The 288,358-nt window shown below is 47.7% G+C and overlaps 1 protein-coding gene across 1 annotated transcript; it reads right to left on the bottom strand.

The window, feature by feature from the left end:
- Positions 1–88,477: 88,477 nt before the first annotated feature.
- On the bottom strand, positions 88,478–218,536 carry TRIM8 (tripartite motif containing 8). Its single transcript, XM_069611677.1, has 6 exons — positions 216,158–218,536; positions 155,186–155,281; positions 146,123–146,356; positions 144,351–144,382; positions 140,543–140,658; positions 88,478–90,143 (listed from the first exon to the last, which is right to left on the bottom strand). Exons 1-6 carry the CDS (start codon positions 216,731–216,733, stop codon positions 89,539–89,541), a joined length of 1,659 nt encoding a protein of 552 aa, XP_069467778.1. The 5' UTR covers positions 216,734–218,536; the 3' UTR covers positions 88,478–89,538.
- Positions 218,537–288,358: the final 69,822 nt, after the last annotated feature.

The following is a 288,358-nucleotide window of genomic DNA, read 5'->3' as shown; positions in this document are numbered from 1 at the left end:
GGCCCACTAGCCATGGCCTTCATCCATGGGCAGCAGCATAGCCGAAAATGTTGCATAATTTCTTGACGTCTCGCTAGCTATGACTTTCGGTCGTGGCTTCTGTATGTGTTGCACTTATATCTTTCTTTTGGGCGTACTGGCCATGTCACACCATTTATTTGTTACCAAACACCTATTGCCCCTGCCCGGTAGATGTAGGCACTGTTGATGTTAAGCATTTTTTTCTGACTCCCAAGTCCTGTTATAATTTCACAGTAATACTTTCCAATAACAGACATTCCTGGTCTAGAATGGCGGTTTGCTGATTGCCGCGATAGCAGGAAACATTTATCAGAATGAAAAAGTCTTCCACATCCTCACATGCTCTCAACTTGTGTCCCTTTACTCCACTCAATAGCTTTTTTCCTCCCTAACCCTCTCCCATTTCCCCATCACTCATCGCTTCATGTGACATGCATCTTGCAGCGTTGCCACTGTAGTCTTGTGAGATTCACTGGGTCTTCCCGTGATAAACTGAAAGTGTTCTACCCATAACTGGCTCGCCAACCCACCCCAAATTCCAAACTTCACATGGTGTCTTCTTTCCCACCCCGAACTCTAGCCTGGTGCGGTTGCTATTGTTATTTATAAAGCACCTACGGTCAGGCCATCTAAGTGCTGTAGTTTAACAATCAGTGTTCCCCTTTATGTGACTACATAAACCGATGGGTTTTAAGTCTCTTTCTGATGTTGAGATTGGTATTAGACCATGTAAGGTTGTAGGGAAGTTCATTCCAAAGTTTGACCCAAATTGGTCTAGCGTTATTCACACTTCAGTTGTTCAAAAACTGCCCTGAAAATGAAACGGAGGCTGAAAACTGCATTTTTATGTTTAATAACTTTTTTATTTCTTAACCAGTTGTTCCCAATTTTCCAGTTTGCAGGGTGGGGCTTGAGAAACCTTTGGTTTAGAAAAGTTCATCCAAATCCATCCAGCAATTAAAAGTTTATCAGCCTCTCTGCTACAAAGCACAAAGACCGAGATAAAGGTTTTAAGGCACAGGGCCGCCCTCCTTTTCTGTTGAATATTTTAAAATCTACTGGATGGATTTACCCCAAATCAGTCAAGGAAATTAAGTCAACATTTTCTGTCAAAGGTTGTTTCTTATCAAAAATTGCACTTTCTTTATGGGAAAATGAATGGGCTGAAAACTGTGACTTTTTTTTCTTAATAACTATTTCATTTTATAACATATTGTTCCCAAGATTTGCAGTTTCGCAGGAGGGCAGGTTTTGGGACTCTGGCAAACTTTGTTTTGAAAATTTCATCCAAATTAATTCAGCAATTCAAAAGTTATTAGCAATAGAATTTTGGGAAAAACATTTTGTTTGAAAAATATCATCCAAATGTGTCATGCAAGTCAAGAGTTATTAGCAATTTAATTTTCACTCGACCGTGGCTTCCTCCAGGGCTTTCACCTTACAATTTGCTTCCTTTTCCCACCCACTCATACCTCCCCCATGGAAAAGCTCAGATACATGGAACTAACCCATATGACCCAAACACTAACTACCCTTCCACATCCAGAACGATCTGCCACGTTGTGGCTTCATTTAGGAGCTGCCTAATCTTGCTTCTAGGCTCAGGCCGCTCTCGAATCTGAATCTGTGACTTGTGCTTGTTAGCCTACAGGATTCTTTCCTGCCACTTCCCTCCTGTTCCCACTGCTCCCATCCTCCCTCAGGACACAGCCCTCCAATAGGGAGGGCTAGCCCACCAGACTAGGAGTCTTCAAACTATATGGAGGTCCTTGTGGCAGCGAGGGGGTGACAATCTGCCTGTTCAGCAGCTAACTCCATGCCTTTCCCTGGAACCCATCCTGGACTCCCCCCTGCCCCACCCCCTTCGGTAAGGGAGCAACTAATACATTTTCTGGTATAAATGTTTCTGTGATTTCTGTCTGTAATCATCCATATTTATGATGTGTCCATCTATTCTGTATTTATCCACATTTATTGTCATATAGAAAGATCATTTGCAACCTATTTTTCTGCATTTCTTCGATTGAAATAAATGCACTTCTTTAAAAAAAATTAATAAAAAAGCACACACAGCCATACAGGGCACACATGGTTCTGTGCTAATGCACATAACTGTCAGCTTCATTTTAACCATAAGAGAACATTGTTTCTCCTGTGATTTCAGCTGACTAAGACATATGCGGTCAGTAATTTGAAGACCTTTAATATTGTTATTCATACAAGTTTAAAACTCTCGATGGTGTCAGTCTGCAATGTCATTGGCCTGCAATGCATGGGTTACAGCAGAAAGACCTGCTTTTGTTTTTTTCCATTTAAAAAAAATAAGACGGAAAGCAGATTGATGGCAGTCTGTCGTTATGCTAAAAATCAGTTAAAAACAGGGATCCTTAATTGTAACCAATCAATCGCTCCCCGAACCCTCAGCTTTTGCATCCTATAGAGTGATTTCTGCACGTCATGTCTTCTGACTTTTGCATCGGTCCATGGAATTTTGCATTTGATCAACGGTTCCTTCAGTGGTTGGATCTCACATTGTTACATAATAATTCTCCTAATTGTTACACCAATATGCGAATTGCCAGGTCTCAGATTCTTGCACAGACAAATGATTGCATCTCATATTTTCTGACTATAAAACCCATACATTGAATGTTGCATCACACACCTATTAATGTTCTCACCCTCAGAGTGACAGCTTCATCTCCTTTCTCGTGATTGCTGCACCTATATGTTGATTGATATACCTGATTCACTAGCCCTTGAGTTATATTTCATAGATTTTTTCCGGATTCTTACTACATAAACGCATTACTGCATTTAGCATGTTCCTCTGGATTCCTACACCTACCTACACTGATGATGGATATCGTGTTTCTCTTTAATGGTTGCATTCAAAAAGTGAATAATTTCAAATATTTCTCCAGATTATCGCTTTCTATTGTTTGATTGCATCATGTCTTAACCTCTCAAACCCCTCTTAAGTACCCCCAACAACTACCTAAAACCACGAAGATGTCCTACTTAGCAGCCTATCCCAGCCAGTGAACCCGCCCAAGATACCCTGCAATGATCTGGCTGGATTAGACGAGAGCCATATGGTTGCGTTGCCCAGCCACGACTGAGCTTCCGACTGCTGGTGCACTGCGGGGTGAGAGGTGCTCGTTTTCCCTTTGCCACCTTATCCTTTTTGGCAGCCTCCTCCTTCCTCTATTCACATCCCAGCGCAGGCTCCACAATGCACTCCCATACAGGCTAATGCTGATCTTGCTGGATGAGTTGGGGGTCACATGACCATTACCTCTCCTTGCATCAGACCCCAGAGGGCAGACAGCAGACAAGCTATGCCACCTGCACAGCACAAGAATCAGGAAGGGGAGCCACAAAATCACAGCTCTGAAATGAGGACTCTGGAATAACTGCACACTCTGCACACTAGTCTTAGTCCTGTGATATGCAGGGTCATCAATTGCAGCCCATGATTATCTTGTACATCACTATATGCTCCAAGATAACTTGCATATTATCTTCCCCTGTGATAAAACAGCTCTGGTTTAGGAGTTGCACTCTGCAATATTATTCACAGAGTAGAGTGATACTTTGCCTACAGTCTAGTCGTATTCCAAAACATAGCTAACCTCTACAACTAGACAATCCCCCAGTGTCTGTGACAGCCATTACTACCCAGCAAAGGGGGTGTGGCTGCCTGCAACTGATTCCCTGGGTACTTGGCAACGGGGATGCGGCTGCCTCCAACTTATGCCCCTGGCCGGGCATCACCTGCCAAGTAATGACCCGCCAGCTCAGGATGTATTACTTAAGTCAACTACAAATCCAGACCACAGGACCTAATGAACACACATAAGAAACCAACCCCCAAAAGGGTAAGGAGAACACACCAACATCATCCAGATCGAAGGCCCTCTATGTCACAAGGGACCAGATACCCGAAGAACAAGGTAGCCCCACCAAAAAGAAGATCGCTTTCTCACGAGCACATTCACCTTAAAGAAATGCAAAAAGGGAGATTCAACCGTGCAATAGCACCTATTTTTGATTCATCGAGACGGTACACAATGGAACGAAAGACTGAAGACAATCAGCAGGAAACTAGAAATCACCTGGAGTGAAAATTAAAACAGAGGACAAAGCTGCCCAACAACATCAACTCCAACAGCACAAAGCAGTCTTAGGAGAACAAATAAAGAATGTGCATGCATGCTGCCACTCCCCACTTTGAATCAACCCTGTACACGACCAAACGTTTCAACATCTACAGGTCTCCTCTAATAAAACATATTGTGACGCAGACTGATATGCCTCAATAACGCAGCTGATGGACATTTTCAAACACAACCAACCAGAAGGAAAATCAGCCTGCACTCAACCAACCAGAAGGAAAATCAGCCTGCCCTCATCAGATGTTTGAAGAATGCAAACTCAAGAATGACCGAGTAAACACAAATTTAACCCTAACAAAACGGAAATCCTAATCCATTCTACAAAATCAACTATCCCTACAGCAATACTCTGGCCTGGTCTCTTTAAACACTGATTTGATTACTGCCGCATTTACAGTGCCATTGATTAACCCTCCTTACACTTTGCCTAAGTGCTCCACTCTCCACCAACCTCACCTAGCCTGCCTCCACATACTGACTTAACAAAGTGAACTGGATGATCTCCAAACAGCCCTTTAAGATGAGTAGAAGTACCCTAGAGATAGATGGGGATGCAGATTCATACTCATGCATCAAATAATTAAGACAACTCAATAGTTTGGCAAAGTTAGTCCGTTTAATGACAAGTTAATAAAACAGGGAGTACAACGAACATCAGCAATCGCTTGATCTTCTAGCTCTCTTTACCTTGAGAAAAAACACAATATTTATTGCATTGCTGACATACAACCTGCGTACGTACTAAGGTAATTCTATGTGGCAATCTTAAAACCTGATATGCAATGTTATTGGTTATAGGAAGGTAACTTAACATAGATACTATATCTGTATATGGTAACAGGGAGAGGGGATTGGATAATCAATGTCAGGTGGGCCAACTAAGCCCTCCCTTCAAAATGGCCACTATGAGAGTCACTAAAAGTACAACGTCCAATTGGCTCTACTCACTATAGGACCCTAGATTACACGGTCAACTATGATTGGGTTGGCATCAACCCCACTCATACTTTTCCACGTACGTCTAGCAGCACGCAGAAAGAACATCCAGGTGCAGAGAAGCTCGTCTGCACCCCAGCTTCCCACCAATTATGCTACAATCAATCATCACCTCAGTAGTCATGTGTCAATTACTTCTTTGTAGTTTGGCCTTGAGTCTGCTCTGTGCTCTGAGAACTTTTAAGGACTATGGGCATAGCGGGGATCCATGCGTAGGTGTGATAGTTTCACTCTTCCAGCCTACCTTTGTCACGTGACTGGACACCGTGAAATCGGCTTTTCTCTGCGTCTTTTCGTATATTTGATTTAATTCTACTAATTCTCTGACATCTGTGGCTTACCTTGACCTTTCTGAACAGGATCCTCTGTTCTCGTCTCTCTAATTGTATCCAATGTTGGCCTATTCCAGCCAGATAAGACCTTGGCTTCTTGGCATGGTCATCCTTAGCTGAGTTTTGCTCTGTCTAAATTCTCGATTTTCTTGCTGCGACACACTCCATCTGAGGCCTTTTGTAACCTTTGTTCAATTCTGCTCATATGCGTAGAGGACTTGCATTTATACATAAAGTGCCTCTTGAGGTATTTACTTGTAAACGTTGGCGCTTGCCGCAATCTATCGACTATTAAGCATAAGCAAGCTTCACGATTTCTTTGCCTCTTGCAGTTACTTGCATCTGTACACGTTTAAACTAACTAAATAGCTTCATCATGTATGTGGCATAAGTTTCTTCATCTTGACATCAACTTCTTCACCTTGGGCTCAAGATGTCACTTATCCATGGTATCTTCTCTATATATCATCTCTTTTCAGTGTTCTCAGGTCATTATATCCTTTATATGTGCGTCAGTCCGATTTCTTATGACATCACTATTCATCTTCCTTCATTATCTTCTTTGCTTCTTCGGGTATTTCATTCAATCAACCGTCATATTGTTTAGAATGTAGGTATGGCTTTTTTAATGGATACCTTACTGTCCAGGTATGGTGTGGTGCTCTCTGTTGATTTAACTGTTCTTCATACGTCACATACTTTGGTGTGAACTCAATAGGCAATGGAAGAGGGCAACTGGAGTGGGGACAATACTCGAAACTTCCTCTTCAAAAGTGTGTTTCTAGGACAGCATAACACACCCTCCATGCCAGCCTCGTAGGGCGGAGGAATCATCCTCGTGCATAAGGACTAGAGACACAAAAGTATCACATTTTGACACCATGCTGGACCATGAATCCCTTTTTTCAATGTAAGCGATCAACAGTCTATGCTTGCCTTTCGCCTCATCTAAAGAACACCCCTCTTGCAACCCTTCACTTGAAGCCAAATAAGTAGACACAGTACAAAACACTGCAGTGAACCCCCACTGCCTAACCATCCGGGAAACTTCAACCTATGGCTGGAGGAAAATGAAAATACTGCACCCAGAATGCTACAGGCACATGCCTTCTAGCTCAAGCAGTGAGTCCCACTTAGTCTCATAGCCGCAATGTCTAGCTATGAAAAACATCAAATTTCAGGACTTCCCCACAGGCCTGGAAACCTCAAAACCTGCTCCAGCACCCCATGTTGCCCAAAGCCCTAGACGATTGATCAGTGCAATTCACAAATGAATCACAATCCCTCAACCGGTTCATCTCAATGAAGCCTTTCAATTGCTCTCCCGCCCCAGAAAAATCATGCTACTAGATGGTACACCATCTAACACACCAATAGGAAGAAGCAAACAAGAATGGAGTAAATCGGAATGAGACTTCTGTGATCCTCATGCACCCACCTTCTACCGACAATCAAAGACCACAGTGTAATAACTAGCTCTCACAGTCATATCTTTAGACTGCGGCCCATCTCGCCTCATTCATGCCCGCTACCGCCATGGCCTTCAAGTATGCCTTTGCGTTACAAACGATCGCCTCACAGTGGTAAAACTAGTCCAGTTTGTCTAAACCCTTGAATCACTTTGCCACACTTCTAAACCAAACAATTGTACTTCTAAGAGGCTCAGTAGGCACTCTGCTACAAGATCTTTACAACCATCCTCCTGTTGCCACAACTTGGCCCACCCAACTCAATACTATAAGCCAGCTTGTCTTTAAAAAGTGGGCATGTCTAACTTGTTTTGAGGAAGAGGAGAAACTTCTTGATTAGTTATGGAAAGAGGTATTGGATGGGAAGGTTTGTGGAATTACCAATACTTCGGTTGGGTAGTTATATCATGCATGGGAGGAGGGTAGATGGGTATGAGAAGGGGGAGTTAGATATTGTTGTACATTATTATTTGCCAAATGTTGATTTACAACCGGTTATATGAGGGTGGTATTAGAGGTCAAAGGGGTGTGGCAGTTGGAAGTGTGGCAGAAGTTACCTTTCTTGGCTGGAAAGATTAGGGTATCAATGATTTAGCAAAGAGGGGCAGAAATTACTTGGACTTATACAGGACTCATTTGGTCCCATAGAATGTGCCAAAGTAAACAGGAGTGGAAGGTTAGTTTGTATGCATCTTTGTACTCCACATAATCCAGGGGTGTTCGAATTGGAGTACACATGCATTCTAAACTCCTCTGATGAATCTTCCATACCCCGAACTTCATTCCCCCAAGGGCATTCACCCATAGCACTTGGGGACCATACCAATGGGGATAGGTGCTATATAAATGCCATATTACATTGTAGAATCCCATTTAAGATTACAGCAACATTAATGGGTATCAGGTAATAATGTCCCCATAAATAATGTCCCCTTGCATAATGTCACCGGGAAAAGCCATTGGCGACATTCATTATATAGGGTGAAATTATGTATGGGGATGGGTTGCGGGGATGTCCCTTGCTCCCCTTGTAAAAAAAATATAATAATTAGTGGGTTGCAGGGGTGTCCCCCACAAATTGAATGTAATAATTTCTCTGCAGACATTTTTGTGGGGACATTATTACATGGAACCCATTAATAGATTAGAAAGGTAGGTATGTAGGTGCTGCTGGAGTCCTATGTGGAGTGAAAACACTACTGCTGTGTATGCCCCCAATTTTATGCATATGTCCATTCCCACCCCCAATCAAGGGTATCCTCAGAGATTAGGATTATATGATCATTTGTATGCCGGATTAACTCTATTGAATATAATGCTTGATAGAAGGGTATGGGAGATAGAGCACTCGGTGCTATTAAAATACATTCATTGTTGAAGTTGGAGAGGTAGAGGTTGCTGGAAATTCAGATATGGCCTGTGCAAAGGGTTCTGATTTTACTTCGGAGTCCATAAATCGTTTTCTCAGAAAGACTTTGTGCTTGCAAGGAGCAGCAATATACCGAAATTTGGATCAGAAGAACACTTAGATAAGACCCTCTTGGCTCATGTTCAACTTGTTGTACGCAAGTTGGGGCGGTGCAGCCACTGGTCCCTACATGGCGGAAACTCAATTTTATGATGAGGGATTCAGGGATTAACTGGAGACAATTATTGAAGTTCAAGATTGGGCATTAGGGAAGGTCGCCGGGGTGTGTGAAGTGTTCAAAGTAGTTAGAAGCTGGTTTCGCATCTCAGCAACTGCCAGGGTGCAGACATTACGACTGAGAGGAGAAAACCACACAGCAATGAAGAGCTGCAGCTTTGGAAATTCATGTCATGAGGTAAGAGACCCAGAGAATGAGGAACTAAGGAGACACTCTCAGCAAGTTTGGGAGATGCATCACCGATTAGGGCAGACTGACCTTCCAGAGAACAGAGCAAGACAGCATATACTGGGGCCGAGGGTGGGCCAACCACATTCCTGGTTGACAGGGAAAAAGATGAGAAAGGTCTGCAATCTATTTATGACCAGCTTTCAGAAGATTAACACTTCATATAAAACTCACAATATTATTGGGCAAAGACCTTATGCAACCCCACAATATTATGGTTCTATGTCATTTCATCGTCAAGCTTTCTAACGCTTCCTTTTAAACGTGGATAGAATAACGAAAAACCTCATCAAGAAAGCCTGGCGATGAAAGGACAATATACCAATATTATACATATCAATTTATGTTGAGTGAAGAGCAAGTTACTGAATGGATAAATAAGTCTGAGCTCCGAATGAGATCTCTGGAGGAGGGGGGTGACACTTGAAGAGCCTGTTATGGACGTTGAGATTTGATGGGCTAGTGATAATCTCAGAGGTGGGATGGCCTCAGGTGGAGAGTCTTGTCCCTTGAATTTTACAAGGTGTTCAAAATATTCTCCCTCCCACCCCCATTTCCAAGTTATTGGCAGATTTTAGTGAGGGTTGGCGGTTGGCTCGCTTCCGTATTTGCTAAGGGAAGCTACGCTGATATTGTTGATGAAGCCAAGTAAGGATAGCACCATGTGGGTCATACAGTCCTCTGACCCTTTTGAATGTGGAAACTAAAATATTGCGTAAAATACAAGCTGCATTTCTCTACAGAGCGAAACCCGATACCAGATTTCTTACGAAGAATGAGTAAATAAGGTGGAACTGAGAATGCAAGGGGCAACATCTGAGGAGTACTAAAGTAAGTGGTGCACCAGACATGCATGCCTGTCCTATCAACTGATTGATTTTTGTGCTCGTTATAGAGCCCTTTGCCATAGGTTTCCAGAGCGCTTCAATGGAGATGGGTTTGAGGTGCTGGAAGTTAAAGATTGCATTACCCGACATATGGACAATGTTTAACTTTAGGACAGGGTTCCATGTGATACTTTTGGGACACAGGATGGAAGCCGTCAAAGAGTTTGGGTTACTAGCTGGCCTAGAAATAAACTGGGAAAAGTCAATTCTTTACTCACGCTCGGGATAAGAAAAAGGGGCTTGGAGTTCTTGAATATCCCTATATCCTGGTATCTGAATTATTCATGATTAAGGATCCTTGGTTTCTGTTTTTAATGATTTTTACACATACATACAGACAGGAATAATCATTTCCTTTCAGTATTTATTTGAATACATTGATAAAAACGGAAATACATGTCTCGTGGTTTGGCCTAGGAGTTGTCAAACATGCATTGCAGGTCAAAGAAAAAGTTCAAAGTAACATAACTGACGTTGAAAAGGGGCTGCTTTTATTCCTTTTTAAGTTGTTTAAATGGCTGCAGATATGCAGCGCTTGACCTGTTGTCCAAGAACACAGATCGAGGAGCTTCCCATCATAGGCAGCCAAGTGCAAATGTGTGTGTTCCCTGTAAATATGGACAAATGCTAGTTAAAACATATTTTTTACATAGCAAAAAATAAATGTGGCAAATACAGATGAAATTACCAAAAAATTAATTTGGATAGACATTAATGGTGCAAAAATAAATACCATAACACGGTGAGCTTTAATCATGATAAGAACGCAGTATTTAGACAAAATGTAGTTACAGTACAGCAATCGATGGACAGATCGATGGCTTTTTGGTGCAAGTTCACCCTACCGCTTATTGGTAGACATGCCATTGTTAAGCTAATGGTTTCATGTCTAATTTTCCAGGTTATACCAATGTTCATCCCTTGGGGCTTTCTCAGCAAACTGGACAGTATTTTACTGCAATTCCTTTGTGGACAATAAGGTTCAGAGAATAGGTGTTGGAATCAACGTAGATGCCATATGAATTGGGAGGGATTAGAGTTCCCAGAGTTTAGAAGGTACTATCGGGGAGTGACAATGCAACATGTAGCACCAAGTGTTTCATTAATCCTGGCTGATCAGGTCACTGAGATGCTTAAGTAAGTGGCGCACCCTAAACATTCAGGAAGTTGACCTGAAAAGACTGGTATTATTGGGGGAGGGAGAAAAGAAATTCACTTCTATTGATTATCACAACACTATCTAGAGGTGTGGACTAAAATAAATTCATTGGAAGCATGTAGACTATTACTGTCCACCAGTTCAATCTTCACTGGGACTGAAAGAAGCAGAAGACGTGGTGGTACTTGTAGGATGCACAGAGAAGATAAACTGGGCAATATAGGTCGTTTATATCAAGAGTGGTGCATGAATATCATACCAGGAATACGGGTGGTCTCATCCGGTTTGCACATAGAATGTTCTGGATTTTGCAAATGTTAAGATCTGGCAGACCTGGTCAGGTTTCCTCGAGGGAATCTGTGGACCATGAGATTAATGCAGCTTTGCAAAGTCTTCGAATGGACAGAGCGAAGAGCTCTAGCATACCTACATAAAGGTCGATTAGCTAGGCTAGTGAAGGCTCTACTTAAAGTCAGGCAAAAATGGAAACAGAACCTGGGTGAAAATTGAATGAAGACGAGTAGAGTAAAGCCTGCCTGCCATTGCCTGCATACCAAAAATTCTAGAGAAATAGCCACATCAAATGGATTAATTGCAAAAGGTCTCATGAGGACATACATTACTCCCATGTCAATATACAAGACGGGCAGGGCAGTGGCCCCAAAGTGTTGTAAATGCAATTCTGATTCAGAAGATGTTTGGGAAATGTAGTCAGGATGCAATGGACCAGTGCAGTTTTTGGGTGACTGTTGTACATAAGCTTTCAAATTGGCAACTTGAGTCCAACCCGCCATTAAGTAGTCTACTAGGACAACTCACACTTAAATAAAACTGTACACCGCAGTTTATGTTTCTCACACTAGAGTTGGGGTTGACTAAATGTGCCATAGCTAGAATGTGAAGAAAGTAAAACACCAGAAAATGGTTACTTGGCACAGGTTGGCTAGAAAATGGGCCATTGTGGAGAGAGATGCTTGTCTAACAGATTCAATACTTGAGAGGGATGAAAGGAGTTCTTAGATATAGCAGACAGTTGTTGAGGAGGAAGACAGGGAAAATAACCCCAGAGCACCAATTGTTTGTTGTGGGCACGCCTCAGTAAATACAGAGGTTTACTGCACTGAATGGGGTAGGACTTTGAGGCTGCTATGCTGTGGGAATGGACAGGGAAGGAGCACAAATCACCATTGATCCTGAGACAATGGGCAACCAAGGTTCCGGTACTGCACTGTTTACATTTCAATTTTGTATATTAATGTTGTCTTGCTCTCCTGTATCTTTAGGTCACTGCCAGATACTTTAAAGTTCTAATTTTATGAGATTTGTTGTGAAAAAATGTATTGTTTATACTGTTAAAACACAATAGTTACTTACATGTTAAGCCTGCTCTGAATTATTTCCTTCCATGTACAGAATCCCAGAACTATACATTTTTTTATTTTTTTTATTTGTACTTGACAATTGTAGAACAATTTTTGCAAGATTGATTATAACTTTACTTTCAATCCTCCACAAAGAGAATATGAAATAAATTCCTTGTCCCTTTCTTTCATTTCCCCTGACACTGCTACTCTGTTTCCTTCATAAGTCGTTTATCCAGACCAAGGTTTTGGAGGAAATTGGCTACCGTGATCACTAGCTTTGTGTTGTTCCCACTCATCAAGTGGCACCGCCAAACCTCCTCTACATAGATCCGTGGGCCCCTAAAGTGTCAGCCCAAGTGTCTCTCTCTAGTTATTTGAGTGCCCGGGCAATTCAATAACAAGTGCCGAAGAGTTTCTGTTTTTTCTTTGTTATTGCAGAAGTCGCAATGGTTAGTTGGCGACTGTTCTCTGATGGCTAGAATTTCATTAGTCTTTAACCGATTCAGTTTGGCTATTTTTTTTTTTATAAATCTTTTTTTATTGATTTGTTAAACAGAGAACAAAAGAAGAAAAAGAAAGGCAGCACGCACAGTCAGCGCACAAAAGGACATTAGGAGATCCATCATCGAGAACACAATAGATAGCAGAGCTTAACATATTCCTTGACATGAATCCGCACCCCCCACCCGGCAGCTGCGTAGGGCGTCGCCGCTGTCCCTTGTTTTAGTCTTAGCATTTATAGTTCCCATTTTCCCCATATTTTCTGGAACTTACGGGGGGAACCCCTTGCATTGTAAATTCGCCTCTCCAAGGAGGCGCATCTGTCCATTTCATTGGACCATCTGTCAATGGATATCGTGTCCCCCGATCCCCATGTGGCTGCCGTGAGTCTCTTTCCTGCACCAAGTGCTACTCCCAGAAACAATCTCTCATACTTGTTAAGGTCAGTTTCACCTCCTATACCCAGCAGGATAAGCTTAGGGTCTCTCGGGATTGTGGAGCCAAGTATTCTGGAGAGGCGGAGCAAACACGCAGTCCAAAACTCCTGCAGCACCCCGCATTCCCACACCAAATGGTAGAAGGTGCCCTCCGCCCTTTTGCATCGACTGCATTCTGCGTTTCCATCCCCACTCCAACTGGCCATTTGCGTTCTGGAGTAGTAGGACCTGTGCAGGATTCGCAGCTGAATCAGCCGGAGTTTGGCATCTATCCCTATTTCCCTCTGGGACATCAGGGCTTCCACCCACTCCTCCGTCTCTAATGGCCCCAGGTCCTGTTCCCATTTGGCCCTGAGGTTGTCAAGCTCCCTGGATCCAAAGGAGTTAATTGCCTTATAGAGGGTGGAGGTTACCTTGTGGGGGATGGGGTGTGGAAGTATGTTTGTTTCCAGGGGAGAGCAGGCGGGTACATCGGCCAGGTTCGGGAGTTGGGTATTAATGGCGTGTGTAAGCTGGAGGTATCTGAAGCGGTCCATGGGTGACAGCCCGTGTCTCGTTCGCAGGGTTTCAAAGTCTGTTATTCGCCCCTCCTGGACAATGTCCGCCAGAGTAGATATCCCTTTCCTCTCCCAGGTTTCGAAGTGGCCCATTTTTTGTATTTCGGGAAGGTGTGCATTACGCCAAAGGGGTTGGATCAGGGTTGGCCTGTCTGCCCAGCCTAAGTATTTGTGTATCTCCCTCCAAACTCGCTGTATATGACGGGACCCGGTCGGCGCTGCTCTTAGGTTCCTTGGGCTATCATATAGTACGTGCAGGGGGGATGGCAAGCCAGTGTCCCCTGTCTCCATGCGGATGTGTGGTAGCAACGGGTCTCCGTGTAGCCATTCATTTGTCACTCCCGCTTGTGCCGCCCAATAATATGTGCGAATGTTGGGCAGTCCTATACCCCCATCCCACACAGAGCGATAGAGCGTTTTTAGGGCAATGCGCGGCTGTTTCCCTCCCCAGAGAAGTGTACGGAGAGTCCGGTTTATGTCTGCGAATATTGTGGCCGGGATAGGGAGTGGGGCATTTTGGAGGACGTACAGAAATCTCGGGAGTGCCAGCATCTTAAACAGTGCCGCCCTCCCGAGTAATGAAAGTGGGAGGGAGTGCCAGTGGGCGACATCGTTCTCCAGTTTTTGCATTATCGGGTGTAGGTTCAGTTTGGGGAAGTCCTGTGTTTTGTTAATACGTATGCCTAGGTAGGTGAAGCCCAGAATTGAAACGGAGTATGGACAGGGATCTGGGATTGCTTCCTCCCCTCCCTGTACCGGGAAGTAAATAGTTTTCTGTGTGTTGACCCGTAGTCCCATGAAGTGTTGGTATTCCTCCAGGGTTCTGGTCACAATCGGACAGGAGATTATTGGGTTGCTCAAATATATCAGAAGGTCATCCGCGTACAGCGAGACCCGTTCCTCCCCGCCCCGTGGCCAGGCGAATCCTGTCCATCGTGTGTCCGTTCTCAACCGGATTGCCAGAGGTTCAATGGCGAGGAGAAACAGCAGGGGAGAGAAGGGGCATCCCTGCCTGGTCCCCCTACTCAGCTGGAATGTGGCGGATGATGTCCCATTGACTCTTACAGAGGCCTCGGGGAGGGAGTAAAGGAGTTTAACCCATGACATGAAGTATTGTCCAAAGCCCATGCGTTCCATTATGTCCCACAGGGCTTCCCATCCCACCGAATCGAAAGCCTTCTCGAAGTCCACCGCCAGGAGGGCTAGTGGAGACTGGATCTCGTCAGCTCGGTCGAGGGCAATCTGGACCCCGCGGAGATTCATTCGGGTGGACTTGCCGGGCATAAAACCACACTGATCTGGGTGAGTTAGGGATCCAATCACCCCCAGCAGTCTATTGGCGAGGACTCTGGCTAGCGTTTTTGCCTCCCCGTTTATTAAAGAAATGGGCCTGTAAGAGGCGCAGAGCTCCGGGGGCTTCCCTGCTTTGGGGATCACCACTATTGTCGTTTTCCGGAGGTCTGGGGGGAGGGTGCCTTGTTCTCTGCTACGGAGGAACATGTCATGCATGTGTTTCGTTGTCGTTGCGCTCAGTTTTTTCCACAGTTCTACCGGGAACCCGTTGGGGCCAGGGGTCTTCCCTGTCTGTAGTTGTGAGAGGGCTTCTCCTACCTCATCCTCAGTGATGGCAGTGTCTAACTGTTCTGTCTGGAGTTCAGAAAGGCGGGGGATCGTGATCTCGTCCAGGAAGTTCGGGACATTTATTGTGGGGTCTCGTATTTGTGGGGAGTATAGTTCTCTGTAGTAGTTTGCGAATTCCCCTGCGATCTCAGCGTCCCCCGTTAGTAAGTTCCCGTCTTGGGTTTGGATGGCCCGTACTTGTCCTTTGCTCTGTTCCCTGCGTTCCAGCCAGGCTAGCGTTTTAGTGGCTTTGTCTCCTCTCTCGTATATTTGGCTCCGGGCCTGCCAGTGGGCAGTTCGGGCATTATCTAAGGCCCTGTCTCCTCGGATTATTTGGGCTGTTACCAAGGCCTCATGCGCCTCTTGGGTTCCCTCTTCGAGGAATTGCTCCTCCCGCCTAGTTACCTGGGCTTCTGCTTCGGAGATTGCCTCGCTGTGTTGTTTGCGGTGAGCTGGCTATTAAGAACGTTGCTCTCTGTCGTCTGTCGGGCAATTTCATTAGGTATTCCTGCTGGATGTTTACTTTTTGTGTACTCATTGGTAGATGACGTGTCAGCTTGTTGTCTGAATCCAATTCCATTCCTTTAAGCGAGCCTTCGTTTTTTGTGGGTTGGATTCCAGTTTTTCCTCTGTACTGCCAATTTATTTCTTTTAGCAGGGCCAGGTTTTTCTTTGTCCAGTCCAGTAGCATTTTGTTTCTTTCACCTTCGATTTCCCTGAAAATAAGTTCCAGAATTTTTGGTCGGACGGGTTGTTGAATTTTTCTAAAGAGCATCAGCCTGTTTAAGTCCACTATTCCTTTTAAAGAGACCAGACTGAGTTCTTTCCTTATTGATGCAACTGGTGTTGACGCAGGTAAATATAGGACTCTTTTCACCAAAAAAGACCCTCTAGTTTCGGCCATAGTTTTTTCAGTATTTTCGGCATAGCTTCTACTCCATATATGATTGCAGGTGTCACTCTTGCAACTATACATTTGAAGAGGAAACTCCCCTTTAAATGTGAAATTTAAATAATGCTTTACAAAACATCAAAATGCCTAACTAGCTTAAAATCTTTTTTTAAAAATCAAATGTGTTTCAACTACATTTACAGACACCTTTCCATAGAGAAACATGCAAGGACAGGCAGCCCTAGCACAAGATGTAAACAAGGACACTGCCCCTTTAAGATCAGTGTGTCAGCTCCCATCATGCGCTACAGACACAGTGGAAGTCAGTTCTTTGAGGATTGCAAATAGATATTAATTTCATTGGGCCATTCCCAAACCCCCTATTTACAAGGGAAACAGGGCAAACTTATTGAAGATCCCCTGGGATGAAGAAGTGGAATTAAAAGTAAACTATACTTCCTGCATCCTGGGATCTTCAATGATATCCATTAACACAGAATACAATATGAAGCTCAATCCCCTAAGGAGCAGGGGCAATCAAGAGAATTTACACATAAGGGGCCTTGGGGGGAGGAAGAATGCTCTCCAGGCTATAAATGAGGTCCCAACGTCCCAACAAGAATATAAAAATGTAAAGTAGGAGTGACTGGAAATTGCTTGGACCACAGTAGCCAAACTTGAAGAATGAAGCGTGTTACACTTGTGCATCTGGTTTGTCAGTTGTAAGGGTGCAGAAGTAAGGCTCGGACACAATACTGAAATTGTCAGGAAGTCTGAAACTAAAAGTCTTGTCACAGTCGTGTCCCAAAACCTACTTCTGTCCCTAACACCAATAGTCTAAGGAAACTGTGCAAGGAAGTTCTCTTCTCAAAGTAAAAAGTGTTCTTTGTGTCTTCAACCATCACAAAAGCTCCCAGTTTCACTGGTAATAATGTGTTGCAAAACAATGTTCCAAAATACAAGATTCCAATGCAAGGGCTGTGCTAAACTACTTCTTATTTTAAGTCACTGGATAATTTATGAGGAACTGTTTCTTGGCTTCACAGTTCTTCATCCTACCACCTCGAGGGGCTCCACAACCAAGTGTAGGATTCCAATTTTTTTTAATTTTTTTTTTATTTTATTTGTTTTGGTTTATAACAAACCTTTACAAAAAGATTCAAGAAAAAAAATCAACAGCGAATATACATGAATAAACTAAATGAAAAGCACAAAACAATATAATAGTGAAAAAAAACATAATCTCAAGTGAATTTAAAACACAATTGAATCAGTTTCAGAATAAGATAAGTTTACAAAATAAAAATCTGATAGTCAAACGGATTCATTGTTTTGCATAAAATACATATACATAGTGGGCATAATAGGTAAAGAATCAATAAGATAGCTGAATAGACAAAAGTGTAACAACAGAGATCTTGGTACAGTTCAAACAAGAAAAAAAATCACAGTAACTTTTAGAACCTAACATAAAACCTCTTTCATTTACTCAGAAACAGCCCTAGAACAATTTCAAACCGATTTCGAAATAGAGGAGCACTCTTTCGCCACACTAACATATGTCGCAAACATTTCTTAGAAATTAAGTGACACAAATGTTCATTATTGTTGAATTCTCATGTAACATTCTGTGCCATATAAATTCTCTGTTTACCTCATAGGTGGAAGGAACAAATTGGGTAAAATAACTAATCCTATAAGGTAAAAGCCCAGGACACACCAACAGAATATGTTGTAGAGTTTCTACGACTCCTTCCTTTTTACAGAAACAACACCATTTCCAATCCCCTGTAGTGCAGTTTCTGATGGATTTAATTTGATTGGTTTGAATTACATTAAAACGAAAACGCATGTAATCGTTCCGCATTTGTTTGCTAGGGTATTTGTTAAGGTAGCTTTCCATAGCCGGAAGCCATTTCCAAATGGAGCTTGCGTGTTTGTATAATTTTGTTTCGGAAATGTTTCTTTTGGTTTCTTGCCAGTCAAAGCCAAGGAGACTGGTTTTGACTTTCTTGGGTTTATTGCAAAGTGAAACTACAGACATACCAATCCTAACTAGACTTTGCAATGTCTCTTCATGTAGTAAGTTGAAAAAAGGGTTGACAAGGTCCCTAGCTGCACTTACATACAAAGAGTCCTCTGCCGCCTTGTTGCATTTACGCCACAGGTACATACGTTTCCATGCAACAATAGTGGCAAGGGAAGTAAGTCCAAATTCATATTTAATTAGTTCAAATGGCAAACATTTAGGCAGAAAAAAGAGTACAGACCTCCAAAAATTACCTTCTATATAAGTCAAGTATGTGTGTAGATCGTCAGAAAACAGTTCCAGGCCATAGGTAAGATGGGGTATGGCTTTACTGATATAGAACTCCCTCATTGGAGTCGCTGAAAACTTCCCAAATTTTGTATCAATCGCACGCATTCGTCTAATCACAATCTCAGCTTTTAGTTTCAGTTGATTTTTATTAGAGTATTAGACCCTGTCCCAGAGAAGTGGAAGCCCAAATACTTGAAAGCAGATTGGGCCTTGATGGTTTTATTGCCACAAAGCCAGGAGAAAGCGTTTTCCTTCTTATTAGGTCTACCAAAGCGTACAATGACCATCTTGGAAGGATTGATTTTTAATCGTAGGCCACAAATGAACTTCTCAAAGGCCTTGAGCAATCGCTGAAGGCCGACCTTAGTGTTGTCCATAGGGATGAAGTCATCTGCATACGCCATCCAAGATAAACAGATACCATTCAGTTTGGGACTGATCAAACCCTTATTATTTAAAGCCTTATTGGCACCACTCACATAAAGATTAAAAATTGTAGGGGCTAACATGCAACCTTGTCTAAGGCCATTGGGAATGACAAGTTCTTTGGAGAGAAGACCTTCTGAATTTAGTCACACTCTTATCCTAGTATCTGAATAAAGAGCCATGATAATTTGAAGCAAATGAATAGGGATATCAAGATCTTTAAGTAATAGCCATAGTATTTTCCTGTCAACAAGATCAAAGGCAGAGCTAAGATCCATAGATGCCACAAAAGTGGATGGGTTGCCCCCCTTTATAGATCTGGAAGTTAGAGATTTTAGTATAAGGTCTCCACAGTCGGTACCAACAGTTTTCTTGAAGCCTATCTGTTTTACGTCAAGAATGTGCTTGTCAGTAATCCATTTTTCCCAATCACGTAAGACCAGAGAGGCAAAGATTTTGGATTCTGGATCCGCAATTGCAATAGGTCTATAACTTGACGGATCTAACCGAGAGCCCTTTTTAAATACAGGAATTACAATAGACACCCTCCAAGATAAAGGAATGTATTTACATGAAAGAACATTTTCAAACAGCAAGAACAAAATGTGGGCCCAATTGGATGGATCAAGCTTAAGCAATTTGTTAGAAAGGTTGTTGGGACCAGGTGCACCCGAATTCTTGGATTAAACAATAAGGTTCACAATGTCATCTTTAGAGTATTCTAGATCCCAATTCAAACTCCATTCTATCTCCAAAGGAGCAGCACTCGTGTTAAGAGTGAACAGATTAGCAAAATGACCTAGCCATATATCTTCATCAATGGTATTCATAATGGACAGCTTTTGAGGTCTCTCCACTTCATTGATTAAAGACCAAAAGTTGGAGCAGTTGGAACCTTTCAAAGCACGTAGCATAGCTTCACCATCCATTTGTGAGCGTTGACCTTTGTGGTGGATCAGCCAGTTTTTGTAGCTTTGTTTGATTTTCTTTTTTTAACGTGATATCTAGTTGGGAAAGACTTGATTTATAAAGATATCTTAATTCTTTCCTATAGACACATCTAATTTCATGGACAATGTTATCAGTAATATGATTATAACGTTGTTTTAATTCCAGTTTTTTGCCTATTTGTTTTTCTATTTTGTTAGTAGTGGAATGGATGTAAGCAGTAAATTTCATAGCAGAATAACAATCTGCCCGTTGACAAGGACTTGACATTCTTACCATGTGTCCATTTTATTCTGTTTCCTTGTACACTGGAGGTCAGATCATATTTGTACATATAAACCTTTGTACTTTGTACATTGACATTTGTTTCGAACATCAAGAAGCAATGGTCGCTACAGCTAGTTTCTTTGATCTCAAATTTGCACATACAAATAGATAAATCAGTAGACAGAAAAATATAATCAATGATAGCGGTGAGACCTCAGGCTTTCCATGTAAAATGGTCATTGTGCAATAGATCAAGAGCCCATAGTTCCGCTAAATGAGTCCACATACTACCCCTCGTCTTGAGGTTACCCCCTGTTTTACCGAAATCACTATCATTGGCTAAGGTGATGTCACCCATCAGACGTTCAGTATAGCAATCGGCATTGAGGTCTCCTGCAATCACAATATGGCCACCTTTGTTGTTATCCAACCACAATTCAATGATAGATCCCAATTTAGTTAACTCATTGGCGAGTTCCTGATCCGAGGGATCATTTGGGTTCCAATACACATTGACAATAAGAAGGGCTATACAATCTTGATGAGCCCCAAGCTGGAAGGAAACCACGAGAAAGTGATGAAGACATCGCCATTCCCCCGTTTTTACCAGATCATTTGTTATTTTGGTGGCTATAGTAAGGCCCCCTTTGGGGCGACCCTTATTGCCACCATATGCACAGTTAGAAATCATCAAATAGCCATCCCAACACAATTCTGTTCTAGACCATGTTTCTTGTAATAAAATAAAATCAAACTGTACCAAAAAACACATAAGATCCTCATTATGTAGGAGGTTAAAAACTACCCCTCGAGTTCCATCTTACAAAATGTAGAGCCTGCTCAGAGCTAGAGTGGTTTGCCTAGCTGTTTGAGCGAGTCAATCGACTCACGCAAAGACAGGGCTAGCCACCTCCACTCTTGCTTATCAAGTTCAGAGTTGGCGTTAGAATTGACCCTTTCTACATTGTGCATTGGGTGGCCTGTATCACCTTTCGCTTGCCTAGAAGGCCTAGTGGGGACCTCAGGTAAATGGGCCTTGTGTTCATATATGTCAAACCCTCGAGATTGGAGTTGCTCGGCCTCTTTCAAGATTAGCGCTCTCACCAATGGAGATGGAATGATCAATCTAACATAGTCATACCTGAATTTATGAAGGAAATCAACCATAAAGATATCAGTGGATGAAATGAGACTAAGTTCAGGGATAGCCGCAAACAGAGATAAGATGTATGGTCTGTTTAAAACAGCATTGCCGTTGTCATCAAATAGCGTTGTAAGGATTAATCCAGGTAGATCTGGCCTTGCTGGAGGTCTAAGATCAAAGTCAGGCTGAACAATAGTTGATATTCTCTGTTCGTAGCATTCTTTAGATTCATTAGGGTATAGTTGCTCACCAGAACCCTTAGTCACTCGGGGGTCAATTCCTCTCTCACTATCACATTCAATTTATTATTTTTGGCTGGTGAAGCGGGCAGGTTACTCTCAGGTTGTAGTAGCATATTGTCTTTAAGCACTTTCCGAATAAGTTGGTACATTTCTTCCTCCCTATTATCACAGACAAGCCCCTCCGGCCCTTTACCCACAGTACTAGGTAATTTAGGGAACTCATGGATGTTATTTGCCACATTGACAGGGTGGCCTTGACTGTTTGCTGTTATCTGAGTGGGGGTTTTAGGTACTTTTGGACCGATGGTAATCAATGCAGTACTAACAGTAGTGCCACAGTTCTTTCCAAAGTTGACCAAGGGTCCGGTTTTAGGGACCTGTTGGTCAAGTTTCTTCTCAGTCATACAGTCATGTCAGCTTGAACCTTATTTCCCCAGACCTGATTAGTAAAGGGCGGCCCTATATAATTTTCTAGTGAGGGGGATGCTTTAAAAATCTCATACATGGCTTCCCTTTTTTTTTTCAAAACATCACACAAAGCCTGTTCCGCCTCAGAGAAAAAGCCTTGTGTATCTGGGACATTCACTACATCTAAGTCCGCAGGGTTACATTGCATGTTCATGTTTTTTTTGTGATTTACATCCGGCACAAAAATTACATCCACATCTTCCAACATTGCCTGTTTGATTTCAGGTGCCCTCATGAATTTACGAGATGATTTTTTAAAAGCTTCATTACTATTTTTTTTTCCTAATTTTGGCCAGTTTTTTGCCCTGTCTCTTTGATATTTTCACTTCAAAGTCATCATTGTTATTGGAGATCTCTTTTTCAACTGTGGACAATTTGGCTTTCTCCCCTTCACCATGGGTCTGAGCACCACAGACCTCCTCCTGGGTCGGAGGTAAAATTATTATTTTGTTGGTTGTTGTGGGGTTAGTTGTCACATTCAGATCGTTAGCACCTTTTTTATCCCTCAGTTCGTTCACCAGAATAGGGGGGAGTACCATGGTGATTGACTCACACATCTTCTCAGGTAGGTTCCCTATTACAGAAGCCAGATTAGTTAGTGCATCTGTCTGTTTTCTTAATTCTGATAGAATTGACCGATTGAAAATCCCCATCATTGCCATGAGGTCAGTGTTGGCAGCAGGAAGTCCGTGGTCGGCCAGCTTCCCTGTACCAAAAGCAGCTGATTGACCCGAGCCCTGGGCGGCCAATTAACTTCATCTAATGGAAAGAAAGATGGAAGATCAAAGTTTTCATAGTCAAAACCACTAGATGTACCTGGTTCTAGGGTATTGGTATCGCTATCTTTAGATACAGATGCTTTGGATTTGGGTTGGCTTTCCTCAGGCAACTCAAGCTCTAAAAAGAGTGGTTGTGAAGGGTCAATTTGGTCATCATTGATTTTACCAGCAGTAGAGCAATCCTGTGCACATTGAAATAGTGCTTCTTCATCGTCATTGATGTCAGGCAAAGGGAGGGCAGCAGCACGGGCCAGGCTAGCACGTCTAGTGCTAACGGCTGTAAAAAATCAGCTCTGACATCATTTTTCATACCTAGCATTTTGTTTTTCCTCATGTTTGGATTACAAACAGAGTGGGGTTGCAAAAAAAAAGAGAAAAAAAATAAAGAGGAACAACTGAATGCAAATATAACCACAGATAGTAATCGCAGTTTCAACAAGCAGAAGTTTTCCCAAAACCTCAACCCCCAACCGTCGCCAGCGGACTGGAGGCAGTAGGCGGGCAACAAAGCAAGAAGAAAATTAAGTGTGCCCGAATAAGCACACAAAATAACACTGAGCACTCACCAGTTGGGGCAGGAACAGAAGCAAAGCTACCCACAGAGCCTTTCAGTAAGGGGTTGCCCTATACAAATATTCCCCTGGAGATTACCCCCCAAAAAAAAGAAGCCCCAATGCCCCGCACCGCGCACCGTGAACAGTAAACAGTACTTAAATGTACTTCTGGGTGCGCGCGCAGGTGCGCTGGGAAATGGGCTTTTATCCTCGTTGGAAAAAGCGGCGTGGAAGCCCCGTGGGCGGAGCCAGAGCCACAAGGCAAGACCTAAAAAAATGTTTTTAAAAATAATCAAAACACAAAAGGATGGTATCAGGAGCACAAACACTGAAGGCAGTCCCAGGGCAGTCCCAGACGTGCACAAAAACAAGTTCAAACGTGCACAAACATGCATACGAGCATTAGCAGTCACCTTTGGCTATGTTGATGGAGCCAGGCAGAAAGTGCAACTCAAAAGGACGTCCTCCAGACGAAATTCACTCGTGCCTCCCTGCTGGAGATGCAAGGTAGCAAATCTTCACGAAGTTTAACCAGCACTCGCAGATGACAGCCTGCCGCCCCAGTAAACAGTGCTTAAATGTACTTCTGGGTGCACGCCACCCAGAAGTACAGGATTCCAATTTTAGGGTTGTGTTCCTTTCCCCTAGTCTGCTTCTTATCTTACTTCTATTCCTTTAGGATTCTGAGCCCTTTTTCCCACTTTTGATATAATGCCACTAAACAATCCAGGTGAAAATGAGTCTTAGGTTCATAATTCTTTATCCCATAGACTTGGCATAGTCCGTTACGGGATTCTTTACCCTCTTATTCTCAACCTCTGATGTGGTGCGAGGCCCCGACTCACAATACTTTGCACAGCTTGGTTCACTCTCTTGCCAAGCAAGTGTTCTCATGTGGGCTCTCTCTTTCTCTCACAGGGTCCCAGAACCTCTTCACTTTAAAATGTGGTTTCTGACATGGGTGCGGGTCCAGACTCGCACTGCAGCGTAGTGTGTGCTTGGTTTATTTCTCTGCTAAGCATGCAACGCTTCCTTGTTTACTTCTTTTATCCTCAGGGTCCCATACCCTCTTATTCTTGATTCTTTACTTGGGTTTGGGTCCCAGACTCGCACTGTTGCATTGGATCTGCTTGGTTCACTCTCCTGCCATGTATAAAACTCTCCCTTGCTTGCTTCAGGGTCCCAGGCTTTCACTGTTGCATTGTATCCGTTATACTTGGGAACGTGGGAGTCTGTTTTCCCTGACTATTGCCAACTTCAGCTACAAGTAGACACTCCCTGCACGGAGTGTGAGAGCAGAGTGTGATCTGCTGTGGGCAGCAGGTGGTAGCCGGCCAGTTTGTATGTTTCAAGCTGCAGCCCTCAGTGAAAATAATGTATTCTATTTCGGCGTGAGAAATAGTCTTGGCAGAGGCCACCCACGTTGTTCAACCAGTTAAAGGCTGCAAAGTATCTTGTGGGATAAACTGAGGCTGGACCCCGACCTTGAGCCTCCTTAAACGAGGGGCCAGTTGCATCTCCATAGTGAAGATCCTTTACCACGGCACTCTAGCACTAGCAATCGGAGTATGTCATGTAGTGCAGTGCCACAGGTTTCGGCGATGGAGAGTGACTGTGAGATCACTAAAAAGGTCTATGTGAATCCTATTTATTTATTAAGAATTCTTGTATACCGTGCCACATGCCAGAGGGCCTCAGGGTGCGCACATACAACAGACAAACAGACAATGCATACAAACAACAGTCAATCTATGAAGCAGTGAGTCTAAAAAGGTCTTTGGACAGCAGGCAGAAAGGCTGGGCAATTTAGGCAGGCGGTAGGCTAAAGAGAAGAGTTTTCAGCTTTTTCTTAAACTCTACCGTTGTTGGAATAGCTCTGAGACTAAACAGAATCAGACAGGCTCTGAACATTAAAGCTGTGCCCACCGGCCTTCACCCTTTTCAATCTGGGCTGCATGAGTTTAAGTAGGTTTGGTGACCTAAGTGTATGGGCTGGGACATATGGCTGAAGATGTACCACCAGGTATTTAGGATCCAGTTTAAAGAGACATTTGTGGGTCAGGGTAAGTACTTCATGTCTCATTCTGAGCTTCACTGGCAACCAATGCAAGTCCAGTCTGGATGCAGTAATGTGGGTTCGTCTTGACAGACCAAAGACAACCCGAACTGCTTTGTTCTGTCTAACCTGTTGTATTGGACTACGAGCAGCCACTCAAGAGGCTGTTGCAGTAGTCTAGTTGAGAGTTGATAAGGACTGTAGCCAGTGTCGCTACATTTTCGTTGGTCAGGAATGGTCGAATGTTGCATAAAGGTTTAATGATCGGACCCCAAGAGGATCTGGTCTGGGGAACATGTTGGTTCATGGTGAGCTTGGTATCCACTACAACACCAAGAGTCTAGGTTTTCTCAGCCACAGGAATTGTGGAGCTAAGGATGAGGAAGCTCTTGTATTCAGGTGAGAGAGATGTCAGTTTTGAGCTAGAAGAGACAATCAAGATCTCAGTCTTCTTGCCATTAAGTGCAAGAGAATTGGTAGCCATCCAGGCATGGATTGAGGCATAGATAGAGTTGAGATTGGCCAGGTCCTCAGAGAAGGAGCCAGTTAGTTTTACGAAAACGTGGGTGTCATCTGCATAATTCACGTACTGGACCCCCATGCTGTTGTAGAAAGGGGATGATATAAATGTTGAACAATGCTGGGGTGATACAAGACCCCTGGAGGAGACTGCACGTAATTGGGGAGGGCTTGGAAAAGACCTCACCCACACTCACTCTGGTATTCCATTTGGTTCCTTAGGCGAGCATCCAACTACTGAGCAGAGTTTATCCTCTAGCAATGCATGATCGATGAGATCAAAAGCAGAGGATAGATCCAACAACATCAAGACAGCTGGTTGCCCATGATCAATACTCTGCAACAGGTTAGCCTTAAGATCTAGCATGGCGGTTCCTGTGCCATGCCCCTTTCTGAATCCGGACTGGTGTGCCAAAAGAATAGCATTACCCTCAACAAAATTCTGAAATTCGATATAAGCCACTTTATCCAATATTTTTAAGAGAAAGGGGACATTAGTGATGGGGCGGTAATTTTCCACTAAAACGGGATCAAGATTCTCCTTTTTTTGAAAGTGGGGTAACCCAGGCTTCTTTTAGAAATAGCGGGAAGGTCCCCTCTGCGAACGAGAGATTGATGAACTTTGTGACCCACGGTCAGAGCCCATCCAAAGATTTGTTGAAGAGACTGGATGGACATACATCGCCCTGACAAGAATTGGGCTTCATACGCGATGAAGATTTCAGAGCAGAGGATGAAGGAGAATAAAGTGGAGGAGAGTATGGGAGATTCACCTACCATTCAAAACCTTCGACATGGGGCAAAAATATGCTATGGCAAGCATCCCTAGTAGACTGAATGTTGATTTGGTGCAAAATAACCTCATTAATAAACGAGTCATGAACAGACTGACACCAGTCTTTATCTTTCACTTGGGCCTGCACAGAGGGTGGCTTACCCTTAAATTTGCATAGTATTGCAAAAAGTTCCTTTGAACAGGATTTTGCATTCAAAATCCTATCATTACAAAAGGAAGATTTGGCCATGATAATAGCTTCCTTATATTGTTTCACCAGAATTTTATAATTAGCCAGAGTTGTTGCTGAAGGATTCCTTTGTCAAGAACATTCCGCTATTCGCTTCTTGAGCCTAATTTGTATTATGTTGTCATTGAACCAGGATTTATGGCTGGATTCACCTTTGATGCGCCAGACATTTAAGGGCGCTAACTGGTTAGTGACTTCCTCAAGAATATTAGTAATGTGGTGAACTAGGTCAACAGCGTTCTCAAAGTCCTCCAAAACACCCCGCTTCTTGTGAAGCAAGGGGGAGAAATGTTCGGGAGTTAAGGACTTCTGGTTACGCATGCGCACAGCAGTTCTCATATTTGTATCAAGTCTGGCAGGAGGGACTGGGATAATAATGTCAAATGACAGCAGAGAATGATCAGACCAAATGCATGGAGAAACAATCAAGTGGGCCAACGAAAGACTGTGGACCAAAAGCCAGTCAAGGGTATGACCAGCAATATAAGTGGGGGAGCCGACCATTTGCAAGAAACCAATGATGCTGATGGCACACATTAATGAGACAGTGGCAGCGTTGGGGGAGCATCAAACCAATAGTTAAAATCACCCAACAACAAAACTGGTGTCTGGGCTTTAGTAAAACATTTTAAAAGCTTTAAATACTGCTCTTCAAAGGAGGGAAGAGCCCCCGGGTGTCTATAGATGATAATGATGGTAAGCAACGTGTTGTCTGTAATCTTCAGTTTCACCAAGAGAGAGTAGCAATCCGCGGGGGATTTGTACGAGATTGCGTGAAACTGTAGAGAATTTTTTAAAACATGGCCACTCCACCCCCTCTACCACTGGTATGATCAGCGCGAAGAAGAGAGTAGCAGTTGGGAATAGCAAGAAGTACTTCTGAAGGTGTGGCTTTATCGAGCCAGGACTCAGTTACAGCAAGTAGGTCTGGGCTAGGGGATAGTAGGAGGTCAGCAATCTCCACACCATAAAGATGCAAGGAGCGGGTATTAGGGAGTGCCACTTGAACAAAAGGTATACCACTGCTAGGGTCTGCAGGTAGAGTAATAGGGGGCAAGGTTTGTAAGGGCACAACCACCCATTGGCATCAACAGATCTGCAGGGTTCCACCAGTTCAGTACTAAGGATGCCTTGGGGTTTTATGGCAGTTTCCTTCATGGGGTGTTGGTCGATAAGATAAGGTTTGGAATTATCGTGGCCCTCAGGATTGCCATCGGGTTGTGAGTTTGCAAAGCAATCAGCAAGTCCCGATAGGTTGGAGCGCTGAGGTCTCCACCTAAAGGTGGTAAGCAATTAGAACTTCTCCATGTGACTTTCACTGAAGTTGAATCTGAAATGTATATACCTACCTGTGACAGCCCAGTCGTTGAGATTATGCCGGGGGAGAAAGATGAAAGGGCCACCATTACTGATTCCAACTGTAATGGCAACATTGCCCTGTTTATGCTGGCTAATAATGAATTTTCCATGGGAGTGCAAAGGGAGGAGAATGACAAGGTGGCATTTGATCTGGGGGTCTGCACTCATTCGGGGAGGGGGAAAGAAAAGTGGAATTCCCAGAGGGAACAGATCTTGATCTCCCCCCTGTGACCCAATACAGTTTTAGATACTGATACAGTGGTTGACTCATTGCAGTGTCAAAGTACAACTGGTTTAACAACACCAAAAATGGGGATATCTAAATTAACATGTGCAGGTCAGAATGATAAGTCCAACAAACCCCAAGATCATCTGAATGATAATTTAACAGGTGACGCCAATATGGCTCTTCAGAGACTCCAACCTAATAAGCTACCTATGAGGTCAACTGAACCATTCTTCAAGCAACGTTTTTTAAACATTTTTTGTATTTTTATTTTTTTACAAGGGGGCCAAGGCTCAATTTGGCAAGAGTCTCAAACTGATAAAAAAATGACAGTCATCCACTGAAACAGGGGGTGAAATAGCTGACTCCTTCTTGTTTGAAACTATGGAGCAACTGAAGGGTTCTGCTGCGGTTGAGGCATTTGAACCCGTTATCAAAATGCAAAAGTCACCAGTTAGTTAACAAGCGCCAAGTTAAACTTAGTTGCTGTTGATCAACAAGTAGATCCAGAAGGGACTACTATGAAGTTACCAACTACCGGGCCTGGAGCACTAGCTGCCTCATTGATCAAAGAAATAGCCAGGATCTCAGAGCAGCTGAAAAGCTTGTAGGGCTTTAAGTACCGCTAGTAGTTCCAAAAGGTTGATGTGGTTTTGGGCTGTGATCTGTGTCCACAGGCCATGCGCTGCGTGGTAAAGGTAATGGGCTCCCCATCTGGAGAGTGAGACATTTGTTGTAAATATCGCTTGGACTGGAGGATTGTGACAGGGTTTTCCCTTGAACAGATATTCTTTTGACCGCCAGCGAAGTGCTTTTACTAGGGGTTAGCGAAACAACCAGTAGATCGTCCGACTGACCGCTTGCCTGGGGCCATTGTCTCGTTAACCACTCCTGCATTGGGCGCATGCTCAATCGTGCGTGTGGAACTAGATAAATGCATGAAGCCGTGATCCCGAGCAGGTGCATTATTTTGCGTACGTTTATTTGGCAACTTGCAAGATGCGGTATTTGCAGCAGTATGTTCTGAACTGTTCTGTTTGAGGGGAAGAATAGCCTTTCTGTTGTTTTTATGATAGCTCCCAGGAATCTTTCACTGAAGATCTAGGCATCACCATGGATCTCAGTGAATCAACAAAATTAAAAACCAAATCAACCTTTTATCCACACTTGTACACTGACAACGCTATAGATCTCTTTGAAAAAGCAGTTTCTAATGATTTAAGATCACTATACTTCAAAACATCCAAACCTAAAAATCTTCACTACAACTTAACCAGCAAGGAAAGAGAATCCTTAATCGAACTACAGAAGGACGAAACAGCGACAATAAAACAAGCAGATAAAGGGGGAAACATTGTATTGTTAAATAAAGCAGATTACATCAAAATGGTGGCAAAGCATCTCAATGACAAACAGACCTACGAGAAACTGACCAAAAATCCACTTCCAAACCTAATCACAGAATGGCATCAGCTCAACAGGCATTATCTAGATGAACAACTGATAACAGAAGAAAAGTACAACTACACGGACAATCAACATCCGGTACTAGCAAGCATTATTTTCTTAGCAAAAATCCATAAAGATTCTCATCATTTGCCATCAAGCAGACCAATAATCAACAGCATTGGATCATTAACAGAACCCATTTCATCATACATCGACAAACACCTACAACCATTGGCAGCCAACCCGGCCTCTTTCATTAAAGATACAACAGATGAAATAAACCAACTGGAATTAATAGAATGGGAACAAAACTTCAGACTAGTAACTTTTCATGTTACTAGTCTCTATACCAGCATACACCATCAAAAAGGAATTGAAACAATTAAAGAATTTCTAGAAACAAGATCCATCTCATACAGAAATTAAAATGAGATGATATTAGAGATGCTGAACTTCACGCTCAACTATAACATTTTTTGTTCAATGATGACATTTACAAACAAAAAAAGGAATGGCCATGGGGGCAAAGTTTGCACCAGCATATGCTAACCTATATATGGGTTCCTTTGAACTACATCATGCATGGCAACACCGATCTTTCAGTGAATTAAACCAGATAATCTACTGGAGTAGATTTATAGACAATATCTTAATCATATGGAAAGGAGACAAGCAATCACTTAGTGAATACCACCATTTTTTAAACGACAACCAATACAATTTAAAACTAACCATGGATGAAAGCACCAACAAAATTCACTTATTGGATTTCGAATTGTACATATTGAACAACAAAATCTATACAACCTTATACACAAAACCAACAGCAGGGAACAGGATCTTGCATGCAGGAAGCTACCATCCACCCCACATCAAAAATAATATCCCGTATGGGGAATTTTTGAGGATGAAAAGAAATTGTACAGAAAATGAGGAAATGCAAAAGCATTTGAAATTAGCCAAAGAAATGTATTTTGAAAAGAGGTTACAAAACTGATCTACTTGTAGTGGCCAAAAATAAAAGTCAAGAAAGAAACGGACCGGACCTTTTAAGTTCCACATCAAGCAAGCAAAACAAGGTGGCGAATGTAAGTGCCCCAACTATAAGATTTGTCACAACCTACAATACAGAGGCATTAAGTTTGAGGAAAATTTTGAAAAAACATTGGAACATATTAACTACAGATCAGGATTTGAGACCTTATCTACCTGAGACCCTGTGCTTAACATATAGAAAGGCACCTAACCTAAAAAATATTTTGTGTCCATCTGACTTTGTTGAACACAAAAAAATCAAAGGACAGCACCAAATTTGGGCAACAGAAATCTACAAGGATTTTACAAATGCGGAACTTGCAAGATGTGCGACTATGCAACCAATGGCTTAAAGGAATGCTCTAAAGCAGATGGCTCAACCTACATGATCAAAGATTTTCTCAATTGTAATTCCAAATTTATAGTGTATACCATCAAATGCATATGTGCCAAATTATATATAGGAAGCACCATCAGACCACATAAAACACGGATTTATGAACATATCCAAACCATCAAACTACGTGACATCCGTTACCCTCTCAGTAAGCACTTCCTAGAAAACCACAGACAAGAAGATATTGCTCTGATAAGATTATTTGGCATTGAACAAGTAACTATTTCTAATAGAGGGGGGAATAGCGAAAAGAAATTACAGAAAGTGGAAGCGAACTGGATTTTCCACATGGGCATTTCTTATGATAAACTGCCACCATATCTAATGTCACTCCACATATATAATTTGGATTCATTGTATTTTGACTCACAACAAATCTTAATACAGCCTTAAAATAAAAAAAAAACTCCTGTTGTAGCCAACCTAAGCTCAACCTTGGCGACATCAGTTTGAATGGTAAGGGTAAATTGGTTGTTTCTACTTCGTAAAGTTTGCGAAGTTGTCAGCATGAGTGTTCCCATAATTTTGTGCGGCTACTACACAAGCTAATTGCATAGGTGATTGATATATGAGAAAAGTCACTCAAATGTGCCAGCTCCTTAAATCATCAAATAAATGGTCCGTTCAGTGAGTCAAAATTAGTGAATCAAATTTAATGACACAGTGTTGTCTTCACACTACTTCAATTGTAGCATATAGGTCAAAATATAGCTTGAACTACTTAATCCACAATCAAAAAATGTTGTTATTTTCTCTACACGTGTTTCCCCATTGCCAGTTGCAATGGTTCATCAGGAGAAAAACAATTGATATTTCATCAGAAGAAAAACAAATAATATCATTCCACTTGGTATGACCGTTTGCTTATAGTTTTCTTAAATCAACATCCTTAATCAGCAATTTATATATTGGTCCTTTCTGTTAAATCCGGCTTGAATAATAGATTTTTACAAATGGCCTGGTTTGGGTTCTCTCATCTTCAATGATGCGTTGAATGAGGCCTTGATAAGCCTTTCCACTTTCCTCCGGTTGCTTTTGCCTTGAGCTTTAAAATCAAGCCTCTCATTATATAGGTTAGTTAGGGATCTTTACACATAGTAAAGAGTAATCATTTTATGCAAAGTAAGATCTCCTCAAAGGGTAAAATAACATACCTATGCTTAAAATTGACAAAGCATATTAAAAAAAATCAGGAGCAGGAACCAGACAAAATGGCGGCCGCGGTGCGATGTAGGCCATAACGCCCACGTGCGGATGGTTCCATCCCGCTAGGGTATGCCCAAATACAGACATTCGCCGAGGAATTAGTAAATCCAACTAGTAGAAAACATGCGTAAGACCAAACAGTGGTCCCTTTAAATTTAATCGTGAAACTTGAATTATGTGAGCACTAAGTCAACAGCCATACTAATTGGATAAACATTACAGATCCAATTGATACTCCAAGATGGCGTCCATAGCGTGATCACGTTCATCACATAGTTTTACGGATGACGTCATGACGCTACAGGACGTAAATAAATAGCGGCCATGTTTGTTGACTAAAACGAGCAGTGCAAGTCACGAATTACAATCCGGCTCAATCGGACCTAAGGAGAAATCCAGGTAAGAAAATTCACATTGGAATTATTTCCTAAGTTGAATTTCTAAACGTTAGGAAGCTCATTTTTGTACATAGAAGGATGGAAAGTCTTAATCCACCTTTAACTTAGTTTCTCTCTCGAATCACCAACAGGGACTGACTCGCACAATGTTAAAGGAAAAATAAATCCAGCAAGATCCTTTTTCTATTAGGATGCACAGCAATCTAACCGTTGTTCCTTCAAAAGTCATAAGGAAACACTGATCAGTAAGCCTTATTCTTTAAACATTTTCTTGTGTACCATTTTGGATCCTTATTTAACAAGTTTAAAAAAATAAAAAATAGTTTCTCAATCAATTCAGATTCAGGGTAAAGTATTGTATCAAGGTACACAATTGCAATTACTTGGCTTCATGAATGTTCAAAGATTTAGAGGGTAAAACTTCTGACAACCACGGTTTTTCATTCTGTTAAGATAACAGATATACCTGCACAATATAATGATGTTTATAAGTTACAAATTGATCATTTTCTTTCACAGCTATTGTGTTTCAAAATATTGTATTTGTTTCTTTTTTTCTTGTTCACAACAGAAATATTTGTGAACTTACCTCCTGAGAACCACTTAATAGAAAGTGGGGACACATGTGTCGAGGGTAAAACATGTGAAAATCACTTTTTCTAATTCTGTGAAGATAACAGATATTTTCAAAATAACTAAAATCAAATAAATATTCATTTTGGAGCACCTGTCAAACAGTGTTTGAAAAAGAAATTCTTTGTAGCTCCCAGGAACGGATTTGTTTGGCTTGGGACGAGGCTTGAATGTTTTCTCGTTCATTGAAAACCCCAATTGGAAAAGAAGGTTGATTGTTCTTTGGGTATTCTGCTTGCAAATGTGAGAGGATTCCCCTGTTATCAGCCAGTCATCCAGATAAGGGTACACTGGGATTGATTCTCTGCCTAAGTGCGCTGCCACTACCGCCAATACCTTGGTGAATACCCTTGGGGCTGAGACTATGCCAAAGGGGAGCACCTTGAACTGGTAGTGTTGATTTACTATTTGAAGCGCAGGAATTTTGTGTGCGCTGCAAATATTGAAATAGGAACGCATGCATCTTTCATATTCAATGTTGCCAAGTAGTTAGCAGTGGGATTACTTCTTGTAGCATTGTCATTCAGATCGTTTGTGGCTTGACATGTGTTTGCAGGACACAGGTCTAGGACGGGGCACATTGTAAGGTCTTTCTTTGGCACAAGAAAGTACCTTGAATAGATACCCTTGTTTACCTGGTTTGCTGGCACGATTTCTATAACGTCCTTTTCCAGCAGTGCTTTGACCTCTTCTAGCAGAATGTGTTGTTCTTCCTGAGTTGTTTGTCTCCATCTTGGTGGGTGGTTGGATGGTCTCTCTATGAGTTCTATACAGTAGCCCCCTGCCACGGTGGATAGTACCCACTTGGCTGAGGTGATTCCCTCCCATGCGTGGGTAAATTGACAAATGTGACCTCCTACTGGAGAGGCATGGGAGAGTACCTGGAGCGGATCGGCATTGCTTGGGGGGGTGGAGCATCTGGTTGAGGATGCTCTCCCTCTACTCCTAGACCTTCAGTGTCCCCTTTGAAAATTCTGCTGGGAGGACTGCCCCTGCGAGGAACCCCAATATTATGTTTGTCCACCCGGACTATAGAGGCGAGTTGAGAATTTTGTCCTTGAAATCGGCGTGTATTAAACGCGCCTCTTTGCACAAAGGGCTTGTCAGTTAGCTGCCCCAGGGACTTAAGGGTGTCATACTCTTCCTTAGTACTTTTCAGTGCGTCCTCGACCGCTTTCCCAAATAAGGCATTCAGTTCGATAGGCATATTGAGTAGAGTGGCTTGAGTTTCCAGTTAAAGCTGGATTGTCTTAACCATGCATGGAGCTTAATAAGAGTACACTCTCCTACTATACGGCCTGCATAATCTGCTGCGTCCAGATTATTTTTCAGGATGCAGCTGGCCACCTGCTTACCCTCAGCCACTGTTTTCAGGAGCTGTGTTATAGAAGGATCTGGGAAGGTTTCGATTTGTTGTAGCATCTTGTCCCATTTATGGTAGTTGTAACTAAACAAGAGAGGGTTGTTGTTAGCTATTCTAACTTGGTATGCAACTGAGGAAGCTACTTACCTGCCCAGTGTATATATCATTTTGCTATCCTTAACAGGAGGGGCTTCAGCAGAGGCCAAACACATGGCCACCCTCTTTCTTGTGGTAATTACGAGAGAGTCAGGCTTTAATTGACCCCTGATCTATAAGGAGTTGCAGGGGCTGGCCTGAACATTTTTTCAATACAGGGGTTAACTGCTCTTGTAGGGTTGGGGGTGAGTAGAGAAGGCTGAATGTGCCTCTGGGTGGACGGCAGGAGTGGTATAAACTGTGATGCTGACTTTTTATCCCTAAGGATGTCTTCTACAAAGTCCTTGTCCACTTGTATATTGATCTTGAAGTGGTCAGCAGCCCTCAGGAGGAGCTCCTTATACTGCAGCTGATTATCCACAAGGGATTCAGCCACGTGTTGGTCATGATGGCCCGGAGATTGTATGATGTAGACGGCATCATAATAATACTGGTCTGTGTCTGCTAGTGAACCAGGATCTTGAGAGCCTGAAGTGTCAATGTAATAGAGATCCTATGAAATGTCCTGCAAAGTGTTTGGCTGGGCAGTGTCTACTCGTGGTCGTTTGGCAGCAGATTGGACTTTAGTTGCTTCCCCTTATGAGGCCCGTGGAGGTTGGACAGTTGATCAGGGTGACTATCAAAGAGGTCTACAAAGCGTGACATTATTCGCATTATTTTGGCACACTTTTCAGGGGTCCATTGGGTGGACCTTGGAAAACCTGTGGGAACAGGGGTAGAGATACTCTCTGATCTAGAGGGTTGTTTATGCTGATTGGTCCCTGAAAAGGTGTCACTAGAGAGAAAGAGAGAGAGGGAGACAGAGAGAGACAGAGAGAGAGAGAGAGAGGCCACCTTTCACTTTGAAATAGGGGATTTAGAGAGTAGGGGCATTGAAGATTTTTAATTTTTCAACACCTTGGATTTAAGGAAAGTGTCTGGGACATGTTCTTTAATAAGCTCCCTCATTTTTTGGTGATTTTGGAAAGGGCCAAAATGTTTTTTGACGTGCGTTCACCGGTAGCCGAGGGTTTTTCAGGTTTATTCGCGATGTTGGGAACAGACTTCGACTTCTGTTTCGGGGGCCTGTTATGTGGCAAACGCGGTGGCCTAGTGGGCAGGGATTTTTCGGACCTTCCCCTCAAGACCACGAAGCGTTCAATTGTCAGCTGTGGTGGTGTGCTTTTGTTGGCGTGCTGTGTGGGTGCCTGAGCCGCCGGGTGTCATCTCCGTAGCAGACCTGCTGGCCTGCCTGATGGAGTTGGGGGCTCGCACATGGGAAACTGTCAGGTCCTGATCACCCTCTGCGTTACTTAAGACTCTGACATCGCTTGGCGCTCCCTCCACGTCCATAGCGGCATGATGGGCCCAGCACTTAGTCTTACGGTCCTTTCCTGTCTTGGGCTGAAAACATTTGCAAACTTTCCATAATACAGAAAGGTGGCTGCCCGGCGATGGAAAATGAAGAAAAGGGAATTCAGGATTCTTTAAAGGAAAGAAAGTTACGGCCTCCCCCCATTCTCGCTACTGTTAAGGGCTGAGGCCCAAGTTCGTCAAGGCAGTCCAAGTAGTCGTCTTTGACGATTAATCCGTCTTTGGAAGCATTCGCCGAAGATCTTACAGTGGTACGGCCATCGAAAGGATAGAAAGAAATCTAACTTTTAAAATGTGTATAATTAAAGGAGTTAGTCAAAAAGAAGGAACTCTGCAATTTGTGTCTAGCTATGATGGCGAGAAAAAACCATCTGAGGGACCTCGAGGCGTGAAGGACCATGGGTACAGTGGACGTCACACTTGGGATAGTATTACTGACACGCCCCATGGACGTCCCTTTTCGAGTTTCGAAAACAAATAATGTAATACTCCCGACTACCACTAGATGTTAGCCTATGCCTAGCATGATATCTAAGCAGATCCACAATCCTCAGAAATATATATATATAAATATATATATATATATATATATATATATATATATATATATATATATATATATATATATATATAAAAATATAAGTAACCAGATGAGTAGTACATGTATATATGCATAAACGCAAGACAGATTAGTCACGTAGAGGCTTGCTGCAGTAGAAAATATAACAGGTAAAAGCAGCCATGTTGAAAAGATGGACGTTAGCTCTATCAAAAAAGTAAGCAAGAAGCTTGAAGGAGAGAGGGAAAGACCAGGGTAACAGAACTGACAAACGCCGGGAAATTGATTCACACACCAACAAAGGATAGCTGTTGGGTGGAGATCAAGGATGCCACAGCAAGAAGTAACTGCAGGGTACACAGGGAGTCACCAAGGATAAGCAATATACACAGGACATATTTCTCTAAGAGTAACTGAACAAAAATTTTTGAATGCCAAATATTGTACAAATAAAGATGCAGAAAGCATATTTGAGACAGAGCAACCAAGTCTCCAGAGGCTGAAGAGAGTCATGACGTCCAGGATAATTGAATCAAATAGCACTACATATAAAGGCGAGATGGAAAAAATCATGGTCTCTTCTTGTTTTCTGGTGTAAGACCAGAAAACAAGGCCTATTCATAATTTCCAGGCAAAGATAGCGATGTACCTCAACTCCCTTTAAAGTTCCAGGGAAGACAACATTCAGCAAGTGCAAAGAAGCAGCCTTGGCTGATGGTAGATGGTAGACTAATTGGGCAAGTGGGCAGTAGTCTGAGAATCTCTGCACCAGGGCTTCGTTTCACTTACGTTCTGCTAACGAGCCAAATGACCAAGATTGGCAAAGAATGGCAACCAATCATGAGGGCCTATACAATGTTGGAAATAGTGTTGCAGAGGCCAATCAGCTGTTATTCTGCTATAATCTGTATACGTAGTTAGAGAGAAGTTCATGGCATGCCTGCCAGAAGAGGGGCATCCAATGATGTTACTAGTACTTATAGAAACTATAAGTAGATATGTTCCCCTAACCAACCCCTCCGTCCGATAGGTTTTATTATTTGCCATCTAGGATGACATCATAGCTGACGCACATCAAGGTATAAAGGCCTTGTGTAATCAAAATGTAATCATGAGTGTGTGGGTTACAATTAGTTGTTCGCCAGGTTACCTAATTTATTAAGCGGATAATAAAGTAGTATTTTGCTATATCTTTGAGTTGTTTATTGTGGTAATCCCATTCTGTGTATAAAGAACGCCCAAAGGTGCTAATGCACATTGATAAAAAGGGCTAGTAACTCAAGGACCCCTGGCGGAATCACCAACAGTATGCCTGATGAATGGGCAGAATTTCTATTAGTTCTCTTTGTGCTGTTTGGCATCCTAAAACACATTCCACTTTCATGAAAAATATCTTGAATAATCTCCATTTTTAAGATGGGAGTCAGAGAGTAAACGAAAAACCCACCCCATTGTGTCACTTGATGTGGTGGGGGAAACTTTTTATTTCCCTTCTATTGGAGAGGCTGTCAGACTGGACAACGAGATCAGGGGTATTTGACACATTTCAATCAGGCTTCGTATAAGAGGCAAGTACAAGCATGGATGTTATATTGAACATCTTGAAATCATGTTATATTGAACATCTTGAAATCACCCTCCATTATGAACAAGGAGAATATTTATATTGCGTTTATCGATCTCGAACAAGCTTTTCACTCAGTGGACAGAGAGCTCCTGTGGACCAAACTGGGGAGATGAAGGATGCCTGTTAGGCCTGGTGCAGGCTATCAGGGCTCTCTACACAAACACATCCATTAGAGTCAGATTGGATAGGGCCAATCATCTGTCAAGTTCAATAGAGATGGGGAGAGGGCTGAAACAGGGTTGCCCACTGCACAGGCCCTCAATTTATCTTTGACTTGGTGAACACACTGGGTGATTGTAGAGCATTTCCCCCACCTCCAAGACTGAACGGTAGAGTATCTTTTGTATGCTAACAATCTGGTCCTCTTGGACCAGACACCCTAAAAGGTTTATAGCACAAACTGAGGGCAATGGAAACATATGTTGGGAACAATAAATTAAAGATTAATGTTGGAAAATCTAGGATTCTGGTAGCCCAATCATCTGTGGGAGGGGAAAAGGCTCAACCTAGAGTTTGGTTTCTTTTTTTCCCACTTAAATTTTATTGAACATTTTCCAAGAAAGGTGCATAGCAATACATCATTGAAAACATCATCAAAGAACAGCAGATGAAACCACTCCCCTCTACCCTCCCCGACCCCCCGCTCATACACAACCAAACCCAATAGGGTGATGGAGGAGACTTAGTCATCGAACAAACAGGGACCAAACAAGCTAACAATGCTGACAATGCGGGCTCAACTCAAAAAAGAAAAAAAAAGGATACCATAGTTGCAAGGTTAATACATAGCATAGGCCACCCGTCACCCAAACATCTTAAAATCTCATCGATTCACAGTCCTCATGTAGGAGAACTACCATCCAATTTTGAAGGAATGACTTCATGGTATCGTGGGTTAGGGCTGAAAGTTTCTCATATGTAAATGTGTACAAGGAGCCAGAGAAAAGGGACTTAAAAATAGAAGGCCACGTGGATTCCTCTATCTCCCCCTCCACCCTTCCCTCCCACTGCTTCTTGAAGCTCTGCCTACTCTCAACATCTGCTGTAATTAAGGCATTATAGAATTTAGAGAGGGACCCCTTCCTTGACTTGACTTGGATTCCACTATCACTTTTTCAAGAGGCGTAAGGGGGCGGGTCAGATCGTCAACCCACTGGCTATCTATCAGGATCCCCTTCACTCGGATGTAATCAAAAATCGACATCAGTGAATCCCCCATGGCTTCCACCAGGCTGTCATAATCAATAAATGCTCCCTGCCGAAAGAGTTGAGCAGCCCGTTCCAAACCCGCATCCGACCACCCTTGAGTCCCGCGTAGATTTATTTTGCCCAACTCGAACGGAGGACCCCACAACGAAGACAAAGGGGAGGGCCACGAAGAAAGAGCTGTATTTCCCCTATCGTCTCCCTATAGTGCCCACAACAACGACAAAGTGGGATGTGTTCTTATCTCACTTGGGAGGTTCTTACCAGGGGCCCATAAGAGATCCATCACTTTTCTGGGGTGAACATGGATGTCTTCGATATATCACCAATAGGTTCTCATATCGTCCCTCGAATGCTCCAACATTACTCTTAATTGAGCAGCCTTATGGTAGCGCCAGAAGTCAGGTAGGCCAAATCCCCCATGCGATCTCGGAAGTGTCAGGATCTCATGTTTAATCGCTGGTTTTTTCCCATTCCAAATGAACCGCAGGACCCCTGAATGAAGAGATTTGAAAAATGAGTCTGGGATAGTGACCGGGAGAGAGGAGAAAAGGTAGAGAAGCCGAGGTCATATATTCATCTTAATTGACACCATACGACAAAACCAAGAGAGAGTCAGTGGAGCCCATTGATGCAGATCCGAATCTATTTAGCAAGAACGGGGTAATAATTCACTTCAAAGAGGAGAGTCAAGTCTCTCGGGAGAAGAACTCCCAAGTAAGGCATAGCCTCACGCTCAATTCTAATACCCCCAACAATTCCCTCCCCTCAACCTCCCTATCAGCTTTACCCATAGGCATCATACAAGATTTTGCTAGGTTGATTTTCAACCCTGAAAATGCACCAAAAGAGTGAATCAAGTCTGAGAGGTTTGGGAGCGAGCGGTGAAGATTGCTTACATATGCCAGGACGTCATCTGCAAAAAGCAAAATCTCCACAACGGACCCCTGTAATCCCCTGATGGTGTCTTATGGCTATGGCCAGGGGCTCCATCGGAAAAGGCATAGAGAAGAGGCGAAATCTGGCAGCCCTGCCGGGTCCGCCTGGAAAACGAGAACGGACCCTAAGTCATCCCATTTAAAGCCACTCTGGCAGTCAGGCCGTTATACAGCGTTGCAATCCCCCATCCCCATTTTCTGCAAAACCTTGCTCATATAAGCCCCCTCAACCCGGTTGAAGGCTTTTTCTGAGTTTAATGACAAGATATAGGCATCCTCCCCAGTAAAGGGAACTTTGTGCATCAGGTCCAGCGACTTCCTGATGTTATCTCCCCCTTGCCTCCCTGATATAAAGCCCACCTGATCGCCATGTACCAACGACGGGAGGTGCTGGGCCAGCCTTTTGCCAGAAGTTTGGCTAGGATCTTCATGTCCGTGTTGAGCAAGGAGATAGGACAGTAGGACTGGCATTTTCTCTGGACTTTTCCTCCCTTAGGGATGACTACAATAGGGGCTGAAAGCATTGATTGCGGGAGACAGCCTGAGTCGAGGATAGCGTTGAAGAACTTAGATAGAAACGGGGTAAGGGCAGAGCGAAAGGATTTGTAAAAGAGAACCGTGAACCTGTCGACCCCCGAAGTGGTACCTGATTTCATCGAGCTAAGAGTATCAATCACTTCCTGGGGCATAATGATCCTCTCCAGAGGATCGGATTTCTTGGGGGGAGGCAGGGACTGGCAAAGCGTCTAGAAACCTGTCTATATCTGCTCCATCTCCATCATATTCTGTCTTGTACAGACGCTCATAATACATACGGAATTGCTCTGCTATCCCAGGGTCATCCTTGCAGCTCGCCCCATCTGTAAGGACCAGCGAGTCCACCCTCCTACTATCCCTAAACTCCCGACGTATCCAGGCTAAAATTTTATCAGCTTTCTTACCCTTCTCCAAGTATTTTTGCTTAAGGAGGAAAGCTTCCTCTCAGTTTGCCCAACATGGTGAGCAGCGAATTTCGCTTTAAGTTGCTGGAGCTCAGCCCACTTACCCGGAAACATCTGGGACTTTAATTTGCCCCCTGGTTGAATGGCCTCAATTTTATCCCTAAGGAGCCTCTCCTCTCTATCCCTTTCCCGCTTCCTCACTGCTCCCAGCCCTATAAGGAGACCCTGATTGTGGCCTTAAAAGCCTCCCAGATCCCCTCCACCCCCATCTTTCCATCGTCATTGATTTCGAAGAACTCTTTTATGGAAGCTAGAATGGACTGGGCCAGCTCCTTGTCCTTCAACAGGAGATCGTTACAAGTCCACCTCCCAGACCCTGTAGCTCTCAGGGGGATCCCCACCTGAACCTTAACCATGTTGTGGTCAGACCAAAGGGTCACCTCTACTTTCACTTCAGAGATCATTTCATAGAGCCCTTTGTCAATGAAAATATAATCAATTCTAGAGAATGACGAATGGGCTCCTGAAAAAAAAGTATATAAGGGGTCCTGGCCTTCTCGAGCCGAGTGAGAAACTCTGAGCCCTAGCTCTTCATAAGTCCTCTGGAAAGACGCTGCCAAGCACCTCTGTACCTGAGAATCTACCACGGCTCAATCGGACATCCTATCACGAGCCAGGTCGAGTACCATATTAAAATCTCCTCCCACCACAAGAGCACACTCAGTAAAGGTTATAATTTTAGGCTTCACCTCCAACCAAAAGCAACACTGGGCTTCATTAGGAGCATATTTACAGATTAAGGTCACCTTGCACCTCTAATTTCCCCATTGACCATTACATAATGACCCTCTGGATCCCTGCATTGGGCTTTAAGGGTAAAATGCACTTTCTGGGAGACCACAACTGCCACTCCTCTTTTCTTAGCTTGGTATGATGCATGAAAAACCTTTGGTATTGATCTAGCCTTCAGAGACGGTTCACCACCCCTCACCCAGTGATTTTCTTGAAGAAAGAGAAAATCCAGCTTCAACCTATTAAACTCCTTCACCACTAGGGTCCTCTTATAAGGAGAGTTGAGACCACACGTATTCAGAGAGGCCAGCGTCAGCAGGTGACTAAATTCAGCCATCGGGTGAGTCAAGTCCAAGCTCTGATCCACCAGGAGCCCAAGCTCCCTTGAGGTACCCCTCCTGACTGGTTCTCCAACGGTCCCCCATAACACGTATCACACTCTAAAGAACAGAGACTCAAAACGGTTGGTGCAAGCAAACATACCCTTGACCAAAAGAAAACACCCCTTCCTCCCCCTCTACCCCCTCTTTCTCAAGCGCCTGGATTACCTGCAACATAGAAGTAGCCCCACAACCAGGCCACCATGGGCTGCCTCCACCAGGGCAGCCAACAGCAAGTGAAACCGCAACATTCTGAGCCTCCCCCAACACATGAACCAACATCAAGTGCTCCCTCCAAACCCCCCCTTCCAGTAAGAACCAAAAAATGAATAAACAACACCCCCATCATAGAGGTCTGCCAACCAGGGCGCCCCCAGAGCAATTTAGGAAGATCACCCTGATCTGCTTCCCTCCTCAGCACACTTCAGGGTAAAAAAGAAAACACCACAGGATCAAATCAAGTAGCAGGTTGCTCGGGGGAGGGCGGCATCACTTTTCTATACTATTTGTGGCCCCAGATGTGACGCCTTTCTGCAAATCCAATAGCCTCACTGTGTTCCACCCTTTCCCCTCCCCTGCCCTCTTTACCGACTCCCAAGGAGGAGTCTCCCAAAAGTTCACTAGTCACTCTGTGTATCGCTCTCCGTAACAAGGGAATACTTATGACCTTCAACTTCAAACGAGAGCGAAAGTGGGTGACCCCACCTATATCTCACTCCTTTGGATTGAAGCCACTTCGTCAAAGGACTGCATAGCCTCTGACGTGAGAGGGTGAGTGCAGAAACGTCTTGGTAGATCACAACTGTAGAGCCTTCCCAGTTGATGGGGCCTTTTCTTCACACCAGCTCCAGGATTTTGGCTTTTTCTGAATAATAATGGGATTTTGCAAGAATTGATCTAGGCCCTCCAGTGAGCGCACCTCCTCTGTGAGCTCTGTCGATTGTCAGCTCGCTGGTGTTTCCCTCATCGAACAGCTTACTTATAATCACTTTAACTATTCTTGCGATATCCGCCTGAGTCTCCCCCTCTTGTTCAGGAATACCAAGGAACCTCAGGTTGGAGCGCCGCTCCCTGTTTTCCAAGTCATCGAGTTTGAGGGTAACTTTCTCCTCTTTCCTCTCCAATTCTGACAGACGCATATCAAATTCAGTTTCGAGGGGGTCGACTGAGTTTTGATTGGCCTCCAGGGCTTGGACTCGGTCATCAACAGAGCCTACCTTTTTGTCTAACAAGTCCAGCCTTTTGCTGATGTCTGCCCTAAAACCACGGATCTCCTCCAATAGGGCCGCCATACCTCTGCTCATTGATTGGGCATCCATCGCCTCTGGCTGGCTTGCGGACTGCACACCTATCCGTCGACGTTTCAGGGGTGCGCCGGAATCTTTGTAGGGATTGTGTCCAGTCCATCAAAGAAGGAGAGCGAGTCCTTCAGGGAGACCCCCTCCGAGCAGGACTGAGATTCCGCTGGGAGAAAGGATGCCAAAGGCACCCTCGAGGGCCTCAAAGGAGCCTCAAGCGAGGCCATGCAGGAAATCTGCAAAAGACAAGGCCCCCGAGGTAGCGCTGGAGATCAAAGGACCCGGATGGACATGGGTGTTCAGGAATGGTCAGATGGGCCCCTGCATTATGCGAGGCACTCTCACCCCCTCTCCCTCGTATGCAGCTTCAGACAGGAAAATATTGGGGCAGAGCCCGGCAGATGGCTCCCAGGCTAGTCGCTACACAGTACGCTAAGGGAGTTCGACTCAAGCACAGACAGTTATGGCAGAGGGATGGAGCGAGTTGGGGGCCCTAACTAGGGGCACAAGATCAAAAGCACAGTCAGTCCATCGGTGAGTACCAAGCTGGAGAGAGCCAGAGGGAATAACTGCTGAGGCACCCACAATGCAGACAACCCATGTTGAAATTGGGTTTTCTTCCTCTGGGATCACAGGTTGGAGGGGCGAGAACACGCCTGCAGGGCCAGAGCAGGGGGGAGGGAGGGCCAAGGTTCCTACTCTGCACACAAAAGGCCCCGAGGCTCTGGCACACCCAGAGAGGAGCTTAAGCAAGGAGCGTGAATTTGCTAATCTCACGATGTGCAGAGTGGGGGGCCTAGACAGATCTACCAATCAACAGACACCACGAGGATCAGTGCAGAGTCTCTCAGTGGGGGGGAATGGGAAGGAGGGGGCCCCAAATACCAACCTTTACAACGCTGAGGGGCAGGCAATCACCCGCTCTACGACTCCACCGACGCAGGATCACGGTAAATGTCTGGTAGCTAACCACACTTGATCCCCAATCTGATACGGAGGTGCTTCACTCCGATGTAGATCAGCATTCTCCTTGTATTTTCTCTTGGCTTGTTGTAAATGCGTAGTTGCCTCTTTGAAGGCTTGGGTAATTGTAGAATGCAGATGTTCTACTGCAGGCATTCCGAGGTTCTGAGGTGAGTCAAGGTTTGAGGTTCGAGGGTGATGCCCAAATAAAGTATAAAAAGGACTGTGGCCAGTTCCAGAGTGTACCGAATTATTATATGCGTATTCGGCTATCCAAAGAATGTCTTTCCAGTTGCTTTCAGATTGCTGTAACATACACCGTAAGTATTGCTCAAGGGTCTGATTTGTCCTCTCGGTCTGACCATCGGTCTGAGGGTGGTGACTGGTCGATAATCTTACGTCGATCTTACGCTCGGCAAGCGGACCCCTACACTTGTCGGGCAGAGTCGTTTCCCGAAACAGAGTCTTCATGGTTTTTATCAGCGGCTCCTACCGCCTTTCGGGGCGGTTTTGCCTGGCAATCTCGTAGAAAGTGTCCTGAATTCCCACAATAAAGACATAATTTTAACTGCCGCCTCCTTTCACGTTCCAGTGGTTGGGTTCTTCACCCCTGTCTTCTGAGAGTGTCCTGGTTTCCGTTATGGCCGTGCTACTTCCCCACGTCACCCTTCCTGTGGTTTCTGTTTGTCAGCTCTTCTTCCCAAACGTAGTATTTTCCCTTAGGGTCGCCGCCGTGCATTACCCGTTGCCTTTTAGCCCTGTGATGCCCCCAAAGTTTATGCTCCTTCGCTTGCTCACGTTTGGCAGCACAGGTATTACTGGTATGATCTGGCAAGGAGTGTTCGTTGGTCAAGTGTAGCGCTTCCTGCGTAGGTTGCAGCAGGATATTTTGTACTCTGTGCTTCTGTAGAGGGCGTCCTCTAAGTTGGATTACTTGCACAGCCTTGTGTGGGCACTGTGTGCCGGTCTTTACCTCCTTATTTCTTAGCACCTTCTCTCTCCTGCAGGTCGCTTTTGTGCATTGTTCATTTCTCCATAGCCCCGTGGTGCCCCTGCTGCTGCAATCCCTTTCCGGGGTGCACGTAATGTCTATAGCGTTACGACATGGGAAGGCGTGCCTGGCGGATAAGTGGGGAACGTTCCGTAGTCTTGCTTTGGGGAGCAATTACTCAGTGCTCTCTATTTTTGACAGGGTCATCTGTGCCGGTTTGGTGGAGTAGCCTCAACGTATCCCTTTTACATGTCGAGGATGTACTACTTTTGCTGGTGTGCTCCTTTCTGTTCCTTGTCCCAGAGGCAGTTCCTCGGTGCTCCACGGGTCTGGGAGTCCCTGCGGTGCTCTCAGTTCCTCCCCGGTCACAGGTTGTTATGGCCGGTGATTCTAAATATGTGTGGTCCTCAGGGGTGATCCGCTGCTGCAACTGCTTTCTTTGCTCCTCTTCCTAGCACCCTGGGCGTTTTGTGGGGAGTTACTGGTCGGGTATGTATCCCTCTGTTTTCCCCGCCGACCCAGTATGCTGCGTTCCGTTTTGTGTGCTGCTGATTCGTATCTCGTTTAGGGGCCTGGCTACGTCCCCACACTTGCCCGGTTGTATCGCTCCTCCGTTATTGCAATGTCGGCTCCGGTCATTCAGTTGTGTGGGGGGTCCCCTCGGTTGTTTGTGTGAAAGCCTATGGTGGGAATGCTGTTGTGCCGTGGGAGGGGGCTGGGTCTTCACTTCGCTCCGTATCTGTGTTCCTCCCGAAGAGCGTGAGCTAGTCCAGTTCCTGTGCGGTATTTCGGGGGTGGCAGGCCCGCCGAGAACAACCCACACAGACGCCTTTCACGTGCACAGAGTCCACCAAGCACCGTGGACGGTGTGGGGCTCTGCCACTCACCAGAGCACAGACCGGGAGTATCCCACCTCGGGTCCCGCAAGAGGCAGTGCTCAGGGTTTGCTCACCTCCCTAAGTGCCACTGCACTAGTCAGCCGTCGGTCACCGAAGCCCAAGTCCCGCAGTCCAGACAAAGACCACTCTTGGGAGGGCGGATGGGCAGGCTCTTCTTGATCCTCCTCACCACACTTCCAACTAACGCCAGCTGCAGGCCGGGCAACGGCCCCTCCCCCCACCACGAGGCAGGTTGACTCGCTGCAGGCCCGTCGGCGGGAAACAGGCTCCACACAGCTCCCGCTGCCGGCCTAGCACGGTCCAATCTCGGGTCTCCCGACACCTCCAGCCACCGGGATTGCGCGCATCAGCTACCCGGGGGGACCGCGCAGCCTCTGAGGGGGTCAGGGTTCCTCTCCCGTAGGGTCTAGGGGCGCTCAGATCCCAATTTTAGGCACCCTGGAGAGGAGACCGGCTGAGACGCTTCAGCACATCTCGGCGCCCCCTGGTGGCTTCCGAGTTTGGTTTCTTAATCACAAACCATTAAAGTAGAATCTTATTTATTTGGGAATGTTGCTCAACAGCCAGAATGATGCTCCAAGGTTTGGGATCAAAGGTAAAGAATATAACATTACAGGCCATAATTTTGTTGGGAAAGTTTGGACAGTTCTGCCTAATAACTGCTGTGACTTTCTATAGGTTGGAGGTGGTCCCTATTTTGACATACATGCCTGAACCCTTTTTTGCTAACCCTCGCTTCGCACAGGCCTATAACTCGTCCCGGGGGCATTAGCTTGTACAGGATTAACTGATAAAAGAACCCTGCACATGGGATTTTTTTTTGAGGAATCAAGAACTGCCACACTAGATGAATGGTGGGTGGTTTTAGATGTGGTGAGAGTGTCTCTATGGTTATAGTTTTAATTCGATTTTTACAGGATGTTTTTAAAATTAGTACCCGGCACGCGTGGCTGAACAGGAATACTGTGTGGTGATTGGCTCATTTGCGAGCCATACCACACGGTATTCCCGTCCATGCCGTGCGTGCCGGCTACTCTGTTCCCGGTGTGGGGTGTGGCAGCCCCTCAGCCAATGAGGAGGCTCGAAACGGGGCAATCCCCGCTCTGAGCCTTCCCATGGCTGGAGGCTTCCTTCGTTCCCCGCCGGGGACGCAGGTAAGATTTTTTTTTCCCCAGCCTTTCCTCCCTCCTCCCTCCCCACCCCACTTACCTTCTATGCCGCGGTCTCCGGCGGGGGACGATGGAAACCTCCAGCCGTGTGGAGACTTGGAGCCTCCACACGGCTGGAGTCTTCCATCGTCCCCCGGCGGAGGCCGCGGTACGTTTATTTTTTTTTTCTTCCTCCCCATCTCCTCCTTTCCGCCCTCCCGACCCCACTTACCTTCTTTTTTCTTCTGGTCTCGGAAGCGAACGCGCTGGGAACACTTCTGTTCCCAGCGCATCCGCTCCCGATGGCCGCCATGGAAATGGAAAAAGGACTATGTTTTCCCTTTCCATGGTGTCAGCCATTTTTTTCCCGTTTATTTTTTCTGTTCCGAAACGTGTTTTGGAATAGAAAAAAAAAGCAATTAGTACCCCGGACTAACTCGGTGGTGGGCCCATAGAGCCCCGAGGTAATGCCCCCGGGGCACCGTTATGGCCCGAGCGAATAACTCGCCCCGGGGGCATTACCTGGGGCGTTATTGGCCCGCCACCTCGTGGCTCATTGCCACATCATAGAGCTGGAAGCCTCGAACTTTTGAAGAAGAAAAAGTTCCTGGTTGAAAAGCCTGTGAGTTTATGAAGTTGGAGTCCGTCATTGAGGCCCTAAGCCACCCATGTTAATGAAATATATGTATAATGTTATTATTGTTTTAAAACATTGCATTTCAAGATTTGATGACATTTTCTTTTAAAATAATGTAATATTTTTATAATTGTGTGATGTGTTTTGGTGAAAGGTCTATACTAGGCCAATATCGCCAAATAAAATGAAATTAAAATAATAGCATACAACTTTCTGATTTGCTTCAGGGTCTTTCTCATTCTAGTTCCTCAACACACCCTGTTGCTCCTCCAGACCTCTAACAGCTCCCAGGCAACCTGCGTACCTGTTTGTTCTCTTCTTGGAGGTACTGGTGGTTCCCGGGTAGCTGAGTCCCTCTTCTGGAGGCTCCAGTAGTATTCGGGCATGCAACAGGTTTTGCATCATCTTTGCAATCTGATGCCTTTCCCTGGCTGCGCATTCTGTCTCATCTGCGCTTCAGCGGGCCCTGGGAGGCATAGAGGATTCACCTGGCGTCAACCAGAGTAGGCCTCTCGTGATGGACCACGCCTAGGTAACCTTTCCTCCGGCTCCTGCTTCCCTTGTGGCTTGAGTCAGCTGGTTCCGTGCACCGCTCATGTTGTTCTTCTTCAGAGGATGGCTCTATCTTGCATCTCAGCTGCTCTCAGGTTTGAGCAGGAGCTGCTTCCAAACTCGTGGGATTGATGTACTGCCTTGTTTGTTTGTTTGTTTATTTGGTAATGCGCACCAAACCCTCAGGTAGACGGGCGCAGCAGTAAAATAATTCTCGAGACTTGGTTACAGTGCCTGTTGTGGGCAATTACATACATGTAGATAAGGTACAGTACAGTAATAAATGCAATGGAATACAGTATATAGTACAGGGGGGCATACCTGAGTTAGGTACAACTCCGGGCCACTTATTTACAATAGGTTTATACAGCATATACAATATTTATGTGCAGGTGCAGATCATATACTACAGTGTAAGGTATCAGAACTCGCTGACCCAGGTGCCAGTTAAAGGCCGGACTAGGCCAGTGGGGCTAGTGAGGTGACTAGGGTTAAGGGTCATTGGTGCGGAGCCAGTTAATAGCGCTGTGTCTAAAGCTGGTGTAAGGTAGTGGGCGTCTGAGGTCAATTGGGAGTGTATTCCAATATTGCGCAGCTTTGACTGGGAAGCTGGTTCCACCAGCCGTGGAACGCTTAAATCGTGGGGTTTCAAGCATGAATGAATTGGCTGACCTAGTAGGTCGGATTGTGGATTTCCTCAGGATTTTTTCCACTAGGTATGGGGGAGCTAAGTTGTTTAGGCATTTGGAGGTTATGGAGATAATTTTGAGGAAGATTCTGTCTTTTATTTTTAGCCAATGGTTTTTTTTCCAGTATAGAGATGTGGTCTCTGGATGGGGCATTCAGTGCTGCTCTTAGGGCATTATTTTGCAGTCATTGTAATTTGTCCGTGATATATTTGTTAGCTCCAGAGTACAAGGTGTTGCAATAGTCTAGTCTAGACATAATTAATGCATTGGCTAGGGTAGTACAACTAGTACTAGAGAGGAAAGGTCTAGCAGCGCGGATTAGATTGCTAGTGTACGCTGTTGAGGAGACGAGGGAGCTAACTTGCTTTTTGAGGGTAAGGGCGGAGTCTAAGTAGAAACCTAAGGTTTTTACTACAGGCAGAACTGTGATGGTGTTCTTATCAATATTGAAGGAAGTGTATTTTGGGGGTAGTTATTTTAGGTTAGAGGCGGACCCGAGGAGCAGTATCTCAGTTTTATCGTCGTTCAGGCAGAGGCCATGGGTCGCCATCCATGCCCGAATGAGAATGTATATCTTGTTCACCAAGGCCAGGTCTGTTTCATAGTTGCCCGTAAGGGGTATGAGGATCTGGGTATCATCTGCATAATTTGTGTAGGTGATGCCCAGCCTGTCCAACATATCAAACAGTGGCTTGGTGAAGATATTATACATGGTGGGTGAGACACAGGAGCCCTGTGGGACTCTGCATGTTATTTGGATCGGATCAGCACAAGTTGATGTTGAGAAGACTCTCATAGTCGGGTTAGCTAGAAACGATTGGACCCATGCTATAGCTTCCCCTGTGAAGTTGGCAGCGATCTTGAGGTGGCTGCATAAGACTGCATGATCCACCAGATCGAAGGCGGCTGACAGGTTCAGTAGGAGAAGCAGGGCCATTTTCTGCTATCCTTCAGCTCCTCAATTTTTGTCTTGAGGTCAAACAAGGTTGTTTCAGTGCCATGGAGGGGGCAGAAGCCTGATTGCCGGGCGCCTAGCAAGTGGTTAGCTTCCAGGTAGTCCTGGATTTGTAAGTATGCCACTCTGTCAATAATTTTGAGAAGGAAAGGCACTGTCGTGATAGGTCTGTAGTTAGTGGGGATGGAAGGGTCGAGGGTTTGTTTTTTAAGTAAGGGGAGGACCCAGGATTCTTTAAGGTTAGTTGGTACTGTGTTGGATTTAAAGGAGGAGTTTATAAGTTTCGAAATGAAAGGGGCTAGAACCCTGGCTGCGTCCTTTATTATTTGCGCTGGGCAACTGTCTCCCATGAAGTTAGATGGTTTCAGTGAGAGAATCACTTTTTCTGTGTCCACAACCGATATGGTTTCGAAACTGAAAGGAGGCATAGTGTTTGATTTGAGGGTGGGTGGTGGTTTATGATCAGGGAGAGGCAGGGAGTCCTTTTTTTGTGTTATTTTGTGTTGGAGGGTAGTGATTCTGTTGGATAGGGCAGTTTGTATGTTAGTACACCATGTCTTATCCTTGGGAGTAGTGTCTATAGGTTGTAAGGGGGATTCCATTTCACTGAGGGTGGAGAAGAGTTCCTTAGTATTTGACTTAGCTTTGGTGATTCTGTCGTTAAAGAGGTTTTTTTTGTATTAGTGATTTCTTTCTTATAAAGTTTGGATAGCTGGGTTAGTTTAGCTTTATTACTTTTGATAGGAGAGTTGTGCCAGATGACATGAAGCTTTCTTTTTTGTTTTCTTAAGTCCTTAAGCTGGGGTGTGAAACAGGCATTCAGGTGGGCATCCTGCTTGCCTTTGCGCAGTTTAATTGGAGCAATGGTGTCTAATGCGGAGGTCATAGATTTGTTAAAGGTGTCCACTAGAGTATCAGGGTCTGTGTTATTGTCAAAGCTATTGATGGTTGGGAGGAGGAGCGGGATTTGTTTTTCTGCAGTAATGTCTTTCTTACTTCTAGTAGAATGGGGTGGTGTCATGTTGATGATTTTGGGGTTCAAGTGTGGCGGTTAAATTTATTAAATAGTGGTCCATCCAGACTTGTGGGACAATGTCGGTGATTGCAATATTGCAGTTGAGGTCAGATACCCAGTCGAGGGTTCTGCCTTTAATATGAGTCGGGGCGAGGACTTTTTGGGTGAGCCCATGGTCATTGAGTAGGGCTACGATAGTGTCAGCATGTTTGTTATCGGGGTCATTAAGGCCAATATTGAAATCACCCAGCAACAATGTTTGGGAGTGGGTTTGAGAGTTGTTCATTATAAGGTTGGTGAGGTCATCTTCGAAGGTCCCCAATGGTCCCGGAGGCCTGTAAATCAAATGGATGGTCAACGTGCGATTTTGAGATAACAGCAGTTTTGCTGTGAGTAATTCACGGGAGGAGCACGAGGGAGAGGTGACAAGCCTAATTTGCAAGGAAGTTTTATGAATAATGCCTAGGCCACCTCCTTTAATATTCGGGCTATCTACCCTAAGGATCTGGTAGCTGTCCGGGATGGCTATCATCAGGGTGGGTCCTACAGCCTTGTAGAGCCAGGTCTCTGTTATGGCCAGTAGGTCCAGGTTATCATTGTTTAATAGGTCTGCAATGTCTGTGGCATGGGCAACCATAGATCTAGCATTAATAAGAGATCCTGTTAACATTAGAGAGCTCTTGGTGTTAGGATTCTGAGCAGGGTTGGTTAAGTGATTATTTTGTATCGGGTGCTTCTTTAAGTGAGAGCGAGCTGTCACTAGGTTTGGGGTGGATGTATCAGTTGCCTGCACTCACTTGGCCGAGTGGTAGGGGGTGGGTACTGGTCCAGTAGTATTATTTGTTTGATTTCTTTTCGTTTCATAGATACATGGTAGTCTTGACCGGAGTCTCATGTTTCTGTCTAAAGGTGGGCTGGTATTGTAGGTCATGTCAATAGCCGAAACATATGTCGACTTTCACAAAATCAAACCTAAGAATTATCATAGGTTTTCTTATATGATAGAGCTAGTTCTACCTACAAATGCTCTACCCCCAACCAGTCGATGTTGGTCATTGAGTGCTCACCCACTGGGCTCGTAGTATTTTTGTTTTTCCATGCTCTTATCCCACTGACATCTATTTGTCGATCTGGTGTGTTGATTCTACTTCACCACAGCCATAATGTACATGTATTGTTGTTTTTTTAGTCAATAATTCTTGAGAGGTACCATATTGTGTCCCAAAATAAAAATATTTAGTTTTGCTATCACTATCAAGTGGTTGTTTTTCTTTTAGATACATTTGTTTGCCACAACTCTATACAGATCAACTTTATATAGATAAAGTTGAGACAATCTTTTGTATTTTGAATTGAACATGAGTCAACTGTGTTTTTTACATCAAAATGTTTTATTAATCTTGTCTTGTCTTGGAACAAATTAACGAGTGTATCGGTGGATGTTCTTTCCTGGCGACAGACACACCATTCACCTGACTGTAGGGCCAAAGTCCCAGGGTCATCACCTCCCTCTCCCCCCCTGTGGCTCTTTTTAGTGCTCCTTGATCCCTGGAGGTGGTGTTCCCAGAAACTGGATCCCTCCTAATGCTTATACAGCATACTTTGGACAACCCTTTGGTTGTTTAGGCAAATCACACAAACGATGATGCAAACTCATGGAATGAGTCACACCTATTACTCTTGTGCATAGGTCCCTGATCTTTTCTCTTCTTTTTTTCTTTAATTCTTTGATCCTCTCAGTGTCAAAATAAGCCAAGATGGAAGATGTCAACACAGTATCCTTCTCCGAAGAACTGTACAAAAGACTTATGGAACTTCCGTCAGCTTTTACAAGTGGAGATACGATCCAACCTCCACAAAATATAAATCGCACAGATACCATAACACAAAAAAAGAAAAAACTAATAAGAACTGATAGCCATGGCCAACTTATTCTAGCATATTTAAAAGCCGGCATTATCCCTGAAAGACTACAGGTCAGGATTATACCGAGAGTATTTACTGACAATACAAAGTTCAAAAAAACTTTGTGGGGTCAGTAATAAATGCTCACGAGATCTCCTTATCTTAATTATACAGACGGCAGAAGAAGAATCTGCTGCACAAAAATTGGAAATTGAAACTTTAGAAATCACCCTCAAAGGAGATAAGGATATAGCAGATATCAAGAGGCCGATTCATGGAATAATTAGCGCGGCGCAAGTGGGCAAAAACGTGCGAATCGCAGTGGAATAGCGAAAATCGCAGTCCAAGTGCGAAAATCGCACGAAAAGCAGCGCACATCGATTCATGGAAGTCTGTGCGCGAGAAAACCAGCGGATGTGCGATAAAAAAGTGCGCGGCGCACGTTGGCGCACAGGCCATCTAACAGCGTGCGCCAGGTCACAGCGAAAATCGCACAGGCCACAGCGAAATTCGCACATAGCGCGGCGCACGCAACAAAAGTAGGCGGAACACGGGCGTAACACTCGGAATGGGGAACAACTTGCCAAAACGTGGGCGTCACGGGGGAAAGTACAGGGCACAAGTGCGCGGAACGCCCACACGCTCGCCTACAACACGTATTCATGGAATAGAATAGGGGAAAAAAGTGCACGCTCAAACCAGCGCACAGGCACAAACACGACCGCCACAAGAAAGCAGGCGGTAGCGTCTCTGCGGCTGTAAGAAATGTGCGCCAAAAGGTGCGCCAACAAATAGCACCTATATACTGCCATGATGAATGTCCTATACTGTGGCCCTCCAGGACAAATGACGTGCAAAGGGGTACCCACAAACACGGACACCCGCTGACAAAAAATACGTGTGCGTGTATACCGGGGTGCGCGGGAAGTCTCACACGCGATTTCAGCAGGGTACGTGTATTTCAGGGGTGCGCGGGAAGTTCCACACGCGATTTCATCAGGGTACGTGTATTTCAGGGGTTCGCGTGAAGTTTTTCACGCGATCGGGCCTGGGGGAGCAGGCTACATGTATTACAGGGGTTCGCGTGAAGTTTTTCACGCGATCGGGCCTGGGGGAGCAGGCTACGTGTATATCAGGGGTTCGCGTGAACTTTCTCACGCGATCGGGCCTGGGGGAGCGGGCTATGTGTATTTCAGGGGTTCGCGTGAAGTTTTTCACGCGATCGGGCCTGGGGGAGCGGGCTACGTGTATTACAGGGGTTCGCGCGATCGGGCCTGGGGGAGCGGGCTACGTGTATTACAGGGGTTCGCGTGAACTTTCTCACGCGATCGGGCCTGGGGGAGCGGGCTACGTGTATTACAGGGGTTCGCGTGAAGTTTTTCACGCGATCGGGCCTGGGGAACGTGCTACGTGTATTACGGGGGTTCGCGTGAAGTTTTTCACGCGATCGGGCCTGGGGGAGCGGGCTACGTGTATTACAGGGGTTCGCGTGAACTTTCTCACGCGATCGGGCCTGGGGGAGCGGGCTATGTGTATTTCAGGGGTTCGCGTGAAGTTTTTCACGCGATCGGGCCTGGGGGAGCGGGCTACGTGTATTACAGGGGTTCGCGCGATCGGGCCTGGGGGAGCGGGCTACGTGTATTACAGGGGTTCGCGTGAACTTTCTCACGCGATCGGGCCTGGGGGAGCGGGCTACGTGTATTACAGGGGTTCGCGTGAAGTTTTTCACGCGATCGGGCCTGGGGGAGCGTGCTACGTGTATTACGGGGGTTCGCGTGAAGTTTTTCACGCGATCGGGCCTGGGGGAGCGGGCTACGTGTATTACAGGGGTTCGCGTGAACTTTCTCACGCGATCGGGCCTGGGGGAGCGGGCTATGTGTATTACAGGGGTTCGCGTGAACTTTCTCACGCGATCGGGCCTGGGGGAGCGGGCTACGTGTATTACAGGGGTTCGCGTGAACTTTCTCACGCGATCGGGCCTGGGGGAACTTTCTCACGCGATCGGGCCTGGGGGAGCGGGCTACGTGTATTACAGGGGTTCGCGTGAACTTTCTCACGCGATCGGGCCTGGGGGAGCGGGCTACATGTATTACAGGGGTTCGCGTGAACTTTCTCACGCGATCGGGCCTGGGGGAGCGGGCTACGTGTATTACAGGGGTTCGCGTGAACTTTCTCACGCGATCGGGCCTGGGGGAGCGGGCTACGTGTATTACAGGGGTTCGCGTGAACTTTCTCACGCGATCGGGCCTGGGGGAGCGGGCTACGTGTATTACAGGGGTTCGCGTGAAGTTTTTCACGCGATCGGGCCTGGGGGAGCGTGCTACGTGTATTACGGGGGTTCGCGTGAAGTTTTTCACGCGATCGGGCCTGGGGGAGCGGGCTACGTGTATTACAGGGGTTCGCGTGAACTTTCTCACGCGATCGGGCCTGGGGGAGCGGGCTATGTGTATTACAGGGGTTCGCGTGAACTTTCTCACGCGATCGGGCCTGGGGGAGCGGGCTACGTGTATTACAGGGGTTCGCGTGAACTTTCTCACGCGATCGGGCCTGGGGGAACTTTCTCACGCGATCGGGCCTGGGGGAGCGGGCTACGTGTATTACAGGGGTTCGCGTGAACTTTCTCACGCGATCGGGCCTGGGGGAGCGGGCTACATGTATTACAGGGGTTCGCGTGAACTTTCTCACGCGATCGGGCCTGGGGGAGCGGGCTACGTGTATTTCAGGGGTTCGCGTGAAGTTTCTCACGCGATCGGGCCTGGGGGAGCGTGCTATGTATATTACAGGGGTTCGCGTGAACTGGCCTGGGGGAGCGGGGTACCACTCACCGTCTGCCTTGCGTGTAGAAGAACGCGTAGCCAACACCCTCTGTGAAGTAATAGCGTGTGAACCCCAACGGATGGAAAACACACGCACCGCACGAAAAGCACGTACAGAACATAAAGGCACGCGGAATCACCAAGCCCTGCCAGGGCAACGCCCGTGCGCAAAACGTCACAGACGCGCTTACGCTGTAAGGGCCTTTGGTCCAATGAAATCGAGTACGCGTGCTGACGCGCTTTCGCGCTAAGGGCCTTTCCTCAATTTTCACGCTGACGTGCAGGATTTTCACGTGCCAAATCACTCCGTATCAAGCTGGCCACGCGAAAACACACGGAAGACCACGCTCCTGCCCAGAAGGCCGAATTACTGCCCCCCAGTCCCCCGAGCAGCCTCCCACGTGCCATCTGCTCCTGCCTGCCTGCCTGCCTGCTACCACCGTGCCCTGCCATTTGGTGCCTGCACATCAGCCATCTGCAGGTGTCCAGTTGCTGTGTCCAACCCCTGCTGGAACAGAAGACTCCCGACTCGGATAACATCGCTCCACAGCCCAGCCCCAGGACCCAGTTGCCCACCCACTCCTGCCCCTGGGGTTGCCATGTCGGGCACATCAACATCTGGCACCAGTGGCAACCCCCGGCCAGAGGGGCAGAGGGGCACCAGCTTCACTGCCACCGAAGTTGGTGTCCTGGTGGAGCAAGTCCTGGGGCAGTATGATGCCCTCTTCGGATCGTCCCGCGCCAACAAGGAAGGACGGGAGAGGATCTGGGCGGACTGTGTGGTTGCCATCAACGCGGAGGGGGTGGCAACCCGCACCATCCAGAAGGTCAAGAAGCGCTGGCAAGACTTGAGGTCCAGGACCCTCATGAAGGCCCGGCGCCTCGTGGAGGGGGGCCGGGGCCGCATGAGTTCCATCCAGTTGAGGGTCCTGGAACACGCACACCCAGCGCTCCACGCCCAGGTCCTTGAGAGGGAGACCCGTCTGGAGTTGAGCGCTAAGTGGCCAAGCATTGCTGTGTGAGACAGGGCATGTTGAAGTGTGCTGGTTGTCTGATACTTGCCTGCATGTGTGACATAGGCCATGTACGCATGTATGTGTGCAGGGACATCATGGGAATGCATGTGCGACCTGTAATGTGTGAACCGCACGGTTGTTGCATGTGTTTGAATGCGACATGGGGAGCCCTGTGCAGATTGCACACATGAGAGCATGGCAGTCTCTGTTCCTGGACATGGGTCGGGGCGAGGGTTGGGTGCTGATGCCAGATACATATGTGGTATCCATGTCTGTGTGCCTGACCTGCGTGTCTGTGACTTGTGAGTGCCATGGATGCATGACACATGTCTGTGACAATGTACAGATTCACTGATGCAGCCTAGTCATCCTTGTATGCACTGTGATTGGGGTGTACGGGGCCAGATGGATGTGACTGAGGTGAAGTGTGTGCATGTGATAGGCATGACCCATGATGCATGTGAGTCCCATTACATTGTATGATTCGAGAGTCCATTGGACATGCATTGAAATGTCCATGGCACGCACCATGACTGTCACTGTGTGTGTTTTGCCTGGACTGACACATGTGTTGTGGTATGACATGATGGAAGTGTACTTTGACAGTGGCACTCATCTGCTATTGCTTCCTGTCTAGGGGACCATTGTACAGTACCCTGATGCTTGTGTTCTATGTCTCCCTCTACGCAGCGGCTAGTGAAGGAGAGGGCGGAGACGGCGCTGTGGAGCAAGGCGGCGGGGATGCCCCCACGGCTGCAGCGGAAGGGGTGGGTGAGCCCCCACAGGGGCCTGCTACGGCGGTAGACGGCAAGGAGCCATCCAGGTTGGTGGTTTCCACAGAGGAGGAGGAGGCCGCCACTGAGGCGCACATGGGGCCTGGTGGGGGCATCCCTGCTGGTGCAGGTGGTGCAGTCCAGGGGCAGGGGCAGGAGGCAGCACAGGTCACCGTGGAGGGGCCTGTGCATGTCGCTGTCCCTGATCCTGTGGGTGCACCACCTTGCACCAGCAGGGATGCCCCGTCCCAGGCCCGTCTGCAGGTAGAGGGGATGTCCATGTCATCTGACTCCCCTCCACCTGCAGACGAGGGGACCCCTGGCCGTGTGGAGAAGGTCCTGATTGGGGTCGCGATGCGTACGGCTGTGATTCGTGATGCCGTGCGTGCTTCCCAGGAGGAGCACGCACGTCATCACGAAGAGCACCGTGCCGACGTGGCCCAATTGGGATCGGCCATGTTCGGGGGTTTCCTGCATGTGTCGGCCAATCTGGCGGCCCTCTCCTCCTCTGTGGAGACTATACGCCAGTCGTTCTCCTTGCCGTCTTCCGGCCCAGATGCCACCAGGGCCCCCTGTGGACCTGCCCTGACCAATGCAGCCAGCTCGGTGGGGATCCCATCCCTGCCACAGTCGGGAGTCAGAGGTCCTGCAGGGGTGGACAACACAGCAACTGGACCCCAGCAGATGGAGGATGTGACGGCATCATCGGGCAGGGCACGTGCACGACGGCGTCGGTGGTTTCCATCATCCTGGATGCCGTCGTGCTGGCAGAGGCAGTGGCGTCGGAGGCAGCAGCAGGCTCGACGTGGGAGGCATCATGGCTCGGGGCCATCAAGATCAGAGGGGCAGGCATCGGCCGAAGGGCAGGAGAACCCTGGGATGGTAGTGTCTTCCGTGTGGGAGTAGTTGGTCCAACGGATAGGTGCGGAGCGGCAGCGGGCGGAAGAGGAGCGGCTCACCATGGTCAGGGCGGAGTTCTCCATGCGTCGGGCGTTGAGGCGGGCTGAGTGCCTCGAGGAAGCTTGCAGGGAGTTTGAGGTGAATATGGGGTTATCCCTGCGAGACCTCGGGGCCAGGACAGAGTCCCGCCTCCAGGACATCGACATGGAGTTCGATGATGCCCTGGCCGGCAACATCACAGAGTGAGCCGCAGGACATGCCCGCTGCCATTGTATATAGTTCTTTAGTTAGTTAGTGTTAGGTTTCCTTTATTTTTTGAGATTTTTTTGGACCGCTCGGACAATGGCCACTTTTCTGTATATAGTTTTTTTATTAGGTAGTAGTAGGTTTCATTTATAGTGTTGGGCTCATGGACCCTGGAATATTCTTGTGTATAGTTGGATTTTTTAATATACATTTTTTTGATTTATATTTGTGTTCACCATGAGGCAATGGTTTTTCCTTATTTTTTTTCACCATGATTTTGCTTTGGACAACATTAGTTTTTGGATTCCTTTGTTTTTTTGTTTTTTACATTACTTATCGGACATGGACAATTTATTTTGTTATCCCCATTGTTGTATGTTTGATTAGTTTACTTCATTTTCTTCGAGAATACATGTTTTTATAACTTTCTTTTGTGGTATTTTCTCATTGGTTTCATGCATGTCATGATATGGGTTTTGACATTCACTTGCACCCATTGTGTATGTGTGTGTGACGGACATGTGTTCATTTACATACTTGCCATTGGGGTTGTATCATGTAATTGCATTTGCTATGTGGGTGGGTGCAATCCTTGGCTGGGTGTTTGTGCTGGGTATGCTGCCCATTACTGCCATGATTGTGTATCGTCAGGACCTGGGGGCAGGGGGACATGGGTGGGGGCCTGCCTGCTGGCAGGTGCCCCACAGTGCTGGGGGGGTGGGGGTGGTGGGGAACATGAGTTGGACATGGGTGGGGGCCTGCTGGCAGGTGCCCCACAGTGCTGGGGGGTGGGGGTGGTGGGGAACATGAGTTGGACATGGGTGGGGCCTGCTGGCAGGTGCCCCACAGTGCTGGGGGGTGGGGGTGCAGGGGGACATGAGTGGGGGCCTGGTGGGGGCTGCCCATGGTGGCTGGGGGGTGGGGGTGGGTGGGAGACATGAGTGGGGGCCTGGTGGGGGCTGCCCATGGTGGCTGGGGGGTGGGTGGGAGACATGAGTGGGGGCCTGGTGGAGGGTGCCCATGCACTGCTGGGGGGTGGGGGTGCAGGGGGACATGAGTGGGGGCCTGGTGGAGGGTGCCCCTGGTGGCTGGGGGGTGGGGGTGGTGGGAGACATGAGTGGGGGCCTGGTGGAGGGTGCCCCTGGTGGCTGGGTGGTGGGGGTGGTGGGAGACATGAGTGGGGGCCTGGTGGAGGGTGCCCCTGCACTGCTTGGGGGTGGGGTGGTGGGAGACATGAGTGGGGGCCTGGTGGAGGGTGCCCCTGCACTGCTTGGGGGTGGGGTGGAGGGAGACATGAGTGGGGGCCTGGTGGAGGGTGCCCCTGCACTGCTTGGGGGTGGGGTGGTGGGAGACATGAGTGGGGGCCTGGTGGAGGGTGCCCCTGCACTGCTTGGGGGTGGGGGTGGTGGGAGACATGAGTGGGGGCCTGGTGGAGGGTGCCCATGCACTGCTGGGGGCTGGGGGTGCAGGGGGACATGAGTGGGTGCCTGGTGGGGGCTGCCCATGGTGGCTGGGGGGTGGGGGTGGTGGGAGACATGAGTGGGGGCCTGGTGGAGGGTGCCCCTGGTGGCTGGGCGGTGGGGGTGGTGGGAGACATGAGTGGGGGCCTGGTGGAGGGTGCCCCTGGTGGGAGACATGAGTGGGGGCCTGGTGGAGGGTGCCCCTGCACTGCTTGGGGGTGGGGTGGTGGGAGACATGAGTGGGGGCCTGGTGGAGGGTGCCCCTGCACTGCTTGGGGTGGGGTGGTGGGAGACATGAGTGGGGGCCTGGTGGAGGGTGCCCCTGCACTGCTTGGGGGTGGTGTGGTGGGAGAAATGAGTGGGGGCCTGGTGGAGGGTGCCCCTGCACTGCTTGGGGGGTGGGGGTGGTGGGAGACATGAGTGGGGGCCTGGTGGAGGGTGCCCATGCACTGCTGGGGGGTGGGGGTGCAGGGGGACATGAGTGGGGGCCTGGTGGGGTCTGCCCATGGTGGCTGGGGGGTGGGGGTGGTGGGAGACATGAGTTGGGGCCTGGTGGAGGGTGCCCCTGGTGGCTGGGTGTTGGGGGTGGTGGGAGACATGAGTGGGGGCCTGGTGGAGGGTGCCCCTGGTGGCTGGGGGGTGGGGGTGGTGGGAGACATGAGTGGGGGCCTGGTGGAGGGTGCCCCTGGTGGCTGGGGGGTGGGAGTGGTGGGAGACATGAGTGGGGGCCTGGTGGAGGGTGCCCCTGGTGGCTGGGGGGTGGGGGTGGTGGGAGACATGAGTGGGGGCCTGGTGGAGGGTGCCCCTGCACTGCTGGGGGGTGGGGGTGGTGGGAGACATGCATTGTTGATCAGTAGTGCAAGGTGACATGTGGGATGGCTGGGGGGCATGCCCATGGTGGATGCGCTGCCTGCGGGACATGAGCAGGGGTGCAGGGTAGTCCCCCGTGGTGTGGGCTGCCTGCAGGGGCCGTGGAGGTTGTGGAGCGTACACCTGGGAGGACCCACACGGCCAATTCACGTGTAGTACTCCCCAGAACCCCTGAAATACACATACCCTGCTGAAATCGCGTGTGGAACTTCCCGCGGAATACACGTACCCTGCTCGCACTGGGCCAATCACGTGTGGAACTTCCCGCGCACCCCTGAAATACACGTACCCTGCTTGCACGGGGCCAATCGCGTGTGGAACTTCCCGCGCACCCCTGAAATACACGTACCCTGCTTGCACGGGGCCAATCGCGTGTGGAACTTCCCGCACACCCCTGAAATACACGTACCCTGCTGGAATCGCGTGTGGAACTTCCCGCGCACCCCTGGGATACACGTACCCTGCTGAAATCGCGTGTGGAACTTCCCGCGCACCCCTGGAATACACGTACCCTGCTGAAATCGCGTGTGGAACTTCCCGCGCACCCCTGGAATACACGTACCCTGCTGAAATCGCGTGTGGAACTTCCCGCGCACCCCTGGAATACACGTACCCTACTGAAATCGCGAGTGGAACTTCCCACGCACCCCTGGAATACACGTACCCGGCTTGCACGGGGCCAATCGCGTGAGAAACTTCACGCGAACCCCTGAAATACACGTAGCCCGCTCCCCCAGGCCCGATCGTGTGAGAAAGTTCACGCGAACCCCTGAAATACACGTAGCCCGCTCCCCCAGGCCCGATCGCGTGAGAAAGTTCACGCGAACCCCTGAAATACACATAGCCCGCTCCCCCAGGCCCGATCGCGTGAGAAAGTTCACGCGAACCCCTGAAATACACGTAGCCCGCTCCCCCAGGCCCGATCGCGTGAGAAAGTTCACGCGAACCCCTGTAATACACGTAGCCCGCTCCCCCAGGCCCGATCGCGTGAGAAAGTTCACGCGAACCCCTGAAATACACGTAGCACGCTCCCCCAGGCCCGATCGCGTGAGAAACTTCACGCGGACCCCTGAAATACACGTAGCCCGCTCCCCCAGGCCCGATCACGTGAGAAAGTTCACGCGAACCCCTGAAATACACGTAGCCCGCTCGCGTGAGAAAGTTCACGCGAACCCCTGAAATACACGTAGCCCGCTCCCCCAGGCCCGATCGCGTGAGAAAGTTCACGCGAACCCCTGTAATACACGTAGCCCGCTCCCCCAGGCCCGATCGCGTGAGAAAGTTCACGCAAACCCCTGTAATACACGTAGCCCGCTCCCCCCAGGCCCGATCGCGTGAGAAACTTCCCGCGCACCCCTGAAATACATGTTCCCCGCTTGGCGTTTGCTGTTTGCCAGCCCGGTGAACTGGTCCAGGGTTAGCGCAGCCCTTTGCGATGATTTAGTGATTTTGATGGCTTTTCCTTGCGCGAGGGCGTTCTTGGGGGCGTTACTGGCGCTGCTGCAGGGTCGCTGCTATTCTCTGCGCCACGGCTGGTTTGGGAGCCTAAAATCCATGAATACGCTGTGCGCGGAAATCGGTTTTAGCGCACGTGCCTGGCGCAGACAATCGCACGCGGACACTCTGCGCCAGCCGCTTGCGACACTTTTCTGCAAAATTCTATGAATTACCCTGCAAGTCTCTCCTTGACAAAATGGAAGAAGAACTGGGAAAATTTAAAAAGACGATCTTAGATAAAAAAATTTGGAAGTTAAAAAAAAAGACATTGAAACTTATAAAGAAACCAAAACATATCCATATTTGATCGATTCATATTACGAAGACCAGAACAAACCGGCCCAAAACCGCATCAGAAATAATGGTTTTGCAAGAAAACATTTTGTCACCTTTTCCAATACAAGTAATAGTAGTTCCAACAGTGACCCAGATCTTGCTAACAGCAACAGTGCACCACGGGGTGGCATGGCCCATAATCAACAACCACAGTTTTTCCAAGGGCGGGGACGAGGCAGCCGCAACCGACCACCGGGCCCCCAGCGGATGCATACCCGTAACTGGCAAGGCCCACCTCAAACCTGGTAAATGCCATTCCCATTTTTAATCTAACCAACTACATTTTATCACAAGAGGAAATTAACATTCTTAGTAAAGGCTTGACTTTTGTGCCTATGAGAAAAGCGGACTCTTTTCAAACAGCCATAGAACTACAGAAATTCTTTAGGCTCATCCGTCTTAAATATTTCTTTAAAGACTCTCAACCTAGAGACGACCAAGATAACATCACGGGTCTAAAACCTCCCTCCACTTTCATCCCCAATAACAGCATGGTCAGTCCAGCCATTTTGGCCTTTGAGAATAGGGTGAGCCATGAAAGTGAATGTTTGCTGAAAAGCAAAAACTATCACCATGACAACCTTTCCTACAAAGAACGGATGGCTCTTACACACCTTCAAAATAACAAATCTTTCGTTATCAAACCTGCCGATAAGGGGGGTGGTATTGTGTTATGGGATTTAAAGGCCTACGACAAAGAGGTCAAAAGACAGCTCAACAACACCTTGTTTTACCGTCAAATTGATACTGACCCCACATCAAGATTATCGGAGGAAATTACTAGCTTGATGTATCACGCACCCCTAGAAGGCTGGATTAGTTTGGATGAACAACAATTTTTGATCTCAAAGAACCCAATAATTCCAGCCTTCTATTTGTTGCCTAAGATTCACAAGAATGCAACTTGCACTCCCGGGAGACCCATAGTCTCCGCTCTCAAATCCATTCTTGAGCCTCTCTCCATCTATGTTGACTGGTTTCTTCGTCCATTCATAAAAGAAATGAAGTCCTTCGTTAAAGATACCACCAACATGATACAATTAATAGACAATCTATCCATTTTGAACACAGACATCTTGGTTACCCTTCATGTAACCTCATTATACACAAGTATACCTCAATTAGACTGCCTTAAAGTGATTGAATCCTATCTCGATCGAAGAACATCGACCCTTAACTCAGTACCCACTTCTTTTCTCCTAGAATGTGCTAGAATCGCACTAATGGAGAATTTCTTCCTTTATGATGGCTCTTTTTATAATCAAAAACATGGCACCAGTATGGGGGCGACTTTCGCCCCAGATCTGGCTAATTTGTTTATGGCCAACCGTGAAGAACATTCGATCTACCATTCCAACAATCCTTTCAGACGGAACATCCATTGTTGGTATAGATACATCGATGATATCTTTATGGTCTGGAGGGGGTCCTCTAATGACCTTCGTTTGTTCACTCAATGGCTTAACGGACAAAATCCACATATACAATTTACAGGAGATGAAAATTTGAGCTCAGTTTCATTCCTGGATTTAACTATCAAAAAATCCCCAAATGGGCAGTTGGTAACCTCGTTATATAGGAAAGACACTGACAAGAACACCTTACTAAGATTTGACAGTTTCCACCCCGCCAGTCTGAAAGAAAATCTGCCAATTGGACAATTTCTTAGAATCAGAAGAAATTGTACGAACATCTCTGATTTTGAAACACACGGCAAACTTCTAAAATCTCGATTATCCGATCGAGGTTACCCTTCAAAGTCTATTTCACGAGCATACAGAAGAGCAAAACATACTGACAGACAAAACTGTCTAACACCTACTCAAAAAAACCCAGTTGATAAAATCACATGTGTCTCGACTTTTTCACCGATTAGTAATTCACTCAGAAAAATAATATTAAAAAATTGGCATATCATCACAACTCCTAATTTTGCACCTGCGACACCTCGTTTTACATTTAAAAGGCAATCTAATCTTAGAGACAAGCTTGTACACACGTATCCCACCGCACGAAAACCTCTAGTCTCTCAAACCACTTTGTGGTCATTGCCTCCGGTAGTAGGACATTTTAAATGCGGTTCGTGCTCGGTTTGTTCACTAACTACAAACCTTAAAACACTGCAACTATATGAAATGAAATGGACTTTGACAGGTTTTTCCAACTGCAAAACTCCATGGGCCATCTATGGCATAAAATGCCCTTGCAATTCGTTATATGTGGGAAAAACAAAACGCCCTGTTAAACAAAGAATTTGTGAGCACCGCTCATGTATCAAAAATAAAATTGAGAACAAACCAACAAACCAATGGTGGCACATTTCACCCAATTGAAACATTCATGCAATGACCTTAGGTGGTTTGTAATTCAAACCATTGCAGCTCCAGCTAGAGGGGGGAATAGAGATCTACTCCTCACTAAACAAGAACAGAAATGGATTTTTAATTTGAACACTGTTAAACGGGATTTAAATACAACAGTAGAATGGTCCCTTTTTTCTAATGGCTTTGATACATCTCCTTTAGGGTCTTCTAGATATATTTTTCTAACAGCAAGGGTTCTCATATTGCTTGGGACTTGTAAGGGAATTAGATCTGTTAAGTACCGCTGCCAGTTAAAATAAACATCTATCTGGCATTCCAACTCATTCTATGAATAGATATGTAGTCAAAAAAATCTATACACAACTGTGTAAGGAGGTCGAATAATCACAACGATATAAAATAAATGAAATCGTTTTTTAATTTTCCTTGAAAAATCTTGTGATGTTTTCTCAAACATGATAATTAAGTTAAATACAACATAAAAATAAAAACATGACAATTGCAGCACAGCACTATTCTGCATGCACTGTGACATTCCAAACGATTATTCAAGAAACATTCTGTTTCTTTAAGTGCAACCAAGCTGTGCATCGTCACACGCCGACCCCTTTTTTCCGTTAATTGCACTGCTCAATTAACATGAGTCACGTCACCTCTCAAATTACATAAATACGCAGCCGAGTGCGTGCACAGCTGTTAACAGGAGCACGCAGGCTCCACACAGCTAATCAACACGGTTCCACGGCCCCACTGGCTTCGCTGATCACAATACCAGAGACGTCCCAGGCTCCAGACGCTTTTGAAAGCGTAACATCGGCACGCCCGTGCAGGCGAAGCCCTTTTGACTTTCACTCAGAGGTAAGCAGACATTATCACCTCATGTCTCTGCAAGTAACGCTGAAACAATTTTCACTTGTACTCAGTACGTAAGCGTTTTTTCTAATCTAATTCGTCCTTTCTTCTTTGTTTGCACTAGGTCACGCCCAAGCTACCTAGCTGTAATCACAGTTACCATCGCATATGTGCTTACGCTCCAAAAAATATTTTTAAAGGTAATATCAGTTCCGGGCGCTCTGTATGTAAAATTAGAAAAGCTTTCATACATAATAATAACTATAACCTAAAACCCGAATATATTTGTTGTTTCAGGCGCAAAAAATGCTTTTCTGTGCTCACAAGGGCACACTAAAACCAAGTAACTCTAAAAGGTTCCACACTTTTCCTTTGTTCTTTTGAAAGACCATTTGGGAACAATAACGGTAAGCATTGGTGCCTTATTACTCAAAAATAAAAAAAAGGGTTTCAACAACATTATTAATTTATCTAAATCATTCAATGATGTCATAAGTGGTTTCTTTTTCTACAACCCACTTTGTAATAGAAACAGCACATCAACTTCCATCTTTGTGCTGCATTTGTAAAAATGTGGTTTTCCCTTCATGGATTGTGCTCATCCGTAATACATGGGAGAACCTCCCATATTAAACATAAAGTTAATACTAATCAGAAAATAACTTCATTACTTCCATATAAACTAATTGTTATATCTGGATTAAATGTTTAAAATAAATAGACCTTAAGAATGAAGGATATGGTTAAGTTGATGACATCATTTCCCTTGCATATGCCTTGGCTACAGTCAGTGATGATCAAAATGTTGTGTACTGCCTGCCGGGCGCTCCGCCGCTGTTACACCGTTAATGTTTTTAAACAACTGTTTTTATCAACCACTCCTTTGTAATGTTTTTATATATATATATTTCTATGTATATGTGATATGTTTATGTCTGTTTATCTTGTAGTGGGTTTCGTGTCTTTTCTAACGACACAGCACGATGTTCATGAAGTACTCAACACTTTCAAACCATCATAACACCTCGTTTCTCCTATGTCCTGAAGACGGCTATACCTGCACCAACAGACAACGTTTTTTGTGCATTGCCTGATTTCTTTTGGTGTCAATAGCCGAAACATATGTCGACTTTCACAAACTCAAACCTAAGAATTATCATAGGTTTTCTTATATGATAGAGCTAGTTCTACCTACAAATGCTCTACCCCCAACCAGTCGATGTTGGTCATTGAGTGCTCACCCACTGGGCTCGTAGTATTTTTGTTTTTCCATGCTCTTATCCCACTGACATCTATTTGTCGATCTGGTGTGTTGATTCTACTTCACCACAGCCATAATGTACATGTATTGTTGTTTTTTTAGCCAATAATTCTTTAGAGGTACCATATTGTGACCCAAAATAAACATATTTAGTTTTGCTATCACTATCAAGTGGTTGTTTTTCTTTTAGATAAGTTTGTTTGCCACAACTCTATACAGATCAACTTTATATAGATAAAGTTGAGACAATCTTTTGTATTTTGAATTGAACATGAGTCAACTGTGTTTTTTACATCAAAATGTTTTATTAATCTTGTCTTGTAACAAATTAACGAGTGTATCGGTGGATGTTCTTTCCTGGCGACAGACACACCATTCACCTGACTGTAGGGCCAAGGTCCCAGTGTCATCACCTCCCTCTCTCCCCCTGTGGCTCTTTTTAGTATCTGGTGAAGAGACAGCAGCTTCAATTTTATCCCTTTTTCAAATTTGTTTAACCGTTGTAGAGACAGAATTGGTCTTTTTTGGTACAAATCATTTGTTCTCCCTCAGAATTTTGTTATCTGTAACTCCATTGCTCCAGCATTGGTATCTTTCATGGATTCACATGCTGTGAATATTCCCCATTGTCAGGCTGGGTAACCCCGCTAACTTTAATCTAGTAACTTCCCTATGGAAAAACCTTTGACAACTTGAGTGTCCCATCAACGTTGTTGTGGGTGCTTTCAGCAGCACCAATGGGACATCGAGTGCATAGCTCCGCCCCAGCAGCTTCCCCTCAAGTTTTAACCACTCCAGCTGGAAGAAGTACTATAACAAATGTTTTCTTGCAGGGGGTAGGCTGGAGGCCGGCATGTGAATCCATGACAGATACCAATGTTGGAGAAATGGAGTTACAGGTAAGAAACGACTCCCTTCGCCAGCATTGGATCTTTCATGGATTCACATGCTGTGAATAGCTTTTGTAGCAGTATACATGCATGGAGGTGTAAACCAGGCAAACACAAGCTAGATGTTATAAAGATGTGTACATGAAACATTAAAGCCAAAAACTTACAACTGTAAGGTAGAGAACAGGAACAACCCCGGAAGCTGCAGGGCCTACCTTACTGGAACAGTCACTGAAGGACTGCACGTCCCATCTGCACATCTTCAGCGTGTTGCTGGTGTAAGCAGTAGTGCCTAAGTGGGGGGAGCCACCCACGTTGCCGCTTGGCAAATGTCTCTGATGGGTACCCCAGACCAGAAAGCTGCCGAGGCTGCCCTGACTCTCGTGGAGTGCACTCTGGGTGTTGAGTCGAACACCTTTGCATGGCAGAAGGATATTGTACATGCTACCCATCTTGAAATGTCCTGTTTCGATAAGGATCTTCCATTGTTGGATAGCCCAAAGGCTACGAAGAGCTGTTGTTTAGAGGATCTAAACGATTTTGTGCGATCCAAGTAATATTTCGATGCCCTTTTGACATCCAATGAGTGCAGCGTCTTTTCTGCTGGAGAAGCAGCATTTGGAATAAATGTGGGTAGAGTGATAGTAGCATTTGTATGAAATTCAGATGGTACTTTAGGAATGAAATGCGGGTTCGTGGAGAGGACCACCTGGTCTTTCATGAACCACAAATAGGGAGGTTCAGTAACCAAGGCTTGGAGCGCTGAAACCCATCTAGAGGTCGTAATGGCCACTAAAAACGCCACCTTCCAAGTAAGGAATTTGATGTGGGTTGTTGACATGGGTTCAAATGGAGGCTTCATAAGCCCTGCCAAGACCAAGTTCAGGCTCCATACAGGCGGAAATCTTTTCTCTGGCGGAAAGGTACGAAAACGGCTTTTCAGGAAATGTTTAACGAGCCTGTCACTGTAGAGCAGAGATGTTCTTTTCCATGTAGCTCGCTGATAAGTGCACTTTGATGGAAGAGACCAACAGATCTTCTGTAGCCAATTTCAGTAGATAAGGAGCTGATGAGGGGTTCTAGGTAGCGATTGCAGATCAGGTTGTAGTGCACACCATGCACAGAATCTTTTGAACTTTCGACTATAGGAGATGTTGGTGGATGGGGCACTTGCTGCCGCTAGGATGCAGCGACAGTCCTGAGGGATATTCAGATTTCTGAATTCAGAGTGGTCATGAGCCATGGCCTCAACTTGAGATAGCCTTGGTTGTGATGAAAGATCATACTGTTCTGGGATAAAAGATGAGAGCCTAGATGGGAGCTGACCTGCTCCAATGTCAATTGGAGCAGGTCAGAGAACCAAGTCGGAGAACAAGGTCTGCCTAGGCCAATACAGGGCTATCAAGATCATCTTGCAAGGAGCCTTGTGTATCATCTATATGTTTTTTCTTATGAGAAGAAAGGGAAGAAATGCTTAAGTGAACAGGAGAATGTGTCCCCTTGAGAGTCTGGATGCAGAATCCTGCTGGCAAATTTTTGGCATCGTCTGTTGTCGGGGCTGACAAAGAGGTCCAGAGGGGGAGCCCCACCTTGAGAAAATTCTGGTTATCTGAATGCTGTGTGTGTCTGCGAGGCATCCGTGCTGAGGGCATCTGCTTGCTTGTTCTGCATCCCTGGTAAGTGGAAGATCTGAATCAGAATGTTGTGCTGGACAGCCCAGTGCCAGATGGTTTGTGCATCCTGAGATAAGGAGTTGAAGGTGTCCAAACTGTATGACCTCAGGAGCCAGGCCGCTAAGTTCATCTCCCTCAGATGAGCAACCCAGGGTTGGCAGGCCCACATGGGGTCCACCAATATCATGGTGACTGGTTCCTGGTGCATCTTGTGCACTATCTTGTTGAGTAGGGGAGACGGGGGGGGGAGGGGGAAGAGCGTAAACAAATTTCCCTGACCAGGTGATCCAGAGTCTGTTCCCCTTGGAACAGTTCTGGGGTACCTGGAGGTGTAGTCCTGGCATTGAGCGTTCTCCAGAGTTGCAAACAGGTCGATCTCTGGGAAGCCCCATTCTGGAAAACATTGGAGACGATGTCTTCGTGTAATCACCATTCGTACTCCATGGGTAGTGGGAAATCTCTGCCGAGTACGTCTGCCAGAAGATGGAGTTCCCCTGGAACATGTTGTGACAACAGGAACATGTTGTTCTTTAAGAGCCCACTTCCAAAGGTTCTGGGACACTTTGGACAGCCCTGGAGAGTGAGTTTCCCCTTGCTTGTTTAGATAGTACATGTCTGTGGTGCTGTCTGTGAGGATCAGGACTGTCTCCCTTGCAGTTGTGTCTGAAAGGCTTTCAATGCTTTGAACACTGCTAACAGTTCCAACAGATGTATGTGGTTGGACACTATGTCTGACGACCAAACTCTGTGCACTGTTTGTTGAAGCAGGTGAGCTCCCACTCCCCCCCCCCAGGAGAGATGAGTCTTTAGAGAGAGTGGCCTCCACTGCGGGAGTGGTGAAGGATTTTCCTTTTAAGAGATTCTCCTTCGACCATCACTGCAGCGAGAGAACGAGGGCTGGCGAGACAACTGTTAGATTGTCCCATTGTCCGCTGGCCTGACACCCCTGGCTGTTGAGCCACTTCTGCATTGGACTCATGCGCAGGCGCGCGTGAGAAACCAAATAAATGTATGACGCCATCATTCCTAACAGTCGCATAGCTTTGCATACCATCACCTCTCGACTGGCTATATATTGAGGGATTTGAAACATGTTTTGGACCCTCTCATTGGAGGGGAAGACCAGTCCGTCCTTTGTTTGAATTAGAGCCCCTAGGAACTGCTTGACTTGACTGGGGTCTACGCTGGATTTCTACTCGCTGATGGAGAATCCCGGGCTGAATAAAAAGTCTATTGTCTCTTGGGTATTTGACAGACATGTCTCGTAGGAGTCCCCTGTTATGAGCCAGTCGTCAAGGTAAGGATAAACCGGGATGGATAGCCTGCGCAGGTGTGCTGCTGCCACTACCTTTGGAAATACCCTTGGTGCAGAGGCTATGCCGAAGGGTAGTACTTTGGACTGATAGTGCTTGTCCTGTATCATGAATCCGGGGTATGTTCTGTGCGCCGCAACATTGAAATATGAAAGTATGCATCTTTCATGTCCAATGTTCCCATGTAATCCTGTGTGAGCAGGGGAATTACTTCCTGCAGAGTGACCATACAAAACGTGGGGGTTAACAAATTTGTTTGCTGGGCGCAAATCTAATACAGGGCACATGGTGAGAACCTTTTTGCGTACAAGGAAGTACACTGAATAAATGCCCTCGTTTACCTGTAGAAGAGGTAGAAGAAGATGGCGCCCTTTCCTTCAGGGTCTCGACTTCTTGTAGCAGAATGCACAGATGTTCTGGCGTCAGGCGTCTTGATCGTGGCGGTGTGAATTGGGGGGTGTCCGGCAGAATTCCATACAGTAACCGTGGGCAGTGGTCTTCAGTACCTACTGGTCTGTAGTTAGTCCCTCCCATGCTTGAAGAAATGATGTTAGCCGGCCCCCGACCAGGGATGCCTGGGAGGGGACCCGGATCTGCAGGTCATTTTTGGCCTGAGGCCAGGGAGACGTGAGGGGTCGAATTCCAGCCCCTTCCTTTACCACGTCATTGACCTCTTGTGAGATTATGGGGTGGTGTAGCTGCTGGTTCCTTGGGGAGAGGACCAATTATTTCCTGAGCCGTATTGATTTTGAGGGAAACGTTAGCCACAAAAGGAACATCTATTCCCGCTCCCTCCTTTGTGAAGGTCCCTGGGTGATTTGATCAAGAGTCTTAAGGGTGTCATGCTCCTTCTTTGCAGTTACGAGGGCTTCAATCAACTGCCTTCCCAAATAAATTAGCATCCTCCACCGGCTTACTTATATTTGGTCTGTGGTTTGAAACCAGTTCCTTAACCATGCTTACCTCTTCAGGAGGGTACCCTGAGCCAAGTACCTGCCTGCTGTCTCTGCTGCATCCAAAGTATTTTTTAGGATACTCTGGTTAACCTGTCTGCCTTCTGCTACTGTGGAGAGCAGACAGGCTCGCAGCGGTTCAGGGACTTCTTGAAGGGCCTCCTGTAGCATGGCCCATTGTGCATCAGCATAGATGGCCAACATGGTTGTATTATTTGAGATGCGAATGGAATAAGCCGCAGCCGCCGTGACCCATTTTCCTAGAGCGTATAGCCTCATATTCCTTATCAGGGGGTGGCTCCCTCAGTTGATAGGGGAACCCCTGCTCTCTTCCTAGTTGTTGTTACTACCAGTGAATCTGGAGTAGCATGACCCCTGATGCAAAAAGGGTTGGAGGGGGAGGGTCGAAACAATTTTTCTACCCTAGGATTTACTGCTCTAGTAAGGGCAGGTGTCAAAGAAGGCTCCAACCGCTTCTTGATCAAATTTAACAGAGGAATAGCTTGGCTGGCCGTAGGTTTTTCTTTTAAAATGTCCTCCACAAAATCAGCTTCTGGACAGCCTCCTGGGTAGCAATATGGAAATGTTCCGCTGCTTTTTTCAATATGGCATTGAACGTCATTTGGTCATCAACCGGGGAGGCTTGTCGAGTGTGGGTGGTTGGTGAGGAGTCCAAGAACAAGGCATCAGGTTCCGGTGTTGGAGTAGGTGACTACCAAGGGCGAGGATCAATGGGGTTGCGGTTGTCTCCCCAACCCTCTGTGTAGTCCCAATGAACATCCTCAGTGTCAGCAAAGGGATCTTCATCCTGAACCTCCTCCTCAGTGAGGTCATAAATATATTAATATTCTTCCTCTTGAGAAGGGTCAAAGATTTTCTGAAGCTTAGCCACAGGGAGTGGGGGATTTCCCTTTCTAGGTCTTTTGGGTGTGGATTTCTCAGAGTTCTACAAACCTCTCTAGCCTCTCCATACATCCCTCAAATTTCTCTCTGGTCCAAATAGATGAACCAGAGGAGTCCAGAGCTGGAAAGGGCTCTTGTAATGGATCTTGTCGCCAATTGTCAAGATTGCTCCTTTAAAGTCAAAGAAATCCCTCTAGTGCCCTCCGAAAAGTCCTTTTGGGGGGCCGACAGTTGACACCTGTCCTGTTTGTCTGTGGGCCTCTCTGTGGGTAGTGAGGAATTCTTCGGCCTGTCCCTGGATTTTGCCAGATCCTTGGGTTTGTCCTTGGGTCTCGAATGCTTGGACCGTTGCTTCTGACCATCCGCCGAAATAATCCTGGCAATGCTTTCGGTAATCACCTCTGAATCGGGACGTTGTGAAGTCCGGGCCTGCGGTTGTGCGGTTACTTTCTGCAGAAGCGGGGCCTTCTCGCCGTGGACCCTTTCTTCCGATGTGTTACGACAAATTCCTGAATAATGGGGGCAGCACCCTTCAATTTAGAGGGCCCAGTCGCAAGGCACACCTGCGGTTGCAGGTAGGGCTGCCGCTCTTATCGAAGTTATCAGTGTGCCCATTGGCGCTATGGACCGCTTCTACTATGTCAAAGACGTCCCTGTGGTTGTGTTCTTAGTGTGTGAAACGTGTGCATCTTTGTAGCCGAGGTGTACAGTCCCCATAGCAGGACTTGAGTCTTGCCTAGTGGGGCCGGGGACAGACAACACGGAGCGAGAATGCTCCACCGAAAGGTCAATCGCCTCTGAATCGGAGGCCTGTTCGTCACTCAGCCCCTCGTCACAATCGGTTGTGGCAGCAGGATAACTAGACTCAGCCTGCGACATTCCGTAGGCTGACCACCGATTAACACAGCACTCCTTCAGTGTCTTTGGACGCAGGAGCTTGCAAGCCGTACAAACCGGCTCTTCGTGATTAAGGGGCAAACACTGATTACACTTACGGTGTTTATCCTTCCAGGGGAATTTTTCCATACAAGAAGGACAAAACCTAAAACGAAGTCCTCTCCATAGGTGAAGAAACAATAGTGACGGAAAGACCCAGGGAACAGAGAGAAAGGAAAGGGAAGGGAAAGGCATTCTTAGAAAAGGAAATGTTCACCCCGACCCCACTTTCCCTACTATGTAGGCCGGCCAGAAGGCCCAGCCACGTAGTCCGCAGCGCCGACTGGAACACTGTCCCTCGAAGGTCCATGGAACCGTCTTCAGCGGAGACCTGGAAACAGCCGTCGATTGAAGGGACTGTAGGATAATGTTCACTCATTTTAGTAATAAACAACCAAAGGTTGAGGATAACAATAGCAATGTCTCTGGACGAGCTCCGCATAAGGCGACCAATATGCTTGTTGGAAAAAAACAATCTGAGAGACCTTGACGCATGAGGGATTTTGGGTACACTCCACGTCACGTAGGGATAGTGTTACGGGCACGCCCATATCGACGTCCCCTTTCGATTCTCGAAAGAACAGATGAAATACTCTGCGCTGACCACTGGATGTCAGACTATATGCACAGCATGTGATTCTAAGCAGATTAACACGCACCATAAACCAAGTTCTTTGAGGGAACAGTAGAGGATGTTGTATAGTTGATGGCAACGCCCAATTGTTGGAGCAGCATCTCCTGTTTTGTTGAGAGACGATAAGGCTTGTTGGTACGTGGATCCTCAAATTAACCAATCATCCAAGTACAGGTAAACATGGTGGCCTTGCTTCCAGAGGAAGGCTGCTACTAGCACCAGGCACTTTGTGAATGTTGTGGGGGCCAATTTTAGGTCAAATGGCAGAACCCGAAATTGACAATGGCTTTTGCCTAGTACGAACCTGAGGTATTTCCGGTGCCTTGGGTGTATTGGCACATGGAGGTACGCTTCCTTGAGGTCTAGGGCTGCAAGGAACTCGTGACTGCACAGCTCTTATTACCTCTTGGAGCTTTACCATTTTTAAATTTAGTTTTTTGATGTTTTTGTCTTGTAGCCATAGGTCCAAAATACAGCGCCATCTGTTTTTCGGACCACAAAGTACCTGGAGTACACTCCCTTTCCTCTTGCTTAGAAAGGCACCTTTTCAATGGTTCTTTTCCTTAGCATTTGACTTATCTTGTGCCGTAAGACGTGATGGTGTGAGTGAGATACCTTTACTGGGGAAATTGGGAACGGTGGGCGCTTCAACTCCAATAAGTGGCTGTATTGGATTGCATCTAGCACCCATCTGTCCATAGTTATAGATTGCCACTCATTGAGGTAAAACACCACATTTCCTTCCATTTGTCTTTCCTTGAGGCAGTCATTGTGGTGTCTTACTCTGGCAACCTCTCTGGGAGGTAGAAGATCTGTACTTTCTTTGCCCTTGGTAATTTCTATTGTGCTGGGAAGATTGGTAATTGCGCTTGTACCCCTGAGAAGAATATCAGGGTCTACTGTAGCACTTGCTGTCTCTGGAGCCTGAGAATTTGGAGTTACCCAAGACTCCTCGAAAGGGGGTGAATGGATCTCCTGTTTTGCAGAGCTGTAAGAGATTAAGCTGCGTCTTTCTGCCTTCATGGCCTTAAAGGCTTCATCTATTTTGTCACCAAATCGATTATTACCTTTGCAAGACCTATCAATAACTTTGTGCTGCACCTCTTGGCGAAAGTCTGTGCAGCGAAGCCATGCCTGGTGTCTGAAGACTACCCCATTGCCAATCAGTTTAAAGCCCTTTGCCAGCGTCTTCTTCTTGCAGCAACAGTATAGCCTTCTTTCTTTGTTGTTCTGGCAGGTGGTCCAATAGAGGGGCCCAAACGGTGCCACATTTCACAATCGTATCACACGACAATAGCCAGGGAATTGGCTGCTTTAACCGTTGTCTCTCCAATGGTAAACACCTTCTTACCAAAGGCATCCAATTTTCTATTGTCAAGGGGAGTGGCACACTTCTGTTATGTTCGAGCTTTGCGGCTTGCTGCAGCTGAGACCACCGACTCTGGCGTTGGTTGTGAACTAAGGAATTTTGAAGTGGAATCTGGAGGCTTACATTTCTTTTCCAACCTCCTCTTCACTGCTGGCTCCATAAAGGGATGTCATGGTATGGAGGCCCTCCTGCCACACATGATCAAAAATAGGTGTGGAAAAAACTGCTTTGCTTCTTTTTGCCCTATTGTCAAATATTTCCCCCTACCCTCTTCCTCTGGGAATTAGGCCAAACTCCTGGCAGGCTTTCGCCATCATGGAGTGAAAAGCTCCAATATCGTCCAGAGGTGAAGGTTGAGCCAGGCTACCGGGTGGGTCTTGGTCTGGATCAGTGTCCCATGTGTCAGCTCTCCTTAAAGACGAAGAGGCGAAAGTCTTATCTCACGGATCAGTGTCCAAGTCCGTGTCAACTAATTCACCCTCATCTTGTTCCTTCCTTCGTGGACTAAATGTATGTGGAGGTGATTGCCTTCTAGGTCGTGTGCCCTAGTCTTGAAAGGGGTAAGATGCTTCGTGCTGCAGAGGGATAATCTGTGGGTCTGCATAAGGATGAATTGTTGGAGCCTGAGGCAGAGGAAGTCTGGCATCTATCTGACCCAGTAGGGCTTGTAGTGTGGAAAGGACCTGCATGGCTAGCACGGATTGAGGACTTATGGGAGTGTGTTGCGTTTGTATAACTCCTATTCTTGCCGATGTAGAGAAAGTGTCTGAGACCTTAGAGGTATGCCCTTCACTGTAGATGGTCCCTGAATGGGAACCTCCGACATTTTCTTCCTCAGGATCCGATTCAAACACCCATTGGCATTCATATGGAGTCAGACATAATCTCATACTGCAGAATATCTTCTGGTATGGCAATTGGGGAAATTTCCAGGGAAGGCTGGGCATGCTGCACTGTGGCCCCAGATGGGGGGTTTCTAATATACCTTTAGGTTTCCATTTCTGAAACTTCCAGCCCGGTGGACGATGTACACATCGGCTTCTCAGACCGTGATTTTTTCTTTGTTGTCGACGGGATGGTTGATGAGGTAGTCGTCTGGAGACAAGACGTAGACTGACAAAAATGCTGTTGTCGATGCCGTCGCATACGTTGTTGGTGACGTTTTGGTCATTGAATGTCGTCTTGAAGGGGACTCATGGCCAGAGGAAGATCTGTGTAAAAGTGGTTTTTTGATGCGCGTCGAAGTTAAATTTTTTTTCATCTATGAAGTTCAGGAGGATGTTGTAGGTGGTCTAGTTTTATGCTTGTCCATCAATGACTGAGATTTCCGGGACGAGCCCGCAGATTTTGAGGATGGGTGCAAGCCCTTCTTTCTTGGCTTGTCCGACAGCGACTTCGATGTAGTACTCTTACAAGAGTGCTTGGACCCTACGTGGGACTTTTCACCACTAAGCAGTGGTTTAAGAGGCAAAGAGTGTTTAGCCTTGTCGTGGCCCAAAGATGATTTAGCCTCACCTGTCCTCTACTTTTTAGCCACTGGCTGCTCGGTCATGACAGTGACCTCTTGTCAGAGGGAGTGGTTGCTCTCCCACTCTGTGATGAGCCAACCTCCAATGCTGGGTAGGCCCCTCCATTGAGTCAACAGATAAGGCGTCTTTTTGGGAGAAAGAACCCTTGGCAGATGTCACATCCGTCAGCCGAAACAGTTCGGGTAAAGGCACTCAGAGTGCCTGTCTCCCTCAAACATTCTTCAGGTCGCAGGCCTCACATGGCCTAAACAATGACTTTTTCAGTCCTCAAGTTTCCATAATGGAGCTGAAAACCAAAGTATTTTCAGCATCATAAGACCCAAAAGAAGAAATTTGAAGAAAAAAGAATGTTCTTGAAGAAATGCAAATTTTCGCTCAGGAGAGAACAGCTTGGAAGACGGTTGAAATCTAAGGGGAAGCTGCTGCGGTGGAGCTATGCACTCGACATCCCATTGGTGCTACTGAAAGCACCCACAGCGACATCGATGGGACACTCAAGGTGTCAATGTTTTTTGCATAGGAAAGTTACTACATTAAAGTTACTGGGATTTCCCAGCCTGATGACAAGGAATATTCACAGCATGTGAATCCAAGAAAGAGCCAATGCTGGAGAAGGGTAAATACCTTTCCTTCATTTTCTTCTGGGAACCCTTTTGAGATTTTCACCTCCGAAACATCTCTTGGTGAACTTTCTTGGTAAGGTTTAACAAGTGTAGAGGATTTGGGTGCGGGGGGGGGGGAGGGGAGAAATGTCCCCCAATGTAGAGCACAGGATTATTTTCTTTATGCTTTACAGAGCTAGACAATGGTTCTAAATGCTGCATCCCACCTGGGTGCTCAATAGCTGGGAATATAAAACTTGCACCACGTGAGTGTAGAAGCAGGCTTCTCTGATGGGGCCCATTTCTCCCCTCTACCAATCCTGGTCTTAACCAAAACCTCTACCATCAGGAGGTCTCTGCTGTTGGTAAGATTGATGACACTAGTGCTGGCTGGCCATAGGACAACCTCTGATAGTTATTCAGCCAAAACAAACCAAGAAGCTTCCATCTTCTTGGGTTTCAAACCCACCAATTTTCCTCCATCTACAGTTTGAATCAATGTGTTTATTTTGGATGTCTCCATTAACATCATCATCAAATATAGATTTCAATAAACACTCCATCTACATCATTTTCATCCTTGAGACTGTATTTGCATAGTGACAAAAAGGTATTCTTATGTGGAGGGGAGGCCAATGATCTTTTGCTGCAAGTCTATTTTTTTAGATCAGAAGTCCTGTGCAATAAGCCCTCCACAGTGTGGCCATGACAGCATTTTTTTGGGATCAAGATCTGCTGCATCCCTGGAGGGGCTAAGTGAATATGAAAATGTCCATTACCACCACAAGCATGCCGTCTGGAAATAATGGTTACCATTCTCCCCACTGAATCCCAGAGGGAACAATCTTATCTGCCCAACAGGGCAAAGGCGCTGCCAGTTCTCTTCCGAGTAATTGAAGAGCAAGCCTACCTGCCAAAGGAATCCAGCCTGTGACTTACCTCATCTGGGGGTGCCAAAGGTGGATACCTTTTTCTGACAGTGACTACAGTTGTGAGGTGCATCCACTCAGAAAGGGGGTTTAGAGTCCAGGCCAACATAGTTTGTCCCACCTTTAACTACACATCACATTGGCCAGGGAGGCAAATTCCATAATATGCGTTAAAGAGACCATTATCCAGTGATAACAGGCCCATGCAGTGTTGTAGTGACTAAAGAGTAGTATAACCAATTAGATGTCTCCTGTGAAAGGGCAGAAGGTTACACCTTAGTGAGGATCTCTACTTGGACTGTGTTCAAGTCTGGGTTGTAACCCTTGCTGAAGCAGTTCTTTTTGGGTGCCCCAGAACGGTGTCTTTCCCGTAGACGGTACTAGCTTCTTTGAGGTGGGATGTTGGCGTTTCTTCAAAGTTGTCCCTTATTTTGTGATGGTAAACATGAACGTTTCAATGTCGAAATCGGACATTAACGTGGATGGCAAGCCAGACCTGTTCGTTGCTGAATGGCTAGACATCAAAAGATGAGCCATCGAGTCATCTACTAGAGACCAACAGGATGCTGTAGAAGCCCTTGATGAGAGCTGGTGATGCAGTGCACCCCTGGAGGCAGCAGTGTTCTGAGGGGCCACAGGGAATTGCAAGTGCTCTTAGCCAATTTTTGGTCTACAGAAACATCCTTTTTGGAAAGCTTCTGGGAAGGACAAAGCCACAACCTCTGAGCCCAGCCTAGATCTCAAATGAATGCCTTTCTGTCCACGCATCTCCTGTACTGAATTTGGATAATATGGTTGACAATTCCACATGACTGAGAAAGGCAGCAAATCCAAAAGCATGCTTGTGCCACTTTGCTTTATTACCCCCTCCCCACACAAGCACTACCCTTGTCAAAACATGACATGGCAAAGTAAATAACAGCAATTAACCTTAGCTGAGGTTAAAAGTCAACATGACAAGGCAGAGTACATTGAAGTGGGCTTTTTTGAAACTTCAAAACTAAATTGAATAGCATGGAGACACATCCTAGAATCCACTCACTCAGATGGGATAGAGAACTGTCACAGTAAGGGGAAACAGTGTTTATAAAAGATAGTTTACTACACTACTCAGTGGTTGCAAGCTATACCAGTCATAAAAAGCTACTCTCCAACTCAATTCTACACATATATACAGCACACCATTTCTTACTGAAGAGCAAGTGGCAAGTCTTTGAGCAGTGAAGAAAACAGAAATAAACGCTGTATGGCATTTTATTGGAACACACTATTTAAATGTTAAAGCTAAAAGGAGTTTGCTCCAAAGTTCTGCAAGCTAAAACATCCAGTGTTTATAAATATCCACGAGGAAACATTTTATTTAATATTCAGCAATGGGGATAATTAGTTCTAATTTCACTCCTTCAAAATAATAAACTAAAGATTAAGGCCAATAGAAAGAAAAAGTAATTCTATCAGGCAGTTCTTTAGGATTGTATTTGGACATGTGTGGTTGCATTTGGCTTGAAATGTGGGATTTTGGAGGTTTGTGAAGCTGCTCAGGGATAGGAGCAGTTGCAATTGTGTGATTATGCCTTACCACATGGAGACTACGTAGAAGCTGCAGTAAGCATGCCATACATAATAACCGTTGCCAATTCTCAATGGATGGGTGGGGTGGTGGGAGGTATAATCAACTAGACAGCAGTAGATTGACCATGCAGCAAAAAAAATGTAAACCCATTTACAGTCGGTCAAAAGAAAATATTTTGTAAATCAGTACAAAATAGTAACAGCCCTCTATGGTTGTCCAAATATGCAGAAAACTGGAAGGCACGTATCCCTTTTGATAATAGCAGCAACAATTGTTTAAGTCAGGCAGCCCATTGTAGGGTGGAGCAGCATGCACGGAATGTGAGACATGAAAACTTATGATGCTGGAAGTTTCCAGCCTTGTGACAAAAGTATTGCTCACTACCTCAGATCTTTGGATTATAAAGCTGCGCTTTTGGGTATGCATCGCATCTAGCCCAATGACTAGACAATCACCAACGTTTAAATATGGCTTCTAGTGAACAGCTGCAATGTTTAACGATATTTGTACTGCACACTATCACCACCGGAGTGGTCCCCTGGCACTCTGGTGGCTCTGAAAAGGGAAGGAGGGGAGGGGGTGGGTTGTATAATTTGTGGGAATAAGCCGGAAAAGTGCAAGAGCAGTGATGTGCTGTTGGCAGCTTCAGCCCGGCAACTCCATTGGCTAGGCTTGGGGTGTTTTCCGGTCGGTAGTCGTCGTGTGTGGGTTTTGTTGTTGCAGTGAAGTTTGTGCAGATTGTGTTTGGTTAGAGTTTGAGAGGTGTATGCACATTGTTTTGAAGGTGATGTGATGTTTGGCTGGGAGCCAATGCAGTGTTTTTAGTGCTGGGGTGATGTGATCTCTTCTGGATAGTTTGAGGAGCAGTCTGGCTGCTGTATTTTGGATCTGTTGTAGTTCCTTCGGGAGGTACGCTGGCATCCCGAGATAAAGGAAGTTTGCATAGTCGATTCTTGACACGAGGGTGACGATTGTGTTTTGTGGGTGAAGGAGAGGAAAGGTAAGATTCTTCTTGTGGTGCGAAGGAGGCAGAAGAATTTGAGGTTATAAGGTTAGGGTATTGTGCATCAGGACTCCCATATTTTTTTACTACCTTAGATGGTGTTGGTGTGGTTCCCATTCCTGTTGTCCATGGTACGTAGTTCTCTTGGTTTTTGGATATAATCATGATTTCTGTCTTTCCTTTGTTGGTTGATTTTCAAGTTGTTGGCATTCATCCAGTTAAAGATTTTTTTAGATACTCTATTAAGGTTGAGCGATCGGCTCGAGTGTCTTCGATTTTGTAGATGATTTGAGTCATCTGCATAGTTGTAGCATGTAATTTTGTATTTTTTGAACATTCGGATTACTAGAGTCTGGTAGATGCTGAAGTACAGCAGTGATAGTGAGAACCCCTTGTGGCACTCCACAGTCATTAACTCGTGGGGTGGATTTGAAGGGTTTTATCCATACAGTTTCTGTTCTGTCTGTCAGGAACGATTTATTCCAGAGTAGTGACATGTCTGTAATGCCTGTCTTCTAGTCTTTTGGTTAGTGTCATGGCTAACTGTGTCAAAGGCTGAAGTGAGGTCAAGCAGAATCACAGCTGAGGTTGTGTCGTAGTCCGCATTTGTTTTTAGGTTGTCCCAGTTGGATAGTAGTGCTGTTTGTTCCATTTGCGGGTCTGAAACCGACTTGTGCTTGGTCTAGCAGGTGCTGTTTTTCCTACGCGTTCTTGGGTTAATTTGTATACATAGGTTTCAAGGAGTTTTGCTGGGTAGGGAAGGTTTGAAATCGGCCTGTAGTTGGAGAGGTCTTCTACATCCCTACTTGTGTTTTTTAAAAACGGTTTGATATATGCCGATTTGAAGGTTCTTGGTGCAGTTCCTGTTGCTAGTCAAAGATTTAAAAGATTTTAGTATTCTGAGGGCGTTCCTTGTGCAAGGATGGATTTGTAGATGTCAGGGGGGCAGGGATCCATGGGTGATCCTGCTTTTTTGCCGTGTTGCACCAGCAAGACCAATTTCAGGAAAGTTTTGGCGTTTGTGCTGTGGCTCTGTGTTAGTGGTCCGGTTGGTTGGGCGTTATGGTTGGTTTGTCTATTTTGTATGATTTGTCGGATGTCGTTGATTTGGTTCTTGAAGTGGTCTGCTAAGTTTTTGCAAAGTTTCTCTGATGGGGTTGGGGTGTTGTCGCAGCCTGGTGGGTTTCTCATTTCATGATGTTGAACATTTCTTTTTGTGCGTTGGCGGCATTGGTGATTCTGCCACCATAATGCCTTCCCTTCGCCTTTTGTATTTCCTTCTTGTAAGCACGGATTTGTTTCTGGAACAGTATTTTCTTGTCTAGGTTGTATTCTTTCCTCCATTCCAGCTGCGGCTTTTTGTTTTCCTCTTTCATGGTGGTTAGTAGTGGGGGGAACCATTTTGCCATTTTTGATAGGGTGAACAGTTTTTCCCAGTGCAATGTTATCAATTGTATCAGCAATCCATTTGTGAAATAGCTCCGCTTTCCCATTTAGGTCCTAGGTCAGCAAGCTCTAGTTCTGTAGTTGAGGGTTTGGTCATTTCTAATAGTTCGAATAGGTTGCTTGCTTTGACGGTTTTCCAGTTTCTTTTTGTGGTGGTTGTGAGATTGGGCGGCTGGATGCAGACTTGAGTTGGTAGTTTGATCACAAATGGGATGATGAGATGGTTGCTCCACAATATTTGCATCAGTGGTGCCGTGGTGATAAGTTTTTCCTTGGCGAAGATTGCGTCTAGGGTGTGCCCTGCCGAGTGTGTTGCCCCTTCGACCAGCGGTTGTAGTTTCATGGTTGCAAGTTGTCCAATCAGTGAGTTTTGGGAGTTGGCATGACTTTCTTCAAGCCAGATGTTGAAGTCCAAGGATAATTAGATATTCGTGCTTGATGGCTATGTTGGGGATGGCTTCTATGAAGTTGTCAACAAAGGTTGCATCGTATGTCGGTGGTCTGTACACCAGGATGACTGAAGTTGGTTTTTGGGTTCGTTGATAGGTGTATGACCATGGTTTCGCAGTTGATGTTGAGCGGTTTGTCTGTTTTTATTTTTAGGTGTTCTTTGAATGCTATTGCAAGGCCTCCTTTTTTATTTCTCCCGTTTACTTGAAGTTGGTTGTACTAATGACGTTGTCATAGAGAAGGTCAAAGATCTCTGTTGAGTGTTTTGACAAGGATCTTGCATTTATTCAGTTGCAGTGGTGTTTACAGGTGTAGTGTGGTTTGAGCTTTGTGGTTGGGGTCATCTTCTGGGCAGTGTTGAGGTTTCCTTTCTTGTTGATCTCTAGTTGAGGTGTTGGCACAGCTATGTTCAGTCTTGGGTTTTTGTTTTCATCAGGTTCTTCTTCCAAGAGTCGTGGAGGTTCCTCTTGTTTCGGTAACGTAAGGTGTTATTGGTTTGGTTATGTTTTTGTTATTTCTAGCGTTGTCCATTCTTCTACGTGGTAGTGTTTGGTCGTCTGCTGTTGCTGATTTGCGCGTTAGGTTGGTTCGTTCCGATGACCAGTTGTTTGCGAGGTATGGAGTTAAGTAGAGGGATCTGTCTTCTCTCTGCCTTGGTTCGGTTGTCGTTCCTGTCTGTGGGAGTGTGTTCTGCAGTTGTGTTTGGTGCTGTTCCAATGAGTTTGTTCTTTTTGCTCTTTTTCTTACCCCTCGGTCCAGGTTGTTTGTGCAGCATTTCGAGCTTGAGTGTCTTGCTTTTTGTTTGTTGATGCCTAGTTGATATTTGTTTTTTTGCTTTGGTCCGGCTGTCTTGTGGTGTAGCGAATAGTCCACTACAAGTTTGGGCTCTGACTGTAGGTGGTCTTGTCAGCTGGTATTGTCGATTTGTTCAGTCACTGTCTTGATTAAGGTAGAGCGTTAGGGTTATATTGTTGGGTGTTATCGGTGGCTGTCAGTGTTAGTCTCCCTGCGGTGGGCCAACTATGCAGGGACAGGAAGGGTAGCCAGTAACTAGAGTTTTCCTCATGGGCGTAATTGACAAACACTGTCTTCTCATGAGGCGCAAGCCCCTAATTACATCACTCCACAGTAATTAGTCAGTGATCTGTCTCTCTCCACAGTGATGCTCTCTAGATGTTTTCCAGTCACATAGGAGCAGCCTGTATAGTGGGAGAGAGGCCCACAATGAACAATCCAATTTGTTATAGGGCACCGCTAGATTTGAGCATCCTGCATAGTGGGGGGAAGAGGCCTGTGCCTGACAGATCAAGTGGGTGCAGTGCTAAACAGAGGTAGGCTTGAGACACAGGTGAACCAATGATTATAATGCTAAACACAGCTAGATTTGAGAGTCCTGTATAGTGGGAGTGGCCTAGCAGAACAGTGGCGTCCAATACTAAACTGCTGGTTTTGAGAGTCAATTGAACATTTGGGTGCAGTACTAAACCCAACTGGATTTGAGAATCCTGTATAGTGGGAGAGAGGCCTACGCCCAACAGAAGCATGGCGTTCTGTGAATGTGTGAAAGAATCCGATTGATATACCTTTAAGTCTACCTGAGCTGGTGGACTGCAGTATTGCAGGGCTGCTATAACAAGATATATATATTTTTCCATGTTACCCTTTAGGCTGACCCACACAATGTTTAGTGGTTTAAAAGCAGTGCCGTAAGGGCAGTGTAAGTTGCATGCGTCTGGTAATATCAACTGGTGCAACAGAAATTGCCCGAAAGAGTAAAAGCACAAAGGTTCTGTAAGCAAGTTTGATTCCTTAACCACAGATTTCCATTAATGAGCAAAAGATAGTTCCCTGTATCCCCTTATTTATTGGATGACATTAGATGTTCTCTTCCCCAAATAAACAGTCGGTGCCTAGAGGCATGGAGTACCAGCGATACTGCAAATGAAATCTGATATGCATGAAAAGTGGGAGAAAGCACACAAGACGCTGAAGGCAAATCCCAAAAAAAGAAAATGGGCACAAAAAATGCATTCTTGTGTATACATTTTTATTTAAAGAATATTGATAAAGTGACATGAAATCAAGGTTATGAAGGTAAATTCTGCATAACCAGCTATTTTAAATGCAAAGGAAGGAGGGAAGGAAAGAGAAAAAAAAAAAAAAAAAAAAAAAAAAAAAAACAAACAAAAACTAAATCTGCCAGAGCCATTTCTTTTTACAAAATTAGTTCCCAGACATTTCTTCTCTCACCCGACGAAGAGGCTCTCTCCAGCCTCCACCCCCCCCCCCCCACCTCCCCACCAGACACTGCATTCACCCCAGGTCGAGATTTATTTATTTTTTTACATACAACTTATATTTATATTTTACCATGGTGGGACAAACTAAAATAATTTGTCCTTTGTCCTTGATTGGTTGAAGACAGCAGCACATTTGCACTAAACAGGCAGATAGTGTCACCTCACACTATTTCCAAATGGAAATCTTGCACGCTTCGTTTCTGCTGCTTAGTGGCTCAGACTGGAGAATGGTGAATAAGTGCCACCATTCCACCCAGTTCACAGGTCTGATTACAGCAGGCATCCGATTAGGAGATTAACAGGAACATCTGCAGAGCTGCTGAGTAGTTGTGCATGTCTGTATACAATTGGGCATCCTGTCAGTTAGGAACAGCCACCAGTCAATTCGCAATAAGACCGTTTACAAGTTCCGAGGTTTTAGGCGGTTAGAGTACATGATGAATGTTCCTGTACTACGGAGCCAATGTGATAGTTAAGAAGTCTACTTTGGTATGGTATGTGCCAGTGTTAACAGCACGCCATAAAGGAACATTAGTTTCAAGAAAATGCCTAGATGACTGAATATATAATACAGTTCTAATTCTGTACTCCTCCATGTCTATACAGCCGATGCCATCAAGTGGTCCAGTGCATTTTCACAGCATAACATTACATTTCTTCGTCTGAAGGTAAGATGCATTGGAATATAACGGATTTAGTGCATGGTCCTTCCATTTTGGCATTGTAGATTCATCTTGTTACAGCAGGTGTTGGACTTTAAGACTGGCCCCTAAATGTAGGCAACAAGTGGGTGAGGACCAAAGAAAAGAGGGGGTGATCTGTTTCCCACAGCTGCTCCTGTAAACTCTCCTGACTTTTTACAGAAAGCATGCTTTGTTTACCTAGATGGACATAAAATACAAATAAAATCTAAAAAATAAAAATGGCATCTTAAAGAAGCAAACAATCTCTGCATAAATAGTATATTTCTCTTTTCCAAAGACCAGCTTATTCAATAAATGTTTTGCAGTAGCGAAGTCTAAAAAAGGAAGTGGAAGTGTACAAAACAAAAGTGGTTCTCAATTGCAACAGCGTGGGAAAAGGGGAGTGAGCATGATCAAAATGCAGAGGGTCGAGGAAAACCCACTGCAGCCTCGTTATACCTGGAAACACCACACACGTTGGTCTGCTCTTGAAAACGTTTTTTCTTATACACATGATCAGCAACAAAGATTTTGTTTCGCATCAACGGCTAGTACAAAAAGGCTGTACCACGAGCGGCAGGCCTGTTCAGTAGAGCCACACGCTTGGTTACGTTCCCATTGCTCATCCTTGAAGGATTATTGCTTTGCACTTTACAGATGCAAACTGATGTATTCACTTATGCTCTTGCAGAAAAAGGAAAGTGCTTGGACCTTAGTTACACTGTATTTACAAACTTGTTTTCTCACTGGCATGATTGTGGGATTTCAGACAAACTGACCAGCAAAATACAAAATTATACTTCCAATTTGTAAATAGAAACACTGAAAGTGAAGGTAATTTTAAATAGTATTTTTCCCCCATTTTAATACACCAGATTTGGAATGTTTTACATTTTTTTGAATGTTTTAAACAAATGTCAATTGTAAGCTAAAAGACCAATTAAGTCTGCGACTATGTGTTACATAGATGTAGAACTCATACATATGCTTTTCATAACGGCTTTAAACTTGGTCCACACGTTATCACCAAGATAAACAGTTCATTGCTTTCCCTTCACGAATGTTCAAACTTTAGATACAGAATTACAGTTATAAAACGATACCCTGTATTTTGTTTTATTTACAAATGAGTGTTACTTCCAAAACACTTCTTTCCCTGAACCCTGCATTTCTATCTCGATCATTTCCAACACCTGAAGAAAAAAAATATATAGGCGAGTCTATACTTTAAAGGTTAGACATCAATTCAAGTACACTTTTTCCCGCCTGCACACGATGGAAGAAGAGGGGGTTTTGGTGGAGGAGGCAGAGGAGTCTTTGCCACTAAATGAACACGTTTACTTAAATGTCTGCTTCTGGCATCCAAGATTGCTTACAGAATAAATACCGTTGCACTGTATAACAGGAAGTCCGTCATTTATACAAAGTGCTTGTTACAGGAACTTGCATACTCAAAATCAACAAAGGAAGTAGAATGGCAGCATCTTAATGCCACATGTAAATGTTTTCCCTTTTGTTCTGTGTATTTTTCCTGCTATTTATGTATTTACAGATCTCTGGAAAAAAAGTCCCGTCAATGATAAGTAGCATTTCAACTCAACCCCTAATCCTATGGATAATTTCATTTGACTACCAATGATGCAACACATGTGGGAAGTGACATTAAATATTACAGTCTGTGTCTTAACATAAATGAAAACAACCTATTTTATACTCTGGGAAAGGGTGGGGAAGAAGACGCACAAATCCAAACCAGATTAACTCAAATCAAAAATGCACTTTAGTTTTGTTCGAATTTGAAATCATCTGCCCCGCCCTCCTCCCCCCAGAAAATTGGTTGGGGGCGGGATGGTCATTGTTCTTTCTGAAAACTCAAGAATCTACACCACTTCCTGGTTAACTGGTGACATAGTGTTTTGTGGATGGTTGACCATAAACCCTATAGAAATCTTGCCGGCCGTGCTGTTGAGATGCATCAATCCAATCCCTCACTGCAAGTCCTGGAAGCGACTGAGGTACAGAGCCAGCAGGTGGAAGTGGATGAGAGTATTCCTGCGTAGACACGGTCCATGGAAAGTGGCCCGACCTCGGGTAGGGCTGATGGCCACTGTGATTCGACACTGAAGAACAATAACAGTTATCCACTGAGCAGACAAGAATTTTGCGCCCACCGTACTGTGACAGCACAGACTGCTGTGACGATGTACTGTTGGGGTAGTGCGATGGGTTGAAAACGGAACTGGAGTGGACCGATTGTGGACCACTGGGAAGTCCAACAATATGTTGTGTGGAGCTGCAAGGCACCATAGGCTGTGCGGACTGACCCTCACCAGCTGAAGATTGGCTCATGTACTGGCTTCCAACTGTCCCAGATGCTGGCTCCAAAAAGCTACCTTCTGGGAAGGCAGCGGAGTGCTTGCGTTTCTCAGCTCCAGAGCCGCTTACAGTGCAAGGATACATGGGGATACTCTGTAGGAATGGCACTGGTGTGCTAAAAGGACCTACGAAACCAAAGAAATACACAGATGAGACATCGCAAAAGCAATACATTGCCAACCATTAGTTCAGGCAGTTTATATTTCATATGTGCAAAGAAAGGGACAACTGCACCAACGCAGCAGGAGCATAGCTACCTTATAAAAATGCTATGAAAGATAGCCATATCATGCATGAAGTTTTAAGCACATGCATTTCCGTTGCTTTATGTAAATCTAACAACCCTGACGATGGGAAAATATTCAGTGCATGCAAATTCTCCCATGCTGGAGAACAAACAATACAAGAGGAAAAACTCATACATATAGTAGCATTAGCTGCAGCATCCTGCACCAAGTAATTGCTCATCACGCAATACAACTTGGTGCAGAGCGAGTTGTGCAAGTAACCTCATCAACAACTTATAACATGAGAAATTCAGTTACACCTGCAATCCATTTTCTGCAAGAGCTTCGATGCTACACCAATGTAGAGACTATTCTAGAACAGAAGGCCACACTTCCAACTCAATCTTCCTAGTCTCGTGAAAGGCACTGGTAAAACACCCTTCATATTTCGATAAACCCTATTTTATTTCTTCTAAGGAAATGCATTAACATTATGCCCTCAAGCAAACAATTCAGTTATGGCAAACAGGGGATCTTGAGTAATACTGGGTTGTCATGAGCCGTCTTACGTCCCCTTAAAAGTTCCAGATGGGTGGTAAATTTGAAGAACACTTTCTTCGCTCTGGATGGGAGAGGTTGGGAGTGGGGGGGGGGGGCAAGGCCAAGTAGGATCGGCTGTTTAGAGGCTGAAGTCGCAATAATGAGAGCAAGGGAGCAATTGGAGGCAAAAGCAACTCGCCTGCACAGAACGGAGCCAGGGTTTAAATCCTATCTTGACAAAAATCACACCAGCATATGAATGATCACTATGTTGGTTTTAGGTTGGGACTATTGCCCATAGCATCCGAGAGGGTGTGCCCGATGTGTGGGGCAGAGTGAAACTGATGCACTTCCTGTTAACCGCACTTCCTGTTGACCTACCCCATGCACCTATTTAAGACCAGTCTTGAGGGTGGCTGGGATTCACCTTTCAGGTGGGGTTGTGAATTGACAGCTCACAATGCACCATGTTGTATTTGCAACGGTGCACTACATGCATAGGGCCTGGTCTGCAAACAGTCAGGGTCCTGAAGCAGACAAACCCAGCAAATGTGATAAATGAAGCCCTGCCCTCCGCCAGATCGGTTGGTCGCCTCTGCTTTTGCAAAATGTTGATGAATCTTGGTTAATCGTGCGAGCATGCTCTCCTTGCTTTTAGGACTGAAGTATAAATATGTGGTGACATCAAAGGAGCAGGTTACTGGGCCCGTCAGTGTTTTATCCCCTTCGATTAATTGATTGTGCAATGAGTTTCACATTTGTGGTACAATATTAAATTTTTATATAAAGGTTTTAAAATTAAATCGGTAATCTCTGTGTGCATATTTTATGGACATGTGCGTTTGTACTTTAAGGTTTGTATGCCAAATAAAAGTGTATTTGACTGAGTTGAAACGGAACTACCTGCCTACAGATCCTCCTTTCCAGGACTACTTAAAAGGACTTCGGTCTACTGCTGCTGGCTAGTGGACACTTCGCAAAACTCCTGTGCAAACACTTTAGCCCATATGACCTCAGTTTCCGGCCAATTAATCTTGATCAACAACAGGAAGTAGTGATTCATTAAGCCAGGAGTCAAAGGATTTGATGGTTAATGGTTTGAGGTTGGCAGTGCTGGGAGACTATCAGGGCTTCAGCTAGGTCAGGGAGTACCTCGACTTTGTTCAGCATTTGTGATCATGTGTACGGGCAGGGTGAGACTTGGGTGGAGTGAGGACATAACGGGATGGCAGATCTGTCCAGATGACTAGATACAGAGACTAGGTCATAGGGGCTGAAGATTGCATCATGGGTGTGACCTCCAGAGTGGGTTGGACCTGTGGTATGTCGGGAGAGGTGGAGTGTCTCTTAGACTGTACTAGGTTTTGGGTCAATGAGTTGTTTGGCACATCAAACCAGAGATTAAAGTCCACTAGAAGTTTGAGGGTTGGTTTACCAGAATGGTAGCTAGCGAGTCAGATTGTTGGCAACATGTCTGTCATATCTGGGGGTTCGGTATACGAGTAGGAAGCTATGAGTGTTGACAGTAGATTAGTTTTACTAGAAGGGATTCAGTTTGCATTGCATGGCTGGCTTTCGGAGAGTTAAATGGCAAAATTAGGTTTATAGAAGATCGCTACTCCACCACCTATGGAAGGCATGTTGTGGGAGATAAGCGAATAGCCTGGGGGGAAAGCCTTGTGTGAGACTAGTGCAAAATCGTCAGAGAACCAGGTTTCAGTGATGAAAATGAGGTCAGGATTGTTAGCGGATAGGAGGTCAAAGATGCTGTCTGTGTTTCTCACCATGGAGCAGGCATTGAAAAGGAGGCAGGCGACTTCATGAGGCGTGGCGTTTTTGTGATGCTCGTGCTTGGGAGGGCTCGGGTGGATTGAGAGGCAGTGGGGAAGATGTCGTTGTTGCAATGCAAGGTGTGGTTGGAACAGTCTGGTCGGCTGAGGCTGACCGAGGGATGGTAGTGAGGGTTTGGGACACAAGTGCTCTTTGGGGAGAGGGGTTAGGGGGTGGGGAGAGGGGTTAGGGGGTGGGAAGAGTAGGTGGGCGGTGGTAGGTATTCGTGAGATGTGGTGGGGTGGATCAGGGGAGGGAGGGTGGGGGCGAGTGGTGCACGTGTGGTATGCAGGGTCAGGCGATTTGAGTGTGGTTCGTGTCTGGTGGGAGCCAGGGGTTTAGGTGTACTGGGTGAGAGGTTGTGTTCAAAGTGGTGGAGATGGGGAGTGGCAGGTTGGGTGGGCTGGGCAAGGATGGGAGGATGGACTGATGAAGAAATAAGTGAGGTATGGAGACTGAGGGAGAGGGCCGGTCACCCTTTCTACAAGCGGAGTGCGAGAGCGGGTCAGAGAGGATGAAGCAATGGTTTTAGAAAAGGCCAAGGCGTGCTACTTTGAGAGAAGGGAAAGGGGCGGTCTGTGGGTGGGAGTCAAAGAAAAGCTGAGGGTGGCTGGTAGTGCGAGAGGGTTACACAAAAGCAGGGGAGTCGCCGAGCTGTGCGGCATTCAAGGGGTGCAGAAGTACTGGTGGGTCTGTGTTGCCAAGGAGATGCTGGGATTTTGAAGGAGTGGTGTTGGGGGTGAGGAAGATAGATGGAATGCATGTTGGCTGAGGGATGACGATGGTGCGACATGGAGCTCTGGACGAGTGGGTGAATACTAGTGCCAGGGTCAAAAGGGTTTTGGCAGCAGTGAGGAGGACTGAGGGGCAGGTCAGGGGTGTTGGGTGGGGCGGGGCCGGGGTGTGGAAATGGGAAGTGTTCTCATGTGTCCGCACTAATGCCGTGGTAGTGGCGGGGGGCTCGTGTTGGGAGCACCAGATATCCTCCTCTGGATTGCGAGTTGGAAATTGCACAGGGTGTAGGAATGGGGTGCAATAGATGCATGGGGGTCCGGGAGGGTGGGCTGAGGTGTGCAAAGTGGGTAGTGGCAGGTGGTATTTGGCACACCAGAGCGCTCCTCTGATCTTAGAGTTAGGAGGGGGGTATGGTGATTGGGGGATGGGGAGGTGGTCAGAGTGTATGGGTGTTAGAGTGCAGCGATCAGAGATGGTGAGGTGGCATGCAGGGGGGGGGCGCGTTTGTGAATGAAGGTGCTAGTGGAGGACATGATTCAGGTGTGGTGCATTGTTTGGCCGGGATGGCGATGGTGCAGAGGGGGCAGGGTTGTGGGGGCAGAGAGGGGGTCTTGGTATCTCCATCCAGTTGGGCAAGTCAGTCATGGTAGTTGGATGAGTAGAGCAGCAGGCGAGAAATGCAGGGGTCAGAGTAGCTGCAGATACAGAGTGTTAGGACAGAAGGTATCAAGGTGGATGCACCCAACACTAAGATAACAGCAGATGGAGTGAGTCGATGCAATAGCAGCATTTCTGATTTATTCTAAGTAATGCATGTCTTCTGATGCTTGTGAATGTGCTTAGAATCAAATGCTGTGCATACACTAGCGAGCAGTGGTGGGATGCGAGAAGGAACAAGTTACTTACCTGTAACTGTTCTCCAGCATGAGTCTGGCATGGATTCACATGCTCATGAATATTCCCCGTCAGGCTGGGAATCCTCGGTAAAGAAAAAAAATCAGTTTCGTTTCTGAACTGTCTTTCTCCTAATGACCAATTACTGGTCTCTGGGTCATACTGCCCCCAGCCAATGACAGCCTCCTACATAGGCCCCTTCCTCTGGCAGCCATCTTCAGATTTGGTAGCACGTAAAGTGACAGTAGGACCAAGAGAAGAGCCGCAGAGGGGTAGGCGGGAGGGTTCGCATGGGAATCCATGCCAGACCCATGATGGAGAACAGTTACAGGTAAGTAACTTGTTCCTTCTCCAGCATGGGATCTGACATGGATTCACATGCTCATGAATAAAGAATACATATCAGTACACACATGCACAACAACTGGAGGTGGCAAGGCTCAAGCATCTCTTACCTCCTCACCAGGCTCCCCTTCAAACGAACAGGTTGCGCAGCACTGCCTGGTCGACCCCGGAATCCCGGTCGACGCAGTAGAATCTCATGAAGGTGTCCACGTCGCAGCCGTGCAGATGTCCAGCAGGGGCACACCAGACGAACGCCGTAGTAGCAGTGATCGTTCTGGTTCAATGGGCTATGACGGCAGGGCAACGGTCAGTTTGCCAACCGGTGACAGTGCATGATGCTGCCGGAGAGCCATCTGGAAATGGAAGCCTTTCAGAGGGCCTTCCCTTGGTTCACAGGACCAAAGTTCACAAACAGCTGTGATGTCTTCCGAAAACCCTTTGTGCAGTCCACGTAGAACTTCAGCGCTCTAGCCACATCCAGCAAGTGCAAAGTCTTCTCAGCCGGCGACGAAGGCGACGGGAAGAAAACAGGTAACACCAAGGGCTGGTGGAGATGGAAGTCCGACGGCACCTTGGGAATGAATGACGGGTGCGTCCTCAGCACTACCCTTGTCTCGTGGAATGTCAGATATGGAGGTTTACAGGAGAGTGCCTGCATCTCTCCCACTCGTCGTGCAGAGGTGATGGCCACAAGAATACACTATCTTTCATGACAGGAACTTCAACGGTGCCGAATGCAGAGGCTCCAATGGCAGGCCCAACAGCCTGGTCAACACCACGTTGAGCTCCCACACCGGGGCCTTCACCGGCAGGAACGATCGGAACAGTGCTTTCATGAACTCCTTCACCAGGCGAGGAGACCAGAGATTACCGCCAGATGCGCACGGCACCAGACGGAGAACCTCTTCCATTTGCATCCTTAGCACCAAGAGTCGAGGATGCCCTGGCCTTTGCAAGCACCTTCTTGATATCGTACCTTCCGAATTCTAGTGCTGCAGGAGCCAGGCCTGCAGCAGGTTCAGCGATCCCGGGTCGTGATGGAGGATGGCGCCTCCTTTCCTGGCAAGAAGATCCTGCATACGTCAGCAGTTTGACTGGGGGGGGGGCTGGGGGGGAATTGGGAGTGGGGGGAGGGAGGGGGTGGGTCGAATCGCTGACACGTCCGGGAACCAGATCTGCCTCGGCCACGCCGGTGCAACAAGGATCATCCTGCACCGGGACCATCCGTTTTGACTGATGAGTCGCAGCAGCAACAGCGGGAACGCATACAGGAACCTGCAGTCCCAGGGGAATGAGAAGGCGTCGCCCATGCTCCCCGGGTGGGGGAACCTGCTGGCCAACCGCCGGCACTTGGCGTTTGTTGCCGTCGCAAATAGATCAAAATGGGGATTGCCCCAACGTCAGAATAGGAGATCCACTTGATCCTGCCGAAGCTCCCACTCGTGGCAAGAGCGCAGCTCCCTGCTGAGTGAGTCAGCAATGTTGTTCTTTATTCCTGCCAGATGGAAGGGTACCAGGAACACCCCCTTGGCAACAGCCCAGTGCCACAGATCCTGCGCTTCCTTGGATAGGGCTGGGGGATCTGGTGCCCCCTTGATTCCGGATGTAGAACATCGTGGTGGTGTTTTCGGTGAAGACCCTTACCACCTTGCCTTGAGGGACGGAGGAATGACTTGAGGGCCCAGAACACAGCTCGGAGCTCCAGGACGATGTTTAATGACCTCTCCTCCGGGAGCCAAAGGCCTCTTGCATGGAGATCTCCGGTGTATGCGCTCCCCATCCTTCCAGGAAGGCGTCCGTCGTCACTGTTTCCTGATGTGCCTGGAAGTCCATACCCGCTGCTAGATGCGCGCGGTTGCCCCACCACCGGATTGCTTGGTGGAACGTCTCGTCAAGGGAGATCTTGCCTTTAAAGGTGCCCGCTGCTTGCATCCAACGGGCGTCGACGAACTCCTGCAGTGACCGCATCCACAAACTGCACAGGCACACGAGGTAGATGCATGATGACATCATGCCGAGTAGGGACTTGATGGACATCACACCTTGGCCCTTTCCATGGTCAACAGCTGTTGTACCTTACCCAGGATGGCCTTTGTCCTTTCCTCTGACGGCAAAGCCAATCGCACCACCGTCAAGCCTGCTCCCAGGAACAGGGTGTCTTGCGACGGTACCAAATGGGATTTTGCGAAGTTGATTGAGAATCCCAGATCCATGAGGAGTCGGACGGTCTTCGCTGTGTGATCGACAGAGTTCTCTTGACTTTACCCGGATGAGCCAATCGCCCAGGTAGGGGTATACGTGGATCCCTTGCAGGCGCAGCCGCGCCGCCACCGGTGCCAGGCACTTGGTGAAGACCCTTGGCGCCGACTTCAAACCGAAGGGTAGGGCCTTGAACTCGTAGTGTCGCCCTTGGACCACGAACAGTAGGAACTTTCAATGTCCTTTGTGAATGGGGATGTGGAAGTAGGCATCCTCGAAGTCCAGCGACGATAGCAAGTCTCCCTCCTCCAGCTGTCCCAGCACGTACTGAAGGGGGACCATACGGAACTTCTGTGACTTGATGCATTTGTTGAAGCAGCGAAGGTCCAGGATGGGTCGCCAACCGGCGGCCTTCTTTCAGACGAGGAAGTACCGCAAGTATACTCGGAGCCTTCTCGGGACAAGTTCTACCACCCCCTTTTTTTTTAGCATTGCTCGTACCTCTAGAAGTAGCTGTGGCACGTGGTTTTCCTTCCTGGCCACAGGTGGTAGACGGGGACACACTCTTTGGAATTCCAGAGTGTGCCCGTGGGCCAGGGCATCCAGCACCCAGCGGTCGTTGAAGATGGACTCCCACACACTGACGAAACTCGCCTGCCGGCCTCGCACCGGGGTGCTTGGGTGGGGGCCCGACATCATGGCCGGTTCAATCTTGCTTCGCTGAGGCCTTGCCGCCGACGCCGTCCTCCGGTCTTGCTGCGGCCTCTGTAGGTCTCCTGCGATGATGAGCGGGCCGTTTGGCGGTACAGCGCGGAACTGCCACTGACTCCTTTGGAGGCACCTTGAGACTTGCCTCTGGGGGTCCGAAAGGACGGCCGTCGTTGGAGAGAACCCAAGGCCTGGGCCGCCTTGATGGCCTGCAGTGACTCATACACTGCCTTGCCAGACAGGTTGTTCCGTCGAAGGGCATGTCCAGTAGCCTGGTCTGCACATCCTGACGGAAATCGGTGGCCTTGAGCCAACCATGTGGGCGAAGGCAAATGCCGTTGCCCATCTGGCGAAAGCTGGTGCCGGCGATGTCTGTGGCCACCGTGATGGCGTGGTCCAAAGCCACCTCGCCTTCCTGCAGGATTTCTCTCGTCTGGGAGGAAGTCCAGGAGGGGAGCGATCTTGAACCAAAGGGAGGACCGGGCAGGAAGGGATGGGAGATCCATCCCGTCGTCACCACCATTGTTATGCGTCCCCGTTCCAGTCTCATCCCTCGGCGGAGGGGATGGAGGTGAAGGATGGAAGGGAGGGGGGAGGCTGGATTCGCCTCCGCTTGTTTGGTGGGCTCCACGACGGTCCAGGCGCCGCTGGATCGTCCGATGGGGGTAAGGGCAACCTTGTCATCTCCATACACAGGGCCTGCAAAGCCATCAAGATTGCACCTGAATGGTCCTGTGGAGTCGGTTGCGACGGCTGTGGCGCGGGTTCCTCCACTGTCGCTCTCCACGTCCGCCTCGTCGGGATCCCTCCCGTAGGACCCCACTTCCTCGAACTTCTTGTCCAGGATCTTTTTGACACCAGCCAGCTCATCTTCGGAGGTGGCATCTGTGTCCGTTATGGCTACCGTGCCCCCCCTCCCCCCGTTTCTCCTTCTGGGGTTTCACGGGGGTCTTCGATAGGTTGGAAAGATAATTCCCCCTGGGTTGGCAGGGAAACTCCAGGCCCCGAAGTAGTCTCCACTGGGGTAGCCTCCACAGGCTACTCCAGGGCCGCCATGACTCCTTCGATCAAGGCTTTCGCCGGGTGAATCAGGGCCCCCACGATCTTGGGCGCGTCTGAGGCCTTCAACTTAGGGGGGAGGGTCACCACCTCACCCCCACCATGGCTTTCTTCGTCGGGATCAACCGGGGCTTCTTCCGAAGCTTACCTGGGTTCTCCGACATCCTTTTCTCTGCGCCAGAGCGTTGGCTCGTGGATGATGGGGTCAGTGACGTCACGCCATGTCTGGCAACCAAGGAGCCCGAACCAACGGCGCTCCTGGTGCCTGCGGGCTCGCTGTACTTTGCCTTTTGTTGGGCCCCCGTCGCCGGAGCACCCTCAAAGGTCTTCGAAAGACCGCTTGGACTTCTCACCTGTTGCTGGGCTCTTTCCCTCCAGCCAGTTGGTGAGCCGAATAAGACGGTCCTTCATTGTCTGGCCGGACATGTTCTTACAGAATGCACAGTCCTCCCCCGCGTGCGACTTGTCGGCGTGAAGGCAGTAAAGGCACCGGGAGTGCTCATCTTCCTTGAAGACATTCTGTAGTCCATGTCCTGGGCAGTTCCTGAACAGTTTGGATCCAGTAGTAATGTGCCCCTTTGTTTGTTCAGGTAATACATGGCCGTGGTGCGGTCTGTCAGAACCAGCACCGTCTTCCCTTGTAGTTGCGTCTGAAAGGATTTCAGTGCCTTGAACACCGCCAACGGCTCTAGCAGATTTATATGGTTGAATGATACTTGTGGGGACCACACTTCATCTGCTGAAGCAGGTGAGCTCCCACCACCCCGTGAGAGATGCGTCTGTTGTAAGAGTGGCTTCCAATGCGGGGGTGGTGAAGGACTCCCCCCCCCCCCCCTCAAGAGGTTTCCCCCTCTCGACCACCACTGCAGAGAGATAACAAGGGCTGGCGAGACAACTACTAGATCTTCCCATTGTCCACTGGCTGTTGAGCCACTCTTGCATGGGACGCAGGCGCGAGTGTGGAACCAAGTATAAGCATGACGCCATTATAGCTACCGAGCGCACGGCTTTGCGTACCGTCACCTCCTAACTGGCTACATACTGAGGGTTCTGAAATAGCATGTTCTGAGCCCTCGGAGGGGAAGACAAGGCCGTCCTTTGTCTGGATTAGAGCACCCAGAAGTTGTTTTACTTGACTGGGGATTAGACTGGATTTTTTCCTCGTTGATAGAGAATCCTAGACTGAACAGAAGGCTTACGGTCTCCGAGTGTTCAAAAAGCATGCGGCTTAAGAGTCCCCTGTTATGAGCCAGTCGTCGAGGTAAGGGTAAACCGGGACAGATAGTTTTCGCAGATATGCTGCCAGGACCTTTGTAAACACCCTTGACACTGAGGCAATGCCAAAGGGGAGCACCTTGAATTGGTAATGCCTGTCCTCTATCATGAAATAATATTTCCTGTGCGCTGGCAACAATGAAATATGAAAGCATGCATCTTTCATGTCCAATGTTGCCATGTGGTCCACCTGTTTCAACAGCAGGATCACTTCCTGCAGCATTACCATACGAAACTTTTGAGGTTTTATAAATTTGTTCGCTGGGCACAGGTCTACAACAGGGCACATGGTGAGGTCCTATTTGGGTACAAGGAAGTACACTGAATAAATACTTTTTTAAAATTTCTTTTGGCTACAAAGTAACCTTTACAAAAAATAGAAATCTCATAATAAGAGATCATAAAATTATATTACATAAAAACCAATACGTAAAAACGAATACATAAAATGTACCGAAACACATAGTATACAAATAAACCAACAAAGACAGAAAAGACAACATTATCTGATAACTTTTTTTTTCCTTCATGAATTTTCATGTTACATGTCGGCACACGTTTAACCACCAAAATTTCTACCCAGCATTCCTTCCTGCATTTCACATTTAGTTTTTAAGAAGTGTAGCACCGCCAATTGCAATTTAACCCTAGAACCATGCAACATGTCTATCCAAAGCACTTCCAGATTAACAATCGGGGTTGGGCACATAATTAGTAAAATGGTCAATGCGTGCTCGTCTTAATCCTACACATTGTGTCAGCAGATGTTGCAAAGTTACTTCCCTGATGTCGAAATTACAAAATCGACATTGCCGTAGGGGTAGACAAACGTTGCCTTATACTCATAATTTGGCCAGTTGCCAACACATTAAAGCGAAAACGCATGAATTCCTGCCTGTGCCCTTTACTGGGGAATTTTAAGGTTCAGTTGTGGCCACTTTTTTGTTGTTACCGACCAGATGCACATATCATTTTTTGCTTTGAATTAAATTGACCGTCAAATTCCAGTCTGCGTGTTGCAAAAGTAACTTAACCTTCGTCGGATTACTAATAGCAGGTCTTTAGAGAACCCTACTTCAACCAAAATTTCCTGAACCTCCCTTTCCAATTCCCGCAGTACCACAGAAGAGTCCTCTCCAGCCACCAAGCGCCGACCCAGGATTTCATACAGGCTAGAGTCCTTACCCACGAGCAATTTCCTAAAAAAAGCGATAATCTACACCAGAGAATACTACTTGAGAGAGAGAATGTAACCCAAGTTCGTAGCGTATTGCCGCAAGTGGGACACACTCTGGGAGGTACCAGACCAAGGACCTTAACATCGTGCCTCATATTTTGGAAATTCACTCTTAAACCAAGGCGGAACCAGTTCCATCCCATAGCAAAACTGTGCGATGGTCTTGCTACGGTACATTTTTAAACAGGATAACATCGAAAATTTCCCATATTTGTCGTCAATTTTGAGTAATTGGGAGATAAATGAAGTTATTTTTTTTATCCAAGTAATTGCACAAATTAACCATGGTAACAGTCTGAAAAATAGGATAGCCAAGATACCGGAAAGCATGACATATTGGGAGTTTGGCCTGATCTAAGAACCACGCAAATGTTATTGGATTCTTCCTATAGCTTAATCGTATGATAAAAGTTTGAGCGATTTATTGCTAATGCATTTTCCACCGTGCATTGCTTAAATGAAGACAAGACAAGACTCGTTGCAGGCCTAGGAGTTAAATCAAAAAAGTAATACGTCATCCGCATAGGCGGTCCACAGTCTTGGTGCCCTCCACTTTTGGGGCAGCAAAGGATGCCTCTTCCAAATGCGGACCAACATCTGACAAATATAGATTAAAAATAGTTGGCGCAAATATACACCCCTGTCAAAGACCATTACTTGTGATGATTTCCTCAGAGTTCCCTCAATATTAAGACGAACCCTAATCTTAGTTTCTGCATGGAGATGGTATAGGATAGCTAAGAGCTGTATAGGCATATCTAAAGCAAGCAGTTTATGCCGCAGCATGGCTCTACCAACTAAATCAAAAGCAGAGCAAAGATCAATAGACGCCAAGTATATTGGTTGGCTACCTCTTTGCCTTGTCTGGTGCTGCATAATGGTCAATAACTCCCCCAACCTCCCCCCCGCATCAGTTCCCACTGCTTTCCTAAAGCCAAATTGCTGGGGTGAAAGTACTGCCTCTTCATCCATCCAAACATGGATGTGTTCCAGGACTAAGGACGCAAAGATCTTAGAGTCGGCATCAAGGAGGGCGATAGGTCTGTAGCTAGATGGTAAAGACCTATCGCCCTTTTTATACATTGTAACAAAAGACATGTGCCAAGTAGTTGGAAAAACCTTAGATATAATATCCTTACACAGTGGAAACAAAATTTTGGCCCACAGAATCACATTGCCCTTAAAAACAATATTGGCAAGCATATTTGGTCCTTGTGCACGAGATGACGAGCATCTAGAGATCAGTCTTTGTACATCCTGCAGTACAAAGGGGATGTTCCACTGACATGCAGAAATCTCATCCGGAACCAACCAATTTAAGGCCGGGGGACAATATAAGGAGCCGAAATGCCCTTCCCATACATCCGAGGAGATACGCAAGCAAGAGAACAGTTTGTATCTCCTCTTCTGTTTACCAGGGACCAAAAATGTTGCATGTTAGTTTTGGATAACACGCCATTATATTTTCTGCATCCTTCTGCACAATGTTTGCTTTCAATGTGCGTACCTTTGATCTCCAATTATTTTTCGCCTTTCTGATAGTAGTTTCACTAAACTCCGAATCTCACGATTCCTCTCTTTTGAGTTAATGTAATAGGGTCAAAAACATGAGTATGTGTAATACCTACTTTCTTGGGTCTCCCAATACCTTTCGGCCCAAGGATAACATCCTTGATATAGCCATTAAATTCCCCATGAGTATACATCAAGATCTTTTTTTCACAACCATTTTTGTCATAGTCCTCAAAAAAGACCTTATTCACTTTCTCAACATTATCCCTGTGCCAATTAATTCTATTCCCAGCACAGTTGTGCTCCATCATCAGTGGATATACTGCAGTAGACACAGGTGTAGTTTGCAACTGGAGGGTCAATTTAAGGACAGTTATCACTCACCAATGAAGGGATGATATTAAAAATCAGATAAGAATTTAAGTAAGAACGTGCTAACAAAAATAAAATCTATGTTGGAGAATTCAGACCCATTAGTCCAAGTGTAGTCAGACACATCCTTACTCAGGTAATCATTTACAGAAATTAGGCCCCAGTTCAGAAAGACATTCCACTGGTTACCCTGTACTTGCTTTCTAGTTGAGCCAGGGTTCTTCGAGCATATACACACTTCAGAATTGAAATCACCCATGATATTCAGAGTTTGACATAATACTTGACACTCGGGAATGATATCAACCATGTTGATAAATTCCTTTAGATCTAGCTCGGGACTCCAATAAACATTGACTATCAGCAAATGTCCCAGGGGAACAGGGGGAAAGAAGTGTAACATGGCGATGCACCCCCTAATGAGGCGAAAAGTGCTTGAGGCACTTAAAGGGCATGGAATTAATTACCGCAATAAGCATGTCCCCCCTCCCTCTACCCCCCCCCCCCCCCAGAGGGCCTACCCCTTGCTTTTTTGACAGCCGTAACTTGATGCAGGCAATACCCATCTAACACCAGACAGAAAATACTAGCCTCCATAAGATAGCACAAGCTAACAGACTGCATCCTTAAGACTATTTCCCCGGGAATTCCAGGATATCACTGAGAATAGCGGCAGGTCTATAGTTCACATTCAGCGCTTGGATCTTAGCTAATGATTCACTCAGCTTTTGGGCAAGCCATTTTAGATCGGTTTCAGGGGTTTGATTTTGTATGGGAGCGCCCTCTGCCCCAGATGAGGAGTGTGAGGTGGTGTCCACCAAATAACCTCCCTCTACCTCAACCCCTCGGCTAATCAATTGATAAATGGTTCTAAATCAAAGCCAAAACAGTGGATAGAATCAATTTCTGAGGCTACTAAATCCATAATGGCTTGAGAAAAAAAAAATACTCAACACAGTCGAAACTCAGGGGATGGATAAAATCGACCAATTTAATGTCTCCAGATGAAATCAGAGAGCCTTGGGATTTCACTGAATAAGGTTAAGATTCTGTGACGATTAAGTGAGGTGGGACCACCCTGCGAGAACATAGAATAGTTCCCACCCCTGTATTTGTAGAGGACCCCACTCCCCTTGACACTACCGAGGGAACGCCCCCAACCTTGACCTTCTCTTGCGCAGCAGGGGATTGATTTCCCAGTACGTGTTTTGAAGGAGTGATTTTTGTAGCTGGTAAAGTAATCTTGGTCTCAATTACTAGAAGAACAGTTTTTAGTTTTTGGAGTAAAAAAAAAGCTTAAGATCCATTTTGTCATTCGCAACCATTGCTTTTTTGTTACATTTTGCTTTCTTTATGGCATTTTGTATCGAGGACGACACATTGCCATTTATGGAGTCCTGCAACCTTTAACCCCCTGCTCGTTTCTCTTAAGGTATTTGTTCATTTTTATTTAATGCTTTCTTTATTTGTTCACACGTCTGCGTATTTCCCTTGTGGGTCATGGCATCAGTCAAAGTATCAGATGCTTCTCCATAATCGACCTCTTCAAGTTCTAATGAACTTGGAGGACACTGAACTTGATCAGCAGGCACTGCCCGTTTAGCTTTTTTTGGGGTCCCTAGTTCTTTCAATTCTAGGGCTTTTTTGCTTTCCTCATCGAGTTGAGACAGGTCAATGCCACCTTCGCCCGATAGTCCACAGATATCTTTCAGATTGGCATTAGAGATTTTTAGTGCAGGTAACTTTTTTCGAGGTTTTTAACAGAACTGTGTACCCTAGCCGCCCTGCGCCCGATGGCACTGGCCCCAATTTTTTTCTCCCTTCAGGAGGGATGCAAGTTGTGATAATTGAACATTCTGTGGAGGAATCCCCATCTCCGACTCCCCCACCCTCACCATCCGGATCTCCTCCTTCCTCTAATACCCTTAGAAGTGCAGATGGACTATCCGTTTCAGGGCCAGTCTGCGGGACCTCAGAGGCACTTTCACTGGTTGTCAGCTTCTCTTCCAATCTTGCAAGATTTGTGTGGACTAATTCAATATTCTCCCTTACTTATAATCTATCTGGGCACCATTGGAGGTAACCAGAGCTTTAAGTTCAGCCAGACAAATCAGAAAGGCAACAGCGTGTCCTTGTTTCCTTGTGTGACGGCCTCTGCACAGGACTTAGTGCAAACAGAATGTGAGACTGCAGTGTGTTCTGTCTGATCATGGCAGAATATGCGGTATGAACTTTGTCGTATCCCCCCCCCCATCCCCCATCAGTGCACATCTCTCCATAGCCAAAAGATATCCCTCTAATTTGCAGGTCTTTTCTGTATTAACCAGTAATGTGGATCTGAGTTCCTGGATGTCTAATTGGGTCCGTTCATGACCTTTATCCAGAAGATTCAGAATCCTCATTAATACTGGAAATGTGGCATATGTCGAGGCCATATCCTCAGGATTGATGCCATCAAATAGCAGACCTATAAGGGGATCAATAGTTCCAAATGACAGTTTCAATATGGACGATGTGTGGGAAGCGGGGCATCCTCAATAGGTGCATGTAAATGGACATTATCAAAACCCCCTGCTCTGGGCCTAATGGGTGTAGATGGCCCATTCGACAGCCTGACCCTTCCGTCAAGTTCTGCTCGGACCACCGGAGCCAGTAGGGATGTATCTGCCCCTATTTTAGGTTTCGCTCCCTCTTCTATTTGCCCCACTGAGTATCTACCCAGATTCTTATGTATACTTAAACTCTTCTGGGATGGTGCAGCCGGTAAGTCTGTATTTAAGTGCTTGTCCCCCAAAGTCTCTTCCACCTGAGATTAAGAGGCATCACTCGTACAATTCGCCATACCCTTTACAGGAGTCAGTTCTTTTGATTCACAATAGCCCTTTGGGGCAATTTTTGAAGTAGTATCAAACTGCTGGCCTCCAGCCGACAGGTAATCCATATTATACACAAACACCGGTTCAGCCAAGGAGTACGTCTTTTTAGTTACTTGAATGGGTCTAACCGACTTGCGAAGTGTGCCAACCATGCTCCAGCAAGTAAACAATAAAACTGTTCCAGCTCAGTTAAGAGCAGTGACGGCACAGTCCCCAGGAAACGTGAGACCTTACCACATAAGGCAATTTTTATAGACACCCACTGGGTCAAGTGCCCTCTTGCACTCCGTCCAGTACAAGGGAAAAGCACTGCTACTTTCCACCCTCAAAAGGTAAAAATAGATAAATCCCCTTCCATTACCTATTATGTACATGAACTAACCACCTCCGTTCCTACAGACTTTGAGGAATTCATGAGGGGGGGGGGGGGGGGGGGGGAAACGCAGATCAAAGACCCGATCAGAAGCGCCCCATTATTAACACAGTGTAACTAATCACATTACCATCGGTTCAATACTCATGTTAAAGGTATTTGTACCGTCATCAACGGAATTGGTCCATGGGCGCTCTGGCGGATCTGTAAGTGATAAAGGGGGGGGGGGGGGGGGGGAGGGTTGGGGGGGGAGAATTGGTTACTAGGGTGAAGAGGGAGTAGGATAGTGAGGAGTGGTGTTCTGTTGGCAGCTTCAACTCAGTGTACACCGGGATCGTGTCAGTCCACGTGTGCTGTTGTTCCAGCTTATGTGTTGTTGCAGTGTTGTGAAATGCGTGCGGCTTGTTGTGCGAGAGATGGTTGTGCAAGTTTTTTTTGAGTGAGATGGGTATGCAGAATTTGAGCTTATATTGGTTAGTGGGTTACAAGACTTTTAGCATGCTAACATTCACAGTTTCGTCTAAGTGTGGCACTTGTTGGCCTTTGCATGTGGGCATGCCAACATTCACAGACTTTTCTAGGCGTGGCGCAGGCTGGTGTTTAGAAATCTGTCTACGTGTGGGCATGCTTACATTCATACATAATCTGGATGCTACTCAGGCTGGTGTTCACAATTCTAAGTGTGGCACCTGCTAGCATTCAAGTTTCATCCAGGTGCAGGCATGCTGTCCTTCAATCAATCCTATCTAGATGCGACGCAGGCTAATTGTCCACAATTTTAAGTGTGGCCTGTGCTAGTCTTCACATTCATTGTAGGTGCGGGCATGCCAACACTCAGGCTTCACCCAGGTGCGGGCATGCTAAGATTGAAGGTCCCATCCAGATGCGATGCAGGCCAACCCACACAATTCCATCCAAGCGAGGCCGTGCCAACATTCACAATTTTATCTAAATGCGTTTGCCGGTCTGGGTATGGTCCGTCAGGTACGTACGAGTGGGTGAGTCACTTGAGGCTTTCGTCTGGGTCTAAAGTATGTGATCAGTCTCTGGAGCCTCCTTTAGTGGCTATTTTCCATGATGTCTTAAGCTCCGTCGGGTGTCTTGGTTCTTTGGTTCGAGTGTTTGTCCAATTTGAGAGTGGCCGAGGTCGGAGTTTTCACTGTTATAATGTCTGTGCATTCTAGTGTGTCTCCGTTCTGGTTATGTTGTGAAGAGCCATGATTTGAGGAGTTTCCTGAATGCTAGGTGGTTTGTTGTGTTCCGTATTTTCTTAGGTAGGTCGTTCCAGTTTTTGGGAGCCTGGTGAGAAAAAGAGGATCCTCCGAGTTTTTTTTCTGTTGTAGGGTTTGGTTCCAGGCGTATGTCGGTGCTTGATCTTCGTGTTCTTGTCAGTTGATGTAGGCGTAGTTTGTCACTTAGGAATTGTGCGCCTTGTTTGTGTATTGCTCTGTGCGTGATGCACATGGACTTGAACTTTATTCGCTGTTTTAGTGGTAGCCAGTGTAGTATTTTTAGCGTGGGTGTGATGTGTTCTCTTCTGGGTAGCTTGAGGAGGAGTCTGGCTGCTGCATTTTGTATGCCTTGCAGTTTTTTTAGAAGTCGTTCGGGCATGCCCAGGTATAGGCTATTGGCATAGTCTACTCTGGACATGATCAGAGCGATGATGGTAAGTGTTTTGTTGGCGAACAACAGGAAAGGTAGGAATCTTTTTGCTGCTCGCAGGAGGAAGAAACATTTCTTACCAAGTTTACTTGTGGCTCTAGAGTGAGGTTGTTATCCATCAGGACCCCTAGGTTTTTTACAGTTGATGATGGTTATGGTGTGGTGCCGAGCTCTCTTGGCCAGGGGATGTAGTTGATGTCTCCTTTTTTTGAGGCAATCATTATCTTTGTTTTGCCTGGGTTGATTTTGAGATGGTTGAGGTTCATTCAGTTGAATATGTCAAAGGCAATTCTCTAGTGTGGTGTTTTCTTCTCTGGAATCTTGTATGTTGAAGATTATTTGAGTATCGTCGGCGTAGTTGTAGCATGTGAGGCTGTGTTTTTCGATGAGTTTGATTAAATGGTACATAAAAATGTTGAATAGAAGCGATGAGAAGGATGACCCTTGAGGTACTCCACACGTGGAGCCTCTGGGTTTGGATTTAAATGGTTTCATCCATACAGTTTCTGTTCAGTTTGTTAGGAAGGATTTGATCCATAGTAGGGCAGTGTGTTATCCCTAGTCGACATAATCTCTTTATGAGGATGGCGTGTTTGACAGTGTCGAAGGCTGCAGACAGATCAAGGAGAATCGGGGCGGTACAGTTGTCCGAGTCTGCGTTTGTTTTTAGGTCGTCCCATATTGAGAGGAGAGCCGATTGTTCCTCTCATGGGTCTGAAACCAACTTGTGCCTGGTCTAGTAGGCAGTGCTCTTCTATGAATTCTTGGGTTATTTGGTAGACGTACGTTTCTAGCAGTTTGGCTATGTAGGGTATGTTGGAGATGGGTCTGTAGTTGGATAAGTCCTCTATGTTTCCTGTTGGGTCTTTGAGAAGCGGCATGATGTACGCTGATTTGAAGGCCTGTGGTACTTTACCTGTTGAGATTAAGAGGTTGCGAAGGTTCCTGTGGTATTCCATGGGGGTTCCTTGTTTGAGAATTGTTTTGTATATGCCCGGGGGCAAGGGTCTTTGGGAGAGCCCGATTTGTTGCTTTGGTTTACCAGTTTGACGAAAGTCTCACCCGATAATTCTGGGAAGTTTCGTAGCTTGTTCATCATGATGGGTCATTTTTCTTGTTGCTTTTTAATTGCAGCAGCCGTTGTGATTATGAATGGAATGATGAGGTGGTCGCTCCAAAGTATTTGAATTGGGGGTGCCGTGGTGATAAGTTCCTTGTTGGCGAAGATTGCGTCAAGTGTGCCCTGCTGAGTGGGTTGCTCCTTTGACTAGTTGTTGTAGGTTCATGGCTGCTAGTTGGGCGGATAAGGATTTTTGTGTAGTTGCGGTTTCTTCGTCGAACCAAATGTTGAAGTCTCTGAGGATGATGAGATGGTTGTATTTGATGGCTAGGATGGTGATTGCTTCCGTGAAAGCGTCTATGAAAGTCGCATCATAGGTTGGTGGTCTGTATATCGGGATGAATTTCAGGTTAGTTTTGGGATTTACTGAAAGTCGTAGTATTAAGGATTCACATTTCTCGATGTTTAGTGGATCTTCCATTTTGATGGCCAGATGTTCCTTGTGGATGATCGCTAGCCCTCCCCCCCTCCCCTCTTTTGGATTTTCTGTTTGGATGCATTTGAAGTTTTCAGGCAGGCAGTTGTTGAGGGTGATCTTGTAGTTGTCGTCTAGCCATGCTTTGGTTACAAATAGGATGTCTATGCCTCCTGACAGGAGGTCATATATTTCCGTTGAATGTTTGCACATTGACCTTGCGTTTATTAGGTTACAGTGGATTTTCTATGTGAGATTTTGCTTTGAGGTCATTTGTTCAGGTTTGCAATTGTCGGTTCGTGGTGTTTCCGCGTTGATGTCGGTAGGATGAAGAACGGCGACGGCTGCTTCTTCATTGAAGCGGTCCAATAAGTTGATAACCGGGCTGATTAGTCTTGGTGTTTCTGCTGTGATTGTGTTCGGATGAGGATCAGCGGTGGTTTCTTCATTGAGTCCGATTGCTGGGTGGGTGGTAGAATTGTTGGTGCTTCACCGTACTGTGTGTGATGTAGTGGAAATCGATGTTGCCCCTCTGTTCTTGTGATGTAAGGGGCAATGGGGTCAGAGCCCTCCCACTCTCGTTGAGTGCTCCATTTTACTTCCGCATGTTTCAGGAAGTTTTTATTTACCTGTTTTGAGGTTTCCGTGTTGGGGTGTCGGTGTACCATGGTTGTTGCAAGGTAGGGTGTGAGGTATAAGGATTTTTGTCTTGTAGATTTAGTTCCGGTTATGGCTGTGTTAGGTGTGTTGCCTTCCAATGGGGCTGCTTCTTGTGGGTTATGTCGGTGTTGTGTGTTTGCGTCTCTTAGTTCTCTTTCTCTGGATACGCTGGGCTGTACTCTGGCTCAGTGTTGCTTTTCTGTCAGTGGGTAGGGGTGTTTAAGGGTGCAATGTTGGGGGGCGGGGGGGTTCGGAGGGGGTTAGGGTGTTAACGGTCCGATGGAATGGGACTTAATTGTGTTAGGTTGTGGTGGGTTTCTGGGTTTTATAGAGTAATGAACTAAGCGCAGTTAGGTTATTTGAGAGACTTGTATAGTGGGAGAGAGTCCCATCAGTGCAATCTAAACGTCACAATGCTGTTTGGAGACAGAACCCCTGCTAGGTTTGAGAGACCTGCACAGTGGGAGAGTGGCCTTTTAGTGCAATCTAAACATTATACAGTGCAATTTGGAGACAGAACCCCTGCTAAATTTGAGAGGCCCATCAGTGCGATCTAAGCATCGTACAATGCAGTTTGTAGACAGAGGCTCTGCTAAAATTTGAGATACCTGTATAGTGGGAGTCCATGATGGACTTCTCAGAGGTGGGACTAAACCCCACTACCCAAAACTCGGGAGTCAAAAGGTTGCCGTATACCAGTGGTACCCTGGCTGTTTCCCATATGCAAGAGACCCCCTGCGCCCTGGGTGCGCTGTTGAATGAGGTTATATCCACGCGAGTAACCAGCATAAATGCCCAGGGGGCGTAACCAAGGCGGACCTAACAAGATACAGAAAGGACAATATCAGGACCTGGAGAGATAAGATGTATGCCTCTCAGTTGTTCACAAACATGCACGGGTTAATTGTTCACAAACGTGCACACAGGAACAAACAGTCGCAACCTTTTTCTGTTTTGATAAGTCCAGGCAGCAGGGTGCAACCGTAAAAGATGTCCTCCAGACGGACTTCACTCGGGAAATAACGAGCTTTGCAGGAGCGCCGGCAGCACACAACACACCGCCCCAGTAAACAGTACTTGAGTGTACTTCTGGGTGCGCGCCATGAATACTCACCTGGGTGGGGCAGCAACCGACTCTTGGCGCTATGAAGCCTGCATCTCTCACTGCACTACCCCTGAATAAATTCCCTCGTTAACCTGAAGCATAGGAACAGCTTCTATGGTGTCCTTTCCCAGCAGTGCTTCCACCTCTTGATTCAAGATCTGCAGATTGTCTGGCGGGAGTCGTCGAGCGTGGCGGTCTTAACTGTGGTTGTCAGGCGAATTCCATGCAGTACCCGTGGGCAACCATCTTTATAACCCACTGGTGTGACGTTATCCCTTCCCATGCCGCAAAGAAAGATGCTAAACAAGCCCCCCCCCCACCCCCGACTGGGGTGATATGGGAGGGTACCTGGATCCGTTGGTCATTTCTGACCAGAGGCTGCAGCTCCTCTGGGGTTGGAGCCGCTGCCAAGTCGTTGACCCCCCTGGTGGGTAGTTGGCAGGGCTTCTCGATGTTTGTCCAGAGTTCCAGTTTCCCGTGTTCTAGTTTTTCTGACCTGCACGGGACTGCCCTTGAAAGGACTGACAAGAACCGCCTACCCTTTGGGGTTAGGAGGAGGGGGGGGGGAGGGGGGGGCCTTCCTAGTTATTTGTTGTACTGATTTAAGAGTCGCATGCTCTTTCTTGGCCGTCTCCAGAACGTCGACCACTTTCCTGAAGAGATTGGCCTCTTCTATGGGTTTATTCACAAGGGAAGCTGTGTTTCGGGCTTGAACCCTGAGTTGCGGAGCCAAGCGTGCCCTAGGCCAGGGATCTGCCTGCTGTCTCAGCAGTGTCCAGAGTGTTTTTGATTATATTCCGATTTACTTGCCTGCCCTCGGCAGCGATGGTGAGAAGTCTGGACCTAGCGGGTTCAGGGACTTCCGGAGACACTTGTACGAGGTTCCATTGTGCATCTGCATAACTGGCAAGCAGAGTGGTGTTATTCGCTATGCGCGTGGTCTATGCAGCTGCCGAGGTAACCCGCTTACCTAAGGCGTACAACCTCAGATTCTTTATCTGGGGGTGCCTCCCCCGTAGCAAGGGATACCCCTGCTTGTTTCCGGGTGGTAGTGGCTTACCAAGGAGTCGGGGTGGCGTGGCCTTTAATATATTAGGGTCCGTAGGAGCTGGCCGAAATAGTTTTTTCCACTCTTGAATTCAGTGCCCGGGTCTGAGCTGTCGTGACCAGGGAGGGGGGCCAACCTTCTCTTAACATAGTTCAGGAGGGGAATGGCTTGGCTTGAGGGAGGGTGGGGTTTCTCTTTGCGAAGGTCTTCCACAAAATCTTTTTCGGGTACTGCCTCCTGCGCGGTGATCTGAAAGTGCTCCGCTGCCTTCCTAAAATTGCAATGAAGGCCATTTGATCGTCCACAGGCGGGGCCTGGCGGGCCGGAGGAGAATCCAGCCAGTGTCCCGATATTGCGTGGGGAGCTTCCATGGCTCAGTCTCCACTTGCTGGGTTTCTTCCCAGTGGTCCATGGCATCTGCCTGGTCATCAGGGTAGCTCTGCAGGAAGGAAGGGTCTTCTTCCTCATCGTAGATGTCCTGGTAAGTGTCCATCTGGACCACATCTTCATGGTGGGCAGAAGCCGAAGGCAGAGTCAATATTTTCCTGTAAACGTGAAGCTGACCCCAAAATAGGGCCTTCACGAGATCTTAGGGGGAAGGCCGCTCAGAACGCGAGACAATCCTTTCTAGACAGTCCATGCATCCTTCAAATTTCTCCCTGGTCCACTTAGATGAACCAGAAGGGCCCAAAGGTGGAAAAACGTCAACTTCCTCTCTTTGGCGTCGAAAGTTGTCCCCAAGGGTGTTGGACAGAGGCTCCCGACTGTCCTCATAGGTTTCGCGAGTACTGGGGCGCTATAACGTGTCTTTAGACTAGTCCGCGGCACGCTCCATGTGTTTCGACGGCATCTTGTGCGTCAGCCCAACCGCTGAAGTAACCCTCGCGATACTATCCTCAATCTGCCGAATCAGCATGAGAATGGGCCAGCGCTAGATCTACCGCGGCATCAGAGCGCCTAGCAGTAGATTTTGCGCTTGTGGAAAGGCTAGGAGGCCTAGGAGTAGGTTCCGGGCCTACCAAGGCCTTAGTGGGCGCCGGATAACCGCTCTTTGCCGTGTAAAGCCGATTTAGAGGTAGCACCCTTATTTTTGGAGTTCCCAGTCGCTAGACACTGCTGCGGATGAGGGGGAACACTGCTGATCTATCAGACCAGAGGATTCTGTCTAAATCTTTGGCGCTCCCGTTGGCACTTTCACCTTTTTCCGACGGAACAGTCGAAACCGGTGGTGGGGTTGTGCGTTTAGTTTCGCGATTTCTGTACGCCCCGGTCGCCGGGTGTTGTCCCTGAAGCGAGACTTACGTCAGGCCTAGATGGGTCGGGGGGGGGAAGGGGAGGGTGGTTCTGCCCGCACCACACCGTACGTGGCCCACCGTTTTACACAGCGCTCCTTAAGGGTCTTAGGCCGAAGGAGCTTGCACGCCACCTTGTCGTGATCTAGGGGTAGACAAGAATTACACGTTCGGTATAAAGATAAACAAAGTCTCTTATGAAGAGCTCCGCTATAGGGCGACCAGTTATCTGGGCGAAAAAAAAAAACAATCCGAGGGACCTCGGCGCGTGAGGGATTTTGGTACACTACACGTCACGATAGGGATAGTGTTACAGACAAGCTTATGCCGCCGTCCCCTTTCAGTCCCCGAAAGACAAGATGCAATACTCTGCGGTTACCACTGGATGTCAGACCATATCCACAGCATGTGATTCTAAGCAGATTAACAAGCATCAGAACTGGAAATCGTGCCTGCTGACAGATGGGCGCACACTACCCACCACTGTATCACCCGACGGAAACACTTGTCGAGTGTGATCTTGTCCTCAAAGCTCGCACCCACAGCCTGCACAGCCGAATACAGTAAATGCATAACGACATCAGGCCGTATAGGGACTTGATGGATCTTACCATTGCGACCTTCAGGGCCAACAGCCGTTGTACCTTGCCCAAGATGACCGCGATCCTTTCCTCCGACGGAGATGCCAGGCACGACACTGTTGAGTCGGGCTCCCAGAAACAGTGTGTCCTGCGATGGAGTCAAGCAGGACTTTGCAAAGTTTATCAAGAACCCCAGTTCCGACAGGAGTTGGGACGGTCTTCGTCGTGTGGTCGACGGCGATGCCCCTTGAGTTCGCCCGTATGAGCCAGTCGTCCAGATACGGGTACACATGGATCCCTCGTAGAAGTAGCTGCCCTGCCACCGGAGACAGGCACTTGGTGAACACTCGTGGCGCCAACTTCAACCCGAAGGGAATGGCCTTGAACTGGTAAGGTTGTCCTTGAATCACGAATTGTAGGTACTTGGGTGTCCCTTGTGTATGGGGATGTGCAACTAGGCATCTTCCAAGTCCGGCAACAATAGAAAATCCCTCCGCCCCTCCCCTTTCCAGCTGTCATTCAAAACTTTTGGGACTTTATGTACTTGTTCAGGTGGCAGAGGGAGACGAGGGGTGAAAAGATGGTGGGGGGTGAACTCTCCTCTTGGTGGTTCCTCCGATGGCCTCGGTGCCGCGGGTGGGGCAGTTGGCGCAAGAGGCAGCCTCATTCGGATTTCCGAGCACAGGGTATACAGAGCCGCAAGTCCGAGATATCCCCCAGGTGGCTGCTGGGGTGGAGACGACTGGGACCGGGGCGTTTGCAGCTTAGGCTGATCCGATCCGTCATCACTGCTCCTTGTCTGTCTCCTCGTCGCCCTCATCGGGATTACCCCCCCCCCCCACAGGGCCTCCTCTCGACGCATCTCCCCTCCCAGAGGACCGGGAGGTTGGGGAGCTCTTCCTCGGAGGAAATGTCCATGCCACGGAGGACTACCGTGCCACCCCCCACCCCCTCTGCGACCAGGGGAGATGGGTTTGGTAAAATGATGGGCGTCTCCGGAGTCTTCCCGGTGGGCTGGAAAGGGGCCTCCCTCCTGGCAGGCAGGGACACCCTCACCTTAGGGGCCATGCCCTGCAAACCCGCCCCAGCGGTCTTTGCGAGGGATGTCACTACTTCAATGGAAGTGTGGGCCTCGTCTCATGCACTTGGTCCTTCGTGGTCATGACCGTGTCTGTGGCCTTCACATTCGTGGGAGGGTCATGACCCCTCCCTACCCCCCCACTCCTCCCTGGCCTTCTCCCGTCGATCCAGCTTGGGTCTTCTCCAAAAGCTTACTCGGATGGTCTGACTGCCTCTTCTTTGAAGAACCTGAGCATTGCCTTGTGGTAGAAGGTGCTGAGACGCTGAACTCGCCCTGGCCGCCAAGGAGCCCGTTGCAACGGTGCTCCTGGAGGCAGTGGACTCGCGGTGCTTAGCCTTACGTTGGTCCCCGCGGTAGGGAAGCCCTCAAAGGTCTTGGAAGACCACTCCATTTCCTTCTTCTGGGCAGGGGAGGCATGCTGCCGGGAGAACAGGCAGCCACTCGTTAAGGCACTTGCATCAGTCTGCCCACATGAACGGCACCATCTCCCGGCAAGCCACCCATTCACCCTCCACATGCATCTTGTTTCGAATGCAGGCAGTTGAGGCACAGGGAATGTCCGGGAATGTCCATCGTCCAAAAAGATGTTCCATAGGTTGCAGCCAGGGCAAACCTTGAAGAGCGGTACTGAGTCCTTCTCCTGCTCCATATCCACACGGTGTAGGCCTCGAAGCAGCTTCTGGAATCCTCCAAGAAGAAACTCGATGGAAATCCGCCCTCGAGAGGTGCCAAAGAATCCAAAAACAGATCCCCGTTAATCGGTGGAGCTTGAGGCTCGACTGACGGAAAAAATAGAGTAAACCTTAGATAAATAAATTAAAAAATGCAAAACGCAGTAAAAGCTAGAGAGCTATAGCAAGAGGAACGTGTGGTAAAAAACTGAAGATGGCTGCCAGAGGAGGGGCTTAGGTAGAGGGCAGTCATTGGCTGGGGGCAGTATGACCCAGAGACCAGTGATTGGTTGTTGGGAGAAAGACAGTTCAGAAGTGAAACTGAAAACTATTTCTTCTTTACCAAGGATTCCCAGCCGGACGCCGGGAATATTCATGAGCATGTGAATCCATGCCAGATCCATGCTGGAGAAACATTAGAACCCCAAGATTTGAGAAACCTTGATAACGGGAGAAAGGCGAAGGTTTTACAGAATGGCAAGCAGTACAACACCTAGATTAGAGAATCCTGTATAGTGGGAGAGAGGCCTAGGTTTCAAGATACGATCGGTTTTTGAATAGTTTGTCTTCACAGTGGATTTCCTAATGCAGGCGACGGGTAAGAATGGTTGGTATGACATGCATTACTTACCGTAATAGCATTTCTGATTGTATCTGCTTAGATTCACATGCTGTGCATATAGTCCGACTTCTAGTGGTAACCACAGATTATTGCATCTTGTCTTTCGAGGATCAAAAAGGGACTCGACATGGGCGTGCCTGTAACACTATCCCTAACAGGACGTGCAGTGTACCCAAAATCCCTCAAGCGTCGAGATGCCTCAGATTGTATTGTTTCTGCCGTGAGGGAGCCTTATGACTATCGTGAGTGAAGAAAGAGGGAAATAGTAAGATGTGCATGTTTCTTCCATCTGAGCGTGGAGCAAGGGTGGGCACATGTGAATCTAAGTAGATACCGTTATAGCATTTCTGATTTATTCTAAGTAATGCATGTCTTCTGATGCTTGTGAATGTGCTTAGAATCAAATGCTGTGCATAGACTAGCGAGCAGTGGTGGGATGCGAGAAGGAACAAGTTACTTACCTGTAACTGTTCTCCAGCATGAGTCTGGCATGGATTCACATGCTCATGAATATTCCCCGTCAGGCTGGGAATCCTCGGTAAAGAAAAAAAAATCAGTTTTGTTTCTGAACTGTCTTTCTCCTAATGACAAATGACTGGTCTCTGGGTCATACTGCCCCCAGCCAATGACAGCCTCCTACATAGGCCCCCTCCTCTGGCAGCCATCTTCAGATTTGGTAGCACGTAAAGTGACAGTAGGACCAAGAGAAGAGCCGCAGAGGGGTAGGAGGGAGGGTTTGCATGCAAATCCATGCCAGACCCATGCTGGAGAACAACAGTTACAGGTAAGTAACTTGTTCCTTCTCCAGCATGGGGTCTGGCATGGATTCACATGCTCATGAATAAAGAATACATAGCAGTACACATGCACAACCACGGGAGGTGGCAAGGCTCAACATTAAGCAATTACATCAACTCAACTTTAAGCATCTCTTATCCCTTCACCAGGCCCACCTTTAGGCAAACAGGTGGCGCAGCACTGCCTGGCCGACTCTGGACTCCTCCCTGGAACCCCGGTCGACGCAGTAGAATCTTGTGAAGGTGTGCATCGACCTCTACGTAGAAGCTCGGCAGATGTCCAGCAGGGGCACACCAGATAGGAACGCCGTGGTAGCAGCGATCACTCTGGTCAAATGGGCTCTTGGACGGCCGGTCAACGGTCCGTTTGCCAACCGGTGACAGTGCATGATGCAGCTGGAGAGCCATCTGGAAATGGAAGCCTTCGAGAGGGCCTTCCCTTGGTTCACAGGTCCAAAGTTCACAAACAGCTGTGATGTCTTCCGAAAACTTGTGCGGTCCACGTAGAACTTCAGTGCTCTAGCTACACCCAGCGAGTGCAAAGTCCTCTCGGCCGGCGACGGGAAGAAAACACCAAGGGCTCGTTGAGATGGAAATCAGATGGCACCTTGGGCATGAAGGAAGGGTGCGTCCTCAGTACCACCCCGTCTCGTAGAAAGTCAGGTATGGAGGCTTACAGGAGAGGGCCTGGATCTCTCCCACTTGTCGTGCGGAGGGGATGGCCACAAGAAACGCTGTTTTCCACGACTGGAACTTTAACAGTGCCGAATGCAGAGGCTCGAATGGCGGCCCCATGAGCCTGGTCAGCACCACGTTCAGTTCCCATGCCGGGGCCTTCATCGGCGGAACAGTCCCTTCATGAACTCCTTCACCAGGCGATGGGACCACAGGGATGAGCGCCCTGGAGTTCTGGTGTAGCAGGAGATATCCGCCAGATGGATCTTGGAGGCATGGGCCAGCCCCGCCTTGGCCAGCGATAGCAAGTACGGCAGCACTTAAGGGGCCGTAATCCCCAGAGGGTTGATCTTCTGTGTCCAGCACCAGACAGAAAACCTCTTCCATTTGTGCCCATAACACTGGAGAGTGGAGGACACCCTGGCCTTTGCAAGCACATCCTTGCAGTCTGCCGGGATATCGTACCCTCCAAACTCGTGCTGCAGGAGCCAGTCCTGCAAGTTCAGCGACCCCGGTTCGTGGTGGAGGAAATCTGCGTCTGTTGGCAGTTTGACTGGGGGGGGGGGGTTGCTGACATGTCTAGAAGGTCTGGGAACCAGATCTGTCTCGGCCACGTCGGTGCGACGAGGATCATCCTGCACCGGGACCGTCCGAGTTGGTTGGTGAGTCGCAGCAGCAACGTTGGGAACGCATACAGGAACAGGCCGTCGCAGGGGAATGAGAAGGCATCGGCCATGCTCCGTGGCTGGGGAAACCTGCTGGCAAACCTCCGGCACTTGGTGTTCGTCGCGAATAGGTCAATCTGGGGATTGCCCCATCGTTGGAATAGCAGATCCACTTGATCCTGATGCAGTTCCCACTCGTGGCACGAGCGCAGCTTCCCTGCTGAGTGAGTCGGCGATGGGGTGCTTTATTCCTGCCAGATGCAAGGGTGCCAGAAACATCCCTTGGGCGACGGCCCAGTGCCACAGATCCTGGGCTTCCTTGGATAGGGCTGGGGATCAGGTGCCTCCCTGCTTCCAGATGTAGAACATCGTGGTGGTGTTGGTGAAAATCCTTACCACCTTGCCCTTGAGGGACGGTAGGAAAGACCGGAGGGCCCAGAACATGGCTCAGAGCTCCAGGACATTGAGGTGTAGTGACCTCTCCTCCATAAGCCAAAGGCCTCTTGCGTGGAGATCTGCGGTGTGCGCTCCCCATCCCTCCAGGGATACGTCCGTCACTGTCTCCTGATGTGCCGGGGTCTGGAAGCCCATACCCGCCGCCAGATGCGCAGAGGGTGTCCCAGCACCGGATCGCTTGGTGGAAGGTCTCATTGAGCGGGATCCTGTCTTTGAAGCTGCCTGCCGCCTGCATCCAACGGGTGTTGAACTCCTGCAGTGGACACATCCGCAGCCTGCACAGGCGCACGAGGTAGATGCACGAGGACATCATTCCGAGAAGGGACTTGATGGACCACGTCCATGGTCAACAGCCGTTGTACCTTGCCCAGGATGGCCTTTGTACTTTCCTCCGGAGAGGCCAATCGCACCACTGTGTCGAACAGGGCGACTTGCGGTGGTTCAAAGTGGGATTTCGCAAAGTTGATCGAAAATCCCAGAACCGTGAGCAGCTGGACGGTCTTCCTGTGTGCCCAACAGCGAGTTCTCTCGTCTTTGTTCGGATGAGCCAGTCGTCCAGGTAGGGGTAGACGTGGATCCCCTCCAGGCGCAGCCGCGCCGCCACTGGTGCTAGGCACTTGGTGAATACCCTGGGCGCCAGCTTCAATCCGAAGGGAAAGGCCTTGAACTGGTAGTGTCGCCCTTGGACTACGAATCTGAGGAACTTTCGATGTCCTTTTAGAATGGGGATGTGAAAGTAGGCATCCTCCAAGTCCAGCGACGATAGGAAGTTGCCTTCCTCCAGCAGTCCCAGCACGTGCTGGAGGGCGACCACCCGGAACTTCTGGGACTTGATGTACTTGTTTAAACAATGAAGGTCCAGGATGGGTCGCGAGCCGCCGGTCTTCTTTCTTACGAGAAAGTATCGTGAGTACACTCCGGAGCCTCTTTCGGACGAGCTCGATGGCTCCTTTCTTCAGCATTGCCCTTACTTTCAGCAGCAGTTGAGGGACGTGGTTTTCCTTCCTGGCCACGGGTGGAATGCGGGGGCACTTTAGAAACTCAAGTGTGCGCCTGTGGGCTAGGGCATCTAGCACCCATTGGTCGGTACTCCCACACGCTGACGAACTTCGCCAGCCGGCCTCCCACCGGGGTGCTCAGGTGAGGGCCCGGCACTACGGCCGGTTCAGTCCTGCTCGGCAGAGGCTTTGCCGCCGACGAGATCCTCCCGACTTGACGTGTCCTATGTAGGCCTCCTGTGACGAGGAACAGGCCGCCTGGCAGTACATCGAGGAGCCGCCGCCGAATCCTTTGGAGGCACCTTGCTTGAGTTCCGAAAGGGCAGCCGTCGTTGCTGCACCACTCCCAAGGCCTGAGCCGTCTCAGTGTCGGCCTTGATGGCCTGCAGTGACTCGTCCACTGTCTTGCCAAACAGGTTGTTCCCGTCAAAAGGCATGTCCAGAACTCTGGTCTGCACGTCTTGGCGGAAATCGATTGCCTTGAGCCAACCACTCCGGCGAAGGTAAACACTGTTGCCCATCTGGCGAAAACTGGTGTCAGCAATGTCCGTGGCTACCGTGACACCACATTGCCTTCCTGTAGGATCTCCAGGGCCTCAGCCATCTAGTCGTCCGAGAGGAAGTCCAGCAGGGGAGCGATCTTAAACCACAGCTCACTGTCGTAGCGGGCCACAATCGCGAGGACGTTGGCTGCTTTAATTATTGTCGCCGCTGACGAGATGAGATGACTCATCGCCGCATGGCGTCCAGTTTCCTCCCCTCGCCGTCCTGGGGAGGTCGAAGTTGAAGCAGTCGCCCCTGCCGCTTTCTTCTTGGCCGCTGCGAAGATGACCGAATCCGGGGTCGGCTGCGCACTAAGGCACAAGGGGGTAGAATCCGGGACCCGGTACTTCTTGTACCGGTCTCTCCTGGCAGGAGTCGTGGACGGGTTCTTCAGGAGCGACAGCCCATCGTCCCAGATGTCATCAAGTAATGGAACAGAGAGGACCGTCTTTCTCCTGGCCTCACGTCGTCGATAGAGGAAACCTTCCTTCTTCTGTTCCTCAGGACAGAGCTGTTAGAGCTCAGATGCCCTGGCGATCATGGGGTGGAAGGAACCAATTTCGTTGGGCGGCGAGGCCCGAAGAGGTGGTGATGGAAGGCCCATCCAGTCGGGGCTGCGGGTGGGGTGTGGGTGGAGTGCCCTAAAAGGTCTTAGAAGGCTGCTCGAACTTCTCACCTACCGCTGGGTTCCTCCCTTCCAGCCAGTTGGTGAGGCGGATACGCTGATCCTTCATAGTCCGTTCCGACATGTTCTTGCAAACCGCACAGTCCTACTCCACGTGCATTTTGTCTTTGTGAAGGCAGTAGAGGCATCTGGAAGGCTCATCCTCCTTGAAGACATTCTGCAATCCGCATCCAGGGCAGCTCCTGAACAGTTTGGATCCGGTCGTCTGGTTTCCTTTGTCCTGGGCTATGTCCACGCAGGGTAGGCCTCAAAGATCTTCCGGAATCCTCCAAGAAGTGAAACGCGACAAACACTTCGCCCTTGAGGGGCATAGAAAATTCGGAAACGGGTCCCCGTTGATCGGAAGTAGTAACGGTGGAGTTTGAGGCTCGATTGACCGAAAAAAGTGAGATTAAACTCTTTGAAAAAAATAAATCGCAAAACGCAGTAAAAGCTTGAGAGCTATAGCACGAGGACTCCCAACACTTGAACGTGCACTAAAAATCTCAAGATAGCTGCCAGAGGAGGGGCTTAGGTAGAGGGCAGTCCTTGGCTGGGGGGCAGTATGACCCAGAGACCAGTGATTGGTTATTAGGAGAAAGACAGTTCAGCAACTAAACTGAAACTGATTCTTTACCGAGGATTCCCAGCCTGACTACGGGAATATTCATGAGCATGTGAATCCATGCCAGACTCCAATCTGGAGAACGAACATTAGTGAAAAGGTGCCTTAGTACTGCTTATCCAACCTGAGAATCAGAACGAGTGAGTGTCTAGGCAATAGTGTTTTGTACAAGCGTGTACAAAACTCCAGGTTGTTGCTTTGCAAATGAACTTGAGAGGAACATTTGCAATGAATACTATGGAAGCCCAAGTACCCAGAGTAGAGTGCTCTAGGCTTGAAGGGCAGATCTCTCTTGGCGAGAGTGTAGCAGAGTGTGATGCAATTGACAATCTACCTTGAGATGGCCGATTTAGAGACAGGGTGCCTTTCTCTACCATCCGCCACTGAAACGAAAAACTAGTTTGTTTTCCTTAGTGATATAGTTCTTCCCAGATAGTACATGACTTCCATACGCACATCCAGTGTGTGTAGGCTTCTTTCCGCACGTTAGTGGGGTTCTGGAAGAATGTGGGTAGTTCTATAGAATAGTTCACATCGAACGCAGAAATGAAATTGGGTGCAAACCGTGGGTGAGTGCGCAGAACCACCTTCTCTCTGAATTATGACAAAGGGGTCTATAATTGAAAGGGCCTGTAGTTCACAGACTCTCCTTGAAGTGACCGCCACTAGGAAGGCGGTCTTGTAAGCGGGTGCTTTGAGTCTTGCCTTGTGCATAGGTTCAAAGGTAGACCACATAAGTCTGGTTAATACCACATTTAGGTCCCATCCGGGAGCTGGGTTAGGAATATGGGGATTCATTCTTTTAACCCCTTCCATGAAAGCTTTAATTACTGCAATCTTCCACCACCATGCCTTTCACTGGCACGCGTTATAGAATGAAAGTGCAGCTAAATTGCCCTTTAGGGAATTAAAAACTAGAGCAGAGTCTAGTAGGTGGATCAGGTATGACATGCATTACTCACCGTAATAGCATTTCTGATGATTGTATCTGCTTAGATACACGTTTTGCATATGGTCCGACATCCAGTGGTAACCGCAGAGTATTGCATCTTGTCTTTTGGGGACCGAACGGGGTCGTCGGCATAGGCGTGTCTGCAACACTATCCCTATCGTGACGTGTGTAGTACCCAAAATCCCTCATGCACCGAGGTCCCTCCGATTGCATTTTTTCTGCCATGAGGGAGCCCAAGGCTATAGTGAGCGAGTACATAAAGAGAGAAAGTAGTAAGTTGTCCATGTTCCTTCCACCCCGAGCGGGGAGGTAGGGAGGGCGCATGTGAATCTAAGCAGATAGTGATCAGAAATGCTTTTACGGCGAGTAATGCATGTCTTCTGACGCTTGTTAATCTGCTTAGAATCACATGCGGTGCATTGACTAGCGAGCAGTACCCGGAGTTGGAGGTGGGTTGTGAGAAGGAACAGTAGAGAAAAGATGTCTTAGTACTGCTTGTCCCACCTGAGAATCAGCCCTAGAATGAGTGTCTAGGCAATAGTGTTTTGTAAAGGTGTGTACAGAACTCCAGGTTGCCGCTTTGCAAATGGACTCAAGAGGAACATTTGCGATAAAAGCTATGGATGCCCCAGTGCCTCGAGTAGAGTGCGCTCTAGGCTTGCCAGGCAGTTCTCTCTTCGCAAGAGTGTAACATAGTGTGATGCATTTGACAATCCACCTTGAGATCGCTGATTTAGAGACAGGATCCCCTTCTCTACCAGCTGCCACTGAAACGAAGAATTGCTTTGTCTTCCTTAGTGGTTTAGTTCTTTCCAGGTAAAACAGGACTGCCCTGCGCACGTCTAGTGTGTGTGTGAGGGCTTCTTTCGGCCAGGTTAGTAGGGTTCTGGAAAAGTGGGTAGTTCGATTGACTGGTTCACATGGAACTTTGAAATGAATTTAGGCGCAACTACCTTGTCTTTGAAGACTGTAACAAAGGGGCCTAATACAGACAGGGTCTGCAGTTCGCCAACTCTTCTGATGGAAGTGATGGCCACTAGGAAGGCTGTCAGACTTGCTTTATGCATAGGCTCGAAGGGAGCTCCCATGAGCCTGGTCAAAACCCCATTCAGATCCCACCCAGGGGCTGGGTGAGAGGAGAGGATAAATCCTCTTGACCCCTTCCATAAAGGCTTTAATTACTGGTATTTTCCACCGTGATACTTTTTGATGTGGTGTAGGCTGACAGAGCAGCCAGATGAAACTTTAGGGAATTGAGGACTAACCCCGAGTCCAACAGATGGGTTAGCTACAACACAATGTGTGAGGGTGAGCAATCAATGGGATTGACGCTTTTGGAATTGCACCAGATGACAAAATGTCTCCATTTGCTGGCATAGCAATAACGTGTATTAGGCTTTCTCACTTCCCCGAGTATGTCCATGCATCTCTGAGGGAGTTGCAGGTGTCCAAACTCTATGATCTCAAAAGCCAGGCTGCTAAGTTCAGAGTTTGTCGGCATGGGTGTAGGGCCCCCCCCCCCCCGTTGTCCTGAGACATGTTGTACGGGCAGGGCAGCTGGACTGGTGGGGAGAGGGCCATTTCCATCAGGTGAGCGAAACAGGGTTGGCAGGCCCACATGGGGGGCACCAGTATCATGGTGACTGGTTCCTGGTGCATCTTGTGCACTATCTTGTTGAGAAGGGGAGTCGTGCGGGGGGGTCTGGGGGGGGGGGGGGGGGGTGCTTTGAACACCACTAGTAGTTCCAGCAAGTTATGGTTGGAAACTACTGGAGGGGACCACACTCAGTGTTCTGTCTGCTGAAGCAGGTGAGGCCCCCCCCCATGAGAGATGAGTGTCGTGAGAGTGGCTTCCACTGCAGGGGAGGTGAAGGTCTTCTCCTTCAAGAGGTTTTCTCTTGACCACCACTGCAGAGAGAACGAGGGCTGGCGAGACAACTAACAGATCTTCCCATTGTCCGCTGGCCTCACACCACTGGCTGTTGAGCCACTCTTGCATGGGACGCAGCCGCGCATGGGGAACGAAGTATATACATGACGCCATCATCCCTAGCAAACGCATCGCGTACCGTCACCTCCCGACTGGCTACATATTGAGGAATCTGAGAGAGCATGTTCTGAACCCTCTCGCTGGAGGGGAAAGACAAGGCCGCCTTCCGTCCGAATTAGCTTTCCCAGATATTGTTTTACTTGGCTGGGGACTAAGCAGGATTTCTTCTTGTTGATTGAAAAACCCAGGTTGAAGAGATCTACTGTTTTTTGGGTGTTCAAAAAAACAAGCAAACGAGTCCCCCGTAATGAGCCGTCGAGGTAAGGGTAAACTGGGACTCGTGCTGCTGCCACTGCCAGGACTTTGGTAAACACCCTTGGCGCTGAGGTGATGCCGAAGGGGAGTACCTTGAACTGGTAGGGTTTGTCCTGGATCATGAACCTTCGGTATTTTCTGTGCGCTGGCAACATTGAAATATGAAAGTATGCATCTTTCATATCCAATGTTGCCATGAAGTCCCCTTGTTTCAGCAATGGGATCACCTCCTGCAGTGTTACCATGCAAAACTTCTAGGGTTTTATAAATTACAGGACGCACGGTGAGATCCTTTTTGGGTACAAGGAAGTACACTGAATAAATACCCTTGTTTACCTGAAGAATAGGGATGGCTTCTATGGCGTCCTTTCCCAGCAGTGCTTCCACCTCTTGAATCAGGATCTCCAGATGGTCCGGTGAAGGGCGCCGTGAGCGTGGCGGTCTGAACTGTGGAGGTCGGGCGTATTCCACGCAATAACCGTGGGCGACCGTCTTTAAGACCCACTGGTCGGAAGTTATCCCCTCCCATGCCTTGAGGTAAGATGTTAATTGCCCCTGACTGTGGAGATATGGGAGGGGACCTGGACTTGGTGGTCACTTCTGACCAGAGGCTGTAGCTCCTCTGGGATTGGGGCCTCTGCCTCTACCTTTGCTGCGTTTGACCCCTTGAGGGGTAGTAAGTAGGGCTTCCGGATGCTTGATTTGTGTTAAGTTACCCGTGCCGTAGTTGTTCTGACGGCACGTGCTTGTCCTCGAAAGGACTGCGGAGAATGGTTACCCCTCTGGGAAGAGGGTTTTTGTGTAATTTGGTGCAAAGACCTAAGAGTCTTGTGCTCCTTCTTGGCCGTCTCCAACGCTTCCATCAACTGCTTTCCCGAAGAGGTTAGTCTCCTCAATGGGTTTATTAATGAGGGAGGCCCGAGTCTCAGGTCTGAAGCCCGATGTACGCAGCCATGCGTGTCTTTTCAGAAGAGTACCTTGTGCAAGAGACCTGCCTGCTGTTTCTGCAGTGTCCAGGGTGTTCTTCACCATATTCCGGTTAACCAGCTTTCCCTCCGAATCAATAGTGAGAAGCTTTGTTCTGGCGGGTTCAGGAACCTCCTGGAGGCCTTCTTGGAGTAAGTTCCATTGGGCATCAGCTTGCTAATAACGTAGTATTATTAGCAACTCGAATGGTGTATGCAGCTGATGATGTGACATGTTTGCCCAGGGCATACAACCTTTTAGACTCCTTGTCCGGTGGGGTCTCCCGTGGCAAGGAGTACCCCTGACCTCTTTCGAGTGGTCGTCACAAGTGAGTCCAGGATGGCATGCCCTTTGCTATACAGAGGGTCGGTAGGAGAAGGCCGAAATAATTTTTAGACTCTTGGGTTCACTGCCTGTGTCTGAGCAGGTGTGACCAAAGAGGGAGCTACCCGTCTCTTAACAGAGTTAAGACGGGATGGATTGACTCGCCGGAGGTTTTTACTTAATATCCTCCACGAAATCCTGCTCTGGTACCGCCTCTTTAGTGGCTATTTTGGAGAATTCTGCCGCTTTTTTCAACATGGAGTTGAAAGCCATTTGGTCATCCACAGGGGAGGCCTGGCGGGCTGGGGTGGACGGAGGACAACCTAGGCACAAAATATCAGAGTCCTGCTCTTGTGTCCAAGGGTTTTCACCTCCCTGCTGAGATTCCTCCCAGTTGTCCGTTGTATCCTGTTGATCCTCCTCATAGTTTGAGAAAGGAAGCTTCCTCTTCTTCATTATAGATGTCTCTAGGTATCCATATGGATCACGTCTTCTTGTTGGAAAACCTGAGACTGATCTACTTAACTGCTCCAGCCGATCCATACAACCCTCAAATTTTTCTGTAGTCCATTTAGAGGACCCAAACGGGCCGGCATGAGGAGGAGTGACGTTCTCCACCCTTTGGTGCCGACGGGAACCTCCAAGGGTGTCGTGAGAGTCTCTTGATTATCTACGTAGATATCATTGGAATTGGGAATCCAATCTGCCGAAATCTTTTCCGCGGATTGACCCATAACCTTTGGCAGAACCGGAATAAGGCCCACTGCTGCTACGATTCTTCCGATGCTACTTTGGATAGTCACCGAAGCGTTGAGACAAAAGCTCCGATAATTTGTCGGAAGTAGAAATACTGTCCGCGCCACCAGGAGGCTTAGCGGTCGGGTTTCCAGCAAGAGGCCTAGGAACTTGTCGAAATGTCAGACTTGACGCATGTAGGTTTTGGAGTAGCGCCCTTGGTTAGTTTTGATTGCCCAGTCGCCATACGCTGCTGCGAATCCGGGGAAGGCTTTGGATCAGATCGATCCGAGGGAACCGGCGAAGACTTTGGCGGCCCTGTTGGCGCTTTCGCCTTTTTCGATGAAGGCGTCAAAATTGGCGTAGGGGTTGTGCGCTTAGTGTGATGCGCTTTTATGCCCCTGTCGCCAGGTGTGGTCCCTGTAGCAAGACCAGAGTCGAGCCTGGAAGGGTCGGGGACGGTCGTGGCAGACCTAGAAGTGTCCGCCTCAAGGTCTATAACATCTGCGTTGGACGTTTGGTCATCCGAAGTACCCCCGTCACTTTCGGCTGGTGTGGCGATGGGGGAGGGGGCTCCACACGTGACATACTGTACGCGGCCCACTGCTTTACACGGCGCTCCTTAAGGGTCTTGGGCCGAACGAGTTTGCACACCCACACCGCTTCTCGCCGTGCTCTAGAGCGAGACCGGCGTTACAAGTCCTGTGTTCGTTCTTCCAAGGATATCTGACCCTACACTTAGGGCAGAATCTAAAAGGAGTCCTTTCCATAGCCAAAAGGAAGGATGACCAGACCGCAAGGGAAAAGAGGGGAAGGAGGAAAGACATACTAAACAATATGGCCACCCCGACCCCACTCTCCCTACTGTATAGGTCGGCCAGAGGGTCCGTCCACGTGGACAATCCAGCCGCCGGATCTTAGGTGCCGAAATCCACAGCCGTAGACGATTCCCTGTAGTCTTCGTCAAAGATGTTATTGGCGAAGTGACTTAACGGGGAATAAACCGACAATTCGGTAAAGAAACAATGTCTCTAAGAGCTCCGCTATAGGGCGACCAGTTATCAGGGCGGAAAAAAACAATCTGAGGGACCTCGGCGTGTGAGGGATTTTGGGTACTACACACGTCACGATAGGTATAGTGTTAGACACGCCTATGCCGACGTCCCCTTTCAGTCCCCGAAAGACAAGATGCAATACTCCGCGGTTACCACTGGATGTCGGACCATATGCACAGCATGTGATTCTAAGCAGATTAACAAGCATCAGAAAGTACAATATGAGTAGGATAGCAGTCAATGGGATTGATGCTCTTGGAATTGCACAAGATGACAGTGTTTCCATGTATTGCAGTAGCAATGTCTGGTGTTAAGCTTTCTTGCTTCCCTAAGTATATCCCTGCATCTCTGAGGAAGTTGAAGATGCCCGAAGTAGGACCTCAGGAGCCAGGCCGCTAAGTTAAGAATCTGCAGGCATGGATGAAGTGTTTCCCCCCTTGTCCTGAGATAGCATGTTGTATGGTCAAGGTAAGTTCCTCAGAGGAGAGCGTGACATCTCCATCAGATGGGAGAACCAGGGTTGTCATGGGGGCTGATTCCTGGTGCATCTTGTGCAGACTGGTTCCTGGTGCATCTTGTGCACAATCTTGTTGAGTAGGGAGAAAAGCGTAAACAAATTTCCCTGACCATGTTATACAGAGCCTGTTCCTCTTGGATCGGTTCTGAAGGTACCTGGAGGCATACTCTGGGCATTGTGAGTTCTCTGAAGCCCCATTCTGCAAAAAAACGTTGAGATGTCTTCGTGTAGTCGCCATTCGTACTCTAAGGGTAGTGGGAAGTCTCTGCTGAGCACGTCTACCAGAAGGTGGAGTCAATCATGTTGAGACATTAGGAACAACTTGTGTTTGAGAGCCCACTTACAAATGTTTTGGGACAGTTTGGATAGCGAGTGCCCCCTTGCTTGTTCAGGTAGTACATTGCTGTGGTGCTGTCCGCGAGGACCAGTACTGTCTTTCTTTGCTACTGTGTCCAAAAAGCCTTGAGAGCTTTGAACACTGCCAACAGCTCCAACAGGTTTATGTGGTTGGATGCTACCGCTGGGGACCACCACTGTGCGCCATCTGCTGAAGGAGGTGAGCTCCTCCCCATCCCGTGAGAGATGCGTCTGTCGGGAGAGTGGCTTCTCCTGCAGGGGTGGTGAAGGTTTTCCCTCGAACACCACTTCAAAGAGAATGAGGGCTGCTGAGACAACCACTAGATCGTCCCATTGTCCTCTGGCCTGACACCACCGGCTGTTGAGCCACTCTTGCATGGGGCACATGCGCAAATGTGCGCAAGGAACCAAGTATATACATCATCATTCCTAACAGTCACATGGCCTTGCGTACTGTCACCTCTCGACCGGCTACACACTGAGGTATCCGAAAACAGCATGTTTTAAACACTCTTGTTGGAGGGGAAGACGGGGCAGTATTCTGTCCGAATTAGGACCTCCAGAAATTGCTTGGTTTGGCTGGAGTCTAGACTGGATTTCTTCTCGTTTATGGAGAATCCCAGGCTGAAGAGTAGGTCTATCGTCTTTTGGGCGTCGACAGCCATGTTCCGTAGGAATCCCCTGTTATGAACTTGTCGTCGAGGTAAGGATATACTGGGATGGATTGCCTGTGCAGGCGAGCTGCTGCAACTGCCAGCACCTTTGTAAATACTCTTGGGGCTGAGGAAATGCCGAAGGGGAGGACCTTGAACTGATAGGGTTTGTTTTCTATGATAAATCTTCGGTATTTCCTATGTGCTGGCAACATTGAGATATGAAATCTTTCATGTCCAATGTTGCCATGTAATCCCCATGCATTAGCAGAGGGATTACCTCTTGCGTTACCATCCAACACTTTTGTCTGACTAATTGGTTAGCTGGGCGCAAGTCTAGCACAGGGTGCATGGTGAGACCCTTTTTGGGGTACAAGGAAGTACACTGAATAAATACCTTTGTTTACCTGTAGAACGGGGATGACCGATTGCGCCCTTTTCCTGCAGGATCTTTACCTCTTGCAGCAGGATTCCGATGTTGGACGTCTGGGTTGTCTGACTAGAGGTGGCCTGCTGAACTCTATGCAATAATCGCAGGTGACAGAGCACCCACCGGTCTGTGGTAATCCCCTCCCACGCGCGTAAGAATGATGTTATATGTCCCCCGACCGGGGAGGCATGAGAGGGGACCCGGATCTGAGTAATTTCTGACTGGAGGCCAGGGAGCCTCTAGGGGTGGCATCGTGATCCCTATTTTTTCTACGGCGTTGTCCTATAAGGGAGGGGCGGGGGGGATACTGATTTGAGGCAGCAGATCCTTGCCCGGAGGACCACGAGATGCCCGTACCATATTGGTTATGTGGGAACGAGATTAGGACAGTCCACGAAAGGAGCAGTGAGGAGAACTTCGCCCTCTGTTGAAAGGGCATGAGTGATTTGAACAGAGAATTCACTTGCCACATCTTGAACCTTGTTAAGGGTCACATGTAAATTACCATGAAATGCTGAAATGTTTTCAACTCTATTGCCCGAATCCTTGACCTTAGTCTCCCGGATGAGGACAATACTCTGGCAAAGGAAATGAAATAAACACAAAAGTATTGTAAGCAACTGAAGCCTCCATACAGGAGACAGATGCAGCAAACAAGAATCCGACACACCTTGTTGTGCTATAAAACCAGGAACCTAGAGCTGTCTCTGATCTGCCCATCGTACAAAAGGGATCTAAATTCATTCCCTAGGAGCTAGCTGCAACTACCACGAGGACAGGCAAGTACCCTCAAAGCATTGTTCAGACCAAAACGATTACATCAAACTCGCAAAGTAAACTTCCAGAACTTTGACGCTCGATCCTGATCAGGATGTGAAAATAAAAAGACACCGTGAAGGCAACCCGTTTTTTTGTGATTTTACTGGAGAAGTAGCTGGAAAATTCAACAGCGGAAATAGAGGTGGAAATGAAGTTCTTTGGGAGTTGGGCGGATTTCAAGGAGCAGGCGAGTTAGTAACCATTGAAGGTATAGACAATTAAGAGCTGAATTCAATGGAATGAGAATGGGGAGAGAGCTTGGGGCAATATGTTGACAATGTAGGGGACTATGGAGTTGGCTTGATTTTGTTTGGTGATAAACGGGGAGGGGAAGGGATAGTGGCAAAGGAATAAAGATGCCAAAGTGAATAAGAGTGGCCAGAAGGGGAAGGAGTCCATTGTGGGGGCAGGGGAGACGAGGGTGGAATAGAAGATCAAGTGCGTGCCTTGGGTGAGAGTTGGAATATTATGTAGGTAGAGTTGGCATAGAGCGGAACCAAGTTGGAGTTGTTAGGCCCCATTCTTATCAGAGGTTCAGGTTACTCAATATGATGGCACGGATATCAGCTGGGCGAGTTAAAATCAGAGAAGAGAGGTTGTGGGATGGGAGCAAAGAGTTGGACGAAGAGCTGCCCAAAGGAGGAGAGTAAGAGGGGAAGAGGTGCAGTGTGCCCTTACCGATCATGAGACCAATATCGCCACCATTACTCTGAGAGGGGAGTGAGAGAAAGTCAACATCTGTGCGAGGGCTGACAGGGTGGCAATGTCACCAAGAGTTTGGGGGTGGTAGGAATAGAATGATGAGAAAGGAGGTTTTTGCAGGCAGAAGGATTGGGAATCCAGAGACGCAGTCAGATGTCAACAGGGGGAGCAGAGGTAATTGCTAGAGTAGATGAAAGGAAGCAGGTAAGAGCAGAGGAGGTGGGTAGGATGGGAGAGAAGATCCCAAGACCGGGTGAATGGGTGGAGGCCATGAGAGAGGGTGATATTAACAGTGAGGAGAACAGGATTGGAAGGGGAATAGTAGGCACAGAGTGAGGAGGTGGACATGGTCCTAGGTGGCCAAAGCAGGCAATTTAGATTGCAAGGTTGGTACATGCACTAGTTGGAGATTTGGGAACCGTCTCTCGTGTTAGTTCTGCATTGATCAGAAAATAAAATGTACGATGGGTTAGTAGGGAAGAATGGGTGGCCCTGGGACCTACTCCTACCCCAATAGGACCAAAGAGAACTTGGCCTGTTAAGGAAGCCTCCGGAAAGTTATTTACTAGGTCACATGGTCTGGAAGCACCAATAAGAGCTGCCCAATTCTAAAATGGCTTCTCAGATGGGACAAAGGCCAGGCACAATGCTGGCCCAACTCCACCAGGGCATGAGCAGGTGTTGGCTTTAAAGCAGAGGGCTCTTGAGAGTTGCTGTTTTTTTTTTTACTTTATGGATATACATTTCAGATCACTGTAAAAGTAAAAATCAAGTGGGTTTTCAAAATGAGTCTGAATGCCAGTAGAATTGAAGCATCAAAGTCCTAAATAGCCAGCTTCTAAAATCTTCACCCTACTGGCTTGAAACTGGAGGTCCTGGGGCAGTGGCGGAGGGGTAAGATGGGCAAGGAGAGCCTAATGAAGGGGGGTGGGGGGGAAGAGTGGGCCTTATTCATTTTCAGGGGAAGAGCTGTAACTAGCAAGAAGGACGGGAGCTGTAAATGCAGGGTTTGCCAGGAGGGAAATGGAGAGATGAAACATTCTGGGTGATAGCAAAGAGCAGAAAGCAATGAATCTCATTGTAAAAGGTGCACAATTCCATACATGAGAAAAAGGACCCTCCACAGGCAGGGGACGAGTTTGGTCCCAGGGACCCGTTAGCACCTCACACATGTGCAGGTCCAAGACCCAAAGTAACAAAGGGCCCCTATAATGCCTTACAAATCCTGCAGACCCTAAACCTTCATATTGGGTGCACTAGGGAACAGTTTAAGGCAGGGGCATTCTTAAAAACACACAAGAATGTAGAAGGAGCCACCAGAAAAAGTGGTACTTAAAAACATCCTAGATGCAGTTGAGCAAGATCGCTTAGTGACCTAAGGCTCTATTAAGGGCAAGCATGGGCTGGTTGGCAAGCACCTTCATGCTACACGTGATGAAACACTCTTGAGCACAGTAATTCTGCAGGTTCACATCGTGTGCTGCGGAGACACTACAGAAATCAAATTCAGGGGGATTGGCTACTAAACAAAAAGAAATTGGAACCATGAGCTAGAAAAACAGCAGTGATCTAACCTGTAAGAGGACAGTAAGTTTATTAGTTCAATTGATCCAAGCATGCTTTTGGGGGCAACAATTTACATTTGTAGGGCAACCAGAACATTTAACAAAACTGGGGCTAATAGGGCAGAGTCTTGCCGCGCATGTCGTGGTGTAATGCACTGGGCTGATAACAGATAGTTTACAAACCTATGGAGGGTCAGCAAGATCACTAAAAATAATCACTTCATGCCAATACATTGTAGGCTCTAAAAGACACGTTTAATTATAACAGGAAATTGGTTACCTAGGTACACAGTACAGAATGCCAGAGGGTCTCTTAAGGAACCGTAAACAGGACAACAGTGAATGGACATGGCATGAGTAAGGAACAAGTTACTTACCTGTAACTGTTGTTCTCCAGCATGGGTCTGGCATGGATTCACATGCTCATGAATATTCCCTGTCGTCAGGCTGGGAATCCTCGGTAAAGAAAAAACCAGTATCAGTTTAGTTTCTGATCTGTCTTTCGTAGTAGTAACCAATCACTGATCTCTGCGTCATACTGACCACAGCCAATGACTGCCCTCTACCTAAGCCCCGCCTCTGGCAGCCATCTTCAGATTTGGTAGCACGTGAAGTGGCAGTATGACCAAGTGAAGAGCCGCAGAAAGGTAGGTGGGAGGGTTCGCATGTGAATCCATGCCAGACCCATGCTGGAGAACAACAGTTACAGGTAAGTAACTTGTTCCTTCTCCAGCATGGGGTCTGGCATGGATTCACATGCTCATGAATAAAGAATACATAGCAGTACACACATGCACAACCACGGGAGGTGGCAAAGGCTCAACATTAAGCATTACATCAAACTCAACATTAAGCAAATCTTACCTCCTCACCAGGCTCACCTTAGGCGAACAGGTTGCGCAGCACTGCTTGGCCGACCCTGGACTCCTCCCTGGAATCCCGATCGACGCAGTAGAATTTCGTAAAGGTGTGCGTCGACCTCCACGTAGCAGCCCTGCAGATGTCCAGCAAGGGCACACCAGATAGGAACGCCGTGGTAGCTGCGATCCCTCTGGTGGAATGGGCTCTCGGACGGCCAGGCAGCGGTCGGTTTGCCAATCGATGACAGTACATGATACAGCCGGAGAGCCATCTGGAAATGGAAGCCTTCCAGAGAGCCTTCCCCTGATTGACAGCTCCAAAGTTCAAAGAGTTGTGACGTCTTCCGAAAACACTTTGTGCGGTCCACGTAGAACTTCAGCGCTCTAGCCACATCCAGCGAGTGCAAAGTCCTTTCATCCGGCGACGAAGTGAAGAAAACAGGCAACACCAAGGGTTCGTTGAGGTGGAAGTCCGACGGCACCTTGGGCATGAAGGAGGGGTGCGTCCTGAGCACTACCCTCGTGTCGTGAAAAGTCAAGTACGGGGCCTTGCAGGAAAGGGCCTGGATCTCTCCCACCTGTCGTGCGGAGGTGATGGCCACAAGAAACGCTGTTTTCCACGACAAGAACTTCAACGGAGCCGAGTGCAGAGGCTCGAACGGAGGTCCCATGAGCTTGGTCAGCACCACGTTGAGCTCCCACGCCGGAGCCTTCACCGGCGGGAACGATCTGAACAGTCCCTTCATGAACTCTTTCACCAGACGATGAGACCACAAAGACATCCGCCCCGTGGTTCTGGTGTATCGGAAGATCGCAGCAAGATGAATCTTGATGGACGCGTGCGCCAGTCCAGCTTTGGGCAGCGTCAGTAGGTACGGCAGTACTTGGGGGGGCCGTAATCCGTAGAGGGTTAATCTTCTGTGCGTGGCACCAGACAGAGAACCTCTTCTATTTGTGTCCGTAGCATTTAAGAGTTGAGGACGCCCTGGCCTTTGCAAGAACCTCTCTGCAGTCGGCCGGTATGTCGTATCCTCCAAACTCTAACGCTGCAGGAGCCAGACCTGCAAGTTCAGCGACTTCAGGTCGTGATGGAGGATGGCGCCTCCTTCCCTGGAGAGAAGATCCGCGTCCACTGGCAGCTTGATTGACGGGGACGCTAACAAGTCCAGAAGGTCCGGGAACCATATCTGCCTCGGCCACGCAGGTGCGACGAGGATCATCCTGCACTGTGACCTCTTGAGCTGGTTGATGAGGCGGATCAGCAATGGCAATGGAGGGAACGCGCATAGAAACAGGCCCTCCCAGGGGAACGAGAAAGCATCGCCCATGCTCCTCGGCTGGGGAAACCTGCTGGCGAACCTCCGGCAATTGGAGTTCGTCGCCGTCGCAAACAGATCGATCTGGGGTGTGCCCCACTGTCGGAAGAGGCGGTCCACTAGATCCTGTCGTAGTTCCCACTCGTGGCACGAGCGCAGCTCGCTGCCGAGTGAGTCGGCGATGGTGTTTTTTATCCCTGCCAGATGAAACGGCACCAGAAACATCCCTTGGGCGACAGCCCAATGCCACGGATCCTGCGCCTCCCTGGACAGGGCTGGTGACCTGGTTCCGCCCTGTTTCCTGATGTAGAACATAGTGGTGGTGTTGTCGGTGAAGATCCTCACCACCTTGCCCTTGAGGGATGGAAGGAAGGACCTGAGGGCCCAAAACACTGCACGGAGCTCCAGGACATTGATATGGAGGGACTTCTCTGTTGGGAGCCAAAGGCCTCTCGCGTGCAGATTTTCGGTGTGCGCTCCCCACCCTTCCAGGGAGGCATCCGTGGTCACTGTCTCCTGGTGGCCTGGGGTCTGGAAGTCCATGCCCGCCGTCAGATGCACGCGGGTGCCCCACCACCGGATCGCTCGTCGGAAACTCTCGTCGAGTATGATCCTCTCCTCGAAGCTGCCCGTCGTCTGGATCCAGCGCGCGTCCAGGAACTCCTGCAACGGGCGCATCCGGAGCCTGCACAGGGGGATGAGGTAAATGCAAGAAGACATCATTCCGAGGAGGGACTTGATGGACCTCACTCTGGCCGCGTCCACAACCAGCATCCGCTGCACCTTGCCCAAAATGGCCCTCGTCATTTCCGACGGAGAGGCCAGAAGCGACACTGTTGAGCTTCGCTCCCAGAAACAGTGCGTCTTGCGCGGGCACCAGGTGGGACTTGGCGTAGTTTATGGAGAATCCCAGATCCGTGAGAAGTTGGACGGTCCTTGCCGTGTGCTCCACCGCAAGCTCCTTCGTCTTCGCTCGGATGAGCCAGTCGTCCAGGTAGGGGTAGACGTGGATCCCCTCTCGGCGCAGCTGTGCCGCCACCGATGCGAGGCACTTGGTGACACCCTGGGTGCCGACCTCAGTCCAAAGGGAAGGGCTCTGAACTGATAGTGACGCCCTTGGACCACGAACCTGAGAAACTTTCGGTGTCCCTTTAGGATGGGAATATGGAAGTAGGTATCCTCCAAATCCAACGACGACAGGAAATCGCCCTCCTCCAGCTGACCCAGGACGTGTTGGAGGGTGACCATCCGGAACTTCTGTGCCTTGATGAATTTGTTCAGTCGTCGTAGGTCCAGGATGGGACGCCATCCTCCCGTCTTCTTCTTCACGAGGAAGTATCTTGAGTAAACTCCGGAGCCCCGAAGCCTCTTTGGGACGAGCTTGATGGTGCTCTTCTTGAGCATCGCCTATACCTCCAAGAGAAGTTGAGGGACGTGTTCTTTCCTGCCCACAGGGGGGACGCGCGGGCACCTCTTTAGAAACCCGAGCGCGTGACCCTGGGCTAGGGCGTCCAGCACCCAACGGTTGGTGGAGATGGACTCCCACACGCTGACTAAGCTCGCCAGCCGGCCTCCCACTGGGGTGCTTCGGTGGGGGCCCGACCCCACGGCCGGTTCAGTCCTGCTTCGACGAGGCTTTGCCGCCTTGACCTCCTTGGCGACAACGGCGGGGTCCGCCCGACTTGCCTCGTCCCCTGTAAGCTTCCTGCGACGACGAACGGGCCGCTTGACGGTAGGTGGAAAATCCGCCGCCGGAACCTTTGGAGGCACCCTGTTTGCCTCCGCCGCTCCGAAAGGGCGGTCGCCGTTGCTGGAGAACCCCAAGAGCCCGGGCCGTCTCCGTGTCTGCCTTGAAGGGAATCGTCCACTGTTTTCCCAAACAGGTTGTTTCCGTCGAACGGCATGTCCAAGACTCTGGTCTGCACGTCCTGACAGAAGTCAGTAGCCTTGAGCCATCCACGCCGCCTAAGGCACACGCCGTTGCCCAACTAGCGAAATCCAGTGTCAGCGATGTCAGTCGCAATCGTAATGGCGTGGTCCGACGCCACCTCTCCTTCCTGCAAGATCTCTAGGGCATCCGCACTCTTGTCGTCCGGTAGGAAGTCCAGCAGGGGGGCCAGTTTGAACCACAACTCATGTCGTAGCGGGCTACGATAGCCAAGGCGTTGGCCGCCTTAATCGTCGTCGCTGCAGACGAGATGACCCTGCGTCCCATCGGATCCAATTTCTTTCCCTCGCCGTCCGGCGGGGAGGCCGACGTAGAGGCCGCCCCCCCCGCGCTTTCTTCCTGGCCGCCGCGGAGACGACCGAGTCCTCATCCCAAATATCGTCCAGTAGAGGTACTGAGAGGACCGTCTTCCTCTTGGCCTCGCGCCCTTGATAAAAGGAAACCTTCCTTCTCTTCCGGGCAGAGCTGGAAAAGCTCGGATGCCCTGGCGATCATGGAGTGAAACGATCCAATCTCGTCGGGCGGGGAAGCCCGGGTGGGAGGCGACGACGGCAGATCCTCGTCGTCCGTACCCGTCGCGGCCGTGTCAGTCCCCGTATCATCCCCACGAGTGGTGGACGGGGAGGAGGGCTGAACAGGGCGCGATGGCTGAAAAGGAGGTGGAGGATGAATCCTTCTCTTAGGGGGAGGGCTCCCAGAAGGGCCTGGCTCCGGGTCCCCTGTCGGGAGCGGTTCCTCCGCTGATGGTAACGGCAGTCTCGTCCTTATCTCCGAGCATAAGGACTGTATAGCCAACAAAATGGCCGCTGAGTTGTCTTGCGGCACTGGTTGAGGGGAGTACGACGGGCGGTCAGGGGCCACGTCGGCACCCTCGACGTTATCGTCTCCTACGTCAGGGTCCCTCCCGACGGGCTGGTCTTCTTCCACGCCAACGCCGTGGCTTAAGACTTCGATCAGCTCTTCCTCAGAGGTTGAGGCCGAATCCACGACGACCTCCTGCCCCCCCTTTTTCTTCTTCATCGGAGGTTTCACGGGGGTCCTGTCGATGGGCATAAAAGAGGACTCCCTCCGCGGTGGCAGGGAGACTGAGCCCCGAGGTCGCCACCACTGGTGTAGCCTCCACAGGCTGAACCAGGGCCGCCGCGACTGTCTCGATCGAGGCCTTGGCCGGATGGATTAAGGCTTTCACCACCTTAGGTGCGCTCACCGCCTCGCTCTCCCTCCGGTGGGGCCTTCGAGCTCAACCGGGGCCTCTCCAGGAGCTTCGCCGGGTGCTCGGCCTTCCTCTTACCCGAACCAGAGCGTTGGCTCGTAGTTGATGGTGGCGGGGAGGATGCGCCCTGCCTGGCGCCCGTAGAGCCCGACCGTTCGGCGCTCCCGGTGTCAGCGGACTCGCGGTGCTTGGCCTTGTGTTGGACCCTCGTCGCCAGGGCGTCCGCAAAGGTCTTAGAAGACCGCTCGGATTTCTTCTTCTCGCCCGACGGGATCTTCCCTTCCAGCCAGTTGGCGAGACGTTGATGGCGGTCCTTCATGGTCCGCTCCGACATATTGCCGCAAAACGCACAGTCCTTCTCCACGTGCGTCTTGTCCTCATGTAGGCAGTAAAGACAGAAGGAGTGTTCGTCCTCCTTAAAGACATTCTGAAGCTGGCATCCAGGGCAGACCCTGAACAGCTTTCCGGGCGTCGAGCTTCCCTTCTCCTGGGCCATGTCCGAGATGGGCCTGAGAAACTTCTGGAGTCCTCCAAAAGCGTGGCGCGGAAATCTTCACCCTTGAGGGGCGTAGACGAATCCGACACGGGTCCCCGTTGATCGGATGAAGAAACGGTGGAGCTTGAGGCTCTTTTGACCGAAAAATTTAAGTTTTTGAGGAAAAAGTGAAAAAAATAGCACTAACGCTCGAGAGCAATAGCACGAGGATCCCAACACTTGAACGTGCTGTAAAAATCTGAAGATGGCTGCCAGAGGCGGGGCTTAGGTAGAGGGCAGTCATTGGCTGTGGTCAGTATGACGCAGAGATCAGTGATTGGTTACTACTACGAAAGACAGATCAGAAACGAAACTGATACTGGTTTTTTCTTTACCGAGGATTCCCAGCCTGACGACGGGGAATATTCATGAGCATGTGAATCCATGCCAGACCCCATGCTGGAGAAGCCAGGCTTTTTTCTAGTTGCAATTAAGTTTGTAGCAGTAAATACATAGGCATGTGTACACATTTTTACAACCCCAGCGGCACGGGAAGTCCGGCACTGGTAAATGGGCAGTCTGCCTACTGTGGCAGCTGTGCCCGACAGGGTTCGACCCGTCGGGCACAGCGGCTCCGGCAGGCAGACCTGTAGTATGCCGGTAAGCTTACCGGCAGCGTTGTTTCCGGGCTGGCATACTTATAATGAAGCCCATTGTCATTTATTTGAGGGGAAACACCCATTGTCATTTATTTGAGGGGAAACCAGAAGATTTGCAAAAGAAATATGCACAGGCTCTAGACATTTACAGCGTAAAATAATATTGCCACCAGTATCCTTAGACTACCCAAATAATGAGGCTTTCGCTACATGCACTGCCTCCATTTCTTCAGCTTTGCAAAATGTTTGGCTCCTGCACATTGCCCATCTATCCCCCTTACACATTGAATACCAGTCCAAACCTCTCCCAGATTACCCCAACCACCTAGTTCCTCATCAGCCTGTGAAGGTCACATGACCAAGTCTACTCCATATCCAGAATACTCCGGGCAAAGGGTGGCACCTGTTTTCTGGCGCTGCCTTGTGCTAGTACACCTCACCCCACCCCAGAACGCTCTTCAAGCAAGTCGGGGACATTGCCCTAAACTTCAAGCTTGCCGCCTCTCCTTTTCCCCTCATGCATTCCTATGTATCCAATACAATTCTGCTCCGAGGCCTTGTCCCCTGCAAATTTGCTCCTTGGTATAACTTATTGTGATTTTACTTGTATGTGTTCCCTACTTTGTTTTCCTCCTTGGTATAGCCACCATTCGGGGGGTGAGCTGTTGATCAAGTTCCAGTTGAAAACGTTCCATTTCATCTCAGAAACATCAGAGGAACACTGACAGGAGTTATTGACAAGCAGTTTACAGCACAATCGTATGCTTAGATTCTATAAGGATGCATGTATATCCACATGGTCAACATTTACCTTCTAGAATCTTCCTCAGCTGCTTCTCCTTCTTGGCAATCTCGTTAAGGAAGAGTTTGGAGTTGAGGTGTCCTATTTTGGCAGGAGGGAGACCACCGCCTGTGCAATTCTGAGTTCTATTCAAGCCAAGACAAATATAAACATGCATAGAGTAACTTACTAAAATGTACAGGATAATACAAAAGGTAATTGCCAGAGCACACCAGAGCACACTCAAGGCCAATAATAAATGAATGTACAACAGACCTAAAAAACAAAACATTGTACTGGATACAAAACCAGCAAACGTGCAATTCGACTAAATTAGAAAAAGCATTTGACCGCCACACAAGTGAAACTTCTCAGATAGCGGGTAGCTGAACAGTTTAAACATCAAACGTATGATCAGGAGATGTTACCGGTTGAAGCCTTCCTTTAATTTTATTATTTAATCTAGAGATGGCTTAAAATTAAACTGCGTGCATTTTGTTAGGTGGAATCATCCATTCTTTGCAACCTCTCTTTAGAGCTTTTTTTTGATTTTCGTTGTCAAAAGGGAGGAATTATTTACAGCCAAATCCTACATAGCTAACCCAAGTTGCTCATATCATGACTGGCGGGGTGTCTGGTTATGATGCATTCATGCCAACTTGCCAAACGGACCCCCCGCTCCAACAGAGGACCAGACACATTTACAGCCTGCTTATGAGGAAAATTAATTCAATCTAATTTGGGTTTAATGGATCACATTCTTAGGTCCTATGATATCAAATGTCTTAAGCATACCTCAAGGAAAGGTTGGTGCTGACTGCGATGTCATTTACTAGTCACTTTTAGACTAGGGTGTAATGGTATACTGTTATAGATATCGTGAACAACCTAATTGAATTATAATAACCGTCACGTTGCTTATACCGGTATACCGTTTTTGGACCTGCAGCTATTAATTGAGCTTTTCAATCTGATTTGGAAAGGCTGCAGTAAGCAAGTGCTTTGCAGTCTGGATCTTGCACTGCGGGATGTGGCGTCTGCCAAGGGGGCCTTGTTTGGCCGACAAGAGCATAGGGAAAGTGAGACCACATTAGTAAACGCAGCTTTGATGCCGTGACCGCCCTTTGTGATCAGTAGAGACGGGTTAAAGATCAGCAGATTTGTAGTGTTACCACCAATTTGAAAGATGGGTGAACTACACATCCCAGAATTCAAAGGGGAGAGGGGGACGAACTGGATGCCCTTCGGATGCAGGTCCACAAACAAACGTTAGCTCTGTAGACTGTATGAACACTGGGCTCATCAGTGCTTTGTGCTAGTATATAAACTGCCCCCCACTGTTCTCCTTGTAGATTTGCACATTGGCACTAGAGTTGTTGCTTCGCTTGATTCTTCACCTGCCTTCTGTATATGGCACTGACTCACGCAGGCAGGACAGAGTCTACATTCAATTTGCATTATCCAGAGCAATGGGGGGTGAGATATTTCTCAGGTCTATCCTCGATTTGTGATATCACCCATGAAAGCATTCCTCCGCCCCAACTCCCATGACAAGGGTCCTAATGCGCTCAGACCTGGAGAAAATGGTAATGATGGGGCTGTGCTGAGGTGGTGGCCCAGGCCATATTTGTGCCGATATGTATTTTAACTTCGTCATTTTTAAAAAGCTTTTGTGCCACTATCTGTAAGAAGGTAAATGAACATGTATTGTAAGAAATCCACAGCGCCCACTGAATGTTGTCCCGTTGGGATTACATGGTCAGTGCAGATGGTAAAGAAGCTATAGTGATTTGATCAATATGCAACCTGTCGGTGAATGTGTGTTGGCTATGACATTTTGACAAAAGAAACACAATGACATGGGTTTTCAGACCTCACATGACTGACTTTTCTCCCTTTAATGGGATAAAAACAAACTTTTATGACTGATCGCAGCGAGGGGTCATGATGCCCATGCCAAGTGGTTGCAAAATAATGCAGGTCGAGGCCGTTTTTCAAAGCGAGAACATGTAACTGAGCAGCAAGCTCATTGCTCAAAATGTGCATTTTCCCCTAGTCACTCTTTCATTCAAGGCGATCAACGAGTGCGCCATGAAAGACCAAATCTGCAGCCGCCTTAGATTCCTGGAGGATAAGCTAAAAAATGTGCAGAGACAAGTTTCAAAATGCTGACAATTTATGACCTTTAAGAAAATATTTAAGATCAGTTAACACCACCTGCTCTACAGTGATAAGCACGATATACCGTCATTCGGCAAGAAGGTTATAGCACCATAAAACCAATACCGTGACACACCTTTTTTAGACCCTTTGACTCTGCAGGTGCCAATAGTACAGATAAATCAAAAGTCATCAAAACGGCTTTGTTGGTCACATTATTGCCATTTGGGCAATGCCCAAGTCAGCCACCAAAGAAGTTCCATGAGCAACAGGCAACCCAACACAGCCTCCCCTACTCATGGACACGGTTTCTGTGCAGTGTGTGAAATGGGGATCACTCAGGCACCCCCATTGCACATGCTAAGTTGCAGAGCTGGGATTCTGCAGCTGGACACAAACAGTGGCCTGGGGTTGCCGAAATAAAAATTGCTTCCAAAGGCCCCAGAAGACCTTTGAGTGTGAAGTGCTGGGTAGGACCTTAAGATTGCTCACCCCCACAACACAAGTCTGCACAAGCTGTGGGCAGAAAAGGGTGAAGGAAGGCACCTTGTGCCAAAAGATTTAGCACCTACCAGGGAATTGCATAGCATAGCAAAACCCTGCGTGCCAGAGTAGCTGCTTCCTGAGGGCGAGCCACAGGATACTCTATGCATGCAGATATGCAATTTCTTGTGCATTAGCGCAAGAGCGTAGGTGTGGGATCATGTGTAAGCAAGGATGGGAGTCTCGGGAGTGCAGGGTGCAAAACTGGGGCAGTGGGAACTCTGGCAAAAACAGTATAAAATTGGCAATGCTTAGAAAACCTCTCTTGGCACGATCAGAAGGAAAAAGCGATTGCAAAATGCACTAGTGTACTGTAGTGATCTGGCATCAATTGGAGCATTTCACGAGTTATCCCACAGAACAGATTGTATATGTGTGGACCTATTTCCCCACAATTTGTGCAGCAAAATGCCTTATTAGAAAGAAAAATATTCTGGGGGTAGCAATCCACCAAATAACCTCAAACTCATTCAAAGTCACTCGTGGGGCTCATTCCCTCAACCCAGGTAGGTGAAAGCTCTAAAAAGATCATGGCGCAGACAACTCCCAATGACATTCAATTGTCCACCTAAAATAGGGATAAAGTTAGAAGTAAGCAGAACGCACACTCAATCTTTGCTTCTGATGGCTAGGGTGGAGAACACCACCAGTCCCAATCAGTATCCTAAATGCTCTTAGGGGGCAAGAAAACATTGTTTACGTAAATTTTCCACAGTATTTAAAACGGATGGGTGGTTTGATAAAGTGGATATTGGAATAATAGAGGTGGGGGTAAACAAAGGGCTGCTGGAGGGACTGAGGAGCATGCCCACCCCCATTATGTGAGGGGAAATGTGGTAGAAAATGCACAGTAAAGGTTCGATGCCAAGAAAAGGGGAGGAAAACCCATGTAACCGTCTGGAGTATCTGTCCTAGATCTAAGGCCACAGCAAAATAAGACTATGCTTAATCTCTTCAACCCAAATAATTATTACTGGGGTTCCCTGTCCTTGTTCAGACAATCCTGCATTTTAACAATCAAACAGATCTGCCAGTTTACTCAACCTAACAATAACGGTCACACGAAAACACCATGGCATAATGGGTCTGAACTGTCTTTTTTAAAAAAATATAAAACAAAGTAATGGATTCTTACCGGTCCATTAAGATTTTCACAGACTTTGTATTCTATAATGGAAAAAGAATCACAGTTAGTACGCTCACTAGCACTCACTTTGCTGTGCTAATAGATCCATTAATATATATTGTAGTTGCGATGGGTGTTTTAATCCTCCGATTTTAATAGATAGCTTCACAACCGAAATTATCTAAATTATCCAAGTTAACTTTGTTCACATGTTTTTGCACATAAGCAGCCAGCCATTCAGTTCGACAATCCCAAGTCTATTTTTTTGAAACCCAATAAGAACTTCATTGGGCATGTATTGTGCTCCTATACAGCAAATGGTGTTTCAAGGCACAAGACAAAAAGGGGAGGCTGTGATAACCTTCTGGAACTTAAGGAGATCCGGCTAGTCTGAGAGGGGCAGGGAGGCCATTCCAGAGGTAGGCACCTATGACATCTACGCCCCCACTCTCTGCTTGGAAAAGCACCTGAACATCTGAAACCAAAAAAGCACTTCCAACATGTCTGTCCTGACAATCGCAGAGGTAAAGTCCTTATAGGATGAAATCCCACAACACGACAATGTCTCCAACATTTTGCAGCCTATGGTCTCCACCTTCCTCCTGTACCCATCACCCCCTCTTCAGTCACCATCTTATTGTGAACCACAGGATGTCCTCCGTTACTCCAACTATTTGCTTCAGTTTCATTCCTTCACAGCTTCAACCCATTCCTTCTCTTTCCAAACTCTTCCCAATACCTTGTACTCACCCAGCGCTACCGCCTTCTCAGTATTACTCACCAAATCCACTGCTTAGTATTCCCAACCTCCACTACCTGTCCTCCTACAACTTTGCTTTGCTTCTTCCTCCTAACCATCATTCTCCAGCATCATGCTCCTTCAACCGCCAACTCAGAGCCACCTGCCCCACTGTCAAACTCAGACTACCCTGGTTCTACTCACCCCCCCCACCCCATCTTTAATTGTATGGGCTTTAAATTGGTGGATCAATGAGGATACTGGGCCATTGTATTAGCCAAGTGAGTGGCCGTATTTTCCCCTAGGTCCACATGGTTTTTCGGATGTCAGGGTGGCAAGTGCAGGGTCAAGTGATTAAATGTGGGACCTTCATCTTTGATTCCCACTGCCAGAGTGCAGAGGTTTGCTTGCACTCAGGATCTACTGCTCTGCAGAGTCTCCTCTGTTCTCTAGGCTGCTGTACGGGGACAGCATAGACAGGAGTTTCCCTTTCTTGCAGTTTCATTCTGTGACCTTGTTAACAGTGTCCAATCTAGTGTTTCTATGGGGTTGTGGGCCACGTCGGGGAACTGAAGCGAGTTACTTTTGGCAATCATACGGAAGGATTAGATGTTCCCTTTGGGGCAGCGACAACAAGTGTTTCAAAGGAAACCAAGTGATTTCAATTATGATCTGCTGCAATGTGGCATGATGGGGTTAGTTTCAGGATACTCTCAACACCTCATCCCCACCACAGCATACACAGCAGATGGCAGCATTCCGTTCCAACCACCTCCCACAACTTAAGGCAATGCTCTCAAAAAGTGAGTACAGCGACTGCTTTTAATTGAATATATAAGCAGGAATGGGGGCTGGAAGGGGGGGGGGAGGGGGAGTGGGGGGGGAGGGGCTTGGCATAAAAAAAAAGTTTGAATACCACTTAAGGGCCAGGCAGAAAACTGACAGTTTCCTTTATGGATTAGACTAAAACATTGTACAAGTTCAGGCAAAGTGATGCTAGCTGTAAAAAAAAAATTAAAAAAACATTTCTCAAGTAACATACCTTCATGAAGTTTATGTCCTCGGTCTTGTCAAACATGACCTGCACAGAACTGAGCAGTTTTTTGGCTTCCTGCATGCGTTCGTTAAGGTGAAGAACTTGAGCAGCATTTTCATTGCAAAACTTTGCCTGGGCTTTGTCCAGGATGTCCATGGTCTTCCGGAGGTCTTCATCTAGGATTTGATGCATCTTTTCATACTGCAAGCGCACCTCATCCTTCAGCTGGCTAACCTTCTCCTGGGGGAAAGAAAGGAGAACCCCCCCCCCTCACAGTGTTATTTCACTTATGTTGTGCCATATACAATCACAACTGAAGGGATACGCTTGGAGGAGGTAATGTGGCTCACTTATATCAGCTAATGCAGTTTAACAGACAATTAAAACATGCATCCCTTGCTAGGTCACAAAAGAACAAGTTACTTACCAACTGGTAACGTTCTTTCGATTGGATGCTCCAACGTATTCCTCATCTTCGATGTATTCCACCCAGCTTTAGCTGCTTCGGAAAAATGTTTTTCAGCATAGGGCGCCCATGCGTCGAGTCGATGGTCCCCCGAAGTCGTCCGTCGAGGGTGAGGTCATCAGGCATACAAGTAGCACGTGCAGCGCCCGTTGGCTTCAGTTCTGTTTTTCCCCCTCACTCTTGTTCTACTGTGTAGATTGTGCCGGTAGTCTGGTGTTAGCCTGTGAGAGTTGAAGTGGCAATAACCTGGAAAAAAATCTACAGAGGGGTAGGTTGGGAGGGCGATGAGGAATACATTGGAGGAACATCCAATCGAAAGAACGTTAACAGTTGGTAAGTAATTTGTTCTTCGAGTGGATTGTGTCCTCCAACGTATTCCTCATCTTAGATAGACTCCCAAAGCAGTATGGGCAATTCTCTGGAGGAGGGAGTAGATTTTTTTTTTTGATACCCTTAAATGGCTGAATATAGTACTGCTTTACCAAAATTCAGCTCCTTAGACTGGGAAGCATCCAGACTATAGAATTTTGAAAAAGTATGCAGCAAAGATCAAGTTGCTGCTTCAAAAATGGACTTTATGTGCACACCTCTTTGAAGGGCTGTCGAAGAGGCGATGCCTCTGGTGGAATGGGCCCTTAAGCCTTCTGGTGGGTCTTTCTCCACTAATCTATAGCATTCTGAAATGCAAACCACAAGCCAACGTGATATGGTTCGTTTCGACACAGATTGACCCAATTTCCTTCCGGTGTAGCCAATGAAAAGTTGATTATCCACTCTAAGCTTGGAAAGCCTAGAAATGTAAAAGCTTAGAGCTCTTTTCGGATCTAACCTGTGCAATCTTTCCTCTTCCTTACTAGGAGGAGGTAGAGGATAGAATGCGGGTAGAACAATCTTTTGATTCAAATGAAAATCGGACACAACTTTAGGTAAAAATGAGGGTTTAACCCTTAATACCACTCTGTCCCTATGGAACACAGTATAGGGTGGCCCAGAAGACAGTGCCTGCAATTCCCTCACTCTTCTTGCAGATGTTAAAGCAACTTGGAAAGCAGTTTTCCATGTAATCTTAATGAACAAGTGTTCAAAAGGGCACACTAAGAATTTTAGAACCAGATTAAGATCCCAAATTGGTACTTTGAAAGGGTAAGGAGGAAACACATTGGTGAGCCCTTTTAAGAATTGTACTAAAGGAATTTTGAAATAGGAGCATTCTTCCGACGAGCGCTTGAAGATGGAACATTTAGACCTCTATGTGCTAGGGACAAGAGGAAGGACAGTACTTCCAGGACAGAACATAGTAAAGGATCAACATTCTTTTTTCTGCACCAGTTGCAAAACTTTTTCCAACTGCAACGGTATAGAGATTTTGTTGCTGGTCTTCTTGCCGAAAGCAACACCTCCATGACGTCATCTGGAAGGTCCCAATCCTTGTATCTCAGCCTTTCAGATACCAAGCGTGAAGGTTGAGAATCTTGACCTCTGGATAGAGAACCTGACCCTCCATTTGTGAGAGAAGGCCCTCTGAGGAAGACGTACCGGGGGCCAGATTGACATGTCTACAAGGTCCGGGTAGCTTGTTCTCCTGGCGCAATTAGGATCATGCGGCTTCCAAACCGTCTGTCTCCTGATGATCTGAGGAATGACGGGAATCGGAGGGAATGTGCATTATAGTGGGAACTTCCACACCACCACGAACGCGTCCCCTAGGGCTCCTCTCGGGGGAAATTCCCTTGAGCAATACCTTTCGCACTTCTGGTTGATGCCGGTCGCAAATAGGTCTACTTGAGGGGTTCCCCAAAGGGCGAAGATCTCTTGAATTACTTCCTAAGCCAGTTCTCACTCGTGGGACTGTTCAGCGGACTGTTCAGAGCGTCCGCCGTCATTCTCCTCCCTGGCTAGATGAACTGCTGTTAAGGAGATTCCTTCTTGAATTGCCCAATACCAGAGCTGCATTGCCTCTCTGCACAGAGGTAGTGACCCAACACCACCTCTTGTTTAGAGAATGCATGGCCCCTGTGTTGTCTGTCATTATCAAGACATTTTTTCCTCTGACAGATGGTAGAAAAGCCTTCAGCGCTCATCTGATTGCTCTCAGCTCTAAAAAGGTTGGAGACCAGCGACCGCTGATAATCGTTTGCATGAGCTCCCCACCCCATGAGTGAGGCGTCCGTCACTACTGTAATCTCCGGCCATGGTTGCCAAACCTGCTCTCCTTTTAGGATATTCTCTGTGCAAGTCCACTACAGAAGATCATGCCAAACGTTTTGTTCAGAATCCGAGGAAAAGCAGTCATTTGACCTGAGAACTGGGACCATGGAGTCTTTAGAGCCCATTGAAGGGATCTCATCCTCAGGTGTGCCTCTGGCACTAGGAAGATGCAGGATATAATGAGGCAGAGTAACCTTAAGAAGTGGTGGGTCTGGAGATTTTGGGCATTTTGGAATTTGGAAACCATCTGAAGAAGGTCTTGAGCCCTCAACTTGGGAGGCAAGCCCTTTCCCAAGGATGTGTCTAATACAGCCCCTATGTACTGGAGCTGTTGGGAAGGCGTCATGTGGGACTTCTTGAAATTGAGGGAGAAGCCCAGTTTGTGGAGGAAGTGGCAGGTGACTTTCAGATCTAGTGCTTGTTTGGCAGAATGTGCTCTGATCAACCAATCGTCCAGGTAGGGGTAGACGTAAAGCCCCCCCCTCTCCTGAGGTGCGCTGCCACAACTACCATGAACTTGAAGACCCTCAGGGCAGAGGTCAATCCGAATGGCAGGACTCGAAACTAATAGTGCGAGTCGCCAACTACGAACCTCAGGTATTTTCTGTGCTCGAGATGAATTGGCACATGAAAATAAGCATCTTGGAGGTCCAATGACACCAACCAATCCTGAAGGTGCAGGGCCTGAAGGATCTGTGAAAGTAACCATCTTGAACGTGTACTTCCTGAGGAGCTTGTTCAAGCCTCTTAAGTCCAAGATGGGTCTCAGTCCTCCGTCCTTTTTGGGGATCAAAAAATAAGGGGAGTACCATCCCTCGTTTCTCTCCGCTACAGGTACTGGTTCTATAGCACCTTTCTCCAGCAGGGATAGAACTTCCTGCTGCAGGAGCGGGTCTGAAAACTTCAAAAGGTGTCTCCCTGGTGGATTGCTTTGAGGTTGCGTTAGAAAAGGAAGGCAGTAACCTTGGGCTATTATTTCTAGAGCCCAAACATCTGAAGTAATGGCTCATCATTCTTGCAGATGCTGCGACAACCTGCCTCCTACTGGTGTGTGATGCAAGCACTAAAGTGGTTTTGTGACAGTTGCTGCAGCCGCTGATGGCAAAGAGGCTGCAGTTGGAGTTGGCTTTGCATGTTTTCTTAGTCCACCGCAAGTGGCCTTTTTCTGGCTCCTTTTACTGGCCATTCCTCTTGCCTTTCCATATGAGTAGAAACGATAGGATCGTCCTGGCGCACAAAAAGGTTGAGGTTACCTAATAACAGCTCCTAAAGACTTGGCAGCTGCTTTTGCGGTCTGCAACCTCTCAAGGCTCTCATCAGCCTTGCTGCCAAAAAGGTGAGACCCGTTAAAGGGCATGTTCAGAAGACTGTTCTGCACGTCTGGTGCAAAACCAGACTTCCGTAGCCACACAAATCTGCACATTACTGTGCTAGTACCCATGGACCTGCTCAACTATCTGCAGTGTCCAATCCAGATTGAAGGGATTCCTGCATGGCCTCCTTTCCATCTCTAACAATGGCTAGGAATCCTTCCCTTTCGTTCCCTTCTGGTATGTGCTCCGCCGCCATTGCAATGCACTCCCGCAGAGTGTACGAAAACTTTGCCAAGGCACATGTGGAGTTGGCCGATTTTAACACCATACTCCAAGCTGAAAATACCTTGCGTGCCCAGCCATCCACATGCTTGTCGTCCCTGTCTGGAGGGATAGATGGGTACGCCATTTTATTTGAAGCTGTGGCTGCCTGGACCATCAGACTCTCTGGAGCAGGATATTTAGACAGATAGCCGGGGTCGCTACTGGCAGGGCGGTATTTTGAAGTAAGGGATTTATTCACTGGAGGAATAGAATCCAGAGTCTCCCAATTTTTGGCACCCTACTTTGCAAGGCTACATGGAAGGGTAGGATTGGATCTTCAGTGGGACCATGGTTCAATATATCGGTCAAATCATCCTGGATGAATTGGGTTGGTGGTCTAGCCCATCCTAAATAATGGACAACTTTTCTCATTAGTTGACGGTATGAGGGACTGGCATGCTCCCCTGGTTCTGGCCTGCCAAAATCTGTTTCAGGAGATGCATCAATGCCACTTGCATTATGTAAGAATTCCACAAGGTCCCTCATCTAACTTTCTTCAGAAATCCAACATTACGGGACATTTGGGGTAACATATTCCAGTCCAAAGGGTACATTCTCCTCATCAGATCTCTCCTGTTCCTCAAAAATTGAGGCCAGGGACTTGTATAGGCGTGTTACAAATGCCATATCATACAGTATGGAGGAAAGGTGACGGGACGTAAGAGTATGTGGCATATAGGGCTAGACAGCATCACAGCAGAAATAGAAGGCAGTCTACAGCGATAATGAAGGGCGTGCTAGCCATACAGGCTGGTAATACCAAGGTAATGGAACAAGCATGGCAAGATGTTTTAGTGTGGCCAGAAGGCCAAAAAGGTAATACAGCAGCTCAGCCATTATTGCAACAGGCACATGCAAATGCAAGTAAAACATGGGTGCCACATTCTTTTTAATTAAAAACGTCCTTTCATGAAATTAGACTCAGACAAGAATCCATACATAAAAAAGGAACCATTCCCTAACGCTAGATCGCCACCAGTGGAACAAGAAAAGAGTGCTGAAAACTGATCACCTTATTACTTTCCATGTTGGCCCTTCGAGGAACAGACAGACACTTGCAGCAGGGGAGCGAGTCCTAGGCTTTGGTTTATTAGGGACATCGAGGGGCACAGAAAACCGAATGCAGGCTTGCCTCAGCAGGGAGTGTATGCCCATTCTGATGTCGGTCAGAATCTAAGTGATCCGGCCGTGGCTGAATTTATCGCAGCCGGAACGTTCGCATGAGAAATGTGCGAACTACCAAAGGTTTGCACCTTTCTCATGCGAACACACATACATACAACACACCCACGCATCACCCCCCACCCACACCCCCAACCCCCGCAACACAAACATACCCTACTTACCTTCTTCACGCTGGTTTCCTGCGGTGCCAGTTCCCTTTCACTTCTGTGATCGGGAACCAGCACCACAGGGTCCTTTTCTTTTTAAGAGGGGCTGCAGGGGTTTCCCCCGGCAACCCCTGCACATAATACTGTAAAGTATGTAAAGTATAAGGAGCGGGGTGTTGCGGGGGAAACCCTGCAGCCCCCGTTTTTTTTCACTATTGGGCTGCGGGGGGTGTCCCCCGCAACACCCCGCTCACTATACCACACAGTATAGTGAGCGGGGTGTTGCGGGGACACCCCCATAGTCTTTTTTTTATACTTACCTATAATGCTACCACCAAAGGTTCGAAATTTTGGTAGTTCAAACCTTTGGTGGTAGCATTTTTCAGACTTTTAGTCCATGCAAACTTTTGGATGCGGTCCGTTCGACCGCATCTGTCGGTCGTGAGAAGTCTGGTGTACTGGCGTCACAACAAACACCTCTCACAGAAATGTATCATCATGCCTGCCCCCAAACCTTGCTGTCCAGCACAACCGTTTAGACAGTGATGAATGTGTACTAAAGGAGTATCTTAACATGACACAACAGCATTAGTCCCAACCAGTGTATGCGCCCATCGCTTAATACCAGATTCTCATTTAATAAACAGTGTACTATGTTGCCTGCAATTTTTTTTTTTTTTTACATACATTCGGTTAAAAAAAAAATATTTACAAATGGGATGAATCCACATAAAACGTAAATAAAAAAAATGCAGAAAAGCACAGCAAACATTTTTCAGAGACCAGTTTTTACTGCTCAAATGCATCTGTATTTACATTGGTGCCTAGCGGGGCCATGCAGAGTAAATCAAGGCGTGGCCACGCAGGAGTCGCCAGAAGGGATAGAGGACTCAAGGCCGGAAGAGACGGGCAGGCAGAAAGAAAGATTGCTCGGAAGCATTTAATGGGCTATCCCTACAGCCTTCCACAAAATGCCTTCAGACTTCTCAAAGAACCTCAATAACAGTCAGGGTAGTGAATGCATTCTGCAACAGGCATTCAGGTGTAACCGAAGGATCACAAGGCTGAATCTGGAAGGACGCAAGAAACACAAATCTACCTGAAATGGCTGAATTCAAAACATATTAGTCTTAGAAAGTCTTCTTTCACAAAATAGTTCGTGAAGAATCTGCAGGGAAAGGTGATGAGGTGCAAAGGTTTTCAATGTAACATGTCAATTTATGTTGGTGAAGCCATTTATGGGGGAGTGCAGGAGGCGTTCACCAGAATTGCAGACCCAAGAAGGTACTGGGTCACAAACCTACGTTACATTTAGTCTCACTCAATTTCTCTTCATACTCCACCCAGATCATGTACTTTCACAGTTTTAGTCCCCACAGTGTAATCTGCTGGAAATTCTTTAATACGACTGTGTGGTGGCACAGTGCATCGGTTTTTCAGCTTGAGCAACATCTGCAAAAGTCAGCACATTGTTGTACACAATGGCCCTCATTAGGACCCTGGCGGAGTGGGTTTCCGCCAGCGGTAATCGCGGCGGACCCGTCCGCCGTACTACGAGTTCCCTTAGCGCCATGGAGGTTTTCTCCGCCTGGTTTTACCGGGCGGAGAAAACCATGGCGCTAAGGGACCTCGTTGTTAATTACGCCGCCGTACTTTACGGCGGCGTAATTAACTCCTTCCCCACTCCCATTATACCCTATGGGGCAAGAATGGGAATGGGGAAGGGTAAAATGGGGATTGGGGATTTACCGCTCCGCCAAGGTCGGCATGGGGTGGTAAATCCGCCAACCCCCATGGCGCTATCGGCGGCTTTCCGCCATGCTCCGCGGTGCATTTAGCACCGCGGATTCCGCCAGGGTCGTAATGAGGGCCAATGTAATGTAACATTAAAAAAATGGACTATAGGTAATAGAGCTACTGCAAATTAATTCTTCACTTAAGGGTTTTAATGGCGGTGAATCAATACTGATTTAGCTGCTATTTGACATGAACACCATTAACATGTTTGGGGGGTGCGGAGGGAGGAATAAAAATACAAGTTAAGAGGGATAACAAAATTATATTTGGTCAAGGCATAGCAATGCAACGCAGCTTTGAGGCAGGATTACAAAAGACAAACCGGGTGTGCCCGGTGGCCAATAAGGTATCCAGCCAGTCATTTTATTGAAAACAAAACTGAGTGGTAAAGTTCAGAGTGGACAAAACACCGCAAAGTTTAAATAAATAAGGGTAGTGGGGTAAGAGGTTAAAAATTGGATGGGGTTGGGTGGCTTTAAAAGGGTGGAAAAACTGACTTGGGGCAGGGGTTCCCCTAAAATAAAATAAAAAAAATCTGTTTTGGCCAGGATTACATTTACCTCTCCAATTGTGGTCGTCAAGATCAGATAACCATTCAATAGGGGCACACTAAAAAAAGATGTACACAAGTAAGGAGGTTTAGAATACTCATTAGGTGGTTTGTATCTACTTAGCCAAACAAGACTCGGATGCAGTCAAATTGAATTCTTGCACTGCACTCCAAGCAGCTGCACAAGGTTGCCCCTCTGTAGATCGAGCAAGTGGCAGCTACATTAGAAAAACGAGAGCAACAAAGTATTTGCAGATCTGGAGAGAAACTGGAGGGTGCCTTTGAAACTCAACCATTCAGAAACGGCCAACGATGCTCTGTACTCCAGCTCGTTGGGCAAACCGTTTGTAGGTGGCAGGAAACTGGGTGAAAGAATTACACCACCATCCCTCAATTCTACTGTTTTGCATGCACGCTGGCACCCTGAGAGAAGTACTGATTAACTGAAGTGAGGGTCATTACCTATAGCTAGATGGTTGCACGGCCCCCAATGTTCAATTTAATCAGGTATACAGTGCACCTGCAATAATTTTAAAAGCTTACAGAATTAGGCAGGCAAAGTATAACTTCTTAACAGAGAAGATCTGTGCAACACGCTCAGCTAAATAGAATTCGAAAAAAGTACTGGGCACCACACTTCGAAAAGTTGAACACTTTGGGCCTCATTACAACCTTGGTGCTAAGTGCACCAACTTTACCACCATGGTGTAAACTCTGTTTACACCATGGTGGATGGCGGATTTACAGCCCCATTCCAAGGTGAGTGGGGCGGTAAATCCCCATTTCCCATTTTCCCTTCCCCATTCTTGCCCCATAGGGCATAATGGGAGTGGGGAAGGCGCTAATTACGCCGCCGTAAATTACGGCGGCGTAATTAGCACCATGGCAGGTTAGCGCCATGGATTTTAACGCCTGCTAAAAGCAGGCGTTAAAATTAGAATCAGGCGTTAAGGGTTAACGGTGGCGTTAACCCTTAACGCCCGAGTTGTAATGAGGCCCTTTAAGTGCCCTAGCACTTCTAAATTGGAAATTCAAAAAAGAAAAGGAGATCCCAGTCTCCAGTAGACATGCCTTGCCTACCTCAACCATCCGTTTGTCAGATTCCAGTTTGTACAGCTGATCCTCAATGTCCTGCTCACGCTCCTCCAGTCGGTCCTGCTGCTTAATCAACATTTTCTAGAGAATAAAAAGAAAAAACAGACAACTTAAGAAAAAGATACACAATGAAATGTGCAAAGAGGCCATGCAACAGCATAAGCCCCACCAACATTGGGTCTGTCGGACAATAAGTTTAATTACTTTCTGCCACAAGATCTACCTCCAAATGATGGCCTAGACATTGTCCAAATGCCCACCCACATTTACATTTTTTTTTTATTCCAAATACAAATAAATAGACCCTTCCAGTTGTTTAACCAGAAAACAGTAGCAACTACTGGTGGTCTTCTCAGTTGATTTGTTGCAGCACATTCTCTAGAACACAAAATGTAGGGCCGGGTCTCCAAACCTAGTACTTATCCTGAATGTGGGTTAACTACTGATTATGTAAATCTCAGTCAAAATACACCATCATGTTATCCTGACACCACAGCATATCTGACTGGAGGACAGAGATTGCATAGGGGTTTTACCTTTCAATTCATGAATCAAGCAGAGCTTTTTGTGAGCAAGAAAGCAAGCTGGAGAGCCAAAGCAAAGTTTCCCCATCTGGTGGCAAAACGTTCATGTCAAACAGTGGAGAGTTAGCGAAGTAGCTGCCTCACCACAAAGAGCAAAGCAGTCCCAACTACAGCTCAACTGCCAGTACTGCTTCAACAAAGTGGGAATGCTCAACACGGATAGCAAGTGGCCCCATTTAGGCACTTTGAGCCAGCGGACCATTACCGCATCAGGTAATGCTCCTGGGGCCTAAAGTTACAGCCTTAACTAAGGTCCGGGGGGGCATTACCTGGCACTTATTGCCATTAGTACCTTGGCCTGTTAGACCGGGCTCACGAGACGCATTGCGTTTCACAGCTGGGAAAAAACAAAAAAGTAAAAAATGTTAAAAAAAGGGGGAAACATGGCTGCCAAGAACTGGGAAACAGTCAAGTTTTCCCTTTCCGAGGCAGCCATAGTAAAAGAAAATCGTCGCCATGGAAGGGGACAAGGGCTCCTTCTCCCTTTCCATGGTGGCCATTTAAGTAAATGAATAAAATGCAGCCAAAAAATCGCCACCATGGAAAAGGGAGAAAGCGAGAAGGGACCCTTTACATGGTGGCGTGAAGAGGAGAAAAGAGAAGAAATGTTTTTTTGAAAAGAGATCAGCGCAAGGGCCACGCTGCAAAGTGTGCAGGCTTACCGGTAAGGCTCGCAATTGCACCAATCTGTGCGTCCTTCAATTTTCATTTGGCAAACCAGGTACTAAGGTCTGATCATTTTCTTTTGTCAAAAGTAAGTATTTTTGACCGGCAACGCCTTAAGGGCAGTCAGAACAGCTACAAGAGCATGACTTGAGAATGAATAAATACATGGGTCAACACCAACTTAACACGGAAAAACAATGAATCAAGTGAACCAGGAACCAAACGCTCATGTCCTGCATAGACATCCGATGAATCACCTGTAACCCAGCCCCATGCACAAGATGGAACAAGTTACTTACCTGTAACTGTTGTTCTCCAGCATGGGTCTGGCATGGATTCACATGCTCATGAATATTCCCCGTCGTCAGGCTGGGAATCCTCGGTAAAGAAAAAACCAGTATCAGTTTCGTTTCTGATCTGTCTTTCGTAGTAATAACCAATCACTGGTCTCTGCGTCATACTGACCACAGCCAATGACTGCCCTCTACCTAAGCACCGCCTCTGGCAGCCATCTTCAGATTTGGAAGCACGTGAAGTGGCAGTATGACCAAGTGAAGAGCCGCAGAGGGGTAGGCGGGAGGGTTCGCATGTGAATCCATGCCAGACCCATGCTGGAGAACAACAGTTACAGGTAAGTAACTTGTTCCTTCTCCAGCATGGGGTCTGGCATGGATTCACATGCTCATGAATAAAGAATACATAGCAGTACACACATGCACAACCACGGGAGGTGGCAAAGGCTCAACATTAAGCATCACATCAACTCAACATTAAGCATCTTACCTCCTCACCAGGCTCACCTCAGGCGAACAGGTTGCGCAGCACTGCTTGGCCGACCCTGGACTCCTCCCTGGAATCCCGGTCGACGCAGTAGAATTTCGTGAAGGTGTGCGTCGACCTCCACGTAGCAGCCCTGCATATGTCCAGCAGGGGCACACCAGATAGGAACGCCGTGGTAGCTGCGATCGCTCTGGTGGAATGGGCTCTCGGACGGCCAGGCAGCGGTCGGTTTGCCAACCGGTGACAGTACATGATACAGCCGGAGAGCCATCTGGAGATGGAAGCCTTCGAGAGAGCCTTCCCCTGATTGACAGGTCCAAAGTTCACAAAGAGTTGTGACGTCTTCCGAAAACCTTTCGTGCGGTCCACGTAGAACTTCAGCGCTCTAGCTACATCCAGCGAGTGCAAAGTCCTCTCAGCCGGCGACGAAGGCGACGGGAAGAACACAGGTAACACCAAGGGTTCGTTGAGATGAAAGTCCGACGGTACCTTGGGCATGAAGGAGGGGTGCGTCCTGAGCACTACCCTCGTGTCGTGGAAAGTCAAGTACGGTGCCTTGCAGGAAAGGGCCTGGATCTCTCCCACTCGTCGTGCGGAGGTGATGGCCACGAGAAAAGCTGTTTTCCACGATAGAAACTTCAACGGGGCCGAGTGCAGAGGCTCGAACGGAGGTCCCATGAGTTTGGTCAGTACCACGTTGAGCTCCCACGCCGGGGCCGGAGCCTTCACCGGCGGGAACGATCTGAACAGTCCCTTCATGAACTCTTTCACCAGACGATGAGACCACAAGGACGTCCTGCCCGTGGTTCTGGTGTATCGGGAGATCGCAGCAAGATGAATCTTGATGGACGCGTGTGCCAGACCAGCTTTGGCCAGCGTCAGCAGGTACGGCAGCACTTGGGGAGCCGTAATCCGTAGAGGGTTAATCTTCTGTGCGTGGCACCAGACAGAGAACCTCTTCCATTTGTGTCCGTAGCATTTAAGAGTCGAGGACGCCCTGGCCTTTGCAAGAACCTCTCTGCAGTCGGCCGGTATGTCGTATCCTCCAAACTCTAGCGCTGCAGGAGCCAGGCCTGCAAGTTCAGCGACTTCGGGTCGTGGTGGAGGATGGCGCCTCCTTCCCTGGAGAGTAGATCCGCGTCCGCCGGCAGCTTGATTGGCGGGGACGCCGACAAGTCCAGAAGGTCCGGGAACCATATCTGCCTCGGCCACGCAGGTGCGACGAGGATCATCCTGCACCGTGACCTCTTGAGCTGGTTGACGAGCCGGATTAGCAGAGGCAAGGGAGGGAACGCGTAGAGGAACAGGCCCTCCCAGGGGAACGAGAAAGCATCGCCCATGCTCCTCGTCTGGGGAAACCTGCTGGCGAACCTCCGGCACTTGGTGTTCGTCGCCGTCGCGAACAGGTCGATCTGGGGTGTGCCCCACCGTCGGAAGAGGCGATCCACCAGATCCTGCCGTAGTTCCCACTCGTGGCACGAGCGCAGCTCCCTGCTGAGTGAGTCGGCGATGGTGTTTTTTATCCCTGCCAGATGAAACGGCACCAGAAGAATCCCTTGGGCGACGGCCCAATGCCACAGGTCCTGCGCCTCCTTGGACAGCGCTGGGGACCTGGTTCCGCCCTGTTTCCTGATGTAAAACATGGTGGTGGTGTTGTCGGTGAAGATCCTCACCACCTTGCCCTTGAGGGACGGAAGGAAGGACCTGAGGGCCCAAAACACTGCACGGAGCTCCAGGACGTTGATATGCAGGGACTTCTCCGTCGGGAGCCAGAGTCCCCTTGCGTGCAGATTTTCGGTGTGCGCTCCCCACCCTTCTAGGGAGGCATCCGTGGTCACAGTCACCCGGTGGGCTGGGGTCTGGAAGTCCATGCCCGCCGTCAGATGCGCGCGGGTGCCCCACCACCGTATCGCTCGTCGGAAACTCTCGTCGAGCTTGATCCTTTCCTCGAAGCTGCCAGTCGTCTGGATCCAGCGCGCATCCAGGAACTCTTGCAACGGGCGCATCCGGAGCCTGCACATGGGAATGAGGTAGATGCAGGAAGACATCATCCCGAGGAGGGACTTGATGGACCTCACCTTGGCCGCGTCGGCCACCAACATCCGTTGCACCTTGCCCAAGATGGTCCTGGTCCTCTCCTCCGACGGGGAGGCCAGAAGGGACACTGTGTCGAGCCTCGCTCCCAGAAACAGTGCGACTTGCGCGGGCACCAGGTGGGATTTGGCGTAGTTCACGGAGAATCCCAGGTCCGTGAGGAGTTGGACGGTCCTTGCCGTGTGGACCACGGCGAGCTCCCTCGTCTTGGCGCGGATGAGCCAGTCGTCCAGGTAGGGGTAGACGTGAATCCCCTCGCGGCGCAGCTGCGCCGCCACCGGTGCGAGGCACTTGGTGAAAACCCTGGGTGCCGACCGCAGTCCGAAGGGAAGGGCTTTGAACTGGTAATGACGCCCTTGGACCACGAATCTGAGGAATTTTCGGTGCCCCTTTAGGATGGGAATGTGGAAGTAGGCATCCTCCAAATCCAACGACGATAGGAAGTCTCCTTCCTCCAGCTGACCCAGGACGTGCTGGAGGGTGACCATCCGGAACTTCTGCGCCTTGATGAACTTGTTCAGGCGTCGCAGGTCCAGGATGGGGCGCCATCCTCCCGTCTTCTTCTTCACGAGGAAGTAACGCGAGTAGACTCCGGAGCCCCGAAGCCTCTTTGGGACGAGTTCGATGGCGCCCTTCCTGAGCATCGCCTTCACCTCCAGGAGAAGTTGAGGGACGTGAAGTTCTTTCCTGGCCACGGGGGGGACGCGCGGGCACCTTCTTTGAAACTCGAGCGCGTGGCCCCGGGCCAGGGCGTCCAGCACCCAACGGTCGGTGGAGATGGACTCCCACACGCTGACGAAGCCCGCCAGCCGGCCTCCCACCGGGGTGCTTCGGTGGGGGCCCGACCCCACGGCCGGTTCAATCCTGCTTGGACGCGGCCTTGCCGCCTTGGCCCCCTTGGCGACGACGGCGGGGGCCGCCAGACTTGCCTCGTCCTCTGTAGGCCTCTTGCGACGACGAGCGGGCCGCTTGACGGTAGGAAGCGAAACCGCCGCCGGAACCTTTGGAGGCGCCCTTGCCTCCGCCGCTCCGAAAGGGCGTCCGCCGTTGCTGCAGCACTCCAAGGGCCCGGGCCGTCTCCGTATCCGCCTTGATGGCCTGAAGGGAATCGTCCACTGTCTTCCCAAACAGGTTGTTCCCGTCGAAGGGCATGTCCAGGACCCTGTTCTGGACGTCCTGCCGAAAGTCCGTAGCCTTGAGCCATCCGCGCCGTCGAAGGCAAACGCCGTTGCCCATCTGGCGGAACCCAGTGTCGGCGATGTCCGTCGCCACGGTGATGGCGTGGTCCGAGGCCACCTCACCTTCCTGCAGGATCTCAAGGGCCTCCGCCCTCTTGTCGTCCGGCAGAAAATCCAGCAGGGGAGCTATCTTGTACCAGAGTTCCCTGTCGTAGCGGGCCACGATAGCCAAGGCGTTGGCCGCTTTAATCGTCGTCGCCGCCGACGAGATGACTCTGCGTCCCATGGCATCCAATTTCTTTCCCTCGCCGTCCGGCGGGGAAGTCGACGTGGAGGCCGCACCCCCCCCCGCTTTCTTCCTGGCTGCCGCGGAGACGACGGAGTCCGGGGTAGGCTGCGCCCGGAGGCATAGGGGGGCCGAGTCCGGGACCCGGTACTTTTTCTCGTACCGGTCTCTTTTCGCTGGCGTCGTGGAAGGGTTCTTGAGGAGGGAAAGGCCCTCATCCCAAATGTCGTCCAACAGAGGCACTGCGAGGACCGTCTTCCTCTTGGTCTCGCGCCGTTGGTAAAGGAAGCCCTCCTTTTTCTTCTCCTCAGGGCAGAGTTGGAAAAGCTCGGATGCCCTGGCGATCATTGAGTGGAACGATCCAATCTCGTCGGGCGGAGAAGCCCTGGGGGGAGGCGACGACGGAAAATCCTCGTCGTATGCCTCGTCGTCCGTACCCGTCGCTGCCGTGTCAGTCCCCGTATCATCCCCTCGGGTGGACGGGGAGGAGGGCTGGATGGGGCGCGATGGTTGAAAAGGAGGCGGTGGATGGATCCTTCTTTTCTTGGTAGGGGGAACACCAGAAGGTCCCGGTTCTGGATCCCCCGACGGGAGAGGTTCCTCCGTCGGTAACGGTAGTCTCGTCCTTATCTCGGAGCATAAGGACTGTATAGCCAACAAAATGGCCGCTGAGTTGTCCTGCGGCGCTGGCAGAGGGGAATCCGACGGGCGAGCAGGGGCCCCGTCGGTATCCTCGACGATGTCGTCGTCGTCACCTGCGTCGGGGCCCATTCCGACGGGCTGGTCTTGTTCCACGCCTAGGCCGTGGCTTAAGACCTCGATCAGTTCCTCTTCTGAGGTTGAGGCCGAATCTCCGACGACGCCCTGCCCCCCCTTCTTCCCCACGGAGGGTTTCACGGGGGTCCTATCGATGGGCACGAAAGAAGACTCCCTCCGAGGAGGCAGGGAGATTCTGGGCCCCGAGGCCGCCACCACTGGTGCAGCCTCCACAGGCTGGGCCAGGGCCGCCGCGACCGTTTCGATAGAGGGCTTGGTCGAATGGATCAAGGCCTTCACCACCTTAGGTGCGCTCACCGCCTTATCCTTGAGGGAGGGGGCACTGCCACGCTCCTCCTCTGCCTTAGAGCTCGACCGGGGTCTCTCCAGGAGCTTCGCCGGGTGCTCGGCCTTCCTCTTACCCGACCCAGAGCGTTGGCTCGTGGTTGATGGTGCCGGGGAGGGTGCGCCCTGCCTGGCGCCCGTAGAGCCCGACCGTTCGGCGCTCCCGGTGCCAGCGGACTCGCGGTGCTTGGCCTTATGTTGGGCCCCCGTCGCCGGGGCGCCCTCAAAGGTCTTAGAAGACCGCTCAGATTTCTTCTTCTTCTCGCCAGACGGGCTCTTACCCTCCAGCCAGCTGGCGAGACGTTGATGGCGGTCCTTCATGGTCCGTTCCGACATGTTGCCGCAAAACGCACAGTCCTTCTCCACGTGCGTCTTGTCCCCATGAAGGCAGTAAAGGCAGAAAGAGTGTTCGTCCTCCTTGAAGACGTTCTGCAGCTGGCATCCAGGGCAGGCCCTGAACAGCTTTCCGGGCGTCGAGCTTCCCTTCTCCTGGGCCATCTCCGAGACCGGGCCTGAGAAGCTTCTGGAGTCCTCCGAAGTGTAGCTCGACGAAATCTTCACCCTTGAGGGGCACAGATGAATCCGACACGGGTCCCCGTTGATCGGATGTAGGATCGGTGGAGCTTGAGGCTCTTTTGACCGAAAGAATCGAAGTTTTTGTGAAAAAGCGCGAAAAAATAGCACTAACGCTCGAGAGCAATAGCACGAGGATCCCAACACATGAACGTGCGGTAAAAATCTGAAGATGGCTGCCAGAGGCGGTGCTTAGGTAGAGGGCAGTCATTGGCTGTGGTCAGTATGACGCAGAGACCAGTGATTGGTTATTACTACGAAAGACAGATCAGAAACGAAACTGATACTGGTTTTTTCTTTACCGAGGATTCCCAGCCTGACGACGGGGAATATTCATGAGCATGTGAATCCATGCCAGACCCCATGCTGGAGAAACATACCTTCCATCATCCCAAAAAGCCGTCAGACAAATGGCAGTAGAAAGTGCCTTCCTCCACTCAGTCATCCGAATGGCATAACGTGCAATGGTGCACATGTCAACTCTAGCAAAGGCATTACATGATAGATGCTACAGAGTTACGAGATATGCCATTATTAAATGCCTTCAACATGCCTTTGTGTTCCACTGCATAGAATAGCTATTCTCTGATGCGTTTATGTAGAATACTGCACCAGTCCCCATCGTCGTGGTATTTTGGACAGGGATATCCAAGTCCTTGACCTACGAGACCATAGAAAATGCGAGCAGAGGAAGGTAAAGGGCAAATTACAGACAGGAAAAAGCACATAAAATATTAATAAATGGTAAGAGTAGGAGGGGTTTCAAGGCGTTTGTGATGGTTTGAATACCTATAGTCAACCAAGTGGAGCACGGATCAGAAAAAGACAAAGGCTTAGTGCTCCAGCAAACAAGTGAACATCTGTGCAGCCAGTTTCTAGTGTTTACACGAAATACTGAAATGGGACTTGGTATACTCCAGTGTACCCTTGAAGGTTTTTCCCTTTCGACGTTACCGTAACCGGACAGACCCAAGTGATGCATCTTGGATTGCCAGCCGACTCGCATACAAGGCAACCACCACCTGACCTAAACGTTAACAAGCATGTTCCTGGGTATTGGTGGAAAGCAAGGAAAGAAGCTTTTCCGATGTTGTAAACACCCATTCAAAAGAAATCCTGATAAGAATGCCACTGTGACCGGTTCTTCCGAACTGAAGCTACCAACACCACATCAAAGCTCTCTTGGGCTCTCCCTCTTGATCCCACTATCCCAACCCAGAGCCCTTCCTGTTCAGATCTGGCAGTGCGCCTGGAGGCCATGAAAATGCGAGTGGTACACAGTATAAATCACACTAACATAACCAAAGCAGTCTGTGCCAACCACACCCCTACAATAAAGGCAACGTGTTGCAAGGCGATTAAACTGGTTGTAACACATGTCAAAGGCATGACTAGCACCCAGGTCGTCTCGTTCATATGTCAACAACTTCGTCACCTTATCCCTTTAGAGGCCCTTGTGCAGAAGTAACCCAATATTATAATCATTAATAGGAGAAAACACTCGGTCACCTTTGAGTAATGCTCTCATTGTCCAAATCAGTGAGAAGTAAACACCAGAACCTACATGCACGATGGAGAAGCTCAAGTAGACAGCAGCGCTGGTGGCCGTCCCGCGTATGACTTCCGTTGCTCCTTCAGATGAACTCTATCCAACAATGGAGGTGGATTGAGAAACTCCTATATTTACCCATCTATAGTCACAGGGATCCAAAATAAAAACGTACTCCACTGCCGAAAAGAAAGACCATTTATAAAGTCGAACATGGACATACATTAAAAAGAATCTAAATCAAATATTTGAATAAGCTACAATTGATCTTGTGCAAATGATTAGCCAGCACCACTACTCGCTATTGTAAGTCTTAAAAGTAATGAATATGCAGAATATTTGCAACATACCGTGCAAAGAACACTAAACAGGAAACCATGGACACGGATATATAAGAACACACATAAAAAAACCTAATGCTCGGAAACGCACCATGAACATCTACCATCAGCTTTGGGGTGTTAAAATGCGAGATCATGTCAAGGCCTAAACTACAAGGGCAGTTAAAACTGAGATTAGACACTGTATGTTCAATGTAATTGTTCAATTAACGATAACTGTACTTCTAGTCTAAAGTTCCATTTCCTCCATATTTGTGGAACATTCCATCCTGTGGGGATGCAACCCTAGCTTGATTTTGCAGAAAAACAAAGTTCTAATTTGCGCAAAACCATGGGCTTGCATGGCCTCTGCCCTCTTCCCTTTTCCCAAGCTTCACCCCCTGAATTTGCACCTCAGTCATTGGCCATCACCCAGGTATTACATTAACAATGAATGGTGAGATTTTGGGGGAGCAGGAGACTCTGGAATAGAGCAGTCACTACACTGTCATCTACTCTGAAAGTCCCTTTCCCACATATTTTGCGGGAGATTCATTTGATTATTTGTAAGGCACCTATACAACAAATGTTTCAAGGTGCCACCAAAAAAAAAAATAGCAAAAGTGGTTAACAAGGGGGAAAGATAACAATAACGCTTCTACTAGGTGGTGGAGGGGGGAGTGGGGGCGGGGGGAGAGGAGGGCCAGAGGGGCTAGGTGAATGGTAAGTGGAACGCATGGAGTCCTAGTTCAAGTTAAGTGCGAATAGAGGGGTGGAACTGGCAAGGGGGCTGTATAACTCAGAGGGAACCAGGCAGCCTGTCACTGCAGTAGACAGGGGTGTTACCAGGAGAGGGGGCGCGTGGGGAGAGGGAAAGAAGAGAGAAGCAGGGCCTTGAGGAGGTTCCAGAACTTAAGGAGATCCGGCTGAAGCCTGTGAGGAGCAGGGAGAACATTCCAGAGGGAGGCTCCTGCCGAGGAGAGAGATCCACCCCTAACTCTGCTTAAAGAAGAAGTCTGATCTGCAGAGATTTGGAGCTAGAAGACCAAAGGGCTTGAGCAGTGAGGTATTTAGGGAGGAGGGTTGGATGCAGCAGGGTCTCAGGCCCCAGAAAGCTTTGTGGATGATGCAGTGGGTCTTTAACTTGATACTAGCAGCATCCAGGAGCCACTGGAGAGATTTTAGGTCTGTAGAGATGCAGTCCCTAGGCTTGGAGCCAGTGAAAAGTCTCAGTCCTATTCTGGATTAGTTGAAGAGAGCGAAGGGAGGATAAAGGAAGGGGCAGGTAGGAGGGGAGCGGGGCGTTTGGGGGTAGAGGAAAGCAACATTGTTACAGGTGAAAGAGCTGAAACTAGTTTATTCAAAGACATTTAGCAGGCCTGCCTTCCCAAACCACACATGAACCCCCCATAAGATCATATGTTTGCAAAATGCTGATGGAGGCCCAAATAAGCTGTTTCAGCAACACATCCACATGAACACATGACTGGAAGGATCAGGTTTCGAAATTAAGGGGAGGGGAGTGCCATTTAGGCTATCCAGGCCAACTGATGCTGAACAACCACCTATGTGAATTTAACTGTGCATATGGGACAATCTATAAAGAACCATTAGGACAGATTTATACAACATTCAAAGCATAAGGGATCCTAAATAATGGACAAATGGATATGTTTGCATCTTATGCAGAAGTTCGATATGTAGGCTATTTACTAGCTCCTCGTTCCTCAGAGGTAGCTGCTGGTCACTTGTTAATGTTGGATACCCAGCAGCTGCTTTAGGTCCTGCTTACCCAACCATAATTCACCCAGGAAACAGACAAGCGGTTTTTACCTCTCAAGGTCCAATAGCAAAAATTGGTACATTTTGTCTTGTACGCCTTGAATCCTACAGGCAGCGAGGAACGCCTATATGCACATGCTTTGTGAACAGCAACTAGATGGCCCAAGGTCACCTCCTCCAAAACCAAGCCACTAAGGAGATTGAGAGGGGTAGGATGAGGCCACTCCTGTGCCAGGAGGTCCCTCCACAAGGGCAGGAGAATTGGATGTTTGACTGCAAGGGACATCATGTCCGAGAACTGGGCCTTGCCTGACACCAAAGGGTTATCGGGGTGATGGAATAACTTGCAACCTGGTGGCATTTCTGAATTGTCCAGTGACTAAGTAGTAAGCAGGCAGACTTCCTCTCCCCTATCTCTAGAGCGTCCTCCAGATTGCACGAACTGGGATGTGCAGAGGAGACACGGCTTGAGTGGAAATGGAGACACACTTCAAATCACCTTTCACCAGTTTTTTTTACTACAAAATGCAGCCCTCTTAACCAACCATCCACACCTACCTTCTATAAGCCTTGCCCGCCCACCACCTACATATTGGGAGTTCAAAAAAAAGTTTACAAAATGCAGTAAAATGGATTAAGTGAGCTGGGATGCGACGACAGACCATGTCCTATAGATCCACTTGGGGAGTTGCCCAATGACAAACCTCTTTGTGCAGCTGCCAATCATGATTCACTGCCGACAGGTGGCTAAACAAGTAAGCCACAGGTTTAAGCCCAAAATGTGGATCGCCTTGCGCAACCACCCAATCCAAAATGCCAGGAGAACGAGGGGAGTGGTACCAGCCCCCCCCTCCGATTGTTGGTACAAAACAGAGGTGCAAATGTTGGCTTGAATCTGCACCACCTTGTTTGTTATTAAAGAAGGCTCTCCTCCCTTAAAGTGATGGGTCGATGGTTGTTACGGAGGGTATAGGATCCTCAAAAGCAGGACGCAAAAGTTGCACACATTTGCTAGGAATAATTTACACTTGGCAAGCAAAAAATCATATGGTGTCTGTAGGTATAGAATTGAGGTGGCAAGCGACTATGGATGGCTAGTTGCTTTCAACTTAAAATGTTTCTTCTAACTCAAATGTAGCCCCACAGTCATTTTACTCCTGTTCAACCACCAATGGAGATCAAGAAGTTCTTTAGGAACATGCAGGATTTTGGAATGAGGGTCCGGGGCTCGAGACCAGAATGTTCCAATAAATAACAGCGCACAGAACATTTTCAACCAAGTCATAGGTGCCACTAAAACACAAGATACCATAAGACCCAGAAGCCTCTGAAACCACAATGCTGGGGAGCGAGATTGGATTCAGAAATAAATAATCCTGTCTGGCATGGGAAAATCCCTGGCCATGGGTGCGTTAGAGCAGAAGGCCACTTACTTAAAATATTCCTGGAAGCATGAAGGAAGAATTCCTGAAGTTCACCAAAAGACCAAATAGGTCCAGCAAGAACTGCATTGCATGTTCTGCGGCTTGGAGAGCTTGAGATCTGACCAAGTGGACACACCTTGGCGGTGTAGATGACCAGCCACCATTGCCCTCTCAGTGTAGAAGCATGGAGCTGAGCACGGACTAAAGAACAGTACCCTACATTGAAAAAGGAGGATCCACAGCAAACAGCAGAGGAACCCGAGGAGGAGCCAAATGGAAACGTGGAAATATGCATACTTTAGTCCCCCCCCCTTGTAATATCGGCATGGACATTTTGAATTTTTCAAAGAGCAGGTACAGATTGGGGCAAGAATGGTAGAGGGGTTGTGTGCTGGACTGCTTAGTTTGTTTCAGGGAATAACCCAAACCACTGTTGGGTTGCATCTGGAGAAAAAGGTTTCAAGCAACTAGTAATTCATACAATCTCACTGACCCACCCACCTCAGTTGTCCACATGCATATAATACACTATTTATTAATCACAGGAGCGCCAATTAACAATTTCCAAAGGCTGGTGCAGATTTAGGGCTGGGTTCAATGGCCTCAGTCTGTAGGGGTTTCATCATCACCTCCAAGAGGGAGAGCCCACATTTTTCCTAAAGGAGGATCAGAAGGAGGGACAGGATGCCAGAAGCCCAAATTCACAACCAAAAGAAACCATGGAAAACTTCTTGGTCCTCAAGGCGTCCACATGGATGGTCAACATTCAACATTTCAGGTGTGCAAATGCTTTGTAGGCAGCCACATTTGCTTGTCTCAAAGGCAGTGCTAAATTTACAAACCCCTTTCCTGAAAAGGGTCCAGTACCTATCTTCCTTACTCAAAACCATAGCAGCAGAGGAAGAGAAAGATGGTATAAGCACAGAGTGGTCAAAGCTACCAAAGAGGAGGAAGTCAGACTCTTGCTCAGAGCTTAGTGGTCTGTATCAAAATTCAATTTTACAGTTTGTTGGAAAGACCGGGCAAGGCTAAGCCAGGGCAAACTTTTGTAGCAAAATGCCTACCTGCACAGGACCCATGGCACTACTAGTCTGTTGGAGATAACTGGCAGAGTAATCTCCAAAACTTATCAAGCCAGTTAAATTCATGGAAAGGAGCTGGCAGATTAAATCACAGCCTTACACCATCCCCTCCTTCCTGTGGGGGGTGATGGGGGGGGGGGGGGCAGGCTGATCTAGGCTTTGCTTATTTTGAGGAGCCACAAATTGGCGAGTTGGGGGAGGCGATTGAGCAGGCAGGGAGGGGGAGCACCTGCAGGAATGCAGTATGGCATAAGCAACTAACCAGAATAGCAGTGACTGGGTCTTTAAGGAACAAGTTACTTATCTGTAACTTTTGTGTTCTCCAGCAAGGGTCTGGCATGGATTCACATGCTCATGAAATATTCCCCATCAGGCTGGGAATCCTCGGTAAAGAAAAAAATCTATCAGTTTCGTTTCTGATCTGTCTTTCTTAGTAGTAACCAATCACTGATCTCTGGGTCATACTGCCCCCAGCCAATGACTGCCCTCTCCCCAAGCCCCGCCTCTGGCAGCCATCCTCAGATTTGGTAGCACGGAAAGTGGCAGTATGACCAAGTGAAGAGCCACAGAGGGGTAGGTGGGAGGGTTTGCATGTGAATCCATGCCAGACCCATGCTGGAGAACAAAAGTTACAGGTAAGTAACTTGTTCCTTCTCCAGCATGGGGTCTGGCATGGATTCACATGCTCATGAATAAAAGAATACATAGCAGTATACACATGCACAACCATGGGAGGTGGCAAAGGCTCAACATTAAGCATCAAATCCAAAACCCAACATTAAGCAATTCTTACCTCCTCACCAGGTTCACCTTTAGGCAAACAGGTTGCGCAGCACTGCTTGGCCGACCCTGGACTCCTCCCGATCGACGCAGTAGAATCTCGTGAAGGTGTGCGTCGACCTCCACGTAGCAGCCCTGCAGATGTCCAGCAGGGGCACACCAGACAGGAATGCCATAGTAGCAGCGATCGCTCTGGTCGAATGGGCTCGGACGGCCGGGCAGCGGTCGGTTTGCCAACCGGTGACAGTGCATGATGCAGCCGGAGAGCCATCTGGAAATGGAAGTCTTCGAGAGAGCCTTCCCTTGATTCACAGACCCAAAGTTCACAAAAATTGTGACGTCTTCCGAAAACTCTTTGTGCGGTCCACGTAGAACTTCAGCGCTCTAGCTACATCCAGCGAGTGCAAAGTCCTTTCGGCCGGCGTAGAAGGCGACATGAAGAAAACTGGTAACACCACGGGCTCGTTGAGGTGGAAGTCCGATGGCACCTTGGGCATGAAGGAGGGGTGCGTCCTCAGCACCACCCTCGTGTCATGAAAAGTCAAGTGTGGAGGCTTGCAAGATGGGGCCTGGATCTCTCCCACTCGTTGTGCGGAGGTGATGGCCACAAGGAACGCGGTCTTCCATGACAGGAACTTCAAAGGCGCCGAATGCATAGGCTCGAATGCCCCCCCCACCCCCCCCCCCATGAACCTGGTCAGCACCACATTAAGCTCTCACGACGGGGCAGGAGCCTTCACCGGCGGGAACGATCGGAATAGTCCCTTCATAAATTCCTTCACCAAGCGATGAGATAACAAGGACTCCCATCCCGTAGTCCTGGTATATCGGGAGATGGCAGCCAGATGTATTTTGATGGAGGCGTGAGCCATCCAGCTTTGGCCAGCGACAGTAGGTACGGCAGTACTTGAGGGGTCGTAATCCGCAGAGGGTTAATTTTCTGTGCACGGCGCCAGACAGAGAACCTCTCCCACTTATGACCATAACACTTGTTGAGGACGCCCTGGCTTTTGCAAGAACCTCTCTGCAGTCCCCTTCTCTGGAGAGAAGATCCGCGCCCACCGGCAGCTTGACTGGTGGGGACGTTGACAAGTCCAGAAGGTCCGGGAACCAGATCTGCCTCGGCCATGCTGGTGCGACGAGGATCATTCTGCACCTGGACTTCTTGAGCTGGTTGATGAGGCAGAGCAGCAGCGGCAACTGAGGGAACGCGCATAGAAACAGGCCGTCCCAGGGGAACGAGAAAGCATCGCCCATGCTCCTCGGCTGCGGGAACCTGCTGGCGAACCTCTGGCACTTGGAGTTGGTCGCCGTAAGGTCGATCCGGGGTTTGCCCCATCGTCGAAAGAGCCGATCCACCTGGTCCTGCCGTAGTTCCCCACTTGTGGCACGAGCGCAGCTCCCTGCTGAGTGAGTCGGCGATGGTGTTTTTTATTCCTGCAAAGTGGAAGGGAACCAGAAACATCCCCTGGGCGACGGCCCAGTGCCACAGATCCTGGGCCTCCTTGGATAGGGCTGGGGGATCTGGTGCCCCCCCTGCTTCCGTATGTAGAACATCGTGGTGGTGTTGTCGGTGAAGATCCTCACCACTTTGTCTTTGAGGGACGGAAGGAACGACTTGAGCGCCCAGAACACTGCTCGGAGCTCCAGAAAGTTGATGTGGAGAGATCTCTCCTCCGGGAGCCAAAGGCCTCTTGTGTGGAGATCTTGTGGGCCCCCCCCCAACCCTCCAGAGAGGCGTCCGTCGTCATCGTCTCCTGAAACGCCGGGGTTTGAAAGTCCGTGCCTGTAGTGAGGTGAGCAAGGGTACCCCACCATAGGATCGCCCGACGCAACTCCTCGTCGAGAGGGATCCTGTCCTCGAAGCAGCCCGTCGCCTGAAACCAGCGGGCGTCGAGGAACTCCTGTAGCGGACGCATTTCAAGTCGGCAAAGGGGTACAAGATAGATGCATGAGGACATCATCCCGAGGAGGGACTTGATGGACCTCACTCTGGCCACGTCCGTGGCTAGCAGTCGCCGCACCTTGCCCAGGATGGTCTTGGTCCTTTCCTCTGACGGGGAGGCCAATTGCCACACTGTATCAAGCTTCGCTCCCTGAAACAGTGCTACTTGTGATGGAACCAGGTGGGATTTGGGGTAGTTGATGGCGAACCCTAGTTCCGTGAGCAGCCGGACGGTCCTCGCTGTGTGTTCGACAGCGAGTTCCCTTGTCCTTGCCCGGATTTGCCAGTCGTCCAGGTAGGGGTAGACGTGGATTCCCTGCAGGCGCAGCCGCGCCGCCACTGGTGCCAGGCACTTGGTGAATACCCTGGGTGCCGACTTTAGTCCGAACGGTAGGGCTCTGAATTGGTAGTGGCGTCCCTGAACCACGAACCTGAGAAACTTCCTGTGCCCTTTTAGAATGGGGATGTGGAAGTAAGTGTCCGCCAGGTCCAAAGACGATAGGAAGTCGCCCTCCTCCTGCTATCCCAGCACGTGTTGGAGGGTGACCACCCTGAATTTCTGCGCCTTGATAAGATTGTTTAACCGACGCTGGTCCAGGACGGGGCGCCAACCTTCTTTCTGATGAGGAAGTACCTAGAGTACACTCCGGAGCCTCCTGGGGACCAGCTCGATGGCACCTTTCTTGAGAATCGCATTCTCCTTCCTGGCCACGGGAGGAATGCGAGGGCCTTTCTTTTGGAATTCCAGCGTGTGCCCGTTGGTCAGGGTGCCCAGCACCCAACAGTCGGTGGAGATGGACTCCCACACGCTGACGAACCTCGTCAGCCGGCCTCCCACCGGGGTGCTTCGGTGGGGGCCCCGACGACACGGCCGGATCAGTCTTGCTTGGAGGCGGCCTTGCTGCCTTGGCCTCCTTGGCGACGACGGCGGGATCCCCCTTGCTTGCCGTGACCTCTGTAGGCCTCCTGGGAAGAGGAGCGGGCCGCCTGCCGGTATGTGGAGGAGCCACCGCTGGATCCTTTGGAGGCACCCTGTCTGCCTCCAGAGGTCCGAAAGGGCCGTCGTCGTTGAAGTACCCCTAGGGCCCGGGCTGTCTCAGAGTCGATCTTGATGGCCTGGAGAGACTCGTCCACCGCCTTACCAAAAAGGTTGTTGCCGAACGGCATATCCAACACTCTGGTCTGGACGTCCTGGCGAAAGTCTGTTGCCCAGTTGGCGAAACCCGGTATCGGCAATGTCCGTTGCCACCGTTATGGCGTGATCCGATGCCCCCTCACCTTCCTGTAGAATTTGGAGGGCCTCCGCCCTCTTGTCGTCAGGTAGGACGTCTAGCAGAGGAGCTATCTTGAACCAGAGCTCCCTGTCGTAGCGGGCCACAATCGCTAAGGCATTGGCCGCCTTAATCGTAGTCGCCGCCGAGATGACTCGTCGTCCCATGGAGTCCAACTTCTTGCCCTCGCTGTCTGGCGGGGAAGTGGAAGTTGAAGCCGCCGCACCGGCTGCTTTCTTCTTAGCCGCTGCCGAGACGACAGTCCGGCGTGGGCTGGGCCCTGAGGCACAAGGGGGGGGCGGGACTCGGTACTTCTTCTTGTACCTGTCCCTCTTGGCGGGTGTCGTGGAAGGGTTCTTAAGGACAGCAAGCCCCTCGCCCCAGATGTCATCGAGCAAAGGTACCGCGAGGACCATCTTCCTCTTGGCCTCTCGTCGTTTAGAGAAACCCTTTCTTTTTTTGTTCTTCAGGGCAGAGCTGGAAGAGCTCGGATGTTCTGCTTATCATAGCGTCAAAGGAGCCAATTTTTGTCGGCGGGGGAAGCCCGAGGGGAGGGTGATGACGTGATGTCCGCTGTGTCATCGCCGCCGTCGTCCGTCCCCGTTGCTGTATCCGTATCCTCTCTAGGGTCCGGCGAGGGGGATGAGGGGTCCACAGGCCTTGCGGGCACGAAGGGCGGCGAGGGGTGGACTCTCCTCCGCTTGTTCGGAGGGTTTCCTGACGGGCCCGGTTCTGGATCCTCCGATGGGGTCCGTGGTAATCTCATCCTTATCTCGGTACATAAGGATTGGATTGCCAACAAAATGGCCGCCGAGCTATCCTGAGGCTCGGGTAATGGCTGCGGACGGGATGGCTGCCGTACTGGGCCCTCTTCGATTGCGTCAGCGGGGACCGTCGCCTGGGATCGAACCTTCTCGAACCTCTCGTTGAGGCCTATGACCCTCTCGCGGAGGCCCTTCTCGGTTTCCACCAGCTCTTCCTCAGAGGCTGATTCCGAGTCTGTAATGGCCACCGCCCCCCCTCTTTTTACGCCGGGGGTCTTAACGATAGGCTGGAAAGAGGATTCCCTCTGCTGTGGCAGGGTACATTTGTGGGGAAAATTGGGTCCCTTTGTGTCAGCTGACACGTGTCCAGAATATGTTGTCCCGGGAGCCACACAGACCGGTATCGTGGAGCATCTCACAGGGCCCAACAGGAGCCACTCATCCCCACAGGACAGACAACATAATCCGGACCAGGACCCCACAGGGGGCTTAAGACCATTTACAATAGCCTTGATAAAGACCACGGGTCGAAACACGTGTCGGCTGACAACAAAGGGACACAATTTTCCACACAAATGTACCCAACATGTACCAATCCAATGTTCATAAACCACACAACAAATGGCACAAATAAAAAGCGAGACTGAATCGCAAAAACCAATGTGTTGGAAACTCTAAATTGAAAAACAGAAGCAAGATATCCAGAAGACAACCCTCTCTTCCTTTACTTTTCAAACATTGGGGTACCGGCTAAACCCCTACTACTCCTGTGAGCTTGCAACAGAAGAACCCTACTTTTCGTGTTCACCAATTAACAGGGCTCAACACAGGTTGTTCGCCAACCTAGAGCCAACCACGTTTTCTTCTAATCTGACTGGCATACCTCAGCAAAGCCGTTGTTCACAGATAAAAGGCTCGCTTTGCATCTACAAGGCACATCACTTCAGTAACGTGATGACCCGACTTCTCAACTTGCCCTGCTGGTAGGTTTCCAGACACCTTTGTGGACTCGAGAATTTGACGTTTCATTGCAAGACAAACCAGCGAGTCGCAAGTAAGTTGACAGCTATGCATTCTTTAATCCTGAAAGAACCAAACAATTCGAAAGGAGGCAGTCAAAAGTGGTGCATGGACTCCACCAGCAGGACTACTTCCAGGCCTGGAAACATGATGACTTGCAGTCAACCAACATTCCTAGCAATACAAAATGCAGCAAATACTCCACTCCTCACAACTGATATCTAACACATCCTTGCACTTTGGTTCAGCCCCGTTCGCACAGTGCAGAGCAGAGTTATATGTATACAACCCAGTGCCCCATTCAAACTAGAAGGTGAAGGCCTGCCATTCAGATTGCTGAAACCTGCAAGTCTCCCGAAAAAAAACGCTCCTGGACAGCAAATGTCTCAGGTTTCTTGGTGCAACTCGAGATCTTCCTCTTTCAGTAGGGTCAGCAGAATAGCAGCACCAAGACACCCACTTGGGGTTAGTTGGGGTTCTATAAAAAGCATCATACGGATATCCAGCCTTGTAAAAGGTTTAAAACCTGGCCAGACCTGCAGGTTAATTATTTAGTCTGCTTGATCTAAGAAATTAACTTTACCCATGAACTTCTTGGCATAATTTTTTGTATTGTGAAGAAAATCACAGCGGCTCATTAAGAAACATTACCAGCAATGTTAAAGGGCCTTTTCAATGTTCTCCTCTAGAAAACGTTGGAATACAATTTACTAGAGTTTGCAGAGTACAAGATGTCACAAGTTCAGAACTTTTAGGCAAGGCCAATAAGAATTTGGGTGACAGGCTTAGAGTTTGCAAAAGCTTGGTGGTTGAGTTCTAGCGATGTAGGATGGCCTCTTTAAAACAACAAACCAAAAATAAAACCAGTTTGAATTCAGCAAGGCTGAGAAGCAGGAGGTATGGGGAGAGCGACAGGGGGATTTAGATGGGGGTTCAGATTGGGGAGGGGGACGGTGGTTCATGCCCATGTAGCATAGGACCAGATCTGCTCTAGTGGCCCGATCAGCAGGAAATGGGACTGAAGCTTCTTCATGCAGGTTTCTCTTGCTTCAACTCCTTACCATTCCCACCCACATTTTGATATTGGCGTCTGACGGTGCATGCTGCTGAGAAAGGATGCCCTTTGCAACCCACACTGCGCAGTCTAAGCCCAGTGGCGGTTTCACATTCCGTTTAGTAAACCCACACTCAATGGGCTGGTTAGGCAACCTCAAAATGTCCCTCATGGAAGAACTCCCATGTCCCTCCCATGTCCCTTGGAACAACTATACTTGGGAGACGCGCTGTGTCGGCTATCTAAAAGGATAGCATAGAAATAGATCCATCCACTAGAATTTGTTGTGCATCACTGAGCTCGAATGCTGGAGCTTGAATCACACCCAGACTATCTTCCAGATGAGCCAGTCAGAAGTGATATATGACATGGCATTTATAACGCACCTATACACAAGTGTTTCGAGGCGCGACGAGGCATGGGAGAGGGAACAGAGAGAAGACAGACAATGATCTTACTAGGCCAGGTGTCATTCAGATCGTGCAAGTGCATGGGAAGGGGGAAAGGGAAAAGTGCGAGAGGGAAGGGAGAAGGGAAAGTGCAGTAAATGGGATAGTAGAATAAATAGGATATTAGAAAGGCCAGATGGTGGCAAGTGCAGGTAAGAGCAGACATAAGTGTTGGTAGGGGGACTGTAGGGATACAGAACAGTCGCCAGGTGTGGGGGTTGCCAGGGAGGCAGTGCAGGTGTGCAAATTGCGGGGCCTGGGCCCGAGATCAGAAAGGGTGGCCAGGTAACCGGTGCAGTTTCAACCAGGAATTTAGCAGGGGAGAGAAGAGGAAGGTTTTGAGGTGCTTCCAGAACCGGAGAGGGTTCTTCTCAAGTTTCAGGTAGGCAGAAAGGTTGTTCCAGAGGGAGGCCCCTGCCGAAGAGAGGGAGATCTGCCACCAACTCGCTGCTTGAAGCAGCAACTGACCCTGAGGGAGTTGGAGGCGGATGAGCGAAGAGCTCGAGAAGGAAGATATTTGGGAAGAGAGTTGAAGTGAGCAACAAAAACCAAGTATAAATCATCACCACTAAAATGGGGCAATCAATATGAGATATCTTGCTGCATTCAAGTGGGGTTATCCATGACTTATTAATCCCTCACAAGAGTGTGCAGTTACTATTCCCCTATGCCCTCTTTTCCAATATTCAAAGACACCAGTGTATAAGTGCCAACAATTTTTTTTTAAACCAGGTATCCCACATTAGCAGATATCCTTTTCATGTTTATTTTATTTATATTTGTATGCAAAAACAAAGCCACCGTGAAATAACCATGGGAAAAGTCAACGGTTCTGGCATCTACAAAGTATTGCTATTATATAATGCCAGTGGTGGGCTGATATGCACACCATGGTATGATCTCCGCTGCACTCCAATATCCACAAAAGTTTTACGTTGGTGGCCAATCAGCCAAAGCTAGAAAGACGTATGCCGTACTGCATGGTCAAGAGGGAGAATGGGTGGGGAGCAGGATCTTTGATCCTGTATGCAGAGGTACTACCGTCACCTTCTGCGCAAGAGAATGTATAATTCAGACAAACTACAAACATTCACTGGGATCTCTGGTAGGAGCTTCGCTTCACATAATTATGGTTTGGTAAAAAGGGGAAGTTGGGGCTATGGTTCAGGTGTGAAAGCAGGGCATGCACCCAAACAAAGCAGTATCTTGTTTAACATGTCTCAGTTAATTTAGCAGTTTCAGCGAGTGAAAAGTAGCACTCTATTCCATATGAATCTGCTACGTTGAAAAGGCTTCCATTTCAACTGCACATTACAGCAAAGATACAATTGCCGTGCTTGCAGAGTTACAGCACTTGTGCCAAAGATCTTCGGTAAATGAAAGATGCAATTCTGGTTTTCTGAGCTGAGCCATGGGATTGTCCAACTGAGGCACGACTTTTCTTGATTTTAAGACTAGAATGCAAAGTCATCGTCGGAATTGGATGCCATTTTAGTAGAAAACTAAAGCCAATGGCGTTCTAGCATTCTTCATAACGAGTGCTTCGAGTTACAAATACATTACATTCATCTCAGACTTCCGCCCAAAAGAAACTACTTATATTACAACACAAAGCACATCCGCACTATACAGCTAAGAAGACTTAACGGAGAAACATTTGGGAAAGGATTGAAGGACATACAAGTGCAGGAAGGAAGGAGTTTGAACATTACATGGATATAGTAAGCATTGGGTCTTCCACCATATCCATGCAAGCAAAACAAGCACCCAACAGTACTTGAAATGTTATGTAAAGAAGGGTGTAAACTTTGCACTAGCTATTGTCTAGCAGTAAATTACTCCTGGCCAGTAAGAAATTAGCTCTATGTGAAGAATTGTGGCAGCAAGTGGCTTGGAAGTAGCTTGCAACCTGACATTTATGCCCCGGATGTAAGGAGTACTTGGGATGAGCGCTGCATATGGTCCTCTTCGACAACCGCTGCTTATTTTTAAAAAACTGCGGTAAAATATCTACGATTGCTCAACATGAAGTGAAGAGGTGCAAGTAAGACCATAAATTGTTCAGCACGTAGGATCTAAATCTACATTAGATTATAAAACAGCAGCTACTAAGGAAATTGAAGTCAGAACAGAGCTCTTCTAATACAAGCCCCAGATAAGCGCCATGCCTGCCTATTTTATTCACTTAAAACCGGGCCATACCCCCAAAGCAAATAAGGTGCAAAGGGTACATGGTCAGACCCTTTGTGCCACTTGCACCTCAAGTGCTGTGTTCAGATTGGTGGTATGACCAGCACTTGCACAAGCCTCTGGAAGAGCACTGCCGAATGTGAAGATGCACATGCGATAGAAAGGTTATTCCTTTATGGAACTGCATGAAAAAAGGCCATTATGCCTTTGGTAAATCTTATAAGGTCATTGGTATCCAACATTGGAATAGCCCCCCCCCCCCCCCCTTGGATAAAAGCTCCAACCTATCAAAGTTCAGGAAAACGTTAAAAAAAAATCCAGCTATATGACTCTTGATGGTAGTATATCACCTGGTCTGTGGTCCTGAGCAAAAATGTTTTCGTAGTAGCGCCCACCATTACTGAAAGGGTCGTTTTGAAATTCGATATCTTTACTTCCTCAAAAATAAAATTAGTCAGGAAAAAAAAAAAAACATTTCTACAGTGTAAAAAACCATCCCACTCCCCAATTCTCAACAGCATGGAGTGCAACACTTCTCATTAGGAGTCGGGCAGATGAATGAAAATGCATGGAAGGAATTCAGATGGTATGTATGAAAAAAGAAAATACAAAAATAACTTTAAAAAAAGGGGGGCAGCAGCATACGTATAACGTAAATGAAACCACACATTGCCAGCTTAAAAACCAAAACAATCTTGCAAAAGAAAAGTAAAAAAAAGCGGCTTTGGGAAAAGCATGATGTACAGACACAGGGCAACCTAAACACTGTAGAGGAATATCAAGTCATTCACGGAAGCTCAAAATGTGTCTCACGATTTTTTTCAATCCCCATTGCATCTTAACACTTTTCTCTTTCAGCCATCCACATGGGGAGGGTGACGCGTCATGGAAGACTTCTCGAACCAATAGAGCAAAGATGCGATCCGAGACTGCCCACTGAATAAACTGCGGAATCCTGGGAGAAGAACAAGTTACTTTCTTACCTGGTAACGTTCTTTCGATGGGATGGTCCGACGACGTATTCCATATCTATGACATGTAATCACCACAGCTGTGCTGCTTCGGAAACTTTTTCAGCGTCTGCGTCCTGTGTCGATGCGCCGTCGTCGAGGACCTCCTCCGACGTCATCCGATGTGATAAGTAGGACGCACGACGCCCATAGCCTCAGTTGTAGTTTTTTCCCCCAGAACGTGCGACATAAGTCAACTGCCAGTCAGACACAAAGCCTTGCGGAACGTAAGCTGCAATCGCAAAAGAAATTCTGTAGCGGGGAAGGCAGGGCAGGAGCGATATGGAATACGTCGTCGGACCATCCCATCAAAAGAACGTTACCAGGTAAGAAAGTAACTTGTTCTTTGAGGGGATTGGGTCCTCCGACGTATTCCATATCTATGACAGACTCCCAAAGCAGTACCAAAGCAAGGAGGAGGGAAAGAATTTAGAATCAAAATGTAGAATAGCCAATCAAATAGCAGAGCAAAGGACCGCCTTGCCAAAGGCCAGATCCTGTGCTCGGATGGAATCAAGGGAATAGTGACGTACAAATGTATGTACTGAAGCCCAGGTGGCTGCATCACAGATGTTGCGAATAGGAACACCCCTCTGCAGGGCAGTAGACGCAGCCATACCCCTGGTAGAATGGGCCCGCAAGCCAGCCGGTGGGTCCTTACCCGCCAAACGGTAGCACTCCGAGATGGCCAAAATAATCCAGCGAGACAAAGTCTGTTTCGTCACAGCTTGCCCCAAACGCTTTCCAGTGTAACCAATAAAGAGTTGATCATCCACTCTGACCCGGGACATGCATGAAACATAAAAGCTTAAAGCTCTCCTAGGATCAAGCCTATGGAGCCTCTCCTCTTCCTTACCAGGATGCGGAGGAGGATAGAATGCTGGAAGAACAACCTTCTGGGCCAAATGAAATTCCGTCACTACCTTCGGAAGAAAAGAAGGACGAACTCTAAGGACAACCCTGTCCTTGTGAAATACAGTGAAGGGAGGCTTAACTGAAAGTGCCTGTAACTCACACTCTGCGAGCGGAAGTAACCGCAACTAAAAACACAGTTTTCAGAGTTAACAGCCTCAAAGGGCAAGAATGTAAAGGCTCAAACGGAGCACCCATAAGAAACTTAAGAACCAGGTTTAAATCCCAACCGGGCACCAGGAAAGGTGACGGAGGGAACACATTAGTGAGCCCTTTCAGGAACTGGGGGAACACATTAGTGAGCCCTTTCAGGAACTGTGAAATCAAAGGGATTTTAAAGTAAGAACACTTCAGACGAGCGCTTAAAGATGGACAGCGCCGCCAGGTAACCCCTAACGGTACCCACTTGCAAGCCCCTGTGGGCCGAAGAAAGTAAACAGGACAGAACCATGGGGATGTCACATGCACAAGGATCCACATTCTGAACCCTGCACCAGTCGCAGAACTTACGCCAACGGCACAGAGACTTTGTTGCCGGTCTTCGGGCCGAAAGCAACACCTCCATCACGTCCTCAGGGAGGTCCCAATCCTTATACCTCAACCTTTCAGAAGCCAAGCGTGAAGGTTGAGGGATCTGACCTCTGGATGGAGAACCTGACCCCCCTCCCGTGAGAGCAGATCGTCTCGGTAGGGAAGACGACGTGGAGGGCAGATGGATAAGTCGAGAAGGTCCGGGTACCACGTCCTCCGAGCCCACGCCGGGGCAATGAGGATCATCCGGGAACCGAACTTCCGTAACCTCCGCAGCACTTGCGGGATGACGGGGACTGGAGGAAACGCGTACAGCAGCGGGAATGACCACTCCACCACGAACGCGTTTCCTAAGGCTCCTTCTGGAGGAAATTCCCGCGAGCAAAACCTTTCACACTTCCGGTTGACACTGGAGGCGAAGAGATCCACTTGAGGGGTCCCCCAAAGGGCGAAGATCTCCAGGAGAATCTCCTGAGCCAACTCCCACTCGTGAGAGATCGCGCTCTGCCTGCTCAGAGCGTCCGCCGTCACGTTTTCGGCTCCGGCCAGATGAACTGCCGAGATCGAAACTTCCTGCTGGATGGCCCAGAACTCGAGCTGCATCGCCTGCATCGCCTCTCTGCACAGAGGAAGTGACCCTGCCCCCCCCTTTTTGTTGAGGTAGTGCATGGCCACTGTGTTGTCCGTCAGGATCAGGACATTCTTCCCTCGCACAGACGGCAGAAAAGCCATCAGGGCTAGCCTGACGGCCCTCAGCTCCAACAGATTGATATGGAGTCTGGACTCCGACGGAGACCAACGACCACTGACTGTCAGCCCGTTGGCATGAGCTCCCCATCCCGTGAGGGATGCATCCGTCACGATCGTCACCTCCGGCCAGGGAAGCCAAAATGGAGCCTCCTTCATCAAGTTGCCTTCGACGGCCCACCACAGAAAGTCCCGGGCGACCGAGGACGGCACCTGAATCGAGTCCGACATCCTGCCGGAGGACTGCGACCATTGCGTCTTGAGTGCCCACTGCAAAGATCTCATCCGCAGGCGAGCCTCTGGCACCAGAAGAATGCAGGATGCCATGAGGCCGAGCAACCTCAAGAACTCGAACGCTGGGAGCGTCTGGGCATGCTGAAACTTGTGCACCATCTGCTGAATGTGAAGAGCCCTCACCTGGGGAGGAAAACACTGCCCCAGGGAAGTGTCGAGCACTGCTCCGATGTACTGGAGCCGCTGTGTTGGCGTCAAATGGGACTTCTTTAAATTGAGGGAGAAGCCCAGCCTGTGAAGGGAGCGACAGGTGATCGATAGATGATCCAGGACTTGCTCGGGAGAGCTCCCCCTGATCAACCAATCGTCCAGGTAGGGGTAGACGTGAATCCCCCTTGCCTGAGATGCGCTGCCACCACCACCATGAGCTTGGTGAAAACCCTTGGGGCGGAGGTCAATCCGAACGGCAGGACCTGAAACTGAAAGTGCGAGTCGCCAACCGCGAACCTCAGGTACTTCTTGTGCTTGGGATGGATCAGCACATGGAAGTAAGCATCCTTGAGGTCGAGTGACACCAACCAGTCCTGAAGCTGAAGGGCCTGGAGCACTTGAGAGAGAGTAACCATCTTGAACTTGTCCTTCCTGAGGAGTTTGTTCAAACCGCGCAAGTCCATGATGGGTCTCAATCCCCCGTCTTTCTTCGAAACCAAAAAATAAGGGGAATACCAACCCTTGTACCTCTCCGCTACAGGCACCAGTTCTATGGCGCCTTTCTCCAGCAGGGCTTGAATTTCCTGCGCAAGGAGCGGATCCAGACTCTGCAAAGAGGTTCCCCGGTGGATTGTCGCGAGGCCTGTGCCGAAAAGGAAGACAGTAGCCGTGGGTTATGATCTCCAGAACCCACACATCTGAAGTAATGGCTTGCCACTCTACAAGATGCTGCGCCAGCCTTCCCCCAACCGGCGAACCATGGGACATGGCCTCACGACTGAGTGGGAGCGGCTGCGGCGTTACCTGAGGGCAAAGAGGCAACTGCCCGAGCGGCCTTGGCACCACGGGTACCCTGTCGTCCACCTCTGGTACCCCTGCGTTGGCCTCTTTGACTGCCAGCTCCTCTCGCTTTACTGAAGGAGGAGTAATAGCGAAAGGAACCACCCCTCCACTGCTGTCCCCTAGGACGAAAAGGCGGAGGTTGGCGAACTGCAGCGCCCAACGACTTCACTGCAGCTTTTGAGGTCTGCAACCTCTCAAGGCTCTCGTCAGCCTTGCTGCCAAAAAGGTGTTCACCATCAAAGGGCATGTTGAGGAGCCGGGACTGCACATCAGGCGCAAACCCCGACTTCCGCAACCACGCAAACCTTCGTATCACGGTGCTCGCCGCCATGGACCTACTGACGCATTCAGCTAAGTCCAAACCCGACTGAACGGACTCACATGGCATCCTTACCATCCTGGACATAGCAAGGAAACCATCCCGTTCATCCCCTTTGGGAACATGTTCAGCCGCTAACGCAACACAGTTCCAGAGTGTGCATGAAACGTGACAAGGCACAAATGGAGTTGGCCGCCTGAAGCGCCATACCACCAGAAGAAAACACTTTCTTCGCCCAGCCATCAAAACGTTTGTCGTCCCTATCAGGAGGGATGGTAGGGTACGACGCCCGCTTTGCCGGGGCCGTGGCCGCCTGCACCACCAAACTCTCCGGAGTGGGGTGCCTGGTCAAGTAGCAGGGGTCGCCACTGGCTGGACGGTATTTTCGCGACAAGGATCTGCCCACCGACGGGAGACTCTCCGGAGCAGTCCAAGCCGCCGCCGCCACCCTTCTCTGTAAAGCCATATGGAACGGCAGAACCGGGTCAGTTGGGGGACCAACATCAAGGATGTCTGTCAGATCATCCTGCACAAACTCCCCTGGGGGAGCAGACCATCCCAAGTACTCAGAAACCCTAGCCATAAGGCGCCGGTACGAGGAATCAGCATGAGAGCCATGCTCAGGCCTACAAAACTCCACCTCATGCATCATGCAGTGACTGTCTCAACTCGTCAAACTGACTATGGCCCGAGACAATGTCATCCGGAACCTGACTAGGAACCAGGCCATCAGAATCCTCATCCGCCTCTGAAATATAGTCCAGGTGGCGAAAAGAAGGCACTCGAGAGTGCTTGCTCTTAACCAGAGCCTTCCTAGGGGGGTCCACCCGTGCCCTGGGGTACCTCCGACACGAAAGGCGTCGAGCGAATCGGCGCCAGCGTCGAGAGAACCGGCATCGGCGCCGAGAGGAACGGCGTTGACGTCGAGGAAATCTGCGTCGACGTCAGATGCAGCGCCTCCAGAATCGGCGGCGTCGACAGCCCTCGAGGCCGGAGCCCCGAGCGTGTCCCTCGACGACTTCCTCGGAGCCAGAGCCTCGAGAAAGCCTGTCGACGCCCTCGACATCGAAGCCTTCTTCGAAGACCTCACAGGTGCACACGGTCTCGAACGCGTCGAGGACCGGGACCTGGAACGGGTACGTCGAGAACCGACCGGGACCTCTCCCGTGACTCGTGCCGACCACTCCTGCGAGCGGTGTCTCTCGACCTCACACGACCGACCCCACTCGGGGGCGCGGACGGCTGAGTACCCTGCGACTCAAGAATCGCCAACATCTGCTTCCCGAAGGAAGCCCATTCCTCTGGCGTCGCACGGCCCGAGGGGTAAGCGACGTGCCGGGCAGAGCCCTCCGAAGAGGACCTGGAAGACGACCGATGGCGGCGCTTCCGAGAATGCCTCGAAGAGGCAGAGGAGTGGCGAGACCGACTCCTAGAAGGAGACCCACGAGACTTCCGACGATGACACGGAGAGTCACCCCTCGAATCATCCGTCGAAAGCCCCGCAGACTTCGACTTCCGGGGCTTGGACACCCGACCTACTGACAACTTCTTCTTACGTTCGCATAAGGCTTTGGACGTGAGCGACTGGCAGTCGATACAGTCATCCGTGTCATGGGCCTCCCCGAGGCACCAGAGGCAGGCGTCGTGCGAGTCCGTCACCGACATCTTGGACCCACACTCCCCGCACTTCTTGAAACCCGGACGCGGGGTCGAAGACGAAGTAGACATCTTCAGAAGGATTTTCACAAACGAACAGGTTCGAAGAACCGAGAAGAACAGAACTCCAAAGAGTCGAGGCATTGAAACCGAGAAACACGAAGCAACACGTTCGCGAAAAAAATGGAACTGAGGCTATGGGCGTCGTGCGTCCTACTTATCACATCGGATGACGTCGGAGGAGGTCCTCGACGACGGCGCATCGACGTCATCGACGCAGAAAAAGTTTCCGAAGCAGCACTGTGGTGATTACATGTCAGATATGGAATACGTCGGAGGACCCAATCCCCTCGAAATGGCTCAGCCCAATAAACAAGAGCACCTCACATAATGCTGACAAAGAAAGTTGCCAACCCTCACCACACCACCCACACACAGATCCTGAATGCAGAGAAACAAACAGTACACGTTCACATCACTAACTAGCGCAGAATAACAGGCTCGTCTTGCTAAACATCAGTTAAGATAGCAAGCAAATAGCCAGAGGAGAACAGTGGAGGATTTATATTCAATACGCAAGTGAACTAGTGGACATGAACTTGATGAATGAAGCCGTTATCAAACAGTCAATACAAACATGTAAAACATCATTAATCTCCTCAAATCCAATTGACCAGGTCAATGAACTATTTTTTCATGCATTATTTAGCATTTCCAATGATGAGTTAGTAACAAAGCAAAGGCAAACGACGAGATTGAAAGAGCTTTCACTGTCTATATAAACCAAAATCCCCAAATAAAGCGCATTGGCTCAAAATCAAGCAAAGTTGCAACCAACTGCCAAGTTACAGAACAATCTGCGCTTTCACTTGCAAATGATTTTCATCTGGCTCCCGAAATTGCTTGGGTAGAGTTTTTGTTGCTGACTCGGATGTTCAGAATTCCAAAGGAAAAGATTACAATTTTCATGAATCCCATAGTTCGTGAACATGCAGAAGTGCGAGTGCCTTCAAAGCACCAGCTGCTCAACGCCAGTGCCAAACGCATCTGCTTATATCTTACAAAAATGTACAACAGACTCTAAAAGGTCCATCAAAGCTTTTCATCATTAGAAACTATCAATGCTTAGTTGATGGACAAACAGTTGAATTATTTCCAGCCAAGAAGCTTGTCACGAGCAATGGCCATACAATGACAATATTCAAACTGGCCAGAAAAAAAATAACTCTCCAAAATAACTGCCAAAGGGGCGGACTTGCTATATATCCATGTGCCAGTATATACTCAATGCACATTCAAATATATAAAAGATCATTGGCCGATGGCCTATGAAATCCCTCTGCAACGTTCAAGCCAAGGCTGTCAAGACCGTTTTTGGTTTTCTTTTTAATCCAAAGCCAAAGAAGACTAATGCAGGTTACAAAGGCTTTGCTTCAAATAAGGGACAGGAGGCAAAAAAACCAAATACTAAAACAATAACACCACACTAATCAGTTTGGATACCACTAGATGGAAAGGCACCTTTCTTCGGCTTTTAACTGTGCAGCCTGTCTCGATTGTTCAGCTCATGCCAGCATCACCACATTCTGGGTACTATACTCAGGTTCCAATGTGCCTAAGATCCTTCTCTTGTTTTCCAGGGATTTTTTTATTTTTATTTATTCTTTTGAATAGTACTCGCTATTGAAAACTGGCTCAAACTTTAGATCGGATTACTGGTTCCTCAACAAGTCAGGTCCTGAATTAGGTGGATGCTTTTTAGATTCCTAGAGCAAGATCTTGATTTTTCCTTTCAGGTGACAGATCTATGCAAAGGGACACCATCATGGGCTCTTTGATACAGAGTCAATACGACGGCCCTCTAGAGGTACATGTTTGAAGATGGATATAAACTGGTGCGCATGACAGCGTTGGTCACTCCACAGAAACTGCTCATGAATGGCTCCAAATTAATCACCTCTGCTAAGCACTCCAACCTATCCTTTATACTAATTATCCTTCACCAGTCGCACCTTCAACAAAGTCGACCACTCTAATCCCTTCAATACTGTGGATTTGCGATCAATCCCTTGCCTGGATCAAACCCTGTCTAGCACCTTGACAATCTTGTGTCTCCTGGAACACCACCACCGCTCAACCCACTCCAACTGTTGATGTTCCACAAGGATCTGCTCCTCTTTACACTACACCACTGCTTGTGGCACTAATCTCCTCCTCTTGGTTCATCTACAAACTCTTTGCAGACAACACCCAAATCTGCTCTTTTCCTGAACTTTCCTCAGGATCACAATTTCCAACAGTCTGTCATTAAATAGTGGATGGCTTTGCACTCCGATGTTAAACTTCCAAAATAGAGGTGCTCCTTTTCCCCTGCCAAATATTCACTCATCTCCCGTTCTGCCTATCCAGTTCCCACCAGACACGCTCTCCCGACTACTCTTCAGCTAGAAACCTCAGCGTCAACTATGACTCTTCTCACACCGGTTCCATTTTCATCTCCAAAACTGCAAATGCAGCAGCCATCAGGAATATCAGACACCTTCTTCCCTTCAACACCGCCAAGCAGCCTCTTTGGTCTCCCACACTATGTTGTGTCCTTTCGACAAGATAATTAACTTTGCTCCCAGAACAGTGCCCAGATTAAAATGGGTTTGCCTGGTTCACAAATCTATCCACACTAAGGCACCACTGTATCCATCTTCCTCTATTCAACTCTACAAAGCCTTTTCTAAATCACCACTCTGCCTCCTTGACTACCTTTGTGGCACCTCGCCCTGCCTATGCTTCCCCTCACTTCCGCCCTCTGCTTGCTCCACTGACAGAGAACAGTCCACATCGTTTGTTCAAAGGGAATTGAAAGCCTAACTCCTGACCTCCAAGATATCCTCTCAAATGAACTCCTCTGCGTTCAAGCTAAATAAAAATAAATAACTCCCTCGCCTTGTATCCCCACTTTCTACAACTCCACTATTAACTCAATCCATCAGGGTCACATCCCTAACATAGCTGTCTGTAACACCCACTTGCACTTAAAGTCTTAATGTGGATTGTCCTTAATCTATGCAAGTCCACCCATGCATTGAATCCGGTGACTGTTCCATTTATTCCCCACCACAACCTGTCACAATTTCACTCAAACTCACCTCATTGCAAGTAGTTCACTGATTCCCATCAAAATCGATCTCTTACCCATTGTGTGTTCTTTTTATGATCAAAATAGCACAGTTGTTCCCTGTGGGAAGGATGATAGGATGTGCCATACCTCACACATTAGCAGGACTAATCAATTGTTGGCCTTGTAGAATGCTACACAAACGAGCTAGTAACAAAAGCTCAGAATAATGTATTGAGCAACCAAGTGCCATGATCAACAAGTCAGTACACATTTATAACAAACTACTGGGGGCGTACCCAGGATGGTGGGCTGAGCAGACACTGGCGCTCGCAGCTCCGCTACACTTAAACTTAGGCCCAATCCATGGGAGATCATGTGCCGCCTGGAGAGTATCCACCCCCATACAGGACATTGAGTGATGGAGGAGTGGGCGGGGGCAGTAGACCGATAGAGTAGGCAAACTGTTGGGGACGATGGGGCGGCATGGAGACAGGACCCTCAACCTACCTTCGGCGCAGGAGCCGATGAAGGGAAGGCAGCAGTGCCCAATTAGTCGGCTGGGGTACCCCACCCAGAGCGGAACTTGCTGGTAGCGAGGCTAGACCGCCAGGAAAAAAAACTAAATCAGGCCTCCCTCTCCCAGAGCAGAGAACATGGGGCTACAGTTGTCAGAGAAGGTTCCAAGAACACGTCATGGTGAGACAAGCAAGAACCCCGAGGCATGGTGAACACCCCCAGGCACAGGCCCCTCTGTTGTGCCATTGATCTGGGGTGCTCAAAAGAGTGTAGCTGGAACTCTCAGACCCGTTCGCTTCCTGCGATTTTGCGATCAGGCAAAAGGCAGCGATAAACGGCTGTTTCTTAAAAAACACACTATTTTTTGGGTGTCAAAAAAAGAGAACGACCCAATCCACAAAGCACATGAACGGGCCCATCTCATATGCGCCCATGCAAAAGGCCTTTTTTCGCCACTTTGCGAAAATCAGGTGTTTCTGCACATTTTAAAGCACATCCTGAATTCATATCAGGATGTTAATGTTAACTTGTACCGCTCACCGTTACCATCGACATAGTCCCCAGGTCGTTCTGCAAGAGTAGGTTAGGAAGGTTAGTGAGGCAACTGAGTAGGATAGAGGTTGGGCTTCTGTTGGTGCTTGTAGAACAGGCAACTAGTGCAGGTCAGGTTGGTAGATGTTTGGATTGTGTGCACTGGGGACATTGGGTCCCGATGGGCAGCGTTCAGTGATGCAGTAATAGTTAAGTGGTGGACGAGTGGGTTGTCCATTTTACTTGTATAGCGCCAGAGCCCGCAGGCATCAGGGCGCATCAAAAGAGGCCATAGGCAGAACCAGGGGATTATCATTCATACAAAACGGTTTTCAGTGTTTCTTAAATTTCAGGGGGGTTATTTATGGTACGCAAAGCAACAAGTTTATTCCATTCCTAGGCGGCTTGCGCCGGGAATGAACACCCATTCCCTTTGAACCGTTTGCTCTTGGGGAAGATCAGCCTCATGGTATTGAGTAACTCTGGCAGACTTTTGTACAGTAACACATTCTTTAATATACTGAGTAGCTTGAGCATGGAGACATTTGTGAACGATTGTAAAGGCTTTGAAACGAATTCTGGCTTTCACGGGGAGCCAATGTAGTACCTCCTGTGAACCGAGATAGGTTTGTGCCGGGGTACATTCTTCACTATCCAGCCGGGGCACATTCTTCACCATCCAGACAGCATCATTTTGCAGCACTTGAAGTTTTCTTAGGCAGACTCATTTGCCCCGATCAATAAGGGACTACAATAAATCTATTCTGGGCATTATGGCAGCAGGAACTAGCGTGGAATAGTTAGTTTCAGAAATGTAAGGCAACACCAATCTCAGTCTTAGATGATAATGGGTCTTGCCTAGAACGGTGTCAATGTGGGTCAACATACTCTGGGATGGCTCAAGAGTTATCCCCAAGGTTTTTTTTTTACTTTCCCAGAAATTTTGATACGGTGCTTCTCAACATCAAAGCCAACATATTGGGCCTGAAGCTTGGCACAGGCCTGCGAGGACCCAAAGATCAAGAGCTCAGTTTTATCTCCATTCAGGCACATACCATTGAGTGTCCTCCAACTCTGTATTGCACCATAAAATGTGGAAATTCTTTGTGTCTTTTTCGTCATTGCCAGGCGCCAAGTGTGTCAGCATAGTTTGCAAAACTGACTCCCAAGTGTGTACAGGAGGTCACAGTGGATGGCAAAATACGTTGAATAAGGCAGGATAAATGCAAGCCCCCTGAGGAACTCCACAAGTATTTTCAACACAGAAAGCACATCTCCCCCAAACAATCCTGGACCTACAATTGCTAAGGAAAGATCCAAGCCAACAAGTCGCATTCTTTGAGCAGTTGCCCACACTACTCTTTCTAAAAGTAGTTTGTGGCTCAAGAGATCAAAGGCTTCTGAAGGATCCAACAACATCAGCAGCCCCAAATTACTTTTATCCACAATCTTTAGCATTTCAGTTTGAATATCCAAAAGAGCACTTTCTGCACCATGATCTAAGCCCTGACTGCCTATAGTGTAAAATTATTTTTTCCCCCCAAATTTTATCAGCTGCAAGGTGGCTAGCTTGTCTACAAATTTTAAGCGGAGGGGAACATTAATTATGGGCCTATAGTTGATGTACAATTTAGGATCTAGGCCAGGCTTGCTGATGAGGGGTATAACCGACACATTCTTATGTCTGGTACTTCATTACTTTTAAAAAGGAGGCATTTGCAAAGAGTTACAAAAAAAAAAAAAAAAAAAAAAAAACTAATAGTGCACTATTATCCGGGATAATCTTAGATGGAGGTATTTCACCATAGCAGGTGGTTGGCCTCTGTTCTTCAGGCTTGTTATCATGGTAGCGTGAGAAACGGATTCAAAGAAAAACACGTTTTTCCTGACGAGTTGTTGCTTCCGTACTCTGCTGTTCCCACTTGGGTTGATTTACTATTTCTAATCTTATCCTGTGGCGTTTTAATTTTTTTGGGAAAAAGCCTGTTGAATGGCTTCACAATCCTTTGTCTGCAGAGAAAAGGTGTATAGTAATGGTTTGAGCTTCTCGAGATCTCAAAATTCCAAAGTTTAACAATCATTTTTGGCATTGGCTTTTTCATTATATTAAAAATCTTTTTTTTGCCAAAATACATTTCTTTACGGTAGAGTTGAGAGAGATTTACAAGCATTTTTTACTGACTGCTCTTTCACCCAATTCCTTTCTGCTAATTTCTTGCTTCCAACTGGTCAGGGCTGGCGTGAATACTTTCTCCCTCAATGGTTCTACTTTTGTATGCAACTGTGGGCTATCATGCTCTGAAGAGTTTATGATCTTGTCCAAGCAGCTTTTCAGGTCAGAACTACGAATAGTTAGAATTCCGCTAATCACTTTTTTTTTTAAAAAGCTTTTTTCCTATTGATCTCATGGGTAGGAAGGAGGGAACTGAAGGACACAGATCAGACCAGATACAGGGAAATAGTGATAAAGGACTTAGGTTTATTCGTTTTTTTGTAACAGCCCAGTACAGTGTGTTAGGAGTTGGACCTTTATTATGTATAATGACATGATTTTTAAGAAGTTGTTCTAGTTCAGTGGCATCAGGGTCTTGAGGGTTCCCAAGCCATCAGTTAAAATCTCCCAGTACCAAGGCGGAGCTGTTAGGTTGATTTAAGGAGGACATAAAACGTATAAAGTCCTCCTGAAAACCTGACGTTTCTCATGGTCAATGATAAACCAAAACCAGGGTCAAGGCAGTTAGGTGTAGGAGTGATCTTAAAAATAATTCTCACAGCTACTACTTAAGATAAATTAAAGTTCATTTTAAACTTAAATTCCAACTCTGCCTCCCTTGGCAGATTCTCGGTTTTGGCCAGAAAGACTCCATAACCATCGGGTGCAGCTAAAATATTAGGGCCACTTGACTCACTGAGCCATGTTTCAGTCAGGCACATAATATCCATCTTGATCTACAACATAGTCGCATACCTCTAAGGCGTGCCTATTAATGATTTGGTATTCAACAATGTTGTGCTGATTTAGGTCTTGCGTTTGCCAATGCAATTATTCCCATGTGCCCACCCTCCTTGCGCTCTTTAATTGCACTTGATAAAACTGCAGAATCGCTGTCAGGCCCATTTGCTGTGTCTCAACTGTTAAATGTATTCTAGGCACTTACTCTGCCTGTGCAGACTATTATCGTCTCAGTTTTGAAAGTGTCTGCGCGACTGTTTGTTCTCCCCCCCCCCACTACATGTTCCCACCCTCCTTGAGCGCTTTGAAACACTTTCCTGTGTAGGCACTTTATAAATAAACATTACCATAAACCAAGTATGTTTATTTAACGCCAGAACCGGTAGGTCTTAAAAAAAAAATTTTTTAAAAAAGTGGGACTCATCTGTAAATGCATGCATGGTAGGTTTCATGTTCCTACTCTTGGGATGGGTGGGCTGGGTGCACATACCTGCCATTGGCTGGTCAAGTTCAGATATCACCTGCATACTCCTAGTCTTACCGGCAATGCAACACTACGCCGACTTGCCTAGCCCCGAAACGCCTGACATTATCTACACGCAGACTACAATCCTGAAGGGACTTGAGTTCGAAATAAGCATTTATGGCTAGAAACGTTACCAACGCCAAACACGGTTTTGGGGATTCAAAATGTGGTGAAATGTAAGTAATAGCACACAACTCATAAATGCTTTAAAAAAAATAAACGAATTTAGAATATATATATATATATATATATATATATATTACACATACATATATATCCATATATCCAAGCAACCTAAAAACCGAACAGTTTTTAATAATGAATACCAATTGATCATAGAAATGAAGCCTAAATGGATTAAAGGTGTCGATTGTTGGCTATACAGCGCGATGGGCAAGCAAGTCTCCCCAAGTACCAGCAATTTTGCTTAGCCCAGACATGCCTGTCCCAAGTAATTATCTGCATGCAGACCAAAGGGATTCAGAGGGAATTAGATCGAGTCAACGATTGTGTGGCGTATGCTGGAGAGGTGTTGAAGTGGGGGTGGGATTAGTCAGTGGCTTTCTTTCAGTCCCCATTGATATCGCAGTCAGAGTCCATTCCGTGCTGGTCATATGGAGTTGAAGAACCATGTTTTCAGGCATTTTCTGAAGGCGAGGTTGTCTATTGTCCTATTTTCCTTTGATATTGTGTTGCATAGATTAACAATTAGATCTAAGAATGCGGTTCCTTCAATGTCCTCTTATTGTGTAGTTTTGATTTGGAGGTAGTCGCTTCACCTTAAGCCTCTTCGTGGCAGGTAGCGGCTAATCTTGGCCTGAGGAATTCGGCTTCTCGTCTGTGTAATTAGAATTCAGCTTCTCGTCTGTGTAATTTTGTTGGCAATGCAGAGGGATTTCAATGTAATGTTTTTTTTTACTGGGATCCAATGTAAACTTATCAAAGCTGATGTGATGGGGTCTCAAGAACCTTACGGCAGTGTTTTGGATGCGTACAAGTTCTCTGGTTAGCCATTCCAGCATTCCAAGGTAGAGGCTGTTTGCACACGATTCGACAATACAAGGGAGATGATTGTGGGGGTTGTGTGTGGGAAGGAGAGCAAGGGTAGCATCCCTACAGGTATTCTCAGGAAATAGAAGCTTTGTGACCTTAACTTGTTGTTCTAGTGAGTCTATGGTCCATGGGAATTCCAAGGTTTACAACGTTTGATTGTCTCCATCTGGGCTCCCATGCCAGGCGTCGTCCAGTCCAGTTGTGGGTCGTAGCATTGTCTGGAGGTGAGATTATTTCTGTGTTGGCTGATGTGCATTGCTATTCAGTATTAAATTTTGGGTTGCTCGTGGTCATCCAACTATAGGTCAGTGAGGCAAATAGCTGAGGATGTGGCTTGATTCCTGGGAAATGGCTTCTTGGGACATGGCTATCTTGACAAGGAGTTGTGGGACATGGCCATCTTGACTAGGAGTTGTGCGTCATCTGCATCAAGGGGGACAAGTAGATGAGGCTGGAGCCTTGTGGCACTGTGCAGATGTGTTTTTGGTGTCAAGGTAAAAAGGCGGTAGGTACATTGTTTCGGTTTGATTTGGGAAGGATGGAGTAGACATTTTAAAGCAGCGTTTTTAACACAGCATTCCTCCAGTCTTTCAATTAGGGTTGTGTGACTGTCGAACGCTGCATACATGTCTAGTAGTAATTCAGATTTAGTGGTGTTGTGTTGTCTGCATAGGTCATCCCATATGGATCACGGTGCAGATTCCGTTCCACTCATGGGTCTAAATCAGACTTGCGATCAGAGTATTCTGCTTGTTTCTACATTGCAATCAGGGCAGCACAGCTCTGTGTAAATTCAAGGAGGCAGGGTACTGTAGAGGTTACAGTCCCTAGGTGCGCTGTAAGCCTGTAGGCAGTGCAGGAGAGACTGATAATGGAAGAGCCCGATACCCAGTGAGACTCTGGGTGCCAAGCAACTAGTTGGCGCAGCAGACAGTCAGGAGGGAGAAAGCAAAGAAGAAAAGGAAGGTCTGGAGCTGCTTACGGAACTTCAGGTGGTCCGGTACAAGTTGAGGGGCAGTGAGGCCATTCCAGGGGCACCACCTACAGAAGAGAGAATTCTACCCCCCACTCTCTGCCTGGAGAAGCATCTGATACTCGGGGAGTTGGAGGTAGTTGGGCGAAGGGCTCAATAACAAAAGGTATTTTGGAATAGAGTTAGATGTAGTGCAGGCCCCGACCCCAGAAAGCCTTATGGACGATGCAGAGGGTCTTGAAATTGATCCTTGCAGCCAATGGGAGCCAGTGGAGGGATTTCAGGGCTGGGAGATACAATCCCTGGGCAGCTTGAGGCCAAGGATAAGTCTGGCAGTCCTGTTCAAGATTAGTTTCAGAGGGCAGAAAGTTGAGGATGTAAGGTTTTTTATCTCGTGATGGGAGTTTTTTTGTGGGATTATTGTCGACTGGATTCTTGTGGCATGACCAAGTGCGACAGCATAGTTATGAACCACGGCTGCCTCACTTGCATTTCTATTCCTAAAAAACAGATACAATTGTTTTTTGGAGGTGGTGGGGGCAGGGGCAGAAATCGCCTACTTGTATTCAACTCGACTGGCCAGCGCATTTATTTGCGCTACAGCTCATTCCAATGGAAATGAGCAGGTCACCTTTGCGAAAATAAAATGGCGCATCCTATTTTTCATAAAACCTTTTTTTGGAGAAAATGGCCCCAAAATAAAAATGTAAACAAAAGAATCATAAATGGTCACACACAAGGGGAAAGGAGAACATGGGAAGCAATGGGCCCGAGGGGAAGTGCAAGGAAGCAGAGAGCGCAGTAGGCCAGAGTGGGTGGGAAAGAGAGTAGGGAGGGAGTTGTAGGTCAGAGGTAGAGCAGTGGTCCAGAAACCAGATCAGTGGGCTAGAGGGCCCTCTGTGGGCCAAAAAGCAGTTGGCTGGAAAAAAGCAGCAAGCTGTAGATTGGGAGCAGAGGACGATGAGTACAATAGAAATGGGAGAAAGGATGCAAGATGGAGCAGGAGCGAGAACGAATGAAGGACTGTAGACTGCAGGAGGAATTGGAAGCATACATCGAGTATGGTTAGGTGTATTGCAGGGGCTGGGAAGTGCAAGTTGTGACTTGGCAGCGTGACAGATCGCGCGAGTATGCACATGACCGGCAGAGTGAGAGGTTCGAGGGTGCAAGTTGTGACGGGGAATTGTTGAGTGTTAAGGATGTTGGTGAATGTGATGTGTGGGTGCTTGCGAGATTGCGTAAGAGGGACAATATTTTCACCATTACAACTGATAATGGTCAATAATGTTCATAATACTGAATAGCAATGCACATCAACCAAAACATAGCAAAACAAACTGTCAAGTCGGGGTCACCTGGGACTCCTCCGAATAAATGAATACAAAAAAGGTGCAAATTATGACAAGCCGGCTCTCTTGTAGCCTCACAGAATGCCTCTTTCTCTCTTTCTTGCAACCTGTCAATCACACCCCAGTCCCAAAAAAAAAAAAAAAAAAAAGTGCTGCAAAAAAATGCCATTTTGTGTGGCAAATGACTGATACCGTGGATGAAGACACTTCAGGGTGAAAGCTGTAGGGTATCTAGAGGATGAGAGCCTGCGGTGACTATGAGCAGATGAGGGGTTCTGACCACCACTGCTCCCCAAATTGCTTTGACAGTGCCCTGGTCCTATTGACTGGCAGCAGCAAGGCATGGGGAAGAGCAACAGGCCAAAAGATTAAAGCGGGCCTGCATTAGTAGTTATCGCTGGTGGGCCGGCACATCAGGCAACAAGAGGGAGATGGAGGAGATGGAATGGGACATCAGCAGACTTGGGGCCAGGCAGATACTGGGGCAGGAGCTCCTTCAGCCCCATTTTCTGCGGCAAAAGCCAAATTATGGCAACATTAAGCCCATTTCCTACCCAATGGTGGGCTACCGGGTGAGTAGATGGGCACCAAGAAACTGCATCAAACCTAAAGCAGACAACCAGGACCAGCGCTGTCGTGCCACCAAAATAGGGCTGTGACGCAGTCCACACTAAAATTACCAATGGCTGCTACTGTGAGCAACAGCACTTGTCTAAGCAACAGGCATGACTATTTCAAAGCTGTCAAGGTCAGAATGGAGATAAACACAGTCCAAGACATTTTAGTGTCAATAACAGCCAACAAAAAAAAATATTTATCTGGGCGCACAAAATGGTGAGAAGTGCAACTCCAACCTAGCAGGGATCTTGCACCATCTACAAGTTCATGAGAGGATTTTAGTTTGGAAACAAATTTCCTTGACTTGGATAACAGATTGCGGGGAACTAAAAGGGTTAAGGCCTTGAAGGAAGGGGCAGAGGGCATGGACATGTTAAAACATGCATGCAGAACCCGTTCGTCCATTTCCCCTATAAGGGACACAGAAAAGGTGAACATCGAAAGAGCCTGTACAGTCGAAAGATCAAGAGGGGAGCTGGTTCCGCGCAATGGCAACTACAAGGTCCAAATAGGGATTATGGCAACGAACAGAAGAATGTGGAAATGTGTTATAGGAATTAGGTCTTCCTTTCCAAAGCCATCTCTCTCCGGCTACACTAGCAAAGAGGAAGTTACTAAAACCAATCACAGATGACATGAAAAGAAAGCAGAGACATTGTTGGCGTTTGTAATGCTTGTGCGAAATGCGAGCTAGAACATGGCGTCAGTGCGCAGCCATTTTGGACACTCATCTCCCACCACGGTAATAAAAGTCTGCGTCTTCGCGGGCCTCGCAGAATAAATAAGCATTACAGTAGCAAAAGAGCAAGGTCAGGTAACTACATAAAGATTGTTGCCGAGTAGACTTGCTGTTGAGAATAGTTATGGTATTATCCACTGAAGGACGACTACAGAAAGGGAGTCGAAGCGTCCTGCAGGTGCATAAGGGGTTCTGGAATGAATGCGAGGAGAGGGGGGCTGGGTTTTTCCACTCCTTACTGTTTTTTTCCCCCACTCTCTGCCCTTCGGCTGAAGGTAGACACAACTGAGAAGGGTGGCGACATGCCCCCCATAAAGAGGGCATTCTGTGGCCAAATTAGCTAGAACTTGGACCCCCGGGAGATGCAGTCTCGCTGAGAGGGAGGACGATCCACCTCAGACCCAGTTAGCACGAGTGATCCCTTTGCCTACCTGCTCAGGGACTAAGTGTCGTACTGGCCAAGATGAAGGGGTCTTCTATATATCCAAGTGTATGTTTATGTCTGCTAAGTACATGTATACATATATTGTGTGAATAAAGGGCCTATAACGAGCCATTTTCCTTTTACTATAATAATTAGTTGGTGTGCTATTTTGCCTGTCTGAGGCCAATAACTTGTTTTGCCTGGGGCCATGGAAACTTAAGTGTAATTGTTCTCCTCACGTGGTCAAGAAAAAGCCAAAAAACAGTTTTCATACCAGGCTGCAAGTACAAATTGACAATGCTGAAAAGACAGTAGCAACTGGGGAAAAGGTTAAAAGATACTCGGGATGGGGTAGGAGGAAGCAGAGCATGCAACATTGCATGACACTGGGAGTAGAGACTCTGAGCTAGTGGGCTGCGAAGGACAAGAGAAGTGTAGGGCAGAGGGACAGGCCAAGCCGAACAAGAGAAAACCAGGGAGACCACCTGTAATTCTTGATGCAGCTGTTAAGTCAAGGTTACTCCATTAGTGAAGAAACCAAACCTAGACCAGCAAGATCCAGGGAACCTCAGACCCATTACGAACCGCAACTTCACTCTTAAAATAATGGATAAAGTTGCCACTGCACAATTACAATCATATGTAGAGGCCAATGAGACTTTACATCTGCAACAATCGATTTTCGCACTGCACACAGCACCGAGACTGCTATGCTGTATTTACAGTCACACCTGCTGGACATCAATCAATCAAGGCAAGACAGGACAGGACTGGAGATTCTGCTTGACCTCTGCACTGCCTTTGATCTTTTAGATCATAAGTTACTACAGCTGGCTCTTGAAAAAGTAGCCAACTGCTCTAAAGAGGCAACTGACTGGCTGGCATCTTTCCTTGTCGACAGGAAATCAAATGTACACTGGGGAGATAATTCTCCCAAGAAACTGACATCTTCTGCGGGGTCCCACAGGGAGAAAGTTTGTCTACACTTCTTTTCAAGCTATACTTAAGGTTTCTCTGTGAGGTAGTGGATAAAATAAGGACTCATTTCACAAACTACGCTGGTACACAACTAGTAGTAGACTCGAGTGGTGATTATGAAAAATACAGCCAGGTAGTAACTGATTATATAACACCATAGAATCTTGGATGGATCACAACTGTATGTGACTAAACCGCAAATAAACTGAGCTGATGATCTTTGGCTCCAACCAGGCTAGGGGAAAACGTTCTTTGAAATATAACACATTCAACATCAAAGACACTAACATCAAAGACACTAAAATTCAGTTAGTGAACAAGATTAAGACCCTGGGCATGACACTGGAATCCTCCCCAAGCTCTGAAGCTCAAGCATCCTATTTGAACAAAAACTGTGCATACTATCAGACTGCTAGAGCCATCAAGCCCCTTCTTAACGAAACAAAATGGCACTACAAACCGCAAGAGCAACCATAGTGTCCCGTTTAGAGTATGGAAACGCACTACTGCTTGGAGCCAGCTAACAAGCATGATCAAATACAAGCTAGTACAAAATAATGCAGTTAGAATAATCAAACAAACGAAGAACGGAGCACATCAGTGAAGCCAGGGGAGAGCTACATTGGTTGAAGATTAACGACTGAGTGTTTAAATCCATGACACTAGTTCACAAGTGCCTACATGGGAAAGCCCCAGCATACCTGAAATCGAAGATTACCCAATATATATGCCAGCACATTTGCTCAGGTCGGAGGCACTGGGACTTCACGTAGTTAAACCTCACAAAAAAGCAAGCGGTCTAGGCAGAGCCTTTCCGGTCCGTGCAGCCACAAGCTGGAATGGCCTGCCCCTAAACCTAAGATTAGAGACAAACCACCTTGTGTTCAGAAAAAAGCTGAAAACACTGTTCAAATTAATAAAGCCACAAGACAGCTAGAAATATAAACTGAATGCATCACTGTTTAGCTCCCTTGGGCCAATGGTCCTGTATCTTACGTCTTGTCCGCTTCGTCTTGTCTCTATGTTGGCACCCCGATGCCTGCAGGCTTTCGGCGCCCTACCAATAAATAAAATTAAGATGATGGCTAGGGCTAATAGGGGACAGAGGGGTAGTTATTGTTTGATGTGTTATGTTATTTTGCATTTATATAGCGCCTTATGTACCATTGGTACGGTCAAGGCGCTGGTAGGTTGAACGCCCTCGGGAACCGAAAAGTCAGTAGAAAGAGTAGTGAGAGTCAAAGGTGTGTGTGAGCACCAGATGTGTGCAGCTGGTGTGGCATTTGTGTGATAGCTGCTTGTTAGCGGTAGGTGTGGTGTTGAGAGATCAGGAGTATGTGTTCTTTCTGCCAGGTTTTATCTAGACCGATTCTGGCTGCGTCAGGCCTGAAGAGAACGCCTAGGCTGGAGGGTGTGTAACCAGTAGTGTTTAGGAGAGTGATGGGGAGTATGAGGCTGATGGTGGTATGAAAACAGCTATACCAAATGGTGTCATAGTATTGCTGTGTTCTAGTTCAGTGGTGGAGTAAACAAGAGCAAGCGTGGAGATGTGATATGGTGGTTTACATTAAGTGTTTGAGATCGGGCCCACTCCGATAGTTCCATGTACTCCATTCGTTCTTGTTTCTCCAGGGTCATCCGTTTCGCCAGTTCCACCCAGTTTATTCGTTCCATACACATACTACACTTGTTCCAACCACATACTTCAGTTTTAATTACATTTAATCAATCTACTTCATCCGTTCCACCCACATACTTCAATCGTTCTATTCAATATATTTGACCCATTTTGTCCACACACTTCACGCGTCTCATCTATTTACATCGCCTGTTCTTCCAGATCCATCCTCGGTTCCTGCCACTGACAACCCGTTTCCTCCCTTTACTATATCCATTCCTTCCAACCATTTCACACGTTCATCCACATACTTCACCCGCTCCGCCCTCTACACTCATTCCGCGCTCAATACCCGCTCCCCACTCAGCACCTGCTCTGCACTCTACATTCGCTCTGCACCCACACCATACTCTACATCCGATCAGCACCCTACAGTGGCTGAACACCACCGCACATTACATCCGCTCAACACCCCAAGTCTGTTCGAGAACATCACGGCCTACTTCCTTTCAACACCCTAAATCTGTTCGACAGCATACGTCCGCTCCACTCTATTAACCACTCACACAACGTACCTTTGCACCATACGAATAGGTTTGTTTAGTGTATCCCAGTCAGGGCAGGGAAGCTGCAGGATAGGATTTGTTTAGTCTTATGGGGAAGTAATGGATTATAAAGGGTTAATTTGCTTCAAATTTTAGTTCGGGGCACTGCGTTTTTTCTGCATGTTGGAGACTGCTACGAACTTCTATATGGAACAAGCACAAAGCAAATTTCATGTTAAAGCCATTATCCTGGAACATTAATGGGTGGAGTACCTGTGCATGAGTGCAGGGATTATGAGGGAACTACAAAAGACGACTCCAGACAGAGTATGCTTACAGCAGGGTGCAAAACCTGCACTCGCCACTACATATTGGCTAGTGATAATTGACTCTCGGCAATTAAGAAATGGTATGATGCGGGTTTGTGTAGAATTGAGGTGCATGCAAATATAGGATCAAAAAGGCAGGGGTGCCTACAATTTTACACTGCCAATGAGGCGCAAGGTTATTAGGGTGGGGGCAGCAGAGGTTGGAAAGGATTTATCAATGGGGAAATTAATAAATAGCTTCCGAGAATATCTCCAATCGGAGACAGAAGGGGTTTCCGTCAGGTGGGTGCAAGAAATTGAACTATTTGGAGTAGTGTGGTTAATGGGTCCTGGTGAGAAATTTTGTTTTGGTCGTAGATCACCCACATTGATAGATCCAACTGTAATATCGCCCTCAATCGTGGAACCAAAAAGTCTGAGCTGGAAAAGATAGGCTGGTCGATGCTTTGAGATACATGCATCTAGCAGAGACAGTCCTAGTCACATGTTCATAGGTCTTAATCACAAAGATGAATGTTAAGTAGGTATAGCACAGAACCTCATGCTCCCATTGATCATTTCTATATCTGGCCATGCCCCAGTTCAACTTGTCTGAGGATTGAGAAAGAGGGAACAATGACAGAAGGTGGCAGTTAAACTAGTGTGAGGAAGGGTATAACCTTCCCCAAACCAACTGAGGTTTGAAAAAAGGGAATACAGAGTCTTCACATAATAGACAAAAAAACTAAAATAGGGTGGGCTTGAGATAATGTGTATGTTGGCCGGGGGATTCCAAAAAAGGCACTTGATGGACCGGGTAAATAAAGCATTTATGGTTAGGCTATTCGGATGATTAGGATTTCGCCCACAGTTTAGGAATGTGGTCTTGGTGAATTGTGGACAGCCGAAGGGGAGGTCGAATTAGTTTCCTCATTTGCAGGAGGTACCCAAGCGGTGTGTCTGCTTTTGTCTCCGTTCATGATCATCATGGAACACTAGTAAGAGTAAGGTGCGTCTCGTGCAGCACAACATGTCATGAGAATATTAAGATAGTCACCAGAGGCTGAGTTTAAAGCTCGCTTATCAAATTGGCTTACAAGGCAAATAAATGGCCAAAAACAAGGCGAGTATGCTATGCAGTGTCGTGTACTTTCAGCTTTAACTGATTTTAAAGCGACCGAGGAGTCCCACCTAGTCTAGGGAAACGTTGAACACATCTGAATCCATGAAAGATGCATTGTTGAAAAGCAATGTTCCTCGATGGCCACCAGCAAACAGAGCCACATTTTCTGAATTATAAGCAAGAGCTTGGTGGGAATTCAACTATGCATGCATCATTTTCCAGTTCTTGCAAATGCAAGCATGTCTAAACTAGTTGCACTCCTTTAGAGAGTTTCCAAGAATTGACAAATTCCTAAAGACACCAATATGAACGGAGATTAGTCTAACATGAGGACATGCACTCCATTGTTTTTTTTCAGTCATCGATAGTAGAATAACTGCACGGCTGTTAGCTACTGCTGCAGACATCAATGGAACATGAAAGCAACAGATGGCGAACAGGGGGCAAACTCACTCATCTCTCGCTAATGAAGTGAGAACCATTAATTTTCAGGACTTTGAAATTACAATAGCGGTACAAATGTCCCCACCCTTGCTGGACCACTACACCAGAAACCCCTGCCCACAAGGACTAGCTAAACACCAAAAGGGACAGGGGCCATTCAAAAGTAACAAGGCCAGAACAATACATCTCTTATGAAGACTTGAATAGGATTCAGTAAGCGCTCAAAATAAAAGTACTCCCGTCCCACGTGTTGTACATCCTAAAATATATACATAGAAAATCCATTTGAGTCATGTCTCACATTTCACAGCACCCATAGTAGGCAGCAATGGAAGTTAATCTCAGTTCTGAGCCACAACAGCAAGGCATTTTGCAAATTAGCCTAAATGCAAACATTTTCTCCAGGAAATTGTCTTTGTCCAAGAGGGTAGTGCTACTTTATACATAGCTTAAAATCTACCAAAGGCATTTTGCCAGGCTGTCGTGACAACTACATAACTGGTTTCAACCTTATTAAGGAAGCGAATCTTGCAAATGTATTTTAAAATTAGATTCTTGTATTTTAACGTGCTTAGAGTTGCTCAATAACCAAATGCACAATAAAGAAAATGAAAATATTTTAAAAAAAGGGAGTGCTTATGCCATCAAAAAGCCGAGCTCTTAAGAACAAAAGGGAGGTGCAGAGAAGACATTAGGGAATTAAAAAACCTGGTTGCTCGGCTTTGATGGAAGTGGATCAGTCATTGTTTTATTGGCATGACCCCACCCCCCACCCGCCAAAAGCTTTAAACATGAGGCAAGGGTATGTGTTATAGAGATCAGCACAGCCCATCTTCACCTTAATGTCCCATTGCCTCAGACAATAGTGCGAGTAAAGAGTAACAATTTTGCTTTCAAATTGAGGATTACAAACCGAGCACCAAAAATAGGCTCATGAGCTCACTTGGGGATGCTGCAGTGTGTAGATGCGATGAAATGCATGACCACATAAAAACATTCGGTTTTCTACATAGGAGTGTAAAAAGCTGCACAGACGTGGCAAACTGGCAATCCACTTTACACGCTGAACACTACCATCCTGTGCACAAAAGGAGCAGTGCAAGGCCAAACAGCAACTCCCCGCAAAACAGCTCAGCGAGCCAAACATTTGACCCAGACATCTGCGTTCAACATTCACACAGTTTCAAAAACAGGGCTGGTCAAGCCATCATGCTTCGGAGGTGGGAATGAAAACCATTAGATTCGGCAACCCTTTCGTCCCACAACCATTTCAGCCCTTAGCAGAGAGGTATCCGGCATGAAATCACAAAATGTAATCCAGCCCTAGGGGTAAGGGGTGTATTGGCAAATTTTAGTCCCTAAAAATAGGCAAACATTCCCAAAATGCACTTCCATCTTTAAAAAATAGGGAGTAAAATCCGCCCACTTCCAAAGCTCATCGGGAGCACAGGTAGTATCCATGTTTGCGTTCTCCACGATTCCGCACAAAGGAGTGCCTAAAACCCCTAACATTGCAGTACGGACTTGAGAAAATCATGATCAGGAGGTTTACAGATGCCCGACATAAACCAAGCAGCAGGTTGCAGTTAATGGAGAGGCCCAAGTTGAGGGGGTTGGGGGACTTCAGTCCAAAAGGCCTCTTCAGGGAAGGGAACTTTGGCAGCTGAAGAGGCAAATGCAATGCAACGTTACATGAGAGTTGGAAAGCACTCCTCTGGCATTTACTTAACCTTTTGGTGCCGACCATCTTGTGTAATCTGAGTTACAGAGCTATGGCGGCAGTTATGTATTTGGCATTTATAAGCGTGCACCAAGCCAATGGGCATTTAGGCGCTGGTTCCAGTACGGATTTAAAAAAATAAAAAATAACTAGTAGTGAGTACCTTACTCCTAGTCCATAGTCCCCTTTCCTCCATACTTGTGGGAGATTCCCAAGCACACCTCTCAGGTAATACGGGTGGATGGAAAACCCCTTTACTGGAATTAAGTTCTGAAGAACATTCAGGCCAATATGGGCAAAGTCGATGGGGAGACCCACAAAGCCGCTTTGGCGATGGACTCCCAAGGGACATACTTTTTGGAAGGCAACAGCAGTCGCTTTGCCCCAGACTAGATGTGCATGGATGCTCTTCGGTGGTCCAATGCTTTGAATGCTATAGGCTTCTGAAAAACATGAGGCAATCCAGCGGGGATATTTGCTTAGGAAGCCGGTTTCCCCTTCAGGTCTCAGAGGGGAGAGAAAGAGTTGGAGCTTGAGTTCGGTAATCTATCAAGGTAAACTTTAGCGCTCGCCCGATGTTCAAGTTGTGTAAAACTCTCAGCAATGAAAAGCCGGGTTAGGAAAGAAGACAGGTAAGAAGACAGTGGTTCAAATTAAAATCTACCTTGATAGGAAGGAGGATGAGTGTGAAACACAACCTTATCCCTGTGGAAAGTACAGAATTGATGTTTCACGGAATTAGCTTGAAGCTCACTTACTCGCCGATGTTATTGCAATCGGAAAGGCAACCTTCCAAGAAGGGTACTTGAGATTAGCATTGGCCATGTGTTGAATAGTATTCGGCATAACACCTCAACAGGAAGAGGAGACCTGCAAAATGCTTTTTGGTGACTGGATTAGTCAATGAAAAAGGAACAGCTGTCTGTGGACAGGTAGGGCGCAATAGCGGATAAGTAAGTTCTGCCTAACAGAACATGGATGCCATAAACGGCCAGATGAGACACAAAAGATTAGAACAGTGTCGACCGAAGATTGCTTGAGATCGAGCTGTTTAGCTGAACACCTATAGCAAAACCAGAGCCATTTGCTCCTGTACTGAGCCTTCGTAGAAGGCCCCCTGGCCGCTTGGATAAGCACAACAGATTGAACTGTGTTAACGAGCTGATCTCTGGCACCAGGCGCCGCCAAACTGATCAGGGGAAGTTCTGAAAACCAGAATCTGGTTGGCCACCAAGGAGCCTTGAACAGGATAGCGCAGTTCGATGTGCTCCTGAACTTGCAGAGCGACCAATGTATCAGAGGCAATGAAGGAAAGCATAAGCTTTCATGCTGTCCCACGAGATCGAGGGCGTCACCCAGGGAGAATGCTCCGAGCCCGTCCCTGGGGGCATAAAGAGGCGGTTTCTGTTTTGAAGGAGTTGAAGAGTCCACCTCTGGAGTGCCCCATTGATGGAAAAAACATTGCTGTTCATCTCCCACAGTATCTGCAGCCACATTGATGTGACCCGGGATATGTACAGCCCAGCGTCAAACATTGTGCTGGATGACCCAGTCCCACATTTGCATGGCAAGATCCACAAGGAGAGAGGACTTGGTGCCACCCTGCTTGTTGATATAAAACAGTGCCACCGAATTGTCAGTGCGAACACAAACTACACTGTTGCTATAATGGAGGTATTCAAAATGGCCACTGTGGTCCGGGGAGGTTGGGCCGCCATTTTGTCAAAGCCTGGGGCAAACTGAGTCACAGGAGCAAGTGAGGCAATAGTCTCCTCAGGGGAGTGAGGGGCATGGAGTGCCATCTTAGCCTTGAAACAAGGAACCGTGGCACAGCCGGTACTGGGAGGCCTGTGTTGGGTGTCCGCCTTCTTTTGCCCCCCCCCCCCCCCCAAGCAGAACTGGTATCACCATGGTCGTGCTTGTGGGAAGACTGAGGGATATATACCTTACAGCCAAGACCCTCAATGAGGGACCCTCAATTCTGTTGGTATCCAATTTAGCCCCAAAAAGGGGAACTTCAGGTTTAATCCCGGCACATATAGCCACCTCGAGAGGGGCCTCGAGCCGAGACTTGGTACAGTTCACTCCAGAAGCGGGAGTCTCAGGGTGAATCCTGGTAATCCTGGTATCCAGAGACACAGAAGACCTGGGCTCAACCTTGGCCCCCCCCATCCCCCAAATGGGGAATCTCGGAAAAAAAAAATCTGATATTGGCAGATCCGCTAGGGGCCCTCTGAGGAGTCTCTGGTGCGCTTTGCCGAGCTGTGATCACAAGGGAGTACTCGAAACTGGAAATGTTCCCCTAACAAGAATAACCACAGGTATTTCAGATGCAGACTTCATATCAGGATGCGCATGTATGCGTCCTGAAGGTCCACTACAGTCCACTACACTGAGTCAGTCCTCCTAAACAGAGGACTATTTCGCAGGGCGTGATCATCTTGGCTTTCTCTTGGGAAGAGAAAGATTGAACTGGGAAAGGTCGAGGATAGTGCGCAGGCCAGCCTGGTTGGGTTTGGGCACCATGAACAGAAGAGTAAAAGCCCTCCCCTTGGTCCCCAAGCGGAACAGGTTCCACCGCTCTGATTTCTAGAAGTTTCTGAATCTCGGCTCTGAGGGAGGGTGTCCCGATCTGTTGGAAGGGAGGGTTGAAGGGTGGGGTAGGGGCAAGCGAAAGCCCGCCCGAGCAATGGACAAAACCCACCGGTCTTCGGTGATGGTCTGCCAAGCCTCCAGATGAGACTAGATTCGTCCTTCCACCGATTCTCGTGCAACCGACAAAAATATCATTTTGCAGATTTGTCAGAGGGTAGACTACCTGCCCCTGGAGAGGAGGCTGATGGTCGAGAGAAAAAACAACTATGTTGTAGTTTGACAAGTGCTGCCCACTGGAAGTTCTGTTCTGCACACCCAGCAGCCCTGAAAGCCCCTGAAGCCAGAAAAGGATCCAGACCGAGACCCTGACCGTACAAGAGGCCTTAGCCGGGACCTTCGCCAGGACCGATAAAGATTTGGCGGTTTGGGTGCTCACCTTAGTCTGTGTAAGTTCCTCATCCGTAGAAGAAATAATTCCTTGCCGTCAAAGGGAATATCCAGAACTTTGTCTTGCACCTCCTTCAAAACGTCAATCGCATGGAGCCAGGCGTCAATTTCCACCATAAGGTCTCGAGCTGAGGTATCTACATGGTGTGCTGCAGCTTCCAGCAGATCTTGTGCCAACACCCTAACGTCCGACATACCAGTTTTTAAGTTGTCCAGCCTATCCGCTGGAATACACCCCTGGAAATCAGACAACTCCTTCCACAGCCTCATATTGGCTGCAGCCAGGATGAGCTTGGTATTTGCTTAACAAAGTTGGAGTGCTGAGTTGGCCAAGACTTTCTTGCCCAAGGAGTCCAGGATCTTGTCTTCCTTGGACAGAATCTGCACTGCAACCGTTGAGGTCACAGAGGCCGTCTTGGATTGAAGCATGGCCACAGCTACCACTGTTGAGGAAGGGAGCGGACAAGGCACCAAGGCTATCTCCTCAGAGTTGTGGAGCCTGTAATGGGTGTCAATTCTTTTGATATGTAGCTCGGTGTGGGACTTATTCCAAACCTTACGGGCCTCAGCCAAGACGTCCATCTGGAGAACAGGCCAGTGCGCTCTTGTGACAAGGTGAATGTTCCCGAAAGAGCAGGGGCCTCACTGGAATGTCAAGGAGGCCATCATATCCAGAACCAGGTCATGGAATGCTCTGAAAGAGCGGGGCTGCTCATAGTAATCCTGATCTACTTGAGGGTCATCCAGTGAATCGGGAACAGACGGCTGGGACCATCACAGGTTTTAAAATGCTAGCCTGTTCTGCCGGTGTCTTCTCTATGGGAGACAGCGGCGGTAGGGGAGGAAGAGCTGGAGGCAGGATAAGAGGAAAAGGTGCTACCACCGCAGGAGCTGCTGGAGTGGATGGTGGAGCAGGAGTTTCTGGGTAGATTTCCTTGAAAAGACCCTTAAAATACTCCCTCATGGGGTCAGAGTGCACAAGCCTCTGATGAAGGTTTAGGCGCTGGGGCGGGCAGAGGGCTCTCATATGGGACATAACCCCACAAACGCAATGAGGATGGTTGCCCAGAAGGCCCACCACCCACCAGGTCCGCAAGGACCAGTGGAGCAGAAGGAGGAGGAAGCGGCATCCGAGCGCGCCAGTCAAAAGAAGGGCGGAACGGATTTCTACTATCCCCTTGAGGTGTAAACGGCTGCTCAGCCCCAAAAAGGAGGTTCCCGGCACCCGACGTCGAGAACGGTGTGGGAAGAATCCAAAATGGCCACAGTGGACCACGCAGGTTGTGCCGCCATGTTACTGATGCCTGAAGAGAACTGAGTCAGATGTGCAGATGAGGCAACCGTCTCCTCAGGCGGGTCAGGGGACTTCAGCAACACTGTAGCCTTGGCACAAGGATACTGGGCAGAGTTGGTCCTTTGGGGGGCCGGGGGAGGAAGGGGTAGGGGCTCGGATGTTTACTGAGGCGGCCCCAAAATTAGCCTCCAGAAGAGAATCCTCGGCAGAGCCGGTAACAGAGTTTACAAATATTTATTTGAAACTAGTTATTCATGCACATTAAAAGATGCACGTTTACTTCTTCAGATCAGTCATTATAATCGTAGTTTTGTCCTGGGTACAACGTGCACTACTGGCCCAAACATATCCAGGGAGCGTTCAATCATACATCCCCGTAAAAAGTCAATTGGTTTCAGTGGTATGGAATTAGTGAACCAGCTTCATCAAGACTGGAGGCTCGATTCCTTCATTTGCGAACCTATCGCTTAAGTGTTGCCATAAAAACCTTGGTGCAGCTTAACACTAGTCCATGCAATCATCTACACAGAACAAGAAAGAAAAAAAAAAAAAAGGTTTACGCGGCAAAACAGCCAACTCACCATTGCATATGTTCATTGGGAATTATGGTCAACACATTAAACACAACTCACTCGTGTTATCACCCCTCTGTCACACTGTGTTCCGCCATTATAAATTCAGTGGCAATAGAAGCATATAGACTCCTGTAGGCAGATAATCGTAGTAATAAAGAGTTTGGCATTTAGCCGTCACTCAAAACCAGAGGCGAGTTCCCTCGAAACTCTGTGCCAGATTGGCTTATCCATCTCATGGGAAATTATCTGCGCAAGCCAAGGTCTCCTAAGACTGCAATACTGTGTTGCGCGAATCTACATCACTTAAAGCGAGTACAGAACTTCTGACCGGAAGTGAAAAAGCTGGAGCGGCACCAAAACACTGCCCGTCATCTTTCAATGGTGAAACCAATAACAATGGTTCCCGAGGTTACAGAATCTACATCCACTAAGAACATTTTATCTACTGGATCTTTTTTTATTTTAGATTATCATTACCAAACGAGATCCTTTTTTAACAAAGCCACAGAGTTCACCAGCAGGCTGCTTGTATTATTAATGGTCAATCGCAAAGTGGACTACAAAAATAATTAATTTAAATTTTCCAAAACATGGTGTGTATTTCCACATAAGCCTACATAGAGGTACACATCAGCATCCAAGTGGCTGTGTGAAAATATATACTCAAAAAGGCTAATACAGAGTGCTCTCTTCTCAACATGAGCCCAGAGTGGTTAGGATCTAAATAAAAACCTAACGATTTGCATACCATTGACAGTCTAGGTTGAAAAACACTCAGCTGCAGACCAGAAAAACCTGATGGAGAAATATTCTCAGGTGTGATTAAATTTAGTTTTAAAAAGGCTGAAGACAGTTTCCAAGCACAGACCCGGGGATCGAACATGTGTTGCTCTGTGTCTTGCTTCCAAGGCAAGCACCCAGCCACCGAGCTCCCCCACTCTGCCATCAGACCACCCAGTGGCTCCATATACATCTTGAAAATAAAGGATGACAGATTGGTCTCTGTTGCAATTTATAGTTCGCAAGTAAGCAGAATGGGGCCCTGGAGGTGGGTCTCCGGACAAACATAAGTACCAATCTAGGAAACCTCACACCATGTTAAGACAAGTTAAGAGTGTATAATGGTCATCTGTATCCAAAGTTGATGAGATCCAGCAGCACAAGAAGGAAGATTGCACCTTTATCCCATTTTAAGTACAACGTCCATCACCTGGAGGGTGGCGGTTTCACTGCCACTACTGGGACAGAGACCAGACCGATTATTGGAGCAAAACTGTTTCATCAAGACATGCCTGAAGTTGAATGGCCACGGCCTACTGAATCTTCCCTATACATGGTAGTGGAGTAATACAGGCCTCGTACATTTTTTTTTAAATCCTGCTAGAGCTGCAGGTCAAGGAACTTACTTTTACCTACTCGACCAAAGAGAAATGCAAACAACCAGCTGGGACAGGTAAAGATTTTATCAGCAATTTCTGTAAAATGGTACCAACACCATAAGCCCACTTCATTTTTGGCCACTGCTGCCATGCAGAGGCCAGACACACACAAACTTTACTGCAAACAAAGTTTGTAGTAAACGTTTAATGAAATCCAAGAACTCAAATGCTACTCTGCTGCTAGCATAGTCGAGTTTTTGTGAAGGCAGTTATTTTGCCAGGCCTGGTAATAGGCCTAAAGTTCACCCAATATGATGATCCAAAGTTTTAAAAAGGCAGAATATGACCAGCTTTTACTTTATTACATCTTTCGTCTAGAGTTGTTAACCACAAATATTAATGCGTCATATGCTTCTGTAGTGTTGTTTCGAAATGTTTGAGGGAAGTCTCGTCCACATAGGATGTTGCCTTAAGGACTGAGCAAGTTACATGATTTGCTCTTTATTCTAGAGTCAGCAATGCCATAATGGATCTTGCCTTTACCAGCCAGGCTTGCCTAACTGCTTGCCGCACGATACCAGCAGCTCCCCCTGGCCTCGAGCGGTCTCAGGAGCCGTTGAGCACCTAGAGCTGCTTAAGCACCACTTACATTGTGGATCTGTCCCCCCTGGTCCTTCCAGGTCCCCTAGAGACATTCACGACCCTTTTTCCTTGGTGCTGAAACCAAATAACCTTGAACAGCAAGACTGATTACTTTACCAACTACCCTCCTGTCAGTATCCAGAGTAATTTGTAGTGTGCTAGAACTGTCTCTGGATGCCTATGGGCCTGGCGCGCGCTACAAATAATTAAGAAGATATTTGCATACAACCTCGACTGGAAAGTCCCTTTTATCATTGGGTAATGTTTTGCAACTAACCAACAATCCACAACCTTGCGGAGATAAGCCTGCCGCTCCGTCCGTGTTACCAAAAATTGGACAAGGAGGTTTATAATTCACTTTTCTTCCAATCTGTTCAGGTCCCTTCTGGTGTACTAGAGGTGTGGGGCTAATTGATTGTTTGGAAACAGATATTCATCCATGCAACTCCAGTGCCCCAGAAGTTGATTCGTCAAAGTCACAGTGAGAGTGGGGCAAACCAAGTTAGAGAAGATTATTATGAATACGTACAATGCATGCAATTGCGTAGTACTGTTTGTGGTTGGTGTTTTTAACCAATATTGATTTGGTGGTAAGTCGGTCACATGCAACTACATTTTTCTGGGGCAAAAGCATTCGGAAACCAAATGGGTTCTTGTCTCGATGGCTTCAAACTGGCATTTTATTTCTTGTGCTCCTCTTTAGGAGGTGGGGGGGGAGCAGAGGGAGGGTGTAAATGTGTCTTTGCTTCTAGGATAAATAGTAAGTGTATGGTTACTGGCTAGCCATTCATAGCTGGAAAGAACCACCACCACATCCACACAGCAATTTCCGCACTGCTGCTGCGCTGCTAAACTGGGGACCCGTATCTGCACTGGTAAGAGACTTGAAGACACACAGGTGTAGGCATCCTGCTCGGTTTGTTGCTAACGGGGTCTGATATGGACAGGCTGCGGTTTTCTGGAAAAGCTGGTGGGAGAGGTCTAGTGTTCAGATAGTATTAAGTGAGTGCACGACGGGGCCTGGAGTTTAACTGGTGTCACCTGCATTGTGCGAGCAGCAGGTTGATGTATGGGTGTACTGTAGGCTGGTGATCAGATTTGTCAGGGGCACAAACAATTAAGAAGCCACATACACCAAGGCAAAACATGCCATAGCAAAGAATGAAAAAAGGCACGGTCTTACAAAGCTTCAAATCCTTCTATAAAAAGCACCATTTCACGGGTGAAGGATATGCACTAAAAAAAAAAAAAAAAAAAAAAAAGACAAACAGTGCAATAGAAAGACTACGAGAAAGTCTACGTACTTATATTATAGTTCATTGGTGTGTGGCTTTGATACGGCGTGGACTTCCAGTGGTTGCTACTATGTGGCAGATCATAAGGCATTAAAAAGGACTTCCAAGGCAAAAGCATCCTCGCAGGCCCTTCAGACGAACCATTTCACTTTCTCACTGTGAGAAAAGAAAAACGCGCACAAACCCACAGACGTGCGCCTTATACGCCATCTGTCCCCTCCCCACGAGAATGGCAGACTGCTGACCCATCTTAAAGACTCTACCAGGCCATCTCCTCCACTTGCATGCCTTTTCAGATTGAACATTTCACTACCCACCCCCTTTGATCAACACCATGCAGCCTGATGAGTCACCGCCTGTAGCCCTCAACCACACATCTCCCCAGCCATCAACAACTGATGACAACCACCTCCCCACTGCTGTACCCTCGCTTACTATAGACCTCATATAGCCTCTCTCCACTCCAACCTCGCAAACGGTCCTTTTCCACCCAATGCGCCCAGACTCCCACCCGCTACACTAGGCTTCACAATGTGTACTCGCCACTAGCTAGCAACGTCGAATAAGAAATGCTTAGTGGTTAGGGACCTTGTATGCCTGGCTAGTAGCTTGAATTGTCCCCCACACCACCAGTTTAAACTTGGCTTAATGTGATGCACTCTTCACCCATGACCCAGCCTACTTCCCCCAAGAACACCCACCGAATACAAGACACATTCCACACTCCTAGTGACACCCTTTCTTCCCTACAAACCAATCTTCTTTCTCCATCTCCAATACATCTGAATCCATAATTCACAGCGATGTACCCATCACCTGCTCTAACCGCCCCTCCTCCCCGCCCACTCCTCAATAAACTGGTATGGTGGGTAGGCACACACCAAAAAAAAAAAATGCGTATTCGAATAATCGCTTTCTAAACACCAGACTTCTGCCAAAGAGCAACATTCGAGGTATTAGTTACATGAGGTCCTCGCACGATGCAACCTCCTCAAATCTGGATTCCACAGCAAACACTCGGCGGAAACTGCTCTTACATCTAGATTTCTCACCGTTGCTCATCGCGCTCCTATAGGACTCAAACTGTGCACTTTTCACGAGCCAATAGCGAGCGACAGTTGACTCTTGGTAAGTGAGAAATGGCATCCTGTGTGCGTGCGAAGAATTGAGACCAGGGACTAGGATTGTGTAATAATGTTTACACCTTCCCCAGCCATCCTTCTACACGATTACTCTACAGTCTTTGACAGAACAATCCCTCCGCCTATAAACCCTCTACTCTTCTAAGAACACCTCCCTTCACAGGGGAATCTCTCAGACCTCTCCTCATTCATTTCCAGGAACAGACTCCCCACCCTCCCTTAACAGTCATGCCTCAATGATCACCCCGGAACCCATCCCTTTCCAGGTTACCCTCTCCGCTTCTTCCCACCGATTTCTGACCGCGCTGTGCCTCTGCAGTCTTGAAAGGCACCATTATGCCTGATGAGAGGAAAGTACACTTTATCCCAGTATACAATGCAAAAAAGCATTTTGCTGCCCCCCCCCCCGCCCCTCCAAATTTCTTTCCCACCATGTCTTAGGGTCCTCGGAAAGGAAACAATGTACCGCTCCCATAACAGCACACAATTGGGTCCTACACGCCATTTCCTATGTAACTAAGTGCCCCTCAAGTAACAGCACCGCGAAGCCCAATGGCTGCGTGTGCACTATACGGATGTAAAAATAAAAAAACAATTCTAAAGGCTTTGTCCATTGCCATGCAGTCGCTCATAACGAGTATTCCTTGACCCCTTCGAAAAACGCCCACGCCCCCAGCCTTCCCCACAGTGAGGTGCAACAACTACTTATCTCAATATGTAAATTGTGTCGATGAAAAAACTGGGCCCATTTGTTAAGTGGGAAAACCATGATTAGGACCCACTAAGTGCCCGCTTTATATACTAACAACGCATTACCACAACACTCCCCAAGCTGGTCCTTTTTTTAAAATCGATTTATGGTTTTATTTCAAACCATTATCATACATCAAACCATTTCATAAATTAGTTTTCTTCACATCTACAAACCGATTAAAATAAAAAAAAAAAAGGTTATAGTCCTCATCACACATTGAAGCAAACTACTTAATGGCACACCACAAAGGGACTGGCACCTATCTTTATTAATGACCTATGTACAGAACGTATCTGACCAAACAAAATCAATGCATATAAAAATACACCATGTGCAGCAAGGATCAAGCAATTGGCAGGAGGCGGCAGTGGGTGGACTGTGTGTGGCCTTTATGCGCTACTCTAGGGTGAAGTGCTAAGGGTTATTGAAAGCATGAACTTTTGGGTTCAACGATGTTTTGCACATGAAAACCCTTGGAGCCAATTTCACCTCCCTTAATATTACCCCGTTGAATGGGAGGCAGAAAGCAATATCAACCATCACCAACTTGGTGCGATGCCCAAAAGGTCCTGTTGGGATTGACACCCATATAGCAATGCAGGTCAGGCAAGGAAAAGCAATAGTCAGGGATTCAATGGACAATCAGGCAAAGGGCCAAAATCCCTAGTAGGTTTCCCCAAAATTCTACTGCTCTCACGCAGCACACAGGCCAAAGACGACGACGCCCACAGCCAGGTTGTTTCCAATCGTCACTTTCTGTTTTAATCAATTAACAGCTGCTGCAGATTTACTGAACATAAAGACCTACTCAATTTGCTCAAGAAATACTCGTACGAGGGCAAACATTTCAAGTTGCAAGCTACTAGCCAGACACAAAATGTCACACGTACCCACTTTCCTTCCCAGCTCCACAGATCACAAGATTTCGTAGTCGCCAAGATTCAATTCAATTCACTCACAAACGGCCAGTGGCAGGAGAAAATGTTGTGGCCTTCCCAAACTGCCATTGTTGAGCACTATGGCAGTTTCCTTTATAAAAAATAAGGCACTCGTCCCTTTAATGCGCCACAGAGCACACTACTGCTTATGCAACGATCAGAAGCAAATTGTCAATGGTAACTGTAAATGGTGAGACCTGTCCTCTATTATTGCTGGGCCCATAGCTTGGTCCGCGCTACTATTACCTTTTGTATGCGCTGGCTATGCAAGCTTCCCATTACCACTGATCTTACGGCCATGACCCTCTACTGCATTAGCTTTGGCTCCTAGGTTATTTAACCACCATTACAATTTGTCCCAGGACCACGTTAACACTGCGGTTACTGTCCAAGCACTGAAGAATCCAGGATGACCCATGCTGAACAGTCAAATTAATCTGCCCCCCCCCCGTTAGTCAACCGAGCCATTACTATCGATTTGAGCTTTCCAACTCACATCAAAATAGGGTCATTCATTTAGAAACCAGACATCACAATCTGCTCCACAACCATTTAAGTATTCCAATGCCAAGCGACTTCAAAAATGATACGGAACTAGCCAATCACATTTGCCCCTTGGCTTGACCTGTGAAACGTTTTAAAGTGGCCTGGGGTCACTCAGTAGAACGTATAGATGCGTCATATGTTGTTCACATTGTCAAACAGATGAAACACGGGTTTATTTGTATGGCATCAGTTGCCATGGGGAGTCACGGTACCTCCTAGTGGTTGCTTTTGTTAAGCTCTTATTGTCCGGATATTTCAAACCCCGAGTGGGGCAAAGTTAGACTTCCTCCACACAACGAGCAGAATGGTGAAGTTTGGCCATAAACAGCCACTTCGGCCTGGGGTCACCAAACTCGTGTCTTTAGCCACACAAGATAACCAAGCAAATCGAATTGTGGGGCATTATATTTAAATAGAAAGGTTAGGTTAGTGTCTGAAATGGGATAACACGAAATAGACTTACCCTAATTTCATTTCGCCGAATCTCCACATCGCAAACGGAGTGTCCCTGGTGAGCTCCACTGTAGTAACAGCAGAACTGGCAGACGGCTACCTGCTCAGCTTCACAGTGGTAAAGGCGGTAGGCGTTGTGCTGAGGGCAGCTCCAAGCACGAACATCGTCCGCCTCGACCAGCAGGTGGCCTCTGGCTGTGGAGGGCTGCTGGAGGTGGGTCTGCACGTGCGATTGGCAGCAGGGCGCCTCACATCGTAGGCATATCTTCTGTGCAGGTAGAGGTGGACCCCGGCGGCAGAAGACACAATGTAGTACTGAAGGAGTCTTCTCCACGTTCAACGAGTTGAACTTCTCCACTATGTTGGCAAGCTTCAAGTTTTTCTCTAGAGTGGGCTTCTGATTGTATGCGTGGTTGCACTCAGGACAGCGGACCATCGCCGCCTCTTTGGCCCAGGCCTCCCCAATGCAACCTCTGCAGAAATTATGCTTGCAGGGGAGCTGCACAGGCTCCACAAAGACATGAAGGCAGATGGGGCAAATCAGCTCCTCCTCAAAACAGTTCTTCCAGTTTTCTGCCATCTCCATTGCAATTCTGAGCTCAGTTGATACCTAGACAAAGAACGGAAGACTCCTGGGTGCAGCAGGATCTATATCAAGCCACACTAGTTTAATGTAATTTTATCTTGAAGCACAGATGTGACCACTTAATTGAAATTTTGCTAGCGACAAAAAAGGATATGACCCAACCATTTAACAGGAGTCTTGTCAAGTCGTTACGCTACCTAATGATACAGATCTGGGAACCTTGCTAGCTCGATTTATGAAATTAAGAAACAAAAATGGACCATCTATATCCAAATCTAAAGAAGTCCAAGTTCCACATAAATACTAAAATTGGCCCACCTTCGATTGGGGGTCTGTACCCCTTGCAGCCCAACCTTCAAACGGGAAATTTCGGGAGTGAATTCGGCGTGACGGAAGCTACGAGAGAATAGTCGCCAAGCTTTTGAAACCGCTTCAACAGAACGTGACCCTACCGACAGCCGCTCTGTGGGAGCCCAGGTTTATCGAATGCATCGAATTCCTGCCCAGGGCGAGAGAAAAAAAATAAACCAGTCCTTCCACCTACCCAAAGAGCAACATACTCTAGGGGTGAGGAGAGTCGGCGGAAAAAAAGGTCAACCATTGATAGCGTACCCTCCAAAGTAAAATGTGTATTAAGTGTACCCCAAGTATTCCTTGTGCGTATGCTGGCCTGAACACACTGTAGTCTTCAGGTGGAGGATGGGGAAGCGGAGTGCTGGTCAGCAGACATGCCTTAGGCTGAGAAGGAATGTCTCCACCGTTAATCACAACCCTCCCCCTCTGTGCCTCCCCTCCCTTCCCCTGGACATGAAAGCTATTTCAGATCCAGGCGCGGGTGGGAGCAGCCCGGCCAAACGAGCGCCCTCAGCCCCAGCCCACAGAAGACTATTTCAGAAAATGAAAATAAATGCTCTGCACCAACACCCGCCTCCCACTCTTTATTTTAACGACGTAGAGTCTCGGTCCAATGAAGGCAAACTTTACAGCGAGCCCGCAGCTGCTGCAGCGCCTTTTTTTATCTGATCAAAAAAAATCCAACACTCTCATCACGGCCACCTTCAGCCATCTTGTTTTGTAATCCGTTGACTAAAAAAAGACGAAATCCTCGTCCCTTGCTTGTCAAACAGAACAACGGGTACGTCCAAAGGGATGATTTACGGATATATTTGTTCCATTATTTGGTTTGCCTCATTACTGCTTCTCAGACCAAGTCAATATTTTGCCAGCGACAAAACAGACGGCAAAAATGTAGTCTGGGGCCAGGACGTCGACCAAGTAGCTCGGACGAAAGTGTGGACGTTTGGAGCTTTGTTTAAGAACGGGCGGGTGGCACCTCGGTGTGGGAGTCCCTGCGGCCGCGGGCCTCTCCCCCACGGCGGGCACGCACAAATCGGTTCGCGGACACTAGCGAACCGTGCGCGGTGTGGTTCGCGGACGGAAGTGCTCGTCAAACAATCCACAACCTAGCAGTCCTTCCTGTGACACAACGGTACAACGATCCGACCAGCGGTTCCGTCTCGGGCCCCTCACAGGCAGTTGCGATCAGTCGTTCCCCTCAGCCATCTTGTTTTTTCTGTAAATAGTGTCAATTGGAGGGCAACCAGATGTCTACGGTCCCCGCTGAGCCTCGGTGCTCCAGTTCTGACGCCTTCGGTGCTGCGGCCGCTCCCTTTCGGTCTGAGCAGGGAGGCTCTGGGACAGGCCAACGAGGCTTCCTTCCTCCTCCAAGGGCCGAGGAGCGCTGCAAGCTGGCTAGGCTTCAGCAGGGGCTGCGGACGGACGGGCTCTGGCCCTGCCCTCTCTGCCGCGCCCACTCTCACGTGAGCAGCCCAGCGACGCGCATCAAAGGCAGCGGCTCCGCCTCCCTTAAAGGGGCGCAGGGCCAGGCCTCCCATCCCCCGGCATTGGGAAGGCTGTCCGAGGGGGCCCACCGCCGCCAACACAGCCACCGTCACCATCCCTCCCACACACGGAGATCAAGGACAAAGGAGGGCCCCGCACGGGGGCGGGCTCAGGGGGGACAGCCTGGGCATACAGGGAGCCACACAATTATCAAACCCTTGCACAGGCCTGCTCTTAAAGTAGACACAGGAAACACTTTAGCGGGCACCGAACCGAGTATATAGGCCAGCTGCTCTTCAAGCCGAACCAGGAAAACGCAGAAATAACACAAACTCAGTGTATAGGCCCGAGCCTTAAAGCAGACAGGGAGAATACGCGTAGAGGCCTGCTCTTAAAGCAGGCACGGGAAATACGCACCTACGCCTGCTCCTAGAGCAGACGCGGGGGAAATACGCAATTAAGCCTGGTTTTAAAGCAGAGGCAGGCAAACATGCGAATACCAGAACCAGTAGGGCTTCTCTTAAAGCTAAAACAGGAAAACACGCACACAACATAGCAGTCTCGGAAACCAGGGCGCCGATTTACTGAGGACCGGCTGCGCGCAAAGCCATTCCAGTCTGCGCTGCGCTTTTGGGGAAGCCTCAACTGTCATTAGAATAGCGTATGTATACTAATCAGGCGCATTTCGGGGCGGGTTCGTGAACGCTGCTTATTTTCAGCCGGTTGAACCTGACAACCTTTTTCACCATTGCTTGACAGCCTACCAAGTTCAGTGCTGTCACTTAAAATACAGAGCTCCCCCCCAACAAAACGAAGAAACGAAGGCTAACGCTGTAGGTTAGGTTGAACGTGTTATTTTTTAATTGTAAATAAGTCTTCTGTTTGTCGTTTGTAAAATCTTAACGTTTTGTTTTAAATCAATATGCACTCTCCCCATGCCTTTATTTTTGTTTGTTTGTATCGTGGTGAATATTCGAATGCTCTAATGCTGTGGTGCCATTTCACGTGGCCTGATTTCTGCGCCATTTATACAATGGCATTGAAACTTGGACACAGAGTGCTGCAGAATTGCTTTATAAAATGTGTCATGTCACAGCGCTCATCTCGTGTGTTTTCCCTAATTAGCATAAGAATCACCTTATGTTAAGTAGGTCGACGTCATGTTATGTTATCTGCATTTGTATAGCGCACAGTATCCCGAAGGCATCATGGTGCTGAAGAGGAGGACTGATCAGATAGGTGAGAGCCACACAGTTGAGAGCTAAAAAAGGGCGTTCTTAAGTGTTCTTCTAAAAGCAAGGTGGTTGGGAATTTTCCTGTGGCAGAGAGGAGACCATTCCAGAATTTGGCCGCGGCTATGGAAAAAGCCCTATCACTGACCCTAGTACGATGAAATCTTGGAACAACAAGGAGGTTCGCAGTGGAAGAGCGTAGATCCCACTCTAGGAGATAGCAAGAAAATTTGACCTGCAGAAACTCGGCCCCTTAATAGCCCGATGAACTATGCACACAGCCTTGAAATGGACACGCTGACCGACCAGCAGCCAATGGAGTGAACGCAGCACCGCGGAGATGTGAGCTCCATATGGGGTGTCCGTAGCCAATCTAGCTGCCAGATTCTGTATACGCTGTAGCTGCTGTGTCAGGCCAATAGGCTGTGACAGATATAGCAAATTACAGTAATCCAAGTGAGAAAGAACTAGCGCTGCAACTACAGGAGGGTGCATAGGTTCGGGTATCATAGGTAGAACCTTCTTCAAAACCCTGAATTGATAGTGGCCAGCTCGGCACACAGCCGTCACTTGATTTGACACAGAGGGAGGCAGAGAGGATGACACTTAGGGTTTTTTATCTTACTTACTGGGCTGGGGAGAGGGCCCAGGGAAGTGGGCCAGAAGGAAGTGGCCCAGAGTGAGGGATCTGGGGACAGCCCACCACCAATACCTCGGTCTTGTCACCGTTGAGCTTGAGCCATTCAGACAGTCACAAAGGCATGACAACACCTCTACTCGCTCCTGATCTAAACGGATCAAGATTTGGGTGTCGTCGGCGTACAAGTAACAGTTGAGGCCATGGGCGTGGATGAGGCATACCAGTGCCCAGATATAAATGTTGAACAGGATCGGGGATAGTGAAGAACCTTGCGGGACACCACAAGTGAGGAGGCAAGACGAAGGAGAGGAACAGAGGCACAGCGAGAGTCTGGGTGCAGTCTGATAGAAAAGAGCTGAACCAAGCAAGAACTTGGCCAGATATTCCGATCTGTGCCAGGCGTAACAACAGGATGAGGTGGTCGACCGTGTGACACGCGGCAGAAAGGTCCAGCAAAATCAGTGCACCAACCCCACCTGAGTCAGCCAACCTGGACATATCATCCTGCACGGACACAAGCACGCTTTCGGTGCCTCTACCTGGTATGAACCCTGCTTGTGCAGGGTTGAAGACCTTTGAGGATTCCAAAAAAGAAGATAGAAGAGGGGTGATGAGAGATTCCAATAATTTGAAGGAAAGGGAGCAAGGAGATAGGGCGAAAGTTAGCCGGGAGCGTGGGGTTGAGTGAGGGCTTCTTAAGGAGAACAACCCTCACAGATTTCAACTCTGGGGCGACAAGTCCTGATTGACAAGAATTATTTATTACCAATGTAAGTTCTACCAAAAGATCCGGGGCGATCTTCATGTTTTCAATATGGATAGTGTAGGGGAGGACTGGCCGCGAGGCCCTCCTCACCTGCAGCCTTCTCCCCAGGTGAGGACCATGACTCGGTGGGCGTCCCCTCATGCCACCCGGGCCCAGGTGGAGGAGGGCTCACCCGCCGACGACATTGCCCACACGTATCCGTTCCCTGCATATACCAAAATTCAGTTAGGCCTAGAAGCCATCTTGTCTAGCAAAGATGGCGTGAGTTCAGCGCACTGTAGCGCGGCCCCCACCTTTGGAGGGCCTTTCATGCATCTCTGCCGCCGCAGCACCATGGCAGCTCCGCTGCGAGCGCGTTCCCATGAGAAAGTTGGGTACGAGCTAACACCAGATATTAACACTGTAACAGTCTGTTATCCACAATGTAATACTGCACCCCGTGTGACCTGGTCCGCGAGGCCAGGGCGACGCAGAAATGAATTCAAGTAGTGGTATTAGTGAACTACTCTTCTTAAACAGAATCTGCAAACTATGAATTAGCCATAAAAGAGAAAGGTTTATATGACTTCACATTGTGACTGTACTAATGCTGCTAGATCACAGAGAAAGTGTCTTTAAGTCATATGTAGACACATGAACCCCTATATGTCTTCTTAAGTCACCCATAGTGGCAACCGTCAATCTCTGTGGTCCATAATATAGTTCTACCTCATGTACCGTCGAATGTATATAAATACTTAAACACTGTAGTAGATATAATACCATGTAATGAAAAGGTACTCGGACCGAATGTATTAAAGAAATGTGTAACGAAATTGAAATATAGATGTGTGTTTAAATAAGATCAAAATAAGGCAAAACATTATAAAAGTTCTGCATTCAAAAGTCAGCAACGCACGAGGAAAAAACCTTTGTGAATATATGCAAGGCCACTCTCCCTCCCACCCTACGAAGCCTGCCAGATGAAGAAGCTAAGGCATGTGCCGCGCTCCCTCACCTCCCCCAACCAAGCTGGAGCCGCTTCAGAGAGTCAGAGGCCCCGGTACCGCACCCAAGGCCACAGCCCGCCACCTGTGTTATTTACAGCACGATAATAAACCCACGTTTGAATCCACAGATCTACCAGCACCCTCTCGTAAATCCCACAACCCCCCCTAGACCACCCCAAGAATCATGACCCCGTGCACAGACGACCCCCAACGCTGGGACAAGACACAGAGACCCATTTATATAATAACTTCTAACGCAGCAGACAGACATGTATCATTCGGCTCAGGCCCCAGAGCCCAGCCCCTCGACCTAAAATACCGGTCAATAGGACACAGGTAAATCTCACCCCAACCGACAACCACCAGACCTCTCACGAGGTGCATTCCTCATGTGTTGCATTTATTTTATAAGATAAACTGCTGAGCGATTTATTGATGAACTTAAATGTCGTTTCTTGAATAACTGCAGTGTGCATGGCCTAGGGCAAACGAGTCAGGAAAGGTATTCATCTTTGTCACAGGCTGCCCCAGCATACCAACACCGCTCGGATGACCTCAAGCTGGCCTGCCAGGCCCAACCCAACCCACGAGGCTGACCAGTGACGTCCTCACGCCAAGACCAACCACGCTGCAGCAACACCTATAGTTAGTCGACGCCACCCAATCCCAATTAACTTGTGCCCCCTATAGTGTGTAGGTTCTGATGACGTTTTTTGTATTAGAAATACGCCTGTCTTTGCGATTGTCAGACAGAGCGCTCTCGGAGGTTGCAGAGTTCTTTGCATGCCCTATTCTTTGGATAAACTCCTACTTACGCTCACCCGCACTCTGTCTTGGCCTTATTCCCATTACGGGAGAGTCCCTTATTGTCTCTCATTGCGGGGAGGATCGTGCTGAAATTGGGGGCGCTTCCTTTCAGTGGTGACCCCGATAGCGTGATATCTCCAAGTTATTTTTCCTAACTCCTTTTAACGACCCCCTTTTGGCACGAGAATCTCCGGTCAAAAAGGGAAACGCACGGTGAGCCGGCTCCGGGAAGCTACCCGCCAACGGCGACCGGTACGCTTAGAAGTGCGCACTCAAACTAGAGGGGGTACGGGATCCCGGTTGAAAAATCCCCTTTGAGTACCGCTCGCCGGAGCCGGGGCTGACTGTTGAGCAGAAAGGCCACACCGCCTGGACGGACCCAGTTTCGGAGACTATCGGTTCAAGACGGGCACGTGAGTACCGAGTGCGAGCGATCGTAAAGGGGAAGGGAGGGGAAATTGTGAACAGAAGAACGGGGACAGGTAGAGGAGAAGAATAACGGGGGTCTACTAAAGACGGGTCTTGAAAATTTCTTTATCTTTTTCTTTGCATATGGCCATTAGGAGTAAGAAGTAAATGAAGAAGTAGAAGTGACGGAAACCTAGCTCCGAAAGGGGGTGGAAGGCGGCGCCGCATAGTGCTATCTAAACTAGTACTGGGAATATATAAAGAAGTGAAAAATAAGTTATTAGTGTCTGGCAAGGGAAGACACAGAGTATATTTTAGTATTTGCTATTTCTTTCTATTCTTTTGCTCAGAGGGTAAGGGTCTGGACTAAAAGTGAGGCTGGGGTGAACTGATTAACATAAAATACCAAGACAGGGGGGAAAACAGCAGAAATAGGGATCAAAAATACTGGCACATGCAGACGGGTATCTAGTTACCCGAGTAGAACAACAGGGACAGCTGGACAGGAAGGAAAGGGAGGAAAAAAGCGAGGTGTGAGTGGGAAAGCATTGTGAGGGGTGCGCGCACCGTGTGAATAGTGAAGAAGAACGACTGACCGCGAGGGGGTGCCAGAGAGTGTGGACCATAACTAGCAGGTGGTTGATTGTGAATGAAAATTGCGCGGGATTGAACAGGGATGCGAAGACAATGAGGAATGGCGAGTAAGAAAGAATGTTAGTAGTGAATTTAACTTGCGTGATATCATTGAGAAGTCCGCTCTTGTCTGGGCCATAAAAATATACTTAGACATATCTATACGTAATCAAAAGTAAAGGAGGTGAACACGGTCAGTGCTATTGATTTAGAATATGGGGGCAGAAACTCCCTTGTCACATATTTGTACGAGCTTACCGGGATACGCTGAACGAATCAAGAAATACCACGATCAATGGGTAACAGAATTAAAAGGGGAAGGATTGCCCCAGATTTGGCCTGAGGGGGGGTCTTTTGAAAAAAGCGTTCTAGATATGGTACGAACGTGCATTCACCTCAAGTATAAGGGCAAACAGTGGCAAAACAGGAAGGAGATATTAGATCTCTGGAGACTATTTGAGGAAATACCCCCACCCAAAGCTCCGGCACCAAATATTGATCTACCTTCCACCACAGATAACCCACTGATGATTCCAAGAGAGGAAAAGGAACAGCTAAATACAGAACAACCTGCGGAGGTGATTAGTTTGTACCCGATATTACATAAACCAGCCCCCGCAGCAGGGTATAGTGATCCTACTTATGTGCCTCCCCCTACAACTACTACACCCCTAAGACCAACAGCCCCCCCACCATACGAAAGCACTAGAGAGCGTGCCCAGACAAGCACGCAGAGAGGGGACATAGAAAAGCTAACGAGCGATTTAGAATCGAGGCTCTCGATAGCAAAGGATGAACTCTCAAGAATAAAAGACATATGTGAGCGTACAGCATGCACTCCCACTCGATCAGGACGTGTATCCAGAACATCAAGTGAAAGTAGACAAATTGAGGAAGGATGGAAAAAGGGTGAAATATTGTTCAGAATTGAGGAAGAACCGACAAGAATAATACAGGTGGAAACACCAGAGGGGAGCATCGGTGATGTATCACGGCAGACAGGGATCAGAGAGGACCTGCTATGTGATGTCCGAGGCGAAATAGATGAGAGTGATAGGTTGAGTATGGCAGTAGGAGGGGAAAGCGAGGAGCTGGACGGTGCATGCTCGCTAGGAACAATAGATGACGAGTGGATGGGACGACTAAGGAATAGAGTGGGGAGGATGGCGTCATTGGGGTCAGCGACGACCAAAGTGGGTGAGGGCGCAACGTTAAAAAGGAAAATTACAACTTCCACTAATACACAGAGGGGGAGGAAGACCAAACTATATACCCTGGGCCCAGATGGATAAAGCTAATTTGATGAAGTTATTGCCCCCGTTGTCCGGAGGGGCGAGCAAGTGGATATATGCATTCGAGAAACATACTGCCGGCATACCGCTGGCAGTAGGCGATGTGAAAAGCCTACTAGTATCAGCAGTAGGAGATCAAGCAGACAGAGTATGGGTTAAGGCTGGTTTCCCGGCCGTGACATTAGATTGTGACCGTCATGATGGAGCGTCTTTTAATACAGTGCGGGCACGGGTTTGGGATGCGCTGCGGGAGACGTTCCCAGATACTCCAGATTTACAGTCAGTAATGCAGTGTACAATGAATGACGGGGAGGATGCTATGGATTACATTCTCCGGGTGCAGGAGATGTGGAGAGCGGAAACGGGCACACCCTGGCACCAATCCACATCTCTATTTTATTTTATCATTAAGAGAGGGCTCCCAAAAGAGGTGCAAAAGGCACTCGATAAAATAGCGGGCGTTGAGGCAAAGGGGTGGCCAGAGATCCAAAGTATAATAGTGCAACATTGCAAAAGGATAAAAGAGAGAGAGAGGGAAGTAGCACAGAAAAGGTTGGCAGACGAGGCAAAGTTGGTACAATCAAAACTGGTGAAGGTTGCAGCAGCGGTAGCAGGGCTCCCACTCGTGAGGGAGGGAGACGAAGGAGAGGAGGGGCAAATAGCAATACAAGGAAGAATAGCAGCAAATTGGGCAGGACAAGGACAACGACAGTGGACTGAGCAGGAGCAGAACGGAGGTCCAATGTGGCAAGAGTGGGCCCCACGAGGGGGTAGAGGTGGGTACAGGGGCCGAAGAGGGGGACAAGGGTATGGTGGAGTGGGAGGAAATGGATGGCAGGGTCCCAGAGGTCCACAGGGGAGCTGCTGGAACTGTGGGAGGTGGGGACATTACTCGAGGGAGTGCAGAAGCAGACAAAACAACGGGTTCCAGGAGGCAGAACAGTACGGTCACCCACACCCGGGGAGCCCATACGGCCTCCCCATGGGACAGCACCAACAACAAGGAAATGCAGGGCAAAGAGGTAACGCACAACTACACGGACATCAGTACAGAACACAAAATCACCCACAGAATAATGACACTATACAATACATGCCAGGTAACACTTTCGCTACAGTAGCGAATGGAGCCCCCGCACCCGCGCCCTACAGCGGAGTATCAGTAGTTTCGGGGAACATTTTTGATCAGGGAGGGGCAATGAGACACCCCGCATAGGACAGCCCACAGAGAACACTTGTGTGTCCAGTTCTATCTACGACCCACAATGCATCAGAGGAACCATTGATAGGGGCGCAGATAGGAGACAAGCAATTCATATTCATGGTGGATTCCGGAGCGGAGAAATCATGCATTAAAGAGGGCCGGTTCCCGCTATCTAATAGGACGTTAGAGACGCAGGGGTTCTCTGGGGCTGTAATTGAAGTTCCTTACACTGAAGAATTGGATGTAACGGTGGGGGGGAAAACAGTGAAGGCACCCTTACTGTACTATGAACGCTCTCCAATTAATTTGCTGGGGAGGGATCTCTTGAGCAAACTAAACATGACCATATCATTTACAGAAAGTGGTATAGTATGTTCAACACCGGGCATATGTCCTCTACGCATAATGGCAGTAATGCAGGGCCACGCAATCATCACAGAAATTAGAGGATTACCAAAAAACGAGGAGGTGTTTATTGAGGGCATGCGAACATTGGCCCTCATAGTACCAGAACTAAAAAGAATGGATTGGAGGATCCCAGCTGAGTTCCTCTTTCGCCCCATAGTGTGCCCCGACACAGCCACTGGGGCAGTGCTATCATTGGATTTGCACGCAGTACACGTGTCAGCAAAAAGGATATGTGTAATAGGGATTGACATGGAAGGATGCGAATGGCGTACAGTACTGTGTACAAATGCAAATATCCCACTGCGAGAGCTGTCAGATGAAGAGCTCTTTTCAGACGCCGAGACAGACGGCGAAATAGTAATGGAACTAGCAATACCATGTGACATCGTGATTACGGCCAGAGAAACTCCAATTGAATTAATGGCAGTAGTTGGAGCACCACATACATTTTTTGATGATGACATGAGGTTAATACCAACTAACATATGGACGAACGGCCCCCATGATGTAGGGTTATTACATGGAGTTCAACCTGTGGTGATAAAACTGAAAGAAGGGGCAATTTTACCCCGGGTGAGACAATATCCATTGTTTCGCGAGGCAGAAGAGGGAATAAAGGAGACAATGGAGGCACTGTTAGCACAAGGAATAATAGTGCCCTCAAATTCCCCATGCAACACATGCATTTACCCGATCAAAAAGGTGAAGGGAGGTTCCTGGAGGATGATACAAGATTTACGCCCACTCAATGATGTGATTCAGAAAGAGTTCCCTCTAGTGCCGAACCCGGCCACAATACTATGCAACATCCCAAAAACAGCATCTCATTTCACAGTTATTGACTTAAAAAATGCGTTCTTTTCGATCCCCTTAGCAGAAGAGAGCAGGTACTTAACAGCATTTACACTAGGGGGGAGGAGATTTGAACACTGCAGACTACCACAAGGATATTGCGAAAGCCCAAGCATATTCAACAGGATATTACATGAGGATCTAGGGAACCTATCTGTAGAAAGTACGGTGATTCAGTACGTTGACGATTTATTGGTTTGTGCACAGAGCGAGGAAGAGTGTAGAAAGGATTCAATAACACTCCTGACATTACTGGCCAACAAGGGGTACAAGGTGGATAAGGGTAAGTTACAATACTGCCTAACAGAGGTCCTATACTTGGGACAGCTAATATCAAAGAATGGAAAACGGATCATACCAGACAGAGCAGAGGCAATTAGAGCCGTTGGAGAGCCCAAAACAGTAAAGGAGATGCAAAAATTCCTGGGCATGTGCAACTACTGCCGAGCTTGGATATTAGACTACGCAGCATATACAAGGCCCTTGTTACAGGCACTTAAAGAAGCACAACAGGAAAACAGACACATAGAATGGACAGGAGAAATGAACACATCATTTAACTCACTGAAGGAGCTAATATCAAGCGCTCCAGTTCTGGCAAACCCAGATTATGGACGCGAATTCTTCTTATTTTCACACTGCAAGGGAACACTGATGACCGCAGTGCTGACACAAAAGACATCGTTGGGTCACAAGCCACTGGCTTACTATAGCGGCACTCTGGACGCAGTAATGCAAGGACATTTCGCGTGCGAGCAATCTCTCGCTGCTGCCGCGTTCGCCATTGAAAAAAGTGCCACAATAGTAATGGGCTGTCCAGTAACACTGTTTGTGGAACACTCACTATTTGCAATATTAGAGCGATCAAAAAGCACATTAACAACACAACGCGCCACAGCATATGAGATAATATTGTCCAGTGCAAACATCCATATAGTAAGATGTAAAACTGTAAACCCAGCCACATTCATCACGGAGGCGTGCACAATAGAAGACATGCAGAACCACAACTGTGCAACATACACCGGTGACGAGGGTCAGGATCAGGTGGTTTTTGAGAATGCCCTGAACGAGGGAGAGGTGTACTTCGTGGACGGGTCGGCCTCAATTGACATGGAGACAGGAGAGAAACATGTGGGTATGGCAGTGGTACGATTAGAGGAAGGTGAATATGAGACACTAGTGCAATACCGCCTCCCATCACACTATTCAGCCCAAGCAGCAGAACTAATAGCACTAATAGAAGCATTGCATGCAGCTAAGGGGTGCGCAGTAACAATATACACAGACTCAGCATACATGACGACCACAGTACACGGAGGGCTGGCACGGTGGGGGCGGAGAGGGTTTCGACGAGCAGATGGAACACCTGTCCAACACGCAGAATTGTTAAAAGAATTGATTGAGGCACTGCAAGACCCCACGGCAGTGGCAATTGTGAAATGCCAAGCCCATACTACAAACACAGATCTTGTATCTTTGGGAAACGCGGCAGCAGACGCCGCCGCCAAAGAAGCTTCATACTTTCAGAAAGGTGAGGTAGGGGAGTACATGTTGCACCACACAGTAAGCCAAGAGGTCCCCACAGGATATAACATGATGCTCACACAAGAAATACTAGAGCTGCAAGAGGGAGCTAGTGCAGAAGAAAAATTGCTATGGACTAAGAGAGGATGCAGCAAATCACCAACAGACTTATTGTGGCGACAAGAGAGTTCAGGAAAAGCAGTGATGCCAGTTACGTTGTTAGAAATAGCCTTTCAACAACTACACTTCCCTGCACATAATGCTAAGCAACACATAGTGGCAGAGATACAAGAGGATTGGTTTGCACCTTGCCTCCAGGAACACATCACTAGGCTGGCATTGGAATGCACGACATGTCAAATTTACAACTCAGGAATGACATTACGCACACTGAGAGGTACAATACCAAAACCCAATGGCCCATTTAGAGAGCTCCACATCGATTATGTAGATATGGGAGAAAGGTGCAATGGGGCTCGTTACATGATTGTGGTCGTATGTCCCTTCTCAAGGTGGGTGGAAGCGGGCCCCTGTGCACGTCCTGACGCGAAAAGCGCCGCAAAGTTCTTAGTGAGGGAAGTATTCCCGCGCTGGGGAATTTGCGACGTGATTCGCTCAGACAACGGCACTCATTTCGTTAATGAACTGTTCAAGGAAGTGACTACATTATTGGGAATAAAACACAAATTATGTTCAATTTATCATCCTCAAAGTAATGGCGTAGTGGAAAAGATGAACGGCCTGCTGAAAGGCAGGTTGTCAAAACTATGTTTTTCCCTAAAAAAGACCTGGATGTACTGCCTACCTCTGGCCCTGTTCGAATTGCGCAATCAGCCAAGCAAAGACCATCATTTATCCCCACACGAGATCGTCACGGGAAGGAGAATGCACACAACACATTCGCCTCTCCGTGAACGTTCTGACGCACACAGAAGCGCTGCGGTATTAGGTGAGGAGTTTACCGACTACTTGAAAAAATTAGCACAAGCAGCGCGCGTAATTGCAAAACAACTTGCCCCGCCCTTCACAAGAGAGGAAGGAAATGCAACAGAAGCAGTAACACAGCCGGACAAACAGTCACAGCTGATGCCAGGCGACTACATATATGTCAGAAGTTTTGTGAGAAGGTGGAATGCACCACGTTTCCATGGCCCTTATGAGGTAGTGTTTTGCACGCCCACGGCGGTAAAGGTGAAGGGCCTGAGATATTGGGTGCATTTGACAGATGTACGCAGGGCGTATAGCGCCGTGGAAGGTGAGGTACAGGACGAGGCACAGTCAACAGCGGACAATGGAGTTGTGCAGAATGAATGATGGGAATTTTGTGTGCATTAAGTGATGAACATTGAACGCGACTGGCGCATGGCAAGTGTACTAAAATAAATATGTATATATATATATACTTTTTACAACTTTTGAAGGTTTTTGTGGGTTTTTTGGTTTTGGAGAAGTTTTTTTTTCACTTTCCTTTTTTATATATGAAATAATGTACGGATAGTAATGATTGTAAAATTACCTTCTCTGTGGACACACCCCCTCCCCCACCCACTCCCATACTTTGTCGAAACAACGTCACAACGTTAGAAATGTTTACATGCTTGTACTTAATGCACTTTTGTGTTTCAAACAGGATTTACCATGGCATCCAATGGGCAGCCTGCAACTAATAGATTTGTTAGATTTAGAGAAATGTTAGTAGATAGATTTACATATTCATACGAATGTGGTTTATCAATGTGTGTTATTGTGTTCTTCATATCAATATTTTGCCTGGTGACATATTGGTTCATAGCGTTCATCTCTATCGAGATGAACGAGGGGGGAGGGGGGAGTAACATCACCCTGGCCCCTGGGACGAATTCAACTACAAGTATGAATATTAAAGAAGGTGATTTTTTGGTCTGGGATGGATCACACTTTGTATGGGGTTACTATACTGCAACGCCCACTGCTGCCCTGTCACAATCAAGAAATTTCCAAAAAGAAATGGAAAATGACACAATGTCCCTACCTGAAATATATAACAGCCCCACTACCCTTCCCGCCCCGATACAAAACAGTGATTTGTTGTTTATTGAGGAAAATGGAAAAGTAATTACGATGACAGAACACAAGTTCCTATATGAGGAACTGGAAAAGGGGGGTGGGAAGGAGGAAGGGGGGCCTATTTTTTCACCTATCGAAACTAAAAGGTATAGGAGGAGGGAGAAAAGTAGGCGAAGAAGAGAGACAAGTAGGAGGGGGTATGATGAGTATTATGGGTTAGGCTTAGACAAGATGGAAGACCCACGACACCCCCACCAAGCAAATAAATGGTATGCAGATATGAGTGCAACAGCTAAACAGACAACCAATGAAAGCTGTTATGTCTGTTCGCTCATCCCCCATGCATCAGGCACACCCAAAGTGTTGTTGCCAAGAGAATTGCCCATTGTGGATGCCCAATGTCTCCTTCATCTCACACTGTGTAGAATAAAGAACACCTTCCAAGCACACGATGTCTCTTTCAAAATGATACAGAACGACAAAACGTGCTATCCAAAAGCGTCTGGAGTGGTCTGTCTTAAAGAACCCTTTTTTGCAATACAAGGGACACTGTTTTCCGAAAACAGATGGAAAGATGAAGAAGTACTGTGCAAAGCGGAAGTACTGAGAGGTGTCCAACCAGACAAGCTGCGGTGGATGGAAAAAACGTGCACACCAATATGGAAAGAACACATCTCTAAACTAACATGGGTAACAGCGATGGAGAAACCCTTCAAGCTACAAAGTGAAATAAAAAACGAACTATGTTTCAAGGGAGAAGGAAAAGTAGCAATGGGAACGAATAGAAACTGTAACAAAACTCTCACCATCCCAGACATGAAAAAAGGAACAGCAGCGCTAATGGACACATACTGGGTATGCGGGAATCAGGCTTACTTGCACCTTCCCCAGGCATGGAGTGGCAGCTGCTCAATGGCCACTTTGCACTCGGCCCTAATGGTGATTCCAGAAAGTCACGTCGACGAAAATAAAAGGACGCAAGGAAACGTGAACCAAGGTGCAACTTCTCCCACTGCAAAAGCGCACCTCTATGTCCTGTCCTCCGGAGGGAAGGAAGAGGAGCTATCACGGAACAAGCGAGCATCGAACTACATATCACAAGCATCATCCGATTTATTGGCACAGATCCCAGACAGGTATCGCCTGTTCAGCTCCGTGGAAACATTTTTTGCCTCACTAGTTTCAAGTGTCCAAGCAAGAGCAAATGCAAAATGGCTCCAGATCACACGGTGGGAACTGATTCAGCTGGCCAATGACACTGAAGAAGGGTTCAACATAATAAAGGTGGAACTACGAGCTCTGCGACTGATGACCATGCAGAACAGGTATGTTCTGGACCTGTTAACAGCGATGGACGGAGGTGTTTGCCGAAAAATAGGAAGTGCCTGCTGCACGTTCGTACCTTCTGAAGACGCAGAAAATGGATCCTTGTCCCACGTCATTGAAGCAGTACATAACCTGGGAGAGAAGATGAAGGTGGGGCTAAAGATAGCTCATGGTTCGACAATATCTTCTCCTGGGTTCCCTCATGGCTTGGAATGGCAATGAAGTTCGTGATACCAGTTGTGGTGTTCCTCCTCGTGGTGTTCTGCCTGTGCCAGGTGGGCCTCCGATGTTGTGCTAACGCAGTCCCTAACGGTGCAATGATGATGGTGACAATGGGCAACTCTGGTGGTACAATTAGGGCGACACAAGAAGTACATGTACAGACAGGAACAGATAACACTCCCAGGTACCAGTTAGTGCCTATGTACCGTGATAAGTACATAGTAGACAAACTATGGCACACCACTATCAAAGAACCCCGAGATGTGGAACTGGAATGGTATGAGGAGGTCTGGGTAGACTTGGAAGAAACTGGTGACTGTATATATTTAACATGTACACCAGACGAGTATGCTAGAAGAGGTGAGAGCTTGAGGGGGGTATGTAGGGCATGGATGCCTAGAAAAGGAACACCTGCATGGGATGACGCAGTGATAGAGGAACAAGAATGTAGAAGATTGGAAGAGCTAAAGAATTCGTTACTTTAGTAACGAAAGGGGGGAAATGTAGGGGAGGACTGGCCGCGAGGTCCTCCTCACCTGCAGCCTTCTCCCCAGGTGAGGACCATGACTCGGTGGGCGTCCCCTCATGCCACCCGGGCCCAGGTGGAGGAGGGCTCACCCGCCGACGACATTGCCCACACGTATCCGTTCCCTGCATATACCAAAATTCAGTTAGGCCTAGAAGCCATCTTGTCTAGCAAAGATGGCGTGAGTTCAGCGCACTGTAGCGCGGCCCCCACCTTTGGAGGGCCTTTCATGCATCTCTGCCGCCGCAGCACCATGGCAGCTCCGCTGCGAGCGCGTTCCCATGAGAAAGTTGGGTACGAGCTAACACCAGATATTAACACTGTAACAGTCTGTTATCCACAATGTAATACTGCACCCCGTGTGACCTGGTCCGCGAGGCCAGGGCGACGCAGAAATGAATTCAAGTAGTGGTATTAGTGAACTACTCTTCTTAAACAGAATCTGCAAACTATGAATTAGCCATAAAAGAGAAAGGTTTATATGACTTCACATTGTGACTGTACTAATGCTGCTAGATCACAGAGAAAGTGTCTTTAAGTCATATGTAGACACATGAACCCCTATATGTCTTCTTAAGTCACCCATAGTGGCAACCGTCAATCTCTGTGGTCCATAATATAGTTCTACCTCATGTACCGTCGAATGTATATAAATACTTAAACACTGTAGTAGATATAATACCATGTAATGAAAAGGTACTCGGACCGAATGTATTAAAGAAATGTGTAACGAAATTGAAATATAGATGTGTGTTTAAATAAGATCAAAATAAGGCAAAACATTATAAAAGTTCTGCATTCAAAAGTCAGCAACGCACGAGGAAAAAACCTTTGTGAATATATGCAAGGCCACTCTCCCTCCCACCCTACGAAGCCTGCCAGATGAAGAAGCTAAGGCATGTGCCGCGCTCCCTCACCTCCCCCAACCAAGCTGGAGCCGCTTCAGAGAGTCAGAGGCCCCGGTACCGCACCCAAGGCCACAGCCCGCCACCTGTGTTATTTACAGCACGATAATAAACCCACGTTTGAATCCACAGATCTACCAGCACCCTCTCGTAAATCCCACAACCCCCCTAGACCACCCCAAGAATCATGACCCCGTGCACAGACGACCCCCAACGCTGGGACAAGACACAGAGACCCATTTATATAATAACTTATAACGCAGCAGACAGACATGTATCATTCGGCTCAGGCCCCAGAGCCCAGCCCCTCGACCTAAAATACCGGTCAATAGGACACAGGTAAATCTCACCCCAACCGACAACCACCAGACCTCTCACGAGGTGCATTCCTCATGTGTTGCATTTATTTTATAAGATAAACTGCTGAGCGATTTATTGATGAACTTAAATGTCGTTTCTTGAATAACTGCAGTGTGCATGGCCTAGGGCAAACGAGTCAGGAAAGGTATTCATCTTTGTCACAGGCTGCCCCAGCATACCAACACCGCTCGGATGACCTCAAGCTGGCCTGCCAGGCCCAACCCAACCCACGAGGCTGACCAGTGACGTCCTCACGCCAAGACCAACCACGCTGCAGCAACACCTATAGTTAGTCGACGCCACCCAATCCCAATTAACTTGTGCCCCCTATAGTGTGTAGGTTCTGATGACGTTTTTTGTATTAGAAATACGCCTGTCTTTGCGATTGTCAGACAGAGCGCTCTCGGAGGTTGCAGAGTTCTTTGCATGCCCTATTCTTTGGATAAACTCCTACTTACGCTCACCCGCACTCTGTCTTGGCCTTATTCCCATTACGGGAGAGTCCCTTATTGTCTCTCATTGCGGGGAGGATCGTGCTGAAATTGGGGGCGCTTCCTTTCAATAGCATCCTCAGGGGAGGATGATTTGATTCTTTGGCTAGCAGCTAGGACTTCCGCCTCTGTGAAGAGAGGGAAGGTCGACCAGTTAGCGAGGGGTTCGGTGGGAAGAGCGGGCGGCAACTTGACGGCATTAGGAGTCGATGTAGCCAGGGATTTGGCAATATTGGTGCGGATGACTTCAATTTTATTAATGTCTTTCCATTTGAAAGTAAAGGCAGCAATTGGCAAAATCCCCAATCTGAACCTCATGTATAATGATCTTGCATAAACTGGGGTGATCAGATCTGAGTAGGCTTTAATGACGTCTATATGCCTCTTGGCTAAATAATCCCGGCCCAACTTTTACTTTAATGCTTCACAAAGGAGAATATTCCAAGCTCTCTGTTTTATCAGTGGTTTAATTCGGGTCCAACTTGAAGAACAAAGGCTCCATGGATTTTTCGCAGGATGGTAGGACATGTGTTGTTGGTGGCGTGTTTCATTGGGTGGCCAGAGTGAAATGTCTGAAAATTGTGTTTTTTTTCCACCAAATTTCAGAGACATTTCCCTCTGCGCACCCACCGAAACACGCCGCCAACAACAGATGTCCTACCTTCCCGCGTTCCCACAGGTGTCCCGACGAAAACAGTACCTCACATGTGTGGATGCACCTACCTCGGCGAAAAGGGAAAAGGCTAACCCACTGATAACCCCAAGCCTTACGGTAAAAGCAGATTTTGCTCACCTGGACAATCTTCAGATTTGAGCTTAGGGTGTCAAAACCACCAAGGAAAAAAGATAACCCCATGCATTTCTGAAAAGAAGACACCCGTGGGCACCACCCTCTCCACTAAAAACATCCATGGTGGTTTAGTGACCCCCACACCCACAAGTTATCATTTTTTTATTTTTGTTTTTGTTTTGCCTTTTTCCTAGGGGCAGATTGTGCTAGCAATCTGCCCCCAGGGAGGGCTACATTAGGTGCCCCCATCCACTTAGGGTGGGGGAGAGGGCCACCCCCCATTTCAAACACAAAAAATCCTGGTGGTCTAGCGGGCCCCCCACCTAAAACAAGTTATAATATATATATTTTTGTTTTGCCCTTCCCTAGGGGCAGATGGGCACATGTGTGTGACCATCTGCCCCCAGGGGGGTGGAAAATGAACTGCCCCAAGCCTGGGGGGGCGGGGTGGCTCTACCAATATTTGCAGTGGCCTCTCCCTTCACCCCAAATGGATGGGGGCATCTCACTTACCCCTTCCTAGGGGCAGAAATCTGCCACCATGGAGGGCTGCATAAGGTGCCCCCATTCTCCTTGGGTGGGGGGGAGGGACACCCCCCTTTCACCCCCACCCAAAACAAGTTAGAATATATATATATTTGTTTTGCCCTTCCCTAGGTGCAGATGGGCACATGTGTGTGGCCATCTGACCCAGGGGGGATCAAAACATACCACCCAGGCTTGGGAGGGGTGGCCCTGCCAATATTTGCAGTGGCCTCTCCCCCCCACCTCAAATGGATGGAGAGCATCTCATGTAATCTGCCCCCAGGGAGGGCTACATAAGGTGCCCCCATCCACTTAGGGTGGGGGGGGAGAGGGCCACCCCCTTGCAAAAATCCCTGGTGGCTAGTGGTGCCACCCGCACCCACCCCACCCAAAACTACGTTTTAAAATAAATAATCTTTTTTTTTGTTGTTAGCCCCCCCTTCCCTTGGGGCAGATGATCACCCATCACCCATCTGCCCGTATTTCCCCCATGCTTCGGGGGCCAGGGGGGAGAGGGCTGCTTACAAAGTAAGCAGCCCCCTCCCCCCACTTCAAAAACAGATCCCTGCATGACAAACCAAACACATATTCTGGGGGGGATAAATTATATTACATCCCCCCCACTTAAAATTGTGGGGGGATTTGTTCCCCCCTGTCGCCCCCCATGTCCTACGCCCATGCCTTTCGGGCACATGCCACACGCTCGGCACGCCTCCTGCAGCCACCTACAGCTACTCTCAGAGGTAGGAAGGGGGAGGGCTGCCAACATCCCCACATAAATAATTTACAGCGCACGGAGTGCGCAAAGGCCCCACACACACTCTCTCCTGGCCAGTAAAGGCCCAAGACCCACGCAAGCAAGCAGGAAGCCCCTGCTGGCAAATACCAGCACAAAGGAACAGTGAGAACCAAAAGGGGCCCAGCCCAGAGAATCAGGAACGCACCACCCATAACACTGGGCCTCCATAACCTGCATATAATGAGTGTCCACCCCATAGACTGACACAGCGAGCACACAACAGGGCAGGAAGTTCCTCCCCACTCCCGCACTGTAACAGAAGCTCCTACGGAGCCACAGAACAAACAGAATGTTAGAGGACGTTGCATCCACATCAGGCCGCGGCTCCTCAGGACCCTCCCTCCCTTCAGGTGGAGGATCTCAAGTACTACACCTACCGCACGTATTTCACCTCCGTCACAACAGTAACCTGGGGCCACGATGGACGACCTGGCTAAGAGAGACTTTAAATTATATGTAGGAGCCATAGGGCTCAACGACGACGAAAGACTCAAGAACACCCTGTCCATGGCAGTGGGTCCAGCCGTCAGAGATATCACTGGTGAATTACTCAAGCTGGAGACGGCGTCTTACCAAGAGCTCCACGCAAAACAATCAGAATACTTAGCACCCCATAACGTCGATTATGAAAGACATATCTTCCATACAACGTGCCAAGACAAAGAGAATCACTTGACAATTTTGTTATGAGACTCAGAATAAAATTGAAATACTGCGAATTCCATCGATACTCAAATGAAGAGGCCTTAGGGTGCCGGGTGTGAATCGCAAGCATTTCGCAAGAAACTCCTGCAGAAGTAGAGGTCAATGAAAGAGATCCTAGCCCTAACTCGCATGGAAGCATCAGTAGAATCCCAGCTAGACAATCTGGGCAAAGTCTCAATACAACCCAAAATCTCGGAACCTGACGCCATGAATACATTGTTTACTACACCAAACCAGCCGATCAGATGCTCAGGGGCCACGTGCTTCAGGTGCGGATACGAATATCCTCAACAGGGGAATGCCCAGCCCTGGGCCAGAAATGAGCCGCATGTGGCGGCGACGACCACTTTAGGGCCGTCTGCAAAACGCGCCCACCCAACCAGCCAGCCAGCCGAATATCACTCGGGAAATGACGAAAAACTGCACGAACAAGCTCACATGACATCAGTGGCGACAGTGACGACAGTGAATCCAGAGGGCTTAGGCATGACAAACACGAATACAGAAGCTCCTACACTCGGGAAGACCATCGACTGCCAAAAAGTTTCAGACGCAGCGGCCAAGGAAGATGCGTCCGGTACATCGAAATGAGATCATCCTCAAGCATTGACTCGCCCTCATCAGGGGAAGACCAGCCCAAAAAGGGTTATGTATGGGCCCTAAACAACAACACATCAACCCTACACAGCCCAGGCCTCACGCTTCAAGTCAACGACAGCCCCTTAGAATTCCTCATAGACACAGGAGCGAAGCTCAACAAAATCAGCAAAGAGGCTTACAATACACACTCCAGGGCTCCAAAGCTCAAAATAAATAAATAAATAAAATCGACGTTCGACATCTAGCCATACAGATACACCTCACCACTACCATACAAGGCGTCATCACAACTTTATGCACCCACAAGGCCCATGCCGCGAAGATCCCAGTACACGTCCTGAAAACAGAAGTGAATAGTGGATGTATATTCAATTTCAAAACAGCAGTGAAAATGGGTCTGGTGCACATCCTTTACCAACTAATGGCTCACAAATATTTGCGAGGCCCGAAGACATCAAGGCAGCATTACCAAACCTATTCAAAGGTCTCGGAAAGCTAAAACACAGGAAAATCCAGTTACATATCAACCTGGAAGTCAGACCAGTTGCCCAACACTACTGTGGCATACCCATCAATATACAACGACAGGTGGAAGAGGAGATCAGCAAACTACTAAAACAACAATTCATTGAGCCAGTGACAGGACCCACCCTGAGGGTGTCACCCATAGTACCCGTCCCAAAAAAAGAAATCGCCAGATATCTCCATCAGATTATGTGTGGACATGAGAAGGGCGAATGAAGCAATTGAGCAAGAAAGACACCAGGCACCCAGGATAACCAACATGATCCACCTACTACACGGCGCCACATTTATTTCAGAATTGGACCTCACAAAAGGCGATCATCAAATCGAGATCGCCCCCAGTCATGATACATTTCTACTTTCGTCACCTAGATGGGCCTGTTCCAGTACAGACGACTCAGCTCGGCATTTCGTCAACAGCAGAGATCTTTCAACCTTTCAAGAGGAGATACTTAGTCATCTGACATGTCCCTAACTGCCTCAACTACTCTGATGACGTCCTCTTATTCAGCAAATCAAACGAAGAGCATGACCCAGCCCTGCACATGGTCTGCGCAGCACTGGAAGTGGCGGGGCTAACACTCAACAACACCAAATGTGAGTTCGGCAAGGGTTCACTTAGGTTCTTCAGGCACATCGTCTCGGAGAAAGGCATGCAACCTGACCCAGACAAGGTAGCAGCACCAAACACTGCGCAACCACCTCAAAATGTGTCCGAACTTCGCTCGTACCTAGGATTCGCAAGCTCTTGCTAAAGGTATCTCCAAGACAACGCCACGGTCAGCAACCCTCTTCGGCTACTCACACGCAAAGATCAACCCTTTGAGTGGTCAGCCAACTGCCAACAGGCTTTCAAAACCATCCGGGACAGTATCTCCAAGGCAGAGGATATGGCATATTTCAATGCGGACAGAAAGACGGAGGTAATAGTTGATGCCAGCTGCGTCGGCCCAGGAGCCATACTAACGCAACAAGCTCCCATTGACCTATCCAACCTATTTGTCATGGCCTGTTTTGACCCACTTTTGCTCTGCTGCATCACTGTGTTATGATGGTTCCAGAAAACAGCAAGATGGCCGCAAAACCCTTGTGCGTGCCAAAAACCCTGAAAATTGCGCTTGGCAACACCAAAAGATGGCTGCCCAATCTGCCACGCATGTTGTCAGTGATGGAACAGATATCTCACTCCTGATATGAGTCACTGGGCTCCACAATAAGTGAAAATGGAGCACAGAAGGAAAAAGCAGTGTTTTGCTAATGAAACCCCAAAATCTTGCTTTAAATCCCTTTGTCTTTGTTGCTGAAACTGCAGAATGCTGGTACAAAACACCCTCAAACATCCAAAATTCTTGCTGGGTGCTACAACTCACTTAGTCTAAGAAATCATTGTGAACTTGCAAGGTCCTGAAAAGCTGAAAGCATAAAGGGATTTCCACAGCAAAAGTGGCCTGTCTGTAGATGTAAAAAAAAAAATTCTGTGCAGCAGTGGGCTGCTGGAATGTCAGCTGTCAGGAGCCTGTCTGATTAAACTTTAAACATGGATAAACTGAAATCAAATGTTGCAATCTAAGAGGCCTTTTACTGAGAGTAACCTATGTTGTAATTGTTTTGATCCCATGGTTTAAAACTTTGAATAAGTATTCTAGCTGCTATTTGAATTCACAAGTTTGTTTTAAGCTAAGGAAAAATGCAAGAGAATTAACAATTAAATCAAGCCTGGCTAAAGGCTACCAAACTGGAATTCCAGGTTTCTCCACAGAAGGATGGCCTTTCTCCCCACCAGGAAATCACACCCAAGCGGTAATTATAGGGTTTGGAAAGGACCTGGTCTACAGAGGCAAAAGGGAACAATGAACAGCTGCTGCTAAGGAAATGTGGGGTGTGAGGACAGTCATAAATGGCCTCTGCCAAGAGCAAACATGGAGGAGACTGCTTCTGGACTGCAGGGAAAGAAAAAAGGCGGACCCGAACAACCATCTGTGGCTGAACCTTCCCAAAGAACACTTTTTTAAAAGACTTATACTTTGCCAGTTAAAATTGGGAAAAATATAAAAGTATAAGATTTGTGAATCTAAATTTTGACTGCACGTTTCAAGTGGTGGAAAAATCGTGTGACATGTTCTGGAGAGAAAGGGCAAGAAATGTAATTTTACACTAAATGTATTTCTGCTAGAAGTATGAAACTTTATACACTTATGCCCATTTTAAACGTGCACACTTGTAGAAATTTGCATATAAATTGGACATTGTGTTCTTGATGAAAAGGGCCAAAATTCTGTGAAAAGCTGAGACAAGATCCCACAGCTACGGGGTTTTGAGGGATAGCTGCTATATAAAATATGTAATCTGTATATGTGATTGTTATAGAGGTTGCACATGTGTAAATATGTATGGTGCCAAAAGTAGATTTTGTGTTCAAGGGGCTAGAGGTGGAGGCACAGATCCACCCTACTGATGAGGTCCAACCAGACCGAAACACGTGTCTGGGGTTTCTGTTGGTACTCTTGTTCAGAGGAGAATTGCCTAGCATTTCGGTGCTGGACTGCCCCAGGGCAGGACAAAGACTGATATGTTTGGCATATTTCTTCTCTGTGAAAGATAGTGAGCTAAAGACTCTGGGTAAGTCTCTCGTAACCAGGACTAATGTCTGGCAGAGGGACTCCCAGGACCCCCCTTGTTAATTTGCATATTCAAGTAACTTTGGGTCTCACCGTAGGTTACTAGGGGAATCCAGACGTGGACCCCTTGCTCACTATTCTTAGAGAGGCACAGATCCACCCTACTGATGAGGTCCAACCAGACCAAAACACGTGTCTGGGGTTTCTGTTGGTACTCTTGTTCAGAGGAGAATTGCCTAGCATTTCGGTGCTGGACTGCCCCAGGGCAGGACAAAGACTGATATGTTTGGGATATTTCTTCTCTGTGAAAGATAGTGAGCTAAAGACTCTGGGTAAGTCTCTCGTAACCAGGACTAATGTCTGGCAGAGGGATCCCAGGACCCCCCTTGTTAATTTGCATATTCAAGTAACTTTGGGTCTCACCCTAAGTTACTAGGGGAATCCAGACGTGGACCCCTTGCTCACTATTCTTAGAGAGGCACAGATCCACCCTACTGATGAGGTCCAACCAGACCGAAACACGTGTCTGGGGTTTCTGTTGGTACTCTTGTTCAGAGGAGAATTGCCTAGCATTTCGGTGCTGGACTGCCCCAGGGCAGGACAAAGACTGATATGTTTGGGATATTTCTTCTCTGTGAAAGATAGTGAGCTAAAGACTCTGGGTAAGTCTCTCATAACCAGGACTAATGTCTGGCAGAGGGACTCCCAGGACCCCCCTTGTTAATTTGCATATTCAAGTAACTTTGGATCTCACCCTAAGTTACTAGGGGAATCCAGACGTGGACCCCTTGCTCACTATTCTTAGAGAGGCACGGCACAGATCCACCCTACTGATGAGGTCCAACCAGACCAAAACACGTGTCTGGGGTTTCTGTTGGTACTCTTGTTCAGAGGAGAATTGCCTAGCATTTCGGTGCTGGACTGCCCCAGGGCAGGACAAAGACTGATATGTTTGGGATATTTCTTCTCTGTGAAAGATAGTGGGCTAAAGACTCTGGGTAAGTCTCTCGTAACCAGGACTAATGTCTGGCAGAGGGACTCCCAGGACCCCCCTTGTTAATTTGCATATTCAAGTAACTTTGGGTCTCACTCTAAGTTACTAGGGGAATCCAGACGTGCACCCCTTGCTCACTATTCTTAGAGAGGCACAGATCCACCCTACTGATGAGGTCCAACCAGACCGAAACACGTGTCTGGGGTTTCTGTTGGTACTCTTGTTCAGAGGAGAATTGCCTAGCATTTCGGTGCTGGACTGCCCCAGGGCAGGACAAAGACTGATATGTTTGGGATATTTCTTCTCTGTGAAAGATAGTGAGCTAAAGACTCTGGGTAAGTCTCTCATAACCAGGACTAATGTCTGGCAGAGGGACTCCCAGGACCCCCCTTGTTAATTTGCATATTCAAGTAACTTTGGGTCTCACCCTAAGTTACTAGGGGAATCCAGACGTGGACCCCTTGCTCACTATTCTTAGAGAGGCACGGCACAGATCCACCCTACTGATGAGGTCCAACCAGACCGAAACACGTGTCTGGGGTTTCTGTTGGTACTCTTGTTCAGAGGAGAATTGCCTAGCATTTCGGTGCTGGACTGCCCCAGGGCAGGACAAAGACTGATATGTTTTGGATATTTCTTCTCTGTGAAAGATAGTGGGCTAAAGACTCTGGGTAAGTCTCTCGTAACCAGGACTAATGTCTGGCAGAGGGACTCCCAGGACCCTCCTTGTTAATTTGCATATTCAAGTAACTTTGGGTCTCACCCTAAGTTACTAGGGGAATCCAGACGTGCACCCCTTGCTCACTATTCTTAGAGAGGCACAGATCCACCCTACTGATGAGGTCCAACCAGACCGAAACACGTGTCTGGGGTTTCTGTTGGTACTCTTGTTCAGAGGAGAATTGCCTAGCATTTCGGTGCTGGACTGCCCCAGGGCAGGACAAAGACTGATATGTTTGGGATATTTCTTCTCTGTGAAAGATAGTGAGCTAAAGACTCTGGGTAAGTCTCTCGTAACCAGGACTAATGTCTGGCAGAGGGACTCCCAGGACCCCCCTTGTTAATTTGCATATTCAAGTAACTTTGGGTCTCACCGTAGGTTACTAGGGGAATCCAGACGTGGACCCCTTGCTCACTATTCTTAGAGAGGCACAGATCCACCCTACTGATGAGGTCCAACCAGACCGAAACACGTGTCTGGGGTTTCTGTTGGTACTCTTGTTCAGAGGAGAATTGCCTAGCATTTCGGTGCTGGACTGCCCCAGGGCAGGACAAAGACTGATATGTTTGGGATATTTCTTCTCTGTGAAAGATAGTGAGCTAAAGACTCTGGGTAAGTCTCTCGTAACCAGGACTAATGTCTGGCAGAGGGATCCCAGGACCCCCCTTGTTAATTTGCATATTCAAGTAACTTTGGGTCTCACCCTAAGTTACTAGGGGAATCCAGACGTGGACCCCTTGCTCACTATTCTTAGAGAGGCACAGATCCACCCTACTGATGAGGTCCAACCAGACCGAAACACGTGTCTGGGGTTTCTGTTGGTACTCTTGTTCAGAGGAGAATTGCCTAGCATTTCGGTGCTGGACTGCCCCAGGGCAGGACAAAGACTGATATGTTTGGGATATTTCTTCGCTGTGAAAGATAGTGAGCTAAAGACTCTGGGTAAGTCTCTCATAACCAGGACTAATGTCTGGCAGAGGGACTCCCACGACCCCCCTTGTTAATTTGCATATTCAAGTAACTTTGGGTCTCACCCTAAGTTACTAGGGGAATCCAGACGTGGACCCCTTGCTCACTATTCTTAGAGAGGCACGGCACAGATCCACCCTACTGATGAGGTCCAACCAGACCGAAACACGTGTCTGGGGTTTCTGTTGGTACTCTTGTTCAGAGGAGAATTGCCTAGCATTTCGGTGCTGGACTGCCCCAGGGCAGGACAAAGACTGATATGTTTTGGATATTTCTTCTCTGTGAAAGATAGTGGGCTAAAGACTCTGGGTAAGTCTCTCGTAACCAGGACTAATGTCTGGCAGAGGGACTCCCAGGACCCTCCTTGTTAATTTGCATATTCAAGTAACTTTGGGTCTCACCCTAAGTTACTAGGGGAATCCAGACGTGCACCCCTTGCTCACTATTCTTAGAGAGGCACAGATCCACCCTACTGATGAGGTCCAACCAGACCGAAACACGTGTCTGGGGTTTCTGTTGGTACTCTTGTTCAGAGGAGAATTGCCTAGCATTTCGGTGCTGGACTGCCCCAGGGCAGGACAAAGACTGATATGTTTGGGATATTTCTTCTCTGTGAAAGATAGTGAGCTAAAGACTCTGGGTAAGTCTCTCGTAACCAGGACTAATGTCTGGCAGAGGGATCCCAGGACCCCCCTTGTTAATTTGCATATTCAAGTAACTTTGGGTCTCACCCTAAGTTACTAGGGGAATCCAGACGTGGACCCCTTGCTCACTATTCTTAGAGAGGCACAGATCCACCCTACTGATGAGGTCCAACCAGACCGAAACACGTGTCTGGGGTTTCTGTTGGTACTCTTGTTCAGAGGAGAATTGCCTAGCATTTCGGTGCTGGACTGCCCCAGGGCAGGACAAAGACTGATATGTTTGGGATATTTCTTCTCTGTGAAAGATAGTGAGCTAAAGACTCTGGGTAAGTCTCTCATAACCAGGACTAATGTCTGGCAGAGGGACTCCCAGGACCCCCCTTGTTAATTTGCATATTCAAGTAACTTTGGATCTCACCCTAAGTTACTAGGGGAATCCAGACGTGGACCCCTTGCTCACTATTCTTAGAGAGGCACGGCACAGATCCACCCTACTGATGAGGTCCAACCAGACCAAAACACGTGTCTGGGGTTTCTGTTGGTACTCTTGTTCAGAGGAGAATTGCCTAGCATTTCGGTGCTGGACTGCCCCAGGGCAGGACAAAGACTGATATGTTTGGGATATTTCTTCTCTGTGAAAGATAGTGGGCTAAAGACTCTGGGTAAGTCTCTCGTAACCAGGACTAATGTCTGGCAGAGGGACTCCCAGGACCCCCCTTGTTAATTTGCATATTCAAGTAACTTTGGGTCTCACTCTAAGTTACTAGGGGAATCCAGACGTGCACCCCTTGCTCACTATTCTTAGAGAGGCACAGATCCACCCTACTGATGAGGTCCAACCAGACCGAAACACGTGTCTGGGGTTTCTGTTGGTACTCTTGTTCAGAGGAGAATTGCCTAGCATTTCGGTGCTGGACTGCCCCAGGGCAGGACAAAGACTGATATGTTTGGGATATTTCTTCTCTGTGAAAGATAGTGAGCTAAAGACTCTGGGTAAGTCTCTCATAACCAGGACTAATGTCTGGCAGAGGGACTCCCAGGACCCCCCTTGTTAATTTGCATATTCAAGTAACTTTGGGTCTCACCCTAAGTTACTAGGGGAATCCAGACGTGGACCCCTTGCTCACTATTCTTAGAGAGGCACGGCACAGATCCACCCTACTGATGAGGTCCAACCAGACCGAAACACGTGTCTGGGGTTTCTGTTGGTACTCTTGTTCAGAGGAGAATTGCCTAGCATTTCGGTGCTGGACTGCCCCAGGGCAGGACAAAGACTGATATGTTTTGGATATTTCTTCTCTGTGAAAGATAGTGGGCTAAAGACTCTGGGTAAGTCTCTCGTAACCAGGACTAATGTCTGGCAGAGGGACTCCCAGGACCCTCCTTGTTAATTTGCATATTCAAGTAACTTTGGGTCTCATCCTAAGTTACTAGGGGAATCCAGACGTGCACCCCTTGCTCACTATTCTTAGAGAGGCACAGATCCACCCTACTGATGAGGTCCAACCAGACCGAAACACGTGTCTGGGGTTTCTGTTGGTACTCTTGTTCAGAGGAGAATTGCCTAGCATTTCGGTGCTGGACTGCCCCAGGGCAGGACAAAGACTGATATGTTTGGGATATTTCTTCTCTGTGAAAGATAGTGGGCTAAAGGCTCTGGGTAAGTCTCTCGTAACCAGGACTAATGTCTGGCAGAGGGACTCCCAGGACCCCCCTTGTTAATTTGCATATTCAAGTAACTTTGGGTCTCACTCTAAGTTTCTAGGGGAATCCAGACGTGGACCCCTTGCTCACTATTCTTAGAGAGGCACAGATCCACCCTACTGATGAGGTCCAACCAGACCGAAACACGTGTCTGGGGTTTCTGTTGGTACTCTTGTTCAGAGGAGAATTGCCTAGCATTTCGGTGCTGGACTGCCCCAGGGCAGGACAAAGACTGATATGTTTGGGATATTTCTTCTCTGTGAAAGATAGTGAGCTAAAGACTCTGGGTAAGTCTCTCATAACCAGGACTAATGTCTGGCAGAGGGACTCCCACGACCCCCCTTGTTAATTTGCATATTCAAGTAACTTTGGGTCTCACCCTAAGTTACTAGGGGAATCCAGACGTGGACCCCTTGCTCACTATTCTTAGAGAGGCACGGCACAGATCCACCCTACTGATGAGGTCCAACCAGACCGAAACACGTGTCTGGGGTTTCTGTTGGTACTCTTGTTCAGAGGAGAATTGCCTAGCATTTCGGTGCTGGACTGCCCCAGGGCAGGACAAAGACTGATATGTTTTGGATATTTCTTCTCTGTGAAAGATAGTGGGCTAAAGACTCTGGGTAAGTCTCTCGTAACCAGGACTAATGTCTGGCAGAGGGACTCCCAGGACCCTCCTTGTTAATTTGCATATTCAAGTAACTTTGGGTCTCACCCTAAGTTACTAGGGGAATCCAGACGTGCACCCCTTGCTCACTATTCTTAGAGAGGCACAGATCCACCCTACTGATGAGGTCCAACCAGACCGAAACACGTGTCTGGGGTTTCTGTTGGTACTCTTGTTCAGAGGAGAATTGCCTAGCATTTCGGTGCTGGACTGCCCCAGGGCAGGACAAAGACTGATATGTTTGGGATATTTCTTCTCTGTGAAAGATAGTGAGCTAAAGACTCTGGGTAAGTCTCTCGTAACCAGGACTAATGTCTGGCAGAGGGACTCCCAGGACCCCCCTTGTTAATTTGCATATTCAAGTAACTTTGGGTCTCACCCTAAGTTTCTAGGGGAATCCAGACGTGGACCCCTTGCTCACTATTCTTAGAGAGGCACAGATCCACCCTACTGATGAGGTCCAACCAGACCAAAACACGTGTCTGGGGTTTCTGTTGGTACTCTTGTTCAGAGGAGAATTGCCTAGCATTTCGGTGCTGGACTGCCCCAGGGCAGGTCAAAGACTGATATGTTTGGGATATTTCTTCTCCGTCAAAGATAGTGAGCTAAAGACTCTGGGTAAGTCTCTCGTAACCAGGACTAATGTCTGGCAGAGGGACTCCCAGGACCCCCCTTGTTAATTTGCATATTCAAGTAACTTTGGGTCTCACCCTAAGTTACTAGGGGAATCCAGACGTGGACCCCTTGCTCACTATTCTTAGAGAGGCACAGATCCACCCTACTGATGAGGTCCAACCAGACCGAAACACGTGTCTGGGGTTTCTGTTGGTACTCTTGTTCAGAGGAGAATTGCCTAGCATTTCGTGCTGGACTGCCCCAGGGCAGGACAAAGACTGATATGTTTGGGATATTTCTTCTCTGTCAAAGATAGTGAGCTAAAGACTCTGGGTAAGTCTCTCGTAACCAGGACTAATGTCTGGCAGAGGGACTCCCAGGACCCCCCTTGTTAATTTGCATATTCAAGTAACTTTGGGTCTCACCCTAAGTTACTAGGGGAATCCAGACGTGGACCCCTTGCTCACTATTCTTAGAGAGGCACAGATCCACCCTACTGATGAGGTCCAACCAGACCGAAACACGTGTCTGGGGTTTCTGTTGGTACTCTTGTTCAGAGGAGAATTGCCTAGCATTTCGGTGCTGGACTGCCCCAGGGCAGGACAAAGACTGATATGTTTGGGATATTTCTTCTCTGTGAAAGATAGTGAGCTAAAGACTCTGGGTAAGTCTCTCATAACCAGGACTAATGTCTGTCAGAGGGACTCCCAGGACCCCCCTTGTTAATTCTCCTCCTATCAAGGCAGAGAGGAGACTCTGACCCAATCACCTGGCAAAGGGGCGAGCTTAGGATAAACCAGCCCACACACCCCCTTTATCATAGCATAAATAGGGACAGCTCACCACTCAAAAAGACAGACAGATTCACTCACTCTCCTGATACTGGCGGAGCACCCTGCTTCTGAACTCTACATCTTCAATGATCCAGACTCCAGAAACTTGACAAAGTAGAAACCCATTGCATAGCTGAACCATTTTCAGCTAGGCCTCAAATTCCAGAACCAGAACCCCACAAACCTAAGGGGAAGCATCAAAATACAGCTGGGCTGCGCTGTACTGCTTGCCTGCTGAAAGAATTTTCAGAACCAAGAAGGGCTGATCCAATCCAGTCCTGTGCCATGCTGTGACCAGAGTGCATTGCAGATCCAGTCCAGTCCTGTGCCATGCTGTGCTGTGACCAGAGCGCCTTGCTGATTGCAGATCCAATCTGATGTGCTCAGCTGTCTGTCCTAGAACCAGATCCCATTCCCTGACCAGAATCCTGACGGTTCCGTTTTAAAACATATCTAGTGAATATCTATAGATAGAACTGTGTCACTAGCATATGTACTGTCCATAGTCAATCCCTATCTTAAACCCATCCTATCTTGTATTCAGAACCTGTATTGTTAGGAGTACTTTTGAATTATTTGAACTCTCTCCAAACCATTCTATCTTCCTCCTGTAATAGTATTGCTAAAACTATCTGATCTTTTCCCATCTGAAGAAGGCGAGTCCTTAGCAGGCAGTCATTCTGATCAAGTGGCTGTGTTCCTGTGGGGCATTCGTTTTGTTCATAGTCATCCTCTAGTGTAAGAAATCCTTTTGTCATTTTAAAAGTGCATTCCTGTTTCCCATTCTTGCGCCTATCTCAAAAATACGACCTCCACTAAAACGCCCATAACTTCCTCACGTTTTGTGCTAGAAACAGAATTCCAACTTCTGCCTGTAGCTAACATCCACAGCTTTAAAACACATCTAGAAGCGCATCCCAAATCCATATGGTTCTCCCATTATTGCGATTATCGCGCAGTGAAAAGTGTGCCGCGAATTTCATTTTTGGGAAATTCTGACACGTGTAAAACAGCTTTTGATTGCTTCCGACTTGAATTTTAAGATTTCAAATTATTTCTTGGTATTAAATCATTGCTTATGTTTGTGTGCAACTATCCAAAGCGGCTCCCATAAGAATTTATAGTCATTTTAGCAATTCTGACCCTATTTGGTGTTTTTGCCCAGTCCATGCTAAGATAACTTTAAAAGCCATTCTGACAGCTTGACAGTCAATTCCGTTTTTCTCATGTGTTTGCTGGGGGAAAGTGGGATTGATATTCTGTTTGAATTCTGCCATTCCCGAATACCTGCTCTCTCCTCCTATCTCTGTACATTGCCTATTGGGGGTTGAGGGGTGTGCAGGGGGAACCTTTAACCACAGTGCTATCTGATCTGAACACACACACAAAAGTATTATTTCTGTGCTGAATTGTTTTGCTCACTACTATTCCTTGTATTAAAGAGATTTAGTGTTACATCACCCCATTGGTGATTATTGTGTACCCATTAAAACATGGTGTGATTAAATTGTAAATACATAAATAAATATTGTAACTTTGCAAACCAGCCTGATTCCTGGTTCAGTGTGACCAGGGGAGAAGGGGGTTCCAGGAGAGGGGCGTGATATGAGTGGTATATCGTTCAGAATAAAGACATTTTATACAAAAATAAATAAGGATTTCAGTTGTGCATTACACGCTAGGCATTGACTTGGGTGTGTGCTGGATTGAAATCACTTACAGCTTTGGGATTCGTCACGAGATCCTGAATTAGACATACCACTTGTGACAGTCTAACACAGCGTGCTAACTGATAGGGTACATACACTTTGGTGGGCTACCACACTGTGCTACACTGTAAAAACACCCTTCAATAAAATACTCAAATGAGTTGGGCCTGTATTGCAAAAATAAAATAATCCTGACATAAGTCAGAAGGAAATTAATATTTCCGGAATGGTGACCTTAGTGGAAATCAATATGGCAAAAGAACACCTACAGCACAAATTGTTTGTCAGGGGTGAATGGGTACAGCAGGATGAGAATGTTTGGCTGCAGGAAATCAAACAACAAATCACTGCCATAGAATTAGATACATGGCAGGACCATGGTCCATTACACCAGACACTTAGTGAATTGTATATGGCCCCAAAAGTAAAAGAAGAGCAATGTAAAATTGCCAAAATAGCAGCTTACCTATACCTCCACATTGGAGTAATACAGGAAAAATATGCCGAAAACCTATATCTGGCAAAGAGGCAAATACAATCCCTAGAGAAAACCTAAACTGATCTGGACTCTGCAGAGCAAAGGCTACAAAAGAGGCAAGATTCAGAGAGAGAAACCAGACAGTACCTGACAAAAGTAAAGGAAGACCTGAATCTCCTGCAGCAAGAGAAGGTAGAGCAAGATACCAAACTACTGACACTGCAAAAAGAGTGCCAAGAAAGGTTGGATTCTCTACTACAGAGCCAACAAAAGCTGGAGCAGCAATTAAGTTATAATAGTGTCTGCGCAGGGCAGATAGTTGCCTTAGAAAATCAGATTGATGAAATGAAGGAGGAAAATAATAAATTAATAGTGAAGGATCTCCACACTCAAACAGACTTTGATGAGGAGCGCCAGAAATTATGTGCCATTAGAAAACAAAGGGACGACCTAGCTGCACAGAGGGGTACTCTAATTCAGCAAAGGGATGCCTTAGGCCAGGAAGTCAGCCATTTAAAAACGAAGGTGGAAGAAAATCACCTGGCCCTTCAGGGACTGGGTGAACTCAAAATGGACTATGAAAAGCTGTTAGAGCATACCAGGAGGGTGGAAGATGCTCTGGCAAAGAATAATCAGGCCAATTAGAATCAGACTCAGGAGATGAGTCTCCTGCAGCAAACGTTGGCCCAATACTCCAAAAGCAGACAGGAAGCACAGAGAGACAATGAGGCTCTCTGTAAAAAAAATGACAGACTGCATAGGCAGATAGCCATGCAGGAACAACTAATAGAGACCAGTAAGTCGTTAATAGAAGAACAAAAGAGGCTGATTCTTGCATGTCATCAGGGAGTAGGGGCTGAGAGAGATGAGGTCAGATGGGAGAGGGAAACCCCTGAGCATAACCTCAGGAACTCTGTTATCGCGAGAGACTTTAATCCCTGCAATTCCATGGGCTCTGCCACCCCCATGTCCACTGGCTCACATGAACCAAGGGCCACAGGGATGGTAGAGTTCAACCCAGTGGGAAATATGGGGCTAACAGGTCAGCGCCTCCCAGAAATGGATGGGCGTGCATCTCTGTACAGGTTCCCAAGTGCTAGGGCCATCTTCTCTGATCAGGGAGACTCCAGTGAGGGGAGAATCAGAGAAATGGATCCTCAGAAATATAACCTACCAAGAGATCAGGCGGTAAAATTTGGTGGGGAATTCCATGTGACTAGGCCCACTAAGAGCATACTAAAAACCTCTTCCCAGCTAGGACAGTGCAGGGGTGGGGGGGTACTCAGCCATTCCTGGGAGCAAGGAAGAGTCAGAAGACTCTTCTGAGTGCCACAGGTCCCAAGAGACTAGGTCCCCACATTCCGACAGCCATTCCCAAGCTTGCAGAATCCGGGAGTGTCTAGAAGACCAGATAGCCACCTCTGGTAGCAGTGCCTCTGAGTCAGAGGATGAGTGGACCAGGGTGACCAGAACTAAAAAGGCCAACAAAGTTAAGAGGGCTTTACACAAGGATCCCCTGAAGTAAATAAAAGCTATTAGGAGCGTCATCACGCCCTACCACAAAAAATGCCAAATATTCGGTTTGGGAGCACCTTGAATTATTTGAGCAGATGATGGAGACTTTCCATCTGAAGGAGAGGCTTTCCATCTGAAGGAGAACCAAAGCTGTATTCAGTATGTAAAGTGGATGTTTTCTCCTGAGTACTCCAGCTTCTTTGCGGCGCTGGAGGATCAGAAACATTCCAGATGGTCCACCTATAGGGCAGCTATCCTGAAACATTTTTCCATTCATAGGAACCCTCAAGAGACTCGCAAGGCAGCCTGCAACTTACAATGTGGGGAAGACCAGGCCCCACAAGAATTTGTTCAGGAATTAAAACGTGCCTTTGCGCAGACCACTAGAAGGGTGCGCACTGACAGTAAGGAATTTGTGAACACCTTCTTTCATGCTCTCCCTAAGTTCATTATGACCCAGCTAGTGAGGGACTTTCATGAGAAAAGATCACTAGACTGGGTCATTAAACAAGCAACGCGCATCTATGAAGTACAGAAGCCGTTGGAAAGTAAAAACATTAGCAAAAGCCCCAAACCAACCAACACCCCTGCTGCTGCTAAGGTGGCGGAGGTGAAGGTTGCCCCCATTTTAGATCTGGAGATGGGGGGCCTAAAAATCTTCCCGCGCAGAATCCGACCAACCCCAAACCCAGAAGGCCCTCCGGCCAATCCCAAACGGGGAGCCAGGGAGGTAACCCCACAAATGGGACCCCTAACTCCCCTGACTACATCAGCCCACGCTACAAGGGAAATAGACCCATCCTGGGTTATGTGTGGACTCCTCCAGCCCAAGCCGGGGGGGGGATCCAACCAGACACCTGGAAACCCAGGAAACCTCCCTCCTCACTTTCCCCAGGAGGGCAGTAATCCCCCAAATGCCGGACCAAATTTCTTTCCCTGGTACCAGCCAAACATCAACCCCCAAAACAACCCATCCTTCTTTCCCCACTTTCCTGAGCCCAGACAGCCCAATCCGTGAGAGGGGAGGGCAAGGTTGGAGGGGTACCCAAACTACCCTAACCAGGGGTATTATGCGAGAAGGGATAGTCACCCTTCCAGGGATCAACCCAGGGTAGACATGAGTACCCCGTTCCAGCCAAAGCGGGTGTCCCAACTAGAGCGCCAGGTCCAGAACATGGCAAAGGATCTGGGTCGCATGCTGAGGGCTCAACAGAAACCTCAGATGAGCATGGCGGCTCAGAACTCCTCGAATCCAGGGTCTGGTGCTCCAGAACAATGACGGGAGAAGAACACCGACAACCCACCGGTTCCCAGGGAGGAGGCACAGGGGAAGGGGGGTGTAAAGCCTTAGAGGAAGCTTCCTTCCCCACTTGTGAAAAGCCCCTGGAAACCCAGGAACCGGAACTAAAATCTCCTGCCCCCGAAAGTCTGCAACCCAAGGAGCAGAGGGTGGGGAGGAGAAATAAAGAGCCTAAAAAGGCCCATTTTGTGGAGGAGGTGCAAATCTTCCAGTTTGAAGGAGAGGTGTCCTCAGGGGATCCTGGGAAAATGATCTTCTCCTTCAAGTATGGGGGAACTCCTCCCAAAGAAACATGAGTCCCAAAGGATCCAAATCCAGACTGGGTAGATGTGGGGGACCGAGTTAAAAGCGCCCACCGCAGTACCCAGAATGACCAGCACGAAAATCCCCCTGTTCAAACCCATTCTGGTGACTGCCTTCAAAAAAGGGGGGTGGGCAGCCCAGATTCAGAACCAGGGGAGCCCAAAGCTTCCCCCATATCTAGCTGTCACATTTTTCTTAAAGGTTCCCAAGATCCCAAACAGAATCCTGCCCAAATCACCTCTCTGCCAGTGTCCAAAGCAAAGAAAGTGACCCACCAGTTGGCCAAAAATGTGCATTATCTTTGCTCCCTTGAGGAAAAGGAGGGAAGATTTTATGCCCCGGTCCAAATACAGGGGCAATGTACAATTTTGGCACTGGTGGACACTGGATCCCAAGCCACCCTTCTGTCAAAAAGGGCCTTTGATCAGTTGAATTCAGGAAGGGGGGGGAGAAATACCAAATTCCTCTCACCCCTCTTCCTGGGCAACTTCAGAACTTCGACGGGAAGGAAATGCGGATTTAGACATTAAAATTGGCCGACACAAGGTGAAGCACCTGGTCATAGTTGTAACTCCAGAGGGCACACCATGTTTACTAGGGAATGGCATCTTGCGTAGATTGTCTCCCCTCATAGATTGTGTAAACAAGGTCCTCTGGACCCAGACTAACCGACCAATAAAATTGAAACAGAGCGTCAACCATGTTAGTTTAAATGGCACATGCCACATGGTTGAACAAAACAATGACCAAATTGTGTTCCACTTCTAGAATAACCAAATCCCAGAAGTGACAGTAATTGCAGTAGGACAACAAACTGGTGATGGGGAGTTCTCTATTTCTGAAAATCAACCTTCCTTCCAGTCTAAGGTGGCATTCCACACTGGAAGGAAACACTCTGAAATTCTATACAAAGTCACAATCAGAAAATCCCATTCCTATAGTCCAAAATGATGAGAAATCAGCTCAAAGCTTGGCTGATATTCAGAAAATTGGAGAGCAGTTGTTCATCCCTATTCAGTTAAATGAGGGGAAGAACTCTGTTCTCGCCCGAGTATATGTGAGCAATGGTAAGAGCTTCATCAGCAAGGCCATGTTCCGCAAATTCCCAAAAGATCCAGCCATTCCCACATTTAAACTGTTAGACAAATGGGAAATGGACCTGGAAACACCGAATTCCAACCATCTCCTGCATAGCAGGTGTATGCTCAAAATTTCCATAGGCAACAAGAGCATAGTCCATAATTGTTGGGTCGTGCGAGATGTCCCTGTTTCATTTTATTTAGGCAGTGACATTCTCAATCGTGCCATTAGTTTGGACCTAATAAACTTCAAAGCTTGGTCCTGATTAGCAGGTAATCCCATGGACTTTGATGACCCAGAGAACGCATTTCTGTCAGCTCAACTGCGGCCAAATGCAGTTGAAATTCAGATTGGAGAGGAAGTCACCATCCCAGAACGGACCCGACAATTCTCACTGGAAGTAAAAATTAAAAGAGGACAGAAACTGAAAAATACCGACGCCTATGTTCATCTTAATGCTAATTTCCAACAGCAAGGATTTGGGGTAAACCCAACACCACTGGTCAACATAGAACACAACACCATCCAATAGAGGTGGATAACAGCGACCTATAGAGCATCACTCTGGGCGCGGGCACCATTATTGGAATGGCGGTTGATGACTGACATTTTTCCATGGATTTAGGTAACAAACTGTTAGGACCAATCCCCAAGGACTGTTTTGACAGTGATAGCGACGATGACACAACACCAGACAGGATCTTCACCCGGCATGGGGGAAATTTCCTGGTGCACTCTTCCTGCCCTTATGGTAAGGAAGATGTGACCTGTCACTTCAGGAGGGATGAGGTGATCTTTCAAGTCTGCAAGGACTGCCTTCCCCACCTGAAGCCATCATGCCAAATCAGCACTCTGACCAGGGACCTCTCCACCCAGCTGGAGGAGGCCGCTGAGCTAGCCAAACCGGAAGTCTTTCCAGGCTTCAGGCAGATGGTTTCAGAGAGAGTCAACCTAGCTGATGCCTGTGAGACTCTGGAGCAAAAGCAAAAATTGGAACAAGTTTTCTTAGATTTTCAAGATCTCTTTGCGGTGGACTCATGACTGTGGTCGCACCGACATCCACACAACAACAATTTCCACAGACCCTGACATGACTCCAGTGTTTGTGAAGCAATATCACTTGCCTCTCGCATCAATGGAGTCCCTTACTGAAATAATTAAGAACCTTGAGTACCGTGAAATAATTTGTCCAGTCCACAGCTCCTTCAATAATCCGGTGCTGAGGATTTTTAAACCAAACGGCCAGTGGAGACTCTGTACTGACCTGAGGGAGCTCAACAAATGGGTCCACACTTCCCGATGGCCTCTTCCCTACATAGACAAAGGACTGGCCCAGATCCAGGGGGTCACAGGTATTCACTGCCATTGACCTGACCAATGGGAACTGGACTGTACCTGTCAGTAGGGAGGACCAATACAAGCTGGCCTTTACCTTCGGGGGACAGCAGTACACTTGGACCCGGACTCCCTTCGGATACATCAACTCTGGCAATGAATCTAACATCTTTTTACATAAGGCCATACCCGACCTGGGTGAAAGGGGTAACCTGGCCTATGTAGATGAGGTCCCAGTCAAAAGCTCAACTGTGGAGGAACACATAGCAGAGATCCGTTATGTCCGGACACAGTTGAGGGATGCTGGATCAAAACTCTCTTTCCAAAATGCACAGTGGTGCAGAACCCGTGTCAATTTCCTGGGGCATGGGATAACTCCTCAGGGTCTCTGTCCCCAGGAAAAGAAAGTAGAAGCACTCCAGAAAATAAAAGACCCCACAACTCTGCGGGAACTAAGGAGCCTCCTTGGACTAACTAACTACAGCAGAAAGGTCATTGAGGATTACGCAGAGATCACAAGACCCCTGATCCATCTTTTGAAGGGGGGGTCAAGTGGCAGTGGGGTCCAGAACAAGCCGAGGCAGTAAGACAACTCAAAAGAAGCCTCTCACAAGTGGCTTTCCTAGCTTACCCTGTCAAAAACAAGGAGTTCTTCTTGGAGACAGGGTTCTCAAATACATATCAAAAGCATGACAAGGTCAATAAAGTAATCTCCTATGCGAGTCCTGTGGAGGAAAAATTCAACGATTGTGAGAAGGCACTCCTGGCAACGGTGTGGGCATTGAAGAATTACCGCCCGTTTATCCATGGGAACACATCATAGTGGAGACTCCACACCAGCCTCTGCATTATCTTCAAAGTGACAGAATCCGGGCCGTAAATGTGAGTAATTCCCAGATTACTTCCTGGATTCTGTCAATGCAAGGCTTTCCTGTGGAGGTCAGATATGGCCAAAACAAGAAGAGTCCCCTCGCGCAAGATCTAGCTGACTTGCATAATTATGCCAGAGAAGACTGTCTCGAGGACGAAAGTCTTAAATTCAAGGACAACATGGAGGCATACCTTAATTCCCCACACAAAGTCTATGAAGAAGACCAGTGTGAGGGAATGCCCGCTGTCTCTGTGGATGGGTGCTCCTACCATGTTGACAATAACGGGTAAAAGGAACTTGTGGCCGGCGTAGGGAATGCATGGGTTAATGATGCCCCAGAACCCTCCGCTGGGTACAAAATCGGTTCCCGAAGTAGTCAAGTGGCAGAGCTGATGGCTGTGCACCAAGCCATCCGCACTGCTGTCCAACACCAACTCCATGAACTGGTCATAATCACTGATTCGGATTATGTACGGAACAGGTTAGTGGAGCACCTGGTTAACTGGAAAACCAGAGGCATGCTATGTGCTAATAATAAACCTTTGAAACATGGAAAATAATACAAAATATTGCTGATCTAGTCACCTCGAATGGGATGACCAACTACTGGAAAAAGATCAAGGGTCATTCTAAAGTAGAGGGACCAGACAAAACTGGAAATGACCTAGCCGATCAGCTGGCCAAAACCAGAGCCATCCAAGGGGATCTACTTGAGATCAAGTCCCTGTTGGGGGAAATCCAGGTCACTGCTATTACTAGGTCCCAGACAAATGCTCACAATGAACTCTCAACTGCACAATGGACTAAGGAGACCCCAGATGCTGATTTGATTACTGCTCAAAAGGGGATCCAATAATTGGTAAATTATATCAACACATTGAGGACCCTGAGAACTTTCCCCTGACGGATACCGATTACATAGGGAAAGAGGACCTCAGAGTGTTGATGAAATGTCCAAAAAATGTTCTGACTCCAAGACGGTTTGTTGGTGAGGAGATCCATAGCTGGCCATGACCAGTGGGTGGTCCCTACCTCATTCCGAAGCCTGATGCTAAGTCACGCCCATGATGCGGCCACAGCCGGTCATCGGGGGTTTCATACGACATTAGAAATCTTGCGAGAGGTTGCATACTGGCCACACATTGGGCAGGACTTTGACCAATACTTGAAGGGGTGTCTTGTTTGTGCACAATTTCAGCCAACATCACTCACACACAGTGCTCCCGTTCAAAAGAGGGGGATGACACTGCCTTGGTCAGATTTACAAGTCAATTTTATCAGGCCCGTGATTCGCTCCTCTAGGGGGAACAAGTACATGTTGACCGTAACATGCTTGTTCACTAAATGGGTGGAATGTCTCCCGGCCCCAAACTGCAAGCAGAAACAGCAGCTGCCCTGATGATCAATCACATCTTCTCATGTTTTGGACTACCCCAAAGGATTGAGTCAGACCAAGGTAGCCGCTTCACTAGCAAAGTGATGACAAAGATGTGGGAGATACCTGGGGTCAAAACAAAACTACACATTGCCTACCGCCTAGCCTCTAGCGGTGGAGTTGAGAGATCCAACAAGACTATTGTGAGCATATTAAAAAAGTTTGTGGCAGATTCTGGGCCAAGTTGGGACATTCAATTACTTCTTGTCCTGATGGCCATCAGATCTACCCCTTCTTCTGCAACAAAAATGTCTCAGTTTGAGCTGATGACTGGATGAAGGATGGTGCTACCCCAGCATCTGCTCTAAAGAACCCAAGAGCAGACCTTGATAAACGCCTCCACAACTCAGGAGTATGTTGAGAATCTGAGAAAACACATTCAACATGCTTTTGCCTATGCTCAACGGAATCTAGAAAGATCTGCAGACAATATGAAGACCCACTATAACCTTAAGACAACTAAAAAAGAATACCAAGTAGGAGACCGGGTCTACTTGTACAATTTCCAAAGGAACCAAGCCAAACAGCGCAAATTCCTCCCATCCTGGCAGGGTCCTTTTGAAAAGGACCAACAAAATCTGCATCCCCAAGGGCAGTTTGGCAGAAGGGGAAGACAAGTGGGTCCACATAAATCAGCTGAAGAGTTGCCATCCCAGGCATACTTTGCGGCAGATAGAGGAGCCAACCAGAAACCCAGAGGGGTACATTCCAGATACCTAGAAGAATCCAACTGTTAAAACCATTAGAAAATACAGGCGGGGAATATTGTAAATTGTATTTCAATATATGCATCTGCCCCACTACATGAGTAGTAGTGGGGACATTTCCATAACCATGTTCTGATCTGACTCAAGGAGCCCCGAGTATCGCTCCATACTCCCATCCAGAACCGGCGAGGAGAGCATGTCGATCCAGCACTGATAGGAGAAGCAGCTGAATTTCTCCACCTGGACCAACAAAAAAAAAAGAACATCCCAATCTCCCGACTTCCCCTTGACGGGCGGTCAAACTCAAGCCGGGAGGGGGGGCTCTGTGGAATGTTTTGACCCAATTTTGCTCTGCTATGCCACATCGCTGTGTTATGATGGTGCCAGAAAACAGCAAGATGGCCGCAAAACCCTTGTTGCTGGCAAAAACCCTGAAAATCGCGCTTTGCAACACAAAAAGATGGCTGCCCAATCTGCCACGCATGTTGTCAGTGGTGGAACAGAGATCTCACTCCTGAAATGTGTAACTGGGCTCCACAACAAGTGAAAATGGAGCACAGAAGGAAAAAACAGTGTTTTGCTAATGAAACCCCAAAATCTTTCTTTAAATCCCTTTGTCTTTGTTACTGAAACTGCAGAATGCCGGTACAAAACACCCTCAAACATCCAGAATTCTTGCTGGGTGCTACAATTCACTTAGCCTAAGAAATCATTGTGAACCTGCAAGGTCCTGAAAAGTTGAAAGCATAAAGGGGTTTGCACAGCAAAAGTGGCCTGTCTGTGGATGTCAAGAAACAATCTCTGTGCAGCAGAGGGCTGCAGGAATGTCAGCTGTCAGGAGCCTGCCTGATTAAACTTCAAACATGGATAAACTGAAATCAAATGTTGCAATCTAAGAGGCCTGTTTCTGAGAGTAACCTATGTTGTAATTGTTTTGATCCCATGGTTTAAAATTTTGAATAAGTATTCTAGCTGCTATTTGAAATCACAAGTTTGTTTTAAGCTAAGGAAAAATGCAACAGAATTAACAATTAAATCAAGCCTGGCTAAAAGCTACCAAACTGGAATATCAGGTTTCGCCACAGAAGGATGGCCTTTCTCCCCACCGGGAAATCACACCCAAGTCGTAATTATAGGGTTTGGAAAGAACTTGGTCTATAGAGGCAAAAGGGAATAATGAACAGCTGCTGCTAAGGAAATGCGGGGTGTGAGGACAGTCGTAAATGGCCTATGGCAAGAGGAAACAGGGAGGAGACTGCTTCTGGACTGCAGGGAGAGAAAAAGAGGCGGACCAGGGGGAAACAACCTGTGGCTGAACCTTCACAAAGAACACTTTTCTTTTTTTAAAGACTTATAATTTGCCAGTTAAAGTTGGGAAAAATATAAAAGTAATTGATTTGTGAATCTAAATTTTGGCTGCACGTTTCATGAGGCAGAAACATTGTGTGACATGTTCTGGAGAGAAAGGGCAAGAAATGTGATTTTACACAAAATGTATTTCTGCTAGAAGTATGAAACTTTATACACTTATGCCCATGTTAAAGGCACACACTTGTAGAAATTTGCTTATAAATTGGACATTGTGTTCCTGATGAAAAGGGCAACATTCTGTTAAAAGCCGAGACACGATCCCACAGCTACGGGGTTTTGAGGGATAGCTGCTATATAAAATATGTAATCTGTATATGTGATTGTTATGAAGGTTGCACATGTGTTAATATGTATGGTGCCAAAAGTAGATTGTGTTCAAGGGGCTAGGGGTGGATTCTCTGCTTCATAAAATCACACCATAAAGGTGACACTGTTCCTCTCCTCCTATCAAGGCAGAGAGGAGACTCTGACCCAATCACCTGGCAAAGGGGCAAGCTTAGGATAAACCAGCCCACACACCCCATTTATCATAGCATAAATAGAGACAGCTCACCACTCAAAAAGACAGATTCACTCACTATCCTGATACTGGCGGAGCACCCTGCTTCTGAACTCTAAATCTTCATTGCTCCAGACTCCAGAAACTTGGCAAAGCAGAAACCCATTGCATAGCTGAACCATTTTCAGCTAGGCCTTAAATTCCAGAACCAGAACCCCACAAACCTAAGGGGAAGCATCTAAATACAGCTGGGCTGCGCTGTACTGCTTGCCTGCTGAAAGAATTATCATCAGAACCAAGAAGGACTGATCCAATCCAGTCCTGTGCCATGCTGTGACCAGAGTGCATTGAAGATCCAGTCCAGTCCTGTGCCGTGCTGTGACTAGAGCACCTTGCTGACTGCAGATCCAATCCGATGTGCCCAGCTGTCTGTCCTAGAACCAAATCCCATTCCCTGACCAGAATCTTGACGGACCAGAATGCTGATGGTTCCGTTTAAAAACATATCTAGAGAGTATCTAGAGATAGAACTGTGTCACTAGCATATGTACTGTCCATAGTCAATCCCCATCTTAAACCCATCCTATCTTGTATTCAGATCCTATATTGTTAGGAGTACTTTTGAATTATTTGAACTCTCTCCAAAACATGCTATCTTCCTCCTGTAATATTATTGCTAAAACTATCTTTGCGCTGATCTTTTCCCATCTGAAGAAGGCGAGTCCTTAGCAGGCAGTTATTCTGATCAAGAGGCTGTGTTCCTGAGGGGCATTCGTTTTGTTCATAGTCACTCTCTAGTGTAACAAATCATTTTGTCATTTTAAAAGTGCATTCCTGTTTCCTATTCTTGCGCCTATCTCGAAGAAACGACCTCCACTAAAATGCCCATAACTGCCTCAGTATTTGTTCTAGAAACAAGAATTCAACTTCTGCTTGTAGCTAGCTTCCGCAGCTTTAAATCACATCTAAAACTCCATCCCAAAACCATACGGTTCTCCCATTGTCATGATTATCGCACAGTGAAAAGTTTGCCGCAAATTTCGTTTTTGGGAAATTCTGACACGTGTAAAACAGCTTTTGATTGCTTCCGACTTGAATTTTAAGATTTCTAATTGTTTCTTGGTATTAAACCATTGCTTGTGTTTGTGTGCAACTATCCAAAGCAGCTCCCATAAGAATTTATAGTAATTTTAGCAATTTTGACATGTTTGGTGTTTTTGCCCAGTCCATGCTAAGATAACTTTAAAAGCCATTCTGACAGCTTGACAGTCAATTCCGTTTTTCTCTTGTGTTTGCTGGGGGAAAGTGGGATTGATATTCTGTTTGAATTCGGCCATTCCTGGGTACTTGCTCTCTCCTCCTATCTCTTTACATTGCCTATTGGGGGGTTGAGGGGTGTGCAGGCGGAACCTTTAACCACAGTGCTATCTGATCTGAACACACACATGAAAGTATTATTTCTGTGCTGAATTGTTTTGCTCACTATTAACTCCTTGTGTATTAAAGAGATTATTTAGTGTTACATCACCCCATTGGTGATTATTGTGTACCCATTAAAACATAGGGCCTCATTACACGGTAGGCACTAAGGGATTATCGGTACCGGTAAGGTCACTGGTGCCGGAAATCCCTTAGCGCCCTACTACGAGGTCCCTCAGCGGGCCCCGTCCTTAACGCCTGGTCTGACCAGGTGTTAAGGACGGGACCCGCTAAGGGACTTCAGAGCTAATAACGGTACTGCAAATTGCGGTACCGTTATTAGCTCCTTCCCCATTCCCATTGAGCCCTATAGAGGCTCGAATGGGAATGGGGAATGGTATTTGGCATGGGGATTTACCGGGTCCTCCAGGGTCAGAATGACCCGGTAAGTCCCCATACCGCCTACCCAGACCCGGTATGCGGTAAGGGAGTAGCCATGCCGCTAACAACGGCATGGTTACCTCCTACCATGTAATGAGGCCCAAAGTGTGATTAAATTGTAAATACATAAATAAATATTTTAACTTTGCAAACCAGCCTGATTCCTGGTTCAATGTGACCGGGGGGTTCCAGGAGAGGGCCGTGATATGAGTGGTATATCTTTCAGAATAAAGAACTTTTAGACAAAAATAAATAAGGATTTCAGTTGTGCATTACACGCTAGGCATTGACTTGGGTGTGTGCCGGAATGACATCACTTACAGGAGATCAGCAACAGTCCATAATGAAGAACTCCTCCCACTTCAAGAAGCTCAGGGGCACCATGCCCCTTGTGTGGCAACACGCGTATGACAGTCAAAGTGACTAGCTCTCAGACGACCCTTACCAAGGGGAAGGAGAACAGTCTGAAGAAGAAGCCAGCAGTGAAGAGGAACAATCATCCCCACAGACACCGCATCCACCCAGGAGACCTTAACAATGTTGCATAAAGCCTCAGCGACTGACTGAAGAAAGGGGTTGAAATCGTAAGTGATCTGACATGTTAAATAGGGGGGAGATGTCATGTCGCGACATTGGGGACATGGCACCCTCCCACATCGTTCTGTGGGATGGCTCACGTTTGGGCCAGAACTGGAGGGATACGATGTGTTAGTTGAAGTTTGGACGGTGTGGAATAAAGACATTCTTGTTCCACCAGCCGTCCTGCGGCATTGTATTTATTTGCCGGAGGTTCACCCTTGCCAGAGCAGCCCCCCCGCACTGAGCGGACAACGCACGCGCTGACAGAATACATTGCACGTTGTGCCATTTATTAGGGGTTCTCATACATGCAAAAAGAGAATGGGCACCGTTCTCACACAGAAAATGAAGGCTCCTACAAATCGCCCTGTGCAATGCGCTGTCGTATGAGATACAGGGTTAAGTAATGGCGAATGAGCAAAGGGTTAAAAAGTTCAGGATACAAACTCTGCATAGAACTACATTATTTTTTTTTCTGTTCCAACAGAATGCGACCCTTAGTTGAACAGTGACAACGTAAAAAGTGTATTTTTTTTAATGACAGGTCAGCAAGTGCATACCAGCATGAATGAGGCCAGCAAATATAAGAATGACCCTAGTGCCAGTCCAAATGAACGATCACCCCATCCATACTGCTTCCGGCGAGTTCTGGCATTACCCTGCAAGCAGACAAACAATATGAGAAAGTAGCAGTTTAAAGCTCCATATGTTAATATCAAGCACCACTGCGATCTATTGAGCAAAAGCTTTCAAAACAAGGCACTCGGAGCAGCCCGCAACATCCCCAGACAAGAACACATCTCTACAGCATGGACATCATTTGGGTTTTCCAGGTTTGCCAGGTGTTGCATTTGCGACCCCTGAGATCTCCCTTGCTACCTCTGTGGTCTCCCTTGCTACCCCAAAAAAATTAATTTAAAAAAATGATTTTTTTTTTCTTCTTAAATGTAAGCACCTGGGCTGTGGCCAGTGCCATGTGGCTCTATGTTTCTGGAGTGGCTGGCTTTCTTATTCAGACCTCTTAAAAAACAGGGGGTTCCACAAGTGTAACACTTTGAGCTAAATAAGAAAGAATAGAAATAACAAATATGTTGTCTTTCTGGAATTTGTATGGGAGGATTGGTCCAAGAGGCCCCCCTCCCCTGCAGCCCCTCCCCCTTGTGAAGTCCATGGCTTGTCGGGGATTCCCCCTGCCACCAGGGCCCAGGTGGTGGGTGGGCCACTGGCTGAAGACATTGACCAAACATGCTGTATTTAGCTAGGCCCTGGAAACCATTTTGTGAAATCAAGATGGTTTGAGCCCTGTGCACCACAGCGCGGCCCCCACCCTTGGAGAGTCTCACTTATCCCTGTGGCCGCAGCTCTCTGGCAGATCCGCTGAGAGCCCGTTCCCACGAACAAACGGACATGAGCTAGCGCTAGATGCAAACATTGTAATATTCACCTTCCGCAGTGTATCACTGTTCTCAGTATGACCCGGCCAGCGGGGCCGGGGTGGAAAAGAACTGTAAAATGGTCCCCTGACAAATGCACAGCCCCCAAAAACTAATGAGCAAACTACTTGTGATGAAACCCTTCTCTCCATGACCTTTCTGACTAAAAACCTGTAACCTCCATGAAGATGGCAGAATGTGTGCTTATATGACATTCGGGGTGAAGTACCCACATCCCCGTAGCTATGCGCAAATGGTAAAAGTGTCCCGGGGGTTTTCATGCTATATGTTTTGCCGAGAAGACTGCACCCCAAGGTCCCATGCCATAACTGAACTAATGCTGCTAGAGTACAAAGGAAGACAAATACAGCCCTATTGGGAGCTCATGTAAGTGGTGCACGAAAATGCACAATATGTATGTCCAAGCTCACCATGTGTCACTGCCATCAGTCTTATTAGCGGGTTGTTCCTGCATGCTCCACCAACCTTACTACTACCTCGCTTACCGCACATGTATAGAAATGTAACAAAATGTTGTGGTTGTTAAATACTTAGCATATAGGTAACGCATTTGAAATGGCCATGTAAAAGATTCTAACAATGTCAAAAGCATAAGCCTTGAAAAGACTCAATGAGTATTGTATATTATATGAATGTTTATGCCTCTTCCACTTAAATCTGCAACACACGAGGAAAATACCTTTGTGAGCATATGGAAGGCCATTCCCCCTTCCTCCCTATTGAAGCCTGCCAGACGAAAAAGCAGAGGCCTGTGCTGCTCTGCTCCACCTCCCCCAATTCGGCTGGAGCCGCTGCAAACATTCACATTCCCCCCCCCCGCAGCACCCAAGGCCACGGCCTGCCACCTGAATTATTTACAACCCAGCAGTAAACCCCGGCCTTAAACACAGATCCGAAGGCACCCTTTCTTAGGCTCCACGACCCACCGGCTCACCTTAGGTTAACGGCCCCTGTAAAATTAGGACACCCAATATTATAGCAACACTACAGGAACACATTCATAATGACTTCTAACCAGACATGATAACTCGGACAGCCCGTCCCTTGCCCTGAGACCCAACCTTGCGACCTATGATACCCGGTCAACAGGACGATGGTAACCATGTATTGATGTATCACCAAAAGACCCCACTCTAGGTGCATTCCTCCTGTGTTGCATTAACCTGTAGAATAACCTATTGGAAGATTTATCAAGGAGGATAATATTGCAATGTTGAATGACTGCGGTGTGCGTGGCCTTAGGGCAGAAAGCCAGGGAAGACGTTCATCACTGACACTCGTCACGTCTGGCACAACAACACCGTCCGGATGAACCCAGCTGACCTGCCCGGCCCAGCCCAGCCCATGAGGGTAACCAGTGACGTCCACCGACCACGGCAAACCACATCGCAGCAGCACCTATAGTTAGTCGTCGCCACCCAATCCCCACGAACTTGTGCCCCCTATAGCATGTAGGTTCTTATGACATTTTTTGTAAATATATACGCCTGTCATTGCTATTGTCAGACAGAGCGCTCTCAGAGTTTGCAGAGTCCTTTGCATGCCCTATTCTGATTGATAAACTCCCATTTAAGCTCACCCACACTTTGTCTTAGCCTTATTCCCATCTTGGGAGAGTCCATTATTGTCTCTCATTGTGGGGAGGATCGTGCTATCTGGGGGACGCTCGCCTTCAGTGGTGACCCCGACAGCGTGATGATTATTTTCTGCTAACATATATATATATATCCCTACCGTCCCCTTTGGCACGAAAATCTCCGGTCGAAAAGGGATACGCACGGTGCGCCGGCTCCGGAAGGCTGCCCGCCAACGGCAACCGGTACGCTCAGAAGTGCGCACTCAACAGAGAGAGGGTACGGGATCCCGGTTGAAAAATCCCCTTTGAGTACCGCTCGCCGGAGTCGGGGCTGACCGCTGAGCGTACGGCAACACTGCCTGGACGGACCCAGATTCGGAGACTCTCGGTTCAAGACGGGCACGTGGGTATTAAGTGGAGGAAAAATAGGACAGGGAACGAGGTTGGTTGAAAGGGGACACTTTGGGACTACTAAGAACCACTCTAAACTTTTTTTTACTTTTTCTTTGCATATGGCCATTAGGATTAAGAGGTGAAAAGAGATATAGAGACGGGAACCCTGCTCCGCGAGGGGGTAGAAGGCGGCGCCGCAGAGTGCTATCTTGACTAGTACTGGGAATATATGAAGAAGTGGAAAATGAGATAAAGGTGTCTGGTAAAGGAAGACACGGTGAATACATTAGTGACTGCTATTCTTTCTATTCTTCTCTCTGGGTTTACTGGAAAAAAAACAGGGTTAGTACAAAAAAAAAATGATAATCTAAGTAGAAAGACGAGTTTATATCAAAACTACAAGACGAATTCATATCAGATTAAGACGGAAAGGGACAGCTAGCAAGGGAGGAAAGGGATTACAAATTGAGCTGTGAATAGAGTGTTGCCTATGGGTGTGTAAGCATCATATGTGCCAGAACATATTTGTCACGATGAATGTGTAAAAGTGGTCATAAGTGCATAATTACGGTGTGGTTATGGTAAGTGTGACCAGAAGAAATTTTACAAGGAAGAGCGCAATGCAGTAAAGTGACTGTTTCTTTTTGATTCTTTGGGTAAATTTGCTGAAGATATTGATGGTGTACGAAGGATGGTTTGCTTTTGTATGTGCCCCCTAAAGTATACAGAATAGAGGCTGTGCGCGGCCATTCTTGTATTGTACAGGTGGCGGAAACACACGCAGGTCCCCACGCGCAGTGATACACAAATACTTAGATATATCTGGTGATACATCTATATAAAGATATATATAAATATACACCAGTATCGAGCAACCACGAACTATGGGGGCAGAAACACCATTAGCACATATTTGTAAGAATCTACCTGGGTACGCTGAACGCATTAAGAAATATCACGATCAGTGGATCACAGAGCTGAAGGGGGAAGGATTACCCCAAATATGGCCCGAAGGGGGATCATTTGACAAGAGTGTCCTAGATATGGTAGCTACATGCATTTGTTTGAAATACAAGGGAAGCAGCTACATAATAGGAGAGAAATATTAGACCTATGGAGATTGTTTGAAGAAGTACCGCCACCTAAGAAAAGGGAATTAGGTACTGATCTGCCATCTACCACTGACAATCCATTATTGATACCAAAAGACGACAAGGTGTTGCCAGAAAGGGAGTCACCGGTAGAGGTAACTAGGTTGTACCCAATACTAAATAAGCCAGTGCCCGCAGAAGGATACAGTGACCCAACATATGTACCCCCAACAACAGTCACTACGACTCAAGGGCCAACAGCACCCCCACCGTATGAGAATCATAGAGAGCGAGAGCAGGTAAGTACACCAATAGTAAACATAGAGAAACTAACTGAAGACCTAGAGTCCAGGCTCTCTATAGCAAAAGATGAGCTCTCGAGGCTAAAAAGTATACGTGAACAGACTGCAATTAATGCTGCTAGGTCAGAGCTCACATCAAGAGCGCAGAGTCAGGGTAAAACTATTGAGGAGGGGTGGAAGAAGGGGGAGATATTGTTTAGGATACAAGAAGAACCGGCCTGAATAATTGAACTAGAGGAGAGGGAGGAGCGCACTGACAATGAGATAAGGACTACAGGAGGTAGAGAGGAGCTATTGTGTGATATAGGAGAAGACTTAGAGGAAAGTGAAAGATTAAGTATGGCAATGGGAAGAGAAAGTGAGGGGCTGGATGGCGCATGTTCAGGGAGAACCATGGAAGAAGAATGGGCAGGACGACTAAGGAATAGGTTGGGGAAAATGGCACCATTAGGAAAAAACGGAATGAAGATGAGAGCAGACAAGACAACAAAGGGGAAGTTACAACTCCCACTAATACACAGGGGAGGAGGGAGGCCGAATTACATACCCTGGGCTCAGATGGATAAGGCCAATTTGTTAAATTTATTGCCCCCGCTATCAGGAGGGGCAAGCAAGTGGATATATGCATTTGAGAAACACACAGCCGGGATACCTCTAGCAATAGGCGATGTGAAGAGTCTGCTAGTATCAGCAGTCGGGGATCAAGCTGACAGAGTATGGGTAAAGGCTGGCTTCCCGGGAGTAACTTTAGACTGCGATCGCCATGATGGCGCCTCTTTTAACACAGTACGTGCCAGGGTGTGGGACGCCTTAAGAGAGACGTTCCCAGACACCCCAGATTTGCAGTCAGTCATGCAATGTACAATGAACTACGGGGAAGATGCTATGGATTACATTTTTCGGGTCCAAGAGATGTGGAGAGCAGAAACGGGCACGCCCTGGTATCAATCAACATCACTATTCTACTTCATAATAAAGAGGGGGCTCCCTATAGAGGTACAAAAAGCACTTGACAAAATCCCAGGTATTGAAGCAAAAGGATGGCCCGAAATACAGAGCATAATAGTTCACCACTGTAAACGAATAAAAGAGAGGGAAAAGGAGATAGCGCAGAAAAGATTGGCAGACGAGGCAAAATTAGTACAAACGAAGCTGGTGAAGGTCGCTGCAGCCGTAGCCGTACTCCCACACAGCAGGGAGGGAGAAGAGGAGGAGGAGGGGCTGGTAGCAATAAAGGGGAGGATGGCAACAAATTGGGCAGGAGTAGGGCAACGACAGTGGAACGAGCAGGAGCAGAGTGGAGGTCCGCAGTGGCAAGAGTGGGCCCCTCGAGGGGGACGAGGTGGGTACAGGGGTCGTAGAGGGGGTGGACAAGGGTACGGGGGAATGGGAGGAAATGGATGGCAAGGTCCCAGAGGTGCGCAGGGAAGCTGTTGGAACTGCGGGAAGTGGGGGCACTTTTCCAGAGAGTGCAGGAGTAGAACAAACAACGGATTTCCAGAGATAGAACACTATGGCTACCCTCACCCGGGAAGCCCATATGGTCTCCCAATGGGGCAACAACAAAGGGAACAAGAGCAGGGGTACCCAGAGCAAAGGCAAGTGCATCACTACAAAACAACGACACTATGCACTACACCCCAGGCAACCCTTTTGCAACAAATGCAAATGGAGCCCCAGCACCAGCCCCCTATAGTGGTGTGTCAGTAGTTTCAGGAAGTGTGTTCAACCAGGGGGGGACAATGAGACAACCAGCATAGGACAGCCCACAGAGAACACTTGTGTGTCCTGTTCTATCTACAACTTACGATGCAGCGGACGAACCATTGGTAGGGGCGCAGATAGGAGACAAGCAGTTCATATTCATGGTGGATTCGAGAGCGGAGAAATCATGTATTCGGGAGGGCCGGTTTCCGTTATCTAACCGGAAGTTAGAGACGCAAGGGTTCTCTGGGGCTGTAATTGAAGTTCCTTACACAGAAGATTTGGATGTGACAGTGGGGGGTAAAACGGTTAAGATACCCTTACTGTATTATGAACAATCGCCAATAAACCTGCTCGGAAGGGACCTTCTTAGCAAGCTTAACATGACAATATCATTTACAGAAAGAGGGATAGTGTGCTCGACACCAGGAATATGCCCATTACGTGTAATGCTGGTAGTGCAGGCTCAGACAACAGCACCAGAAATACGTGGCATGCCAGTGGACGAGAGAATGTTCATCGAAGGCTTAAAAACGCTGGCCCAAGTAGTCCCCGAGCTAAAAAAGCTGGAGTGGAAAATACCTGCAGAATTCATCTTCCGCCCAATAGTGCGCCCAGACATAGCACCAGGGTCAGTGGTATCCTTAGACCTGCATGCTGTCCAGGTATCAGCAAAAAGAATTGCAGTGATTGGGATGGACATAGATGGGTGTGAATGGCGCACTGTACTGTGCATCAACGCTAATATTGCCCTACGGGACTTATCTGATGAGGATCTCTTTTCTGATGCGGAAAATGATGGCGAGATAATAATGGAAATAGCAATGCCCTGTGACATTTTGATTCAGACTAGACAAATTCCCGTCCAGTTGATGGCAGTGGTGGGAACGCCACCGTCCTTTTTTGACGATGACATGCGACTGGTGCCAAACAATTTGTGGACAACAGGCCCCCATGATGTAGGTTTGTTGCATGGAGTGACACCAGTGGTAATAAAGCTCAAACAAGGGGCAATTTTGCCCCGAGTGAAACAATATCCATTGTCCCGCGAAGCTGAGGAAGGGATAAAAGAGACAATAAATGCATTGTTAGCACAAGGGATAATAGTGCCTTCAAACTCCCCATGTAACACCTGTATCTACCCGATCAAAAAAGCAAAGGGAGGGGCTTGGAGGATGATCCAGGATTTACGCCCCCTAAATGACGTCATACAGAAAGAGTTCCCTTTAGTTCCGAACCATGCTTCAATATTATGCAGCATCCCAAAAACGGCATCACATTTCACAGTGGTTGATTTGAAAAATGCATTCTTCTCCATCCCCTTGGCAGAAGAAAGCAAATACCTGGCAGCATTCACATTAGGGGGAAAGAGATACGAGCATTGCAGATTACCTCAGGGATACTGTGAAAGTCCAAGCATATTCAACCGCATACTACACGAAGACCTGGGTAATTTATCAGTTCAAAGCACGATCATTCATTACCTGGACGATCTGCTCGTCTGTGCACAGAGTGAAGAGACGTGTAGGAAAGACTCAGTAATACTTTTGACGCTGCTAGCGAATAAAGGGTACAAGGTGGACAAGGGAAAGCTACAATACTGTCAGACGGAGGTGCTGTACCTGGGACAGCTGATATCAAGAGACGGGAAAAGAATAATCCCTGACAGAGTGGAAGCAATAAGGTCAGTGAGAGAACCCACAAAAGTGAAGGAGATGCAGAAATTCTTGGGAATGTGTAACTATTGTAGAGCATGGATATTAGATTATGCAGCCTACACCAGGCCATTACTGCAAGCACTCAAGGAGGCCCAGCAAGAGAACAGGAAAATAGAGTGGTCAGAAGAGATGAGTGACTCGTTTAAGTCACTAAAAGAGCTGATTTCGAGTGCTCCAGTACTCGCCAATCCTGATTATGAGCGTGAATTTTACCTGTTCTCACATTGTAAGGGAACCCTTATGACAGCTGTACTGACACAAAAGACTTCCCTAGGACACAAACCATTGGCTTACTACAGTGGCACATTGGATGCAGTGATGCAAGGCCACTTCGCGTGCGAGTAATTTCTCGCCGCCGCCGCGTTCGCCATTGAGAAAAGTGCCACAATAGTAATGGGGTGCCCTGTTACGTTGTTCGTGGAACACTCATTATTTGCAATACTTGAAAGATCAAAAAGTACACTGACCACACAGCGAGCAACTGCCTATGAAATAATATTGTCCAGCGCCAATATTCACGTGGTACGGTGCAGGACAGTAAACCCGGCAACATTCATCACAGAACCATGCTGTCATGATCTCTGCTTCCAAAAGGTCAGGGTTTTCCCAACTCCCTTGGAAGCAGATCCATAACCCAGGTTCCGAGTGCCAACCAGTCCCAATTGGGACCTTTTGGACCCAGTCCTGGCGCCAGTGGCACCAGGCTCATAAATATGCCCAGTCCCAGCGCTGGAAGTGCCGGGCTCATAATGCTTGGGTGGACTTACCTGCAGCAGACCATGCTGCTTACTTGCCTGCCAGTTGAGCCTCTGATCCTCTTCTGTTTGGAACTACTTTTCCTGTTGGGTGGGGCAGGAGCCACTCCCTAGGTTCAGAACACTGGAACTCTTCTGGAAAGCAGGAACTCTTTTCTTACCTAGGCGTGGCTGTGGAAGGAGACACCTAAGCACTACAGGAGGCTATTTAAACCACACCCGATGGATGAATCTTGCTTTGCGTTATTCTGCATCCTCTGCAGCAGAACGCTCATCGTGTCTTCTGCATCTGATCCTGGGCCTAAGGAAAAAGGCTTACCATCCTGAATCCAGTCTTCAGCAACACCTATAAAGACAAGAAAGAACAGGTTAGCATTACGGTCTTCAGTGACAGCGCTTCACTTACCTGGTCCATCGGCTGTCACCAACGCCTCGCGCTGCATTCCGGCATCTGAAAGACAAAGGCTTACCTACTCTTCGTGCGCTCCGGAGGTCTTCGCACTGCATTCCGGCATCTGAAAGACAAAAGCTTCCCAACTCTTCGCACGCTCCGGAGGCCTTCGGCGCTGCATCCCGCATCTGAAAGACAAAACAAGGTGCGTTTAAAGACATTGGGGAACTTTAATACTCACGTGCCATTACTCCTTTCCACATCTAACCCAGTGGGTATTCCGGCACCCTGCAGCCGCTCCGAACTTGTACCTGCAAAATAAAAAGACAGTTAGAGCGCATCGTGAAGCAGGCAAGAAGCGCTTACTTACGTGCTTCCAGGCGCTTCTATTCATCACACGGGCTCCATCTTCAACTCACTTCAGCTCGTCATCCGCCATCGCCGGAACCCTGCAAAACAAGAGACATCATTACTAAAGACTTTTAAAGACATTAGAATTACTCGAAACTTACCGTTCGTGCAGTAAACGACGGACAGAAGTCCTCTGAAGTCAAGAGGCCTGCTCCCCTTATCCAGTGAAGAAACTGGTTACAGCACCCTGCCCCGAGCCAGATGGAGAGCACGGCGTTCACTTACCTAAGGTGAGAGCGTTAACCTTTGGGGTTCTACAGGAGAAGAGAAAGGGAAGAAGAGAGAGACATTCAATAACCCAGTTCATTAATCCCATATTTTCTATCTGCAGACATCTTACCCTTCGAGTCAGACATACAGTGCACAGAGGTCCAGCCCAAAGAGCCAGCCGTGTGTTACACATCACCTTTGAAGATACGGTATACGCCCAGTCAAGACCGGCGCCTCTACGGGAATCAGGTGAGCGTTACACATGCACACTAGAGGACATGCAAGAACACAATTGTGCAACTTACACAGGAGAAACAGGGGAGGACACGGTGGTGTGCGAAAATGCCCTGAGCGAGGGGGAGGTGTACTTTGTGGATGGGTCAGCGTCGATTGACATGGACACAGGAGAGAAACATGTGGGACTGGCAGTAGTGAGGCTAGAAGAAGGTGAGCATGAAGTACTAGTACAGTATCGCCTTCCATCACATTTCTCAGCACAAGCAGCAGAACTTATTGCCCTAATAGAAGCATTACATGCAGCTAAAGGATGTGCAGTAACAATATATTCAGATTCAGCCTACATGACGACAACAGTACATGGAGGTCTAGCCAGGTGGAGGCGGAGAGGGTTTCGAAGGGCAGATGGGACCCCAGTGCAACATGCTGAATTACTGAAAGAATTGATTGAGGCCCTAAAAGATCCAACAGTGGTAGCAATAGTGAAGTGCCAAGCACATACGTCCAAAAAGGACGTTGTGTCTTTGGGGGACGCGGCAGCGGACGCTGCTGCCAAGGAAGCCCCGTATTTTGAAAGACATGGAACAGGTGAGTACATATTACAGCACAAGACGAACAAAGAGCTCCCAGAAGGATACAGTGCCATGCCCATATCACAAATACTAGAGCTGCAGGAAGAGGCCAATTGTGATGAAAAGATGGTGTGGGAAAAAAGGGCGTGCAGCCAATCGGCAACAGACTTATTATGGCGCCAAAATAACTCAGGAAAAGTAGTAATGCCCATCAAACTGTTAGAGATAGCATTTCAGCAATTACACTTTCCAGCGCACAACACTAAGCAACACATTGCAGCAGAGATACAAGAAGACTGGTTCGTGCCATGTCTCCAGGAGCACATATCTAGATTGACAATGGAGTGCACAACGTGTCAAATATATAACTCTGGAATGACGCTACGAACACTCAGGGGGACAATTCCAAAACCCATAGGGCCCTTCAGAGAACTGCACATTGATTACGCGGATATGGGGGAAAGGTGTAATGGGGCATGCAACATGATAGTGGTTGTATGCCCATTTTCGAGGTGGGTGGAAGCAGGCCCATGTGCGCGACCTGATGCTAAAAGCATTGCAAAGTTCCTAGTAAAGGAAGTGTTCCCGCGTTGGGGAATTTGCGAAGTAATTCGCTCCGACATCGGCACTCATTTTGTGAACGAGCTCTTCAAAGAAGGGACCACGTTATTGGGAATAAAACATAAATTGTGCTCGATTTATCATCCTCAAAGTAATGGCGTTGTCGAAAAGATGAACGGACTGTTAAAAGGGAGACGGATGCACACTGCACATTCCCCACTATGCCAACATTCAGATGCACACAGAAGCGCCACGATATTGGGAGATGAGTTCACAGAATACCTGAAGAAGCTAACTAGGGCAGCGCGTGCAATCTCAAAGCAGCTCTCACCACCATTCACAAGGGAAGAAGGAAACACGACGGTGTCCCATGCAGAACATGAAGTACAGGCACAATTAATGCCAGGAGAGTTCATTTATGTCCGGAGCTTTGTGCGCCGGTGGAATGCCCCAAGGTTCCATGGGCCGTACAAAGTGGTATTTTGTACCCCGACAGCTGTAAAAGTAAAGGGGCTCAAATACTGGATACATTTGACAGATGTGCGAAAGGCATATAATAGTGTACAGGAAGAGGTGGATGGGGAGGCACAGACAACAGCAAACAACAGTAATGAAAATGATGAGTGAACGTGAACAAGTGAATGGAGGAGTGTAACTGACAGACAAAAATGTTAACGAAAGAAATTATATTACAGGTTATCGATCGAGATAAAAAAAAAAGGGCGTTCAAGTGTAAATAACAATGTGAAAAATATGTATATTGTCTGCTCCCTTCTCTGTACATTTCCCCCCCCCTTGCCCCCTCCCCTACCCAACCCATCTCCCTTCCATGACCTCCTGGCACAAACAGTGCCAACAAAAATGTTTACATGCACGCACTTAATGCACTTTTATATCTCAAACAGGAACTACCATGGCAACAAACGGGCAGCCTGCAACAAATAGATTGATTAGATATAGAGAAGTTTTAGCTGAAAGATGTAGATATTCGTATGAGTGTGGGTTGTCTGTATGCATTACATAATTTTTTACAATACTGTTTGGCTTGGTTACTTATTGGTTTATAGCGTTCATCTCTATCGAGATGAACGAGGGGGGAGGGAATAACGGGATTCATGCGACAAATGAAACCACAACTGTAAATACTAAAGAAGGTGATTTTTTGGTATGGGACGGATCTAAACTTGTATGGGGTTATTACACGACACCACCCAATGTTGCTATCTCGCCAAATGAAAGATTGCAGGAAAAAATGCGAAACAGCACAACTTCCCCTCCAAAAGCATCTAATTACAATGCCCATAGTTTAAATGATCGTAACCCCTCTGTTATATCATGGTTGTACAACACCCCCACCAGCCTGCCCACTCCCGCAACCGAAAACAAACTGCTAGATAGTATGAAGAAAGAGAATGAAAAAATGACAGTGAGATATGAAGCATTATACAATGACTGGGGAAAGGGGGGCGAAGTGGAGAATGGGGGGCCCACTCTGTTCCTCGCCCATGAAGCTGGGAAATATCTTAGAAATAACAGAAGGAAAAGGGAGGCGGGAAGGAGAAAATATGACGAATATTACGGGTTGGGGCTGGACAAAATGGAAGACCCACGACACCCCCACCAGACAAATAAATGGTATGCGGACATGAGTGCAACAGCTAAGCAAACAACAAATGAAAGCTGTAATGTCTGCTCCCTCATTCCCCATGCTTCAGGTACACCCAAAGTACTGCTGCCTAAAGAGTTGCCTATTGTCGATGCCCAATGCCTCCTTCATCTCACGTTGTGCAGAATTAAGAACACCTTCCAGGCACATGAGGTAACTTTTAAAATGCTGCAGAATGAGAAGACATGTTATCCGAAAGTGGAAGGAGTGATATGTTTGGAAGAACCATTCTTTATAATACAAGGAACATTATTTTCAGAAAATAAGTGGAAAGATGAAGAGATAATGTGCAAAGCCGAAGCGCTGCGAGGTGTGGCACCAGAGAAACTGCAATGGATAGAAAAAACTTGCCCACCAGTCTGGAAGGAGCACATCTCAAAATTGACTTGGGTAACGGCCTTGAAAAGCCCTTCAAGCTACAGAACGAAATAAACTATGAACTGTGTTTCAAGGGAGACGGGAAAATCATCATGGGGGTAAACAAAAATTGCAACAAGACCCTCACCATGCCAGATATGAGAAAGGGGACAGCGGCCCTCATGGACACTTATTGGGTACGTGGCAACCAGGCATACCTGCACCTCCCACAATACTGGGGTGGCAGCTGCTCATTGGCCATCCTACACTCCGCACTAATGGTGATACCGGAAAGCCACATTGATGGGAGCAAGAAAATGCGAGAAAAACCTCAGCAGAATGAAGCCCAGCCAACTGCAGAGTCACAAGTATATGTCCTGTCTTCCGGTAACAAGGAGGAGGTCCTGTCACGAAACAAACGATCATCGAACTACATATCAAAAGCATCATCAGAGCTACTGGCACAGATCCCGGATAGATATAGATTATTCAGCTCTGCAGAAACTTTCGCCTCACTCATCCCTAGCATCCAGGCACGGGCAAATGCTAAATGGCTCCAAATTACACGCTGGGAGCTGATCCAGCTGGCGAATGACACTGAAGAAGGATTTAACGTAATAAAGGTGGAACTGCGAGCACTGCGGCTAATGCCCATGCAAAATAGGTACGTCTTGGACCTGCTGACAGCAATGGACGGAGGTGTTTGCCGAAAAAGTGGAAGTGCCTGCTGCACTTTCGTACCTTCCGAAGACGCAGATAATGGTTCCTTGTCCCATGTGATCGAAGAAGTACATAACCTAGGAAAAAGAATGAAAATGGAAGGTGGAGCAGAAGAGAGCACATGGTTCGACAACATCTTCTCCTGGGTCCCATCATGGCTGGGAATTACTTAAATTTTTGATGCCGGGAGTAGTGTTCCTCCTTTTTATTTTTTGTATGTGCCAGGTGGGTCTTCGATGTTGTGCTAATGCCGTACCAAATGGTGCAATGATGATGGTGATGGCAACGCCCGCGGTACGATACAAAACATGCAGGAAGTACAGGTACAAACAGGAACAGATAACACGCCAAGATTTCAGATGGTGCCCATATACCACAGCGGGGATGTAGTAGATAGGCTATGGCACACTACAATTAAAGAGCCCCGTGAACTTGAATGGTATGAGGTGGTGTGGGTGGATTTAGAAGGGGACAGTGGTTGTATATATCTGACCTGCACCCTGGACGAATATGCTAGAAGAGGAGAAAGCCTGCGTGGAGTGTGTAGGGCATGGATGCCCATAAAAGGCACCCCTGCATGGGATGAGGCTGTAGTTGAAGAGGAAGAATGCAAGAGGCTGGAGGATTTACAGTATCCGTTACTTAAGTAACGAAAGGGGGGAAATGTATGGGAGGATTGGTCCAAGAGGTCCCCCTCCCCTGCAGCCCCTCTCCCTTGTGAAGTCCATGGCTCGTCGGCGGTTCCCCCTGCCACCAGGGCCCAGGTGGTGGGTGGGCCACTGGATGAAGATATTGACCAAACATGCTGTATTTAGCTAGGCCCTGGAAACCATTTTGTGAAATCAAGATGGTTTGAGCCCTGTGCACCACAGCGCGGCCCCCACCCTTGGAGAGTCTCACTTATCCCTGTGGCCGCAGCTTTCTGGCAGATCCGCTGAGAGCCCGTTCCCACGAACAGACGGACATGAGCGCTAGCGCTAGATGCAAACATTGTAACATTCACCTTCCGCAGTGTATCACTGTTCTCAGTATGACCCGGCCAGCGGGGCCGGGGTGGAAAAGAACTGTAAAATGGTCCCCTGACAAAAGCACAGCCCCCAAAAACTAATGAGCAAACTACTTGTGATGAAACCCTTCTCTCCATGACCTTTCTGACTAAAAACCTGTAACCTCCATGAAGATGGCAGAATGTGTGCTTATATGACATTCGGGGTGAAGTACCCACATCCCCGTAGCTATGCGCAAATGGTAAAAGTGTCCCGGGGTTTTCATGCTATATGTTTCGCCGAGATGACTGCACCCCAAGGTCCCATGCCATAACTGAACTAATGCTGCTAGAGTACAAAGGAAGACAAATACAGCCCTATTGAGAGCTCATGTAAGTGGTGCAAGAAAATGCACAATATGTATGTCCAAGCTCACCATGTGTCACTGCCATCAGTCTTATTAGCGGGTTGTTCCTGCGTGCTCCACCAACCTTACTACTACCTCGCTTACCGCACATGTATAGAAATGTAACAAAATGTTGTGGTTGTTAAATACTTAGCATATAGTTAACACATTTGAAATGGCCATGTAAAAGGCACTAACAATGTGAAAAACATAAGCTTTGAAAAGACTCAATGAGTATTGTATATTATATGAATGTTCATGCCTCTTCCACTTAAATCTGCAACACACGAGGAAAATACCTTTGTGAGCATATGGAAGGCCATTCCCCCTTCCTCCCCATTGAAGCCTGCCAGATGAAAAAGCAGAGGCCTGTGCTGCTCTGCTCCACCTCCCCCAATTCGGCTGGAGCCGCTTCAAACATTCACATTCCCCCCCCCCGCAGCACCCAAGGCCACGGCCTGCCACCTGAATTATTTACAACGCAGTAGTAAACCCTGGCCTTAAACACAGATCCGAAGGCGCCCTTTCTTAGGCTCCACGACCCACCGGCTCACCTTAGGTTAATGGCCCCTGTAAAATTAGGACACCCAATATTATAGCAACACTACAGGAACACATTCATAATGACTTCTAACGAGACATGATAACTCGGACAGCCCGTCCCTTGCCCTGAGACCCAACCTCGCGACCTATGATACCCGGTCAACAGGACGATGGTAACCATGTATTGATGTATCACCAAAAGACCCCACTCTAGGTGCATTCCTCCTGTGTTGCATTAACCTGTAGAATAACCTATTGGAAGATTTATCGGGGAAGATAATATTGCAATGTTGAATGACTGCGGTGTGCGTGGCCTTAGGGCAGAAAGCCAGGGAAGACGTTCATCACTTACACTGGTAACGTCTGGCACAACAACACCGTCCGGATGAACCCAGCTGACCTGCCCGGCCCAGCCCAGCCCACGAGGGTAACCAGTGACGTCCACCGACCACGGCAAACCACATCGCAGCAGCACCTATAGTTAGTAGTCGCCACCCAATCCCCACAAACTTGTGCCCCCTATAGCATGTAGGTTCTAATGACGTTTTTTGTAAATATATACGCCTGTCTTTGCTATTATCAGACAGAGCGCTCTCGGAGTTTGCAGAGTCCTTTGCATGCCCTATTCTGATGATAAACTCTCATTTAAGCTCACCCGCACTTTGTCTTAGCCTTATTCCCATCTTGGGAGAGTCCATTATTGTCTCTCATTGTGGGGAGGATCGTGCTATCTGGGGGACGCTCGCCTTCAAATTCAAAACAATAATTGCTAGACTCATTAATAGTTTATGTGTGAGTCACTGATTTAGTCGATTCTTAAACACAACAACTCAGCCTTTTATCCTTCTGAGGTCGATAAACGAGTACCAACACAGTTTGAGTGATATCGTACGTATGGTTGTTCTAAATAAAGCACTTAAGCGTAACTGCTATATAATAACACATCATTATCATTTGGCCTTAGATGTCTGCTTGCATTCACGGTAATTTGGTAATGTGTGCCTATACCCACTGATATTAACAATACATATGATTATCCATTCTTGTATGAAATGTATATCACACTATAGCGATATTGTAATCATATTTGTTGTAGTGTACTTAGGAACAGTGCTATGTTATGCCACTTTTTGTTTTGTCAAGGGGTAAAAGGCTGTGTTCCATCGCTTCCTGTGATGTCACTTCGGGTGGGGTCAAATGACATCTGTGACTTCCGCTACCCCTGGCATTTTGGTGAAATGACATCCTTGCTCTACAGCAAAAAGAAACATACATTGGCTCACAATACAAGAGTGTCATGTTCAAAATTCAATCACACACAGATGCCTCTCTAACTCTGCCCCCCCTTACCTCGCACAGAAAATCAGGAGAGTCTAATCAACGAGACCAACCAGACCTACCTATGCACAACGGCTCGCCACGCCTACATTTAAAAGGACTAAAGCAGGCGGCTCAAGCTTCCCAGCCATGGCAGCTAAACACTGGAACACTCTACCGCCTGCTGTGCGATGCGAACAATCCTACTGGGCCTTGCGGAAAGCCCTAAAAACCTGGCTCGTCGCATAAGTTGTGACCTGGGTGCCATTCACATGCCATTGAACCTGAAATTTCATGCATATAACTTGTAATGTAATAGCTCCTTGATGCCCCTGGGCAAGTGCGCTTTATAAATATAGAAAAATAAATAAAGTGAAACGCAGTCTATCCCAGTGAAAAAAACTGAGCAACTCTCCGGTTACTATACTCCATCCTTGTCACAAGGACGATGCATATACACAGTTGTAAACACATATGTAGAAAAGCACTGAATGGGATAGATAAATAGACAACACAGAGCTAAAATACAAGCTTCTCACAAGTCTCCACTAAATCCAGAATTAAAGGCTGGATGGCAATTGGTTAAGTTACATAAAGGGTGGATGTTCTTACCTGTTCTTACCCTTTTCCGGATCTTCTTAGCATCCTTATTTACCCGGCATATCTCCTGCATCTCCTTTCCATATCTTATACTTCTGTGGTTAATTCACCAAACCTGTACATAAACTGGGCTACGCAGACTATGATTTTTTATCTGACTGGTGCAACAAGCGATGTTGTTCACCGTTAATCTTCCATCAACCCCAGTTCACCCAGAAGACGATATCGAACATCAAACGCTCTTCTGTTGCCAGCGAGTCCCTGAGGTGTACAAATAAATGCCTTTATTGATCCTTTATTCATTTTTCATTGTGTACATATTTCTATAAGGTATTCACCCAGCATCACAAAATATCTTTTTCACTAGGCAAAATTCCTCTCTAGCTCTGCTTGCCATCAGGTATGATATATCTACCAGTTAGATAGATATTTTGACAATGTATGGTATTAGTATTTTCAAGGTAGAAGAGAGACTTCAATAAGGACATGTTTTATGAAGGCACAAATTTTAGAAAAATGGGGTAAAAAGCCAGACAGTTTGCAATTGGGTTTTGTAGGGTAACTCATGAAAAAAATCCAATAGATGCAAGTCACCAACAGTGCACAGAAGCATTTCTTCAACACATTTGCCTTTTCCCACAATATGTACCAGCATAAAACATTTTCACACTGACTCTGCCCATATATTTCCATGCTGACTGCACAATTATACCCTATTATTCCATATAAGAACATACTCATGTTTGCTTTGTGCATAATGCAGAAATGATACCATAAGAAAACATGTCCATGTTTGTTATGCCAATATATGACCGTATCCCCATGTAAGAACATGCTACAGTTGGCTTTTCCATTAAAAATGCATGCCAAAGTATGAACATATTTCCAAGCTGGTTGTACTAAAATGCCAGTCGAGTTACATATTAACACCTATCATGCTTGCTCTATCAAAGATGCCCAATACAATAGGAAATGACTAGACTGGCTGCATTGAAATGCCAGTCTAGCTACACAAAATGTCATGCCACAGAATAATACCACTGATCCTGCCTGCCCAATACAAAATGTCATGCCTCAGTAAGAAATAGCTAGACTGTTTGCATAAAAAATGCCAGTCTTGCTTCGTACTAACACTTATCATACTTGCTTTACGAAACATGGCCAATACAAAAGGTCATACCACAATATGAAATGGCTGGACTGGCTGCATTAAAATGCCAGTCTAGCTACATGTGAACACTTATCATGCTTGGTTTATCAAAGATGCCCCATACAAAATGTTATGCGACAGAAAGAATTATACCACTGATCATGCTTGCATTATCAAAGTTGCCCAATATAAAATGTCATACCACAATAAGAAATGGCTAGACTGGCTGCATTAAAAATGCAAGTCTAACTACATAATGACACTTATCATGCTTGCTTTATCAACCATGTGCAATAAAACATGCCATGCCTGCTCCATGGTGTGCCAGCACCTTGCAGTCAGGCATAATCACATTAATGAAGAATGTGATTATGTGTGAATGCGAGATGCTGGGTGGGCTAGGGGGCAGATGCATGTCAGGAGCTGAGTTCCCAGGGTAAAGTCATGGCATTTTCTATTGGGCATAGATGTCAAGGAAAAACTAGCATGCCCAGCCCCTGAGGGCCTGAGTGCCTCACAGGCACACATTAATTGTGTGCATGCGAGTTGCTGGAGGCCCCAGTCATGGTATTTTTTACTGGACATCTATCAGATATCCATTAATAAATGGCATTCCTTCCCTCGTTGCGTCCAGTGCCTCACATGCACAGATAATCAATTGTGTGTACATGCGAGGCGCTGGGGTGCTTAGCGGTCAGGCTTGACAATGCATGTGAGGTGCTAGGAATCCCAGCAGACTAGGCTGGCATTCTTTACTGGGAATACCGAGTAGTAAAATGCCTTTCCTACCGCCTGGGCCCCAGTGCCTCACACGCACACAATGAATGTGACTGTGTGTATGCGAGGCGCTGGGGGGCACTGGGGTAAGGCATGTTTTTTACTGGACATCTATCATAGATGCCCAGTAAAATAAATGACACGCCTGTCCCCTGGGTCCCGAGCTCCTCACACACGCACACAATCAATGTGGTTATGTGTGTATGCCAGGCACTGGAGGTCCAGGGGGCAGAGATGGTATTTTTTACTGGACATCTATCATAGATGACCAGTAGAAAAATACCATGCCTGTCCCCTTAGCCCCACAGCGCCAAACACACACACACACACACATTATGTTTGTATGCAAGGCACCAGGGAGGTGCGGGGGCAGGGGGCAGGTATGGTATTTTTTACTAGACATCTATCATAGATGTCCAGTAGAAAAATACCATCACTGTCCCCTGGGCCCCACAGCCCCTCAGACGGAGAGCTGATTTTGGCCAGTGGGGAGGGGGGTTGTGCAACAAAGGCATTTTTAAAATGCCTTATTGTACAAACCTCCTACCCCAGCTAGCCAAAATCATCTCGGACAAGCACAAACACACACACACACACAGCAAGCACTCGCCTTCTCACTCACAGTCACGAGCACCCATCATGCACTCACTCATAACACAAGCATACATGCATCCATACACATATTTAAATAATAAATAAATGAACATACAAACACATTTACACAACATACACACAGCAAGCACACTCTGTCTCATTCACACAAGCACCCATCATGCACTCTCTCATAACACAAGCATACAGACATCCATACACATATTTAAATTACATGATATGATATGGCATTTATAACGTGCCTATACACAAGTGTTTCTAGGCGCAACACGACTAGGAGGGCAAACAGGGGGAGGACAAAAACAATGATCTTCCTAGACCTTGTGTCATTCAGATCATACAAGTGCCGGGGGGGAGGAGAGGTGGCAGAGAAGTGCAGGCAACTCAAAAGTACAGCCAGCGGGTGGCTCAGTGTCAGTAAATCAGAAAGTGCAGCCAGTGAGTGGCTCATAAGTGCAGCTAGAAGGGATTGTAGGGTTGCAGATACAGACCACAAGTGCTGGGGGAGCCGAGACGCAGTGTGAAGTGCAACTGGACATGTAGGAGCTTGGGCCCAAGTTCAGAGGGTGGCCAGGTGACCAGTGCATGGAGTAGTCGGGAAATCAGCAGGGGAGAGGAAGAGAGAAAGCACAAGCAACGAGGAAGGTCTTAAGTTGCTTCTGGAACCGAAGGTGGTTCTGCTCAAGTTTTAGAGAGGCATGGAGGCTGTTCCAGAGGGAGGCCCCATCTGAAGATAGAGATCTGCCCCCAACTCTCTGCTTGCAAAAGCGACTGACCCTCAGAGAGTTGGAGGTGGATGAGCAGAGAGCACAAGAAGGGAGATGTTTAGGAAGAGAGGAAGAGAGAGTTGGAGGTATTGCGTTTCCAGTTCCCATAAAGCCATCTTGAACGGCCACTGGGAGCCAACAGAGATTAAAGAGCCGGAGAGATACGATCCCTGGGCTTGAGGCCAAGGACAAATCTTGCAGTCCTGTTCTGGATAAATCGTAGAGGTCAGAGAGTTGAGGCAGGAAGATTTAGAAAGAGGCAGTAGTCCAGCCTAGAGAGGACCAGAGGTCTGAAGATAGTGAGCTTCTGGGGGAAAGTGTGGAAAGGAAGAATACCTCCTAGGAGGTGCAGCTGATAGTTTGACTTCTTAGAGACCCAATGAGGGCTTTTTCATGTAATCCATCAACTCGTCCCCAAAAAACTAAAGTCTAGCCTAGTAACAGTCCAACAGACGGGATAGAAATTTCTATACTGTTTAGAACCTCTTAACATAAAAGAATATGGATTCCTTCATAAAAACACACTAGTAGAAGCTAAAGAATTGACGGTTTGACCAATTGTTAATAAACCCTGATCTCATATCACACCGGTAAAAAGTAGGTTCAGCCTTGAATCAAGACCATAGGCTGCATGTGAATATACATCAGATTTAGAGCATATACAACAATTCCCCGGTGTAATGAATCAAGTTCTAGAATTGTCTTTGTAATTGCTAAATTATTTTTATGTTGTTTGGAACTTCTCTTTAAATGTACTTTGAAAATAAGTTCCTTAATTCTTCTCTAATTTTATTGCACTTAGAGACATTCATTTCCTCTCCCTTAGCACTGGGTTTCTGTCCACCTTTACCACTACTTCCTTTGTTCCCCTTTCTCTATCTCATTAACAAGGCTGGAAGATTATTTAGCTGTTCATTGTTTATATTTTGTGCTTGCATACAAAAAACTCTTGTTTGTCTTTTTTGCAACTTGACATGTGCAAGAATTACAACAATTATATATTCAAGATGTTATGGCATATGTGTTGTTTTTTCATACAAATCATGCAGTGAATGACTGGGTCCGGGATTAGATTTGGTACACAACCCCAGCCAAGAGGTACTTTACTCATTCAGCACATGTCTAAGGTTTATAGTACCATGTTTTTCTGCAGCATTTTGCTTTTTGTTATCTACTTCTTAGAGATGTCAGAGATGTGAGGGGAGAAGGAGAGGATGGAGTCGAAGATGACCCCAAGGTTCTTAGCCTCACAGGTAGGAGCAGGAAGAGGACCCAGAGTGGGTGGCCAGAGAGAGAGGAAAGGAGGGAGTTGGTGTTCCAATGAGGAGGATCTCAGTCTTACTGGCATTAAGGCAGAGATCATTCGCAGCAAGCACACCATTCCTGAATTGCAACCAGACAGTCTGGAATGAGAGAAGGAGAAGAGGCAGCCGAGGGGAGCCTGAAAGAGAGATGGGTGCCATCGGCATAACACTGAAAGTTGGAGCAGAAAGCAGCGATGAGGTGGGCAAGAGGTGCCAAGTATTGGTTGAACAGCCAGGGAGAAAGGTTAGACCCCTGGTGGACATCACAAGAGATAGAAGAGAAGAAAGACCTCAGTTGGACCTGTGAGGCTCCTTCAGTGAGAAAGGAGGTCAGCCAGGCCACGGCCTGATCAGTGATATCCAGGTTATCACAGAGGTGATTGAGCAGGATGGCATGGTTGACCGTATTAAAAGTAGAAGAAAGATTGAGGAGAATGAGGACAGAGTGTTCAGGAGAGCAGTTTTCATGCTTCTGGCAGCTCGGAAACTAGACTGGTGGTTGTCAAGACAACCAACAGGTTCAGTGTGCAAATTAACCTGCGAGGTGGCCAGCTTTTCCAAGTGTTTGCCTAGGAAAGGAGTGATGAAGATCAGGTGATAGTTAGCTGGAGAAGGTGGATCGGCGGAGGGCTTCTTTAGGAGGGGGTGCTTAAGAGAGGAGGGGAAGGTTCCAGAAGCAAAGGAGTGATTGCAGAAATCTAGCAAGGTTGGAGCAAGGGTGTTTGTGGTCCTTGATGGTTTAGGATGAACAGGGGAGAACCTGTTTGGCAAGACTTTCGTAGATCAAACCTGTCTTGAAATATTGTCTGCCGTGAACAAGGGAAAGGAAGAGAAGGGAGGAGGAGAGACAGCCAGAGGCGTGCCAGGGGTGGAGAAGAAGGAGGAGGAGGAGGAAGAAGAAGAGAGGGTGGACAGGATGTCCTGAATTTTAGTGATGAAACGAGAAGCCAAGGCCATACAGAGGGCGTGGGAAGGGTACAAGAGAGATAGAGACTACAGCAGGATTGGCCAGCTCCTTGCAATTTTGAAGAGTTCGGCCGAGTTGTTAGATGCAGCAGAGAAACAGGCTTGGATTTGGGCTCTCTTCTTGGTCAGAAAAGAGTCTGTATTGCATTTGGAGCACGTGGCAGGCCAGTTTGTCAGAGGGTGCACCTGATGCCCTCCACTTCCTTTCAGCCACCCTGCACTTGCGTTTGAGAGTGACAAGGTCAGAGTCGTACCAAGAGTTGCACTTGGATTTGGGCTTCAGGCGGATCCTCATGACAGGGGCAAGTACATCAAGAGTTTTAGAGAGAGAAAGATGAAGGTTAGATAGGGCTGTATAAGGATGTGAGTCAGCCAAAGGTGCAGAAGGAGGAGAGAAAGTATTGGTGAAAGCCTCAACTGACACATGCTTCATGGGCCGACTGACCGAGACAGTAGGTGGCAGTGCTGGAGATGGCTTGGCCTGGGGGGGTAGAGAGAGGTGGGAGGAAAGGAGAAAGTAATCACTCCAGGAGCGAGGAGTGGTGAGAGGGTTGGAGAGGGGGAGGTCTGAGGAGATCAGAACATCCATATCCAGGGTGTGCCCTGCAGAGTGAGTTGGGCCCGAGGGAAGAATATATATATATATAGAGAGAGAGAGAGAGAGTCGCAGAGGTTGCGAAAGAGTCCCGAAGAAGGGCAGGTAGTATCCAGGTGGATTTTAAGGCCTTAGAGGAGGAGAAGGTGAGAGGTAGAGGTGAGGAGCGAGGAGGAGAGGTCCGCCCAAGAAGAAGAAGAAGAAAAAGAAGAGATAACAGAGACCATATGGGGGGGTCCATAGGCCTGGAGAAGGAA

Source organism: Ambystoma mexicanum, chromosome 8, assembly GCF_040938575.1.
Source record: "Ambystoma mexicanum isolate Mex_15411 chromosome 8, UKY_AmexF1_1, whole genome shotgun sequence".
Taxonomy (NCBI): domain Eukaryota; kingdom Metazoa; phylum Chordata; class Amphibia; order Caudata; family Ambystomatidae; genus Ambystoma; species Ambystoma mexicanum.
The sequence above is the reverse complement of the archived record's forward strand: the minus strand, read 5'-3'. Positions and strand labels throughout refer to the sequence as shown.

What these genes read in the sequence shown, in the direction of transcription:
- TRIM8 (XM_069611677.1), bottom strand. Translation starts at nt 216,733, where the DNA reads ATGGAGATGGCAGAAAACTGGAAGAACTGTTTTGAGGAGGAGCTGATT. An exon ending in CTGACAAACGGATGGTTGAG is followed by an intron (nt 146,357 to 155,185) that starts GTAGGCAAGGCA and finishes TCTTTCCCCCAG; the next exon opens with GAGAAGGTTAGCCAGCTGAA. An exon ending in GTGAAAATCTTAATGGACCG is followed by an intron (nt 140,659 to 144,350) that starts GTAAGAATCCAT and finishes TGGCTTGAATAG; the next exon opens with AACTCAGAATTGCACAGGCG.